The sequence below is a fragment of the Eumetopias jubatus genome, unplaced genomic scaffold (genome assembly GCF_037043125.1).
Source record: "Eumetopias jubatus isolate StellerSeaLion01/CBP00866 unplaced genomic scaffold, mEumJub1_p1.0 scaffold_10, whole genome shotgun sequence".
Classification (NCBI taxonomy): Eukaryota; Metazoa; Chordata; class Mammalia; order Carnivora; family Otariidae; genus Eumetopias; species Eumetopias jubatus.
The window spans coordinates 13,923,912-14,208,616 of record NW_028274816.1 but is presented as its reverse complement, the minus strand read 5'-3'; the positions used below and the strand labels follow the sequence as shown (position 1 = coordinate 14,208,616).

The 284,705-nt window shown below is 45.8% G+C and overlaps 5 protein-coding genes, 2 non-coding genes and 5 pseudogenes across 18 annotated transcripts; 9 read left to right on the top strand and 3 right to left on the bottom strand.

The window, feature by feature from the left end:
- Positions 1-13,008: 13,008 nt before the first annotated feature.
- GOT2 (glutamic-oxaloacetic transaminase 2) lies at positions 13,009-41,113 on the top strand. Its single transcript, XM_028095021.2, has 10 exons — positions 13,009-13,217; positions 26,410-26,566; positions 28,621-28,749; positions 31,264-31,323; positions 31,826-31,987; positions 32,222-32,326; positions 34,041-34,191; positions 34,874-35,039; positions 39,170-39,320; positions 39,881-41,113. Exons 1-10 carry the CDS (start codon positions 13,129-13,131, stop codon positions 40,001-40,003), a joined length of 1,293 nt encoding a protein of 430 aa, XP_027950822.1. The 5' UTR covers positions 13,009-13,128; the 3' UTR covers positions 40,004-41,113.
- Positions 24,141-24,570, top strand: LOC114201527 (ORM1-like protein 2 pseudogene; annotated as a pseudogene).
- A 4,328-nt stretch (positions 41,114-45,441) lies between the features above and the next one.
- On the top strand, positions 45,442-58,495 carry SLC38A7 (solute carrier family 38 member 7). 2 transcript variants are annotated; one of them, XM_028096629.2, is made up of 12 exons: positions 45,442-45,485; positions 46,069-46,209; positions 47,307-47,728; positions 48,599-48,797; positions 49,036-49,180; positions 50,160-50,258; positions 51,082-51,139; positions 51,351-51,465; positions 52,815-52,962; positions 53,380-53,579; positions 54,378-54,432; positions 56,662-58,495. In XM_028096629.2, the coding sequence occupies exons 3-12, from the start codon at positions 47,459-47,461 to the stop codon at positions 56,762-56,764; spliced, it is 1,392 nt and encodes a 463-aa protein (XP_027952430.1). In that variant the 5' UTR covers positions 45,442-45,485; positions 46,069-46,209; positions 47,307-47,458; the 3' UTR covers positions 56,765-58,495. The 2 variants fall into 2 exon arrangements, with proteins under 2 accessions (XP_027952430.1, XP_027952435.1); XM_028096634.2 differs by having other exon boundaries at positions 45,454-45,485; positions 46,072-46,209.
- Positions 54,442-56,313, top strand: LOC114203274 (small nuclear ribonucleoprotein G pseudogene; annotated as a pseudogene).
- Positions 58,496-81,420: 22,925 nt separating the features above from the next.
- On the top strand, positions 81,421-82,073 carry LOC114204037 (large ribosomal subunit protein uL1 pseudogene; annotated as a pseudogene).
- Positions 82,074-90,983: 8,910 nt separating this feature from the next.
- On the top strand, positions 90,984-204,984 carry CNOT1 (CCR4-NOT transcription complex subunit 1). Of its 6 annotated transcripts, none has more exons than XM_028095911.2 (49): positions 90,984-91,093; positions 121,798-122,073; positions 137,338-137,445; positions 138,006-138,104; positions 138,473-138,541; positions 138,625-138,679; positions 139,155-139,358; positions 140,885-141,053; positions 142,909-143,035; positions 143,190-143,300; positions 145,977-146,147; positions 146,549-146,676; positions 148,568-148,808; positions 151,575-151,694; positions 153,726-153,848; positions 154,022-154,173; positions 166,129-166,279; positions 167,476-167,677; positions 169,306-169,449; positions 170,578-170,702; positions 171,126-171,412; positions 172,733-172,811; positions 175,321-175,551; positions 175,856-175,996; positions 177,153-177,332; positions 178,839-178,955; positions 179,257-179,367; positions 179,902-179,979; positions 180,156-180,333; positions 181,145-181,275; positions 183,064-183,360; positions 184,006-184,146; positions 184,239-184,343; positions 185,131-185,250; positions 186,377-186,568; positions 187,352-187,494; positions 188,207-188,315; positions 188,420-188,589; positions 189,206-189,437; positions 191,616-191,864; positions 192,850-193,013; positions 193,205-193,322; positions 194,694-194,795; positions 197,606-197,779; positions 198,602-198,751; positions 200,364-200,544; positions 202,677-202,809; positions 203,636-203,770; positions 203,919-204,984. In XM_028095911.2, the coding sequence occupies exons 2-49, from the start codon at positions 121,972-121,974 to the stop codon at positions 203,995-203,997; spliced, it is 7,128 nt and encodes a 2,375-aa protein (XP_027951712.1). In that variant the 5' UTR covers positions 90,984-91,093; positions 121,798-121,971; the 3' UTR covers positions 203,998-204,984. The 6 variants fall into 6 exon arrangements, with proteins under 6 accessions (XP_027951712.1, XP_027951690.1, XP_027951718.1 ...); XM_028095889.2 differs by having other exon boundaries at positions 189,206-189,458; XM_028095917.2 differs by having other exon boundaries at positions 169,303-169,434.
- Positions 112,158-112,555, bottom strand: LOC114204135 (phosphatidylinositol N-acetylglucosaminyltransferase subunit P pseudogene; annotated as a pseudogene).
- LOC114202641 (large ribosomal subunit protein uL18-like) lies at positions 157,597-159,364 on the top strand (annotated as a pseudogene).
- LOC114204347 (small nucleolar RNA SNORA50) lies at positions 166,575-166,710 on the top strand. Its single transcript, XR_003608171.1, has one exon. It is a non-coding gene; the product is annotated as a small nucleolar RNA SNORA50 (small nucleolar RNA).
- Positions 177,964-178,101, top strand: LOC114204346 (small nucleolar RNA SNORA46). The gene has a single exon (XR_003608170.1). It is a non-coding gene; the product is annotated as a small nucleolar RNA SNORA46 (small nucleolar RNA).
- SETD6 (SET domain containing 6, protein lysine methyltransferase) lies at positions 201,757-209,276 on the bottom strand. Its single transcript, XM_028095925.2, has 9 exons — positions 209,235-209,276; positions 208,919-209,014; positions 208,698-208,842; positions 208,462-208,603; positions 208,134-208,328; positions 207,883-208,003; positions 206,580-206,760; positions 206,296-206,438; positions 201,757-206,117 (listed from the first exon to the last, which is right to left on the bottom strand). Exons 1-9 carry the CDS (start codon positions 209,259-209,261, stop codon positions 205,812-205,814), a joined length of 1,356 nt encoding a protein of 451 aa, XP_027951726.1. The 5' UTR covers positions 209,262-209,276; the 3' UTR covers positions 201,757-205,811.
- Positions 209,277-212,564: 3,288 nt separating this feature from the next.
- Positions 212,565-231,716, bottom strand: NDRG4 (NDRG family member 4). Of its 6 annotated transcripts, XM_088027122.1 has the most exons (17): positions 231,627-231,716; positions 227,437-227,481; positions 223,902-223,943; positions 219,999-220,128; positions 219,653-219,773; positions 219,504-219,566; positions 219,288-219,348; positions 218,093-218,179; positions 217,930-217,986; positions 217,429-217,532; positions 216,524-216,580; positions 216,369-216,420; positions 215,424-215,471; positions 215,216-215,251; positions 215,055-215,106; positions 213,587-213,625; positions 212,565-212,719 (listed from the first exon to the last, which is right to left on the bottom strand). In XM_088027122.1, the coding sequence occupies exons 1-17, from the start codon at positions 231,696-231,698 to the stop codon at positions 212,565-212,567; spliced, it is 1,221 nt and encodes a 406-aa protein (XP_087883248.1). In that variant the 5' UTR covers positions 231,699-231,716. The 6 variants fall into 6 exon arrangements, with proteins under 6 accessions (XP_087883248.1, XP_087883249.1, XP_027950745.1 ...); XM_088027123.1 differs by lacking the exon at positions 213,587-213,625; XM_028094944.2 differs by lacking the exon at positions 223,902-223,943 and having other exon boundaries at positions 219,999-220,104; positions 231,627-231,708.
- Positions 231,717-284,705: the final 52,989 nt, after the last annotated feature.

The following is a 284,705-nucleotide window of genomic DNA, read 5'->3' as shown; positions in this document are numbered from 1 at the left end:
AAAAAGACATGACAGGATCTTATACTTAAAAAACACCAAAGAATCCACTAAAACATTATAAGGGCTAATAAGCAAATTTAGCAAGTTGCAGGATACGAGATCAATACAAAAAAGTAGCTGTATTTCTATATGCCAGCAATGAACAACCTAAAGATGAAATTAAGAGAATAATTTCACCTATAATAGATCAAAAAGAATAAAATACTTAGGAATAAATCTAATCAAATAAAAGCAAGGCTTGTACACTGAAAACTACAAAACGTATTTGAAATTAAAGAATATCTAATAAATGGAGGGGCGCCTGGGTGGCTCAGTTGGTTAAGCGACTGCCTTCGGCTCAGGTCATGATCCCAGAGTCCCGGGATCGAGTCCCACATCAGGCTCCCTGCTCAGCAAGGAGCCTGCTTCTCCCTCTGACCCTCCCCCCTCTCATGTACTCTCTCTCTCTCATTCTCGCTCTCTCAAATAAATAAATAAATCTTTAAAAAAATATCTAATAAATGGGAAGAAATCCCATCTTTGTGGATCAGAAAACTTAATATTGTTCAGATGGCAATCCTCTCCAACATGATTTAACGGAACAGGTTCAATGCAATCCCTACCAAAATCTCAGCTGTCTTCTTTGCATCAATTAATAAGCTGGTCCTAAAATTCATAAGGAAATTCAAGGGACCTAAAATATCCAAAACATCATGAAAAGGAATGTTTGGAGGACTCACACTGCTTATTTTCAAAGCTTACTACAAAGCCACAGAAATAAAGACTGTGTGGTACTGGCATAAAAACAGAATAGATCAAAGAAAGAGCATTAAGAGGCCTGAGATAAGTCCATACATCTATGAACAACTGTTTTCCCACAACCATGCCAAGACCACTTAATGGGGAAAGAATAGTCTTTTCAAACAAATAATGCTGGGATATCTGGAGAGTCATATATAAAGGAATGCATTTGGACCTCTACTACACACCATACACAAAAATTAACTCAAAATGGATCAAAGGTGGGGCACCCGGGGGGCTCAGTCGGCTAAGCGTCAGACTCTTAATTTTGGCTTAGGTCATGATCTCAGAGTCGTGGGACTGAGCCCCAAGTCGGGCTCCGTGTTCAGTGTGGAGTGTGCTTGTCTCTATCCTTCTGCTCCTCCCCCTTCTCTCTGTCTCAAATAAATAAAATAAAATCTTTTTTAAAAAAAAAATGGCGCACCTAGGGGCGCCTGGGTGGCTCAATCGTTAAGCGTCTGCCTCCGGCTCAGGTCATGATCCCAGGGTCCTGGGATCGAGCCCCGCATCAGCAGGAAGCCTGCTTCTCCTTCTCCCACTCCCCCTGCTTGTGTTCCCTCTCTCGCTGTGTCTGTCAAATAAATAAAATCTTTAAAAAAAAAAAAGAAAAGAAAAGAAAAAAGAAATGAGACATGATCATACAAAAACTTGCACATGAATATTCATAACAGCATTTATTCATAATAGCCAAAAAGTGGAAACAACCCAACGTCCATCAACTGATAGATGGATAAACAAAATGTGGTATACATAATGGAATATTATTTGGCCCCAAAAAGAAATGAGGTGCAGATGTATGCAGCACCATGAATGAACTTCAGAAACATTAGTGAGAGAAGCCAGACACACAAGACATGCATTGTATGAGGGGATGGGGGAAGGGAATGGAGATGACTGCTGATGGTTGGGGGTTTCCATCTGGGGTTATGAAAATGTTCTGGAATTAGATGGTGGTGACAGTCATACAATCTTGTGAATATGCTGAAAACAACTGAATTGTATACTTTCAAATGGCTCATTTATGGTATGTGAATGGCATGTGAATTATGTCTCAATTTTAAAAAGAGAGACAATGGAAGGTAACATTAAGGTCAGTATGGGAGGCCTTCCTCATGGCTAGCATGGGAACTCTGAGGCTTTAACCACGTTTCCAGGGAAGCTATATTGCAAAGCCAGTGTGGTCTGTTTTGTGCAAAATAGTTGTGCAAAAACTGTGTTGGTTATGTGACTGAGTTACAGAGCTCTTGCAACCAGCTGTGAATGTCAGAGAGCATCCTGAACTCAGTTTGGATAGAAGGGTTTCTGCCATGATCACGAGGCACTCATACACCTTTACTCCTCCCTTGACCCCTAGCATTAGGTGGTCATTCACATCTCTAGTAGAAAGTGCTTTGTCTAGGTCATTCACTCATCAATTTATTTTCCCAGTACTTTCACTTGTACAAGGTTAAACAGTTTATATGTTAAGCTTCAATGTCCATATCATTGTTGGGAGACAAGTCTACCTGGAACTCTCACTTTCTGCACGATTTGGGCCTTTTGAGCCAAAGATGTGTTTGAATAGCAAACAGCCTTAGAAGCTAGAGATATGTTCCCTCCTGAGAGATTTGGATATTACCTCCCCAGAGACGTCCCAGAGTAGTAAAGATAAGCCTTCTCTCTCCTTGGGAGATTCACTTACATTCCAGGGTAATGAGTAATCTCTCTCCCCAGAGGGGAAGATGGACAGGTCATCAGTTTCCTAATTTTAGGGTTCTTCTTCGGTGAGGCACCCCACTCCATGTGCAAGTAACACCCAGCTCTCACCGCATTTCCCTGTGGAACTTGGAACATGAGTAAGTGTTGCCCTGGCTCCTGGTTTTGCTGTGAGTAATAAATCTGTGTCGCTGACCCAGGGGTCTCTTGTTTTCCGTCAGTATGTATATAAAATTGTGCCAGTCCAGAGCGCCTGGGTGGCTCAGTCGTTAAGCGTCTGCCTTCGGCTCAGGTCATGGTCCCAGGGTCCTGGGATCGAGCCCCACATCAGGCTCCCTGCTCGGCGGGAAGCCTGCTTCTCCCTCTGCCACTCCTTGTGTTCCTGCTCTCACTCTCTGTGTCAAATAAATAAATAAAATCTTAAAAAAAAAAATTGTGCCAGGGCGCCTGGGTGGCTCAGATGGTTAAGCATCTGCCTTCGGCTCAGGTGATGATCCCAGGGCCCTGGGATCGAGTCCCGCATCGGGCTCCCTGCTCCTTGGGAGCCTGCTTCTCCCTCTGCCTCTCTCTCTCTCTCTCTCTGTCTTTCATGAATGGATAAATAAAATCTTTAAAAAATAAATAAATAAATAAAAATAAATTGTGCCAGGCCAATTTGTAAGCTTGCCAGTAAGGTAAAATCTCAGACCTTTCACAATTTCTAACTTAATGTTTTGTAAAACGGGGAATAACAATGCTTATCCCTTAAGGGTTTGAATCAAACCATGGGAATAATGCACTTAGCTTATTATTTGTCAGTCACTGTGCCTTATTTTATTTATCAATTACTAAAGACACAAAGTTAGGGGCACAGCAGACAACAAGAAAGGGATTTGGTTCTTGGATTTCTGTCTGAAAACATGAGTTTGAGCTCTGGTTCCACCACTAACCAGATTTGTGATGAAGGACAGGTCATGTCTCTCTCTCAGACCTTTGTTTTCTCCTCTGCGCAAGTAGAATACTAGAAAAGGTTAACATTTCAAAGATGCTTTCCTAGAAGCATCAAACTCATGAGATTATTCTGGGCGGGGAAAGGGTTCTGGGGATACAGACATTGTCTGGGAGACTTTGCATCTGATAAGTCTTCCCTAAAAATCTATAAGGCATAGAGTAAAAAGTCAAAGAGACCTGAAGAAAAGAAACCTGTCTGATGTGAAGTAAGCCAAAGTTTCCAAAATGTCATTTACGCACAGAACCTTTCTTCCTCATGATAGGGAACTATCAGCCCATGGATTTTACTGTAGAAAATGCTGGACCAGGTGATCTAACAGTCTTTCAAAGGTCAACAACTTTTTTCCTCTCTATCATCATTTACCCTGATGTCTCTTTCTGTAGTTTCAAGCTCAGGTGTGAGTGGCAATGATCTTGTAGACAAGAAATCACACGGCATAGGCAACTAACAGGTCCATATTGACATAGAGCCGCACAAGTCAAACACACACCCATCAGCGAGCACACAAAAGAAGACAGTCATATTGGAAATTTACTTTTTTTAAAGATTTATTTATTTAGTTGAGAGAGAGAGACAGAGAGAGCACAAGCAGAGGAAAAGGCAGAGGGAGAGGGAGAAGCAGGCTCCCTGCTGAGCTGGGAGCCTGGCTGAAGGCAGATGCCCAACCATCTGAGCCACCCAAGTGCCCCCATATTGGACAGTTTATAAATAAACTGTCTAATATTCTTACTGCCACCAAACACCCTTTGGTTTTCCACCATTCTTGGGAATGCCATTTCTTTAGTAATCAGATTGGGGCGGGGGGGACATGTGATCATGAACCTTTGTCCTGCCTTCTAAACAGCGATGTCCAGTAAGAATAATGGTCTGGAATCTGGACGCTTTGGATTCTAATTCTGCCTACACCATGGACTCACTCCTGATTTGAAGCGAGTCATCTTCCTTATCAAATCATGCATTTTTTTCCATCTTGGAAGTAAGGGAGTTGAGCTAGGGGGTCTCTGTGTTCTCATGCAGTTTGAGATTATTGCTTTGTTCGAAAGAAATGGCATTTTGGGCACCTGGGTGGCTCAGTTGGTTAAGCGACTGCCTTCGGCTCAGGTCATGATCCTGGAGTCCCGGGATCGAGTCCCACATCGGGCTCCCTGCTCGGCAGGGAGTCTGCTTCTCCCTCTGACCCTCTTCCCTCTCGTGCTCTCTATCTCTCATTCTCTCTCTCTCAAATAAATAAATAAAATCTTAAAAAAACAAATAAGTAAATAAAAGTCAGCTAAACCTTAAACAAAAAAGAAATGGCATTTCTTCTTTTAAAGATTTTATTTATTTATTTGTCAGAGAGAGAGCACAAGTAGGCAGAGCGGCAGGCAGAGGGCGAAGGAGAGAAGCAGACTCCCCACGGAGCAGAGAGCCTGACGCGGGGCTCAATCCCAGGACCCTGGGATCACGACCTGAGCCAAAGGCTCAACCATCTGAGCCACCCAGGCGCCCCAAAATGGCATTTCTTTTGATCCAGCAGTTCCACGGTCAGTGCAGCCTTCTGCAGCAGCCTTCTGGTCCCGTGCATATGCATTACCTCATAGCCTCCAACATGCAAAGCTGGAGATGGGGAACAGCTCAAGCCCATCTGGGCCTTTTCAAAAAGGCTCCATCATACCTCTCAGGGTCAGTGCCCACACTGATGTCACTCTTACTCCTTGGGAAATGCTCTCTCCAGTTTGGGGGACAGCCGGTGTCCACTAAATCAATGGCCTGCATTGCTGTGATCCTGACATTTTCCTTTTTTTAATAACTTTTTAAATGACAAAAACACTCATTTAAGTTGTGTGAAGGAGTTGACTTCAACCTCCAAAAGCAATGAGAACTACACCTGGGCCTCGAAGTAGGGGGCCAGACACATGGCTTAGATTAAGGCAAAAGAACAGTTTCAAGTTTGAAGTTCAAGTTTGTTCTTTTGTGTATGTGTGGCTCTGTCAGGGCCTTAGCATGATTAAAGCACAGCTTACTTGGGGGGAACTAAATGCTATGAATGTATACATTGGCTTCTACTTCTCTGAACTGTGCTGAGGAGCTCAAATGCGCTTAATCACTGAGCACGGGAAATCTCTCCCCAGGGCAGATTCCAGACTCGGCTTTGAAGTCACTGACTGCACCCTCTCCCTGCCCTCCCTACTGTCAGCTGAGTGAGGCCTGGGGCTTGTCTGAATCCCCTAAGTCACCTTGTCAGGGCCACGACACTTGCAGAGAGAGGAACAAGGAAGACCTGGTTGGTTCTGACGTCCCTGATCTGTGACCTTGAGCCAGCCATGTGACCTCTCTGAGCCTCACACACTCTTTCCCTATAAAACGGGGCTGATAATCCTGCCATGAAAACCTCATCAGACTGCTGGTGGGACATCTCTTGCCCCTCTCCAGCTCATGTGATATCTGGGAGCATCTTGACTTTGTCCATCTACCTCATCCCTGGTATCTTCCAGGCTTGACAAGTGCTGTGCCATCATCCTGGTAATGCCCTTCCTTTTTTTTTTTTTTTTTCTTTCCTTAATAAACTTTCACTCATTCTTCTAGAATCGGGTCAAGTGTTTCCTCCTCCAAGTGATTTTTCTTGACATCCCAGGCTGATTGTCTCTGTTCTGCATTCCTCTGGCAGTGGCACCTGTGTTTACATTTGCTACTGCACTTAGAGAACCCGAGATCACAGTTTCCACCTTTAAGATGCTCTCAGACAGAGGCAACGTGTTCTTTTATAATTGGCCTTTTTTTGCAATGTCCCCTCAGGCGGCTAATACGAGTCTAGTGGGCGCCTGGGTGGCTCAGTTGGTTGAGCGACTGCCTTCGGCTCAGGTCATGATCGTGGAGTCCTGGGATCGAGTCCCGCATCGGGCTCCCTGCTGAGCAGGGAGCCTGCTTCTCCCTCTGACCTTCCTCCCTCTCATGCTCTCTCTCTACCATTCTCTCTCTCAATAAATAAATAAAAATCTTAATACGAGTCTAGGCACGTAATGGGGCCACCGAGACAGTACAAGGACCCAAGGGGTGTGGGGGCAGCACTGGCATTGTCCAAGACATGGGAGGAGGCCAGCCCCCTGCCTCTCTCCACCGTTGGCAGATCCCGCAAGGCCTCTCAAGGGTGATATGGAAGCGACTGGGTTTTATCTCGAGGAGCCTCTGAAGAGTTTTAAGCAAGTGAGAGATGGGATTGGCCATATGTTTTAGAAGGATCCCACTGGCTACTATATGGAGAATGTATAGAAGGAGCAAGACTAGAGTCAAACAGTCCAATCAGTGGCTTTTGGTGTGACTCAGCACAGGGCTGATGGTGCTGGTCATGTGGATGGCAAGAGGCAGGTGGCTTCCATTTCCTGTAATAATGAGAAAACTGGGGCTGAAACCAGCTCTGCCCCTCCTCGCCTATGGACTTCAGAGAGTGCCAACTTCATAGCATCACTGTGAAGAATATGTGAGGGAATAAATGTTTTCGTCGTAGTGGTATGCCAGGCATGTTCTGGAGGTCAGCTGGGGAATATGGGAGGTGAGGGAGAGCCGGATCAAGGATGACTCCTGGATTTCTGGCTTAAGGAAATTGGCAGATAAGTCAGAAATGACTCAACTATGAGCATGTCCGGTCTTGGGATAGTTAGGGAGCAGAACATACTTGGGATCTGTGGGTGGGACGTGTTTAGGCCCTCAGATCTCAGCCCTGGCTCTGATCCCTGGTCCTCATTCCCACGCACAGGGCAGGGCAGGGTGGATGCAGCAGAGGCAGCCAGGAGGGGTGGAACTGACTGGAAAGAACAATAGGTCAATTAACTGAAAGCCTAGGTCCTATCAAGAGGTGCTCTGGACGGCCCGGAGTAAGTCACTTCGCTGTCACATGTGTGAATGGGGTGGACATCTGTGTCCCACCTGGTTTCCCAGACACTGAAAGCTGGAAAGGACAGATGATGACATTGAAACATCTCTTCATTCAAGGTCCCACTCATGTGCCATCTCTTCCACATCACCTCTCCCGGTTCCCCAGCCAGCAGCAACCACTCTCAACTCTGGGCTCCTAAAACCTGCACCCCCCTGAGCACTTACAAGGCCCCTGCCCACAGAGATGCTCCTTGCCCCATGAGCTGCTCTGCCCCCTGTCGCTGCAAGCGGCCAGCACCAGCCCGGGGCAAGTCCAGAACCCGCAGCTCCTGCTGTCATGATCCTAGCCAACAGGGGAGCTGGCTGGTTCTCTTTTGAGTGAAAAGTCCAGTGTGAAGCAGAACCGAGAGAAATCAAGGCATTCCCGCACAACAGGGCTGTACAACAGGGGAGCCACAGATGGACACCATTAATAAAGTATTTTTAAATCATTTATTAAAATCCTTAGAGTTATCAGGTAGAGAAGGGTGGATGTACTTTTCCAGAGTAATTTCACATACGCAGAAAAGTGTCTGCAGCCACACTATGAGCCAGTGGGAGAGATTTCCAGAGGGTCCACGTGTCAGAGACCAGGATACTCTCGGGGGGAGGGGCCTCCGGAGATGCTCTCCCACCCCGAGGAGGGCCCCAGTCACCAGAAACTACCCGCTCTTGCCTCCTGCTAGGAGAAGGCTGACAGTGGCAGGGCGCTGCCCTCCCCCAGACATCCCCCAGCTGTTCTTCTGAGGCTTTGCACTTCTCCTGGGGCAGGCTGGGCAGAGAGGGCAAGGGTTGGGAGGATACAAAAGACTCCAGGCAGTCCAAAGAAAAGGCTACCTCTTCGGATGAGAGTGGCCCTCTTGACCAGCACTATCCCTTCTCCACCCAAGGCCGCCAAGGCAGCCCAACACCACCTACCCTGGCCCAGCTGGCCTCCTCTGTCCTCCTCAGGGACACGGCCACAGAGCTTCTTGCCTGATGGGTTCGAAAGCGGGCACACAACCAGTCCCCACCACTGCCACATACCGAATACCCGCATGCAAACGGGCACACACATAGGTACCCTCAGAGACACACACCACTCACTTCCACATATGCACACAAATGCCAAACACAGGGTCACACTCAAACACAATCACCCCAAGTGCACATGCATGCCCTCCATAAACACCAAAGACAGGCATGTGTATCTACAGCTACACACACACACACACACACACACACACACACACACACACACACACACACAGGCACTTTGAGGATTCTCTCCTTAGAGATTGTATATACAGTTATGTACCAGATGCTGTGAGGGGCTGCTCAGGTCCCCTGGCCCCTCTTTCCACTGTGGCATTCATTTGCCCAGGCAAGGTCACTCAGCGGGATGGGGTGAGAGGGAGTCTGGGAGGGGGAGTCGATGCAGAGGTATAAAAGCCAGGCCCCATTGCCCCAGTTCAGGACAACTCTTTGGGGCCATTACTTTCTCAGAACCTTGTTACTGCTGTTGGCACAGCTTCTCCTTCTACCCAATCCTGCCTCCATCAACCATCCAGGTGTTGATCATCAGAGGGCTCCCCAAAAGAGCCATGAGTCTGTGCAGAACTCTCCCTTTCTTTCGGGGTCTTCCGTCCTCTAGACTGGGGGAGACCAACTCTTTTCTGCCAGCAGCCTAACGGCTGACCCACAGCATCTATCCTCTAGCTTGAATTCCTGGGCAGGCGACCAGCGGGCTGATTCAGGGCTGGGAACAGATTGAGGATCCTCCCGAATATCTGTAATTGGTGCTGAAGTTGGTAAAAGGAATCTACCCTTCATCCGTGCTTTTGATTCTAGTCTTAATCCCCAGCTGGCTATGTGACCTGAAGCAATTCTTCCCTCTCTGGCCTCAGATTTTCCATGTATGTAGTGGGAAGCCTGGAGCTGGGGACACAGCTTCCTGGGACACCTATAAAGGGCTGGCAAGGTGTGGTTTAGATCTGTGCTACTCAAAATGTGGTCCACTGGCCAGCAGCATTGGCCTCACCTGGGAGCTTATTAGAAGAGCAGAACTGCAGGCCCCTCCCACAACCTGCTGAATCAGAATCTGCATTTTAACAAGACCCCTGGGTGGTGCTGATGCACACTACAGTGTGAGAAGCACTGTCCTAAATAAGCTCTGAAAACCTTTCAGTTTATAGAGTTCTAGAAGTTACGACTTTAACAGGATCGGAGTAGAGAACGTGGGGCTTTGGGTTGCGAGGAGTTACTGATTTGCCAGCGAAGCTTTTTCTTTGCCAATCCCTGTTGACACGAGATAGCTCCCTGCTAGAACTGAGTCCTCCCCCCTGGGCCCTCCTCGGGCTCCCTCTCCTCCATCTGATCTTTACCATGCTCTGTCTCCTCCTCTTAGCTCCTTTCAAAGATAGCTAGTGTGGGGCGCCTGGGTGGCTCAGTCGGTTAAGTTCTGCCTTCGGCTCAGGTCATGATCTCAGGGTCCTGGGATCAAGCCCCAGTTGGGGTTCCCCGCTCCTTGGGGAGCCTGCCTCTCCTTCTCCCCTTCCCCCTTCCCCCTTCCCCATGCTCCTGCACTCCCTCTCGCTCTCTCTCAAATGAATAAAATCTTTAAAAATAAAAAAATTAAGGGCGCCTGGGTGGCTCAGTTGGTTAAGCGACTGCCTTCGACTCAGGTCATGATCCTGGAGTCCAGGGATCGAGTCCCGGGATTGAGTCCCGGGATCGAGTCCCACATCGGGCTCCCTGCTCGGCAGGGAGTCTGCTTCTCCCTCTGACCCTCCCCCCATCTCATGTGCTTTCTCTCTCGCTCAAATAAAATAAATTAAAAAAATCTTTAAAAAATTTTTTTAAAAATTAAAATAAATATCTAGATAGATAGAGTGAACCCTTTGCACTGTTATCTTTTATCTTTGCCCCTTCCTTGAGACTCCTGCCTGGACTGGAGACATGTCGCTAAAGTTGTTGCTACCACGTCAGAATACTGGGCGACGGCCACACCCAGGGAGCTCCGAGTCACAAGCCGTAAGGACCTGGGCCCTTGAGGACTTTGTGGGCAGAAATGCCATGCCAGCCCTGGACTACCTATTTCTGGATTTTTATGTCAGAGAAGTAAATTTTATCTCCTTCAAGCCAATTATTTGGGGTCTCTATTACTTGTAGACAACCCCAATTTTAACTGATATATTGGCAATTATTTTGAACCCCTTTTCCACCTCTTCCTGCATCTACTCACCAAACCTTTTTTATCTACCTCGTCGATATATCCCAGATCTGTAATCTTTTTCCCGGAATTGCTACTTCCACCTGAACTCAGGCAATCAGAATTTCTTGCCTGAATTACTGTATCAGCCTTCTCTCTACTTCATAAGATTTGTCCCTCCCTATCTATCTTTCCTACCAGTAACTCAAATTAGCTGTCGTATGAGAAAGTTCGATATATATATTACAGAAACCAGTATAACAAATACACACACCCAAAATGATGACCATTGTTAATATCATCTGTAATTTTTTATGAAGCAAATATGATAAAGTTGTGCCATCCCCTTCACAAGGGCAAACACCCTATCATCCCCTCCTGATCCTGTATTTTTTTCAAACTTATACATACTTTAACAAATGAATATATGAAATGATTTTGCATATGTTAAAATTTTACGTAAATGGTTCTGCAGCTTGTTTTTTTTTTAAGATTTTATTTATTTCTTTGAGAGAAAGAGAGCACGAGAAGGAAGAGAGTCAGAGGGAGAAGCAGACTCCCTGCCGAGCAGGGAGCCCGATGTGGGACTTGATCCAGGGACTCCAGGATCATGACCTGAGCCGAAGGCAGTCGCTTAACCAACTGAGCCACCCAGGCGCCCTGCAGCTTGCTTTTTTAATGTTTTTGAGGTTTACCTATGTTGATGCCTATAAATTGAGCTCATTCAGGGGCTCCTGGGTCTTTCAGTTACTGGATATAAAAGTAAACTAGTGGGACACCTGGGTCAGTTGGTTAAGCGTCTGCCTTTGGCTCAGGTCATGATTGCAGAGTCCTGGGATCTAGTCCCGCATCGGGCTCCCTGCTCAGCCGGGAGCCTGTTTCTCCCTCTCCCTCTGCTCCTCCCCCTGCTTGTACTCTCTCTCTCTGTCAAATAAATAAAGTCTTTTTTTTTTAAATTGAGCTCATTCACATTAGTAGTTCTATACCGCTCCATTATGTGACTATAACAGCACATCTGTTTAACTATTGATGAGCCACTCGGTTGTATCCTGTGTCTTTCTTTTGTAAACAATGCTTCATTAACATCCTATACATGTGTGAGGTCTCCAAGATCTATACTTGGAAGTATAATTGCTGGGTCTTAAAGATAGTAATTGTTATGGGTTGAAATGCATCCCCCCAAAATATAGGTTTAAGTTCCAATCCCAGGTACCTGTGAATGTGACTAATTTGCAAGTTGCCAGCAACCTTGGTTACTGGCTGTAAGGCAGATGCAATCAACTTAAGATGAAACCATTAAGATGGGCCCTCATCCATATGAGTCATGTCCTACAAGAAGAGACCCAGCCATATACACAGGGAGAAAATACCATGTGAAGACAGAGGCAGAGATTGAATGATGTATCTACAAGCCAAGGAACTGCTTGCTGGCAAGGATTGCTGGCAACTGTCAGAAGCTGGAAGAGAGGCAGGGAACAGATTCCCGTCCCAGAGACTCCAGAAGGAATGAACCCTACTGACACCTCAATTTTGGGCTTCTAGCCTCCAGAACTGTAAAAGAATAAGTTTCTGTTGTTTTAAATCATCCAGTTTGTGGTACTTTGTTAGAGCAGCTAATCTAGTGGTGGAATCCAAAGTGGTGGAATCCAAAGTCATGGCCTGGGGGAGCATAGGTTGAGTTCAGGGAGAGAGCAGTTAGCTGGGGCTAGACTGGGAAGGGCCTACAATATGACGACCTTGGATAGGTGTTTGGATTTATTCATTCAGGCAATGAGATACCACAGGGAATAAATTAAATCGGCAAGGGACACAGTTCTACTTGGGATTTTTAGAAGTGTCAGAGAAACAGCCGTTCTTTAGAGCGGACTTGTTTGAATCATTCTTCAACTTCTGATATCTCAAATTTACTCACTTTTTCCTTTAAAAGTGATTAATCCCTTCCACACACAACTGCAAGGATTTGACAAACTCAAGTTTGTCATTAGTAACCACGGGTTATCTTGTACTACTAAACCAGGCCGTTTTTAGACATAATCGGCTAATCTCACTTAATCCTCACAAATACCCCCCACGAGACCCGCCCGTTATCCTCTACAAACAGGGATTAAAGAAACTCAGGAGGAAGGCCGAGGTGATTTGCCCTTAGGGAAATATCCAGCTAAAGATTGAAGACCCGCAACCTTGGTTACTGGCAGTAAAGCAGGAGGCAAATTACTTAGGCTACATCAGCCTACATTTTCCCAGCTTTCAAACTGGCACGATAGCAGCTCTACTGTCGGGTCCGTCGTGATTAAACGAAAGCTTTTCAGGCACTGCGAACCGCAGTAAACGGCGCGGTCACCATTCTCCGGGACCACGTGGTCCCGGGAGTGCCAACTCCGCGGCGAGCCCACACACACCGCTCGGTGCGGGAGGCCTCGCCAGGGTGCGCTGTGACGATGCTCGGGCCGGCGGGCGGCCGCTCTAGCCGCCCCGGAGAAGTTGCTGTCCTTACCTTCAGCCGGAGCCCGCACCTCTGTGTCTACGCCCGCTGGCCCTGCGCTCCGTCCTGTAGCGACCCACTGCCTTCTTGCCGCCCACCATGGCCCTGCTGCACTCCGGCCGCGTCCTGTCCGGGATCGCCGCCGCTTTCCACCCGGGCCTCGCTGCTGCGGCTTCTGCCAGAGCCAGGTAAGCAGGGGAGACCGAGACGGAACTGGGGACAACAGGCCTGCCCAGCCGGGCTGCGGACACCCCAGGACATCTCCCCGCCGCCCCTCAAGCACAAGCGCGAGCACCACACACACACTTTCTCTGACACCCCGTCGGCTTCACTGGGGGCTGATAATTGAGCGTCGGCGCCTCCAAGTGACCGTCGGGGTCCTACATCCCTCCCCTCCCTTGCCCCAGGACCGTAGGAGAGCGCGCCAACGCGTTCCCCCGGGGTTAGGAAGTGTGGCCCTCTACGGCACCCGGACTCCCATTCGGGGGGGGGGGTCACGCGACGCGGATTCGGCGCCGTGGGGGTGGGGGTGGGGTGGCGAGTGGAGAACACACGGAGCTGCGGTGCCGGCCGGCCTGGCGCCGATTGGCTGCGCCGCCGAAACTGCCTCGCGCCGATTGGCTGCGGTGCTGAGGGGCGCGGGTGCCCTTGATGGGCTACCCTGGGGCATGGCGGGGCTCACCTGTCCTGGCCTCCCTCCGCCCTGAGCAAGGTTGGCAAGGCCGCGGCGTGCTGCCGGTCGTGGGCGGGGGGGGGCGGGTAGGAAGTACACGGCGGAAGGCTCCTGGGGCTCTGGCTTTCAGGCCCACCTTTCGTTTCTGCATCCCCTGACCTTGGGGTGTGGCATTCTCCCTCCCTTCCCCCCCCACCCCCCCATGTTACCGCCTGAGTCGCCGGTGACCCCTGGGCCTCGTGGCCTTTGCATGGAGAAGGGTCAAGGTGTAGTTTACCTCCTTTTTGTTTGACTCTGGGGAAGTCGCCGTTCTTCCTCTCCCCCTCGCTCTGCACTCCTTTAGTGAATAGTTTGTCACCGCAGTTTCTCAGAGCCAGGTGCTAGACCAGATGCTAAATCTGAGGGAGAGACCGGTATCACTCAAAAAACTGACAAATATGGGGGACAAATACGGGGCGCCTGGGTGGCTCCGTCGTGAAGCGTCTGTCTTCGGCTCAGGTCATGGTCCCAGGGTCCTGGGATCGAGCCCCGCATCGGGCTCCCTGCTCCGCGGGAAGGCTGCTGCTTCTCCCTCTCCCACTCCCCCTGCTTGTGTTCCCTCTCTTGCTGTGTCTCTGTCAAATAAAATCTTTTTTAAAAAATGACAAATATGGGGGCGCCTGGGTGGCTCAGTTGGTTGGGCGACTGCCTTCGGCTCAGGTCATGATCCTGAAGTCCCGGGATCGAGTCCCGCATCGGGCTCCCTGCTCGGCGGGGAGTCGTCTTCTCCCTCTGACCCTCTTCTCTCTCGTGCTCTCTGTCTCTCATTCTCTCTCTCAAATAAATAAAAAATCTTTAAAAAGAAAAATGACAAATATGTAATTTCACACTGTGCTGAGTGTTGCAATAAAAAAGTACCGAGTTTAAAACGAATTAGAAATTCCTTCCTGAGGACCTGAGCCGGACGATTAATTCACTCAAGAAGGCGATTTGGGACTGTATCCTTAAGTACCACCTAATGAGGAACCTAGTCTCCAACCCACCTCCAGCCAGAGTTGACTAAAGGAGCAAAGCCTTGGCCTGTTACCCGTCCGTGCCTTGATTGTTTCCATGTCATCTTCAAAGCCCGCAGAACAGTTTGTCCCTTATGCAGCCTCACACTGTTGGCAGTACAGTTTTGCTTGGGCTTTCACACTTTATCTCTCCCTGATTTAGCTCCTCCTTGGCCCCCTGTCAAGGTGTGCTCTTTAAGCCAGCCTATCTAGTGGACCAGAATTAGAGAGGGGTTATCATTTACGCAGCACATTTGAAGAAGAGAAAGCGGTGTCTAAAATTATGGGCAAGAGAAAGTCTTTCAACATTGTAGTGGTCTTAAAGTAATTATTGTTTTATAGATTTGGCTGAGTAGCCTAAAGCTTTACTTAAAAGTGCTTGATGAAAATCCCAATGGGTGTGACCTTTTAGTCATTGAGTTTGAGTGGCTGACTCATTTTTCTTTTCTGTCTTTTCACAATGAGAATGTAAGTTCCATGACAGCAGAATCCTTACCGACTTTGTTCATTGATGTAAAGTCTTAAAATACTTGAGCATCTGCAGCTGAAAAGGTGTTGTTCAGGTTTAAACAATGATACATGATTGAGTGATAAAGCCAGATGCCTATCTAGCCTGGGCTGGTAACTGTTCAGGTAACAAGGAAGTGAGAACCTTCACTGCTGCCACTGTAGAAGTGATCAAAATCCAAAGGGAAAACATTTAAAATAAACTCAACTAATTGAAGTTTCTTTTTTTTTTTAAACATCTCATTTTAATACAATTCAACCTTGGCAGTCAGTATTCTGAAGAACTGAGGATTTATCCTATGAAATACTTAATTGGTTTTGGGTCATTTAAATGGAACTCTAAGTTCAAATGTTTCATTAAGCTGCATTTTTTAAACAGAAAGCACTCAACATTTAACCTTGTCTTGTTGACTGTGCTGTGAAAACATAGTGACATGAAATCAAGCTTAGTCCCAGGTCAATGAAGAAAGGAAAATATGCTAATGTATTTTGATTTATAATGATCTGTTCTTAATTATCCTGATTTAATTTTTAGTGAAATAACTGAAGGAGAACATGATACCCTTTAGTAAGTCAGCGTGCACTCTCTCTTTCTCTCAAATAAATAAAAATCTTAAAAAGGGGGTATACTCCTGGGTGCCTCGGTTGAGCATTTTACTTTTGTTTTCAAGTCAGGTCTTAATCTCAGGGTCATGGGATTGAACCCCGAGTCGGGCTCTGCGCTCAGTGGAGGGTCTGCTTAAAGATTCTCTCCCTCTGCCTCTCCACTCATACACATGTGCTCTTCTCTCTCTCAAATAAATAAATCTTAAAAATAAAAAAAAAAAGGCAGTGTGCATAGTGGCATAATAACCAGTATTGGAAGATCAAAATTGTAGTACCATCTTTGCCATTTTTAGTTCTGTGATCATGAGCAAATTCTCTTATTTTTAAAATAAGAATGTGAGGGAGGGGAGCCTGGGTGGCTCAGTCAGTTAAGCGTCTGCCTTCAGCTCAGGTTAGGATCCCAGGGTCCTGGGATTGAGCCCTGCATCGGGCTCCCCTCTCGGCAGGATGCCTGCTTCTCCCTCTGCCTCTCCCCCTGCTTGTGTTCCCTCTCTCGCTGTGTCTCTGTCAAATAAATAAATAAAATCTTTAAAAAAAATAAAAAAGGGAATGTGAGGGAAAGCATGTTTTTAAACTACAAAGCACCAGAGAGGTTCCCAAAAAAATTGCAAGGCATTTGAATTAGAAATGCTTATCTGGATAGTTTGTACCTAACATCTTTTGGTTTGCTAGTCAACATTGCTCAATGGCTGAGGCTTTGCACTCATGTCCAAAGTACATTGGTAGGAATCAATTTGGAGGCCACAGGTTATTAGCATCAGTTTTGTCCCTAGAGCACTCTTGTTTTCATCCATTACTATCCCTTGAAAATATCATGGTTCTTATATTGTGGGCATAAAGTCTTTACCCTTTTAAGGAATGGAGTGATGAAGGGCACAGAGGTTCCAAACATGATTACTAGTGTAGAACTAATTGAATTGAGTATCCCTGCTCCTATATTTAAAGATTCAATATTATGAAATTGCTTTTGGAATTCTTTTTTTTTTTTTTTAAGATTTTGTTTATTTGACAGAGAGAGACACAGCGAGAGAGGGAACACAAGTAAGGGGAGTGGGAGAAGGAGAGGGAGAAGCAGGCTTCCCGCCGAGCAGGGAGCCCGATGCAGGGCTCGATGCGGGGCTCGATGCGGGGCTCGATGCCAGGACCCTGGGATCATGACCTGAGCTGAAGGCAGACGCTTAACGACTGAGCCACCCAGGCGCCCCTGCTTTTAGAATTCTTAAAATATACCACTCTTGATCAGATCTCTGCCAAAAGACTCAAGACCATGGTTTCTGAGAAAATCTCTGTGCTCAATAAACTTTTGAAAGAACTGGATGAATAAGTGCTTTTCACACCGTTTAGTAAGAATGGTGCCTCCTGGGGCGCCTGAGTGGCTCAGTCGTTGAGCGGCTGCCTTCGGCTCAGGTCATGATCCCAGGGTCTTGGGATCGAGCCCCACATCGGGCTCCCTGCTCGGTGGGAAGCCTGCTTCTCCCTCTCCCACTCCCCCTGCTTGTGTTCCCACTCTCGCTGTGTCTCTCACTGTCAAATAAATAAATAAAAATCTTTAAAAAAAATAAAGATTCCTATTAAAAAAAAAAAAAAGAAAGAATGGTGCCTTCTGTCCCGTGGCTTGGGGCCACAGTCCTGTCGTTGTTGATTAAAGGCCTTAGAGACAGAGATATCTTTTTCAAAATGAAAATTGCTTACTGGAAGTTTTCTATAATATGTCATTGACATTCAAAGTATTCCTTTCACTCATCACTTAATGACAGTGATGTATAGAGGCAGGTGGCTACATGTCTTCAGGGTCTGAATTGTGGGTAGGAAATAAAGGAAGCTTTCTTTAGGCCCAAGTCAGAAGTTGCTTCAAGGTATCTGTTTCATACTGTTGCTTAGACACTGGAACAACTAAGCAGCCTACATCAATGAAAAAAAGGGGGATTTTGAGTCCTGGCAATAGAACTAGTGAGGGGAAAGGATGGTATACTGTCTCCCAAAGCTGTAGAAAAACTAAATAGAAATAACTGAAAAGCAAGAAAGACCTGTATTTGGTCATAAAGTTATGACCATATGCTAAATAAAAATATTTGAATTATCTACATACTTGCCTCACCAGACACCATGCTAGTGGCATGGTAGTTATAATTGAAAGCACAGAAGTAATATAGTAGCAATGATACCCGCTAACAGCAAGCACTCCCTCTGTTCCAGGCTCAGAGTTTTATATTTAATAACTCCTTTCATCCTTCTAACAACCCTGTACAATCGGGACTGTTATGCTCTCATCTTACAATAAGGAAAGTTGAGATTTAGAACTTAGTTGGCTTGCCTGTGCTCACCCAAGCTGGTAGGCAGCTGAGGTGTTATTTGAATCCATGCAGTTTGCCCAGTACTGACATTATCTAAGGCAAGTGAATAAAAGCCTAGGAAATCCAAAAATGGAATAATCTACCCTTCAATAACAGAATTAACTGTACATAACAATTATAGCAACTAATACTAAGGCAGTTTTCAGCATGTCAGAAGAGCATAAATTTAACTCTGTAATGCTGTGCTGAGCCATCCATTGTGCCTCATGGAGGAGTGAGGTGTACGAGTGCTGACTGGACACTGACAAGTTCAACAAGAGAACCATTTTCGAGAAGGAAATTCTCACTGAGCTTGTCAGCATGGTGAGCACAGAGAACTCTCACTGTGCTGTGCTAAAACGTTTGATTGGTTGAGATTGGATAAATGATTACTAAGAGAACGTGAGCTAGTTCCCTGGGTAATTTGGAACCTTGCTTCCCTAGCTTCCACCTGCCATTGCAACACCACCACTCCCCAAGCTCTTTTTCACCTTCAGCCTTTATTCTTATGCCTCTGCTAGGAATGCCTTTTTCCTCCTGTCATCCCTAGCACTCACCTCATATGTCACCTCCTCCCGGAAGCCTCCCTAATCCTATTCTTTCTCCCCCTTCCCCAGGTTATTAGGTCCTGTCCTCAAGGCTCTGAAAAATAATATTCTGTGCTCTGAGCCTGTCTTTTTCACTGTACATCATCCCCCCACCCCAGCCTGCATTGTTTAGAACTCCCTACGGGGTCACCCCCCCTGGGCTAATGTGGTAGTCAGGGGTTGTTTTACTCTTCTTTATATTCCCAGCTCTTAGCACAGAGCATTCTCAATGACTGATTTAGGAGATCATAAAGACTTTGTTTTCTGGGGCGCCTGGGTGGCTCAGATGGTTAAGCGTCTGCCTTCAGCTCAGGTCATGATCCCAGGGTCTTGGGATCGAGCCCCACATCGGGCTCCCTGCTCAGCGGGAAGCCTGCTTCTCCCTCTCCTGCTGCTGCTTCTTCCCCTGCTTGTACACACTCTCTCTCTGTCAAAAATAAATCTTGGGCGCCTGGGTGGCTCAGTCGTTAAGCGTCTGCCTTCGGCTCAGGTCATGATCCCAGGGTCCTGGGATTGAACTCCGCATGGGGCTCCTGCTCCGCGGGAAGCCTGCTTCTCCCTCTCCCACTCCCCCTGCTTGTGTTCCCTCTCTAGCTGTGTCTCTCTGTCAGATAAATAAAATCTTAAAAAAAAATTTTAATTAAATCTTTAAAAAAAGACTTTGTTTTTTACAATATGAAACTGTAAAAAGCTTTTTGCTTATTTGCCCTGAAGAAAAAGGGTAGAATAATCTTTTTCTCAGAACAGTAATTTACCATGAGGTAAAACCTCAGTTTTGATACATTAATGCATCCTGCTGCCAAGAGAGTGTTTATTGGAAACATGGATGGTGCTCCTTGGGTGCCCTCTTAGAAATCTCAAAGTAGTTTTAGGTGAAAGATTGCCTGAAAGTTTTATGTTTTCTATATTTAGGATTCAATTTGGGAAGCCTGAATCAAAAAAATTGTTAAATATTTGATCACTTGATTAAGATAAGATTGTGAGTGCCTGAGAATTAATCATTGTTTACCTATTTAATTAAAATGACAACATTAAAATTAAACATAACATGACTGTAAAGCCATTTCATATGTGAGGAACTATGTTTTGTGTTCTGTTTTTTAAGGAAAAAACAAGGTTTCAGACCCTTAACAAGTTTTAAGAATAAAAAGAATATTTTAAGAATAAAAAGGGATCCAGAGACCAAAATGTTTGAAGACCACTGCTTTAGGACAACACAACTTTTTTCCTTGAAAAACAAAAACATATACAAAGTTGCATTTCTCTGTCATAGTTGATCCTAGTATATTCTCAACCACTCATTAATAATAACTTTTAACCAAAGTAACTTCCATTTCACAGACAAAACCGAGGGGAGGGCACTGATGTCACTCCTACATAAGCATTTTAGCAGACTAGTGGATGCACGTGGTTCACCTTCTACAGCCACACATATATCCCTTTTATACTTTATTTATATATATGTACTTTCTTATTTCTTCCTTAAAATGACAACAAAGAACATGTTCACTAAAATGACCCAAAGCTCTGGACTTCTAGTTTCTAGAACTGTGAGAAAATAAATTTGTTGTTTACCCCCCCCAAAAAATTTTTAATTAATAAAATGATCCAAAGCTGTAACCTCTCTAGCACATATAAAAATAGGAAATAAAAGTATATAAAAATTATGCTTAGTAATCAGTGTGTCTGTATCCTGTCTTACTTAGAAATTATGTAGGTATCCAATAATTAAGTAACCCATTAACTCATAATTATATTAGTCCTAGATTTTAAGTTACTTAAAGACCTTAGAAATTATCTTTAAGTGGACATATTACAAAATAAAATTACTCTTCTCCTAACCACCCATAACTCCAGTCTAATGAGAAGAATATCAAAGTCCAGTAGAGGGATATCCTGCAGTATGCCTGACCAGTACTCCCCAGAACTGTCAAAGTGATCAAAAACAAGGAATATCTGAAACTGCCACCACCAAGAGCAGCCCAAGGAGACATGACAAGTAAATGCAATATGATATCTGGGTAGGCCTTTAGAACGGAAATAGGACATTGGGTGAAAACTAAAGAAATCTGAATAAATTGTGGATTTAATAATGTGTCAGTATTGGTTCATTAATTGTAACAAATGTACTCTACTAATATAAAGTGTTAATAATAAGAGGAAACTTCGGGGGCAGCTGTTGGGAACTCTGTACTAGCTGCTCAATTTTCTGTAAATCTAAAACTGTTCTATGGGATGCCTGGCTGGCTCAGTCGGTTAAGCATCTGACTTCAGCTTAGGTCATGATCATCCCAGGTTCTTGGGACTGAGCCCCACATCAGGCTCTCTGCTTAGCGGGGAATATGCTTCTCCCTCTCCCTCTCTCACTCTCACTGTCAAATAAATAAAATCTTTTTTAAAAACTAAAAAAAATAAAACTACTCTAAAAAATTTAACCTACTGGGGTGCCTGGGTGGCTCAATCTAAGGTTAAGCTTCCAACTCTTGGTTTCAGCTCAGGTGTTGATCTCAGGGTGGTGAGTTAAGGCCCAAGTGGGGTTCCATGCTGGAGGTGCAGTCCATGAATGAATGAATGAATCTAATAAAAGAGAAAAAATAGGGGCGCCTGGGTGGCTCAGTCGGTTAAGCATTTGCCTTTGGCTCAGGTCATGATCTCAGGGTCCTGAGATAAAGCCCCATGTCTGCCTCCCTGCTCAGCAGGAAGTCTGCTTCTCCCTCTGCCCCTACCCCCACTTGTGCTCTCTCTCTCCCTCTCTCTCCTCAAATAAATAAAATCTTTTTAAAAAAGGGGGGGCACCTGGGTGGCTCAGTTGGTTAAGTGTTTGCCTTCGGCTCGGGTCTTGATCTCAGAGTCCTGGGGTAGAGCCCCCACATCGGGTTCCCTGCTCAGCAGAGAGTCTGCTTCGCTCTCCCTCTGCTCTTCTCCCCACTCATGCACGCTCTCTCTCCCACTCTCTCCCTCTCTCTTTCTCTCTCAAATAAATAAATAAAATCTTAAAAATAAATACATCTTTAAAAAGAGAAAAAATATGATTTTTATTTTTTTAATTCAAGTATAATTAACATACAGTGTTATATTAGTTTCAGGTGTGCAGTATAAGGATTCAGCAATTCTGCACGTAACTCAGTGGTCATCAAGATGTGTGTGCTCTTATTCCCCTCCACCTATTTCACTCATCTCCTGCATCTGCCCACCCACCTCCCCTCTGGAAACCACCAGTTCTTTATATTTAAGAGTCTGGTTTTTTGTCTCTTTTCTTCTTTGCTTATTTGTTTTGTTCATAAATTCCGCATGTGAGTGAGATCATATGGTACTTGTCTTTCTGTGACTGACTTATTTCACTTAGTATTATACTGTCTGAATCCATCCATGTTGTTGCAGATGACAAGATTTCATTCTTTTTGTGGCTTAATAATATTCCATTCTACCACATCTTCTCTATCCATTCATCTATGGATGGACACTCGGGCTGCTTCCTTCCATATCTTAGTTATTATAAATAACGCTGCAGTTCACATATGGTGACATACATCTTTTCGAATTTTGTTATATTTGGAGTAGATAACCAGTAGTGGAGTTGCTGGATCATATGGTGATTCTATTTTTAATCTTTTTTTTAACTTTTTTCTTTTTCTTTTGTAAGTAATCTCGACACCCAGTGTAGGGCTCAGACTCACGACCCTGAGATCAAGAGGTGCACGCTCTGCTGACTGAGCCAGCCAGGCGCCCTCTATTTTTAATTTTTTTGAGGAACCACCATACTCTTTTCCACAGTGGCTGCTACACCTTGGATTCCCACCAGCGGTGCACGAGGGTTCCTTTTTCTCCACAAGCCAATGCTTGTTTCTTGTGTCTTTGATTTTAGCCATTCTGACAAGTGTGAGGTGAAAATATGCCACGGTAATGATTAGTTGAACACAAACTTACATTTTTCATAATTTTAAACATTATATAGGAATAATGTTAGCTTATAGTATCAGTAAACTAGTATAAGTTTAGGAAAAACAAAGCCACAGAATAAAATGTATACTTGTATCATACTTAATAGGAATAAATAAAAGACATAACTATTTTTATTAAATCAGTTCAACTGATCTCAAAGGTTTATATCACTGTGAACTTGAATTTTTTAAACATTTGAGTTAGTTTCTTTAAGAAAAAACTTTGTCTAGCACATTTAAAGTACTAGAAATTCAGTCTTTATAACACAATCAGAACAGAGCACCTTTGAGATTTTTTTTTTAAGTGGAGCCCAACACAGGGCTTGAACTCACAACGCTCAGATCAAGACCTGAGCTGAAATCAAAAGTCAGGCGCTTAATGAACTGAGCCACCCAGGAGCCCCAAAATTTTTATCAGTACCCTACAGAGCTGGAAAACATTTCACATTCAGACACTGAGAGGTAAAACAAAAAAAGCCTTTCTAAATTACTGACACATAGAGATCTTATAGCTCTTTTTTTTTTTTAAGATTTTATTTATTTATTTGGCAGAGAGAGGCAGCGAGAGAGGGAACACAAGCAGGGGGAGTGTGAGAGGGAGAAACAGGCTTCCCACTGAGCAGAGAGCCCAATGCGGGGCTCAATCCCAGGACCCTGGGGTCATGACCTGAGCCGAAGGCAGATGCTTAACTGACTGAGCCACACAGACGCCTCTTTTTTTTTTTTTTTAAGATTTTATTTATTTATTTGAAAGAGAGCATGAGAGGGAAGAGGGTCGGAGGGGGAAGCAGACTCCTGCCGAGCAGGAAGTCCGATGCGGGACTCCATCTCGGGACTCCAGGATCATGACCTGAGCCGAAGGCAGTCGCTTAACCAACTGAGCCACCCAGGCACCCATCAGGCGCCCCTCTTATAGCTCTTTAGATTTACAACTTCAGCCACGGGCCAAGAATAAATACAAAAACCTCACAGTTCTGATTTAAGAAAAAAAGAGCTGCAAGATTTTTTTTTTAAGATTTTATTAAGTAATCTCTGTACCCAACGTGAGGCTCAAACCCACAACCCCAAGATCAAGAGTTGCATGCTCCACCAGCTGAGCCAGCCGGGCACCCCAGAACTGCAAAATTCTTGATTTAAGCTTCAAATAAACAAAGTCAAACAAACAACAAACCAAATTATGTGTCATCACTCACCCAACAGAGAATAGATCTCTGCTACGCATTTTCAGAGATAACTGAATGGTCAGATCATAAAACCAGATTCACAATCATTGCTGCTGATGAGGACTAGCTTACTGGCCACAGGTAAACCAGAAACCAAACCCCAAATCAATAGCAGGTAGGGAACAAACCAGAGAAACAGTTTTTGCCTTGGGCTGCTTCCTGGAGACCACAGGTGTGGAAGGGAGTGCCCTGCCTCCAGCTGGAAGGGCTTCTGAAGCTAGCAGGATGAATATGGGGGTGGTACACAGCAAAGTAAACCCCAACATTCAAGTGATGTAATAGGGCATCTGGCTGGCCTACATTGTCTTGGTAGGACTGCCACATGTTCTACTCAGCATCCCCTTCAGCATTCCTGTTGTCTGGACCCTGACCAACGTCATCCATAACTTGGCTATGTATGTCTTCTATACAGCAAAAGGGACACCCTTTGAGACCCCTCACCAAGGAAAGCCTAGCTACTGACACACTGGGAACAGATGGTCTATAGGCTCCAATGTAAATTCCTCAGCATTTCTCCTATTGTCCTCTACCTCCTGGCCAACTTCTACACATCATCTACACAGCCTCATTGCTCAGTGTACTGCTGCCAAAGTTACCCCAATTTCTTGGGGTTCGTGTCTTTGGCATCAGCAAATCCTGAGGGATGGGCCTGGGGATGACACTGGACCGAAGGGCTGTGACATCCTTTCCATCTCCATATTGCCTTCTGTATCTTGAAAGCCTAAAAACTCTACAACTTTTCCCACCCTTTCTCTTCCCAAGGAAGAAAACAGATTGGAAAATGGGGCTCCCTGGGCCCAGCCCTGCTAAGAGCAGGTTTCTTTAAATCAGGAAAAGCAGGAAAGATAAGGGCCAAATCACTCTCCCCCCACAGTAAGAAGCCATATTTGGGCAGCTTGTTTGCTTATTAAGTTTTTCCAGATCTTCCACCCCCACCACCTTTCAGCTGTGTTTTGCTGTGTATTTTCCTTATAATAAAGGTAATTTGAGGGGGCGCCTGGGTGGCTCAGTTGGGTGAAGCATCCAAGTCTTGATTTCAGCTCAGGTCATGATCTTGGTCATGAGATGGAGCCTGACGTCAGGCTCGGTGCTGGACGTGAAGCTTAAGATTCTCTCCCTCTCCCTCTGCCCCTCCCCTACACCCCCCACACTGTCTCTCAAAAAAAATAATTTTTTTTCCAAAAAAAAAGTTTTTTTAAGATGTTTTTATTTATTTGTCAGCGAGAGAGAGAGAACACAAGCAGGGGGAGCTTGTAGGCAGAGGGAGAAGCAGGCTCCCCGCTGAGCAAGGAGCCCGGACTCAATCCCAGGACCCTGGGATCATGACCTGAGCTGAAGGCAGATGCTTAACCGACTGAGCCATCCAGGCGTCCCAAAAAAATAAAGTTCTGTTGCCTCTGGAGATTACCTCAGGACACCAAGGAAAGATGAGGTGTACTTCCCTAGCAACATAGTTCACCTGACCCAGGTGGATGACCCCCTTCCCGCAAGACTGTTAAGGGATAATTTTTTTAAAACATTTTTTATTTAAATTCAAATAATTAACATATAATGTATTATTAGTTTCAGAGATACAGGCCTATGATTCATCAGTCTTATATAACACCCAGTTTTCATCACATCATGTGCCCTCCTTAATGTCCATCACCCAGTTACCCCATCCCTCCACCCCCCTCCCCAAGGGATAATTTTTTAAGGCAAAATCATGACTCATATATATATAGAATAATGAACATTGTCCAGCATTTTAACTTGGTAAGTAGTGAGGAAATCAATAGGATGTTATAAGTAGTTCTTGTTGATTTTTAATTCCTAAATACCTCGAAATTCTGTCTTTCTCTCTACCCTTACTGCCTCATTCTGGTTTAGGCCCTGATCCCTTAATCTCTTTTGCTAATTAATGAACCAGTGATCCTTCTGCATCTACTCTTGGCACTCTGCATTCAGTACCCCACCTTGTGACCAGATGGGCTCCAAAAATCCAAGGCTATTCCTGTCACTCCCCTTACCTGATCAACCAGCCTCCCCCTGCCTCCCAAAAAACTTTAATGACTCTACATGTTCTCACTATCCAAGATGGGACACAGGAACCTGTGTTTTTAACAAGTTCTCCAAATGCTACCCTTTAACAAGTTTAAGAACAGGATAAAACCCAAGCGCCTTAGTGGGAGGGGGGTCACATAATACTCTTGCAGTGGTCCTTGCTTGCTTCTCTTGCGTCATCTTTTACCACTCTCAGTTTCTCACAGACAAATTACATGAAATAGTCTTCGCCTGGGAATTTAGATCAGGTTTGGACTGTGAAAGCCTACATATGCACCCTGTCCTCTCCGGATGATTGGGGTATCCCCCTTCTCCTCATTACATTTGCACTAAAACCTTTGGTCTTCTGCCCTCCTCTGTGAAGTGCTTTGGCAGATTTGAGATGTCTCTGGCCATGGAAATCCAGCTACTGTGACTGATTTATTTCTCATTCCAGCTCCTGGTGGACCCATGTGGAAATGGGGCCCCCAGATCCCATCCTGGGAGTCACAGAAGCCTTTAAGAGAGACACCAACAGCAAAAAGATGAATCTGGGAGTTGGTGCCTACCGGGATGATAATGGAAAGCCTTATGTGCTCCCTAGTGTCCGGAAGGTGAGTTTGCCATCTTTCTCCTGCCTTCTCGGGATAAATAAACTGAAGAGAGCTCCTGGAGAGTGGCAGAAAAAGTGCCAGGCTGGGAGTTAGGGGACCTAGCTTCTAGTTCTGGCACCAACTGCTTGAATCACTTGTAAAAGTGAACTATGTGGTCTTTTTCAAGTTTGAACTTCTGTGGGCGCCTGGGTGGCTCAGTCATTAAGCATCTGCTTTCAGCTCGGGTCATGATCCCAGGGTCCTGGGATCGAGTCCCGCATCTGGCTCCCTGCTCAGCGGGAAGCCTGCTTCTCCCTCTCCCATTCCCCCTGCTTGTGTTCCCTCTCTCGCTGTCTCTCTCTCTGTTGAAAAATAAATAAAATCTTTAAAAAAAAAAAAGATTGAACTTCTGTGATTATCTATAAAGCAGGCATAGTGTCATGTTTAATCCTGAGGGTGCACAAAAGGACCAAAAATTTAAACATTGCCTCTTGGTTATAAGAATAGCCCTTTGTGGATGAGGGTTACTGCCATTATTTTCCATTTCTCTCATGTTGATTGCCTTAATAAGCTCTCCTACACAGGCATGTTCTGTCCCTTCTTCGTACTGAACTATAGAATAATTCGCTTTTTTTTTGTTGTATTTTTATTACTAGTCTTTCTGTTGGTTATCACTATAACTTCAAATAGTTAATCCCCTTAGGACAGTTTTTTAAAAGAACGAATGTGTTTCCTTTCCATGTGCACCTCCTCTGTTGATATATGAATGCTTCTTTGTCACTTCCAAAAGTGGGGTGGTGATGCTTCATTCCTCCATAAAGCAGAACTGGGCACAGTGAGTGCAAGTTACAGAGGAGTACTTCCAGGTGAGGGTACGGCACTCTGGAATCATCTGAGCTGCATCACCCTGCAGCCCGCTGGCTCAGGCCTCATGAGCCACTGAAGTAAGAACATGGGCTGAATGAACCCCTGAAAGAAGTGGGAGTGTGGGTTAAGGGTCATCTCTAGAACTCTCTGAGTAGAAAAAAAGGGCTCGAGAAACCATTGTGATGAGAAGACTTATTGAAAACTGCTGGCTGCTGGGTCTCAGGTCATGCAGGGATTGCTTTGGTCTCAGTCAGTTTAAAGTATTCAGCAAGTATTAGCTATTTTGTAACCTGGAATACCACCACACGCTTCTGTACATTCCTCCTTCAGGTCTTCAGCTAGTCGTAAGAGTTCTAGCAACTGTTGTTCCCCATTCAGCAGTTGAAGAAACGGGGGCTCAGGAAGGTTACTAAGTTGCTCAGGGTCACACGGCTAGTAAGGGACAGTCTCACCTCTGTCTCCAAAGCACGAAGAGATGTGGCTGCTACTATGAACTCTTTGAAGTTCTTAGACTGGCATTATACCTTGAAATACTTTTTTATGGGGGCGCCTGGGTGGCTCAGTTGGTTAAGCGACTACCTTCGGCTCAGCTCATGATCCTGGAGTCCCGGGATCGAGTCCCACATTGGGCTCCCTGCTCAGCGGGGAGTCTGCTTCTCCCTCTGACCCTCTTCCCTCTCGTGCTCTCTGTCTCTCATTCTCTCTCTCTCAAATAAATAAACAAAATCTTAAAAAAAAAAAAATACTTTTTTATGTATTCAGTTTTATTTTATCATCTTATATCTCTTTTAAGTGTTGTTTGTAAACCTTGTTCCTGTGCATTCCAAGAATGCCGTATGTTAAATATTAACCAAGAAAACATTGTGTGCCCATCCATATAAAACCTAACTGTAAAAAAACAATAAAATAATTTTAAAAATTCAAATATTTCTGTTCTATGGTATAAAATACCAACTTTTTTACTGTAGGTTTCTTTTTTTTTTTTTTGGTATGTTCACGTTTTTATTTAAATTCCAGTTAACATACAGTGTCATATTAGTTTCAGGTGTAGCACTAACCCTTTTTCTTGGACAGTATTTCCAAATAAAAACGAGGCTTTACTTCCTTTGTGTTTAATATATAAACTGAATTTATAAAACATTAAATACTAATCATAGTAATTCCAGGTGAGGAAAAGAAACTAAACAGATACCTTTTCTCTTGTCTAGGCAGAGGCCCAGATTGCTGCAAAAAATTTGGACAAAGAGTACCTGCCCATCGCAGGACTTGCTGACTTTTGTAAGGCATCTGCAGAGCTAGCCCTGGGTGAGGACAACGAAGTGTTGAAAAGTAGCCGGGTAAGCAGAGCATGCTCCATACAGAGTCTGTTTTTAAAATTTAACAGTTTAGGGTGCCTGGGTGGCTCAGTTGGTTGAACGACTGCCTTCGGCTCGGGTCATGATCCCGGAGTCCTGGGATCGAGTCCCACATCGGGCTCCCTGTTCAGCGGGGAGTCTGCTTTTCCCTCTGACCCTCTTCCCTCTCGTGCTCTCTGTCTCTCATTTTCTTTCCCAAATAAATAAATAAATAAAATCTTTAATAAAATAAAATAAAATTTAGCAGTTTAAACAAATTTGAAATAATTTAAATAAATAAAGACACGTCACTTTGTGTGTGATGATTATTTTGAGGTGACTGCACTATTTCTAATATCTCTTCTTTAGAAAGTAAGCTGCACTTATTAAATAAAGGATTTCATGTAACACCCATTGCAAAAATGTAGCAGTAATCCTGAAAATGGAATAGTAATTTGACTGAAGAGTTGACACTGCCCTGTGTGCTTATGTTCATTTTATACTGAATATGCTTTAGAAATGCCAAACTAGGAGCGCCTGGGTGGCTCAGTCGGTTGGGTGTCTGCCTTCGGCTTGAGGCGTGGTCCTGGGGTCCTGGGATCGAGCCCCGCGTCGGGCTCCCTGCTCAGCGGGAAGCCTGCTTCTCCCTCCCCTCTGCCTCTTCCTCCTACTCGTGCTCTCCCTGTCTCTCTCAAATGAATAAATAGATCTTTAGAAAAAAGAAGAAGAAGAAATGCCAAACTATGCCCAGTTTTAGGCCTATAATTAGCGGCTACCCTCATGTTCTCGGCTTCCAGCTTAGATGGAGGAAGGACATAGGCAGGGCTCTTGGGGCCAGGACCAGTCTGGCACTCCTCTGCTGCCCCTTCACGGCCAGTTTGCACATTAAAAGAGAACAGACCGTGCTCCCTTCTTGCTGCCTCCCTCGTCTCTCAGGTCCAGAGAGCATCGTGCAGCCACGAGGGAGAAGCACCCCGTCTCCTAGTGTCTCCTCCTTCCATCTCCCTGGGGGCCCTCTTATTGTAGAAGAAAGATGGCACTGGACACAGACTTTGCACAAGTAGATGGTGTGTGCACTCACAGAGAATGCAGAGGCTCCACACTCAGAGTCGAAGAGGAGTAGCGCTGGGCGGGCAGGATGCTTCCAGGCCACGGAGCAGCCCGGTGACATGTGGCCTCGGGCACTATGGTTTACTGTCCTTTGAAACAAATATGTTTATTAATGGATACATTTGTATGTTTAAACATCTATTTTTCTGGGTAAGTCTGGAGAAAAACATACAAAGTAGCAGAACTAAGCCAACATTTCTCCCCTTCCTCCCCCAAGACCAGAATAAATACAGTTTATTGGTAAGGCTGGTCTAAGTCCACGTTAGTTCATTAACTCAAGAGAAGAGCATACAACCGCCACCGCAGGGTGAGACAGTAGTGATCCTGATCCATGGTATGATTGTTGTCCGAGCAATCAACCACCTGTTAACCCCTCATGGAAGCTTCCATATTTTTCTGTAATTTTTGCTTACCTCTGTCTAGCTAAAATAACATCAGCTTGTTCATAAATTGCTGTGCCTTTGTGAATTATTAGTATTATCAGATCCACAATTAGGTTTGTTTGGTTTTTGTTTTGTTTTTTTAAGTAATCTCTTCACCCAACGTGGGGCCCGAACTCACAACCTCAGATTAAGAGCCCCATGCTCTACCGAGCCAGCCTGGTGCCCCCACAGTTAGGTTTTTATTTCTGTCACAGCAAAGTTTGCAGGGACAAACTTTGGTAAAGAGTTCGTTAGGTTCTCCCCATTTCTTCTACTGCCCTTCAGGGCAAAAAATAGGTTTATGTTTCAGAGAACCTTAAATATCTATGGTGCCTTAAAAAAAATCTGTGGTTTCTTATTCCTTAAAGTTGACTGATTCGAAGAAACAGATTTACCTTAGGCACCTTCCTTTTACCCAAAAGATAATGTTTTCAGACTATGGAAACTCGCAGAATGGAACTTCTGAGCCTTTAAAATGTAGCGATCCTTATTATTCTAATAATAATAAGTTGACTTGCTTTTCAAGGAGCTTTGATGTTCAGAGACTCATTCAATTTTGTATAATTCTAGACTAATATTTTAATGTAGTGACTGTTCTTAGTGTCTTTTTTTCTCTGTATAAATCAGCTCTTTCTCATGTGGGGGAAGAGGTTGTGTCCTGAATGTTCCTCCTACAATATGGTATGATACTGATAACAAGCCATGAGGAGTTAGCTTCTCTGTCAGCAAAGGTGTGGGAAACTGAAGAGATGGCTCTTTTGAGAACTCACGAAGAGAGTCAGTCTGTCTCTTAGCAAATATGGAAATGAAACAATAGTGCTGTTCTCTCGTTTCCAAATACCATTTGGAAGGTTGTCTTCAGCTTCTGAAGAAGGAAGGGGTCTGACTGTACAGAGCAGTGCCTCTGTGGGCTTGGCCTCAGTTCTGTTCATCATGGGCCTGCAGAGAGTGTCCCACCTCACTGACCGTGCTGTCTCTCCTGCAGTATGTCACCGTGCAGACCATTTCTGGAACTGGGGCCTTGAGGATTGGAGCCAGTTTTCTGGTGAGTCTGGAAACTCCTTCAGGAAGAAGATGTAAGTCAGTCTGTAAGTTGAGGATGGTGGGGTTTCCTATTGCATGTGTGTTTGCTGACTTCTCTCCACAAAGTTGGAAGAGTTCCTGTTCTCTGATAAATGGAGTTGGGGGTAAGAAAAATGAAAATACTTAGAAGAAATTACAAGGAAGATAGAATGATAATAATAATAAATCTAATTTATTGAGCACCTGTTACTACCAGCTTTTGCTTTAACTCATTTAATTCTTTCACTTACCGCCATTTTACAAATGAAGAAAGTGAGGCCCAGACAGGTCCTTGGCTACGCAGCGAATTTACCTGTCAGAGCTTAGATTCCAACTCACGCAGCCTTGCTGCTGCGTCGTTACTATCTCTCATAAAGATAAGCTGAGTTTCAATAAAGGAAAATGTCTTCCTCAGTAAAATATATCAGCTCTTTCCCCCCCTCTTCCTTCTTCACTTTTCCATTCCCTTTCATCCCATTTTTTAGCAAAGATTCTTTAAGTTCAGCCGAGATGTCTTTCTGCCCAAACCGTCCTGGGGAAATCACACACCAATCTTCAGGGATGCCGGTATGCAGCTGCATGGTTATCGCTACTACGAGCCCAAGACGTGTGGCTTTGACTTCACAGGTGCTGTGGAGGACATTTCGGTGAGTGTGACCTTCAGGTTAAGGGGGCGAAGGAACAAGAAACAAACGTCTTTGTGGAGATGTGATACCTCCCAGCTGGGCCGCAATATCTGACTTAAAATACTGGGGATGAACTAATTCCCAGATCTCAGGTTATCTTTGTTACCGACCCAAAATAGTGAGGCTGTGGCATTTCAGGTAAGTTATCACCTTCAGAGCTGCAAAGTCATCTATCTTTTGGTTGTATCTTTTTAGAAAATGCCACAGCAAAGCGTTCTTCTCCTGCATGCCTGTGCCCACAATCCCACGGGAGTAGACCCCCGTCCTGAGCAGTGGAAGGAAATAGCAACAGTGGTGAAGGTAAGGAGAGTGAGCTGACTGGCGACAGTTTGTGTTCAGTAACTGGCCATAGATGCTTAAACTGGGCAAGGTCTTAACAATGAGAATTAATTACCCTTGAGCCCATATTGTTAAGTTGTCAGGAAAGAGCTGCTTATTTGCGTAATTAGCAGTTTGGGATTGTTTTGTTTTTTAAGATTTTTGTTTAGGGCGCCTGGGTGGCTTAGATGGTTGGGCGTCTGCCTTCGGCTCAGGTCATGATCCCAGAGTCCTGGGATCGAGTCCCACATCGGGCTCCCTGCTTCTTGGGAGCCTGGTTCTCCCTCTGCCTCTGTCTCTCTCTCTCTGTCTCTCATGAGTAAAAATATAAAATCTTAAAAAAAAAAAAAAGATTTTTGTTTGAGGGGGAAGCACACGCACATGCATACAAGTGAGGGGAGAGGCAGAGGAAGGGAAAGAGTCTCAAGCGGACTCTGCTGAGCGCAGAACCCAACACGGGGCTCAATCCCACAACCCCAACATCACAACTAGAGCCAAAATCAAGAGTCAGTCGCTTAACTGACTGAGCTGCCCAGGCGCCCTGCATAATTAGCAGTTCTTAAGTGATGGTACATGAGCAGCTTGAAAATAATTTCTGTTCTTCAGCCTGGATATAGGTCCTTGGTCCTTGGTCCAAGATTCTGAGGAATCTTGGCATTGGCTAGCCTGTACAGTGGGCATCCACTGGCCCCAGGATGTCTCTTATTGGCACCTGGCCAGGATTACTTTTTCGTCCTTTATACACTTTGTCATGTCTCCTGTCCTGGCCTATTTCCTTAGCATGGCCATTATCATTCACAGGGTCAGCTGTCAGAGAAGGCATTAGTCAAAATTTCAAGGGAGCAGGAGCACCTGTCTGACTCAGTAAAGCATGTGACTCATGATCTCAGGGTTAGGAGTTCAAGCCCCACGTTGGAGGTAGAGTTTACTTAAAAAAAAAAAAATTCCAACAGAGGAAAATATTCCTGTTGCCTTGTACCCCCATTTTCACTTCTTTTGATTTCCCTTTCTTTACATTCTATCAAACCTAAGGTGCAAACAATAAAACAGAGGGGAAAAAAAGAGAAAGAGCATTCAGAGAGCACTTTGAAGACAAGATCGTTCTCATGAGTCCTGGGTATGAGACTGCCAGAGTTACATTAGCCCCAGAAAAGACTGATGTTGGTCCTGTGTTGACTGGACCAGAGTAATTACCCAGACTCCTTTGGGCCTGAAAAGAGCTTCTTGTTTGATCAAGCAGCTTTCTGGGAAGATTGAAATTAAGAGTATCTTTTCGGGGCACCTGCGTGGCTCATTCGTTAAGCATCTGCCTTCGGCTCAGGTCATGATCCCAGGGTCCTGGGATCGAGCCCCACATCTGGCTCCCTGCTCCGTGGGAAGCCTGCTTCTCCCTCTCCCACTCCCCCTGCTTGTGTTCCCTCTCTCGTTGTGTCTGTCTCTGTCAAATAAATAAATAAAATCTTTAAAAAAAAAAAAAAGAGTATCTTTTCTTCTTGCGGGACCATATGCACCAAAGTAAAAAAATATATATGATGATGTCTTAACTCAAGGAAAATTAAACCTCTCCAAATTGCCACCAGGGGAGAAAACTGTTGACTCTATGTGAGGCAGACATGGTCCCAATAAGCACAGGCAAGCATGTAGGGCTTCTGGAGAGGGACTGCCTAAAGCTTTCCTCTTCTCTTTTCCTTCCCAGAAAAACAATCTCTTTGCATTCTTTGACATGGCCTACCAAGGCTTTGCCAGTGGTGATGGTAACAAGGATGCCTGGGCTGTACGCCACTTCATCGAACAGGGCATTAATGTTTGCCTCTGCCAATCCTATGCCAAGAACATGGGCTTATACGGTAAGCTAAAGGACCCAGTGCATGATGTGTGTGTGCTAATAAGATTGAAGAAGTTCTGGAAGAGGATGCCACAGAGATACCAATTGGGAGGGTGGGGTGTATGCTGTGTGTGTGTGTGTGTGTGTGTGTGTTACCCAGAGAAAAAAGACAGGTAACATGGATTTTACTGATCTCAGTCACATCTTTCATGTCTCTGAACTCCTCCAACAGGGAAAACTAATGACTGCTTCTCTAAACAAGAAGTGACTGCTCCACAATCCCAAGAAGATGGATATAATAAAAAAAAAAAGACCTTTGAGTCCTCGAACTTCCTGTTTCTAGATTAACCATACTGGTTGTTGAAAGCTTTTAATTTGTAACATATTTTTGTGGCACTTTTTTTTTTTTTAAGATTTTTAATTTATTTATTTGACAGAGACACAGCAAGAGAGGGAACACAAGCAGAGGGAGAGGGGGAGGGAGAAGCAGGCTTCCTGCCAAGCAGGGAGCCCGATGCAGGGCTCAATCCCAGGACCCTGGGATCATGACCTGAGCTGAAGACAGACGCTTAACGACAGCCACCCAGGCACCCCCTTTTGTGGCACTTCTGATGGGAACATAATATCTAGCAAATTGAATCATGATTTGCTTTAGCATGTTAGATTGGAAAACTGGAAGACGAGATCCGTGTGTGTCTTTCCAGGTGAGCGTGTGGGAGCCTTCACTGTGGTCTGCAAAGATGCTGATGAAGCCAAAAGGGTGGAGTCACAGTTGAAGATCTTGATCCGTCCCATGTATTCCAACCCTCCAGTCAATGGGGCCCGGATTGCCTCGACCATCCTAACCAGCCCTGACCTGCGAAAACAATGGTAAAAGCGCATTGCAGCTCCCCAGCCATCTGCCTTTCCCGCCACCGATCTTTCTGAGCTTGTTTATAATCGGCAAGTAGTGACATACAGTATCACCCAGCTTCCATATGTGGAAGGGGAGGAGGGGAGAGAGGAATGTGCATTTTGGTAGCCCTTTCAAATACTTGGAGACGAACATAATTCAGAAATGCAGGGGGTTTTGGGGCGCCTGGGTGGCTCAGTCGTTAAGCGTCTGCCTTCGGCTCAGGTCATGATCCCAGGGTCCTGGGATCGAGCCCCGCATCGGGCTCCCTGCTCAGCGGGAAGCCTGTTTCTCCCTCTCCCACTCCCCCTGCTTGTGTTCCCTTTCTCGCTGTCTCTCTATCTCTGTCAAATAAATAAAAATTTAAAAAAAAAAAAAGAAAAAAAAGAAATGCAGGGGGTTTTTATTCCATTATCTCCAGCTAAGTAAAACCTCCCCTCTCCTCAACTGAGGTTCAAATTGAAGTAACTTACATAGGAAAACTTTTTTAAGAACATCATATTTTTGGTACTTATCCCAATAATAGCTACCACTGAATCACTATTCCTGCTTATTTTTTATTTTTATTAGCCTTACCATCTGAATCTCTTGGCACCTGTGCTCTTAGTGTTACTCAGGCTCTTTGACCATAGTCCACAAAGACAGATATTTTGTATCATGACCCTGAACACACATTATCTATAAACATATATGCAACTGAAACTATTGTCAAAAACTCAATACTTAGGCTTCATGTATTCTCATATTTTCTAAATGTCAGTTGCATCCAACTACCTTGAGTATATGAGCTATTAACGGGTCATGCCGCACAATTTAGAAAACTTGCTCTAGATCAGAGATTGGCAAACTGTTCTATGGGTCAAACCTAGTCTGCCCCCTATTCTTATAAAGTTTTATTGGGACACAGCCACACCCATTTTTGATGAATTATGTTGTGGCTACTTTTGTGCCATACGGCAGATACTAGTAGTTGTGACAGAGAGCAAATGCCCTGCAAAACCTAACACATTTATAATTTAGCCCTTTATAAAAAGTTTGCCATGTTAACTGTACTGGAACTTAAAAAAAAGTTTTTAAATAAAAATTTAAAAATGAAAAGTTTGCCAACCCCTGCTCTATACAGTTCAGAGTTACTAAAAAGCCAAGATGCCCATGAACAATGTGATTTGTCAGACAAGAGTTTATCTTTGTAGCTGGTTAATTGAGAGGCTAGATCCCTGAGTAGCTTCTCAGGGAGAAAAGCTAAATCTGTTGTCTGTTGTTTGCAAGGAACTTTATCTACAGCACCCCCCCAACTTATCACACGACTGCTATTCTTTCTACCTTAAATTACTCCTGTGAAACATTGAAGTAAGTCTAGTTCATGGTAGTTCTTTTTAGTTAAATATATCCATGCAAGGCTTACCAAAAAACTGACTACTTTTTAATTTATAATTTTTCCCGTTATAAAATTAATGTGTAAGTACATTTCAGAAAGTTTGGGAGAGGGGAAAAAATTAACTGTAAATCCAGTCATTATAACCCACCTTTTGTCTTTGTTTACTATTTTCCATCATGGTAACATACTATATACTTTATTCCTATATATGTATGTTGTAGGTCTGGTTTTGTTTTTATCTCTTAGCATTATACTAAGCTTTTTATTTATTTATTTTACTTCCTATTTGTAAGTGGTTTTTTTATATTTCCCAATGGTTACCAAGATATTTTTTTAATGTGTGCACTTCAGTACACCTTTGAAGTCTGTCGTATACAAAGATAGCAGAGGTACTGTGCTAGATGAATGAGGCATTTCTACTGGTGGAGAGTTTATAATCCGGTGAGAAAGGTACCCGTATGACATTGACACAAGAGACAATAAAGGTGGACCAAAGGAAGGGCTGTTGATTCTAGTGGGAAATAAAGGACGGTATAATGAAGACAGCAGCCTGTGAGCTGTGCCTTGAAGAGAGAATGCCTTTCCCCCAAAGAGAATGAAGAGTAAAGGAGAACCGGACAGAGCTGTGCATGAGGACAGGCACAGGGACACGATGTGCCTTCTCTAGGACGTGCTTCGAAAGTCCCAGATAGTTCTTGTGGCCTCGACTCTGAGTGGGAGGAGGTTAGAGAAGGCAGCAAAGCTGGGAAGTTGGAGCAGATGATGAAGCACCTTCACCAATATCTTGAGAAGTCAGAATTTCATTCTATGGGCACCAAAGAGCGCAGAAGGGCTTTGCTGGAGTTGCCCTGGCAACTAGCTGTGGTCATAGCCTCCATGCTTTTAGGACCCCAGCTTGAAAGTAAATGGAGCTGAACAGATGGGACCATAGGAAATTTTTTTTTTTTAAGATTTTATTTATTTATTTGACAGACAGCGAGAGAGTGAACACAAGCAGAGGTGTGGCAAAGGGAGAAGCAGGCTTCCCGGTGAGGAGGGAGCCGATGACGGGGCTCAATCCTAGGACCCTGGGATCATGACCTGAGCCAAAGGCAGACGCTTAACGACTGAGCCACCCAGGTGCCCCGGGACCATAGGAAATTTAAAATCAAATGTCATCCCTAAAGGGGTCAGGAGCTCTAGCTCCAGCCAGGAATCACACTGCTAGTGAAGTGTTGCCAGTTTTTTCCAGAAAGGACAAATCCATGTTTTTATGTGCAAGTGCCCAATTTTAAATGTGTACTTGAGTCAAATAAAAATGACTAATTATGTTTGACTTCTAATTGCCAATTGTGACCCATTGTAACTGTGTATGACATCACAGATGGTTTAAGAACATGAACACATTAGAACAGGCAGGTAAACTATAAGTGTTTTTACATTCGTCTAGTTGGGCAAGAATTTTCCCTAGAGCCATAGGTACAGAATGGGAAGAGGAGAGTCTTTTTTTTTTTTTTTTAAGATTTTATTTATTTATCTGACAGCGAGAGAGGGAACACAAGCAGGGGGAGTGGGAGAGGGAGAAGCAGGCTTCCCGCTGAGCAGGGAGCCCAATGTGGGGCTCAATCCCAGGACTCTGGGATCGTGACCTGAGCCGAAGGCAGACACTTAACGACTGAGCCACCCAGGCGCCCCTGGGAAGAGGAGATTCTAAGGAAGACAATGATTATGTCCAGAATCGAGTGAGTCGTGTATCAGAGGACTGCCTTCAGCCACCAGATAGAACTGACCCTCTCTTCCTGGGGCTTTCAACACAGCACTGTTCTGTTGGTTCTTACATTGTCCTGCCTTATTCCATAGTTCGTGGTTCACAGGTTTGTTCCTAGTGTCAGTTGTAAGATTTAAAGGCAAGGACCATGTCTGAACCCTCCCTTCTCACCTCCTAGCACATGGCTTGGCACATCATAGGTTCCCAATGCACTGTCTTAACTGCAAAAGCAGGAATGTGTATTCCTTCCATGTTAAAAATAAGGTCATAGTTTACTATTTAAAACACAGCTTTTGGGGCGCTTGGGTGGCTCAGTTGGTTAAGTGTCTGCCTTCGGCTCAGGTCATGATCCTGGGCTCCCCGGATTGAGCCCCACTTCGGGGCTCCTTCCCCCACTCATGCTTGCTCTCTCTCCCCCTCTCTCAAATAAAATAAAATATTTTAAAAATAAAACACAACTTTTGCTCCCTGCATAAAGGATGGAGAGCCTTAGACTTCCTAGATTTGAATCATTCATCCATCTTTTTTTTTTAATTTATTCATTTATTTGAGAGAGGGAGAGCATGGGGTCGAGGTAGGGCAGAGGGAGAGGGAGAATCCCAAGTGGTCTCCATGCTGAGCACAGAGCCCGACACAGGGCTCGATCCCACAACCCCAAGATCATGACCTGAGCTGAAATGAAGAATCGGATGCTTAACCAACTGAGCCACCCAGGTGCCCCCTCATCTTTCTTAATAACTCCGTTACGTTAATCATTAGGTGCCTAATCAAAATAGCATTCTGATAGAAAACAATGCTGTAAAATAGCTTTTTACTTCCTGAACCAGTGACAGCATCTGACTTGGGCTAGGACAGAGAATTAAGGCACACTAAGGGAATACTCAAGGAAGGTAAAATTGCTGTGAGCTGCAGCTTATCTGTGGTGCTTGTCCAGAATTGAGCTGCATCCTGGGGGCTGTTTTTCACTGTTTTTTGTTTTACAGGTTGCAGGAAGTAAAAGGCATGGCCGACCGCATCATTAGCATGCGAACTCAGCTGGTCTCCAACCTCAAGAAGGAGGGCTCCTCCCACAACTGGCAGCACATCACTGACCAGATTGGCATGTTCTGTTTCACAGGACTGACACCTGAGCAGGTGAGTGGGCTCCGATTTCTCCTCAGCTGACCAAATGATCAGTCCTCGTAAACTAGAATTCCTCACAGATCCCCTACCTATTCAGACTACCCTTAAACAGTCATTTTGGAGCCCTGTTAGGGAAAGAAAGAGGGTAGCATTCATTTTGTTTTTGTTATTAGTTGTTTCCCTGTCTGTGTCCCCCATGAGGTTGCAAATCGCTGAAAAGCAGAGCGTGTTTTGGTCTTTCTTCAGACTCCTGCTGCTTCTCTGAAGAGATACCAGAACAAGCAGGAGCCTGAATACTGATAGGAGACATAAGCTGAGCTGTTCCACAGCTGGATTCTGGATCTGTTTTTTTCTACAAATGCTGGATCTAAGATTTGTTTTCACCTATTCACACCTCAGAATTCCTCATCCGACTTTAAGATGGTTTTTATCCTTCTCTCTATGCTAGCCCACCAAATTCTGGGAATAGAGTTTAAGCGAGAAAGTAGAGTTTCTGTTATTTTCCTGTTTTACCGCCTGGACTGGTCAAATCCCCCTGCCTAGAACACGTTCCTGTACTCCCCTCTCTGCAGGTTGAGAGGCTGACCAAGGAGTTCTCCATCTACATGACAAAGGATGGCCGCATCTCTGTGGCAGGGGTCACCTCTGGCAACGTGGGCTACCTTGCCCATGCCATTCACCAGGTCACCAAGTAATTTCCCTGGTGAGAGGAACCAGAGACAACCTTCCTGCCTATGGCCCCTGCTGTTGTGAGATTCACACGGAGAGAGAAGGAGGGTGGATGGTGGCAAGCAGGTCCTTTCTTTCAACCACAGTATGTAACACTCAACCACTGAATGTGTTTCATAGAAAAGAACATGTAGTGAAATAGGGCAGAGGCATCTGTGGCAGGTGTCTGAAACTGTGGCTCAAAACCAAACTCCTGCTCATCCTTTAACCTCAGCTATTCCAAAAGAGTTTACATGTACAAAAAAGACATAGCCCCAAAACCCTGTCGATCACGCCATTGCAATATTTCAGAAGCTTTAACTGCAGCACCTTATGGTGTTGGGGCATTTCTAGATCCAGCGTGAGAACAGCACCTGCAAGAGGTGTTGTGGGAAGAGCTCGTTGTAACATGCACAGGCAGCCTTGTGTTTTGTCCTCCCACGATCAAGCAAGCTTATCAACAGACCTCGTTACAGAAATCATGTTTCGTGAAAACCAGCAAGTCTGCTGCCACTGCAGTGAGGAAAATAAAAAGATGCTGTTTCTGTCTTAAGGAAAAAAAAAGGTTCTTCTTTTCAATACTTTCAGGCATTTTAATGTTCCTCTCTTTTCCCTTATCATTGCTGTTCTTTTCCTTAGGCACAGAGATCTATAACTAGCCTACATTTTCATCCTGTGCTACTGCTTGATTGACCACCTGCCCCATGCTCTAGGCTTTCCTTATTTAAAGAACCAAGAAGATAATTTCCTGCTCCTCCCGTACCCTCACCTTTCTCATCAGAGAATAGCAGAGAGTAGGTAACGGCACTTGAGTTCAGCATCGTCTTCAGTGATTGATTGTCTGCTGTCGGGATGTCGCCTCTGCCCGGTTGGACCCGTTCATTCAGTCCGGTTGTGCGGTCTCTCATCTCACACCATGAGCAGGCGATGCAGGGCAGAACCAGGCAAGCGGACCTCTGCGCTTCGGTTTTAACCTCTGTGTGCTGCCAGCTGGGCTCAGGCTTCACCCTTTGGAAAGATAGCCACCATCTGCTCCAATCATGTAGACTTCTTGGCTGCCTGGTTTCTCTGTTAAAATAAAGTTGCCGTAGACCCCACCACTGTCTACTATGTTATGTTCTTCTTTAATGGGAGGAAAGGGTAGGAGTGGCCGTATGTCCCAGAAGCCTGCAGGCCTGTTCAACTGCCCATAAGCCAGTAGGCGTGTGAGCTGTTCCGAATGTAAACAAAAGCCACGTCTTCGTCTTTGTCTTGCCATTCGGCTTGTCCAGTCCAGCAATGTTGAAAATGTGGGTATAATCCTTTGGACTCTGGTGGACAAGTGGAATACCTCTAAGGAAACTGTAGCTAAAGCAGGGATGAAGAAGCGGAGGGGCAGTTACGGCTTGAGGTGTCTACAGGAGCCAAGTAGGTAATAGAAGCAAACAGTGAATGTAAAGTAAAAAAGGGATTTGAAATAGATCATGACTGGTGAGCAGCCTTCATCCTCAGTGTTGAGTGGTAGGGAAGTGACAGCACCAAAAGAAAGTTTAGGGTTGCAAGTTCTTAAGTTGTGGTTTTTTTGGTTTTTATGATTTTATTTATTAGGGAGGAGTGGCAGACAGAGGGAGAAGCAGGCTCCCCACTGAGCAGGGAGCCCGATGCGGGGCTCAGTCCCAGGACCCAGAGATCATGACCTGAGCTGAAGGCAGACGCTTAACCAACTGAGCCATGCAGGTGCCCCAGGTCTTAAGTTTTTTTAAATAAAATGGAAATCCTGGTTTTTATGGGAGGTCTGTTGATGCTTAAAAGTTGGCAACTAATTCAGTTTTAAAATTATTTGCAAGCAAGATGCGAACAGTAGTTTGCCAGTGTGCAACATTTAACACGAAGTCATGTGCTGTCAGCAGACATCTAGCAGGGGCATCTGCTTAGCATCAGTGCTCCCAAGGTTATTCTGGCCCCTTGGGCTTAGTGCTAGGAACGATTCAAGATGGGCCGGCTTCTGACCAGACAGACAGTGGAACAGGACTCAGGCCCAGAGCCCATCCACAGTGTTTTAACACTTCGGGGGAAAGAAGAAACTGAGCTCTTGTTTCTCTTAGCTCCCTGAGGGACACGGTGCACAGGGTGGGGGGCGGGGGAGGTGGTCATTCCTGACCCTTGGTTCTTCTGTGTTCCTGTTGCCAATGGAAATACCAAGGTGGTAAAAGGAAGTGAATGGACCAGATCACTGGGTGTCTTTGGAAATATCTTAAAAGGAAAAGCAATAAATAATATCAACTGATCCATAAAGGGACTGACTGCTAAGTCTCCTTGTCTGGAGCCGAAAGGTTGAAAGTTGGCTGCCAAGAACTCAACCAAAAAAGGAACTTAACCATCCTGCTGACTTGTTATTTTTAAACACATGTATTACCAGCACACCCTGGACTAAGTCCCATTCCTCACTGAAAACAGAGCTGGTGGGTGTGAACCTGATGCTTCTCTCCACTGTTCAGACTGTTAGCTTCACCCTTTCCTAGTTTCTTAGTCAAGCTCTAACATGTTAACGTTCTTGCCCATGATGGAGGAAGTGGTTTGCCTACTCGGAAGAGTCACACCTTTGTTCTGTTATAATTTAAGGTATAATAGTTCCCAAATCTGGATTGATTTTTTTAAGATTTATTTATTTATTTGACAGAGTGAGAGAGAGTGCAGAAGCAGGCAAAGCGGCAGGCAGAGGGACAGGGAGAAGCAGACTTCCCACTGAGCAGGGAGTCTGACGTGGGACTCAATCCCAGGACCCTGGGATCATGACCCGAACCGAAGGCAGACACTTAAACCGACTGAGCCACCCAGGCATCCCTCCTTGAAAAAAAAAATTTTTTTTTTTAAGATTTTATTCACTTATTTATTTGAGAGAGCCAGCGCACATGAGAGGGGGGAGGGTCAGAGGGAGAAGCAGACTCCCTGCTGAGCAGGAAGCCCGATGCGGGACTTGATCCCGGGACTCCAGGATCATGACCTGAGCCCAAGGCAGTTGCTTAACCAACTGAGCCACCCAGGCGCCTGAAAAAAAATTTTTAAGCTCTTTCCTTCTAGGCTTGGGAATTTGGGGGAGTTTTTTGATTTTTGTTTTTCATTTTGGGGGCTTTCAGAAATTACTAGTTTACTTTTTTTAAAAAAGATTTTATTTATTTAGGGCGCCTGGGTGGCTCAGTTGGTTAAGCGACTGCCTTCGGCTCAGGTCATGATCCTGGAGTCCCGGGATCGAGTCCTGCATCGGGGTCCCTGCTCAGCAGGGAGTCTGCTTCTCCCTCTGACCCTCTTCCCTCTCGTGCTCTCTGTCTCTCATTCTCTCTCTCTCAAATAAATAAATAAAATCTTTAAAAAAAAAAGATTTTATTTATTTGTCAGAGAGAAAGCACAAGCAGGGGGAGTGGCAGGCAGAGTGAGAAGCAAGTTCCCCACTGAGCAGGGAGCCTGATGCCGGACTCAGATCCCAGGACCCTGAGATCATGACCTGAGCTGAAGGCGGAGGCTTAACCAACTGAGAGACCCAGGCGTCCCACTAGTTTACCTTTATATCCAGTAACTGAAAAACCAACTTTTTCTAAACAACAATCTTATTAAAAAATGTTGACATTAGTACTGCAAATCACATATCTGATAAGGGATTTGTATACAGAATATATAAAGAACCGGTACAAATCAGTAATAAAAAGACAACCCGCTTAATGCTTAATAACTGGAAAAGGGGTCTGAATAGACATTTCTCCAGAAAAGACATACTAATGGCCAATAAGCACATGAAAAGCTAACAGCAGGGAAATGCAAATCAAAACCACAATGAGAATCCTTTCATACCCACTAGAATGGGTATAAGGAAAAAGAAGATACTCAGGGTTATCAAGGATATGGAGAAATTGGGAACTCATACACTGCTCATAGGAATGTAAAATGGTGCAGCTGTTTTGGAAAGTAGTCTGGCAGTTCCTCAAAAGTTTAAACAGTTAGCGTCTGCCTTCAACTCAGGTCATGATCCCAGAGTCCTGGGATCAAGTCCCACATCAGGCTCCCTGCTCCGCGGGGAGACTGCTTCTCCCTCTGCCTCTCTCTCTCTCTCTTTCTCTCTCTCATGAATAAATAAATAAAATCTTAAAAAAAAAAGTTTAGGGTGCCTGGGTGGCTCAGTTGGTTAGGCGACTGCCTTTGGCTCAGGTCATGATCCTGGAGTCCCGGGATCGAGTCCCGGCATCAGGCTCCCTGCTCAGCGGGGAGTCAGCTTCTCCCTCTGACCCTCTTCCCTCTTGTGCTCTCTATCTCTCATTCTCTCTCTCTCAGAGAGAGAGAAATTTATTTATCTAATAAATATTTATTTATTTGATAAATAAATAAAATCTTTAAAAAAAAAGTTTAAACAGTTGCCATTTGACTCAGCAGTTCCACTATGTAAGTACTAAGGATAAATGAAAACATGCGTCCATACAAAGACGTATGTGAGTGTTTATAGCACTGTTATTCACAATAGCCAAAAACTGGAAACAACACAAATGTCCAGTCAACTGGTGAAATGAATAAACAAAATAGGGAATAGCCCAACAACGGCATATTAACCAGCAATAAATATGCTCCAACGTGGATGAACCTTGAAAAGAGTAGAAGGCAAAATATTATATGTGATGAGAAGGTCACATAATATCTGTCTGAGGTGGATGTTCTTGTGACACAAAATCATATATGATTCTATTTTTATGAAATGTCAAGAATGGGCAACTCCATAGAAACAGTAGATTAGTAGTTTCCAGGGGCTTAGAGAAAGGAGTGGAGACTCAAGGTTACGGAGTTTTAGGAAGAATGACAGCAGTGTTCTGAAATTAGGCAGGCTGCAAAACTCTGAATATACTAAAAACCACTATACTGGACACTTTAAAAGGGGGAATTTGGGGGCAAATTCCTGGGTGGCTGAGTCGGTTAAGTATACAACTCTTGATTTTGGCTCAGGTCATGATCTCAGGGTCTTAGGATCAAGCCCCATATGGGGCTCCCCCCACACTTCTCCCCTGGGGCTCACTTTCTGTCTCTCTGTCTCTCTCTCTGAAATAAATAAATAAATAAATATTTTTTTAATTTGTTAAAGATTTTATTTATTATTAGGGAGAGAACAAGTGGAAGGAGGGGCAGAGGGAGAAGGAGTCTCCTGGTAGCGCAGGGAGCCTGACGCAGGAATCGGTCACAGGACCCTAGGATCATGACCCCAGCCGAAGGCAGATGCTTAACCAACTGAGCCACCCAGGATTAAAACTAACAGGTTAAGCATGGTGAGCTGGCCCGGAGAGGGTCTCGGGTCAATGTTGTGGGGTTGAGGATTCAGGGAGCTGGTTCCTTCCAAGACCAAAGCCTGCGGAAAACTACAACTCCCAGCGCCGCCCGCGGCCCGCCGGAGCCCCGGCGGTCATGTGACCGCGGCTCACGTGTCCTTGCAGCCGGCTCGGGTGTGAAGCACTGTAGGTAGGTGGTGGGAGGTGGAGGCTGTGGAGGTTGGAAGCTTAAGTCCCGGGGCCCTGGGGCCCCCGCTGCGGCAGAGTCCTGCCCACTCCCTGCAGGGCTCGGAAGCCCGGCGTCCTCGGTCCCCCGCCCGCCCTCAGTTGGGCCGGCTTTGCCCCGCCTAGCCCCACTGTCTCCCCTTGGTGCTAGGCCCGGATCGAGTCCCGGAGCGTCTCCCTAGCTTACCTCACAGCAGCCCCTTCGCCTTGCTTCGGGCCTGGGATCCTCCCCTCCGCTCCGGGTGCGCCCTGGCCCACTTCCCAATGCAACCCACCCTGCGTATTTCTGGGATCCAGCCCCAGGCTGGACTGGGAACCCGCTCCGATTGGAATGTGAGGGGGCCCGCGGCAGTGGTTACAGCTCTGGCCTGAGCCTGTGGACGTCAGGCTTGTAGTTCTGATTTTGCCAACTACCTGCTGTGACATTACTCTAGCCTTTTCCCTTCCCTGGGCCTGTTCCCCAGGTTGATCTGGTGTCAGAGCTTCTCAGTTCCCTTCACTCTGCTGACCAATGCAGAAACAGCTCAAACTCTTCTCTCTGCTGACAGCAGATTTTAGGTGAAGTTTTGAGAAAGAAGAAATTGGGGCCAGCGAGGGAAGTGAGGAAAATCAGATCCCAGATCTTTGGGGGAGAAAGAGCTGAAGGAGCAGCATACCCTCCACCTTAGACCATCAGGTGGAAATAGCAGGTAAGCTGGGGGTTGTGGAGCTGAGGACTTTTCTGGGAAGGAGAGCTGAGAACTCTTGGACCAGCGCAGAGACCTTTGTGTCTGAGACGGAAGCAGGGTGGATGAGGAGGTCTCACAGCTCTGGGAGTGCTGACTTCACACAGCTCTCTCTGGAGCTATACTGGAAAGCTGGGAGCCCCAAACTCTACCTTCACTACTCACAGCTTTGATTTTTTGCTGAGTTACTGGTTGGGTAACAGGTTGCATAAGAGGAAGCCCTGTGGCATTTGACTGATCTTTCTGGACTTGGAGCCGGCAGAGAGAGATTTCCTCTGGAGCTGGGTTGTGTGCTTGGTGACAGTTGTCTGAGAGCATCCACATTCTTCCTTTAACCTCTAAGGAGTGTATGATTCCCACCTTTGTTCAGCCATCACCAGGAGGAGAAATGAGAAGCATCTGACTACCTAGGGGGTCTCATTAGCCATTCTAAACCCCCCAGTGTACTGAGGGCATCAGGGATGCCTCTCTGATGGGCGTGGTTAGGTCAGTTGCCCAGGAGAAGAGTGAGAATTAATTAGCCTTGAATTTTGAAAGGCTTTGAAAGCTACGCAGAATTTAGACCCTGGGCCAGAGGGAGATATGTGGGACTGTAATACATTGAAATACCCCCAGTTCTAGGTGAGGGCTGCTCTTGCAACTCTGGTACAGAAACAGGCTGGGAAGCCAGAGAGATTTAGATCCAAATCCTCTCTTGCTGATATGTGACCCTGGGTCAGTGATACGATCTTTCTGAACCTTATGACCACTGTGGTAAGGACTGAATGAGATATGTCCATGATATTCCTGCCCAACGTGGAGCCTCTCTGTAGTGCTGTTGTGTTAGTACTCCTCTGTTTTATATTTATGTCTTATTGACCCCGAGGGTCTGTAAGCCTGAAGCAAGCAGGATTTGCATCAGATATCTTTCTGTCTCTGCCACCCTGCACTGTGGCACCCATCGCCATGTTCTGCACAGAGGCACCCCTGGGTTTGAGTCTCTGCCATCTGACCTTCAGAATGTTGTTTCAGCTTTCTGTGCCCATCCCAGGGTAACAGTAGTACCTGTCTCTAACATCTAGGTTGAGAAGAGCTGGAGCCCACGGGCCTCCTGGGATCATAGTTCCAAACAGGCTGGCACCGCCCTCCAGCTGAAGGTGTTCCCTCATCTGCCCAGGGGATGTGATTGTGAGCCCGAATCTGCAGATCCCGCGGGAAGAGGGCTCCCGGGGCCATGGCCGAGGTCAGCATCAACAGTGACCTTGGCGAGTGGGGCTCGAGCTCAGACTCCGGGGAGCGGGCCCGTCTGCTGCAGAGTCCCTGTGTGGACACGGCCCCCAAGAGCGAAGGGGAGGCCTCTCCCGAGGGTCCAGGCAGAGGCACCACTTCCACCATTGGGGCCATCTTCATCGTTGTCAACGCCTGCCTAGGTGCAGGGCTGCTCAACTTCCCTGCAGCCTTCAGCACCGCAGGCGGGCTGGCGGCCGGCGTCACGCTGCAGATGGTGAGTGTGCTAGCCGCTAGGGCAAAAATGCACTTCGGGTGCTGGGTCTGGGCTCTTTCCTCCAGAAGAGCGATTTTGCATCTGGGATAGTCAGTGCGTGACACGTGCGGCCACTCTCCCCGTCCTCACACTTGGCAGACATTACTAATCTATTCCAGCATTCTCTCCTCTGAGCCCAGATGAGGCTTCAGAGTGCTTCCCAGCAATCAGGGAAGTTTGGACATCAGCTGCAAAATGAATAATTGTGTAGTGTATGTTTAAATAGTGGGCCCTTATCTTTTAGAACGACATGCTGAATTATTTACTGGTGAAATAATTTGGTAACCTCTATTTCCCTCCACATAATTCAGGGGCGGGGCGGGGGGGGCAGTAGCAGAAACAAGATGGGCCACGAATTGATTATTTTTGAAGCTGAGTGATGGGTGAATGGGGGTTCGTGATACCATCCGCTCCACTCTTGTGTATGTTTGAAATTCTCCACAAAACTTCTGTTTTGAGAGAAAACCTCAACTCGGCAGCCTCCAGCAATCTGGTAAAGTTGCCCACAAGATGAAACTCATTTAACAGGGCACCTGGGTGGCTCAGTCGGTTAAGCGACTGCCTTCGGCTCGGGTCATGATCCTGGAGTCCCGGGATCGAGTCCTGCATCGGGCTCCCCGCTCGGTGGGGAGTCTGCTTCTCCCTCGGACCCTCTTCCCTCTCGTGCTCTCTGTCTCTCATTCTCTCTCTCTCAAATAAAATAAAAATTAAAAAAAAAAAAACTCATTTAACAAACTGGCTTCGGGCATTGGCCTAGTAAATGCTGAGCAAGGCCAGGCTGTCCTTTGCTGCCAGGCCTTCCCCCACCCTTGGGCTCTGTCCTGCCTCCAGGGCATGCTGGTCTTCATCATCAGCGGCCTCGTCATCCTGGGCTACTGCTCCCAGGCCAGCAATGAGAGGACCTACCAGGAGGTGGTGTGGGCCGTCTGTGGCAAGCTGACAGGAGTGCTTTGTGAGGTGACCATTGCCATCTACACCTTCGGCACCTGCATCGCCTTCCTCATCATCATCGGCGACCAACAAGACAAGAGTGAGTCTCCCCCTCCAGACATCCTTCGTCCCTCCCGCTCGGCCCTGGGGGTCCCCGCGAGAGGGAACAGGCACAAACACCTGCCCCGGGGCCTAGCCTGGGTCCGGCATTCTTCTGCAAATCCTCCCTCCTGGCTGCTGAGCCCATTACACTGATGAAGGTCCTGAGGCTCACCGGAGCAGGAGGGCTGCAGTCTGCAGGGGCCTGGCGTGACGTTCCCTCCTTCCTTCCTGTGCAGTTATAGCTGTGATGGCGAAGGAGCCTGAGGGGGCCGGCGGCAGCCTCTGGTACACAGACCGAAAGTTCACCATCAGCCTCACGGCCTTCCTCTTCATCCTGCCCCTTTCCATCCCCAGAGAGATCGGCTTCCAGAAATATGCCAGGTTTGGAGGCCCCACCCCAGCCCAGGCCAGGCGGAAGCTCTAATCACAGGCAGCTAGAGACCCAGGCGCTGCTGGCGAAGCCCTCTCCTTCTGGGGCAGCAAGAGCAGGCAAGGCAGGGTGGGCCAGGGCTTGCAAGGCTTCCAGCCTAAGGTGTCCTTTTGTGTCAGCAACAAGGAAGACAGTGGCCTTTTGCATCAGTGAGAGACTGCATTCCAAATGTCCTTGTCGAAGAAGGGACAGGTGATAATGAGTGTGAAGGCAGCTTCCTGGCCAGGGCTATGGTTTTCCCAGGGAGAGTGGATTTTTGATCATTTGGAATTGTCAAGCCTGGCCCTGTGTTCCATGCAGCTTGGTATGAGGGGAGAGGACTGGCTTCCTGGCTCAGGGTCTGAAAAGCTGTGTGATTCTGAGCAGTTTCCTGCGATCCGTAATTGACAGGGTCGCACTCAGCTGTCTCCAAGTTCCCCTTTCATGTTGACATCCCAGCCCTTTACCCTCCAGCGTCTCCTAGTTCTCAAGGGCCCTATTCGCAGCTGTCACCAAGTAGGGGCTGCACTGATGGAAGTTAACAGATGTGCTTTCAAGCCCAGACCTCTGAGCCATGGAGCTGAACCAGTGCATTTCCTAATGGTCGGAAATGTCAGTCTTGCCCCCTCTTGGGTCCAGCTCCCTCCAGGCTGTGACCAGTTTCTCTAAAACTTACTTCTTTTTTTTTTTTAAGTTTATTTCTACACCCAACATGGAGCTCAAACTCATGACCCCAGGATCAAGAGCCGTATGCTCTTCTGACTGAGCCAGCCAGGCACTCCTCTAAAACTTATTTCTTGTGCATCGTTTTAATCTTTGTTTGGAATAGTCTCCCAATTCATTCAGTAGACACTGTGGTCACGAGAGCTGAGGATGGGTACTCCCTGGGGTGGAAGCAGAGAGGGCAGCTGGGGCTGGGGAAGAGGAAGCTCAGTCCATTCTTTCTGGCAGCTTCTTGAGCGTCGTGGGCACCTGGTACGTCACTGCCATCATTATCATCAAATATATCTGGCCAGATAAAGAGATGACCCCAGGGGACATCCTGACCAGGTGGGTAAGAACCCCCGGGGGAAGCCACCACTTGGGCCCCGGGAGGTGCTAGGTCAGACATCAAAAGGCCACACAGGTGCTCTTCTCAAGTCTCATTCGCTCACCAGAGCTTGACTCATCGGTCATTGTAGGAAGGAGGCAGGAATCTCTTTTTATTGGAGGGAAGAGTGAGAACCAGGGACGGGGAGACTTTGCCACCAGTATCTAACAAGATGAGCCATCATGAGACGAGGCCTTGGTTGGGCGCCTAGGTGACTTCAGTCGTTAAGCGTCTGCCTTCGGCTCGGGTCATGATCCCAGGGTCCTGGGATCGAGTCCCACATCAGGCTCCCTGCTCAGCGGGAAGCCTGCTTCTCCCTCTCCCACTCCCCCTGCTTGTGTTCCTGCTCTCACTGTCTCTCTCTGTCAAATAAATAAATAAAATCTTTAAAAAAAAAAAAAGAAGACGAGGCCTTGGTTATGGAGACTACCAGGGTAGACTTGTCCATTTTTACAACTTTCTGTAACTTCTGTATCTTCTGTTTGAAGATGAATCTGTTTTGTCATTAAAAAAAAAAAAAAAAGTTTCCTGTTTTTGAAAGAGAAAGAAAGGAAAGCAGAAACCCCAGTGCAGGAGCCAGAAATTCGGGATTTTGGTCCCTGGAGGGTCTTCCCGAGCCTCAGTTTACTGACCTGTGAAATGAGACGTGTTTCCAGACTTAGGTTGAATGTGTAGAATAGTGGTGGGGGAGGGTCATGGTGGGCTGAGTGAAGAGGAAGGGCATGGGGCGGTCGGTGGCTCTTGGGGGGTGCACAGGCAGCAGATTCGTGTGTTTGTTCACAGGCCAGCTTCCTGGGTGGCCGTGTTCAATGCCATGCCCACCATCTGCTTCGGATTTCAGGTGCCGGTTGCAAGGTTCCTGTCTCGGCCTTTCAGCTTGCTCCCCACCCCGGGCTGGAACCCACATTACAGGGAGGATGGGGACATCCTGGGAGGAAAGACAGAGTCGGGGCCCTGGGACTTGTCCCGTGGCTTTTGTCCCCAAAGTACCTCCTTCTGGAAACCGGGGAAGGGGTTACTTCCCCCCATAACTGTGATCTTCACCCTAACAGTGCCATGTGAGCAGCGTGCCCGTCTTCAACAGCATGCAGCGGCCCAAGGTGAAGACCTGGGGTGGGGTGGTGACAGCCGCCATGGTCATCGCCCTCGCTGTCTACATGGGCACAGGTGAGTGCTCCCCTCCGAGGGCTGGACTTGGGGTGCTCCCCGTCTCCCCCTTTGTCTCCGTGTCCTCTGGCCCAGCTCTCCTGGGGATAGCCCTGCACTCCCAGCATATCAAAACACTTCTGTAGGCATTGGCTTGAACCTGGGCTGCCTTGGGCCTCCTCCCACCCAAATGAGAGAGATGTATTCATTCATTCAGCAGCTCTCAATCAGTGCCTACTAAGTGCCAGGAACCGTTCCCAGCATGGAGGATGCTGTGAAGATTGACAGCCATGGTCCTGCTCTCGTTGAATTGACGGTCTAGGCAGAGGGAGTCTTACAGAGTAAAACAGGAATCAGTAAGGCATTCTAGACAGTGGCGAGTGCCCCCGTGACAGTCAAACAGGGAAGATGTGAGTGGGACTGGGAGAGGTGGGGACGGCCACCATGGATCACAGAAAGGGGGTGGTTCACAGAAGGCTCCTCTCTGAGGGGGTGACATCTGGGGGGGCCCCAGTGATGAGGAGCCAGAATCTGAAGGGCTGGGAGAAGAGCATTCCAGACAGAGGCAGAAAATGCCAAGCCCCTGCGGCAGGGACAGAAGGGTCTGGAATGGGCTGAGTTGGGGGCGGGTGGCAGGCAGTGAGGCCAGACAGGGAATGGATAGGTCCTATTGGGCCTGAGGACTGTTGGGAGCCAGAGAGGAAGCATTTCAAGCAGCGGCACGTCTCAGCAAAAAATGGCCCTGGGCGCCATGCTGGGAATGGTTTGGATGACAGAGCAGGACCAGAAGACCAGGAAGTCCAGGTCCTGTGATTCCTTCCGCAGGTGTTAGGGGGCCAGCACTGTTCTACCTCTGAAGACAAAGCCAGAAACAAGAGAGGCAAATGGGCAGAGTCCCTGTCCTCCTGGGGCTCGTGTTCTGGCTGGGGAGATACATGATGAACAAGTGTTTAAAAAAGAAAACGCAGAGAGAGTAGTGCTCTGAGGAAAATAGAGCAGGGTGGTGTGAGTGAGCACCCAGGGCCGGGGGTGATGGTGGATGGGCAGGGTGGACGCGTTCTCCGAGGAGCAGACATCTGAGCTGCGACCTGAATGGTGAGGGGATGGGGGTATGAAGGGCTGGGCAGACAGAATGTTCATGCTGATGCTCTGACACAGGAATGTGCTGGGCAAGCTCAAGATGACAAAGGTGGCAGTGGGGATGGAATGGGAGAAGTCAGGGAGAAGGCCTCGGGTCCCAGCCCGACACCCTCTTAGCCTCAGAGCTGCCCCAATGCCCTCGCCATCTGATGTTGCACCCAGGAGTCAACAGTCCATCCCCTTACCCTCCCGGGATCGCCCCTGCCCAGCCCTCTTGTCCCTGTCCTCAGGCATCTGTGGCTTCCTGACCTTCGGAGCTGCCGTGGACCCCGACGTGCTTCTGTCCTACCCTTCCGAGGACATGGCTGTGGCCGTTGCCCGTGCCTTCATCATCCTGAGTGTGCTCACCTCCTACCCCATCCTGCACTTCTGTGGGCGGTGAGCCCCCTCCCCATCCCATGGGGGTACTCCCTTCCCCCCCCCCAGGCTCCTCCCTTTTTGAAAGCCCTTTGAACATGGTCCTTTGACCTTCTGTGAGCGCTCTAAGAACCTGTAGTCCGGATCCTTTCCTGAACACCCAGCCTTGTAGGTACCCAAGGAGAATAATAGTATCAGTTCCCAGGGGCGGGGGCGGGGGGCGGAGAGGAATCCTGGGCCAGCCCAGGCACTAAGCGCATCGCATCCACCATCCCAGCCAGTCCCCATGGCAACCACAAGAGGAGTCCTGCTAGGCCCATTTCACACAACAGGGAACAGTCTCAGAGCTTAGGGCCATACCCCCAGTCTACCCGCTCAGAGGTCTGGCTCCAGGAACTGGAAGTGGGGGGGCCTCTGAGCCACTGTCTTCGTGGGCAGGGCGGTGGTCGAAGGCCTGTGGCTGCGCTACCAGGGGGTGCCGGTGGAGGAGGATGTGGGGCGGGAGCGGAGGCGGCGCGTGCTGCAGACCCTCGTCTGGTTCCTGCTCACCCTGCTGCTGGCGCTCTTCATCCCTGACATCGGCAAGGTCATCTCGGTCATTGGAGGCCTGGCCGCCTGCTTCATCTTTGTCTTCCCAGGTGGGGGCCCCCCGCTCCCCGCAGCACTGGCGCCCACAGCCTCCCGGCCTTGGCTCCTCCCCTGCTCTCCTGCTAGTGCTTATTAACCACCCACCTCGGGCTCTGTGCTAACCCCTGCCCCTCCTGAGAAGAAAGCACAGATGTGTTCTCCACTTTGCTGATGAGGAGATGGGAGGAAGTTGGGAGGAGATGGGAGGAACAGACTCAACTATTGAGTAGCAGCTTTTTTGATCCAGATCTGTCTGAGTGCACAGCCTGCACTCTGAACCTTTCATTCACGCATCTGTTGCTGCCTGCCGATGAGCAGTCGGGCTGGTTCAGCCCATGATGGCCCAGAGGGTGACGGGGTCTGGTGGCCGCACCCCAATGCAGAGGTCTGGAGACTTCAGACACGAGTCTGCCGCCAGATCCCTGGGAAATGGTCGCATGTGCCCAGCCACGAGTTCCGCCTGTACCCAGCTTATTCCTCCCCGGGAGACCAGCTGGCAAGCCCTCACCACATTGCTTGGAGCAGTGGCGGCCACAGCTGCTCTGAAGGACGCTGGGAAGGGCCCCGGGTGTGGTGGGCGCCGCTGCCGAATCACCTTCCGCTGCCGCCCGTGAGCTCTGAGGCCTGCGTGCGGCCCACAGGGTGCCTGTCGGGTGCTGACCTCCAGCTGTGCGCGGAGTGGGGGTGGGGTATCTGGAAGAGCACACACAGGCCTTTCTCCGCTCACCGCCACGGCCTCTTGGTCAAGGGCGAGGGTGGGCCCAAGGGAAGGAGCCCACCCGAGCCCTGGGGGGCCTCTTCTCTTCCAGGGCTGTGCCTCATTCAAGCCAAACTCTCTGAGATGGAAGAAGTCAAGCCGGCCAGGTAAAGCAGGGCACCTTCTGGTCCCGTCAGGGAAGTGCTGGATGAGGGATGGTCTGGCAGGGGCCCGGGGGGTGCCGAAAACAGGTAGGGGTTAAGAGACTTGTAAACTTGAAAAACATAAGAGTTTTCTAAATCCCTTCTTAAATGGGTGGCACATGCTGGTTGTTACAGTTCCAGTGCTACTGAAGGACTTCAGAGAAGAATGTGGAAGTTCCTCTTGCCCCTACAGCCCACTCCCCACCAATCCCTTGTCCTGAGAGAGCTCTCTGTGCATGAAGCATGCATGTGTATGCACAAGCACGTGAGGCTCTGTGTCTAGTTTGGGTTTTCCAAAAATGGCTTCATGCTAGACTTTTCTACTGTTTGCTTTCTTTCACTTAACCATTTGTCTTGGAGATCACTCTCTGTCAGCACAAGAAGATCCGTCCACTTCTCTTTTTTGAGGGCTGCAGAGTGTTCTGTTTTATGAATGCATGAATACTCTTATACACGGACACCTTGGCACACCTGTCTTGAGGATCTTGGCAGGATCAATTCTTAGAAGGAAATTGCTGGAGGGACATGCTCATTTTCACTTTTGCACGTGGGCTCAAATGTCCCTCTAGAAAGGCCGTACCAGTCAGAGTCCTAGCAGCAGAGAGTGAGAGTGCGCTCTTTTCCACAGCCCTGCCGGTATTGTATGGAACAGCCTTTCAAGTTTTTGTTAGTCTCATGAAAAACATGACAGTGTTTTAATATCCACATTTCTTTGAATAGTGCAGAGGTTGAAGACAGGTTGCAAGCTTTTTAAAAAACTGTGCAAGAAATATTCATGATAGGTGTGGGACGCCACAAATTCCGTTTGGAGGCATCTTTGAGCTCACGGAGTAGACACCGTGAGCAAAGCTCACCCTCCGGAGTTGAAAAAATTTATGGACAAGAAATTGTCATTGAAATTAAATGGTGGCAGACATGTCCAAGGAATATTGCGGGGGTTCGATCCGTTTATGAATCTTGTGATAGATGAGTGTGTGGAGATGGCAACTAGTGGGCAACAGAACAATACTGGAATGGTGGTAATATGAGGAAATAGTATCATCATGTTAGAAGCCTTGGAGCGAGTATAAACAATGGGTGTGTTCATCAGAAGAAATCAACTGCTTCCACATGTCCCCTCCATAGTACCTGTTTTACTACAATATAAAAATCAGGTCGTGTGCATTTTCATATTGAACTTTTTTGTTAAATAAACTTTTATAACAGTCAAAGAAAAAGAAATATTCATGATAGAAAACTTTTTTTTTTAAGATTTTATTTATTTATTTGACAGAGAGAGACAGCAAGAGAGGGAACACAAGCAGAGGGGGAGTGGGAGAGGGAGAAGCAGGCTTCCCTCCGAGCAGGGAGCCCGATGCGGGGCTCGATCCCAGGACCCTGGGATCATGACCTGAGCCGAAGGCAGACACTTAATGGACTGAGCCACCCAGGCGCCCCTCATTATAGAAAACTTTAAAAATACAAGTCTAAGGAAGAAAATTAAAATCACCCTTAATCTCAATACCCTGCTATACTCTCATAATGCCCTGTTGCTATCTTTGATACATGGATTTGCAGATGTCTGCTTTTTTTTGTAAATGGAGTGGATCACACTCCATGTGAACTGCTTTTTCTGAACATATTTCCATCAGGACACATGCGTTCTAATCCTGGTTCTGCCCTTGGCTTGCTGTGAGTAGTTAGTGAATCCCATTAGGTCTTGGTCTCCTGACCAAATTTAGGGATCTAGACTGGCCCCACATACCTTTGTATGAAAAGTCATTTAGAAGTAGGAAGTGCTCTACCCACGGGAGAAGTGGTATAAGTAATTACAATAATTAACTGATATGTGTATACTTATATAGATATGAAGTACATATATATATGTGTGTGTGTGTGTGTGTGTGTGTGTGTATATATATATAAAAAAGTCTACAGGGGCGCCTGGGTGGCTCAGATGGTTAAGTATCTGCCAGGTCATGATTCCAGGGTCCCGGGATTGAGCCCCACGTCGGGCTTCTTGCTCCGTGGAGAGCCTGCTTCTCCCTCTCCCTCTGCCTCTCTCCCTGCTCATGCTCTCTCTCTCTCTCTCTCTCTCTCTCTCTGTATGTGTCTCAAATGAATAAATAAAATCTTTAAAAATTTTTAAAAAAAAAGTCTGCAAAGTCAAGTGTGGGTTAACTGACTAGGCCCCTCTCTCCCTCTACCCTACAGCTGGTGGGCGCTGGTCAGTTATGGTGTCCTCTTAGTCACCCTGGGAGCCTTCATCTTTGGCCAGACCACAGCCAACGCCATCTTTATGGATCTCTTGGCATAACCAAGGCAACACATGGCCTTTGCCTCCCAGGCAACACATGGCCTTTGCCACTGGACCCAGGAACCCATCTCTTTGAGCTGTGGGGCCACCCTGAGTCCAACATCATTCGTCTTTCCTGCTGGGATGACATCTGGACATCCTTTTCCAGGGACAGTTCTGGAGTGAAAGCAGGCCTCACACCTCTGGACAGCTCAAACCCGGCAGTGCGAGGATTAGGGGAGGAGGTCTCGTGTCACAGAAGAACCTTCCCTGTCCTCCAACGCTCAACTTCTCCATGCCTGAAAAACATGGGGGAAGAGGGTCAGAACATCTCCGAAAAAAAGAACCCAGCCTGACTTTGGAGAAAGAGTGTGGGCAAAGGGCCACCACCATCCTCCACAGAGCAGCCCGTCCTGAGCAGGGGCTGCGCTTATTACCCCGGGACTCAGTGTCTGCTCCAATTTGTCAGCTACTTCGCCCGCAGTGGCTTCTCTGGGATCTGGCAACTTCCAAAGGTAGCACAGAGGTAAATCGAGTCAGGCCCTGTTCACCCCATCCTGGGGCCTCTTTCCCCAAACTTGAGGGTCCAGGCATCCCTGTCTTCCCCCATCCCCAGACATCATCAAGTCTAATGTTTACAAACGGTGCCAGCCCGGCTCCGAACCCAAGGCCGGGGGCCGTGCCGCCCCGCCGTGGTGCTGTGAGGACTCCTCAGTCGGCTTTTCCCTAGGCAGGACGGCTGCTTCTCTCTCTCCGATTCCAGGGGGGCCCCTCGCTTCAGAGGCGCAGGGTGGGTGATAGAGAAGGCTGGGAGCCTTCCACACCCATGCGGGCCAGGCGGGTCGGGCTCAGGGTGAGCCTCTGTGGTAGCTTCTCTTCTGCCTGCCCTCTGGTCACCTCTCCCCTGTCACCCTAGCAGGATAGCCCACGGAGAAGAGGAGCTGCTGAGTCGTCACTGACTAGGCAACACTTGAGCGTAGTCCCACCAGTCTGGAAGTTTGCCTTCCAGTCCAGATCTTGTCTGCTTCCTCCCCGTGTCATTTCTTCAGCCCCTACCCCATTTTCCTAGCTCAGTCTCTCTGGCTCACATAAGCCTGGGGGGTAGTAGGGGGTGTGCCCGACCTCCTCTTGTCAGCTCCAGGGGTCTGCCAGGCCTGGCCTGAGGTTACACTGGATTGTGCCCCAGGCGAGGTGAGGAGGACACTGTTCTCCTGGTCTGCATTTCCCTTTCTCTCTCTGGCTGTTCACTCTGACCAATCCCAGGCATTGACTCGGGCTTCCTCCACCTGGAACTCCCAGCATTTCCTTGGTCCCTCTGTAGCTGGGGTGAGTGGGACCCCCCACCCAGCAGCCCACCACTCAGGGAGCTGAGATCACAGAAGCAGAGGCTGGCTGGCAGTCAGCTGGGCTTCCGCTCAGTTTCCAGACTGGAGGACAGCCATCCCTCACATCCCGCGCCCCTGGGCCCTCGGGCCAGACCCTCGCTGCTGTTTTCCCTCAGCCCCAGCACGATTAGGACCCGGTCAGCAGGGCTGCACAGCCTCCTGGTGTTGGATTTCAGCCGAGGGGTGGGGGATGGGGAGGCACCGCCCAGAAAGAGACCGGTCCAGAGAAGGAGTTAGAATCTGGCCACTTGGCCTCACCTCAGGAGCCCCCTGCCCTGCCCTCCCCTCCAGTATTTTACTGTTTCTTTTCTACTTGTGCACATTCGTACCAGGGAGGATGGTTAATAAAAAGGGGCTGTGCTGCTGAGCTGTGTGGCCTCCGTCTGGTGCTGGGGACAGAGTCCAGGCCACTGATGGGAGGGAGGTAGTCTGGGTGGGGGAGGGGTTGGCGGAGGACTTTTGGCCTTACCGACTTTGACCCCTGTCTCAGGCATGAGTGCTGCCATGCCCCCTTCACCGAGATGGGAACACACAAGTGGCTCTTGATGCCTCCGCTCTCTTCGCCGTCCCTTCAGTGCCCCCACCACGACCACCAGCCTCCTGTCCCGCTGCCTCTGCCTTGGTTCCAGTCCTCCTCACGTCTTCCCCACACCGCACGGCTTCAGACCAGTCTCTGTGCTGTGTGTCTCACTGACCTCACATTCTGGGACGAGCTTCAAAGTCCTGAACAACCACCCTCATCTCTTCAGAGGCATGTGTTGAGCAGGCCCTGTTTATAGAGCCAGGCAGTGCTCAGGGCCGGCAAGAAAATACTCAGCAAAACAGCAGCTCCACTCTCAGACTCCTGGGTAAGACTGATGCCAAGCAAGTGGTCACACAAGTACATACTTGCAAGTTGTGATATATGCCAAGAAGAGAATATATAGAATGTTCTCTTTGGGGGCGTGAAGCTTGTCTGGGGAGTCAGGGAAGGCTTCCTGGAGGAAGCAGCATTTGACCTGGCCCCTGAATGATGAGTAGGAATAAACTAAGTGGGGAGAGGTGGGGGAATCTTTCCAGGCCATGGGAACTGCATGGGGAAAAATTTCATGTGGGGAAAAATTTCGTGTTTGGTATTTGGTATTTGAAGAACTGAAAAGTGGCCATTGTCTGTGGGGTATCACCTGGGTGTGGGAGAGCAGCCAGGATGAGACTTGCCGGTAGGGTAAAGTCTAATCAGCTCATCTTCCACCACATTCCCTTTCCTTCCTGGGAATGGGAGTGGGGGCTCTCCAGGGAGAAAATACTTCTGAAGTGGCCTAGTATTTTTGAAGGGCTGGAGGGGTGAGACAGCTTTGGGCCATGCTTCACACAGGACTATGGAGACCAGAGCTGGAGGTTTGGTTTCACTTTCTCTGGGTGAACAGAGAGAAGGAAGGGTTACACCTAAACTAAAGGCAAACAGCCGTATTCATCCATTCATTCATTATACTCAAGACATTCCCCATCTTGTTCACCATACTTATAAGCACTTGATCATAGATTCCCCGTCACACTGTAATCTCCATGGGAGCAAGGCCAAATCCCCTGTTCAAAAAACAAAATTCAGGGGCACCTAGGTGGCTCAGTCGATTAAATGTCCAACTCAATTTTGGCTCAGGTCTGGGCGCCTGGGTGGCTCAGTTGGTTAAGCGACTGCCTTCGGCTCAGGTCATGATCCTGGAGTCCCGGGATCGAGTCCCATATCGGGCTCCCTGCTTGGCGGGGAGTCTGCTTCTCCCTCTAACCCTCTTCCCTCTCGTGCTCTCTATCTCTCATTCTCTCTCTCTCAAATAAATAAATAAAAATCTTAAAAAAAAAAAATTTTTGGCTCATGTCATGATCTCAGGGCTGTGAGACGGAGCCCCACATCGGGCTCTGTGCTCAGCATGGAGCCTGCTTAAGATTCTCTCCCTCTCCATCTGCCCCTCCTCTCTCAAAAAAAAAAAGTTCAACTGGGTAAAATTGAAGATCAAATAGGCTTTATTACGCAATTCATGAATCAGGCAGTATCCTATCTAGCAAGTACAGAGATGCTCCAAGGAGTTGTGCAAAATGGAAGGTGTTTAAGGGACGGGGAGTGGGACAACGTGGTTATTAGCAAAAGAAAAGAAAGGATTGCTTCAGGCAAAGTCACCTTTCCTTAAAGGAAGGGGCAGGGGATCTTAGGTGGACTACTTCATCTTCCTTTGGGGGATGGAGAGGGCCCAGGTGACAGATTGCCTCCTTGGTGCTGACCAGAAATTCCTGGCTCATCAGTTAAGACATTTCTTGGGGAGGCTGAAACTGCACTGAAGTTTCAGGTTGCTACCCCGGGGGCACATAACTCTACCTTGGGCCTGTGGTTTTCTTTTTAACACTTTTGTCCATCTGGTATCTTGGCCCGGAGCCTGGCACGTAGTAAGTACGGAGCCTGGCATGTAGTAAGCACGGGTCCTATAGTTGTGGAGCAAATGAATGAATAGCAACGACCATTTGTTAGGGTTCTGACCTCGTGCCAGCACTTCACCTGCAACGTCCTTTTTTTTTTTTTAAAGATTATTTGAGAGAGAGAGAGTGACAGCACAAGTGGGGAGGGGAGGGAGAGGGAGAAACAGGCTTCCCGTGGAGCAGGGAGCCCTACACGGAGCAGGGAGCCCTATTCGGGGCTCAATCCCAGGACCCTCAGATCATGACCTGAGTGGAAGGCAGACGATTGACTGAGCCACCCAGGCGCCCCTGCATCATCCTCTTTTGATCTTTACAATAGCTCTGAAGAGAAGGCTAAGAGCGATTATCAGATAGTTTGCTCAGGGACACACAGGTAGTAAAACTGGAGTCAGACCGCACTCATCGTGCACGGATAAACAAGTGAGCAGAAGGCTCTCAGAGCCAGCCTTGTGCTTTCTGACCCCTGAAGGCAAGCTCAGGAACCTTCGATCCCTATGCTGGCGCCAATACCAGATTTTGGTACCCTTGGATCGTCCTCCCAGCCAATCCATGTCAAGTGCTGGGATGCCTGCCGGCTAGTAGCCCTGGGCAGAGTGCTTCACCCCTCTGGGCTTCTCCCAGCTCTAAAATCAGAATGATAATCACTGACCTTATTTACCTCCCAGGGGAAAAGGGAGCCTATGTAAAGACAGTGCATGAAAAATGACAGAGTGCTTTGTAGCCAGAAATCCACAGTCACAGAATAAATAAGACAACTCAGGGTCTCCTCAAGAAGACAAACTAGGATTCCCCTACCGCTTCCTGGGAGTCAGGGTGCTCCTCAAGCTTGAAGGTACAGACAAAATTTTCATCTCCTTAGGGTACAAATTCTGATTCAGTAGGTCTGGGGTGGGGCCTGAAGTCTGTATTAAGGTTTTGGGTTTTGGTTTTTTTTTTTAAGATTTATTTATTTGAGGGGGGAGGGGCAGAAGGAAAGGGGTAGAGAGACTTCCAAGCAGACTCCCCGCTGAGCACAGAGCCCTACGCGGGGCTCCAGTCTCAGGACCCCAAGATCATGACATAAGCCCATCATGACACAAGCCAATCGTGACGTGAGCCACAACGATGAGTCGGACGCCTACCCCACTGAGCCACCCAGGCACCCTGTGAAGTCTGTATTGTTAATAGTCCCCGTGTTCCCATGCTCTGGTCCTTGGACCACACTCAGTAGCAGGGGACTGGTGGACAGAGCAAGCCTTTGGCCTTGGACAGACCTGGGGTGGATTCTAGCAACGCTTCCTACGCTGCAGAAACTCAGGGAATCAATTCACGTCTCTCAACCCCGCTTTTCTCACCTCTAAAGTGGGAGCGATGGTGCCCACCTTGTAGGTGTCAATATTGTAAATCCAGGGACAAGCGGCGTAATAACATGCGTGAAGTGCCTGGAAGCTGGCAGGGATCATGTTGATCATGGAAGGAAGGAGAGTAACTGCAGTGTCTTCCTTTGGTCAATAGAGGTCATCTTTGTGTGTTTCTTATGAAAGCGGAGATGACTCTGAGGGCTCCTGGTGATTGGCGGCGGCCCAGTACTCCCGAGAGATGCCCCGATACTGGGGGCAGGACCACCTCCCTAGATGCCGCGCTCCAGTCTGGTGGGGGAATCAACCAACTGAATAATCACAGAAACCAGTTGTGCTAGATGTAGATAGGATATTCCAAATCCAGATTTGGTAATAATTCATTGCTGTGATACAATGAAACAAATTTCAGTAGGTGTGGAAGAAGGCCAGAGACATTATAGCCAGGAAGAAGGCAGACACACTGTCCCCTGCAGGAACACTCTGTTTCCTAGGCACAAGATTCTTTCAGTCATTCCTCCATTAAAAATGAAATTCACGTGTTTCCAGTCCAGCCTGTAAGACGTTTGGAAGGGGCCACTCCATCCTAACAAAAAAGCTGAACAAACTGCAGAGTCAACAACTCTTCTTAGACCGGTAAGATATCAGATTACAGGGCACACCCCTGCCCTCCACCCCCTCCCCGCCCCCACAACTGGAGAGAGTGACAGGCAAGAACGGGGCAGAAGCCCACAAGCAGAAAGCTCTGCAGGGACCCGTGTCAGGGTAGGGGCCCCAGAGCTGTAACTAATGAATTGCTGGAGGCTCAGTGTGCACAAATCTGACAGAGAAAAACACAAGGGGACCCAGTCATGGGAAGGGGGTCCACTTCGGTGCATTTTACCTCCTGGAGCTCTACAGGTTCTCATAGTAAACGGCAGAGAAAAATCCCCTCTAGTTTCCAGGAGGGGAGAGGAGAAGACACCATTTTGAAACGTGCCAGAGCATTCTGTTCTTTAACAAGATCTGCCCTCAAGGGAAACTTAAAATTTAACCAGAGCCTAACCTGCTGGGATTTTTATCAGAGCTAAACTGACCTAAGGGAAGGCAAATACCCAACTCCAGCCCCCTCTAGGCTTCCATGTGGAGGAGAGGAAATATTCGAGAGGTCCAGCCCACTCTACTGTCCCTGTGCCATCTAGAGAGGACAGGAGACAGGAATTAAATGATTTGAGAACAATCAACTGCATAAATATTAATACTTTAAAAAGAAAGTTAAGTTGTGTTTTGGTAATTCACAAACTATCATGCAAATAAAAACTCGGCAAGTAGAGAGGACAGGAGAGAATGAGAAGCATTTGCGGGGCACACAGAAACACTGAAGACTGCGGTTGAGTCATAGGACTACAGAATGCTTCCCTTCCTCCAGCACTTGGTCACTGTTTTATAAAAAGCCTATTCAGAGCAGTGCCTTTTACCTAGTCCATTATGTCCAGTTATCAAGAAAAAATTATGAGACCTATTAAAGGCCAAAAATATGGTGAGATATGGCAAGGATGATGGAATTAACAGACAGGAATTTTTTTTTTTTAAGATTTTATTTATTTGGGGCGCCTGGGTGGCTCAGTGGTTAAGCGTCTGCCTTTGGCTCAGGTCATAATCCCGGGGTCCTGGGATGGAGCCCCGCATCGGGCTCCCTGCTCTGTGGGAAACCTGCTTCTCCCTCTCCCTCTGCCCCTGCTTGTGTTCAAAAAAAAAAAAAGAATACATGGACAATGTACACAGAAAGATGGAAATTCTAAGAACCAATAATAAATGCAAGAGATCAAAAACGCTCAAAGAGAGATGAAGAATGCCTTTGATGGGCATATGAATAGATTGGATACAGCTGTGGAAAGACTCTGAGCTTCAGGATTTCTCAATGGAAACCTCCACAACTGAAGAGTAAATAGAAAAAAAGACTAAGAACAGGGGTGCCTTGATGGTTCAGTTGTTAAGTGTCTGCCTTCAGCTCAAGTCATGATCCCCCGGTCCTGGGATCGAGCCCCGCATTGGGCTCTCTGCTCCGCGGGAAACCTGTTTCTCTCTTTTCCTACTCCCCCTGCTTGTGTTCCCTCTCTCGCTGTGTCTCTCTCTGTCAAATAAATGAATAAAATCTTTAAAAGAAAAAAGATTAAAAACGAAACAAAAACAGAAAAGAAAATCTAAGAACTGTAAGGGAGTACCATATACATCATGGGAGTACCAGAAGAAGAGAGAAAGGAACAGAAAAAAATATATATTTGAAAAAATAATGACTGAGAATTCCCCCTAAATTAATGTCACACACCAAACCACAGATTCAGGAAGGTCAGAGAACACCAAGCAGCATAAATGCCAAAAAAATATGACACCTAGGGGCACCTGGCTGGCTCAGTTAGTAGAATATAGGATTTTTTTTTAAGATTTTATTTATTTGTTTATCAGAGGGAGAAAGCATAAGCAGGGGAAGCGGCAGGCAGAGGGAGAAGCAGGCTCCCTGCTGAGCAAGGAGCCTGATGCGGGACTTGATCCCAGGACCCTGGGATCATGATGTGAGCTGAAGGTAGACGCTTAACTGACTGAGCCACCTGGGTGTCGCGAGCATAGGGTTCTTGATGTCAGGGTTGTGAGTGTGAGCCCCACATTGGGTGTGAAGATTACTTTAAGAAAAAATGACACCTAGTCATATCATTTTCAAAATAAAAAGTCAAAGATAAATTTAAAAATCCTTAAGGAGCTAGGGCCAGGTGAGGGGGGAGGTAGGGAGAACACCTACAGAAAAGCAAAGCTAAGAACCACATCTGAGGGGCTCCTGGTGGCTCAGTCGGTTAGGCATCTGCCTTCAGCTCAGGTCATGATCCCAGGGTCCTGGGGTAGAGCCCTACACTGGGCTCCCCGCTCAGCAAGGAGTCTGCTTCTGCCTCTCCCCCTGGCTCATGCTCTCCCCCTCCCTCTCTCTCTCTCTCATTCTGTGTCAAATAAATAAATAAAATAGTTTTTGAAAGATTTCATTTATTTATTTGACAGAGACACAGCGAGAGAGGGAACACAAGCAGGGGGAGTGGGAGAGGGAGAAGCAGGCTTCCCGCCGAGCAGGGAGCCCGATGCGGGGCTCGATCCCAGGACCCTGGGATCATGACCTGAGCCGAAGGCAAATGCTTAACGACTGAGCCACCCAGGCGCCCCTTTATTATATTCTTTCTAATAAACTGGTAAGCATAAACAAGCGTTTCCCTTAGTTCTGTGAGGCATTCTAGCAAACTATCAACCCCTAAGGAGGGAGAGGTGGGAACGCTGATATATAGGTGGTCATCACATTCAAGTAGAGGGGATCTAGGTCCTATTTCTCCAAGAGAGTAGTGACAAAGAATTTGTGGCCATATTTATCTATCACATAATCTAGAAAATATACATAAATATTTAGCTCAAAGTGTTGCAAGAATTATGTCAGATTTGTTTAAAATGCCTTGCCTATATTAAGAGATAAATACATGTTTGATTGTTGTTATTCTTTCAGTTTGTTGTTTTTCTTTTTTCATTTTTAAGTAAGCTCTAGGCCCAACATGGTGCTTGAACTCACAATGACCCCAAGATCAAGAGTCGCATGCTCTAACAACTGAGCCAGCAAGATGCACCATTTGTTATTCTTTGAAAAGGTCACATTTGGCATCAGAGAGTACTTTAAATTAGAATTATTCACTTAAAAGGGTTTGCTTCAGGGTGCCTGGGTCGCAAAATTGGTGAAGCATCAGATTCTTGGTTTCAGCTCAGGTCAGGATCTCAGGGTCCTGGGATCGAGTCCCACATCCGGCTCCCTGCTCCTTGGGAGCCTGCTTCTCCCTCTGCCTCTCTCTCTCTCTGTCTCTCATGAATAAATAAATAAAATCTTTAAAAAATAAATAAAAAATTAAAAAAATTATTTGAAAGAGAGAGAGAGCACGAGCAGGAGGGAGAGGGAGAAGCAGGCTCCCTGCTGAGCTGGGAGCAAGAGGTGGGACTTAGGTCCCAGGAAACTGGGACCATAACCTGAGCCGTAGGAAGATGCTTAACTGACTGAGCCACCCAGGCACCCCTAAAAAAAAATTATTTATTTATTCTTTTAAACATTTTTTAATTTGTCAGAGAGAGAGCACAAGCAGTGGGAGCAGAGAAAGGAGCAGGCTCCCTGCTGAGCAAGGAGCCCGATACGGGACTCAATCCCAGGACCCTGGGATCATGACCTGGGCTGAAGGCAGATGCTTAACCAACTGAGCCACCCAGGCGTGCCCCGCCCCCCAATTTTTTTCAAATAAAAGGGTTTGCTTCAAGGGGCACTTGGCTGGCTCGGTCGATAGAGCATGTATGCTTGATCTCGGGGTCATGAGTTCAAGCCCCACACTGGGCATAGAGCTTACTTTAAACAAAAAAAGTGTTTGCCTCAAGGGTTGGCCTGTTGCCATGGTCCAGGCAGAGGTGACAGTGACATATGGACTAGAACCAGAGCATTGAGATGGAGATCAATGGAAAGATGGAAAGATTGGGATATATTCGGAGGATAAAGATTAATCTCTGACCTTGACTCTATCCCCCCCCACCCTGTGTTAACCTTAATGATAAAATTGTCAGTTATTTTGCCAGCAAGATGGGTTCATTCAGGACTAGCAGAGAATTGCAATTCAGAACAAGCAAGGTAATGGAAAACCAAAGGCAAGTGGGGAGAACAAGGCAGAGGAACAGCCTTTTCCAGAGAAAAGATGGAGAGCTGGGAGGGGCTGTTGTAAACTGAAACTGAAAATCCATTGGAGTCAGCTGGGAGTTATGAAGTGTTGTGGCTTCTCATTGGCTGCGTTGTGACAGTCTCTCATTGGCTGGGCTGTTGCTGGAGGAGAAAGCAATCTTTCTTCTTGCTGGGGTTGTTCGGTGTAGACTTCCTCCTGTTGAGAATGCCAGGTACTCGTTTTCCTGGGGTAGGGGGGCGGTCTACAATTGAGGAGGGTGTGACAGCTCCCCTTTCTGGCCTCCTGACTGCATTTTATTTGATTTTTTTTTTTAGGCTTTTGTTTTGTTTTTAGAGAGAGAAGTGGGGGAAGGGGCAGAGGGAGAGGGAGAGAGAGAGAGAGAGAGAGAGAGAGAATCTTAAGCAGGCTCCACGTCCAGCACATAAGCCCAACACAGGGCTTGAACTCATGACCCTGAGATCATGACCTAAGCTGAGATCAAGAGCCAGACGCTTTGCCAATTGAGCCACCCAGGTGCCCCCTCTTGACTCCATTTTAAATAAAGTTTCCTTCATTCAGTTTCACACAGGTTTCCCCATCCATAAATAAGGCTAATCTAACCTGAAAGATGTCAGCTGCTCTGAGATGCTGAAGATAGTTAAGTGTTAATCCTTCGGGAGGAAGTATAGCCAAGCGGCTAATCGTGTAGGCCTAGACGTAGCACCAACCTGTGTTTGAATCCTGGCTCTGCCACCAATTGGCTGTGTGGCCTTGAGCAAGCTCTTTAGTCTCTCTGTGCCTCGGTTTCCCCATCTGTAAAAGGGGAGTGCACACAGTAGTCCCTGCTTCCCAGGGTTATGGTGACTAAGGGAGACAATGAGAGTAAAGGGCTCAGAGCAGGCCCACACAGGGGGCACTCCACTGAGGCTAGCCATGACCACCGTTACTGTCAGGAATACGTTTCTCAGCATCTATTTGTTTCTTCTGCTTTCAGGGCTTTACAGTCGGAAACAGAATGAGCAACTACCAGCTGAACATGATACTCTGCTGGAGTTTGGTTACTACCACTACCTCACCGGCCACAGTCAGTCCTGTCCCCTCCAGGCCTTGGCCCGTGTACGTCTGAGGCAGGTGGCTCTCTGCCATCCTTAGGCCAGAGGTAAGCAATGCCACCAGGTAGGCTGGTTTAGACTGATCGGAGATAATTAATACAGCAGGGAATGGAGGTGAGCACTGGGGGCTCCTGTCCTCACAGCCGGACTCTCCAGCTCTCTGCCCACAGCCTCTGGAGTCCCTCCAACACCAAGTGCTGCTCGGAGGACACCGGTGAGGTCTCCTACAACACAGAGGACAAGTGCTTCAGTGAGGCGAGTCGCCCCTCTCCTCCTCAGCTGGCAGAGAACCAAGGAGAAAGAAGCGCTCAGAACCCCATTGCACAGTATTGTCCCTACACACATACACACGCACGCACGCACACATGCATGCACATGCTCCCAATTTATTTATAGCAAACCTGGTGAGGCCACATTGTTGTTCTAAAAAATCTTATTTTGGGGGGCGCCTGGGTGGTATAGTAGATTAAGCGTCTGCCTTTGGCTCAGGTCATGGTCCCAGGGTCCTGGGATCGAGCCCCGCATCGGGCTCCCTGCTCGGCGGGAAGCCTGCTTCTCCCTCTCCCTGTGCTGCTCCCCCTGCTTGTGTTCCTCTCTCACTGTTTCTCTCTGACAAAATAAATAAATAAAATCTTTAAAATAAACGAATAGGGGCGCCTGGGTGGCTTAGTCGTTAAGCGTCTGCCTTCGGCTCAAGTCATGATCCCAGGGTCCTGGGATCGAGCCCCGCATTGGGCTCCCTGCTCTGTGGGGAGCCTGCTTCTCCCTCTCCCTCTCCCCCTACTTGTGTTCCCTCTCTCACTGTGTCTCTCTCTGTCAAATAAATAAATAAAATATTAAAAATAAAATAAAATAAATGAATAAATAACACATTTTGGGAGAGTGGGGAAAACGGATGAAGGTGGTCAAAAGGTAACAACTTCCCATTATAAGATTAGATGTCGCTGTCATTACTGCCTGTATCATAAAGATCTTTCTGAGGATAACAGCACGGAGAATAATTATGATGTGGAGCCAATGTAAACGTAAGCTTTATTCTTTTACTGTTTCTTCTGGCTAGTGATTTTAGGATCATTTTGCAGCAGCTTGAGAAAGCTGCTCTATGCTAGGGCAAACTGTATTATATTTTGATAATCTATGATATAAGGTCTGTCTTTTTTGTATCTTTTCTACCTTGAAACCAGTAATTTGCAAGGAATCCTGTAGTCTGCATTTGAATGACTTCAGTATACTTCCACCTTTTGATTTGACCTAAGGAAGCACTAATAGGTTTTGAGTGTTGCCCGCGTGTTTGAGAGGACTGAAGTCATTAAGGTAAGACCTAGAGGCTGGACTAGAATTCAGTTTTTTGTGTCTAAGGGCAGGGTTGTGCCCCTGGCTGTACAGCATCCTGGCAGAAGGACCCTGCCCCTTACCCTGCCCTAATCAGGAAGAAACCTACAAAGGCCTTGGCAAAACTCTCAGTGGACAGGCCCTGATCCACAACAGAGGTAACATTCACTCTGCTGCAAGAGATAGGACCGTCCCCAATTTCACCTGCAGCATTTGCTGTCACACCGCACCTGTCTCTCCCACCCAAGAAGGTGTCCATATCTAAGTGCAAATAAGTAAGAGTTAGTCTAGGGGTAACTCTGAATCGACTCTGATTTTATTAAGTGATTCATGCAAACTATAGCACTCTATGATTTTTTTTTTTAAGTAGGCTGCACACCCAGTGTGGGGCTTGAACTCAGGACCCAGAGACCAAGAGTCACATGCTCTACCGACTGAGCCAGCCAGAGGCCCAGCAGCAGGCGGTCTCTCACCTGGAATGGTGACAACTCCACGGAGATGGGTGCCCTGAGCAGTGTTTCTGCCTCTGCTTCCCGATGCTGGGCCCTCAGGGTTCTGATGAGCCATTGCAGGAATCCCAAAATAGAGAGTGCCTCACCCTTTTATTTGTTTACTTATTTGTTTTGTATTTTTTCGCAATTTCATTTGACCTTTGATAAAGGATTACTGTATACAGGGAGCTATTACAGGTCACCAAACTTCAGTTTTCAAACAAGAATTAACACTTGAGGAGCATTTACTGGCACTTGAGCTCAGATTCTTCTGCCAAACTCAAGAAGTTTGGCAGCCACGCGGCCAGGCCCAGTTCCTGCTGCGCATGCACGAGTGGAGATAGCCGGAGAGCTACAAGAAGCGGGAACAGGTGGGGTGAGAGGGCCTGAAAGCTTTGCACCTGTCTCAAGTGAGCCAAATTGTCAAACATGATTTGTGAACTCCGGCCCCTAGATCAGAACAGAGCACACTGGCCGGTCAGGGCTGGGTGCTACTTGGTAACTCTCTTCCCCAGGGAGGGTTGTCGCAGCACCTTCAGCTCCCCATCCTATGGCATGGAGGTGTTCCTGGGGTCAGAGGCCAGAGGGCGCAAGCTCAGGTCTTGCGTGCTCTACTGTAAGTTTTCAGCATGTTGGGTGTCAAAGTAATTGGACCCTATGGCCAGAAGTGTAGCATATTGTGTTTTTACCCTTAACCCTGGAAGGACCTTGGAATGACTCCTCTCTGCAGGTCCTAGAGGCTTCCCACATGCTTCGGGGCATTGCCTCAACACCCTCCACCTCTACTCACCCTGCTGGGGGGCACATGGCTCCCAGGGGCATGGCGCTGCCGACATGAGCAACCTTGTCTGAAGATACCAGTGCCACATGGCCACCCAGGTAAGTGGTTGGTCAGGTGGGTGTAGACGGTGAGTACTGTTCCCTCTGGTCTGGAGATAATTATTATCCATATCGCTTCTCTCCACCTTCACAACTAGTCCAGCCCACCGTCATCTGTTGCCTGAACTATTGTAATATCCTTCTAATTTGGTGATTCTTTTTTTTTTAAGAATTTATTTATTTATTATTATTATTTTTTAAGATTTTATTTCTTTATTTGTCAGAGTGAGAAAGAGCACACACAAGCAGGGGGAGAAATAGGCAGAGGGAGAAGCAGGTTCCCAGCTGAGCCGGGAGCCCTGTAAGGGACTTGATCCCAGGACTCTGGGATCATGACCCCAGCCGAAGGCAGACGCTTAACTGACTGAGCCATCGAGGCACCCCTAATTTGGTGATTCTGAAGCCGCTGCCTTGGCCCCTCCCGCCAACTTAGTCGTCTTTTTTTTTTTTTTAAGATTTATTTGTTTATTTGAGAGGGGTGGGCTGCACGCAGGAGCCGGAAGGGCAGAGAGAGAGGAAAAGAGAATCTGAAGCTGACTCCACGCAGAGCATGTGCCAGACTCTGGGCTCAATCCTACGACCTTTGATGTCACCACCTGAGCCAAAACCAAGAGTTGGACACCCAACCGACCGTGTCACACAGGCGCTCCCTTCACAGTCGTTTTTAGCAAGCACCTTTAGCCCTTGTGATTGATTAACTAAACCTTTCTTTGTGTATCTATAGATCACGCATTGTTTCCTTGAAAGACTTAGAACTAAACCCTCTGACACAACCGTCCCCCTATCCCTGGGCACCAACGCACAACCTCTGAGAACCGAGACAACGCGTGTAGCTGGCACCATAGAGTGTGTGCGCAATCAAGAAGTCTTACAGACCACCGTGCTCCCCTTTCACTGCCCTAAACTTCCTTTACAAATCTCTGGGCCAGGCAGAAACCTCAGAGTTGGTTTTTGGAGAAAAGTGTCTTCTCCCCAGGTGGCCAGCCTCTAGACTAAAGCTCATATTCCTTTCCAATCAAAACTCATCTCTTAGGGGCACCTGGGTGGCTCAGTCGTTAAGCGGCTGCCTTCGGCTCAGGTCATGATCCCAGGGTCCCGGGATTGAGCCCCGCATTGGGCTCCCTGCTCCGTGGGAAGCCTGCTTCTCCTTCTCCCGCTTCCTCTGCTTGTGTTCCTCTCTCTCGCTATGTCTCTCTCTGTCAAATAAATAAATAAAATCTTTTAAAAAAATTATAAAAGGCAAACTTACCTCAAACAAAACAAAACAAAAAAACAAAATGAAAACCTTGTCTCTTGAGTATTGGCTTTTCTTTTTCTTTTTTTTTTTTAAAGATTTTATTTATTTGAGAGATAGAGAGCACGAGAGGGAAGAGGGTCAGAGGGAGAAGCAGACCCCTTGCCGAGCAGGGAGCCCAATGCGGGACTCGATCCCGGGACTCCAGGATCATGACCTGAGCCGAAGGCAGTCGCTTAACAAACTGAGCCACCCAGGTGCCCTTGAGTATTGGCTTTTCAAATGATGGGTAGCTGAACTTGGGTTTTCCATAACAAATTTCTGCTGCCACCCTTGCTTTCCTATTGTCTCCTGTCCTCGCAGTAGTCTTTTAAAATTCCTGTCATCCTCAGCTCAAGATCCTCTATGGCTTCTCTTCTTACTAGGAGGGAAGCCAGGTGAGAACCCTGGCTGACAGGACCCCACAGTTCTGGCTACTCTGTAACTTCCCACTCTACCCCTCTTCTCCTCCACCACCACCACCACCACCACTACCAGCACCACCACTACCAGCACCACCATCACCACAACCACCACCACTACCAGCACCACCATCACCACCACCACCACCACCACCACCACCACCACTACCACCATCGCCACAATCACCACCACCACTACCACCACCACCACAATCACCACCACCACTATAACCACCATTACAACTGCCACCACCACCACCACCACCACAACCACTACCACCATCGCCACAATCACCACCACCACTACAACCACCATTACAACCACCACCACCACCACCACCATGGCTCTACTTCAGCCTCACCTGCAGACTCACCAGATGTCAGTCTCGGGGTCTTTGCACTTTCTAGTCCCCTGCCTGGAACCCTGTGCCACTAGATGCCTGCCTGGCTTCCTCCCTCAGCTCATTCAGTTCTCTGCTCAGATCCTCCCCAGAGAGCTCTCCCCAAACAAAAATAGCTGCCTACCTCTTTGTCACTCCAGCAACTTATTCAGCTTCATTACTTTTCACAGCACCTCCATTGCCTAGCTTGCTTTGTTTATTTATTATTGTTTATCCCCTGCCCCTCCGTGTTTTAGTGCAAGATCAATGAATGCAGGAACTTGCATTTTTGCTGCTACCTTCCCACTACCTAGCACACAGGAGGCACCTAATGACTATTTGTTGAATAAATGAACTCCTCCTATGCCCGGCATTGAGTATTTTTCATACTTCATCTCATTTTACCCTCCAAAGAACCTCCACAGTAGGTACTATCGTTATCCTCATTTTGCAGTTAAAGGAACCGAAGCTTAGAGAGGTGTCATCCTAGTTACCAAGGGTATAGAGGCCAATTTTAGGCAACAGGTTTGAGCAGTGGAAAGCTGAGTGAGGCCAAGGGCCCACGGTGACGACGGAGCTGAATGCAAACAGGTTCATCAGGCAACCCACCTAAAAATATCCACAGGCCCAAGCTGACAAATGGGCTACTTACAACCGGACACAGGGACCAAAAAAGGGAATTCCATACATTCCCGTAACTCTAGCCCCGACCCCTGCCTCCCGGTAGAGAGTCTGTCCTTGGCTGTCCCATCCACTGCTCCCTTGCAGTGCACGCCTTTGTTCTGCTCGGCGGAATTCTCTCACCAGCCATGCCACCTGCCTCCACCCGACTGGGTCGCCCCACATTTGGTGGCCCTTACGGGGCCCCTCTGCCGACCCCGGGACTCTCCTCAGAATCTCCAGGAATTTCTGGGGACTTGCCCTCCGTGGGCTGACTCTAGTTAAATTCCTTGGGGAACTGACCATCTTTGGCTGAGACTACTGCTCGGTGAAGTCCAAAGAGGAACCTGCCAGACCACCCTTGCCCAAAAAGGTGAGGGATTTCCTGTCCTGCCCTTTGGAGGGATCCTTCCCTCCCTCTCCTTTCTCTTTTTGACCCTTGGCTGGTCTAACCCTAGTACTCCTCAGACAACTGAAGATCTCTGGCCAGGGTGACTCCCAAGTGTGTCTGAAGGTCTAACAGTAAACGGGTTGAACTGTCCCTGCCTATGAGACTGAAGGACCCCTTCCCCCCTCTCCACTCCATCCCTCCCAGGCCTCCGTTCCCAATGTGCGGCTCAACTGGCGGCAGCAGCTTGTCCAGGGTGAATCGGCACATGTTCTGGACTCGGTTGGAACCCGTTCCTGATGTTGGCTGCCTCTCAGCTGCTTTGCTTCATTAGAGCCCCACCTTTCTTCCTTTGTTCCCACAGGGCCAGCTGCCATCCTGGTCTGTGGGCTAAATAGGTTCCTAAGTGTGAGTGGCAAGTCCTCCTTTTTCCGACCCAGTTGCTCACCCGGTGTCCAGCTTTCCCTGTTGCAGGGGACACCCCAGCAGGGATTCCAATTACCATTTGCCACCACCTTCTCCTTGCTGCGTTGCCTCACTGGAGTCAATTGCCCCGCAAAAGGTCTTTTCTCAGGTCAATGGGCCCCCCCAACTGAAATTGTGACCGCTAGTTGGTGCCCCATTCCCTTTAGTGGGACACCCCTTTGAGAATCGGCAGCCGATCTTTCCCACGATGGGACAAATCCCCTCCATTCCTTTAGACTCGCCCTTAGGCTGTATTCTTAAAAACTGGAACAAATTTGATCCTCCCCCAAAGGCCTAAGGGAAAATGTCTCATCTTTTTATGTAATGTTTCCTGGCCCCAGTATAAACGCCCAGATCAAAACGTATGGCCCCTCCGTGGAACGCTTTTTTATAACACAAATACGAGAAAATGTCCATAATTTGATTTCAACAAGCTTCCTCCCTTTGGGACCTTGCAACACAAAAGATGGTTTTCCTGGAAAGAAACCTGGTCATGGCTATCCTGGCTTCTTCCCTTTGGCCCCTGGCCTCAAAACTTGTGCTCCTTGTTATTGGTCCCCCCTCTTTAATCTCTTTGTTAAATGTGTCTCTTCTAGAAGCCAACAATTCCACATACGAATGATGATGATTCAGCAAAGATTCCAGCCCAAACCATCGGAGGATCCCGTGGACCTGGGCACGGAGGAGTTTCACTCAGATCACCTATCAGCACGTTAATACAATACCACGTTCTGGTCTCTAACTGCACAGAACCCCTAATGGACCAACAGATTTAGGTAAGGACAGCATGCTCCCCTCTTTCCCCTGCCGCCCTATCCAGCATGAAGCAGCTACCGAAAATGAGACCTCTGCCCAAATGCCAAAGATCTGTCACTGTCAATCTGTCAGGGGGGAAATGGAGAGGCTGCTTTTAGGCAACCGGCTTGAGCAGTGGAAAGCTGAGTGAGGCCAAGGGCCCACGGTGATGATGGCTGAATGCAAACAGGTTCATCAGGCAACCCACCTCTAAATATCCACAGGCCCTAACTGATCAATAGACTACTTACAACCGGACAGAGGGACCAAAAAAGTAAAATTCTGTACATTCCTATACCTCCTGACTCGTCCCCTTGGCTATAGACCCCACCAGTCTCTCCCTTGCCTCCCAGCAGACAGTCTCTCCTTGGCTGTCTTGCCCAACTGCTCCCTCTCAATGTACTAGATAAACTTCTGTCTCCTTTGTTCTGCCTTCAGGGGTATAAAACATGGAAAGAGCTTGTGGGATTCCAAGAAGAACATCTCTGTAGGATTCACTAAGTTTAGGGGGGCCTGAGCGTGGGATAACGGGATGGAGGGAGGGAATATCTCAGGCTTTCCACCTTATAACCCCCTCCTCCACTCACTGCCTCCACCTCCTAATGGTTTCAGCCCTGGGGGGCCCCGAATGCATCAGTGCCCCACCCTTTAGTTGCAGCGGAACCCTAATTACCTGAGGCAGGGACGCTGTCCCTGCCTGGGGAACTGTGCCAGGGAACCTGAGATCTGGCAGCCACCGGTCAAGGCAGGACAACAAAGCTGGGACCTCACAGGACTGAGGGGTCTTCTTGGGGAGCGGCAGGGCAGAGATAGCAGGTATTAATTGTAGGGCAGGGGGCGCCTGGGTGGCTCAGTCAGTCAAGCGTCCGACTCTGGATTTGGACTCAGGTCGTGTTCTCAGGGTTGTGAGACTGAGCCCCACATAGGGATCCGTGCTGGGCGTGGAGCCAGCTTAAGATTCTCTCCCTCTCCCTCTCTAAAAATCATGGATGAATGAATAAATAAGTGGAGGGCAGGATGTTTGTTCATGGTTACAATCCCAGCACCTGTACAGTGTCTGGAACATAGTAAGTACTCAAATGTTGGAAGAAGAAATGGTTGAGGGAAGCCCCTGTTGCAAATGGAAGCAGAGGACATAGAGATGGGGGCCCTAGGGTCCAGGGAGAGGGTGTGGGAGACAGCTGTAATGCTGGGGGACTGGGGAGGCCCATATCTAGGAGCAACTTCTTGCCGATTGAAGAGGGACCCTGGGAATCCCAGTTCCCAGCTGCTTCTCTCTACAGCTCCCAGGTTAACTCTCAGGACCTAGGGCAGCATGTGACATGGCCCCTTTTTGGTGGGAGCTGGGGCAGCATGACCTTTGTGCCCTTTTGTCTATAAAGGGGACACTGACCTGGCTTGCAACTTCCAGGGTGGGGAGAGGTGTGGGGAGGCCTGGAAGTAGCAGGTGGGGGACATGGTGCCTGAAGCCGGGTGCGGGTGGAGCGCTGCTGCGCTTCACTCTTCCAGAAGTCAGCAACCTGGGGAAGAGTGGCTTCGGGGGCCCTTCCGAATGGGGGCTCTCCCTGCATACTTCTGCCTTAGAGAAGAACCTTCAGGAAGAGGAGGGCTGGAGAGATCAAGGGCCAAGTATTTCTTCCTTCCTTGCAGAAAACAAAGAAGGAGACCTTGTCCCTCCAGCTATCTAAAACCAAAGGAGAGGGGCGCCTGGGTGGCTCAGTTGGTTAAGCGACTGCCTTCGGCTCAGGTCATGATCCTGGAGTCCTGGGATCGAGTCCCGCGTCGGGCTCCCTGCTCAGCGGGGAGTCTGCTTCTCCCTCTGACCCTCTTCCCTCTCGTGCTCTCTCTCATTCTCTCTCTCTCAAATAAATAAATAAAATCTTTAAAAAAATAAAATAAAATAAAACCAAAGGAGAGATAACGTCTTTCCAAAACAAGTTCATTAGCATTTAAATGTGCACCAATCTCTCCTTAAAAAAAACCCGGCGCCTGGGTGGCTCAGTCATTAAGCATCTGCCATCACTCAGGTCTTGATCCCGGGGTCCTGGGTTCGAGCCCCGCATCGGGCTCCCTGCTCGGCGGGAAGCCTGCTTCTCCCTCTCCCGCTCCCCCTGCTTGTGTTCCCTCTCTCGCTGTGTCTCTCTCTGTCAAATAAATAAATAAATAAATTTTTTAAAAACAAAAACACCCCAAAATTTCCTTTCCCTTCCAGCTACAGCTCCCATTCCAATCTAGTTTCTGCCCCTTCATTCCACAGAAATGGCTCTTTCCAAGGTCACCACTGGCCCTGTCACACAGCCCAAGGCCTTGTCAGTCCCTTCCTTGCTGGACTGTAAATAAACACTTGAGTCCCTCAATGCTCTTGGCTTCTGTGACCTCTCTTAGCTTCTCTACTAGACCTCATCCTCCTGGGCCGGGCTGTTCCGAGGCTCTAACCGACTTTAAAAAAAAGGGGGGGGGGTCCTAGGTCTCCCACTCCTCCTGCTTGTGTTCCCTCTCTCGCTGTCTCTCTCTCTGTCAAATAAATAAATAAAACCTTTAAAAAAAAAGATTTTGGGGTGCCTGGGCAGTCAGTTAAACATCTGCCTTCGGCTTCGGTGGTGATCCTGAGATCCTGGGATTGAGCACTGTGTTGGGCTCCCTGCTTACCAGGGAATCTGCTTCTCCCTCTGCTGCTCCCCCCACCCCTCTCTCTCGCTCTCGCTCCCGCTCTCAATCTCCCTCAAATAAATAAATAAATAAATAATAAGCTTGAGATTCTCTTTCCCTCCCCCTCTGTCCCTCCCGCTCTTACTCTCTCTCTCTCTTTCTCTCAAATTTAGAGAGAGAAAGAGAGAGAGAGAGGGAGAAGCAGACTCCCCACTGAGCAGGGAGCCCGATGTGGGGCTCTATCCCAGGACCCTGAGATCATGACCTGAGCGAAAGGCAGACGCTTAACCAACTGAGCCACCCAGGTTCCCCTATTTTTTCTCTTTTATTACTAGGTTAAATCATTTATTTGTTTTGTAGTAGTAGACTCCATGCCCAGCATGGAGCCCAACATGCGCCTTAATGCGCCACCCCGAGATAAACACCTGAGCTGAAATCAAGAGATGAAGGCTTAACCGACTGAGCTACCCAGGCACCCCAAAGATTTTTTTTTTAAAGATTTTATTTATTTATTTATTTGAGAGAGAGAGAGAGCAGGAGAGGGGGAAGGGTCAGAGGGAGAAGCAGACGCCCTGCTGAGCAGGGAGCCCGATGTGGGACTCGATCCCAGGACTCCAGGATCATGACCTGAGCCGAAGGCAGTCGCTTAACGACTGAGCCACCCAGGCACCTCTGTGCCTCCCCATTTTTTATTTTTTTTTAAGATTTTATTTATTTATTTGACAGACAGAGACACAGCGAGAGAGGGAACACAAGCAGGGGGAGTGGGAGAGGGAGAAGCAGACTCCCTGCTGAGCAGGGAGCCCGATGCAGGGCTGGATCCAGGACCCTGGGATCATGACCTGAGCCGAAGGCAGACGCTTAATGACTGAGCCACCCAGGTGCCCCTGTGCCTCCCCATTTATTAACCTTTGTCACATTTGTTGTTTGACAGTTGGCTTCTCTGCTCATCTGTGAACAACAGTGAGCAGCTGCTGAAGGGCCTGCACTATTCCGAAGTATATTCTAGGACATAGTGGCTTTCTGATCAGTGATTATTTGTGGAAGAAATGAGAATTCTGCCCCGGTGGTGGAGGGGTGGTAACTCATAAGTACCCGATGCTCCAGCTCTAAATCCCCTCAGAGCCAGTAGCTGTGAGAGAAAACCCAAATAGGAGTCAGTTGGTCTGAGGGCAACTTTAAGGAGAAATCCCTTTGCAGAGGTTGTAGAGAACACAGTTGCTGAGTGACCCACTTCTCTGGTCTCCCAGGTGGTGAACCCCTACCATCCTTGGTTCTAGAACAAACAGGCTGCTGGCTTCTTTAAAGAATTGGGGAAGATCAGGGCACCTGGGTGGCTCAGTTGGTTGAGCGACTGCCTTCAGCTCGGGTCATGATCCTGGAGTCCCGGGATCGAGTCCCATGTCGGGCTCCCTGCTCGGCGGGGAGTCTGCTTCTCCCTCTGACCCTCCCCCCCTCATGCTCTCTCTCTCTATCTCATTCTCTCTTTCAAATAAATAAATACAATCTTTAAAAAAAAAAAAGAATTGGGGAAGATGTCATTCCTCATAACCAAGGTAGGGTCACCCAGCTCCTAACCATTGCTTCCACCAGAACCTGCTCAGGAGAGATGACTCAGGACTTAATCTGGGCTAGGTCTGGGCTAGGTCCTCCTGGGGGTAGGGAGGGAAGCTGTTCACCCTTCAGTGAGTGAAAGGTGCCAAATAGGACCCAGCCAGAAAGAAACAGTGTCCTGGCTTGAGAGCCCAGGACTGGTTCTGGACCTAAAGACAGTGGCGGTTTGGGGCACTGAGGAAAGTAGATGCGGTCAGAGGCCCCATCGCTTGGAGAATACAGTTGGGAAGACTGAGGTGAGGGTCATAAAGTCCCCATTCAAACACCACCTTCCCCAAGAAGCCCCAAACTTCTCCAGTATTCTCCCCTATCTCTCTCTCCAGGCCTCTGTAGAATAAGAAAAATAAATGTTACTACTTTTTCTGCTAAAAAAAAAGTTCCTGTAAAACGTTACCTCTAGAAGAGTGGTTTTCAAAGTTTAAAACATATCAGAATCACTAGGAGGGTGGTGGGCTATGGGCCCCACCTCTGTGGTTTTGGACGTCTGACCCGGAGCATAAAGGAATGTGCATTTCTAACAAATTCTCGGATGGTGCTGCTGGTACTGATTATGGAACTACACTTTGAGAAACACGGCTCGACAGAAACATACACTAGCCAAATAATTGGCCCCGCCTCTGCCTAGGGCTCAGCTGTCGTAGTGCCCCAATATCAACCTGTTCAGGCTCTGGAGACATTCAAGAGCTTCCTGAAGAACACCCCCTACTTGTGATCTTCCTCAGCTATGGGTAAGGTTCCCAGCGGCTGGAGTCTTCCTTTACATCCAATCTGCTTCTTTTGGGGTGCACCCCATTCCATGCACTCTCACTATCCTTCTCCGAAGCTCCACACTACTCTCGCCAATATGGTGAAATCTGGGAGGAGGGAAAGGGGAAAACAAAAAGGTCTGTGTGAGAAGGATAGACAGTAGCCTGCTCTGGACGTCTCCAGAAGCGCTGGGTTCCAGGGAAGGTCCTGCCCCTAATTTGCTATGTGACCTTAATAGAGTCACTAACCTCTTCTGAGTCTCTATTTTCCCATCTGCAGAGTGACAAGAAACCTTCTCTGGCTCATATCCGGGGTCCCAGAGCTGATGGGAGGGATCCAATTCATGACATCGCTTTGGAAAGAGTAAACCTTAACACAGGTTGCACTTTGAGAGGCTTTCTCACATAAAGGTAACTTTGAAAGCTACTTCCCCACACCTCTACCCATCCCCCCTTTTTTGAACAGATGTTTCTGTTTTTGTCTATTGTCTGCATCAAGAAGGCAGGACTAGATATTGTATATGATCAACAGCCTATTATTTTATTTATGTATGTATGTACGTATGCATGTATGTGTGTATTTATTTTTATCTATTTATTTGACAGAGAGAGACACAGCGAGAGAGGGAACACAAACAGGGGGAGTGGCAGAGGGAGAAGCAGGCCTCCCGTGGGGCAGAGAGCCCGATGTGGGGCTCGATCCCAGGACCCCGGGATCATGACCTGAGCGGAAGGCAGAAGCTTAACGACTGAGCCACCCAGGCGCCCCTATTTATTTATTTTTGATCAACAGCCTATTGAACAAGAAATGATTTGGTGCACCTGGGTGGCTCAGTTGGTTAAGTGTCTGACTTTGGCTCAGATAACGATCTCAAGGTCCTAGGATCAAACCCGTATCAAGCCAGCCCAGGTTGGGCTCCGTGCTCAGCAGGGAGTCTGCTTCCCCTCTCCCTCTGCCCCGCCCCTCCTGTGCACTCTCTCTGTCTCTCAAAAAAATAAATAAAATCTTTTTTTAAAAAAAGAAACTATTGGGGTGCCTGGGTGGCTCAGTTGGTTAAGCGACTGCCTTTGGCTCAGGTCATGATCTCAGGCTCCTGGGATCAAGCCCCACATCGGGCTCCCTGTTCGGCGGGAAGCCTGCTTCTCTCTTTCCCACTCCCCCTGCTTGTGTTCCCTCTCTCGCTGTCTCTCTCTGTCAAATAAATAGATAAAATCTTTAAAAAAAAATTATTCTCTGAAGAACCATGAGGTGAGTGGCGCTGGGGGAGCCATCCGCCCCCATCCGCGATTCCTGGCACCCTGCAGCAAAGTCTCCCGCGACACCCTGTACGAGGCGGTGCGGGAAGTCCTGCACGGGAACCAGCGCAAGCGCCGGAAGTTTTTGGAGACGGTGGAGCTGCAGATCAGTCTGAAGAACTATGACCCTCAGAAGTTCAAACGCTTCTAGGGCACCGTCAGGTTGGCACCGCTCTGACCCCACCCAGCCCTCCGTGCGCCCCCGTGCCCGTCGCTACCCTCCAGGCTCCTGTTGAGTTTGAGACGGGCGGGCGCGGGTGGCACGGATACGCCTGGGTAGTTCAGACCCCCTGCCCCGGGCAGGCGTGGCTGGACGGACCCCCACCCTGGGTCTTAAAATAAGAGGGGAGGCGTGGGGAGGCCTTGGCCGAGCCCGCCGGCTAGTTTGAGAAGCTACACTAGCTGTTGGTGAATGTGGACGTTCTGGGCTTAAGTCCACTCCCCGCCCCAAGTTCTCCGTATGTGTTTTGGGGGATCAGCAGCACTGTGATGAGGCCAAGGCAGTGGATATTCCCCACATGGATATTGAGGCGCTGAAGAAACTCAACAAGAATAAGAAATTAGTTAAGAAGTTGGCCAAGAAGTATGACGCCTTTTTGGCCTCAGAATCTCTGATCAAGCAGATTCCACGAATCCTGGGCCCAGGCCTGAATAAGGCTGGCAAGTTCCCTTCCTTGCTGACCCACAATGAAAACATGGTGGCCAAAGTGGATGAAGTGAAGTCCACCATCAAATTCCAGATGAAGAAGGTGCTGTGTCTGGCAGTGGCTGTTGGCCATGTGAAGATGACAGATGACGAGCTTGTGTACAACATCCACTTAGCAGTCAATTTCCTGGTGTCCTTGCTCAAGAAGAATTGGCAGAACGTCCGGGCTTTATACATCAAGAGCACCATGGGCAAGCCCCAGCGCCTGTACTAAGGCACAGTTCAATAAATCCTAGTGCTACCCTTAAAAAAAAAAAAAAAAAATTGGAGTTGATTCTCTTCAAGAGTAATTCATTCATTCATTTATTCCATATTTATAGAACACCTACTATGAGCCATCCTGAGGCCGATGGCTAAAAGTTAAACAGCCCGAAATACAAGTAAATTACTGCTATAGACTTGAATGTCTGTGTCTCTCCAAAATTTGTATGTTAATCCTAACCCCCAATGCAATGATATTAGGAGGTGGGGCCTCTGGGAAATGATTAGGTCATGAGGGTGGTGCGCTTTTGAATGAGAGTTGTGCCCTTATGAAGGAGATCCCAGAGAGCTCCCTTGCCCCTGCCACAAAGTAAGATTACATCAAGAAGTTGACCATCGAGGGGGGCCTGGCTGCCTCAGTGGGTGGAGCATGTGAGTCTTTTTTTTTTTAAGATTTTTTATTTATTTATTTCAGAGAGAGAGAATGAGAGGCAGAGAGCACGAGAGGGAAGAAGGTCAGAGGGAGAAGCAGACTCCCTGGGGGAGCCCAATGTGGGACTCGATCCCGGGACTCCAGGATCATGACCTGAGCCGAAGGCAGTTGCTTAACCAACTGAGCCACCCAGGTGCCTGGAGAATGTGAGTCTTGATCCCAGGGTTGTGAGTTTGAGGTCCATGGCGGGTGTAGAGATTACTTAAAAATAAAATTTTTTTTTTAAGATTTTATTTATTTATTTGACAGAGAGAAACACAGAGAGAGAGAGAACACAGCAGGGGGAGAGGGCGAGGGAGAAGCAGGCTCTCCGCGGAGCAGGGAGCCCGATGCAGGGCTCGATCCCAGGACCCTGGGATCATGACCTGAGCCGAAGGCAGACGCTTAATGATTGAGCCACCCAGGCGTCCCTAAAATATTTTTTTTTAAAGATTTTGTTTATTTGAGAGATAGAGCGGGGGGCGGGGGAGAGTACAAGCAGGGAAGCGGCAGAGGGAGAAGCAGGCTCCCCACCGAGCAGGGAGCCCCACGCAGGGTCCGATCCCAGGACCCCAAGATCATGACCTGAACTGAAGGCAGAAGCTCAACCGACTGAGCCACCCAGGCACCCCTAAAAATAAAATCTTAAAAGAAGAAGAAGAAGGCCATTTTCTACAACGAATCTGCTGGTACCTTGATCTTGGACTTCCCAGCCTTCACAATTGTGAAAAATACATTTCTGTTGTTCAGAAGCCACTTGGTTTTGGTATTTGCTTATAACAGCTTGGATGGACTAAGACCCTTCTCAAAATGTTTTCTTCGGGGCGCCTGGGTGACTCGTCGTTAAGCAGCTGCCTTCGGCTCAGGTCATGATCCCAGGGTCCTGGGATCGAGCCCAGCATCGGGCTCCCTGCTCAGCGGGAAACCTGCCTCTCCCTCTCCCACTCCCACTGCTGTGTTCCCTCTCTCACTGTGTGTGTGTGTGTCTCTCTCTCTGTCAAATAAATAAATAAATCTTTTTTAAAAAAATGCTTTCTTCTTTATTTGGACCTGGAGATTGTCATGCACATTTTTTTTTTTTAGATTTTATTTATTTATTTGACAGAGAGAGAGACAGCGAGAGAGGAGGGAACACAAGGCAGATGCTTAATGACTGAGCCACCCAGGCGCCCCTGTCATGTACATTTTTTCATCTTTCACTACTCTAAAACAAACCAAGCACCACAGGGTGACAAAGACAAATACAGGCATATCCCTATCTTCAGGTGAACGAATGAGGCTACCTAAGCTCAGATATTAGAGCTGGAATGGGTGTCAAAATAGAAAGATCCATGTTTTATTCTAAAGATCTTTGATTATTATTTTTCCCTGTGGGTTCTGAATTTGGGAATTTTTACCTACCAAAAATAATGAACTTAGTAAAAGAGTGGGGAAGGATAGGCATTTTGAAACACTGAAAGCTGTTCATAGGATCCCAGTAGTATATTTGAGTTCAAGGATTCCTGGTCATGAAAAGTCTTTTTGGGTCAGTGGGGTTGGCTGTTCAGCCCATCTTTTTGGGAAAGGGGACGGGTGATTAGCTTAATGTATGTATCCTGGAAGAGTTTTAGCAAAAGTATTTCTCCTGGACCATTTTCCAGGGTTGAGATTTGTTTTTTAACGATTTTATTTATTTATTTATTTGACAGAGAGAGCAAGAGAGCACAAACAGGGGGAGCAGCAGAGGGAGAGAGGGAGAAGCAGGCTCCCCACTGAGCAAGGAGCCTGATGCGGGGCTCGATCCCAGCACCCTGGGATCATGACGTGAGCCGAAGGCAGACACCTAACAGACCGAGCCACCCAGGTGCCCCCAGTGTTGAGATATTGGACCCATTCTTTCTGTAGGTAACATACAGGCTTCATTTGCTCACTACTTTTTACCTGGTTTGTCTTTTGCTCCTCCAGAGAGTGACTGTAAATGGTTATAAAAGGCAGGGGCCTTTTTTTCTCAGATTCCTAAGACTCTATGCTGTATTTGGAAGAGATTAAATGTTTGATGGACTTATACCTTAAAGAGGGAAATATGGAGTGCTGAAGAGGAGTTTGGAGGACAATCCTTGACTTATTGGTCCCCTCCCACCTGCAGTTCAGGATATGGTATAAGTTGAGGTCTCTAAGTTCCCTAAACTGATAGTAGAGATGAATGTTAGATTAAAAATGTTAAGTCTGGGGAAGGGAGAAAAAAAAGAAAAAAATGTTAAGTCTAAGTTGCGGCTGAGAGAGTTCCCTGAGAAATTTGTAATAATAAATGAACTATCTGCCAAGGCAGGGCCCCAGATGGGCGAAGGATGAAGAGTTTGGGGTCATGGTCCAGTTTCCAGGCAATTACTTCAAACAGCAGGTCTGTAATCAGGGACAACACAGAAAATTAGAGAAGAGTCATAGACTCTGACCAGCTCAGAATTCTGTCAGGTGTCCTAAGTTGCACTCATCTGCCTAGAGCCCAGGCAGGCTTCTTAGACTCGCCCCAGTTTGTTTGCAAACATCCATTTAGATAATTCTAAAGTATTTATGAACCAAAGGAGGTGACCTGTGGTCTTTCCTTCTACTTCCTAGCTTCTTCCTTGTTTTCTCATGAAAAGAGGCAGTGGGATAAGTAACCTTAAATTAAGTCAGAAGCTCCTATACAGTCGTAGGATAAATTTCCTGTTAAGGATAGGATCTAATAATTTAAATGTAAACTCAACTGGAAAACACCAAACACACAGCAGTATTTTCAGAACCTGTATCACTATTCATAACACCCTGTCAGATGACACTATTCATAACACCCTGTCAGATGACACATCACCATCCTGGGTGGCTCAGTTGGTTAAGCGACTGCCTTCGGCTCAGGTCATGATCCTCGATGCGTTTTTTGGTTTGGAAAATATCTGGCTGCTAATGGGCCATTGAATGTTACAGCTAGGAGGTTACCTGGGCAGGGGTTTTTCCAAACTACAGCTGAAAGTGTGGTGCCTGAGAATGTGAGCCCTGAAGTCTGACCGTTTGGGTTACAACATTTGTTCTGCCATTGACTAGGTATTTGACCTAGGGTGAGTGACTCAACCTCTCTGAGCCTCCATTTTATGATCTGTAAAGTGGGGTAAATAACTCAGTCCCTACCTCACAGGGTCCTGAAGTGTGGATGAGATAGTATAAAATCGTACTGTTAGAATACAGGTTGATTAAAGAAATCTATGCGCATGTAAGAATTCCAGCACCCCACAGCAAGTCCTTGGCTTCCTAGAAGTCAACAGCCCACAATTTGGGAGCCATGTAATGCTTGTCCAATATCCTCAGAGTAGAGAAGAAGGGGAAATAAAGGCCCAGGGAAGGGAAGTGACCTTCCCAAGGTTACACAGAAAGTTAGGGGTATGGCCTGGTTTAGGACTTCGGTTTCAGAATTTCTCCATGAGCTTTTTGCAGTGTGCCTCCCTGGACATCCTCCCCTCAGGACAGAGCCACCAAAGTAATACCGAAGCATGTGTGCCTGGGGAGTCGGGAGTTTTGTTGCTAGCCAGTTGTGATGGGCTGGAAGGAGATCAGGATTTAGGGTTAGGCTGTCAGTGTGTTGCTTTGGATAGGACAGAGAATCGTAAGGTAGTCAAAACTACTGTGAATCGAGGGGCGCCTGGGTGGCTCAGTCGTTAAGCGTCTGCCTTCAGCTCAGGTCATGATCCCAGGCTCCTGGGATCGAGCCCCGCATCGGGCTCCCTGCTCAGACGGAAGCCTGCTTCTTCCTCTCCCACTCCCCCTGCTTGCGTTCCTGCTCTCGCTCTCTCTCTGTCAAATAAATAAAATCTTAAAAAAAAAAACAAACCTATTGTGAGTTGAATTTACTGAATCACCTGATAAATGGGACTGAAAATTAGGAGCATGAAATAATAAGTCTTGCATGTCTCCTTACCCTTCTTCCAAGCACCTCAAAAATAATATAGTTCACATAGATCTTAAAGTCTCAGAGTCCTTTGTCTTCTGGGTAAATTTGCCTCCACCAACTGCAACCCAGTTCAATAGGGGTTTTGTTTCCTAACAGGTAGGTTTCCTCCTCCAGGCTATTTTGGGAAACAATTAAAACAGTTTGTGGGGGGCGCCTGGGTGGCTCAGTTGGTTAAGTGACTGCCTTCGGCTCAGGTCATGATCCTCCAGTCCCGCTTCTTCCTCTGACCCTTACCCCTCTTGTGCTCTCTCTCTCTCAAATAAATAAATAAAATCTTAAAAATAAAAAGAGTTTGTAAAGTTCTTCCAGAGCTAGGGATGCACAATTAATTGGAGGGTGAAGGACTGGAAGAAGGCTGAGGAAAGACGCCAGGTGAGTAATCAACAGGTGGCTGAAATATCCTCTTTGTAAATACGTTTGAACCCCAGGACACATATTTGCTGAGTTGTATAGGTGATTCAGTGAATCCTTTGTGAAGGTCTCCAGTAAAATAGTTTGTCTGTGCATGATTTCCTACTATGTCTTTCAGTAAAATGAAAAAGGTACACCAGATGATCTCCATTACCTCTTACAGTTTGTGAACATTCTGTAAGTCTCTTTGCTTTCTAGTAGGGACAGAAGCCACCCAGAATTCTTGACAACACACAGTTGAAGGACTTTGATCTCTAGCCTATTGTGTGAATCCTGCAGGTACCTGGCTAAGTCCCCAGGAGCGGTCAAATTCTAGGAGTGGTATTGATGTAGTTTCAAGGGAGGGACTGGCAGTGGGCTTAAGAATGTCCTGGAACAGCCTCAGTATAGAGTAGCAAACCATTTTTCTGGCAAAGACAGACTGAAGTGGGAAAAGGCAACTCAGTTTTATTTCAACTTATTTTAGGAGATCTATGTTTGAGGCCTGAAATAGTTGTAGAATTACCGAGTTGACCTTAGATAGTTGACCTTTATGGGTCTCACTTTGTCTTTTTTAAAAAAATTTTAAAAAAGAAAAATTTTGGGCGCCTGGGTGGCTCAGTTGGCTAAGCGACTGCCTTCGGCTCAGGTCATGATCCTGGAGTCCCGGGATCGAGTCCCGCATCGGGCTCCCTGCTCGGCAGGGAGTCTGCTTCTCCCTCTGACCCTCTTCCCTCTCGTGCTCTCTATCTCTCATTCTCTCTCTCTCAAATAAATAAATAAATAAAATCTTAAAAAAAATTTTTTTTTATTTTTTTTTTTTAAAGATTTTATTTATTTATTTGACAGAGAGATACACAGCGAGAGAGGGAACACAAGCAGGGGGAGCGGGAGAGAGAGAAGCAGGCTTCCCGCCAAGCAGGGAGCCCGATGCAGGGCTCGATCCCAGGACCCTGAGATCATGACTCAAGCTGAAGGCAGTCGCTTAACCAACTGAGCCACCCAGGAACCCCCCAAAAAGAAAAATTTTAAATTACACAAATAAAACATGAATACATCCTCTTTGTAAACAGTTCAAACAGCGTGGTAATATATAGAATAAAAAGCAAAAGTTCCCTTTGCCCTTCCCCATTCCACTTCCCTCCCCAGGGATAACCAGATAACCACTGGTGTCAGTTTGGTAGGGAGGTGTATCTTTCCAAGCCTTTTTTTTTTTTTAAGATTTTATTTTTAAGTAATCTCTACATCCAGTGTGGGGCTTGAACTCACAAGCCCAAGATCAACAGTCCCATGCTCTACTGACAGAGCCAGCCAGCTGCTCCTAAATTTTTTTATGCATTCAGTTATATGTAAATAGGGACAAAGGTTTTTTTTTAAGCTTTTTATTTATTTATTTATTTATTTTTAAAAGATTTTATTTATTTATTTAATTGACAGAGAGAGAGAGACAGCGTGAGAGGGAACACAAGCAGGGGGAGTGGGAGAGGGAGAAGCAGGCTTCTGGCCGAGCAGGGAGCCCGATGTGGGGCTCGATCCCAGGACCCTGAGATCATGACCTGAGCCGAAGGCAGTCACTTAACCAACTGAGGCACCCAGGTGCCCCTAAGCTTTTTATTTATTTTTTGACAGAGAGAGAGAGACAGCGAGAGAGGGAACACAAGCAAGGGGGAGTGGGAGAGGGAGAAGCAGGCCTCTCGCTGATGCGGGGGCTCAATCCCGGGACCCTGGGATCATGACCCGAGCCGGAGGCAGACGCTTAACGACTGAGCCACCCAGGCGCCCCAGGACAAAGTTATTTTTTCCTACGCTAATGGTAATGTACTGATTATGCTATTTTTTTGTCTATTCTACATCTTTTTTTCACTTAACAATAAACTTGGAATCATCCCATATCAGTACATATAGATTTGCCGCATTCTTTTTAAAAACTTCATAGTATTTCATTGTATGAATGTAGCAAAATTTATTTAACCTGTTCCCTATTGTTTCCAATTTTGGAAGGCCCCATAAACAATGTGTCAGTGAATTTTTATACATTCGTATCTGTAAAAATCTGCAATATTTACCTGTGAAATAAATCCTAGACTTGGAATTACTGGGTCGGTGGGTCTATGCACTTTTAGTTTTTTTTTTTTTAAAGATTTTATTTATTTATTCATGAAAGACAGAGAGAGAGAGAGAGGCAGAGGGAGAAGCAGGCTCCCAAGGAGCAGGGAGCCCGACGTGGGACTCGATCCCAGGACTCTGGGATCATGACCTGAGCCGAAGGCAGACGCTTAACCATCTGAGCCACCCAGGCGCCCTATGCACTTTTAGTTTTGATAAACTTGCCCAAATGGTGCTATCCACAGAGGTTTTAGCAATTTTATACAGCAACAAGGTATACAAAGGTGTATTCCTTATCCTTGGTCCGTTTAAGGGGCCTTTCGCCACTAACATTATAATGCAAGTCTATTTCTCTGTTTCCTGATTTTTCAACATTCGTTTGTGTGTCTACCACATGCCAGGCACTGTGTTAGCTGCTGAGAATACAGCTATAAACAAGACCAAAGCAATCCTTGCCCTTGCTGTATGTGGGGTCCCTGGGTTTCATACAGTTGCTTGAAAACAGAAGACACTGAGTAAATGTCTGCTGAAAGAGTTGGCCTCCAACCAGGAAAAGCAGATGTCAAAAAGTATTTTTAGGACATTATGCTAAGTGAAATAAGCCTGTTACAAAAAGACAAATACTGCATGAGTCCACCTATATAAGGTATCTAAAGTAGTCAAACTCTTAGAAAGTAGCATGTCAGTTGTCAGGGCCTGGAGGGAGAAAGCTGGGAGTTGTTCAATGCGTATAGAGTTTCTGTTTTACAAAATGAAAAAGTTCTAGAGATCAGTTGTACAATATGCATATAGTTAACCTTACTGTACAGTACATTTAAATATAGTTAGGATAAAAAAAAGAAAAAATATAGTTAGGATAAATTTTATGTTGTTTGATCACAATTTAAAAAAAAAGTATTTTTTAGGTAGCGAGACAGTTGGCTGGGAGACAAGCTACTGAGTCTAGCCTAGGATGGGGTGATGAAGAGAGTAGGTTTTTTTCAAAAGGTAGAAAAAAACCAAGCAGTCCACACTTCCTTCCCGGTCCTGCCACCTTTGTCTGGGAACAAGGTCACCATAAAATCTTACATTCTGCTATAGATAAATCGTAGCAAAGGTATGTTTCTATGTTTTTCTTCTGAGAGCCTTTCTGATACCTCTCTGATAGGTATCGGTTCTGATACCGCATACAGGGCGTAAGCCCAAAAAGAGAACCTTAGTTTCCTATCTTTCTGTAAGGGGTCCCTTCTTCTATAGGCAAAACTAGATAAGGAGAAAGTTCTGATAAAGCGAGGCAAACTAGGACCAAGTAGGAGACTACATTCCCCAGCATGCACTGCTCTCTCAGGACGTAGTCGATGACGGAAGAAGACGCGATACTTTAGCGCCAGGAATGGGGCGCGGGGATGAGGGAAGACTACACATCCCAGAACGCAAAGCGCTCCCACTCTAGTCACAGCCCGGATTGCTTTTTGGTAACTGGCGTTCTCAAAGGGGCGCGAGGGGAGGGGAATGCAGCCCCGCTGTGTACTAGACTTGACACTTCCAAAGAGGAAGAAGAGTCGGGGAAAGTACCCTACTCTCACCTAAAGTAGTTCCCGCGCAGGGTGGCGAGGGTTTATGGGCCCCCTCCCTTATTTATTGTTTCTCAGAGGCAATGCCAGGCCCCTATTGGTCGAAGACCTCGAGGGCAGGTGGGAAGTCTGTGAAGCCCCAAATTGAAGTTATCTGCGTCTCCCCATTGGTCTTCCTCTCGAGCGCAGGCGCGAGGGCTCCGACTCCAGTCCCCAGGGACGGGTGAGCGGCAATTGGCCAAAGCCCGCGAAGTAGGAGTCCGGATTGGTAGTTGCTAGCAGGAGCCTGGTTTCTTCCTTGACTTCTGCGAGTGGTAATGTGTGATTGGTTTAAATCCGCGGGCACCTGGCGGTGATTGGGCGGGAGCCACGGGCTGGGTACGATCATTGGCTGGTGCTGGGGCCATCCCTCCCCGGGCGGGCAGCGAATGATGAAATGGGAACGGGGAGGGGAAAGGCCGCGACGTGAGCGCGCGACCTCCGGCGCCATTTTGTAGAGAAACAAGCGGAGTTAACCGAAGAGGGGGTCGAGGGGAGCCGGAGTCGGGGACTCAGGAGTTTCCTGTGTCCAGCGCTGCCGGAACCGCCGGAGGTGAGGTGGGCCGGGGTCGGTGGCTGGGGCCGGCTGGAGGTGTCAGCTACGGAACGCGAGTGCCGGTGGGCGAAGGAACGGGGGTGGTCCAGGGGCCATTGGGAGCGTTTCTCGGAGCTCCGCGGAGTGAGGGGCAGTCGGGACAGGGAAGTGGCGAGGCGGGAGAGGGCGGACTGTTCCCACGGCTCGCGGAGTCCTTGGACTCTGAAGAGTAGGGGTCGGGGCGAAGGCTTCACGGAGCGGAGGGCAGAGCGCGGGGTGAGACCAGGGGTGGTCTCCGGCCCGGGCCTGGCGGCTCTGAGGGCGGCGGCGGCGGCAATTCGGGCGACTGGGCCTCGCTTCGCGCGGGCTGCACCCTCCGCAGACCCCAGGAGCTGCTCAACTGCCCCTTTCTCTCCGGGCTTCCGGATGGGTGCAGTGGGCTTCGGCCCCCCGAGGCCTAGTTGCAGAGGCGAGGGTCCGTGTTTGGAGTAGTTGCAGGCTCCTAGTTCTTTCTGGTCGACCTGGAGCTGGCAGTCCCCCTCCCTCTGCCCCCAGCACGTTGTCAAACCCCCGGTGTTTCGGGTGTCCGCCGGTGGGAGGGGCGAGCGGGAGCCAGCACTTCCTCATTACTTCTTGCCACAGGTTTTGTTCCACTCGCGCGCCGGGGCGCTCAGACTTTCTCCGAAGTCGGCCCTCACCCAGTTGTGCCGGTGTCTGAGCTGTAGTGGCGGTTCTGCCCTCCTACGGGAAGTGTCCCCCCTAGTGAGCCGAACGTTTGTAGGCCTCGATGTGGGGAGAGATTCCCTTCCTACAGGTCGGGTAGGGAGGTTGCTTAAGGCCAAATCAAATACTCTTACTCGATACCAGTTCCTTTGCAGAATTCACCCAACTAGCCTCACACAGATAATTACCCACGCTAGGAGTACGATTTGTAGTTTAAAAAAAGAAAGAAAGAAAATGCCTGATATCTGTGGGTTTGGAAATGCTGTGTTTAAAATAAACTTTGAGAAGTAAACTTTTCCCGATGCCACCCAATCAAATGTCACGTTTCTTAGGACTCTAATAAAAAGTTTGTTTTCTTCCTGTAAGCTGAGTAATGATACTTAATTTCCTTATTTTCTATAATTCTATTGCCCTGGGGGATTATTTTAACAGCCAATAATTTGAGGAAATATAATTGAGTATTTTGGGGGGAAATTCTGACCATTGCCCTCAAGAAAATCCGTTTGATAGGAATAGGGATACATAGACGAAAAAAGGGAGGACAAGTAAAAAATTAGAAAGCAGGTCAAACATTAAGAACAAACCTGTTTTTGTTGAGGTATTTGGGTATAATATGTTAGTAATCTGTGGCTCAGGTTGACATTCTTACCCTTCTAAAGCTGGGCAGCATAGTATTTTAACTATTAATAAGATATATGGTAGCAGTTTAAATAGTCTTGTTTTAGGGCACTGCAGATTGTTACCTTGTCTATGGAGAAAATGAGCTGATGATACATAAAGTTTTAGGCATCCAGTTGTACTTTGACTGAAATGGTAGCATGTTGATAAAACCTGTTGAGAGTTGAGAGGGTTGGTCCCTTTTCAACAAGTGTGGGTCCCAAGTCCTTCATTGGAAACTTAACTCTAAAATCAAGGCACAAAGACTTGACCATTAATAACTGAAAGCATTTCCCTTTCTTGCCTAAGATTGTATATAATCTTAGAAGTTTTAAGGCAGGGTTTTGTGGCATCCTGGTGGAACTGAACTGAAATGCACTTGGTTTCTAACTCAGATGGATTAGTTTCTGGCTAATTTTTTTTTTTTCCCTCTAGTCTCTAAATTTCTACTGGGCTTGTTTAAATCCCGGTTTCTTCAACATGGAATCTTGTCAGGTTAAGTACTGTGACATTCTTCTAATTTTGGGTAATGTCATTTAAAAACAAACTACTGTGTGAAGGCAGGAGAGGAAATGCTTGCTGTCTCTTCAAGACATTGCTTCAAGACTAAGCTCATTATTCGTGCATGTTGCTTTATTCTAAACATGTTTTGGTTAGATTCTGATATGTAGCTATGAAAAGCTTTTTAACCTGCCTAAGTTGATGAACTTGAATTTTTATTTCATTCTGGGAATTTGTCTATAATACTAATTGAATGCTCACATTCTTTAACACGCTAATTTTTGGTAAGATGTTTATGCTTCTGGAATGACCAAAAATAATAGCCTGCCATTTTGAAATGCTGTATTTTATGAACTGGATATCCTTTATTAAAGTACAAAACTAACTTTCAAGTCACTTAAAGATACTACCTGAAGCACTTTTTTTTTTAAATATATTTTATTTATTTATTTGACAAGAGACACAGCGAGAGAGAGGGAACACAACCAGGGGGAGTGGGGGAGGGAGAAATGGGCTTTCCCGCTGAACAGGGAGCCCGATATGGGGCTCGATCCCAGGACCCTGGGACCATGACCCGAGCTGAAGGCAGACGCTTAACGACTGAGCCGCCCCTACTGAGACACTTTTTAAATGGCTATCTGACCAAACTGAACTTCCTGCTGGGACGTTTCAAAATGGTATCCCACTGAGCCTTATTTTAAGACCTTATATATAGAAAAATCCTACATTTCTTTTCTGTTTGCTCACAATTTTTACGAAGTATGTTTCAAAGCTAAAATGGGCTCAAAACCTTTATGCGATAGATTATTTTAATGTAAGAATGTAGCAAAGCAAATAAAACAAATTGTTCATTGAAAAGCACCTTTAAGAGATGCCTGGGTGGCTCAGTTGGTTAAGTGTCTGCCTTCCGCTCAGGTCCTCGAGTCCCGCATGGGGCTGCTTGCTCAGCGAGGAGCCCTCTTCTCCCTCTGCCTGATGCTCTCCCTGCTTGTGCTCTCTCCCTCTCTCTGACAAATAAAATCTTAAAAAAAAAACAAAAAACCTTTAAGTCAGTAATTAGAGGTGTAGACTCAGTCTGAAACCCTGTGTTGAGATTTGAAGGAAATGCAGACTTTAGAAGTGTAGAGTGTAGGTTTAAGAAAGCATTTCTGTCTTTAATGTTGGAAAGCTCAGCATAAATTTCCAGTATAAAATGTTTTGGTTAATTTTGTTAACAGTTGTTAGGAGGAAATTCCTAAAATGTTGACTTGAGATGTGAAACTGTCTGCAGGAGAGGTGTGTGTGTGTGTGTGTGTGTGTCTAATTATATAAAATATAAAAGGGAATGAAGGCATATTTCCGAAAGACACCATCTCTTAATCCTCATTAACTGCTCAGCATTTTCCATTTCAGATAATTAGTTTGAAAGTTTGTCACCTTGGATTTATAACTCATAGTTTTGAAATGCAATGTTTTAAATTTTTATGTAGACTAATCATAAGTATAGATAACCCTTTGTTTCATAACCCTTTCTTTCTCCCCTTCTATTTCTCTTTCCCCCACTTGGGCTTGAACTCATGATGCCAAGATCAAGAGTCCCATGCTCTACTTACTGAGCCAACCAGGTGCCCCCACCCCCCCCGCCCCGCCTTTTTTGCATAGCTAGCTTTCTTTCCTTGCTTTCTTTTTAAAAAGTTTATTTATTTATTTTAGAGAGAGAGTGCATGAGTGAGCAAGGGGGCGGGCAGAGGGAGAGAGAGAATCCAAGACTTTCACGCTGAGCATGGAGCCCAATGCAGGGCTCGGTCCCGGACCCTTAGGTCATGACCTGAACTGAAATCAAGAGTTGGCACTCAACTGAACCACCCAGGCACCCCTTTGCAGTAGCTTTCTAACTAGTCTACATTCCGAATGTAATTCCAGGAGTATAGTTAATTCTCTACTGCCCAGTTACCTCCTAAATCACTGTTTTGAAAATAGCAATCCTCTGCTCAAAAGTCCTTTAAATCCCTAGCCTGGAGCTGTGTAAGTGTTGATCCCTCCCTACCTGTGGCTTCATATTACTATCTTACACTGTAGTCACAAGACTGTTACACAGTGGTTCCTGAATACATCTTTGCCCCTTTTATCTGGAATGTCATTGTTTGTGTCTACTAAAACATCTATCATTCAGACTCAAATGTGTCTATATAAATCTCTGCCCTGATTTTCCTAAGCAAAATTGATTTCTTAAATACCTCTTGGGCAGTTTCACTTACTTATAGCATATACTGTTTTGCCTTGTAAGTTTTCTGCCTCATTTTATAGTGGGTAATCTTCCCTCCCCCCCCCAATATGTTATTGCCCTGAATTGTAATTGAATAATGCTTCTTGTTACACTTGGGTAGATTTATAGTGTTCTTCTTGGAACTATATACTTCTAATTCTGTTGACATCTTTTAGATGGTTAAACTTTGAAAACTAGTCATACCGAATTACAGTATCATCCTTTAGGAAATTGAAGCCAAGGAAAGTAAGGTGAGTTTCTTAGTTTAAGGTCAAACAGACCAGGTTTTTCTACTATAGCCTAATGTTCATTCTGTCTCTCCACATTCTACTTGAGTTCAATACAAGGAAAAGAAAGATGTATGAATTTATCAAAAAGCATAGGGGTGTCTGGTGGCTAGGTCAGTTAAGTGTCCAATCCTTTTTTTTTTTCTTTTTAAAGATTTATTAGAACAGGTGCTAGCAAGGGAAGGAGAAGCAGACTCCTCGCTGAGTGCGGAGCTCAATGAAGGGTTTGATATCATGACTCTCAGATCATGACCTGAGCTGAAATCAAGAGTTGGATGTTCGGGCGCCTGCCTGGGTGGCTCTAGATGGTTAAGCGTCTGCCTTCGGCTCAGGTCGTGATCGCAGGGTCCTGGGATCGAGTCCCGCATCGGGCTCCCTGCTCCTTGGGAGGCTGCTTCTCCCTCTACCTCTCTCTCTCTCTCTCTCTCTCTCTCTCTCTCAGGAATAAATAAATAAAAAAAATCTTTAAAAAAAAGAGTTGGATGTTCAACTGAGCCACCCAGGTGCTACCAAGACTTTTGATCTCAGGGTCATGAATTCAAGCTCTGCTTTTAAAAAAAAAAAAAGGCATAATCTATGTGGTTAAACATTTGTTTTTTGAGAGTGTCATTGTATAATTAAAGTCTCTGGAGGCTGGTTTGGTAGTTCAGGATTTCACTTTTATTTGGTGGATTGGATTTTAGCACATCATGACTATATTAATAATAATTCTACAGAATTAAATTGTTTCTTAGGTAATTAATTGCCTAGGGAGATTTTTTCTTTACTCCTAATGTGTGTTTTCCCCCGTTTTATTTTTTTAAAGATTATTTATTTATTTGACAGAGAGAGAGCGAGAGAGGGAACACAAGCAGGGGGAGAGGGAGAAGCAGGCTTCCCGCTAAGCAGGGAGCCTGATGCAGGGCTCAATCCCAGGACCCTGGGATCATGACCTGAGTCAAAGACAGATGCCTAACAACTGAGCCACCCAGGCGCCCCTCCCCTGTTTTATTGACATAATTGATACACAGCCTGTATAAGTTTCATATGTATAATTTAAGGACTTGATCTGGATATATTGTGAGATACCACCAATGTTTATTTGGATAAGATTTTCTTAGTTGTGGCCAAATACAGATTTTTTTGTAGGATAAGACACAAGACTTGAATGTTTCTTCTCTTTACTGTGAAAATACAAAACTCTAAACTGACAAAAAGGTGGTCTTTCCTGTTATATATAGTTATTGTGAATGGTCATTATTTAACCTCAGTATAAATTAACTTGTACTTCTTTTAAGACCTCCAAAGGATGGGGGAGGGACTTAGGTTTTTGCTTTTTTAAGATTTTACTTACTTATTTGACAGAGACATAGCGAGAGAGGGAACACAAGCAGGGGGAGTGGGAGAGGGCCAAGCAGGCTTCCCGCGAGTAGGGAGCCTGATGCGGGACTCGATCCCAAGACCCTGGGATCATGACCTGAGCTGAAGGCAGACGCTTAACGACAGAGCCACCCAGGCGCCCCTGGGAGTTAGGTTTTAAAATGTTCTTGAGCACTGTAAATTGAATACTGACAGATACGAATAAGTTTTCTCTTGGTGTAGTTTTTTATATATATATATATATTTAATATGTATGTATTTTATACATATATATTTTAAAGATTTTATTTATTTATTTGACAGAGAAAGACACAGTGAGAGAGGGAACACAAGCAGGGTGGATGGGAGAGGGAGAAGCAGGCTTCCCTCCAAGCAGGGAGCTTGATACAGGGCTTGATCCCCAGGACCCTGAGATCATGACCTGAGCTGAAGGCAGACGCTTAACGACTGAGCCACCCAGGCGCCCCTAATACATATTTTTAAGATTTATTTGAGAGTGAGAGAAAGTGTGTGTAAGTGTGTAAAGGGGGGGGCAGATGGAGAGGGAGAGGGACAATCCCAAGTAGACTCCCCAAGCAGAGAGCCCAGCTCCAGCCCAATCTCACCACCCATGAGAGCACAACCTGAGCCAAAACCAGCATTGGGATGCGCAACCAATGAGCCACTCAGGCACCCCTGGTGTAGTTATATTTTTTAAAGTACCTTGAAGAAGGATACTCCATTATCTTTTAGTAGTCAAGCATATTTATACTATGTAGCTTTATAATTTTGTAATTACCACTGGGAAGATGCTTCTGAATATTCAGTTGATTCCAGATCAAGAACTTGATTCTTTTCTGATTTTGGAGTAGACTTACTTTTCTGGTTCACTTTCTTACTTTTTTTTTTTTTTTAAATAGGGGTTTATTGGGGTTCTTGGTAGGCTCAGTCTGTAGAGCATGGGTCTCTTGGGGTCATGAGTTCAAGCTCCAGGTTGGGCGTGGAGCTTAACTTAAAAAAATAAATTAAAAAAAATGGATTTATTTGCTAGCACTATGTCATACTGTGCTAATGTATGGGTTGGATTAAGTCTTGAAAATTCTGAAGTATCCACAAAAGGCTATTAAATGTTCTTTAACAGTTAGTATTAAGGATCTATTGAATCCAGTAAAATTGCTTTATTATTTTTTATATTTTTTAAAGATTTTATTTATTTAGGGGTGCCTGGGTGGCTCATTCGGTTAAGCGGCTGGCTTCGGCTCAGGTCATGATCCCTGGGTCCTGGGATCGAGCCCCATGTCCGGCTCCCTGATCAGGGGAGCCTGCTTCTCCCTCTCTGCCTGCCGCTCTGCCTACTTGTGCTTTCTCTGTGTCAAATAAATAAATAAAATCTTAAAAAAAAAGATTTTATTTATTTATTAGAGACAATGAGAGAGGGAACACAAGCAGGGGGAGTGGGAGAGGGAGAAGCAGGCCCCCTGCGGAGCAGGGAGTCCGATGCTGGACTCGAACCTGAGCCGAAGGCAGACGCTTAACAACTGAGACACCCAGGTGCCCTAAAATTGCTTATTTGAAGTGGCATGGTTAGGGGCGCCTGGGTGGCTCAGTCATTAAGCGTCTGCCTTCAGCTCAGGTCTTGATCCCAGGGTCCTGGGATCGAGTCCCCGCATCGGGCTCCCTGCTCCGCAGGGGGCCTGCTTCTCCCTCTCCCACTCCCCCTGCTTGTGTTCCTGCTCTCGCTATCTCTCTCTCTCTCTGTCAAATAAATAAAATCTTTAAAAAAAAAAAAATAGGGCACCTGGGTGGCTCAGTCATTAAGGGTCTGCATTCGGCTCAGGTCATGATCCCAGGGTCCTGGGATCGAGTCCCACATCGGGCTCCCTGCCCGGCAGGAAGCCTGTTTCTCCCTCTCCCACTCCCCCTGCTTGTGTTCCTGCTCTTGCTATATCTCTGTCTCTGTCAAATAAATAAATAAAATCTTAAAAAAAAAAAAAAAGTGGCATGGTTAGGAAGCAGTTCAGCTCTTGCTCCATTTATTATCTCATTTCAAACCTATTTACTACTTACTGACCAGTATGCCTTTGAATATTTCCTTAACCCTTGTCAGCAAGTTTTATACTAAGCTTTTCTAAGTTCAGAAATACATAATTTTGGGATGTTCATGATTGGATTATTCCCACTTGTTTGCACTCTTTAGTTTGGGTAATAGAGAGTTAAGTCTACCATGTATATATATACTCACTGTTATGGCATGAATATCTTAAGACTAATCCCTTTCCCTAGGGTGACTGGCTGGCTCAGTTGGTAGAGTGTGGCTCTTGATCTTGGGGTCATGAGTTTGAGCCCCACATTGGGTGTAGAGATTACTTAAAAAATGTATATATAATAGGGGTGCCTGGGTGGTTCAGTCGTTAAGTGTCTGCCTTGGGCTCAGGTCATGATCCCAGAGTCCTGGGATCGAGTTCCGCATTGGGCTCCCTGCTTGGCGGGAAGCCTGCTTCTCCCTCTCCCACTCCCCCTGCTTGTGTTCCCTCTCTCGCTCTGTCTTTGTCAAATACATAAAATCTTTAAATTTATATGTGTATATATTTAAAAAAGAATCAAATAGTGTTTTATTTATTTAATTCATTTGACAGAGAGAGACAGCAAAAGAGGGAACACAAGCAGGGGGCGTGGGAGAGGGAGAAGCAGGCTTCCTGCGGAGCAGGGAGCCCGATGCGGGGCCCGATCCCAGGATCCTGGGATCATGGGATCATGACCTGAGCCGAAGGCAGACACTTAACAACTGAGCCACCCAGGCGCCCCAAGAATCATAGTGTTAGAAAAGGGGAGGGCACCTGGCTGGCTCACTGGTTCAGTTGGTAGAGCTTTCAACTATTTTTTTTTTTAATTTTATTTATTTATTTGAGAGCGCGCGAGTGCCAAAGAGAGAGAGAGACAGACAGACAGTGAGAGAGAGCAGGAGCTGGGAGGAGAGGGAGAAGCTGACTCCCCGCTGAGCAGGGAGCCGACTCAGGGCTCTATCCTAGGACGCTGGGATCATGACCTGAGCTGAAGGCAGATGCTTAACTGACTGAGCCACCCAGGCGCCCCAAGCTTGCAACTCTTGATCTTGGGGTTGTAGGCTTGAGCCCCATGTTGGGTGTAGAGATTGCTTAAAAATAAAATGTCGGGAGCCTGGGTGGCTCAGTCAGTTAAGCTATCAACTCTTGATTTCAGCTCAGGTCATGATCTCAGGGTTGTGAGATCGAGCCCTGCATCCAGGCTCTGCACTGGATGGAGCCTGCTTAAGATTTTCTGTCTCCCTCTCCCCCACACTCTCTGCCTCTCTCTCTAAATAAATAATAATAAAAGTAAAATCTTAAAAAAAATTCCTCTTCCCTTTTCAAACCGATAAATATGCCACATATTGCAGATGTTGACATTGTCCAAATGTAAAATGTAGAAATTACATGAAAGTATTTGGTCATGCCCAGTCATTAAGCCCTTAAGTTTTCTGGCAACCACAAAACGTTAGTACGATACTTTAATATACTAAGTTCGTTTTGGAATATATATATGTGTATATATTTTAAGATTGTATTTATTTGACAGAGAGAGAGAGAGACAGTGACAGCAGGAACACAAGCAGGGCGAGTGGGAGAGGGAGAAGCAGGCTCCCTGCCAAGCAGGGAGCCCGATGTGGGACGCAACCCCAGGACCCTGGGATCGCGAGCCGAAGGCAGACGCTTAACAACTGAGCCACCCAGGTGCTCCAGTTTTGGAATATTTGTATAAAATTCTGTAGAGATCTTCTGTGTTTGGGTTTCAGTGACTAATTCACTCGTAATGTGCTATTATTATCTACCTTGCTTCTACCCTTGGTCCCCTATAGTTTGTTCTCAGTTCATCTGAAGTGATTCTTAGGTTTTGAAAGTCCTATCATGTCTTCCTGTTCAAAACCACCTGTTGGTTCTACATTTATCTTTAGTAAAAGCCAGAGTCCTTTCATTACCTACAGGATTTAACTCTGCCCAGTACCTCCTCACGTATTCCTCCTTCTCCCCAACTTACTCTCTTTACCCGCACTCCCCCCAATAGGCTTCCTTTAAGTACCTTTGGCCTCCTTGTTTTGCCTTACACATGCTGTGCGGTCTCTTAGGAAGCTTTTGCACCAATTGACCAATCCTTTTGCCTAGAACATTTTCTCTCAGATGTGTGCATGGCTAAACCCCTCACCTCCTTCAGGTCTCCTCAAGACTTCTTTCTCAGTGGGGCACCTGGGTGGCTCAGTTGGTTGAGCGGCTGCCTTCGGCTCAGGTCATGATCTTGGAGTCCCGGGATCGAGTCCCGCATCGGGCTCCCTGCTCAGCAGGGAGTCTGCTTCTCCCTCTGACCCTCATGATCTCTCTATCTCATTGTCTCTCTCAAATAAAAAAAAAAAAAAATACTTCCTTCTCAGGGTTCCTGGTTGGCTCATTTGGTTAAGCGACTGACTTTGGCTCAGGTCATGATCCCAGGGTCCTGGGATTGAGTCCCACGTTGGACTCCCTGCTCATCGGGGAGCCTGCTTCTTCCTCTCCCTCTGCCGCTCCCCCTGCTTGTGCTTTCTGGCTCTCTCTCTGTCAAATAAATAAAATCTTTTTTTTTTTTTAAAGATTTTTTATTTATTTATTTGAGAGAGAGAGAATGAGAGAGAGCACGAGAGGGAAGAGGGTCAGAGGGAGAAGCAGACTCCCCGCTGAGCAGGGAGCCCGATGTGGGACTCGATCCCGGGACTCCAGGATCATGACCTGAGCCGAAGGCAGTCGCTTAACCAACTGAGCCACCCAGGCGCCCCTCAAATAAATAAAATCTTAAAAAGAAAAAAAAAAAAGACTTCTTTGGGGGCGCCTGGGTGACTCAGTCATTAAGCGTCTGCCTTCGGCTCGGGTCATGATCTCAGGATCCTGGGGTCAAGTCCCGCATCGGGCTCCCTGCTCCACGGGAAGCCTGCTTCTCCCTCTCCCACTCCCCCTGCTTGTGTTCCCTCTCGCTGTGTCTCTCTCTATGAAATAAATAAAATCTTAAAAAAACAAAAAAGACTTCTTTCTCAATAAGGCTCACTCTGACCACCACACTGATTGCAACCCTTCAGTCTCCCTATTTTTTGGTTCACTTTATCTTGCTTTTTTTTTTTCTATAGTACTTAGCATTTCCTACATGTTTCATATATATATTTTTGTATTTCTCTTTTTAAAGTAATTTCTCTTCCCAATGTGGAGCTTGAACTCACAATCCTGAGATTAAGAGTCACATGCTCTACTGACTGAGCCAGCCAGGCACCCCATTTCATTATTTCTTACGATTATATTTCTCACTTCCAGTGGTAATGCAAGAATATATGTATGTCTGTTCACTGATGTATTTCAAATACCTGACACGTGGTAAGTACTCAGTAAATATTTGATTGGGTTAATATTATAATAAAAGTGCATAAACTGTTCCTATTAAAGTTGTGACAGCAGGAACACAAGCCACTTCACATAAGTCATATACTATTTCTTACTATCTGATGAATTTAAGTTTTGCTTGGGTTTGTGTTAACCTTGTGGAAAGCTAGACTTGAGGTGTTCACATCTAGGGCTCACCCTACAGAAAATAGATGCAAAAGCCATTTTCTCAGCAAGGGCACTATTGGTGTTTGGGCAGGATAGTTCTTTGTTGGTGGTGCTGTCCTTTGGTTATTTCATTTCTAATTTTCATTAAGTGCCAGTGGCTCTCCCAACTGGTACACATTTCAGAATGCTTTTGGAGGTTACATTGCCCTCCAGTTTATTCCAGTAAATAACCTCTTGAGGAAGATTTGTTTTCAGTTTATTTTATTTACTTTAGAGCCAATTACTACTATTGGTGTAAATCACAAATTACTTAAAATTTAATTTTACAGTGTCACAAGTGAGATGACTACATGAAGAGAAGATACATATTTCACTGATTATAAAACATTGTCAACATTTTAACATCTCTGAAATTGGATATATCATGTTCTAAGAAAAGTACTGTCCAGTAAACTTTTTTAGTGACACTAAGTAGAGATGCTTCTATACTTAAAGACTAACCAATCTGTGGGGCGCCTGGATGGCTCAGTCGGTTAAGCATCTGACTCGATCTCAGCTCAGATCTTGATCTCTCCAGGGCGTGAGTTCAAGCTCTGCATTTGGCTGTATGCTGGGCATGGGCATGGAGCCTACTTAAAAAAAAAAAAAAAAAAAAAAGACTAACTTGAAATGAGATTATGGAAAATTATCTCCATTTCATGGGTGATGAAGGTGGAAGAACTTTCCCAAACTTTGGCTACATTTTGTTTATGTCTAGTCAAATTGTATTTTAGGGAATTAGAAATTGATATGATAATGGATTTATCAGGGTTCTGGAATGTTTTCAGTGCCCTCAAAGCTGCTTGGCAGTGATGGTGAGGAAGAGCTATGGAATAAGCCCAAGGCATGTCTCTGGGAGCTGATGTAAAGGATAACACATGAAACAATAGTGAGCAGTGTGATTAAATTTTACAGTGCATCATACATACTAAAGGGGAAGAGAGGTAGATTGGTAGATTAGCCTGTAGACTATCTGAAGTGGTTTGGGAGATTTTGGAGGGGCTGGGGTTTGGGCTAGACCGTGGTCTTGTTACCTGATGCATTATCCACTTATGGAGGAGTCTTGGCCTGCCTCCTGGTAACCACCAACTTCCCTCTCTTGAAGGTTATCAGTGATCACTTAGTTGCTAATTCTGATAATTTATAATTCCTGTATACTTTTTGTACAATGCCGACTATACCTTTATTTTTAAAAATACTTATTTTTGAGAGAGAGCAAGCGGGGTGGGAGGGGAGGGACAGCAGGAGAAGGGGAGAGAGAATCTCAAAAAGAGTCCCTGCTCAGTGGGGAGCTCATCACAGGGCTTGATCCCACAAGCCCTGAGATCATGACCTGAGGCAAATCAAAAGTCAGATGCTTAACTGACTGAACCACCCAGGCGCCCCTGACAACCATACATTTTAAAATACCTCCACCATGGTTTTCATAGAGTATGGATGTATTAATTATTGGTTGTGGCATAGCAAAGTACCCCAAAATTCAGCCATTTTAAAACTTTCTTTTTTCAAGATTTTATTTATTTGACAGAGAGAGACACAGGAGAGAGGGAACACAAACAGGGAGAGTGGGAGAGGGAGAAGCAGGCCTCCCGCGGAGCAGAGAGCCCGATGCGGGGCTCGATCCCAGGACCCCGGGACCATGACCCGAGCTGAAGGCAGACGCCCAACGACTGAGCCACCATTTAAAACTTTCTTGTTCTTTGTTTCACAGACACAGCTTGGCTAATTGCTTTTGACTCAGTGTCTTTCACAAAGTTGCAATGCAGGTATCCACAGGCTGAAGTCATCTCGAGGCTGAAGGGTGGAGAGTTCTTATAAGCTCACTCACCTGGCAGTTGGCAGGCTTCAAATCCTTGCTGGCTGTTGGTTGGGAGACATCAGTTGCTTGCCACATGTGCCTTCTCCATAGGGCTACTCAGCATGGCAGCTTGCTTGTCTTGGAGCACATGCTCAGAAAGAGGTAAAGAAGGCAGAAGTCAGTCTTTTTGTAATTTAATCTTGGAAATGACTGTTTTTTCTTCTTTTGAAGCCACATTTACGGTCCATCCCACTCAAGGGGAGGGGATACATAAGGATAGACATATTAGGCAGGGATTGTTCGGTCATTTTAGAGGCTACCTGCCACAATGGACATTTGTCAAAGAATCGTCCTTGGAGCTCTCTTTGGGGATGCTATCTGTCTGTAGGTTTTACTTATTACCACTAAGTAGAGGACTCTGCTTGGCTTCTGATAATATGCATTCTAAGTTTCTTCTATCACTCTGGCTACTCTTCATTTCCCTTCTTGTGGGTTTCTCTCTCTTTTAAGATTTTTTAAAAATTTATTTTACTATTTTAAGATTTATTTATTTGACCGGGAGAGAGAAAGAGAGCACGTGTGCGTGCACGCACAAGCAGGGGGAGTGGGAGAGGGAGAAGCAGGCTTCCCACTGAGCAGGGAGCCCGATGTGGGACTCGATCCCAGGACCCTGGGATCATGACCTGAGCCGAAGGCGGACGCTTAACCACTGAGCCACTCGGTCACGCTGAGTTCCTCTTTTTCTATCCGCCTTTAAAATGCTAAGCTTCTTTAGGATTCTAAAACCCTTATTTTCATTCTATAGTTCTCCTTTGCTGTTTCTTTTAAATGTTGATGACTCCCAGATCTATTATTTGCAGCTCACCCTTGCTGTTCTGCAGGCTGTAATTCTCAACTGCCCAGTGGATTTCATCTGTGTCACTCCAGATATGTCCCAAATAGAACTCATTTTCTTTCTTGCCATGTAAACTTTTGTCTTCTCTGGTGTTTCATGTCAGAAGTAAGTGGAACCCAGGTGCTTAGTGGAAATGTATTTGACTCTTCTTTTGGTTCACTTCTCTTATTCGAATACACAGTTTCAGAGTCCTTGCATTTCCCTCCTTAATGCGTTCACTTCTCTTTCCCTCTAATATATATATTTTTAAAAACATTTTATTTATTTGAGAGAGAGCATGAGCAGGGGCAAAGGGAGTGAGAGAACCTTAAGCAGGTTCCCATGCTCAGTGGGGAAGCCCATTGTGGGGCTTGATCTCAGGGCTGTGAGATCAGGACCTGAGCTGAAATCAGGAGTCGGATGCTTAACTGACTGAGCCATCCAGGCATCCAGCTTCTAAAAATTTTTACCTGATCCTGTCCTTTGTTAGTAGGCAAAGCAGGTTAGTGTTTTAACAAACAACCCCAAGATATCAGTGGCTTAAGAGTAGACAACTTATATTCAGATAACTTTCACTGAGAGTGTTCATTAGGTTGCCTTATTCAGGAACCTAGGCTCCTTCCATCTTACGGCACTGGTTTTCTCTAGAGGGAGTCCTCTTCATTTAGCTGGCAGATGGTGAAAAAACCAGAGGGTCAAGAGTAGGAGGTTTTACGGACCAGGTCTGGAAGTGGCTGGTATCACTTTTGGCCTACATTTCATTGGCTAGAACTTAGTTTCTTGGCCACACCTATGCAAGAGAGGCTGAGAAATGTAATCTAGCTATTTAGCGAGGAAGAGGAAACAGATTAGGTGAGCCTGTAGCTAGTCCGTCCTGTTCCCTGATTCCCTAAAATATATTCACAAACAAATCTGTGTAGCTTCCAGGATTGTCTTTTTTTTTTTTTTAAAGATTTTTATTTGCTTATTTGAGAGAGATCACACGAGCAGGGGGGAGGGCTAGAGGGAGAAGTAGATTCCCTGCTGAGCAGGCAGCCGGATGTGGGACTCATCCCTGGACTCCGGGATCATGACCTGAGCCGAAGGCAGTCACTCAACTGACTGAGCCACCCAGGCGCCCCCAGGATCATCTTTATGATAGAATCCAGAAGTCTGAAATGGGTTCTATACGTATGAGAGAAGAAAGCCACAAATTGGGTCTCAGTTACCTCCAGAAGACATTTCATTTTGGCCACTGGCAGGGTTAGTGTGGGGGGGTTGTACTTGGGGCTGTGATTTATTACAGCAAAAGGATACAGAGCAAAATAAAAGGGAAAAGGCATATGAGGTGAAGTCTGAGGAAACTAGACTCATGCTGTCATGCTGACCCTCTCCCAGTGGAGTCATACTGGGCATACTTAATTCCTTCAGCAAGGAATAGTGACAACACGTGTGTGAAATGTTGCCCAGCAGGGAAGCTTGTTAGAGAATCAGTGCCTAGGATTGTTACTGGAGACTTGTCATGTGGGCACCTTCTGCCTACCAAATACTAAAATTCGAGGTTCCCGGAGGGAAGGCAGGTGTTCAGCATAAACCACACTTTTTGGGTACAGTTTAGGCATAGTGAGCCACTCTTAATTAGTTCTGGGAGTGGGGATTAGTTTTCCCTAAATCAGGTTCTGACACCAGCCAAAGGCTAACCCTGACATGTTTAAGGATAGCAGTCTCAGACCTTCTGTTAACTGTTTTCTGCTTAGTGAGTGAGGTGAATGGTCTCCATGGAAAAGGATTTTGTATAGAGAATTTTGGAATATGCAAAACTTTGTTGACCTGATATTTTACTTAAATTACTTTTCTTTTCTTTTTTTTTTTTTAAAGATTTTATTTATTTGACAGAGAGAGACACAGTGAGAGAGGGAACACAAGCAGGGGGAGTAGGAGAGGGAGAAGCAGGCCTCCCGCGGAGCAGGGAGCCCGATGCGGGGCTCGATCCCAGGACCCTGGGATCATGACCTGAGCTCAAGGCAGACGCTCAACGACTGAGCCACCCAGGCGCCCTGGGTTCTAAAACTCTTATTACTCATCCTTTATGTAAGGTTGGAGATATCAGGGTTGGTTTGTTTCTTTTAGGAATTGGTATTAAAACAGTTATTGAGACACTGATTTTGAAAGTGCAATACAAGGGTTTTTGTTCTTTTTCTTAATCGTCTTACATCTACTATCCAGTTTTTAATGTTCTCTTAAATATTGTCTTCAGGGGCGCCTGGGTGGCTCAGTCGTTTAGTGACTGACTCTTGATTTTAGCTCAGGTCATGATTTCAGGGTTTTGAGATTGAGTCTGGGCTCATGCTGGGTGTGGTGCCTGCTTAAGAGTCTGTCCCGCCCTCTGCCCCTCCCCCCTCTGTCTCCCCTCCCTAAAAAAAATTACTGTCTTTAAAATTCTATTAGTAATGACAAGTCAGACTGTTTTTCATATATATATGTGTGTGTGTGTGTATGTATGTATATGTATGTATGTATGTTTTTTAAGTAAGGGCTAGGCCCAAAGTGGGGCTTGAACTCAACCCTCAGAGAGCAAGAGTCACATGCTCCACCAACTGATCCTGCCAGGCAGCCCTCTTCATCTATAAAGTTGGGATAATACCTTTTTCGCAAAGAGTTGCCAGGTTTAAGTTAATATATGTAAAATGCTTAGAACATTTCTAAGTGTTTGTTGTGATTATACTTGAATAAATTCGTTATTCTATTTTGTACACAAGTATTATAATTAAGATTTTAATAAGTGAACCAACATTTTGGATGAATGAGTTGGAACTATACTGTAAATCTAGAATCTCTGTCTTGAAGAAATATTAAATATTGGGATGAGTGTTTTGAGTTGGTGATTAGTTGGTCATAAAGTTCCATAGGAAATAGCACGCTCTCTTTTTTTATTTATTTATTTGAGAGAGCAGGAGCAGGGGGAGGGGAGGTGGAGGGGAGAGGGAGAGGGAGAAGCAGGCTCCCCACTGAGCAGGGAGCCTGACGCGGGACTCCATCCCAGGACCCTGACGCGGGACTCCATCCCAGGACCCTGGGATCATGACCCAAGCCGAAGGCAGACGCTTAACCAACTGAGGCACCCACGCAGCCCATGAGCTCTCCCTTTTAAGGAATCCAAGGGGAAAAGTGGGGCATCTGAGAAAATTGGTATTGGTTGTTTGTGGATGATAGAATAAGTTACCTTTCTTGATTTATATGGGTCATTAGGAGTTTATACTTTGTCCAGTATAGCCACTACCCGCATGTGGCTGTTTAAATTTATACTAAGATTAATTAAAATTAGATAAAATTTTTATTTTATTTTTATTTATTTTTTAGATAAAAATTTTTAAAAAGCTGTGTTCTTTAGTCACTCTTACTACATTTTAAGTAGCCACATATAGTTAGTAGCTGCCACATTGGACAGTACAGATGTAGAGCATTTCCATAATTGGAGAAAATGAGAAAAGAGATTGCTCAGCTCTATTTCTTCTAAATTGGAATGCTACTTTTCAGAGTTGGGAAGAGAATTTTCAAGGTCAAATTGTAGGATTAGTAGACTTAAGTATTCACCAATTTTAAAAAAAATTATTTTTAAAGATTTTACTTATTTATTTGAGAGAGAGAGAATAAGAGATAGAGAGCACGAGAGGAAAGAGAGTCAGAGGGAGAAGCATACTCGCTGCCGAGCAGGGAGCCTGATGCGGGACTCGATCCCGGGACTCCAGGATCATGACCTGAGCCGAAGGCAGTCGCTTAACCAACTGAGCCACCCAGGCGCCCCCCAAAAATTTATTTTTAAGTGATCTCTACACCCACCATGGGGCTTGAACTTAGAACCCCAAGATCAGGAGTTGCATACTCCACCAACTGAGCCAGCCACGCGCCCCTCCATATCTGTATCTATATATATGTATATCTGTATGTTTGTTTATTTTTAGAGAGACAGCACGCAAGTAAGCAGGAGTGGTGGGGGGCAAAGGGAGAGGGAGAATCTTAAGCAGTCTCCTCACCCAGCACGAGCCGGATGATCTCACAACCCTGAGAACATGACCTGAGCTGAAATCAAGAGTCAAGACACGGGGAGCCTGGGTGGCTCAGTCATTAAAGCGTCCGCCTTCAGCTCAGGTCATGATCCCAGGGTCCTGGCTCGGGCCCCGCATCAGGCTCCCTGCTTAGCGGGAAGCCTGCTTCTCTCTCCCCCATTCCCCCTGCTTGTGTTCCCTCTCTTGCTGTGTTGCTCTCTGTCAAACAAATAAATAAAATCTTAAAAAAAAAAAAGTGCTTAATTAACTGAGCCACCCATGCATCCCCCATATATTTTTAATATTGGAAGCTGGAGTTTTAATAAACTGATAGCCTTGGGTCTGGCCTATTTGGCTTCTTAAAGTACCTGTTGATATTTAAATCTAGAGCAAGTTAGGTGATAATACAGAGATTGCTGGCTTCAGTGCAAAGGAAGACCAAATTGCCTTTAGAGAGCTATCTTTGGCCCAACTGGAAGTTAGGGGGAGAAAAAGGAACAGATGTGAAGGGCTTTCCTTGTCTTTTTAGTAGAGATTGCATTAAGGTTTGATACACTTTTTAAAAAAAATATATAAAAGAGAGCAGGAGTTTGGGGGAGGGGGGAAGGAGCAGAGGGAGAAGCAGACTCCCTCTCACAGAGCATGGAGCCTGATGTGGGGCTCAATCCCAAGACCCTGAGATCATGACCTGAGCCTAAGTCAGACACTCAACCGACTGAGCCACCTAGGTGTCCTGGTTTGGTAAACTTTTTAAAAAACATTTCCCAGAGCTATTAGTAAGTTTAGTGGTTATCAACCTTTAAAATGCATAAGAATAAGCATACTATTATAAGAATAGTCTGCAGAGTATGCTTAAAATACAGTGTCCTGTATTCTTCCCTCAAGGAGTTTGATTCTGTTGGTGTAGGGTGGTGCTTAGGAGTGAGCATTTTAAATAGGTCTCTCCCATCTCCCAGTTCTTTTTTTCTTTTAAATTTATTTAAGTAATCCCTACACCCAGCATGGGGCTCGAACTCAAAACCCTGAGATAAAAATCACATGCTCTTCTGACTGAGCCAGCCAGGCTCCCACCCATCCCCCAGTTCTTACACACAATTGCCTTATAGCACTACTGTAATATCTGTATTTAATCTATTAAGCCCCTTGAGATACAGTGTTTACTTTTTGTAGCACCTAAGGTATTCACATGGCATTGAGTTAGGCTCAAGTGTTTGAATTAATAGGAGTGTCATCTTTAGCGAATGAAGGTATTTATAAACCTTGAGTGAAATGGAAGGAGATCATTTGGGACATTTTATACAATCCTGATAAAATAAGGGAGTGTAATAGTAAATTTTATAATTAAAAATACTTTCATAGTTTAATGAATTTGAGCTTGTTTCTGCAATCAGGTTTATGTTGCTTTTCTGCTTTGAAAAGCCTACGTTTTAATGATCTCCAAATTATTGACAGTCATCATCAAAGAGATTTCATTTGCATAAATAAAGGTGATATATTTAAGACTTTTAGATCCATTCAAAGACTTAAAATTGAAATACTTAATACTTTAGATTTACTTATTTGAGAGAGAGCAAGAGCGTATACAAGCCTGGGAAGGAGCAGAGGGAGAGGTTTTTTTTTTGTTTCGTTTTTTGTTTGTTTGTTTTTGTTGTTTTAGGGTTTTATTTATTTGAGAGAGCTCCCACCTGCGCTAGCAGCGGGAGGGGTAGAGGGAGAAAATCTTCAAGTAGACTCCCCGCTGAGTGTGGAGACAACACAGGGCTCAAGCCCAGGACTCATGAGATCTGACCTGAGCCAAAACCAAGAGTCCGGACGCTCAACCGACTGTGCTGCCCAGGCGGCCCAAAATTGAAATATTTAAAGGTGATGGCCCCTTTTTTGGGGGGGACAAAATATGATGATCAACTTTTAAAAATTTGTGAATGTATTTGAGTCCAACAGTAAAAATAATTATGTAAAAGTAATGATAAATGTCTAATATAAGAATTTGTATACATTGCACATTGTAAGGCATTACAGCTATCTCACATGTCACCAAAACAGAAAACAAAGCGATTTAAGAGTTTTAGTTCTCTCAAGAACCTACCACTCAGCCCTTCCATATCATCACTCTGGACCAGAGTCATATCTTGGTCAGCCTGGCTGTACTCCTTGGCATGTGTAAACTTCTCCAACAATTCCATAGGAGATTGACAGCTGCTCACTTTTCAGCAAACTCTTAAAGCCGGTGTTCGATGACAGAGCATCTCATCCACTGATGCTTGTTCTGGATGCTTCCTGTTGTTCATCTGATGTTATCAGAGGGTAGACTGGTGTAAGCTGCTCTCGAGCAATCTAAGAGACTGTCTTGAGGGCTTAGAAGATTCTTATCTCTCTGCTCTACCCTCCTACCCGTTAAAGATCTACCCTTTTGGGAAAGCTCTGATTTAGATGAGGCCTAATTTTTACAAATCGGGGAAGGGGGGGGCATAGAGGTTCAGTCACTTGTTAACCTAGCCTTGTGTTATGTGGAGTTGCTGGTCCTATGGGTTTAAATTTTGGTTTTTTAAAAAAATTGCTACTAAAACTTTCATTTTGTAAAAACTATAGTCCTGAAAATTAAAATGCTATTGAGTATAAACTCAGCTTTTGGGAGGCATCTGAGTGGTTCAGTCGGTTGAGCGTCCCACATCTTGATTTCAGCTCAGGTCAAGATCTCATGGTTGTGGGATAAAGCCCTGAGTCTGGCGCAGGGAGTCTGCTTGAGATTCTTTCTCTCCCTCTTTCTCTGCCCGCCCCCCCAAGTCAGTTTTTTTTTTTTATGGTAATGCAGTGTTTTATTTATTCTGTTCATTAATAACTAATACTCAAGAACTTTTATAATATTAATAGAACTTAATCTAAAAGAATCAACTTACTTTGTTTACATTTCAATATTGGGTAGGAGAGAGCGTCTAAATATGGTCAAAATTATTACATAAAAAATTATAGTAAATGCTCGTGTTAGTCTACATACAATTTACTTTTTTGCATAAAGTTATTTAGTTGCCAGGAAGAACATTTGGTTTACTTCACTAATAGGAATATCTCTTAATGCTGGGATGGCCTCTTAATGGTATTTCTTCTGCTGTTGATTTTTAGCATAGTTATCTGTGATTGTATGAATGGAGTTGAGTGGAGAGATACTCATGTTTATTCCAAATAAGAGTACTTAACCAATTACTATAGTAATGAGGAAGTAGACAGGCAAAGCAACTGCCCAGTATTTTTGAGGCCAGTAGGTTAATCCTAAGGAGTTTAGCCAAGATTCAGGAATAAATGCCCACAGAAGATGAGGATGAAGTCAAATTGGGAGCTTAAGAAAAGAACAAAGCCATAAATCGCTGTTTCTGGCAACGGCGACGGTGAATTTTCCACCATTTTCCCTGTGGATTTAGGCAATCTTGGGTCCTCAAAGTGCCCACTCAGGCCCCTCCCGGCAGGTCGGCCACTTCATCGCCGAGTCCCCTGTACAAGCGACTTCCAGAAAGCCTCCGCGGGGGCGAGAGAGGGAAAGACTAAAGGAAAGGCGGGGTTGCTATGGCGCCCCCGTCCCGCCCAGGCGAAGGTGCACCGCGACCCTTGCTGGCCGGGAGCGCGCGAGCGCCGGGGACCACGGGATCGCTCTGCTCGCCGCCACGGAAGTCAAAGTCAGTTTTTTGGAAATCACATCACATGCTTGTAATCCCTGCTTTAAGTTATAAAAGTAATACATGTCCCCCATCCCCAGTTTTATTAAGAAAAATTTCACATGTATAGAAAAATGAAAATAGTACCAGTGAACAGCCACATAACTTTTTCCTAGATTCAACAATTAACATCTTACCATAATTATTTTTTCTATTATTCATATATTTGTATTGAAGTATAGTTGACAATGTTACATGAGTTTGAGGTGTACAACATAGTGATTTGACAATTCCATTTTATGCTCACCTAAGTGTTGCTACCATCTGTCACCATACATTATTACCATACTATTGACTGTATTCTTTATGCTGTACCTTTAATTAGTGACTTACCCATTCCATAACTGGAACTCTGTACCTCCTGCTTCCCTTCACCCATTTTCCCCATCCCATTCATATATTTTTACTGGTTTGATGCCAGACCCTTGCATCTATCTCCTGCAAATTAAGACATCCTTTTTTTTTTTTAAAGACATTCTTGCGTAGGCACACTACAGCTAAGAATATTAGTCTTATAAAAACTCCAGTTGCCTCAATAATATCTTTTATAACTTTTTTTTAAAGATTTATTTATTTGAGGGGGGGAGGGACAGAGGGAGAAAAAGTCCCAAAGAGACTGCACTGAGTGCAGAGATCACGACCTAAGCCAAAACCAAGAGGCTGACACTGAACTGACTGTGCCACCCTATTTTATAACTTTGAGTCAGGGTCTGATTAAGGTTCACATTATGTTTTTTTATTTTAGTTTCATAATCAGAACATACCCTATTTTTTCTCTCCCTGCTGACATTTTGACAAATGCAGGTCAGTGGCCTGGTAGAATGAATCAGTACTTGGATTTATCTGATAGGATCTCATGTGTTGTTTGTTTGTTTATTTATAAAGATCTTTATTTTTCAACAGAGAGAGACAGCGAGAGAGGGAACAAGCAGGGGGAGTGGGAAAGGGAGAAGCAGGCCTCCCGCGGAGCAGGGATCTCGATATGGGACTCAATCCCAGGACCCTGGGATTCATGTGTAGTTTAAACTTGTCCCTTTAATCTTTATTTCCTGGGAATTGATAGATACAGAGGTATGGTTAGGTTTATGTTAATCATTTTTGGCAAGAATACATCAAGGTGATAACTTCATATTGCAACACATTAGTAGGCAATTGTGTTGGGCAGTTTTACCATTAGTAATAAATTTGATTACTCATTTGGTTAAGGTAGTGCCTGCCATAGCTGTATTGTAAAGGGACATTTTTTCCTTTTGCAATTAGTAGGTAATTTGTTGGGTGGTAGTGTGCAACTGTGCCAGCAGCCTTTCACCTGAGGGTCTTTAGGTATTGGTGATTCTTGCCTGAGTCAACTTTTTTTCTGTTTTAAAGATTTATTTATTTGAGAGAGGGAGAGAGAGAGAGCATGTGGGTGCATGTCCGTGCACAGGTGTGTGCAAGCGAGTGGCTGGCAGGGCAGAGGGAGAGGAGAGAGAGAATCTCAAGTAGACTCCGCACTGAGCGCAGAGCCTGGCTTGGGGCTTGATCCCACACATGAGATTATGATCTGAGCCAAAATCAATAATCAGACTCTTTAACCAACTGAGCCACCCAGGTGCCCCCCAAAATATGTTTGTGATAAATTAAGAATTTAGAGTATATTGATTGACAGTAAGCACATAATTTGGCATTCCGCATTTTGCTCCCTCTTCGGGCATTTCTAAATGATGTTGCATTTGGGGTAAATTATACAATCAATCATTGCTTATGACAAAGTCTCTCTTTGATGCTCAGATTGACCCAGAATTTTTTTTTTTTTTTAAGTTTTTATTTATTTGACAGAGACACGGCGGGAGAGGGAACACAGCAGGGGGGGAGTGTGAGAGGGAGAAGCAGGCTTCCCGCGGAGCAGGGAGCCTGATGGGGGGCTCGATCCCCGGACCTGGGATCAGGACCTGAGCTGAAGGCAGATGCTTAACGACTGAGCTACCCAGGCGCCCCTAGATTGACCCAGAATTAAGTGAGACTGCCTTTGTTGGCTCTTGTGTCTGACATATCCCCCTCAGATTTTTGAGTGTTTCCTTTTGTCACAGGATGATACAAACTCACCTATTTTCCTTATCCACACTCTTGGAATTAGTCATTTCTCCAGGAAACTTTGTTCTTTTTAGTATTTTAGAAACCAAGATTCAGGAGTTAAATGGATATACTACTTTTGGGGTATGATTGTTTCTATCTAGGGCATTTTTTTTTTAATTGAGATACAAATGACATATGACATCGTAAGTTTAAGGTGTCCCACATTGATTTGTTACATTTATATTGCAATATGATTTGCCATTGTATCATTAGCTAACACCTCTGTCATTTCATGTGGTTATTCTAGTGGTGGGAACAATGAAGATCTAGTCTCTTAGCAAGTTTAATGTTTATAGTCCGGTTTTGTTGTGTATAATCACTGTATTGTGTATTAGATCTCCAGGACTTATTTATCTACAAGTTGCAAGTTTTTACCCTTACACACTCAGTTCTACACCCCCTGGTGACTACCATTTCACTCTGTTTGTTTTTTTTTTTTTTTAAAGATTTTATTTATTTATTTGACACAGAGAGAGAGCGCGAGAGCAGGAACACAAGCAGGAGGAGTGGGAGAGGGAGAAGCAGGCTTCTCGCCGAGCAGGGAGCCCGATGTGGGACTCGATCCCAGGACCCTGGGATCATGACCTGAGCCGAAGGCAGACGCTTAACGACTGAGCCACCCAGGCGCCCTCACTCTGTTTTTTTGAGTTTGGTTTTTAAATTATTTTGTTACTGAGCTACAGTTGACATAGAACATTATAATAGTTTCAGATGTACAACAAATAATTCAATATTTGTGTATATTGTGAAATGATCACTCTAATAAGTGTAGTTAACATCTACTACCGTCAAGGGGCACCTGGGTGGCACAGTCAGTTAAGTGTCCGGCTCTTGATCTCACCTCAGGTTTTGAATCTAAGGTTCTTGGGTTTAGGCCCTATGTTGGGTTCTACGCTGGGCTCCACCCTGGGCTTGGAACCTGCTTAAAAATAACAACAACAAATCTACCACCACCCGTAGTTACAGAAAAAAATTCTTTTTTCCTTGTGATGAGAACTTTTAAGATTTATCTATAATTGCTATGCCCTACATTACATCTTTTTTTTTTTTAAAGATTTTATTTATTTAACTGACAGAGACACAGCGAGAGAGGGAACACAAGCAGGGGGAGTGGGAGAGGAAGAAGCAGGCTTCCCACCGAGCGGGGAGCCCGATGTGGGGCTCGATCCCAGCACCCTGGGATCATGACCTGAGCCGAATGCAGTTGCTTAACCAGCTGAGCCACCCAGGCGCCCCCTACATTACGTCTTTAAGACTTAATGATTATAACTGGAAGTTTACCTATTGACCACCTTCATCATTTTACCACTACTACCATCACCCTCCTCCCCCCAACCACAATCTGTTCTCTGTTTCTGAATTGTTTTTTACAATCCCATGTATAATGGATATTAAATAGTAATTGTCTTACTCTGTCTGATTTATCTCAGCATAATGTTCTCAAGGCCATCCATGTTGTCACAAATGGCAGTATTTATTTTTTTCCCCTGATGGCTGAAAAGTATTCCAATGTGTATATGTATACACCACATCTTTTTCCATTCACCTATTTTTTTTTTTTAAGATTTATTTTTCAACAGAGAGACAGAGGGGGAACACAGCAGGGGGAGTGGGAGAGGGAGAAGCAGGCTTCCCGCGGAGCAGGGAGCCAGATGTGGGACTTGATCGCAAGACCCTGGCATCATGACCTGAGCTGAAGGCAGACGCTTAACGACTGAGCGACCCACGCGCCCTCCATTCGTCTATTGACAGACACTTAGGTTGTCTCCATTTTTTTTAGAGTTTATTTTTAAATTTTATTTAATTTTATTTCTTAAAAATTAATTTGAGAGAGAAGTGTGAGTGTGAGAGAGCACAGCAGGGGGAGAGGGAGAAGCAGGCTCCCCACTGAGCAGGGAACCCAATGCAGGGCTGGATCCTAGGACCCTGGAATCATGACCTCCCCAAAGGCAGCTTCTCAACCGACTGAACCACCCAGGGGCCCCTAAAAATTTTATTAAGTAATTTTTCTTTTCTTTTCTTTATTTTTTAAAGGTGTTATTTATTTGAGAGAGACAAATGAGAAACAGTATGAGAGGGGAGAGGGTCAGAGGGAGAAGCAGGCTCCCTGCTGAGCCGGGAGCCTGATGTGGGACTCAATCCCAGGACTCCAGGATCATGACCTGAGCCGAAGGCAGTTGTTTAACCAACTGAGCCACCCAGGCGCCTCTATTTTTAAGTAATTTCTATACTCAGTGTGGGGCTTGGACTCAAAACCCTGAGATCAAGAGTCACATGTTCCACCAACTGAGCCATCCAGGCATCCTGGTTGTTTTCATGTCTTGGTTATTGTGAATAATGCTGCATTAAACATGGGACTGCGTATATCTCTTCAGTAACCTGTTTTCATTACTTTTGGATATATACCCAGAAGTGGGATTGCTGGGTTGTATGGTAGTTTTATTTTCAATTAATTATGTTTTTTATGTAGGCTCCATGCCCAGGGTGGGGCTTGAACTCACAACCCTGAGATCAGAGTCACATGCTCTACCAATTGAGCCAGCCAGGCACCCTTATTTTTAATTTTTTGAGGATCTTTGGCACTGTTCTCCATAATGATAGAAAACCACTTTACAGTCCAACCAGCAATGCACAAGGGTTCCTTTTTCTCCATATCCTCTCCAACACTTAATGCTTGTCTTCCTGTTGCTAGCCCTTTTTACAGGTGATGATATTTTGTCAGAGGTTTTTATCAGAGATTTTATCAGATATTTTACAGATGATGATATTTTATCCTGGTTTTGGTATGCATTTCCCTGATTATTAGTGATGTTGAACACCTTTGCAGATAACTCTTTGCTACTCTGATGTTGTCTTTGGGAAAATGTCTATTTAGGTTCTCTGCCCATTTTTTAATTGGATTGTGATTTTTTTTTTAGTTACTGAGCTGTAGGAGTTTCTTACAAATTTAGTATAAGGGCGCCTAGGTGACTTAGATGGTTGGGCATCTGCCTTCGGCTCAGGTCATAATTTCCAGGTCCTGGGATCAAGCCCCATGTCGGGCTCCCAGCTCTGTGGGGAGTCTGCTTTCCCCCTCCCTCTGCCTCTCCCCTTGCTTGTGCTCTCTCTCTCTCTCTCAAATGAATAAATAAAATATTAAAATTAATAAAGTTAGGGGCGCCTGGGTGGCTCAGTCACTGACCGTCTGCCTTCGGCTTGGGTCATGATCCCAGGGTCATGGGATCGAGTCCTGTGTCGGGCTCCCTGCTCCGCGGGAAGCCTTCTTCTCCCTCTCCCACTCCCCCTGCCTTGTGTTCCCTCTCTCACTGTGTCTCTCTGTCAAATAAATTAATAAAGTCTTTAGAAAAAATAAAGTTAGTATATTAACCCCCTATCTGGTACATGTTTTGTGAATATTCTCTCATTCTGTAGGTTGCCTTTTTGTTGTGCAGAAACTTTTAATTTTGATGTAGTCGCATTTGTTGATTATTTTTTTCTTTTGTTGTTTGTGCTTTTGGTGTCATGTTCAAAAAAAATCATTGCCAAAACTGGCCCTGAAAAGTTTACTTTGTATGTTTTCTTTTAGGAATTTTTTTGGTATCACGTCTTCTCTTTAAGTCTTTGATCCATTTTGAGTTAATTTTTGTGAGTGGTGTAAGATAGAGGTCCACTTTCATTTTTCTACATGTAGTTACCCAGTTTTCCCAGCACCGTTTGAAGAGTCTATCCTTTATCCTATGGTTGTTCTTGTCTCTCTTACCAGGTATTAGTTGACTGTATATGCTATCTATTCTGTTCTTTTGGTCTGTGGGTCTACTTTTATGCCAGTACTGTACTGTTTTAATGATCATAGTTCTGTAGTACAGTTGGAAATCAAGAAGTGTGATGCCTTCAGTTTTTTTTTTTTTTAAGACGTCATTTATTTATTTGACAGAGTAAGTGAGAGCCAGAGAGCACAAGCAGAGGGGGAACAGCAGAGGGAGGAGAAGCAGGCTTTCCGCTGAGCAGGGAGCCTGATGGAGGGCTCCGTCACAGGACCCCGGCTGGGATCATGACCTGAGCGGAAGGCAGACTCTTAAACCGACTGAGCCACCCAGGCGCCCCTGGTTTTGTTCCTCTATCTCATGATTGCTTTGGGTCTTGAGGATCTTTTGTGGTTCCATACCAATTTAGGATTTTTTTTTCTACTTACGTGAAAAAATGCCATTGGAATTTTCATAGGGATTGTGTTGAATCTACATGGCTTTGGGTGGCATGGGCATTTTATTTATTTTTATTTTTTTAATTTTTTAAAAAGACTTTATTTCAGGGTGCCTGGGTGGCTCAGTTGGTTAGGCGACTGCCTTCGGCTCAGGTCGTGATCCTGGAGTCCCGGGATCGAGTCCCACATCGGACTTCCTGCTCAGCAGGGAATCTGCTTCTCCCTCTGACCCTCTTCCCTCTTGTGCTTTCTATCTCTCATTCTCTCTCTCTCTCTCAAATAAATAAATAAAATCTTTAAAAAAAAAAAAGACTTTATTTCACACAGAGAGCATGGGGGTGGCAGGGGGTGGGGAGGAGCAGAGGGCAGAGGGAGAGGGAGCCTGATGCATGGGTTGGCCCCAGGACCCAGGAACCATGACCTGAGCCCGAAGACAAAGGCATAACCGATTGAGCCACCCAGGCACCCCTGGCGTGGACATTTTAATTTTTTTTTTTAACTTTAAAAATTTTTTTAAAAAATTATTTTATTTTTTTAGAGTGGGAGGGAGGGAGAGAGAATCTTAAGCAGGCACCATGCTTAGCGCAGAGTCTGATGTGGTGCTGTATCTCACAACCCTGGGATGACCTGAGCTGAAATCGAGTCAGATGCTTAACCGACTGAGTGGATGGTGTGGACATTTTAAGAGTATTAACTCTTCTAATCCATTAACATAACTGTCCTTCCATTTGTTTGTGTCATCTTTGATTTCTTTGAACAAGTCTTGTAGTTTCATTGTATAGTATAGGGCTTTCTTTAGACTCATCTAAGAAATGATTTTTTTAAGATTTATTTATCTGAGAGAGCATGTGAGCCAGAGGAGGGGCAGAAGGAGAGAATCTCAAGCCGACTCTGCTGAGTGGGGGAGCTTGTCGCTGGCCAATCTCTCAACCTGGAGATCATGATGTGAGCCGAAATCAAGAGTGGGACACCTAACTGACTGAGCCACCTGGGTGCCCCTGAAGAGTTACTTTTTACTGTTTTACTTCACTTTTTCTCTTTGCTGAGGTAGACTTCCCTGAAAATCTGTGTCCTTTGAGTTCTTGAGGCAAAAAGAACTCATAGATACGGAGGGATACTTTTTTTGGGGGGGGGATACATTCTTAATCGTAGAATTAAAGGTTTAAGGGTAGTGTAGTAAACACTTTTTGTAGTAATGCCAATTTGAATTTCAGGAAAGGTCATACACCTAATACTGTTGTTAACAGTCTGGTGAGTCCTCTTTGCCTGTATTCTTATTATAGTATGTCCTCAAACTTGAATGTTTTACTAGTCTGATATAGAAAATATGCTATGACCAGAACATGAAGAAAACTTCTCTAAGATTTATAGCAGGCAAGTTTAGTTGCATGTAATGGATAGGTAGAAACACATTTTGTCTTTAACTTCTCAAATGTTATTACTTTAGAATGAACAAAAAATACCTTGGTACACTCCCCCTTCTTTTTTTTTAAGATTTTTTTTATTTATTTATTTATTTATTTATTTATTTATTTATTTATTTATTTATTTATATGACAGAGAGAGAGAGACACAGCAAGAGAAGGAACACAAGCAGGGGGAGTGAGAGAGGGAGAAGCAGGCTTCCCGCTGAGCAGGGAGCCCGATGCGGGGCTCAATCCCAGGACCCTAGGATCATGACCCAAGCCGAAGGCAGACGCCTAACGACTGAGCCGTCCAGGCGCCCTCCCACTCCCCCTTCTTGTGTTCCCTCTCTCTCTGTCAAATAAAAAAAATAAAATCTTAAAAGAAAAGAAACTGTTAAAGGTAATTTTTTTTAAATGCCCTTAAGAGGGTCTTTTGATCTTTGTGAATTTTCTGATTGTAATGAAATTATGAGCTGATTTCAGAGCATGAAGCTGTGCGTAAGTTCAGCTCTTTGTTTTCAAAGATTTTTGTTTCAGCAGCAGTACTTGGTGAATTGTAAGAAAAACTTGTAGGGTTCCCCCCCCCTTTTTTGTAATACAGAAGAGTTCCTCTGACTCAGCCCACAGTTGGAATTAAACTGGTAAGCATCCTGTCATTTTTCTGCTTTGGGCCTTCCTTTTCTAAATCTCCCTAGTAAAATTTTCAACAATGTGGGAAGGAATTTGGGTTTGAAGCCCTTACTTGCCTTTAAGACAGCAATTCAAATACCTAAAACATATACCCTAAGGTACAGCTGTAGGACCAAATTATCTGATTCTGAAGCAATACATAAGGAATAAAAGTTAATAAATGGGATCTTGTAAATAGGTTGTAGATACTGTGGGAAGAGGAACAGAAAATGTCAGAAGAGCGTTTCTTTCCACCAACCCTAATTTTAAGTCCTTTCCTGCTGTTTCTAAAGGGTATAGTATAAATAATCATTTCGAAGTAGATAAAAATAGACATCCAAATATTATAGGTTGTCTTGCTAAACTACTTTTTAAGGGGGGGTATTTTCTTTTTATACTGGCCCTACATAATTTTCAGACTTGGCATCCTCTGTAATTAGTGGTTGAGACATACTAATTTCTTTTTTTCCTAAGTCCTTAGTGGTATTTCAGGTACTAAGATGGAGAGATGATTAACTCTTTTTTCCCCTAATAAAAAACTAATTTAAAAGTCTGCTTTTTATCCTTTTTTTAAAACAGGTGCCATGTTTCAGAACAGAGTAATACCTCTGGTAAAGAAGAACTGAAGACACTGTACAGACATCAGATATAGGCTAATTACAAAGAAAGCATTAACCTGCCTCTGAGGTGACTAAAGGGGAATAATGGTGATTTTGCGCCGGGCTCGGCCGCCTGCTTCCGCCCCAACCAGCAATGAATCTTGACTCGCTCTCGCTGGCCTTGTCTCAAATCAGCTACCTGGTGGACAATTTAACCAAGAAAAACTACCGAGCCAGCCAGCAGGAAATACAGCATGTGAGTAAACTTAGAAAGCAAGTGCCATTAAAGGAATGAGCATGTGGTAGGAAGAATGTTCTCCTCAGCTTTAATATATAAAAAATTTTACCCTGTCTTTTTTTAAGGGGTCACAGATCTAAAATTTTTCTATAAAAGTTATGAAATACTTGATTTGGTTTAGTCTTATCTTTTTCTTATCTACATTTTAAAGTTGAGATATACCTCACAAACTGTAAAACTCACCCTTATAAAATGTGCAATTCAGTAGTTTCTAGTAGATTCACAGAGTTACTTAATCATCACAATCTAACTCCAGAGTGTTTTCATCACCTCAAAAAGAAATACTTGAATCCATTAGCAGTTGCTCTCCCATTTCCTCCTCCCTCCTGATCTTTCCACTTTTATGGATTTGCCTTTCTGGACATTTCATATAAATGCAATCATACCAGATGTGGCCTTTTGTGTCTGCCTTCTTTCACTTAGCACAGTGCTTTCAAGATTCATCTGTCCTTTTGGGGCACCTAGGTGGCTCAGTCAGTTAAGTGTCCGACTCTTGATTTTGGCTCAGGTCATGATCTGAGGGTCGTGAGATTGAGCCGCTCGTTGGGCTCTCTGCTGGGTATGGAGCCTGCTTAAGATTCTCTCCCTCACCCCCCCCCTTAAGAAAAAGATTCATCCATGTTGGAGTCTTTGTCAGTACTTCATTTCTTTTTATGAGTAATAATAATACTGTATGAATATTATTTATAATAATGAACAGTAGTTCTATGGATATTCTACAGTTTATCTGTCAATTGGATATTTAATTTATTTCCATTTTGTGGCTGTTGTGAGTAGTGTAGCTTTCAACATTTATAAGTTTTTGGATGGATATTTGTTTTCAGGTTTTGGGTATATACCAAAGAATGGAATTGCTAGGTTATATGGTAACTCTAACTTTCTGAAGAGCTGCCAGATGTTATCCAGAGCACCGGATCACTTTTCATTTCCACAAGTAGTCTATGAGGTTTCCGATTTTTCCTCAACCTCACTAACATTGGTTATTTTATGTCTTTTGTTTATACCCATTCTAGTGGGTGTGGGTATTGAAACATTGTTTCGATAATGTAGCTAAGGATGAACATCTTTTCATGTGCTTATTTGTGTATCTTTGGAGAAATGTCAGTTCAAATCCTTTGCCCCCCAATTTTTTGCCGATCCCTCCAATTTTTATTTATTTATTTTTTATTTATTTATTTATTTATTTTTAAAGATTTTATTTATTTATTTGAGAGAGAGAGAATGAGAGATAGAGAGCACGAGAGGGAAGAGGGTCAGAGGGAGAAGCAGACTCCCCGCCAAGCAGGGAGCCCGATATGGGACTCGATCCCGAGACTCCAGGATCATGACCCGAGCCGAAGGCAGTCGCTTAACCAACTGAGCCACCCAGGCGCACTATTTTTTAATTTTTTAAAAGATTTTATTTATTTATTTGACAGAGACACAGCGAGAGAGGGAACACAAGCAGGGGGAGTCGGAGAGGGAGAAGCAGGCCCCCTTGCTGAGCAGGGAGCCCGATGCGGGGCTCGATCCCAGGACTCTGGGATCATGACCTGAGTCGAAGGCAGACACTCAACGACTGAGCCAACGAGGCGCCCCCTATTTGTTTTTTTTGAAGATTTTATTTATTCATTTGAGAGAGAGCATGAGTGTGCTCATGAGCAGGAGGAGGGGCAGTGGGAGAGGGAGAAGCAGACTCCCTGCTGAGCAGGGAGCCCAATGAGGGACTCGATCCCAGGACCCTGAGATCATGATCTGAGCTGAAGACGGACGCTTAACTGACTGAACCACCCACATGTCCTGACCCCCCAATTCTTAAAAATTATTGTTCTCAAAAAAAAAATTATTCTCAAGTATAGGTTTGACTTGTAAAGCATTTCATTCAATCTTTATGAAAGTTAGATAGTATACCTTAGTTGTAGTGATGGTACCCTCTTCTCATTAATAAATGGAGTATCATATTAAAATTCTATATATTGTTAAATTAAATCTTAGTAGTTGTGTGACAGTAGGTAACTTCTCTGAACCTTATTTTCCTCATCTGCAGAATAAGGATAAATATAAAATTTGACATCCTTGTTAGGATTAAGTGAAGTTAAGAGTACCTAGTACAGTTCCTGTCATAATTTTTTTTAAAAATGCAAATTCTCCTTTCTACATTATAAATTACAGTTGTTATATAAGGTAGGTAGTACATAAGAACAAGCTTGTAAATGAAATAGGTGCCTAATTATTTGAGCTAAATCTAAGAATTGGGAGGTTTTTTTCTCTTTTCCTTGTTTTTGGGGTGTGTGTGTGTAGAGGTTGTAGTTTAATTTTTATTTTATTCATTTGAGATAGCGAGAGGTAGAGAGCACGAGTGGGGGCGCGGGGGGGTGAGAGGAAGGGGGAAGGAGAAGCAGACTCCCTTCTGAGCTGGAAGCCCGATGTGGGGGCTTGATCCCAGAACCCGGAGATCATGACTTGAGCTGAAGGTGGACACTTAACCATTTGAGCCACCTAGGCACCCTAATTTTTTTTTTTAAGATTTTATTTATTTGAGAGGGAGAAAGCACTAGCGGGGTGAGGGGCAGAGGGAGAAGGAGACTCCCTGCTGAGCAGGGAGCCCAATGCAGGGCTTCATCCCAGGATTCTGGGATCATGACTCAAGCCGAAGGCAGATGCTTAACTGACTGAGCCACCCAGGTGCCCCTGGGTGCCCTAATTTTATTTTATTTTTATTTAATTTTTTTAAAGATTTTATTTATTTATTTGAGAGAGAGAGAATGAGAGATAGAGAGCACGAGAGGGAAGAGGGTCAGAGGGAGAAGCAGACTCCCTGCCAAGCAGGGAGCCCAATGTGGGACTTGATCCCGGGACTCCAGGATCATGACCTGAGCTGAAGGTAGTCGCTTAACCAACTGAGCCATCCAGGCGCCCTGCCCTAATTTTATTTTTAAAGCATAATATATTGACCTGATTACCCCAGCTACCCAGTTTTTCTCTGCCCACAGGCAACTGGTGTTTGCTATTTCTTAACTGTTCTTCCAAAGATACTTGGACATAGAAAATATTAAAATATCTTTTTTTTTCCCAAAGATTTTATTTATTTGACAGTGACAGCAAGAGAGGGAATAAAAGCAGGGGGAGTGGGAGAGGGAGAAGCAGGCCTCCCGTGGAGCAGGGAGCCTGATGCGGGGCTCGATCCCAGGACCCTGAGATCATGACCTGAGCTGAAGGCAGACACTTAACGACTGAGTCACCCAGGCGCCCTTAAAATATTATTCTGACAAAGCTGAATCATGTTAAGTAAAACTTTTTTTTTTTTTAAGATTTTTATTTATTTATTGAGAGAGAGAATGGTAGAGAGAAAGCATGAGAGGGAGGAAGGTCAGAGGGAGGAGCAGACTCCCCGCCGAGCAGGGAGCCCGATGCAGGACTCAGTCCCGGGACTCCAGGATCACGACTTGAGCCGAAGGCAGTCGCTTAATCAACTGAGCCACGCAGGCACCCAAGTAAAACTATTTTTAAAAAGTTAAAAAGAAAACATAGTAAAATACTTTACATTCTTTTTTCATATGTTGGCATATGATCGTTTTCTGTATCTTGATTGTTTCTTTTTAATTTTATTTATTTATTTTTTAAAGATCTTATTTATTTGTTAGAGCACAAGCAGAGGGAGAAGCAGGTTTCCCACTGAGCTAGGAGCCTGATGCGGGACTTGATCCCAGGACCCTGGGATCATGACCTGAGCCAAAGGCAGACGCTTAACCGGCTGAGCCACCCAGGTGTTCCTGTTTCTTTTCTTTTCTTTTCTTTCTTTCTTTTTTTAAAAATTTTATTTATTTATTAGAGTGAGAGAATGAGCGAGAGAGCACAAGCAGGGGGAGTGGCAGAGGGAGACAGAGAAGGAGACTCCCAGCTGAGCAGAGAGCCTGATGCGGGGCTCCATCCCTGGACCCTGAGATCATGACCTGAGCCGAAGGCAGCCGCCTAACTGACTGAGCCACTCAGGTGCCCCCCCCCCCCGTTTCTTTTTTAACTTACCAGTCTATCTTAGAAATTATTCTTGGGGTGCCTGACTGGCTCAGTCAGTAGAGCATCCGATTCTTGATCTCAGGGTCGTGGGTTCGAGCCCAATTGGACATGGAGCCTAACTTAAAAAAAAAATTATTCCTTACTCTATACATAAAAAGTTTCTTTTAAGGCTATATAGGAAACCATTATATGGATGAATCATAATTTGTTTTACTATTGATGGACATTTAGGTTATATACTTTGTTTTTTGTTTTTGCTATTGACAGTGCTGTTATTTTTTTTTTATATGTATGTGTTAGCTTATTTGTAGGATAGATTCTTTGAAATTCAAGCTTGGGCCACTCTTCTTTCCTTGCTAATGGAAAAGCTCAATTCTTGGAATTACTCAGTTCCTATTCGATTTTTTTTCTTTTCATGTAGTATTTCATTGTATATGGTACATTGTAATACCAGCTTTGTATGCTTATAGGGTTTATTGCAGTTAATGCTGCTTTGATGAATTACAGTGCTTAAGTTCATTGTTCTAATACCTTCAGGGGTCCTTTTAGTAGGGAACAAAATCTAACCTCCTCAATCTGAATTTCAGGGTCCTTTAAGTCCTTCATTCTCTTTTTGAAGAAATAAATCCAGTAACACCTCATCAGTGAAGACTTACCCTTTTATCCTTTATTTGGTAAATTCTGAAAGTTGTGTTGGTCAGAGTGTGTCCTAACAATTTTATGCAGCTACTCTTTAAGTATCTGCTGTGTACCACACGTTTTTTTTTTTTTTAAGATTTTATTTATTTATTTGACAGCACAGGCAGGGGTAGCAGCAGGCAGAGAAATGGAGAAGCAGACTCCCCACTGAGCAAGGAACCCGATGTGGGGCTCAATCCCAGAACCCTGGGATCATGACCTGAGCTGAAGGCAGACGCATAACTGATTGAGCCACCCAGGTGTCCCACTGTTACACGTTGTTGACATAGTTCTGTAAAGGGAAACTTGCCCTTACCAACTATATGGTTACCTGAGGTACATTGTATATAGGAAGGGCAAGATCAGTGCTTGATTCTTTATTTACCAGTTTTCAAAGTGAGTTTTCCTAGCATCTTCCAAACATGACCAATATATGAGGCTTTTAGTATTCTTAGGAACTCATGTATTTTTTTTTTTAAAGATTTTATTTATTTATTTAACAGAGAGAGACAGAGTGAGAGAGGGAACACAAGCAGAGGGAGTGGGAGAGGGAGAAGCAGGCTTCCCGCAGAGCAGGGAGCCCGATGCGGGGCTCGATCCCAGGAACCTGAGATCATGACCTGAGCCGAAGGCAGACGCTTAACGACTGAGCCACCCAGGCGCCCCTCATGTATTTTTTTTTTTAAGGCTTATTTTTTTAGAGAGCGAGCATGTGTGTGTGTACACATGTGGATGGGAGGAGGAGCAGAGGGAGAGGAGAGAATCCCAAGCAGACTTCCCTCTGACTGCAGAGCTCCATGTGGGGCTCCATGCCACGACCCCGAGATGATGCCCTGAGCCAAAATCAAGAGTCAGTCACTCAACAGACTGAGCCACCCAGGTGCCCCAGGAACTCATGTATTTTTAACATATTTGATATATCTGAGTCAGTTGAAAAGTATTACTGATGAAATTCTTTGGCCAGTGAATGTTTATTCTTGTTGGCTTTGGAGTCCTTTGTCCCCCTATTTATTTATTTATTTATTTACTTACTTATTTTTAAAGATTTTATTTATTTATTTGAGAGAGAGAGAGAATGAGAGATAGAGAGCATGAGAGGCAAGAGGTTCAGAGGGAGAAGCAGACTCCCTGCTCAGCAGGGAGCCCGATGTGGGACTCGATCCCGGGACTCCAGGATCATGACCTGAGCCGAAGGCAGTCGATTAACCAACTGAGCCACCCAGGCGCCCCATCCCCCTATTTATTTTATGTTAAGTTCTTTTATGTTATTTTGTTAGTCATCATACAGTACATCATTAGTTTTTTTTAAGATTTTATGTATTTATTTGACAGACACAGCGAGAGAGGGAACACAAGCAGGGGGAGAGGGAGAGGGAGAAGCAGGCTCCCCACAGAGCAGGGAGCCCGATGTGGGGCTCAATCCCAGGACCTTGGGATCATGACCTGAGCTGAAGGCAGACGCTTAACGACTGAGATACCCAGGTGCCCCCAGTACATCATTAGTTTTTGATGTAGTGTTCCATGATTCATTGTTTGTGCATAACACTCAGTGCTCCATGCAATATGTGCCCTCCTATCATCGGGCTAACCCATCCTCCCACCCCCCTGCCCCTGTTTTTGTAGTATTTATAGTCCTTGATGTCATTTCAGAAACACTGGAAACTAAAATATTCTAGATTCATCTTGTGTATATTTTGCTTACAACCTGGTATTAGCTTGGTTTTATTTTAGTGGGAAATGGTATATGGAGATCATCCTCGAGTTAAAAAGTGATTCAAGAAAGAGTTTAGGTGATGTGAACAAATTTTATTTAGTACTTCATTAACTGAACATTCCCTTTAGGAGAACTGCAAAGTGGGGCAGAAGGCAAGAAGCTATTTTTATAGAATAACAAATAAAAAACAAGAGACAAATGTGAAACATCTGGTTGGCTGGGGTCACATAAGTCAACCTTGTTTAAGGTGAGAAGGCCCAGAGTTGGCTTGGCCTTTGGGTTCACCTGAATATGCTGCATTTCTGGTCAAGTGGAACATTTACAGGGACTCGAAAGTTATCTAAGTTTTGGTTTGCTGACATGGTATCCTGGGCAGGAATGGCACCATTTTGGGCCTAGAAAGTTATTTCAACACTTGTACTGCTTACTGATGATCAGTTGTTCATTATTAGGCCTTTTAGTGGACAGAGCTAAAGAGAAAATAGACCATGAATTCAAACTGATACTACTGATATTCCCACTTCATCTTCAGTTCATGATCTGAAATCTCTTCCCGTTTTTCCCCATGCACAAAATCCCAGTTTTCAGTGATTTAAAAAAATCATTTATTCTGTTCCACACTGCACAATCAAGAGTTTCAGACTAACAGTCGTGACACTGTTAACAGCACTATGATTATGGAAAATAGTTTACTTTTTTGGGAGGTAGGGGGGAAGGGGAAACCTTAGGGTATGCCAGAGGTATCCCTAGGCATATCACAGAGATAATGTGAGTTTGGTTCCAGACCATTGCAATAAAGTGAGTCAAGTGAAATTTAAAAGTCCCATTTATACTGTAGTATAGCCTATTAAGTATGTACTATCATTATGTCTAAAAAGTGTGCATACCTCCATTAAAAAATACTTTATTGCTAAAACATGTTAACCATCATATAAGCTTTCGGCAAAGTTAATCTTTTTGCCCGTGGGAGGTCTTGCCTTCTGTCGATGGCTGCTGACTAGCCAGGGTGGTGGTTGCTGAAGGTTGGAGTGGCTGTGGCAGTTTTTAACATAAGACAACAGTACGGTTTGCCACATTGATTGATTCTTCCTTTCATGAATGATTTCTCTGTAGCATGTGATGTTCTTTGATGGCATTTTACCGACAGTAGAACTTATTTCAAAATTGGAGTCAGTCCTAGGCCACCTGGATGGCTCAGTTGGTTGAGCATCCAACTCTTGATTTTGGCTCAGGTCCACTCAGCGTGGAGTCTGCTGTTCGTTTTCCTTTGCTTCTCCTCGGGCTTGTGCATGCTTTCTCTCTCAAATAAATACATAAATCTTAAAAATATATTTTAGCCCTCTCAAATCCTTCTGCTGCTTTATCAGCTAAGTTTATGTAATATTCTAAACTTTGTTGTCATTCAATATCTTCACCAGGAGTAAATTCCATCTCAAGAAAATTTCTTGCTCATTCAAAAGAATCAGCTCTTCATCTGTTAAAAGTTTTATCATGAGATTGCAGCAGTTAAGTTACATCATCAGGCCCCACTTCCAGTTCTGGTTCTCTTTTCTACCACATCTGCAGTTACTTTTTCCACTGAATTCTTCCAACAACCCTGAAGTAATCCTTGAGGGTTGGAATCATCATCTTCCATTAACTCCTGTTAATGTTGATATTTTGACCTCTTCCCATGAATTATGAATGTTCTTCTTGGATGGCATCTAGAATGGTAAATCCTTCCCAGAAGGTTTTCAGTTTACTTTGACCAGATCCATTAAAGATACTGCTACCTGTAGTGGCTCTAGCTTTAAGAAACATATTTCTTTCCTTTTTTTTTTTTTAAGATTTTTATTTATTTATTTGAACAGAGAGAGACACAGTGAGAGAGGGAACACAAGCAGGGGGAGTGGGAGGGGGAGAAGCAGGCTTCCCGCTGAGCAGGGAGCCCGATGCGGGGCTCGATCCCAGGAGCCTGGGATCATGGCCTGAGCGGATGGCAGACACCCAACGACTGAGCCACCCAGGCGCCCCAAGAATTGTACTTCTTAAATAGTAAGCCTGGAAAGTCGGAATGACTACTTGATCCATGGGCTGCAGAATTGATACTGTGTTAGCAGACATGAAAACAACATTAATCTTGTTACACATCTTCATCATAGCTCTTGGGTGACCGTGCATTGTCAAGGATCAGTAATATTTTGAAAGAAATCTCTTTCTGAATAGTATGTCTCAACAGTTAGCTTCAAATATTCAGTAAACCATGTTGTAAACAAATGTGCTGTCCTCCAGGGTTTTGTTCCATTCATAGTGCACAGGCAGAGTCAATTTAGCATAATTTGTAAGAGCCCTAGGATTTTCAGAATGGTAAGTGAACTTTGGCTTCAGCTTACAGTCACCTGCTGCATTAGTCCCTAACAAGAGTGTCAGCCTGTCCTCTGAAGCAGGCATTGACTTCTCTCTAGCTGTGGAAGTCCTAAATGGCATCTCTTCTAATAGAAGTCTTTTTCCATCTGCATTGAAAATCTGTTTACTGTAGCTGCCTTCATTATCAGGCCAGATCTTCTGAACAACTTGTAGCTTCTATATCAGCCTTTGCTTCACTTTGTATTTTTATGGAGACTGCTTCTTTCCTTAAACCCCATGAGCCAACCTCTGCTAGCTTCACATTTTTCTTCTGCAGCTTCCTCACCTATTTTAGGCTTTATACAATTGAAGAGAGGTTAAGGCCTTGCTCTGTATTAGGCTTTGGCTTAAGGGAATGGTGTGGCTGGTTTGATCTATGTAGACCACAAAAACTTTCTCCATACCAGCAATAAGACTCTTCTGCTATGTTATTATCATTGTGTGTTCACTGGAGTAACACTTTTAATTTACTTTGAAATTTTTTGTTTGCATTTATACCTTGGCTAACTTAGGCACAAGAGGATTAGTTTTGGCCTGTTTGACTTTCAACATGCCTTTCTCAACTAACCTTAATCATTTCTGTCTTTTTATTTCAAGTGAGATAAGTTTCACTCTTCAACACTTAGGAGGCCTGGTCTAATTTCAATATTGCTGTGTCTCAGGTAACAGAGGGAAAGTTTGGGGGAGCAGCCAGTTGGTGGAGTAATCACAACATATGACCTTTATTATGTTTGCTGTCTTATATGGACGTAGTTCATGGTGCCCCAAAACAAATACAGTAGTAACATAAAAGATCACTGATCACAGATCAGCATAAGAAATATAATGGGAAGGGGCACCTGGGTGTTAAGCATCTGCCTTCAGCTCAGGTTGTGATCTCAGGGTCCTGGGATCGAGCCACACGTTGGGCTCCCTCCTCAGCGGGAAGCCTGCTTTGCTTCTCCCTCTCCCTCTCTCCCACTCCCCCTGCTTGTGTTCCCTCTCATACTGTGTTTCTCTCTGTCAAATAAATGAAATCTTGGGGTACCTGGGTGGCTCAGTCGTTAAGCGTGTGCCTTCAGCTCAGGTCATGATCCCAGGGTTCTGGGATCGAGCTCCGCATAGGGCTCCCTGTTCAGTGGGAAGCCTGCTTTTCCCTTTCCCACTCCCCCCTGCTTGTGTTCCCTCTCTCGCTGTGTCTCTCTCTCTGTCAAATAAATAAAATCCTAAAAAAATAATAAATAAAATTTTAAAAAAATATATAATGGGAAAATTTGAAATAATTGTGAGAATTACCAAAATGTGACACAGAGACAAGCAATAAGCAAGTGCTTTTGCAGAAATGGCACTGATAGCAGTTGCCACAGACCTTTAATTTGAACAAAAAACATTACCTGCAAAGTGCAGTACAGTGAAGTGCAATAAAATGAGATATGGCTGTGTATCTCACTAGAGATGTACCATCAAATTAATAAAGTTATTTAGAGTAGTTCTTGGCGTAGTTGTACCACCAACTGGATATAGCTTTGGCTTCATTGTTTTCGTGTTACTTTCAGTATTTAGGGAATACTTTTTTAATAATTTAATTTTGTTTGGTAATTAGGTAAAACTTTTGTTCCCAAAGTTAAATCTGTAAAACAACTTTTACTCAAAAAGCAATTTAGTTTTTTTTTAATTATGTTAATCACCAAACGTTACATCAGTAGAAATGTGGTTTCTGGTTGTCGTTTTTTAAAGTAGTTGATCTAGGTTTCTAAATGGATAGTCTCTCTTAATGGCTCATCTTGCCCCAGTTTCATCACTTGAATAAAGGATAATGATACATGTTTTGGGACATTTATCAGTCCTAGACATTTTTATTTCTGGAATTACCAGTCTCAGAATTCTCATTTGGTCTGTCATCTGAAGTGGTAATAATGAGCTATCTTCCTTTTCTCTCTGGATGACTTTTTTCAAGAATATGTTTCAGAGAGAGAGAGAGGGAGAGCAGGAACACAAGCAGGGGAAGCGGGAGAGGGAGAAGCAGGCTTCCCGCTAAGCAAGGAGCCCGATGTGGGGCTCGATCCCAGGACCCTGGGATCATGACCCGAGCCGAAGGCAGACTATTAACAACGGAGCCACCCAGGTGCCCCTTTCAAGAGTGTTTTATTGGAAGTGGAAATTAAAAAGTTTTTTGTTATTCAAGAACAGAAAAAAGTACTAAAGTTCCACCATTTTTTACTTAGAAGTTTGAAAGTTTTGTCCTTCAAATTATTTTCATGTTAGAACTACCCTTTATATTTGCTGCACAATTTTTTCATGTTTTTTCAATATAGTAAACTTTTTAAAGATTTTATTTTTCATTTATTTGGGAGCGAGAGCACAAGAGGGAGAGGCAGACTCCCCGCTGAGGAGGGAGCCCAATGCTCAGTCTATGTCCAGTCGCTTAACCAACTGAGCCACCCAGGCGCCCCAGTAAACTGTTTCAAATAAATGCACTGTTTTTCATAAAGTAACCCAAAGTATTCATACAGATAATATAATAAAAATAGAATCAATATTTTTGAGTTAAAATTGTTTAACAAGTAAGAAAAATATGAAGATGCTTCATTAGTTCTATAGAATATATTAGAGTCTAAAACTGTGATCATTGTAATGTAGAGAGTTATTGCCTTCAATTTAAATTTTAAAAAATCTGGTACTTTTTTTGAAGTGCGGAAGGGGTAGAGGCAGAGGGAGAGGGAGAGAATCTTAAGCTTCATGCACAGTGCAGAGCCAACTCAGGGCTCAAGGCTCTATCTCATAACCTTGAGATCATGACTTCAGCTTAACCAACTGAGCCACCTAGGCGCCCCCAAACTTGGTACGTTATAATTGTGTAAAATCTTGGGCTTTTTTTTGTTGTTGTTGCAGGCACAAATCATCAGAAAACTGGTTTATCAATATTCCACCCAAAGAAAGATTTAACAAGGATTAATAGAAAGGAACTATGGAAGTTAGTTCACTACCTCATAAGATTAATCATTACCATTTGTGGACAACCTTACTAGGAATTTTCTTACAATGAGCTAAAATAAATGTTTGAGGCTCTTTTTCTGTATAAGATTTATTATTTCATGTAATTACCCTTCACACAATTAAGTCTTTAATTCTTTCTCATGTGTTCTCTAGGGCACATAGTGCCCCATTTTTCTAACCGTTTCACATGATTTTCTGAATCTCTACCATTGTAAATGCACTGTTTGTTAATGTCCCTCTTAATATGTGACTTCCAGATGAGAATTTGTTACTCTAGCCACAGATCACATCATTATAGAAGTATTGTAGATTGCATTTGATATAATTTATTTTTAATGTAGCCTAAAGATTTTATTATCAGATTGTAATGTACTTAACTAAAACTTTGAATTATTTTACTGGTCTCCCCTGTCCAGTGGGTGGAATGGTTGAAATTTTAAGTGAAAATGCATAGGGCTTGATCTTGTGGGATCAAGGTCTTATTTCAACATCTTTGCAATCCAAGATCATGCTTTTATTTTTTTAAAGATTTTATTTATTTATTTGACAGAGACACAGTGAGAGAGGGAACACAAGTAGGGGGAGTGGAGGAGGGAGAAGCAGGCCTCCCGCAGAGCAGGGAGCCCGATGGGGGGCTCTATCCCAGGACCCTGGGATCATGATCCACGCCAAAGGCAGATGCTCAACGACTGAGCCACCCAGGCGCCCCCAAGATCATGCTTTTAAAATAGCACTTTTGTTTTAGAAAACAAAACAAAACAGTTGCTTCTAGTGAAGGGCAGCATGGTATGTATCACTGAATGAATGTTCTGTTTACCTAACAGTTAAAAAAAAAACACAGCTTCTGATCCTACCACACCCTGTAAGTTATGCGTGACATTTTTTAGTCATTGCAACCTGGACTTTCTAAAAAAAAAAAATCTTTGTCTGTAATAATGTGGTATTGTTTGTACTTCTTAGGGTTCTTGGTTTTATTTATTTATTTGACAGAGACACAGTGAGAGAGGGAACACAAGTAGGGGGAGTGGAGGAGGGAGAAGCAGACCTCCTGCAGAGCAGGGAGCCCGATGGGGGGCTCTATCCCAGGACCCTGGGATCATGATCCAAGCCGAAGGCAGACGCTTAACGACTGAGCCACCCACGCGCCCCAACATTTTTTTGTTTTTTAAAGATTTTATTTGAGAGAGAGCATGCGCGAGCAGGGAGGGGCAGAGGAGGAGGGAGAAAGACTCTGAAGCAAACTCCATACTGAGTGCAGAGCCTGTTCTGGGGCTTGATCCCACAACCGTGAGATCATGACCCAAGCTGAAACCAGGAGTCTGACGCTTGACTGACTGAGCCACCCAGGTGCCTCTGTTTTGTTTGTTTGTTTGGTCATTGACAATGTAGTGGAATATCTCTTCCAGTTTTTAGTTTGGTGTAACAGCAACAGATAAGTCAGTACGTTCCTTAACCGTGATCTAGGCTCTTGATTCCCTGTGACCTTTTTTTTGGTTATTAAATGCATTTGGATACTACTTACTTTTTGCCTTAAATGGTCTTTCCTCAAGCTCTATCTGTGGTCGTTGTCACCTCAGTATTTTAAGTCTCAGCTTATATGTTACGTCATTAGGGAAGGCCTTTCTGATGCACCATTCTCCCCTCCTATCTTTATCACGTAACCTTGTTTTGTTTTTTTATATGACAGTTAATATTATCAGAAATTCTTCATACTTTTTCCCCCTGTGAGAACATACTTAATGAGAGCTACAGAGCCCATTGGTCTCTACTGCTGTATTGAATAATATCTAGTATGTACTCAAATATTTGTTAAGCCAGAAATTCTTTTTTTTCTTCCTAAAGATTTTATTTATTTATTCATTTGACAGAGAGAGTGCACGCGCAAACACACACGCACAAGTAGGCAGAGTGCCAGGGAGAGGGAGGAGGCTCCCTGCTGAACAGAGATTTCCAATGCAGGGCTCCATCCCAGGACTCTGGGATCATGATCTGAGCCAAAGGCAGACGCTTAACTGAGCCACCTAGGCACCCCAAAGCCAAATATTCTTGTTCATTTGAGGGAGAGGTCCATTTGGTTGGAACATAAGTAATTTTATTCCTAATTAATTGGAATTGCCTCTTTAAGATGTTTTTAGCATTCTGGGGGATAGGAAAAAATAATCTGTTTTTACAGGACCTTAAGGAACTGTAAGATGTCTGTGGGACAGTAAAAATTGGTCTTATTTAACTCCCTGCATTTTCTGGATGGGGAAAACTGAAACTGAAATAACTTAGCCAGGTACCACATAATCATGATTCAGTGGAAAGCGCATAGGCTTTGGAGTTGGGCTATAAATTGATTTCTCAGCTCATCCACTATGGGATTTAAGGCTCGTGTAGTCTGATAAAAGTGTTCATCTCTTCATCTATAAAATTGCAGTAAATTTTGGCAGAGTTGTTGAAGATTAAACCAAAGAATCTCAAGATCATACTTAGCCTAAAGTGTAAGAAAATATTATTTGTATTATTTTTAAAAAGCATTTAATAAACAAATGATTACTTACTGTGTGCTAAGCTCTTTTCTAGGTGTGAAGAGGTGAGCACAACTATTCAAATTCCCTCTCTTGTGCAACTTAAAGTCTAGTGAGGGACATAGAAAATAAACAGAAATTACCAGGTGGTCATAAGCTCTATGGGGAAAAGTAAAGCAGGGTGAGGGGTGGTGACGGGGCTGGTCATGTAGTTATGAAAGGAACTGAGAGAACAGCCCATGTGTAGATAACTGAAGCTTTCTAATTAGAATAAGTACAGACACTGGTAAATTTGAGAAACAGCAAGAAACTAATGGAGCTTGGAGGGCAACATCTAAAGTACCGAAATCAGACTTTTTATTTTTGTGTATTTATCTTTTTTTAAGTAAGCTCCACGCCCAGTGTGGAGCCAAATGCGAGGCTTGAACTCAAAACCCTGAGATCAAGACCTGAGCTGAGATCAAGAGCCAGATGCTTAACACACTGAGCCACCCCGTCTCCCCAGACTGTTTTTTTTAGGGAGTTGCCTTGTAGGCTATTGGAAAGAGTTTACAGTTGTATTAGAGAGATTTCAAGTTACATTTTTAGGGCATAAATAATGCATAGAAAAAGTGATATTTTCATAACTCCAGTTATAGAATTGTTGCATTATAACTTAAAAAAACAAAAACTCTGCATTGTTACTATATGTCATTTATGCTACTTGGTGTTTTGGTTTAGATATCGACCAAAGTACACACAGTTATTTATATGGAGTAATTAATTTCTTCTATTTTTTTTCTTGCCAGTGACTGTAGGAAACATTTAAAAAACATAATCATAAAATACTGGTCTCTCTGTTTCATTAATTCCTATAACTCTTATTCAGAATGAACAATTAATGTAATTTGGGATTTTGCCTGGAGATTTTTTTTTTAATCCTTCTTAATGGTGTCTACAAATTCATATTTTTGGTTTTTTTAGATTGTGAATCGGCACGGTCCTGAGGCAGACAGGCATTTATTACGCTGCCTATTTTCGCATGTGGATTTCAGTGGCGATGGTAAAAGCAGTGGCAAAGATTTTCATCAGGTATTGGGGCTTGCAGAGTTTATGTTTACTTGGATCTAGTTGTTTTAGTGAATTGCATTTTGGGCATTGTGTAGCAAAGGACACCTACAGAACATCCAGAGATAATTTTACCTGAATGGCTAAAAGGTGTTGGGACTTGTCCTTTTTTTTGCCCTTCCCTTCTCCTGCCTGGCTGCAGACCATTAATAGCTACCTAGGTCAGGCTTAGATTGCTGGGAATCAGACCTGCTTGCAGGAAGCAGGAATGTGGGGGAAGTCTTGCTTGACAAGGCAGAGAGGGGCTCTTTTTTCTAGAAAGAATTTCTTTGGCTTGATTTTCAGTCTGGTAATAGTTTGTTATTATATTGTTTCTTATAGTTATCTTGTCAAGGGAAACTATTCTGTAGAGGTGTAGGTGTTAACTTACTGCTAGTAGACTCTAAGTAGTTTAAATGGGATTTTTAAAGAGGTAATTTTGATAATGTATAGAAACAATATACAATTAGTGTTCTGAGCACCTCTACGTCTGTTTGTGAAGATGAATGTTAGTGCTAATGAAGATTCACTTTTTATTTTTAAAGACTCAGTTTCTGATTCAGGAGTGTGCGTCGCTGATCACAAAGCCAAATTTTATCTCGACGCTGTCCTATGCCATTGATAATCCATTGCACTATCAGAAGGTTGGTATTGCTTTTATCTTTAGTAGTCCTAAGAATGTGACTTCCTAAAAAGGCCTTAAACCTTGATCTCATAATGACAGGTCTTAATTTAAAAATTTTAGTAGTTACTTTGGGGTTTTTCAGTTTTCTACCAAAATCAAGACAGTTTGATAATAAGTAGAAACTTACTAAAACCAGATCATGTGAAGGCTTAAGATTGTCAGTTCACAGTTCTAGGACATGGGGTATTGTTTCTATCATGACTACAGAATTCTGTCACTTCTGTGTAGCACCATAATTGGGTGAATAGATATGTTTATAAAAATTCTTGAAAATTGTAATTTTTTTTTTTAAGTTCTTGTTTTAAAATAAAGTTTGGTTTGTTTCAGAGTTTAAAGCCTGCACCCCACTTATTTGCCCAACTGAGTAAAGTTCTCAAGTTAAGCAAAGTACAAGAGGTAAGTGATTTAATAAGAGAGATAGGCAAAATTGGAATTACAGTTACTTGACTCTTTCATCAATCTAACCCCTCTTGTTTCAGGTAATTTTTGGCCTTGCCCTCTTAAATTCTTCCAGCTCAGATCTCAGAGGTTTTGGTAAGTTCTTTTTTCTTAAAGATCCTGTAGTGAAGTTACTTCTTTAAAATCCACGAGTTTTTGAATCTTGAGGCTCCATAGATTAGATTTAGAGAGTAAGATAATCTAAGATTATTTTCTTTTGGCCTGTCTTATGAATGTATGTATGTATGGTAAAAACATTATAAAACTTACCTTCATAACCATATTTAAGTGTATAGTTTAGTAATGTTAACTGTATTCACATTGTGTAACAGATGTCTGAAACTTCTTCATTTTGCAAAACTGAAACACTATACCCACTGAACAACTCTCCATCCCCCCCGCCCCTGGCAATTGGCCTCTTATTTTATACCTGCCGACTACAGCTGTGAAAACGTTAGAGGGTGAGGGGTGAGTTGGTGATTGAGAATGATGGTCATCTGTGTTCTCATGGGACTTTTTACCTATTGTGGTGCAATAGTAACTTGTGGTTTTTGGTTTACCTGACTTCCAGCTGCCCAGTTTATCAAACAGAAGCTTCCTGATCTTCTGCGTTCTTACATTGACGCAGACGTCAGTGGAAATCAAGAAGGTGGCTTCCAAGATATAGCAATAGAGGTCCTACATCTCCTCCTCTCCCATCTCCTCTTTGGGCAGAAGGGAGCCTTTGGAGTTGGACAGGAACAAATAGACGCTTTTCTTAAGACGCTGCGCAGAGGTAAAGGAGTGTCTGTTGCCTACAAAAGATGATTTCTTTGGATGAACACAAACATAAGACAGAAGGATTTTAGAATACAAGTGAAGACCATGATTTACTTTTCTATACTTAAGTTGGTAATTTTTTAAGAGAGAGGGAATTTTGTGATAATCACTTTCACATAGGAAAGTGATTAAAGCCTCATGGGAAAGGAACATAACTTCAGTTATCTATAGATAACAATCTCAGTTAAGACTTGGTATGTTTTCATGTAGTCTTTTTTTCTCCTTTAGGGTGATGGAGACTACATTGTTGTGACATACCCTTTTTACTTTAAAAAAATTGGTCATTATTGATATGCCCACTCTACTTCTTGGGCTATTTGAATTGCTATGCTAAGATAACTCCTGGTGCTATTGTTGATATTCTTCTTTTCTCTGATCTTTGTTTTATAGAGAAGAGTAGTCTTTTTAAAACAAATCTTGGATTATACACTAACCACTATCCATTTTCACTGTTACTTTTTATAGTTGAATTAAAAAAATATTTTAAAAGATTTATTTATTTGAGAGAGAAAGAAAATGCACACCAGCTGGGGGGAAGGGCAGAGGGAGAGGGAGAGGAGTAGCAGACTCCCCACTGGGCTCAGGGGTCAGTTCCAGGACTCTGAGACCATGACTTGACATGAAAATAAGAGCTGTACACTTAACTGAGCGACCCAGATGCCCCTTAATTAATTAATTAATTTAATTAAAAAATTTTTATGTATTTAATTGACAGAGGGAGAGAGAGAGAGAGAGAGAACACAAGCAGGGGGAGTGGGAGAGGGAGAAGCAGGGTTCCCGCAGAGCAGGGAGCCCGATGCCAGTCTCGATCCCAGGACCCAGGGATCATGACCTGAGCCGAAGGCAGTTGCTTAACCAACTGAGGCACCCAGGCGCCCCAAGGTGCCCCTTAATTTAAAATTTTTTAAAGTTTATTTATTTAAGTAATCTCTACACCCAATGAGAGACTTGAACTCAAAATCCTAAGATCAAAAGTCCCATGCTGCGCCATTTGAGCCAGCCAGGTGCCCCTATATAGTTTAATTTTAAACTGCATTAACTTTCTCAGTGAAAATTTTTTTTCCTGTAATTGAAATAAATAGTGATATTCTAATTATCTCTGATGTCTTCTTTGTATGGGAACTGAGAGTCCTACTGTGAAAATTTGAGGTAACATATAGGATGTGAATTGGTCACTACGTATCAGTAAAAGATGGAAGATTTATACGATCTGAAGAGAAACCAGAGTATGGTCACTAGGTATTGGGATCCTAATACAAAAACTTACAAATATACCCAGGCAATTTTTGTGATGAGAAAACATTCGTATTTTGGAATTGGTGTTAAGGTCATAACTTGGGCTCGCTGGATTGGAAAAAACTGAAAAAAACTTTGAAAATGAACTTGTGGAAGATTCAGGTTTGGGGGGCTTTTAGAGAGAGTAAATGGGGATAGTTTGTTTTTAATCAGTATAGCAGTTGTAATCTTCTTTTTCTCCTTCAGATTTTCCCCAGGAACGCTGTCCCGTGGTGCTTGCACCACTTTTATACCCTGAAAAACGGGACATTCTAATGGACAGGATCCTGCCTGATTCCGGAGGGGTAGCTAAAACCATGATGGAGAGCTCCTTGGCTGATTTTATGCAGGAAGTTGGCTATGGCTTTTGTTCAAGGTTGGTAGTAAAACATATTAAAATTCTGATTACTCTTCGTGCCACATATGATGTAATTCTTTAAGGCCGGTTCCTAAGATTAGTTAATATGCCATCATCTTTGCCTCTGAGGAGTATTGCTTCTAAAGTTTTTGCTTCCAAATTTAATTTTCCACATACAGGCATGCCTCATTTTATATGCTTCATTTTATTGTGCTTTACAGATACTGCACTTTTTTCCCAAACTGAAGTTTGTGGCAACTCCATGTCAGGCAGGTCTGTTGGCACCATTTTTCCAACAGCATTTGCTTATTGCTTTGTGTCTTTGTGTCACATTTTGAAATTTCTCACAATATTTCAAACTTTTTCATTACTGTGTTTATTAATTAATGGTGATCTGTCATCAGTGATTACAACTCACTGAAAGTTCAGATGACGGCAGCAATTTTTAGTGAAAAAGTATTTTTAATTCAGGTATGTACATTTTGTTTAGACATAATGCTATTGCACATGCAGTAGACCTACAGTATAGTGTAAACATAACTTACAGCGGGAAATGAAAAAGTTCATTTGATTTGATTTATTGTGGTCGTCTGGAACTAACTAATCCCACAAAAATCTCCCAGGTATGCCTGTATTAGTTTTGGTTACAGGTATAAATATTCTGGTGGCTAAATTTTTATTTCCTTCTCCTCCCCTAGTTTCTTAAATTTAGAAATCAGAGGTTCCTAGTCCAGTTGCCAGGATAGACAGTTTTAGCTTTTGGGGGAGAGGGAGCATTGATGCAAGTGTTTATGGAAATTGTATCACTTCCTACCTGACGTGTTTAATTTTCTCTTCCCTCGCTGTACCCCACTGTGCCTTCATTTTCTACAACCTTCCTTTTCTCCTTAACATAGCTGCCTCTTGAATGTTTTTCTCTCTTGTTAGGGACACCAAAGGAAATACTTTCACCCTGTTAGTAGCACTTATGACTGTGATAAAGTGGATTATCAGTATTTTCTTGAGAGTTAAATAAGGGTATTAATGCGTTCTGCTTTGACTTTAAGTATAACTTTTAATGTTTTTCAAACTCTTCATAGAAACCCAGTTTCCAGTTATTTTTGAAAGTATATTTGTTGGGTGTGAATATGTGCCTGGCATAAAACTTTGTTTAGTTAAACTTTCACGGAGCAAAGTAGAAGAGTTAGGATACATTTCAAGGCTTTGTACATATCAGAATAATCAAACTCACCTTTAGTATCAGCATTTCATTTTATTTTAAAAAATATATATATATATATGTATAAGTGGGTGGAGGAGGGTCAGAGGGAGAGGGAGAGAGAGAATCTTAATTTCCACACTGGGCTCTGTGTCATGACCTTGAGATCATGTCGTGAGCCTAAATCAGGCGTCGATATTTAACCAACTCAGCCTCCTAGGTACCCTAAGTATCAGTATTTTAATTTTGATTCATATTGAGGATGGAGGAATTTAATTTTGTTTTTGTGAAAGATAATCATTACTCTTGGCCGAATTTTCTTCCATTGATCTTCTAAACTTTTTCCATTTTCTTTTTTTCCTCTAGTTTTATTGAGCAATAATTGATATGCATCACTGTACAAGTTCAAGCATATAGCATGATGGTTTGATTTATATATATGGTTTGATTTATATATATTATGAAGTGATTGCCATAAGTGATTAGGTTAATATCCATCTTGTATAGATACAGTGAAAAGGAAAAGTCTTCCCATATTCTTAGTTAAGTAGGTTCTTTTTATATTCCTAGCTATATAAAATAACATGGAATGAAGCTTATATTAGTAAAAATCGAAGGATTTAACCTTGGTATTGAAGGTGGTAGCGTTTTCCTGAGGTTTAATTTCTGTTTCAGTATTGAAGAATGTCGCAATATAATCATGCAGTTTGGTGTTCGGGAGGTCACAGCTGCCCAGGTTGCCAGGGTTTTGGGGATGATGGCTCGAACTCATTCAGGATTGACAGATGGAATTCCATTACAGGTAAATATAGAAATCAGCTATTTTACAATGTGAATTAATATCTTGGACCTCCTTTATTTTATTTATTAAATTACAGTATGATTGATTGATCTACCAACCATAGCTGAACACATTAAGTATTTGGGTTTGTTTAATTCAAATTTTCCTTGTACAGAGTATCTCTGCTCCTGGCAGTGGGATCTGGAGTGACGGAAAAGATAAAAGTGATGGAGCACAGGCACACACATGGAATGTAGAAGTCTTGATTGATGTTCTCAAGGAACTGGTGAGTACATGGAATCGTGATTTTATATTCATGATGTTAATACGATAGAGCCTGAAGAAAGCAAATTTTAATAAATAGAATGCTCAGCTGAATGAGAGCAGCAATGTTTTGGGGTTCCCGACTTCATTGGCTCTAAAATAATGAACTTTACAAGGTGATTATGTTCTGGAGACAGTTCATAATCAAATACCAGTTTTGTTCATTAGGAGTTGTTGCTGTACAATTCTGAGTGGCACTGCTGAGGTGATTTGGTGGAATCCTGGTGTGTCGTTATTTTGGAGGAACAAATTTAGTGCACAGTAATGATTTTTTAAAGAATTATTGAGAAAGGCCTTCTGAATATTTTATGGAAAGTGCAACAAAAATTCTGCTATCTTGTTTATGGTGGATAAGGATAATAAAATGCATACTTCTTACTACTTCCACTTCTGAAATATCCACAAACTAAATAATTTGCCCCCAGATAAACAAAGTACCTCTCCTAAAATGTTAAAATGCTTAAATAAAACATATAGGAATGAAACCTTGAGAATTTAAAAGGGAGTGATAAAGTGTAGTCAGTGGGAGAATAGTGGATTCAGGATATATGTAATATCTTCAGTCTCATCCATAAAATGGCAAGGAACAAAATGCAACTTTGAAGACTATGTATATATATGTATACAATAATACTCTTTGTAAGGTGTCAGGACATTTATCCTAATTCTCATTTTTAGTTTTCTGTGTTTGTAATTTATAGGTATAATTGGGTTACAGTTGTCTATATGACATTCTTATTAACTACATCACGGGTTTTTAAATTTTTCTTGATAGTGGATGGATTTATAGTAGTCAAAATTTATTCTCCTTTATTAATAGGCAAAAATAATACTTGATCTTGGCAGAAAATTTGGAAATGGGAAATAAAGTTTCATTACGTATGGATACCACTTAATGTTTTGATTTTATCTTGTGGTGGTCATGCAAAAGTAAAAATACGCCCTCTTCACTTAGTAGTTCCATCATTGTACTTTATTGCCTTACTGAAAATAATCTCTTTTTAAAAATTGCAGACAAGAACAGTATTTCATGTTACCTCAACCTATTTTCTGTTTTCAGAGAGTGCAAAAGGCTATAAAACTGAGAGCCTGCACTGTGAGTTTGAACAATTGAGTTAGTAACCTCTTTTCTTCCTTCCTTCATTTTCTTCTCATATATTAGAGTTTTCTGTACATTTTTTTGTAGGCAGGGAGCAGAAAACAGTTTGATTTTGGCTGAACAATTTGTTTCTCCATTGCCCACCAAAGATGAGAGGAAGAGACCACAGGGGATTCTTACAGTCTTAGCAAACTTACCTGTGGATTTACTAAATTCGTCTCTATGATAATGCTATTTAATAGTACGTTATTGGTTCTGTTCTGTTACAGTCAGTCCTTAAAACAAATTTTAGAAAGAAAAAGAAAACTTACTTTCTGAATGTTGTTACCTTAGAGTGAATACTTCTTTTGAAGTTTGTTCTTTGTACCCTTGCTTTGTGAAGCAAGCATTAATGTGTTCATGGCTTGCAAGGAGTCACCTTAGAGCAAAACTAAACTGTCCATGATGCTTTGAGGAATTTTAAGTACAGGGACGCCTGGGTGGCTCAGTCGTTAATCATCTGTCTTCGGCTTGGGTCATGATCCCGGGGTCGTGGGATCAAGCCCCGCGTCGGGCTCCCTGCTCAGCTGGAAGCCTGCTTCTCCCTCTCCCTCTGCCTGCTGTTCCCCTTGCTTATGCTCACTCTCTCTGTCCAATAAATAAGTAAAATCTTAAAAAAAAAAAGGGAGTTTTAAGTATATAGTGTGGAAAGCCTTTTTCTTTTCAAGCATAAAATAAACTTTAGTACTTTGTGCAGGGTTTGGTAAATTATATTCTATAAACTTGTTTCCTTTGCTTTATGTTTTCTTAAGGAATCTCATACTGCTTTTTTGAATACCTTTTCATAGAACATTTTTTTAATGGAATTTTCATTTTGACATGAAGAATTTAGACCACTTTTCCTGATGCATACAATTGGTATACTTTGTAGGGGAGATCTTTAGGTAATTAAGAATGGTATTTGGGGGTGCCTGGGTGGCTCAGCGTATTAAGTGTCTGACTTGATTTTGACTCCCATCGTGATCTCGGGTTTGTGAGATGGAGCTCTATGTCAGGCTCTGTGCTCAGCATGGAGTCTGCTTGAGATTCTCTCTCCCCCTCTCCCTGCCCTTCCCCCACACGCGAGTGCATGTGTTCTCTATCTCTCTCTCAATAAATCAGATCAGAAAGGTATTTGGAATAATTGATTTATCTTTGCAACTTTGTTCCAAGTTAGTAGAATATTGGTGTAAAAACAAAGAGGCACTAATTGAAAAGAGTTTTACCAAACTGGGATGGGATGGATTGTTGGACTAAGTATGGACGAGAGAGTTCCACATTATACACTCCCATGGCCAGAAGTATGTCATTAACTAAAAGGTTGGGGTGCCTTGCTAGTAGAACCAGTTTATTTTAAATATTAAGAATTACTTTTTTAGTCTCTAGAAATTCCAGACTATGATTATTTTGAGTTTATAATTAGAACATTTTAATTTAATTTCAGATTTAGTTTGGCTCTTTGGATAAAGCATAGAAATGTGTACAATTTTTATTAGATTTTGAAATGTTTTCCTGTTTCAGAACCCGAGTTTGAATTTCAAGGAAGTAACTTATGAACTGGACCATCCTGGATTTCAAATTCGTGATAGTAAAGGACTTCATAATGTGGTTTATGGCATTCAGAGGGGTCTAGGTATGGAAGTGTTCCCAGTAGACCTCATATATAGACCCTGGAAACATGCAGAAGGCCAGGTAAGTGAATGGTGTTTAACTGTAGAAGGGGAAGCAAATAATGACATTTCTTATATAGTGCCATCTATCCATTGATTAAAGTATTCTTTTAACATAGAATTTGTTTTGGACAGTGCAGAGTAGTACAGACCATCAGTATTTTGAAAAGAATATCATCATAGTTTAGTACAGTAAGAGTCAAAGTATAGCAAACCATTTTCCGAACTGTGTGTCTCCAAGACCATTTTATCTCATACCTTTCATGTGTTTGAATTGTCTGTGGTTTTGAAGAGCACATAATTAAGATTTAAAACAGAATTTGTCATTCTTACAAGATTGAGATTAGCCTAATGAAAATGTTTCAGATTTTTATAGCATTTGCAGTCATTTATGGTAGTAAGGACTTTTTTCTCTTGTCTCAGCTCTCCTTCATTCAGCATTCCCTTATAAATCCAGAGATCTTCTGTTTTGCTGACTATCCCTGTCATACGGTTGCCACTGATATTCTCAAAGCACCACCAGAGGATGACAATCGAGAAATTGCCACATGGTAAAGACTCTCCTGTAGCTTTTCTTGCAAGGGTTACTTTTGCTTTTTTTGCAATACAAAATTAATAGCGAGCAACTACATAGTTAAAAGATTTTACTGAAACGGTATTTTTAGTGAGCCTTCTTAAACTAAATTTTTATAGAAGGATGTTGCTGGATAAAAGTCTATTTTTAGTTTCCTTATCACTAGATAGTTAACGTTTTTCCTAAGGTCTGCCAGTGGGTATTCTCTGAACTGTCAAATGTTGGAAGGAGGTTTTTACTTCTCCCATAGTTTAGATCCTTTTCTTATGTCTACAGATACGCTTGCTCTCTTTTCTTTGTAAGTAGCTCAAGATGGCCAACCCATCAGTTCTAATCTGTTCAGCTAAATTACCTAGTTTATTTGAGTTCCAATTCCTAATTTCTGAGGGAGAATCTGACTCTGGCCCAGTACGTTTCTCCTGGAACTCAAGTCACTTCTCTATAGGAATGTGAGGTAAGGATGGTGAAAGTATTTCCATTACTGTTGACACACACAGACACACATAGCATGCGTGTGCACGCGCACGGGAGGGAGTAACATGGGCTGGATTGCTCCCCAAAGGTAACTACTTTTTTCTTTTTTTCTAACTGGTTTTCTGAGGCCCTTTTCCAACACGGAACAGATGATTGAATTTTGGGGGCTGTGGGTTGGATTTTTAGGGCAATTTAAAGCCCTTTAGATATTGCCAGATCTTCTAAAGCAAGAGATGGTAAATCTCCTGTAACGGGTTAGTTAATATCTGGCTTCTCTGGCCAGATGGTCTCTGTAGCAACTGCTTAACTGTTGTTGCACAATATAAATATGGGTATAGTTCTTTCAACAAAACATTTACTGAAACAGGCAGTAGGTAGGATTGGTCCTGTGGATGTAGTTTGCTGATCCCTGTTCTGAAAGTTTGACTCCCACGCAGTAGTTAGTTCTAAAGTTCGTCCTTTTTGCAGGTGCTAGCAACATTGGATATGCAAGTTGGTTGATATTTTTTCCCCTCCTGTCAAGTCTAATGTATATAGCAGTATTTTCTTTTATAAAATTGAAATGTCATAGCACATTTAACAATTCCTTAACATAGCTGTACATTCAAGTTTGTCTCAAAAATGTCTAACAGTTTGTATGATGAAGAGTCCAGACAGGGTTCACATAGTTTCTTTTATTCTGTAAATCTTCCTTTTCTCATTCTCTTTTTTGAAATACAATTTTTGCCATTGATTTGATAAAATAATAGGATCTTTTATCCTTTAAACTACCCCGTGGTATGGGGTATATGTTTCCTCATGGCATTTAATTTGATCTCTGTCCCCATAGTTTTCATGGACTAAGGGTAGAGTAAGTTCTTGAGATTTGATTAAAGTCAACCACATTCAGCTTATTGGGACAAGAATAATGCATAGGGGATGTTGTGGACTTCTGAACTTGCTTGAAATCAGGAAGCACTTAACGTAGACCTTGGCATTACCAAAGTAAGTGTTCAGGCTACATTTTTGTGTAGAATTTTTTTGTGTGTATAAATTAGGTCTATGTTTATATTTTGGATTTTTGACCATTCCTAAATAAAGTCTGTGATGGTGTTTCTATTTTTTATACCAGTCACAAAAATCTTTGATGATCTCTCCTTGGTAAGGAGGATCCATGATTATAAAAGTGGTCTGTGGTGTCCCCTCTTTCATCACTTACTGTCAACTTTGAACTGCCTTTGAAATTAGTCTGAAAGTATACCAGCATATAATTTTGATATGAACACCCCTAATTTAAACATTTTTCAAATTGACAACTCAGTTTTATTGTGATAGCTGGTATCACTTATTTGGAAAATAGATTTTTGTATATTTAGGTTTTCATTGACAGAGTATCTTATTTCCATTCTTGTTAGGAAGAGCTTGGATTTGATTGAATCTCTGCTGAGGCTTGCAGAGGTGGGGCAATATGAACAAGTCAAACAGCTCTTCAGCTTCCCTATTAAACACTGTCCAGACATGCTGGTATTGGCCTTACTACAAATCAACACCTCTTGGCACACCTTGCGCCATGAGCTCATCTCCACTCTGATGCCAATTTTCCTCGGAAACCATCCTAACTCTGCTATTATTTTGCACTATGCATGGCATGGGCAGGTAAGACATGAACATTTTTTTCTCTTAGTAACTGACATTCTTTGGAGGATGTTCAACTAAATTGTCAGTCTTCAATTATGACACTTGAGAAAAGTGGCACTTCCATAAAGCTTATTTTATCTTTTTAGTATCATGTGAATGTTAAAGTCTAAAACTTCAAAGAAAAAGAGGGAAGAGGCAAAAAAATAATAAATAATTCAGTATTATGAAAGCTCTGTACTACTAGGGCACCAGTAGTATGCTTTTGATAACAGTAAGGAACTTAATTATTTATCATGGAACCAAAAGGTACTCATGTCACTTTTTAACAGTAAATGGGGGAAGATTATAAATCAATTTAATTGACATTATTTTCTCTTTTATCCATACCCAGCATCTAAATTTTGTTTCTACTGAAATGCCTTTTAAGCCCTGTGCTTTCCCTCCCTAAGTTTGTAGAATTTATTTAACCTGTAAATATTTTTTTGTGGGGGCGCTTGGGTGGCTCAGTTGCTAAGTGTCTGTCTTCAGCTCAGGTCATGATCCCACCCTGCTCTGCGGGAAGCCTGCTTCTGCCACTCCCACTCCCTCTGCTTGTGTTCCCTCTCTCTCTGTGTGTCTCTATCAAATAAATAAAATCTTTAATGTATATATATATATGCACACACACATATACATATATATATATATATTTGTGCATTGAATTTTTTCCCCTAATGGCCTGTTGTAATTTTTTTTTTAAAGATTTTATTTATTTGAGAGAGAATGAGATAGCGTGAGGGGGGGAGGGTCAGAGGGAGAAGCAGACTCCCCGCACGGCAGGGAGCCAGATGCAGGACTCGATCCCCAGATTCTAGGATCATGACCTGAGCTGAAGGCAGTCGCTTAACCAACTGAGCCACCCAGGTGCCCCGGCCTATTGTATTTTTAATAATGACAAATGCAGAAGCTTTAGAAAAAGCAGTTATCAAGCACTACATCAGGTGCCCACGCTTTTTTAAAGATTTATTTGTTTAATTGGGAGAGAGTAGGGGAAGGAGCAGAGGGAGACAGTCTCCAAGCAGACTCCCCACTGAGCGTGGAGCCCGACACAGGGCTCAGTCTCACAGAGCTCAGTCTCATGACCGTGAGATTGTTTACCTGAGCTGAAACCAAGAGTCAGATGCTTAAACCAACTGAGCCACCCAGGCTCCCTTCAGGTACCTTTTTTGGCTATTTTTTTTCTTTAATCATTTTTATTTTCAGTAGTTTTATACAGGCACTTTAAAAGTTTTGTTAAGATTCTGATACATATATATATATATATTTTTTAAAGATTTTATTTATTTGACAGAGACACAGCGAGAGAGGGAACACAAGCAGGGGGAGTGGGAGAGGGAGAAGCAGGCTTCCCGCTGAGCAGGGAGCCTGACGCAGGGCTCGATCCCAGGACCCTGGGATCATGACCTGAGCTGAAGGCAGACGCTTAACGACTGAGCCACCCAGGTGCTCCTGGAAAGAGAGATTTAAAACTGTTTTGATTGACTGATGGCATGATTATCTACAAAGAAAATTCAGGGGAATGTAGCAAGATTTGCAGAATGCAAGATTACTATGTACGAATCAGTTGTATTTATGCACAACGTGAGATTGAAATTTTAAAAATATCATTTAAATTAGCATAAAGTCTCTCTTTGCTCAGATTGACCCAGAATTTTTACTTAAAAGTTTTTATTTATTTATTTGACAGAAACACGACGGGAGAGGGAACACAGCAGGGGGGGAGAGGGAGGAGCAGGGAGCCCGATGCGGGTCTCGATCCCAGGACTCTGGGATCATGACTTGAGCCAAAGGCAGGCGCTTAACGACTGAGCCACCCAGGCCCCCCATGACTCTGATTTATAAATGAAAAATGTTAGCTTCAGTTCTGTGCTATTTAGTCAGTCCTCCATTTCTAGAGACTCAAATTACGTGGTAAACTTAACAGAATGTTTAACAAGCATTTATCCAGAAGCTTTGTAGCCCGGATATTTTCAGGTCTTTATCACCACAGCTATGTGGTACAAAGGGCAGGCCAAAAGGAGCATCTCCGCACTCCTTGTTGAATACTTCTTTCATTTGGATCTTCTGTCACTCTAGGACAGTAACTGGAAAGTGATTTAGGTTCAGTGATAGCAGTTGCCTTGCCATTGCTTCTATGAGAACTATTCACTAAATTCCAACTGTTTATTTCTGTCATTCAGCTGCAAGCCTTTAGATCAGGCCTCAAAGCCAGGCTGTTTTCTGGAAATAAAGGAAATAGGATAATTACAGAAAAATGCACGTTTCACATTTGTGAAAAAGCTAAATGTAGAATGTACAAGTACCATTCTTAGAAATACTGATAGAATACTACACTGTGCAACATGAGAAATGATTACCTTAAACCAATTTTAAACATTTATAGACCAGTAATTTTATAGTTTAATAATAAGGAAATTATACAAATTTGATGTATCCTCATGTTCATATCGTATTCTGTTCTGTTTGAAAATATATTGGCAGATGTCTTATAGGACAAATACATACACTGAATGACTATATGACCCATGGTTTAGGGACAGGCTTTCATTTGGAAGATGTGGAAGTAACTTGACTTTCCTACAGAGAATGTCCCTGCAATCACTGCTTGAGGATTGAACTTAATGTCTGTATGGGTACACTTCAATTTTACATATATGTAACAGGTTAAATTAGCTGGGCATTTGCAGTAGTGCCTATGAAAATGTTTGCAGTATTGATATATAACCCCCGTTTTTCTTTTCTTAGGGACAGTCTCCCTCAATCCGCCAACTTATCATGCATGCAATGGCAGAATGGTACATGCGAGGGGAGCAGTATGACCAGGCCAAATTGTCGCGAATACTTGATGTGGCCCAGGACTTGAAGGTGAGCTTGGAGGGAAAAGCTAACACTTTTATTTATTCATGAGAAAGGAAAACTTTTTTTTCAAACGATTTGTTTTGGAGAGAGAGAGTGCGAGCAAGCGCAGGGCAGGGCAGGTGGGGTGTGGCAGAGGGAGAGAAAAACTCAGGCTGACTTCTCGCTGAGTGTGGAGCCTGACACGGGGCTTGATTTTGTGACCCTGAGATCATGACCTGAGCCAAAATCAAATTTGGTGCTTAACTGACTGCGCCACCCAGGTGCCCCAGAAAACATTTTTCATGTAATATAGATGCGGATAATTCAAATGTAACGAACTGTTCGCTAGATTATGTTGAGATTTACAATTTGCCTTGTAAGTACAAAGGGATTGGAAGGAGAGTGGTTTTAGAAAGGTAAGAAATGGGGGTGCCTTTGTGGCTCAGTTGGTTAAGCATCTGCCTTTGGCTCAGGTCATGGTCTTGGGGTCTTGGATCAGGCCCTGGGTTGGTCTCCCTGCTGAGCGGGTGTCTGCTTCTCCCTCTCTGTCTGCCCCCCCCACCCCCCCAGCTTGTGCACCTCTCTTGCTCTTTCTCAAATAAATAAAATCTTTTAAAAAAAGGTAAAAAATGTTTTCAATTCTCAGTACATTTGATTGAATTTTGTTTGGTCTTCTATGATAGTTGCAAGGATATTTTATTTATTTATTTATTTATTTATTTAATTTTATTTTTAAAATTATTATGTTAATCACCATACATTACATCATTAGTTTTTGATGTAGTGTTCCATGATTCATTGTTTGCGTATAGCACCCAGTGCTCCATGCACAATGTGCCCTCTTTAATACCCATCACCAGGCTAACCCATCCACCCTACCCCCCTATTTATTTATTTTTTAAAGATTTTATTTATTTGACACCCAGAGACAGAGAAAGCAAGCACAAGCAGGGAGAATGGCAGGCAGGGGAGAAGCAGGCTCCCCGCTGAGCAAGGAGCAGGATGCTGGGCTCAATCCCAGAACCCTGGGATCATGACCTGAGCTGAAGGCAACCGCTTAACCGACTGAGCCCACCCAGGCGCCCCCAACAAGGCTATTTTATTTATTTATTTTTTTAAAGATTTTATTTATTTATTTGAGAGAGAGAATGAGATAGAGCATGAGAGGGGGGAGGGTCAGAGGGAGAAGCAGACTCCCCACCGAGCAGGGAGCCTGATGGGGGACTCGATCCCCGGACTCCAGGATCATGACCCGAGCCGAAGGCAGTCGCTTAACCAACTGAGACACCCAGGCGCCCCACAAGGCTATTTTAAAGCAAGTGTGATAAGTGACTTCATGTAATATGTTAGATATAATTTGTGGAGAAACTGGTTGGGTTTCACCCCTTTTGCAGGTGTCATTAGCATTAACGGAATCTTTTGACAAATAGTCTGACTTGATGTCTTTGACCAGTAGGTGCATAGTACTGGTGTTGAAGTTGTGCTTAGGTTGGAGTAAGTCTGAGTTTAGGGTTTTTTTTTTTTTAATGGAGTATTGATCCTTATTTATGCATTGTGTCTTGCTCTGATTTTGTCTAATTATTTTAAGAAGCACAGGGTAAAAGTCATGTGTCCATCCATCTTTGAAATGTGATCTTGTTTTAAGTAAAAACTAATATCACCAATGAATTAAGCTAAGCTATTTAAAAAATTATGACCAAGAAAATATTAGCAATATGTTTTATTTAGACTTGATTGTGAAAATAAAATCAGGGAACAGAATAGAACAGAGTGTGAGAAAGATACTTAATTGCTTGACTTACAGGTTTGTTTTTTTAAGATTTATTAAAAAAAAAGATTAAGAGAGGGTGCATGCATGTTGCGGGGGCGGCAGGATGGGGTAGCAGGAGAGGGATAGACAGAATCTCAAGTAGACTGACTCCCTGCTGAATGGGGAGCATGCTGTGGGGCTTGATCTCACAGCCCTGAGATCATGACCTGAGCCAAAATCAAGAATCAGAAGGCTTAACCGGCTGAGCCACCCAGACACTCTGACTTTCTGATATTCTTTTGTTTTAGGCCTTGTCAATGCTGCTAAATGGTACTCCATTTGCCTTTGTTATTGACCTTGCTGCACTTGCTTCACGTCGTGAATACCTCAAACTTGACAAGTGGCTCACAGATAAAATTCGAGAGCATGGAGTAAGCAGGATTTGTCCATTTATTACTGCTTTAAAATTTTGATGGCTAAAATAGCCAAAGAAACAATGGCAATGAAGATATTTTATGGATTTTATATTGTCTTTAATAGTCTTTAAAGTCTGAAAGCAGTTAAGATCAATTTCAAATGAACCGAAAGATTTACTGTTTTCCAGGAGCCTTTTATCCAGGCATGTATGACTTTTTTAAAGAGACGGTGCCCTTCGATTTTGGGTGGACTTGCTCCAGAGAAAGATCAGCCCAAAAGTGCTCAACTTCCTCCAGAAACTCTGGCGACAATGTTGGCCTGTTTACAAGCTTGTGCAGGGTAAGAAGAGCATGCTTAAATAGGACTATTTAGTATTGGATTTGGATTATTTGAATAAATTGTTTGGGGAAAGAGGGGTTGAATGATTAAAAGTGACAGCAGCTTAGATAATCCAATGGTTTTTAAATCCAAAAATACTAAAAATACATATTAGATCCATTTAAGTTGATTTTTTTTTGTATATGATGTAAGGTGAGGTTCAGATTCATTGTTTTGCATATGGATGTTCAGTTGTCCCAACACCATTTGTTGAGAAGACCGGTCTCTCTCTTTTGAATTGTCTTCTGAAAAATGAGTTGCCCATAATGTGTGAGTTTTATTTCTGGATTCTTAGTTCTGTTGTGTTGATCTGTACATGTTGATCCTTGCCAGGACCACAGCGTCTTGATACTGTAGCTTCTCAGTGAGTTTTGAAATTAGGAAATATGAATCCTCCAGCTTCCTTCTTTTTCAAGATTGTTTTGGCGGTTCTGGGTCGGTTATATTCCCAGATGATTTCTTGCAAAGTTGTGAAGAAGCCTACTGGAATTACGTTAAATCTTTACATCATTGTGGGGAATATTGCCGTCTGAAAATATTAAGGTCTGTTTAGGTCTTTAATTTCTTTCAGTGATGTTTTGTCCTATTCAGTGTACAAGTCTTAAGCTTCTTTTGTTGCATTTATTGTTTTTTTGTACAAGTCAGGTCATGTGTGAATAGTTATATTTTTTCCTTCCCATCCTTTTTTGCTTATTTTCTCTAGTGTGAACCTGCAGTCTGATGTTGAATAGAAATGGCCAGAGCAGACGTTCTTGTTTTGTTCTTGAATTTAGAAGAAAGGTACCTAGTGTTTCACCAGTAAGTGTGGTGTTAGCTGTGGGTTTCCATAGATACCCTTCAGGTTGAGGTTTCCTTACCTTTCATCTAGTTAGTTGCCCATTTTATCATGAAAGTATTTTGTCAAATGTTTTGTGTGTATCACTTGAGGTGATCGTGTGGTTTTTGTTTATTTTGTTTATGTATATTAAGTCAAATTCGGATGTTAAATCTTGCATTCACTTGGTCTTTGTGTATACTACTTTTTATATGTTGCTGAATTCATTTTGCTAGTATTTATATTGTCTTTAATAGTCTGAAAGCAGTTACGTTATGCGGATTTTTGTGTCTGCATTCCTAAGGGATATTGTTCTTGTGTTCTTTTTGTCTGGTTTTGATTATCAGGGTAATAAGGGCTTCATACAGTGAATTGATAAGTGTTCTTTCCCTTTCCTCTTCTAATTTTCCTTAGAAAGATTGGTGTCAATTCTTAAAACGTTCCGTAGAGTTAATAAGCAGTGCCATCTGGTCCTGAGCTTTTTCTTGTGGGCAGGTTTTAATTACAGATTCAGTATCTTGTTACAGATCTAGGCAGATTTTCTTTTTTTAAGATTTTTTTTTTTTTAATTCATTTGCGACACAGCAGAGAGCATGAACAGGGGGAGAGGCGGGGAGAGGCAGGGGGAGAGGCAGAGGGAGAGGGAGAAGCAGGCTCCCCGCTGAGCCAGGAGCCCAACATGGGGCTCAATCCCAGGACCCTGGGATCATGACCTGAGCCGAAGGCAGACGCTCAACCAACTGAGCCACCCAGGCACCCCGAGATTTTTAATTTTAAGTGATCTGTACACCCAACATGGGACTCTAACTTTTAACCCTGAGATCAGGAGTCCTATGACTCCACCGACTGAGCCAGCCAGATATCCCTAGGCAGATTTTCTTTATTTTTCTTTTCAATCAAGTTTTGGTAGTTTGTGTTTTTTCTAGGAATTTGCCCATTTTGTTCCTTTATACTATATCCTTATTTTTCTCATTTCTCTAAGGTTGGTAGTAAAATCCTCTTTCAGTTCCTGATTTTAGTAATTTGAATCTCCCTTCCTCCCTCACCACCCCTTTCTTGTCATTGTGGCTAAATGTATGTTAATTTTGTTAACCTTTTTCAAAGAAGCAACTTTTGGTTTTGTTTTTCTTTATTGTTTTTCTATTTTCCATTTATTTCAGCTTATTTTGAGTTTAGTTTGAATTTTTTAAAACTTACTAAGATGGAAAGTTTGGTTTTCTATTTGAGATTGTTCTTGTTTAATTGGGATGTTTATGGCTTTGAATTTCCACACATGAAATGCTTTAAGTTTGGTATTACGTGTTTTTGTTTTCATCTGAAAGTATTTTGTAATTTCCTTTGACCCATAAGAGTATGTTTTATTTAATTTCTACATATTTGGGAATTATGTAGTTTTTCTTTTGTTAACTGCTTTTTATTCAGTTGTGAGTGGAGAACATGCTTTATATGATCTTATAATCTCTTGAAATTTATTGAGACTTATCATATGGCCTAATGTGATCTATCCTGGAGAATTTTCCATGTGCCCTTGAGAAGGATGTGTATAGTCTGCTGTTGGGTATAGTGTTCTGTATAGGTTTTTTAGGATTAGGTGGTTTTATAGTGTTGTTGAAGTCTTCTATTCCTTGTTTAACTGCTCTGTGGTTCTATCCGTTATTTTTTTAAAATTGAGGTATAATTGACGTGTCAGTTTGTGTATGTGTTGATTTGGTACATTTATATATTACAGTATACAGTTATTACAGTAGTGTCAGCTAACACCTCTGTCATATCACGTAACATTTCTTTTTTTCTGGTGGGTACAATTAAGATCTTGTCTCTTAGTGACTTTGAAGTGTATAATATAGTATTGCTGACTATCAGTTATGGAAAGTAGGGTATAGAAGCCTCCAACTATTTTTGAGTTGTCTATTTCTCCCTTCAGTTTTCCCTTCATGTGTTTGGGGGCTCTGTTTTTAAAGGTATGTATCCTTATGATTATTATATGTCTTCCTGTAAGAAGGATTGGCCTTTTTATTATAAAATGCTTTTCTTAGTTCCTGTTAATTTCTTAATGGCTACATTTTGTCTGATGTTAGTAGAGCCAATGTAGTTCTCTTTTTGTTACTGTTTGCATGGTATCTTTTTTCATCTTTAGATTAAGACACCTGTAACTTGAGTTATAGGTGTCTTAATCTAAAGTGTGAGTCACTTCTGGACAACATACAGTTGGATTATTTTTTTTAAATCCATTTGACCATCTCTTTTAATTGGAGTATTTAATGTATTTGTATTTAATGTGATTACTGATAAGGTAATTTATTCATGTCACCTCATATTTTTCTGAAATATTTTATGTCTGTTTTGTTCTTTCATTCCTCTGTTACTGCCTCCTTTACTGTTAAATAGATACCTTGTAGTATATCATCTTAATTCCCTTGTTACTTTGTATATATGCTTTTATTTTTTTCCCTTTGTAGTTAACCTTTAAAATTAACATTTATCTTAAAAAAACAATTCTGATTAATAACAACTGAATGTCAATAGAAAGCAAAAATTTACTCATATAGCTGAGTTCCCTTTCTCTTCATTGGGCTGCTATTGTTAGATTACACCTCTCTACATAGTGTTCCCATCAAAAAAGGTATAATTATTATCTTGTGTAGTAATTGTCCTTTAACTCAAGTAGGAGATAGGTCTCTGGCGAGTTGTGGACGCTGGTCTCTGTTCTGCAGGATGGAGTTTGTTAAAATTATCAAGAGTAAGGCTTGCTTCAAGAGATACCAAGTAAAAGTTGGAAGACGAGAGGGTAAAACTGATTACTATGCTCAGAAACGCTTGGTAATTTAGGATAAAAATAAGCAACACATCCAAATATAGAATGATAGTTTAAGTAACCAACAGAGATATCATTTGTCATATTGCTTATGCCGGCATAGAAGAAGATAACCATTTTTGCAGCTTATGCTCATGAACTCCGAAAGTATAGTGTGAAGGCGGACCTGACAAATTACGCTACAGCATATTGTACTGGCCTGCTGCTGGCCTGCAGACTTCAAGATCTGTGAAGGCCAGGTGGAGGTGACTGGAGATGAATACAATGTGGAAAGCATTTGATGGTTAACCTGGTGTCTTCACCTGCTATTTGGATGCAAAGCTGTCCAGAGCTGCTACTGGAAATAAAGTTTTTGTGGCCCTTAAGGGATCTGTGGATGGAAGCTTGTCTGTCCGTCATAGTACCAAACAATTCCCTGGTTATGATTTGGAAAGCAAGGGATTCAATGCAGAAGCACATCATGACGTTGCAGATTATATGCATTACCAAATGGAAGAAGATGAAGATAATTACATGAAACAATTCTCAGGTTGCCTGGCTGGCTCAGTCAGTGGAGCATGTGACTCTTGATCTCAGAGCTATAATTTCTTTCTTTCTTTTTTTAAGATTTTATTTATTCATGAGAGAGAGAGAGGCAGAGGGAGAAGCAGGCTCCCAAGGAGCAGGGAGCCTGATGTGGGACTTGATCCCAGGACTCTGGGATCATGACCTGAGCCGAAAGCAGATGCTTAACCATCTGAGCCACCTAGGCGCCCTCGGGGCTATAATTTCAAGCCCCACATTGGGTGTGGAGATTACTTAAAAAAGTAAAAGAAAATTCTCTCAATACATAAGGAACAAAGTAACTCTAAACATGGTAGAGAAGGTATGTAAGAACTCTCATGCTGCTGTACGAGAGAATCCAGTCTATGAGAAGAAACCTAAGAAAGAAGTTACAAAGAAAGGTGGAACTGTCCCAAAATGTCTCTTGCCCTGAAGAAAGATGAGGTAGCTCAAAAGAACACAAGCTTTTGTAGAGCTCAGGAGCGAGCCACTGAGAGTTAATAAACCAAACCATAATTTCTATGAAGATTTTTCGGCTAAAGACAATAATAAACTTATTCATCAAGCCAAAAGAGAGATCAAGGAGGAGATAAAAAGATAGAAATAACAAGAACAACAACAACAAAACATACCGTGTTTTATATTTATCTCTGTCACTTTTCTGGTGCTCTTGTTTCGTATGAACTCAGGGTATTATGCAGTGTCCTTTGTTTCAGCTTAAAGGATTCCCTTTATTTCTTGTTAGGGTGGGTCTTTTAAGAATGAATTCCCTTAGTTTTGGTTTAACTAGGACTGTCTTTCTCCTTTGTATTTGGAGGATAGTTTCTATAATATAGGATTCTTTAGAGTTCTTTGAATATGCCATTCCAGGGCCTTTTTTTTTTTGAGGCTCCCTTGTATGCATTAAGTTGCCTCCTTGCCATTAAGCTGCTCTCATTGTCTTTTTTTCTTTCAACAGTTTGATTATGTTGTTTCTAGGTTTGGACTTTTTTTGTGTTTATATTACTTGGAGTTTGTTCAGCTTCTTAGGAATGTAGATTAATGGTTTTCATCACATTCAGGAAGTTTTCAGCTGTTACTTCCACAAATACTCTTTTTGCCCCCTTTCCATCTCATCTCTCCCTCTGGGACTCCCATTATATATGTTGGTACATTTGCTAGTGTTCCACCTGTCTCTGAGTTTATTTTTTTCTTTCAATTTTATAGGCTGGATAATCGTAGCTATTTTCAAGTTCATGTGTTCTTTTTTACCTCCATGAATCTGTTCTTGGGAACCTGTAGTGAAATTGTCAGTTATTACATTTTTCCTTTCTTTTCCTTCCTTCCTTTCCTTTTCTCTTTTCTTTCTTTTTTATTAAAGATTTTATTTATTTGGGGGGGAAGAGAAGAGCAGAGGGAGAGGGGGACCCCGCTGCTGAGCAGGGAGCACGATTTGGGGCTCGGTCCCAGGACCCTGGGATCATGACCTGAGCCAAAGGCAGACGCTTAACTGGCTGAGTCACCTAGGCACCCCAGTTATTACATTTTTCAACTTTAAAAGAAATTCTTTTTTTAAAATTTTACTTACTTAAGCAATTTCTATACACATTGTAATGCTCAAACCCATGACCCTGAGATCAAGAGTTGCACACTCTTCCAACTGAGCCAGATGCCCCAAGAAATAATAATTTCTATTGACATGCTCTATCTTGAGGAACTTTTTTTTTTTTTAAGATTTATTTATTTCAGAGAGAGTGAGTGTGTGTGTTCAAGTTGGGGAAGGGGCAGAAGGATAGGGAGAGAGACTCCCGAGCAGATTCTGTGTCGAGCCCGATGTGTAGGGGTCAGTCCCACAACCCGAGATCATGACCTGAGCCGAAAGTAAGAGTTAGATGCCCATCTGACTGAGCCACCCAGGTCCCCGTCTCCCCATGTAGCATTTTAATTTTTAAGCAATGTCTACACCAATGGGGGGCTAAAACTCAAAACCCTGCGATCAGGTGTTGTATGATCCACCAACTGAGCCAACCAGCTGCCCCTTGAGGGGCATCTTTTTAAAGTTTTTCTTGTAGTTTTTTTTTTTTAACATGCTTTACTTCAGTTTTCGGAATGTAGCTGATATAGCTGATTTAAAGTCTTTGTCTACGAAGTCCAGCATCTCTTTTTCTCAGGACAGTTTTCTGTTGATACCATTTTATTGCTGTGCGCAGGCCATGCTTTATTGTGTTTTTTGTATGTCTTGTAATTTGTGGTTGAAAACTGGTAAGTTTAAATAATGCGGCAGTTCTTGAAATCAGGTTCTCCCCCCCATCACCTTGATTTTTTGTTTTGTTGCTTTTTTTCTTTTGTTTAGAGACTGTGCAGAACTATTTCTGTAGTGTCTGTATTCTTTTTTGTCCCGTTAGGCCACTGACATCTATGTTTGGGTAGCCTTGTGGTCAGCTAAGACTTGGGTGATTTTCTTAAATGCCAGGATCGGTTAAGTTAACTCTTAATCCTGTGGTTTTGTGTGCATACTGGGGCACATCTTAACACTAAGCCAATCACTTGACAACTCCTTGTTAGCCTTCACTTCCTTCACGTTAGCCTGAATGTCAGCTTGAGGTGAGAGCTTGGTTCTTTTCAAGTCTTTTTTTGGGAATACCGCAGATTCATGTATTGGCAGTGCTCTACACATGTCCGAGGACTGCTTGATTCCCTGGGAAAATGAGAGTTCTCAGTTTCACCCATGGGAATCTTATTCCCCAAATGTTCCTTTTAAGCTTTTTGGTTAACCTATTGTTTGCTCAAACTATTATCTTCACCTCAGGCAGCCAGAAAATTAAAACAATTACCTTTAAATGTATGTAACAAATACCTCATGAGGAAAAGGCTGTTTGTGCTTGGCCAGCTCTTAGGTCAGATAGAGATAATCTTGCTGTTGTGGTCTCACAGGGAACCTCTCTTGAAATAATGACAGCTCTCTAAGACTGAGGCTTTGAAGATGTTTCCAGCCAGTTCTGAGCCCTGTCCTGTGGCTGTCAGGCTGCTGGTTTTCTCTCTGTGGGCTATTAGTTGTCAAGGTTGCTGTCCAGCTGGAGAGGGTGCATGGGAGTAAAGCAAATTAAGATGCCAGAAAGCTTGCTTTTATTACCAAGATCCAGTCTTTCTGGAATAAAAACTCTGGATTGTTTAAAAAAAAAAAACCCTCTGGATTGTTATAAGCCTTTTTGTCTTCAGAGTTCTGATACAGTTGATTCTGATAATTTTTGTCACTTTGCTAGTTGCTTTTATGGAGGAGAGAATATTTGGAGGTCTTTTTACTCCACCATTTGCTTGTGTACTGTGTATTTTTTTTTTGTAAGTTCTGAAGCATAATAAACACCTGTGAGTCTGCTGTGTAGCTTAAACCATAACATTTTTGGAGCTAACTTTGTCTTCCTCTCCAATCCTGTTTCTTAACCTTTCCCATGTAGATCTTGAATTTTATTTGGCTTTTCTGTGCTTTTTAAAAAATGTACACACACATATCCCTGTAACTGGGTGTCTCAACCAGGGAATATTTTGCTCCCTCAGAGGCAGTTGATACTGTTATTGACTGTTACAAGTAGAGAGAAGTGTGCTATTGGCATCTAGCAGGTAAAGGCCAGGATTGCTGTTAAACATTTTACAGTCCACAGTAGAGCCTACCAGAACAAAGAATTATCCAGTCCCTAGTGCTGATAGTGCAACAGTTGAGAAATCCTGCTCTGTAAGTTCTTAATGTTCTAAAATTTAAAGTTTATGAGTGTTGCCTTTCACATTTGTATATTGTAATCCATCTGGAATTAAATAATCTGGAATTAAATACTGGAAATTTAAGGGCATATTGAAATTGGATAAAATGTTTTGTGTTTATGTGTAAGGAAGTAGTTTACCCAACTCTAGGTTCCAATTTCTTTTTCTTCCTTCCTTCCTTCCTTTCTTTCTTCTTTCTCTTCTCTTCTCTTTTTTCTTTTGATTTTATTTATTTGACGGAGAGCACAAGTGGTGGGAGTGGCAGAGGGAGAGGGAGAAGGAGAAGCAGACCCCCTGCCCAGCAGGGAGCCCGATGCGGTTCGATCCCAGGACACTGGGATCATGACCTAAGCCGAAGGCAGTCGCTTAACCAACTGAGCCACCCAGGCGCCCCTCGGTTCTAATTTCTTTTGTTGATGTATTAGAAGAACCTATCTTCTTGAAGAATTTAATGAAATAATGCATGTAAAATGCCAAAGAAGGAAAGTTCTTCCACTTAATTAATACAGAAATAATTATGATGGAGTTATAAACTTTAGTGGATGTTAAAAGTTGTGAGAGAATGTTTGAGGAGCAGGACAGTCACCTAATTTCAGACTGTCTCCCCACAAACTACTGTACAATAACAAAGGGGGAAAGTAGTAACATTTCAGTGGAGAAGCCTGGCATATGTCACATTAATTTATTGATCAAAAGTGATCACCAGCTATCTAAATCATATGCCTCCTAATAAAACACACTGAAGGGGCATCTAGCTGGCTCAGTCAGAAGAGCATGTGACTCTTGTTCTTGGGGTGTTGTGAGTTTAAGCCCCACATTGGGTGTAGAGATTACTTAAAACAGTAATAAAAATAAAAAATAAAATGCACTGAGAAGAATATAATGTAACTTACGTAGTAGTCCTGCAACAAATGTATCTAAAATCTAAGGTATCAGACAAACTCAGATCAAAGGAATACTGTATAAAATACCTATTTTAAAAAATCAAGTTCAAGAAAGACAAATAACAGCTGATGAATTTCTCCGGTTTAAAGAAGCTAAAGAGGGGCACCTGGGTGGCTCAGTTGGTTAAGCGACTGCCTTTGGCTCAGGTCATGATCCTGGAGTCCTGGGATCGAGTCCCACATCGGGCTCCCGGCTCAGCGGGGAGCCTGCTTCTCCCTCTGACACTCTCCCCTCTCATGCTGTTTCTCTCTCTCTCTCTCTCTCTCTCCCTCCCTCTCTCAAGTAAATAAATAAATAAAATCTTAAAAAATAAAGCTAAAGAGGTGACAACTCAATGCAGTGGATTGGATCATGACGCAGGGAAAAAATACCAGTGAGTACATTGTGGGAATAATTGATGTAATTTGAATATGGCCTATTTTATTTGTGTTAAACTTCCTGATATTTATTATTCTACATGGTAATATAAGAAAATGCCCTTGTTCTTAGGAGAAAGGTAGTGAAATATTTAGGGACAAAAGATAGCATCCTCATGGATACTTTTTGGAGGAGAGTACAGAAAGAATGGCTAAACAAATTGGGCAAAATGTAACTAATGGGAGTTCCTAATATTCTGGCCTCTAAGTTTGAAATTGTGTCAAACATAAGAAAGTTTTTTCAAATAGTAAGGACTGTTTTAATTAACCATAGTTTATCGATCTAAGATAGCCACCGTTTAATGTTTTAACATCTGAAAGGAGTCATATCGTTAGTGACATCTCAACGGTTATAATTAGCTGAGTTATTTCCTTTTTGTGTAATACATAAAATAATGTGTCTTAGAATTGAAGGCATTTTGTATTCAGTGCAACATAATGATGATTATTTACTAGTGGAAGCCATTAACCCAGGGCCTAGGTGTCTTTGGAATGATTTCTTTTTTAATTAAAAGGGTTTTTTGTGGCTCTTACCCCACCTTGTTCTTGTCTTCTATGGTAACCATTTTCTTTTATATTTTGGGGTTATCTTTGCATTTAAAAAAAGTATTTGTATTTTTCCTCTTTACTGTAGAAAAGGGAGTATATTATATACTCTATTGCAAAATGCTTTCATTTGATCATATATCCTAGAGTTCACTCCATAGAATCAAAGAGCTTCCTTATTTCTTGTAAATGCTGTGTAGTACTTCATTGAATAGATGCTTGTGCTTTAGTAAACCAGTTTCCTATTGGTGGACATTCTGATTATTTTTTCTATGTATCATAAATAGTGTTGCAGTAAATAAGTGTTTTGTATCCATCATCTTTGCCAGTATATATTTGGACCATTAGAAGTAGAAGTATTTGATTAAAGGGAAATGCATTTGTTCTTTTGTTAGGTACTGGAAAATTTCCCTCCATAGGAAGTTTTCCATTCTGTGTAACCACCAGCAGTGAAAATGTCTTCCCCATAGCCTTGCTAATGGAGTATTTGCTAATCTTAAAGATGAAAGTGGTATGTCCACTTTTTTAATTGCAGGGGAGTAGGTATGGTATTTTGAACCTACATACATAGAGGCTAGGGAGAGTTAGTCATGTCTTTTCTATTTGAAATGTCTTTGCAGCATCTTTCGGAAATTAAGTTTTGATTCTTATTACTAAGTAAATAAGTAGACTCACACTTTTAGTACTTGACATCTCCCTCTTCTTTTCCATGATCTGTTAATAATTTTTTTCTTCCTTGCTTTCTTTAATGGATGAAAAAAACAACTCATTGTTCATTTATTTGTTTATTTATTTTAAAAGATTTTATTTATTTGAGAGAGAGAGAATGAGAGACAGAGAGCACAAGAGGGAAGAGGGGAAGAGGGTCAGAGGGAGAAGCAGACTCCCCACTGAGCAGGGAGCCCGATGTGGGACTCGATCCCGGGACTCCAGTATCATGACCTGAGCCGAAGGCAGTCGCCTAACCAACTGAGCCACCCGGGCGCCCCCAACTCATTGTTCATTTAAAGTCGTAATCTGTATTGGAGCCACTGTGTCTTTTATATTGGCATAAGCAAGAATTTTGTAGATTGTCTGTAGTGATTTAATGTACAGTTTTATCTTTTTTTTCCACACGTGAAATAATCGTCTTCTCTGAGTGACTACTTTTACTTCTTGATGCCAGTAGTAAGATTTCTGAATTTAGGAGGAAAGATTTAAGATGGTATCAAGTTTGTGTAGAGTTCAGGAGTGCCGTTTCTACAGTTTTAGGAGGCAGTAACACCTTAAGATAGGAAGGTGGGTTTTTCATTAAATAAACATTTATCCTACTTGACATTGTAGAAGTCAGTTCTTCAAGTGCTTGTAAAGTGTAGTGACTACATGTGTATGGTATTTTTTACCTGTACTTAAATAAATGTTTTGTCTTTATGAGAAACTAGTATTAAGTTTTCTTATCTGTTTGCTTTGATATGTCTAGGTTTGGGCATAATTTTTGACAAAGTGGTTGAGGATATGTAATGTTTCTTGGAGTGTTGTAAAATATATTTGTTGTTCCATACACAAGGTTTAGTTTCAGGGGTATAGATTAGATATCTCCAAAAGAGAGCCAGTGTTCAGAAAATTCTCCTGTTTAGTGATGGATGCAAAGACATGGGGTATGCTGGAAATTTAGCCATATGTTCTAGCAGGTTTTCTTTTCTTTTTAATTTTTTTAAATTTATTTTTGACAGAGAGCGAGCACAAGCAGAAGGTAGAGGCAGAGGGAGAAGCAGGCTCCCCGCTGAGCAGGGAGCCCGATGCGGGGCTCGATCCCAGGACCATGAGATCATGACCTGAGCCGAAGGCAGATGCTTAACCAACTGAGCCACCCAGGTGCCCCTAGCAGGTTTTCTTTATTAGAAAATCAGGTTTGGGGGTACCTGGGTGGCTCAGTTGGTTAAGCATCTGACTCTTGATCTCAGTTCAGGTCTTGATCTCAGGGTCGTGAGTTCAAGCCCCACATTGGGCTCCATGTTGGTCATGGAGCCTACTTAAAAAACAAGAAAAAGAAAATCAGGTTTGTTTCTTTAGGTGTTCTGAGTAACAGTAAGTGATATTTTTCATTTTTCTTCTGTCTTTAGGAGTGTTTCTCAGGAGTTATCAGAAACCATCCTCACCATGGTAGCCAATTGCAGTAATGTTATGAACAAGGCCAGACAGCCACCACCTGGAGTTATGCCAAAAGGACGCCCTCCTAGTGCTAGCAGCTTAGATGCCATTTCTCCTGTTCAGGTAAATTAATACTACAACTGGTACATCTGTGTTTGTTCATAGACTTGGAATAGAATAAACTTCTACATCATTAGTAATCTCTCAAAGGAAAATTTGTCTAAATCTGTCACCTTATAGATAACCTGCATGTCTAGTATCCACTACTACATTTTAAAGGAGATCCATAAATAGGCATTATAGTTGAGGATAGACTTTAATCATTAAATAGAACGTGACTCTGAGAGGAAAGATACAAAACAACTTATTTAGGTAAATGATAAGGGCTTCTTTTTAAAATAAGAATAACTTGAGAAATAAGCACTGCCTTTGAACCTGATGTGTCTTGTTTGTAGCTTCACGGGCCAAGCAACAGTGCTAGAGCATAAGGACTTGTTATAACTGGGGCTCTTCAGCTCTCAACTGAACTGCTCTTTTAAAAACAAGGTACATTTAAGTTACTCCCTGACACCAACCACACCCCCCTTCTCTCTGGGAGCAACATATTCCGCTTCTGTTTTCATCTGCATTGATTGGCAGATTGGGGTTTAAGAAAAGAATGTTTAGTGATTCTTCGGGGGCCACTTTATAAAAGGCATTTTGTGTAGCATTTTCTGTGTCTTGAAGGTGTGAAATAATGCCACAAACTAAGAAGCTTGAAAGTGCAGTTATTAGATATTTTAAAAAAGATCTTTTGGTGAATAGCATACCTTGTTTTTTGTTTTAAATTAGAGCTGATCTCCTCCAACCCTCAAGATCTTCACATTTTAGGTAGATTTATTTGTTTTGACTGGAAGATTTATTTCTAATTCCTAAGCTTTTGTGTTGAAAGCTAAAGAACGTAGTTTGAGAGATTCCTTCTGTTGTAAAGGGGCTTATTGGAAATTTTGAAGACCTAATTTAACAACTGTCCTGTGTCACTACTAAGTGCTTAGTGCTGTGGTTGCAGGGCGATTCACCTTAAATGTTATTCTTGAAGTTTTGTATCCCTCATATTATGGCTCTGGTACTTTGGCAGAGGCTAACTCTTGAAACCTACTCCGAGAATAGTAAAAAAAAAATGAGTAGCACAGTTGATTTGAGGATTTAGGTATCATGATGATTGCTCGGGGTTTTGCAGTTTATTAAGCATATGAAGAGCTAAAGATTTCTTTACCTGTGTCATGTGTCTGTATGTTCTTGAAGTATGTTTAATACATCTTTATAATGTTTTTCTTTAGATTGACCCTCTTGCTGGAATGGCATCTCTTAGTATAGGTGGTTCAGCTGCCCCTCACACCCAGAGTATGCAGGGTTTTCCTCCAAATTTGGGTTCTGCATTCAGTACCCCTCAGTCACCAGCAAAAGCATTTCCACCCCTTTCAACCCCAAATCAGACAACTGCATTCAGTGGTATTGGAGGACTTTCATCACAGCTTCCAGGTAAGGGGGGGGGCAGTGGTGGATGAGAGTGCAGATTATTTGTAAATCTCATTGTGCTATAGTGTGGGGTAAGGTGTTTGGAGTCACTGTGATAATGAAAGCTGTTTAAATTGTAAAGTTGTTTCAATCTTCAAAGCTGGGAGGATAAAATATTAATTGATTCAGATTATAAAGATTCCGTATTACCAAATGCTAGTATAAACAGTAACAAGTGTGTTAATCACATTCTGAAAGATAGAGGTTTAGATAAAGAATTCACAGCTTTATGAATCATTCAGTAAATAATAAAGGTAGGAAATATTTCACATATCAGCTTTAGTATATGTCCTGCTTCATTGCACCTCACCTACCTTGAAAATGATAGTAAATCCCTAAAACTTTTTTAGTTATTTCAAATATTTTGGCTTTGAACTTCATATTGAAGTAAAGGTTACATTTTTTCCCCTCTCTTTTACCCATTTGTTTCTCCTAAGCTATCTGCATCTGTTATCTTCAGGGTATAAGTTTTAATGTACAAAAATTTAAGGACTGAAAGTGTAATGACTCTGTAACCTAATTAACAGTGCTGCTATATGGCTCTAGCCTTGCTTGATTTATTTAAGTCAAAATTAACTTCCTTCATAAGGCCTTGTCTATTATAAATTCCGTTTGCTAGAATTAAGAGGAATAAGCAAGTCCTGGCTCATTGCCAACTGATAGTATGAAATTCTTTAGTTTTTTTTTTTTTTTTTAAAGATTTTATTTATTTATTTGAGAGAGAGAGAATGAGAGCCAGAGAGCACGAGAGGGAAGAGGGTCAGAGGGAGAAGCAAACTCCCTGCTGAGCAGGGAGCCCGATGTGGGACTCGATCCCGGGACTCCAGGATCATGACCTGAGCTGAAGGCAGTTGCTTAACCAACTGAGCCACCCAGGCGCCCTGAAATTCTTTAGTTTTTAATCAGCGATAAAAGCAAACCAATTCTGGGACGCCTGGGTGGTTCAGTCGTTAAGCGAGTATTCCTCACCCCGCATTGGGCTTCCTCCTTAGCGGGAAGCATGCTTCTCCCTCTCCCACTCCCCCTGCTTGTGTTCCCTCTCACTGTGTCTATGTCAAATAAATAAAATCTTAAAAAAAAAACCCAGTTCCTCTTATTTTGAATACCTTACATATCATATCACCTATGAGAATGTAGAATGTTAAAGATTTGCATATTAGTGTTATTAAGAATATAAATACATGAATAATTCTAAATGCTGAAGACATTTTGGTGTTGTCCATTTTTTTTTAATAAGATTTTTCACTTATTTGAGAGAGTGAGCATGTGTGCACGCACAAGCAGTGGTGGGGGCAGTGGGAGAGGGAGAAGCAGACTCCCCGCTGAGCAGGGAGCCTGATACAGGGCTCAATCCCAGGACCCCGTGACCTGAGCAGAAGATAGGCATTTAACCAACTGAGCCACCCCGGCACCCCATGTTGTCCATTTTTATCTACTTCTATTAGTTTAGATTCTCTATAAAATTAAATAGATACTGTTGTAGGGAATTGACAAACACACTGTCTTTTTAAATAACCTATATCTTTGATGTAAGTAAAGTCAAGAATATGAGTAATGATAAGACTTCTGGCTGCCTGCCTTCTTTCTAGTAGGTGGTCTTGGCACAGGCAGCCTGACTGGTATAGGAACTGGGGCTCTTGGACTCCCTGCAGTGAATAACGATCCTTTTGTACAGAGGAAACTGGGCACCTCTGGACTGAACCAGCCTACATTCCAGCAGAGTAAGATGAAACCTTGTAAGTGGTAGTGTTGTCTGTGATTGTGAAGTGTGACTGATGCACATAAAGCTTTTTAGATTTCCAGTTTGTTGCCCTAGAGTTATGTGGACAAAAACATTGACTTACCTTAATATATTGTTAGGAGGGCCATATGTTGATGTACCTCCTAGGTCAGTGGGAATTTATTCACAAACTTAATTCCCGAAATAAAAAATTGAGTTATCACTCCACCATTGATCTGGATTGTTAGAACAGTATGATGGTTAATAAGAGGTAGCATCTTTTAGGGGCATTACTCTAAAAATAAATACAGTAAAAAGAGACTTTTAGCAGGTTAAATGTATGTATATAAATCTTAGAGTTATCCTAAAAATGTGTTGGTGGTGGTTTTTGTTTTTGTTTTTAAACAATTCAGGAGCGGCCATGAGAATTTCAAACTTCTGTTCAGCCTGACAGTTTATAATGCAATTTATTTTAAGGTTAAAGCTTTATGATATATATAGCTTTATATGTAATAAATATCACCATATAACATATCTGATGTAACTTGGACAACAGTTTTTAAAATTTCACCTCGTTAGTAAGTTAATTCTCAAAGTCAGAAGTCCTCTTTGTAAATACATTGGTATTGTTTACTTATAAATGCCCTTGTTGTTGAGACCAAATATTCATTATACAGGATTTGAAAGTATACCAGTTCACTTGAAAATGTTAGTGTGAAAGGCTTGTCTGAATGTTAACGTTTTGTAGCATGCTTTGTGTTTATATCAGTGTGTCATGCACATACATTGATAATTCTGATATGTTAGATGTCATTTTTATTATAACATGGTAAAGACTTGTTAACATCAAGGGAGGTCGTGTTAAGGATAAGTGCATTGTGAATTTGAATGTAGTGTACTTTGATGGTTTGATAAAGCCTGATGAAGAAAATACTAAGAACTATAGTTGTAAGGTAGTTTTGTTACAATCTTTTATATGTACCTAAAATACTTGAATATTGATCTTTGGCCACTTAAATCTTCATTTTCTTTATTTCTTCTGTTAAAATTAAAAGGGTATTTTTCTTTTTGGCTCTCTGTGTGTTTAATGGGCGATTGGGGAAAGAGCTTAAATGCCCACTGGTTGCCTTTCTGTTTCTAACAGCGGACTTGTCTCAGGTGTGGCCAGAGGCAAATCAGCACTTTAGTAAAGAAATAGATGATGAAGCAAACAGCTATTTTCAGAGAATATATAATCACCCACCACATCCAACTATGTCTGTTGATGAGGTAAGTGTCTAAGATGTTCTAATACTTTATGGTTTACGTAAATCTTAAATCTCCTTTCAAAGTTTTTGGAAATTCAGCTTAGAGTGTTCTGGTATGTGTATGTATACCCTTTGAAATCTTAACATTCGTTTCAGGCTCAGTGTATTGTTAAATATTTTGTTTAACAATTCTTTTTTTAAAGATTGTATTTTTTTAAAAGTGTATCTGTTCTTTTTAGTAATATCTGTACCCAATGTGGAGCTCAAATGCCCAACCCCAAGATTAAGGGATACGTGCTCTTCTAACTGAGCCAGCCAGCCTTCCCCCACCTTAAAGATTTTATTTTATTTTTTAAAGTATATTCTTTTTAACAATTCTTTGAAGAATATTTAAGGAATGCTTTTCATAATAGTTTCCTTTATGCGTGTTTTTTGTCTTTTTTAGGTATTAGAAATGTTACAGAGATTTAAAGATTCTACCATAAAGAGGGAACGAGAAGTCTTTAACTGTATGCTGAGGAACTTGTTTGAAGAATACCGGTTTTTCCCCCAGTACCCTGATAAAGAGTTACATATAACAGCCTGCCTGTTTGGTGGGATCATTGAAAAAGGACTGGTCACTTACATGGCCCTAGGTCTGGCCCTGCGATATGTTCTTGAAGCCTTACGCAAGCCTTTTGGTTCCAAAATGTATTATTTTGGGATTGCTGCACTAGATAGATTTAAAAATAGGTGAGTGAATAGGTTTCCTATGAAGCAGTTCTCTCTTTTTTAAAGATTTATTTATTTTAGAGAAAGAGTGGGCGTGCAAGAGCAGGAGGGGCAGAGGGAGAGGGAGAAAGAGAATCTCAGGCCGATTCCACACTAAGTGCAGAGCGTGATGCGGGGCTTGATCTCACCACCTCGAGATCATGACCTGAGCCAAAACCAAGAGTCAGATGCTTAACCAACTGTGCCACCCAGGTGCCCCTGAAGCATCTCTTTTTTAATATAAGAAGAAATAACCATCATTTATCAACTAGTTCTTGCCATGCCCCATCATTATATGTATCTTAACAACTGTGTGAAGTAGAAGTGGAGGAAGTGAAAGCATTTCATTACAATTATCAAATAAGTGGTAGGAAAAGTATAAACTGAAATACAGTGTTTTTGTTGTTTATTGAAGTATACTTTAGGTACAGTGAAAGGCATCATTTTAGATTATAGTTCTTTGAATTTTGGCAAAATTTGCACAGTTGTATAACCACCACTATCACAATCAAGATACTGAACATTTCTATTACTCCCAAGCAGTTCTCGTTTCCCCTCCCTTTGTAGTTCTTTGACCTTCTTCGACCCCTGGTAATCCTTGATCTGATTTCTCCCCATTTTTTCTACTGTTCTTTAGGCAGAACCATACACAGTATTTATGAGTCTGACTTTTTGCAGTTTAACCTGACTTTTTTTTTTTTTTTAAAGATTTCATTCATTTATTTGACAAGAGAGAGGCAGCGAGAGAGGGAGCACAAGCAGGGGGAGTGGGAGAGGGAGAAGCAGGCTTCCCACAGAACAGGGAGCCTGATGCAGGGCTGGATCCCAGGACCCTGGGATCGTGACCTGAGCTGAAGGCAGACACTTAATGACTGAGCCACCCAGGCGCCCCTAGCCTGATGCTTTTGAAATTAATCTGTATTACTGTATGTTTCAGTAGTTCTTTTTATTGCTGAGTAGTTTTCCATTGTATGGATTAACTATGAATTGTTTTTCCATTTACCTGTTAATGAACATTTGAAATTGTTTCCAGATAGCAATTTTAGTGGCTCATTGTAATCAGGTTTTAACTGAAATAGGACCTTTAAAAAACAGAAGATACTGTTTTCTGATGTAAAAAAGTTCATAGATATTTCTCTCCCCTACTTCTGTGCTCTTATCTTTGGCATTCTCTTCAAGTAAGGTGTTTCCTAGGTAGAATGGGGGAAATGGCTTAGACTAGTGTTTGGAAGAAAATTTGTTAATTGTGCTGCTTGTTCTTACATGAGTGATGTATGAATGAATGTGTGTTTCTGTTGGCAGATTGAAGGACTATCCCCAGTATTGTCAGCACTTGGCTTCTATCAGTCACTTTATGCAATTTCCACATCATTTACAGGAGGTAAGTGTCTTTAATACCTAAAATCTGTCTAGTAGTGGGAGAGCTTATTTTAATTTGATTTTGGATTTGCTGGGACTGGCATTAAGATTTCTTAATGATTGGCATTATATAGGCACACATACTATTTGTTGCTAATTTGCAGCTTAATAATAGGTCATGAAAAAATCGTTCTTGGATTATCTTTTCTAAGCAGTGCTTTTGCTTCATTTAATGAAAGGCTTTATTCAGTTATTTTAGCCTGATAACTGCTGTTGAAGTATAGACATTTTCTGCTATTACTAAGAATTCTTGCATGGGATTCCTGGGTGTCTCAGTCAGTTATGCGTTGGATTCTTGGTTTCAGCTCACATCATTATCTCAGGATTGAGCTCTGTGCTTATTGTGGAGTCTGCTTTGGATTCTTTTTCTCTCCCCCTCTGCCTCTCACCACTCATGCGTGCTCTCTCAAATAAGTAAAATCTTAATTAAAAAAAAGGGGGGGGTGCGCCTGGGTGGCTCAGTCATTAAGCGTCTGCCTTTGGCTCAGGTCATGATCCCAGGGTCCTGGGATTGAGCCCCACATCGGGCTCCCTGCTCGGCGGGAAGCCTGCTTCTCCCTCTCCCACTCCCCCTGCTTGTGTTCCCTCTCTTGCTGTGTCTCTGTCAAATAAGTAAAATCTTAAAAAAAAAAAAAACTGCCTAATTTGTGGGTTCAAGCTCCATGATGGGTGTAGATTACTTAAAAAAATATATATATAGGGCACCTGGGTGGCTCAGTTGGTTAAGCGACTGCCTTCAGCTCAGGTCATGATCCTGGAGTTCTGGGATCGAGTCCCTCATCGGGCTCCCTGCTCGGCAGGGAGTCTGCTTCTCCCTCTGACCCTCTTCCCTCTCGTGCTCTCTATCTCATTCTTTCTCTCTCAAATAAATAAATAAAATCTTAAATATATATATATATGTAGAGAGAGAGAGAGAGAGAGAGTCTTCTTACCACCTGCTTAGATTCCTTTGATGTACTTGTTAAAAAGGAGCCCAGTCCCTGAGGAAATGGACTTAGATATTGTACATTTTTTAAAGATTTTTTTTTTTTTATTTATGAGAGAGAGAGTGTGAGCTCACATGTGCGTATGGTCGGGTGAGAAGCAGAAGGAGAGGGACAAGCGGACTCTGCACTGAGCATGGAGCCTGATGTGAGGCACATCCCACGACCCTGAGATCATAATCTGAACTGAAATCAAGAGTCAGATGCTCAACCAACTGAGCCACCTAGGTGCCCCTAGATAATATGTTTTAAGCCATTTTACTTGAAATTTGTAAACTATTGTTTTCGTGATTGATTTTAGATTAATTGGTTAATATTCATACCTTTGTCTTGCCTTTGGTCAAAATCTGCTTATAGAGAAGAAAATTAATATTTATTTTTCTTTAAGATTTTATTTATTTGACAGACAGCGAGAGAGGGACCACAAGCAGGGGGAGTGGGAGCGGGAGAAGCAGGGAGCCCGATGCGGGGCTCGATCCCAGGACCCTGGGAACATGACCTGAGCTGAAGGCAGACGCTCAACTGACTGAGCCACCCAGGCGCCCCCAGAGGAGAGAGAGTCTTAAGCACTTTCCCTGCTGAAAGTGGAGCCCAACACCTGGCTTGATTTCACGACCCTGAGATCATGACCTGAGCCGAAACCAAAAGTTGGATGCTTAACTGTGCCATCCAGGAGCCTCGAGAATGTCCTTTTTTGAATAAAGTTGTATATCTAGATATTAGTTGTGTTGTTGTTTACAGTGGGGGGGGGCGGAGGGAGAGATCATCTTAAGTAGGCTCTTCTCCTAGTGCAGAGCCTGACTTGGGGCTCAATCTGACAACCCTGAGATCATACGTGAGCTGAAATCAAGAGTTGGATGCTTAACTGACTGAGCCACCTTGGTGCCACTAAGTGGTGGTTTTTGTTTTGTTCAGGCATGGGCTACTTGAAATAGGATCAGGAACCTTCTATCAGTTTCCTAATTTGTGTGTGGAAAGGAGGTAGAGTGGTCTGTGAAATGGAAACGAAGTCTCCCTTCCTGCTTATTCGCCTCTAGCTGCCTTGGCTTTCTATAGTTTTGTAGATAGTTTCTTTGTTTTGTAGTAATCGTTGTATTTTCTAGTCCTTAGGTTTCTCATCAGCATCCAGTAAAAGAGATCAATTTAGTATAGAAATTTAAAAATGTTAAAGTTTACATGTATGAAGGGATTTATGGAAGTATATATATGCAGGCATTGGTGGTGGCTGTTTTGAAAAGTCGTTTTGCTAGACTAGTTCCCTTGTAAATGTTTTAAGATCTACTGTTTTACCTTCTAAAGAGCTCATGGTATCTACTTAATGTATATTCATATATAGGAATACGGACCAGAATGGGGCAAGGAGTAAGGGATATAGATGAGCCAGAGGAGTGTTCTGTGAGGATTTCTCCCCTCTCAGAAGTGAAGTGTAATTCAGAATTTTCAGTTTTTGTTAAACCTTTTAATGTCTTTCCCTCTCCCTACCCCTAGTATATTGAATATGGACAACAATCTAGAGATCCTCCTGTGAAAATGCAGGGTTCTATCACAACCCCTGGAAGTATTGCACTGGCTCAGGCCCAGGCTCAGGCCCAGGTTCCAGCAAAAGCTCCCCTTGCTGGTCAGGTTAGCACGATGGTAACCACCTCAACAACCACCACTGTTGCTAAAACGGTTACAGTCACCAGGCCAACTGGAGTCAGCTTTAAGAAAGATGTGCCAGTAAGTAGATCTTTTTTTTTTCTCGGGTCTGTTATATTATAATGTCTCCAGTAGTGAGCATGTATTTTAATTTTATTATAAATAACACATGCCTACTGAAAGTATAAAGACCAGCATTTCTCCTTTTGTATCTCCCCTCCCCAGATTTCTCAGAGACAGGCACTATTAATACTTGAATACATACTCTTGCCACCACTTACATGCACAGCCGTATATACCATGTGTATGTTTTTTACTGAAGGAATCAGTATACATTTTTCCCTGGGGCATTTCAATTTATGGGTTTTTTGTTTTTCTTTTTAAGCCTTCTATTAATACTACAAATATAGACACGTTGCTTGTGGCCACAGATCAAACTGAGAGAATTGTAGAGCCCCCAGAAAATATCCAAGAGAAAATTGCTTTTATCTTCAACAATCTCTCACAGTCGAATATGACCCAAAAGGTAAGCATGATGTAATAGTTTATATACCATTATGAATGGTGTCTATTTTTATCCCTAATGGGCTGGGGGATTTATGTTTAATGTTCTGCACCCTCTGTAATAATTTTACAGAAAGGCTGAAGTAATAGAATCAAAACAAAGGGAATGAGAATATATAACTAGTGGCTGTGGTTTTTGTAGACATTAAGTAGCACTAGTTTTGCAGTGAGTTTTACAGGCTTTTGAAGTAAACTTCATGGTCTCATCATGGTGGAAGGTTTCCTTTGTACCTTGTCACAAGTCATCTCCTCCCAGAGACTATTCAGAGCTTTTATTAGGTGTCTAATAACTGAGGTAGACCTTGTGCAAAGCTTAAGAAATGACCATGCCTTTTTTTTTTTTAAAGATTTTTATTTATTTATTTATTTGACAGAGAGATACACAGTGAGAGATGGAACACAAGCAGGCGGAGTGGGAGAGGGAGAAGCAGGCCTCCGCAGAGCAGGGAGTCCGATGTGGGGCTCAATCCCAGAACCCTGGGACCATGACCTGAGCCGAAGGCAGATGCTTAACCATCTGAGCCACCCAGTTGCCCCGACCGTTGCTTTTTAAGATTATATGTAAGGCATTGGAAATGCCTATGTTAGCCAGTAAGATTAGCCTGAACAAATAATTTTTGAGAGATTAGGCATACACCATCTTTCAAAATCCCCCCAGAATTGATTGGGGCGGGGGAATAAGCCATTAGTGTCCTTTTGGAAGAGAAGTTTTCTGGAGTTGGAAATTTAGGAAAACATTGTTCTGGTGTTAGGTCTCTTAGTTGGCAGGCTGTACATTAATAATTTATACAATTTTGGTCAAATGGAGAGTTGGGGAAGATGAGGGTGTGGGGCTTCATGTTTTATAATTTTAAAGCTGAAAGCGACTCTAGATGTTTTAGTCCTAATCACCCACAGTTTTGAGAGATGACTGACTGTATACTAACGTGGGATTGAATATACTGTACTTCATAGCATGTGTCTGATGTTGGGGGAGATGAAGTATGGTCCTTTAGCAGCTAATTTTGCAAGGAGCCACATGCTACATACTGTAGTAGTATTCACGGAAAAAAAACCCCACAAAACTGTATTTTATTATCTTTTAATTGTGTACTTCCTATGTCGTATTTGTTGGCTAGGTTGAAGAACTAAAGGAAACTGTGAAGGAAGAATTTATGCCTTGGGTTTCACAATACCTGGTTATGAAGAGAGTCAGTATTGAGCCAAACTTTCACAGCCTCTATTCAAACTTCCTTGACACGCTGAAGAACCCTGAATTTAATAAGATGGTTCTGAATGAGACCTACAGAAACATCAAAGTAAAATTCAGTTTTGTATTTCTTTTCATTACTGTTTTGAATTTGGAAATACTTGATTGTACAAGCTGAATTTTTGGGGAGGTGTTGGCTGTTTTTTTCTGTATGTTTATATCAGGTTACCTGTGAAAGTTGCTCTAGTGTTTGTTTCAAATGTGGAGCTAAATTTCATGAGAATTTAATTATATGGACCGTTTACTTTGAAAGTGAATTTTTCATCATTCCATGCATGGTTTTAAACCTTCCTTTGTTCCTGTCTCCCCTTAATATTTGTAATATGTTCTCAGTTCTAGTCCCTCAGGTTCTTTTTAATAGTCTTATAGAAATCAGTTGTATGTATATTTATTGCTAACGGATATTTAGATTGTTAATAACTTTCGCTATTACAGAGACACTGCTGCAGTGAGTCTTTGATGTCTTCTTAAGTGCCACATATCTCTGTACTCTAGCCTTATTTGTGGAATAGCTATTGTGAAGGATTCTCAGAAGTTAGAGTCAGAGTTTTCCTAATGTGCTAACACTTGTTCCATAACACTAGGTATTTTATTTCTCAGGAAGAGTAACGTTTCAAGAAAACCAGTATACAGCTGTAATCATTCTTTGATGAATAACTTGGGGCATTGGTTTAGGAACCAGCACTATATTTAAACCTGTGGATGGGAATTTTCCCCATTCTTGGTTACGCTGTAGTGCAAAAGAATTCCTGGCTCTTTCTGTTGCACAGCTGACTTCGTGCCATTCTGCTGTTGCTGAATAGAGTTTAGGAACATATGCACACTTTTTTATCTGATTGCAGTGGTGTTTGGGCTATGAAACTATGCACATATATTCTAGAGCAAAATTTCAAGATTCTTTTAAACAAATTTAAATTGCAACTTCATAGTCATAGATTTTAAGTGGTAACATGTTGCAGATATGTGTATGTATGTGCCCCAAAACATACTCGGACAATGGTTATGTCCCCCTTAGGAAAGTAATAACTAGAGAATTTATGAAATAGGTATTCTAGAAATTTTAAAAGAAGTGTATTAATGAAATAGGTAGTCTAGAAAATTTAAAAGAAGCGTTTAAGCATTATTATTGTATCGTATTTCAGAAAGCTATTTTAGTCTTCTATAGAGATACATAGTGACCTGGATAATGCTAAAGACTGCAGTAGATATTGTGATATTGGTTACATTTCTCCATATGCTTATTGTCTTGAAGGACTCGGAAGCATAGCTTTAATCATCATTTGAATTGAATTTTGCCCTTCAAAACTAGATTTGCACTTGAGTGTCTGCTTCAAACGTCGCTAAAATTTTCTATTTTCAAATACTTCTGTAGGACTACACATGACTCCTCAACCTTGTGTAGTTACACTTTGATAATATGGAATAGTTCTACTTTGGGGGCATGTTCTCGGAATTGAGGGCTCATTTTTAACGTAGGATAAGGTGGAATTCTCAAACATTGAGAATTTTTTTCTTGAGCTCATTTTCTGTCTTTCTAAATCCTATACCATTTCAGGTGCTCCTGACCTCTGATAAAGCTGCAGCGAATTTTTCAGATCGTTCTTTGCTGAAGAATTTGGGACATTGGCTAGGAATGATCACACTAGCTAAAAATAAACCCATCTTACACACTGTGAGTTCCAGGGGTTCATGTAAAACTTAGAATGTTCATATGGCATATTATGTCTAAAAATCTTGACTTTATGTGGGGCTATTTTAATGACTATTGGGTGTTTGTAAGAGTTTGGCCCATGTTTGAATCTAATTGCATGCTCATGATTGTTTACCAGGATAAACAAAAGCCAGTAAGGTCTGACTGTCACACCTTTTTGTAAGCAAGGGTCATATTATATTGATTCCTAATTTGGGAATGAGTTTTGTGAGGGATTTGAAGTATATTCCCAGCTTTTTAAAAAATACTTTTCTTATTCTAGGACTTGGATGTAAAATCTTTGCTGCTGGAGGCTTATGTTAAAGGACAGCAAGAGTTGCTCTACGTAGTGCCCTTCGTTGCCAAAGTCTTAGAATCTAGCATTCGTAGTGTGGTGAGTAGATTATATTATTTTATCGATGGTTAATTTGTAAGAGTTAGTTTGTTTCAGCAAAAGGGCAAGAGATTATATCCTTAGTTCCTGTGAACATAGAGCTAGTTCAGTCTTCCTCAGAGACTCTCAGATTTCCAATGTGAGAGGCTAAGGTAGCATGATTTTAAAGGGTGGCTTTGGGTTTTGTTTTCCTAAAATATGATATAGATTGGAAACCCAAGGGTTTTGTTAACGGCCACATAGGTATAAGTGCTTAACTGTTTTATTTTTTTTTTTTGAAGATTTTATTCATTTATTTGAGAGAGAGAGAATGAGAGATAGAGAGCACGAGAGGGAAGAGGGTCAGAAGGAGAAGCAGGCTCCCTGCCAAGCAGGGAGCCCGATGTGGGACTCGATCCCGGGACTCCAGGATCATGACCTGAGCCGAAGGCAGTCGCTTAACCGACTGAGCCACCCAGGCACCCAGCTGTTTTAAATAATACAAATTAAAGGATGATTTCGGGCGGCCACCTTAACATAATACCTTTTCTTCAGGTTTTTAGGCCACCCAACCCGTGGACGATGGCAATTATGAATGTATTAGCAGAGCTACATCAGGAACATGACTTAAAGGTAAATTTGTTGCTTCTTTATCCTTTAGAACATTCTATGCCTTCACATTATTACAATTTACAGGAAAGGTAGAGTATATTTGGGGGAAGCACGGTAACATTTGGGTGAGAGTATATATTGTGACTAAAGCTACATTTTTATTTTTAAAATTCTATTCGAATATTTGAATTATACAGTTGAACTTGAAGTTTGAGATTGAGGTCCTCTGTAAGAACCTTGCATTAGACATCAATGAGCTAAAACCTGGAAACCTCCTAAAGGATAAAGATCGTCTAAAGAACTTAGATGAGCAACTCTCTGCTCCAAAGAAAGATGTCAAGCAGCCAGAAGAACTCCCTCCCATCACAACCACAAGTAAGTGTGATAATTAGCCCTCTGCTTACCAGAATGTTTTCTTGAATACATCTTCATGCATATAGCAAGTTGTAATTTTCCACATAATGTGCTGAAATTTTGTATACTTTTTGGTGAGCCACCTAAATTATTAAGGAAAAGTTAGTAATGTGTAGGCATCGTCTTAGGTATTAGAATTCATGTGGTATTCTTAATTAAGCATCATTAATCATATCCCAGCTAAGTCAGGTTATCTTTTACATTGAGGTCCCAGAAGGAACTGCATGGCATGATGATCTTTGTTATTTCTCAAATCTTGAGCTGGTCAGACTACCAGCTAGACCTCCCCAGGGAGTGAATTATTATACTTGCATTATGTAGATTGGAAGTGTGGGGACTATAGGTGTGTTGAAAAAAAGATTAGGGGCGTGTTAGAATAAACCAGCTTTTCATTCTCTCTCAGTCCTCAGGAGCTAAGAATCTCCAAGTGAAACCAGGGAACAGACTAGACTGGAAATAGATTACCTGTAATAAAGAGTAATCCAACAAGGCTTGGACTTAACTAATGTAGCATGTTCTTACAGTTGATTTATTTGCTCTAGGGCACTGGCACTGACATAGTTTTACATACTTTGTTCAAATCTCTCTTAAAACAATAGAAATTTTCTTGTTGTAATTTAGGGTGGAAAAAATGTGACCTGTGCCATTCTGAGTCTTCCAAGAGACTGATCTAGTTAATTTAATGAAAGACCACTTTGATACCCTGCTAATGTTACGGTAAAATCCGAAAGTGTGCTTTTTATTAGCTCTTATTTTATCTCTTAACATTTAGCAACTTCTACAACACCAGCTACCAGTACCACTTGTACAGCCACGGTCCCACCACAGCCACAGTATAGTTACCACGACATCAACGTCTATTCCCTTGCAGGCCTGGCACCACACATTACCCTAAATCCAACGGTAAGTACGTACGGCTTCATCCCCCAATTCCTGCTTTGTGACAGGATAAACTGGTCACCTTACGTTTCTTTTTCCCCTTTCTTCTGGATTCTTAGGTTGTAGGCTTTTGTGCAGAGAGCAGGAATTGGGAACTGCTGTGTAGTGTAGCTTAGATTTTTTTCTACTCTAAAAATAGTTATTGTGACTAGACATCATCTATATTTGTTCCTCATACCCAAACCCTCAGATATCAGTCAGCTGGCAATATAATCACAATCGCCAGGAATTCCTTCCACAGGTCAAAAGATCGTTGATGTGTTCATAGCTTTTTGCTCTTTATTTTCATTATCATGCCACTGTTAGCCTTGCATTATGCCCTTTGTTTTGGCAGATAATTTGAACTGAGCTGATTCCTCTGTGTGTATGTAAAATCTCCAGGCCAGGGTCTAGAAGTAGGTCTTAATACTTAAGGGCGCCTGGGTGGCTCAGTTGGTTAAGCGACTGCCTTCGGCTCAGGTCATGATCCTGGAGTCCCGGGATCGAGTCCCACATCGGGCTCCCTGCTCAGCAGGGAGTCTGCTTCTCTCTCTGACCCTCCCTCCTCTCATGCTCGCTCTCTCTCTCAAACAAATAAATAAGATCTTTAAAAAAAATACTTAAGTTATATTTCTGTAGCCTGGTTCTAGGAGGAAGTTTGGTTTGAAGTCATAAAATTCCTATACTTAAAAGGTAGTATTTTACTCTGTATGTTCAGAGTGACGATTATCTTCTTTGATTCTGCTTAACAGTTGTTCAGAATCAGATACTTGGAGTATTCATGGTCTTCGCTTTTTAGAAACTGAAAATGTTCACAAATACAGGAGTAACATTAGTACATTGAGCCTTTTTTTTATTTAAAGGGCATAAAAGGATTTTGAAAGAGATATTTTAACCTGCCTCCCGTCCTGTGTTTTTTGGTGGGGGTGGGGGCTAGATGTAGAAATTGTGGTTCCCCTGTCAATAATCTGAATACTTTTATGTATCCATCGTGAATATTGTAAAAATTTCTTACAAGGTCATTAAGTTAGAGAGACCAAGTGAGTATTAGGGCATAGTTGGTATTAGAGATAAAAGATTGGAAATAGTCTTTCAGGTGAACCAAAATGGCTTCAGTCTGTGGTAGTGTAAATGTTTGCTATTCTGAGGAATTACTTGTAGTAATGTTTTGTGTTTTTTTGGTTTTGTTTTTAAGAAATCCTTTTCTCTATAAACTTGATTTGCATTTCTCCAACTAAAGAAATCACTTTAAGAGTATTTCAGCCACATGGGGCGCGTGGGTGGTTCAGTTTGTTAAGCATCTGCTTTCAGCTCAGATCATGGTCCTGGGGTCCTGGGATTGAGCCTCTGCGTTGGGCTCCCTGCTCAGCGGGGAGTCTGCTTCTCGCTCTGCCTCTGCCCTGGCTCATGTGCTCGTGTGCTTTCTCTCTGTCTCTCTCAAATAAATAAAAATCTTAAAAAAAAAAAAAAGTATTTAAGCCACATTTTAATTTTAACTAAGCAAGCATGTAATGCATCTGGTAATAAAAAGTTTGCCCATCAGACTTTTAAAAAATTGAAGACCTATTATGTATCATAAGGAATACTGAATACTGCTTTCTTTGTAGCTTAGCTTCTATTTCCTGTGTTTTTCATTGGTTAACTTAAAGTAGAAATTGGTAGTTAATGGTTAATACTGAAGCAAGTTTCAAAATCTTGGGTGTGATTACTGATGGAAGTTGGGTTGTCTTACTTATAACAAGCTGTTGACTTAACTTGTTTTTTCGCACCTAGATTCCCTTGTTTCAGGCCCATCCACAGTTGAAGCAGTGTGTGCGCCAGGCAATTGAACGGGCTGTCCAGGAGCTGGTCCATCCTGTGGTGGATCGATCAATTAAGATTGCCATGACTACTTGTGAGCAAATAGTCAGGAAGGATTTTGCCCTGGATTCTGAGGAATCTCGAATGCGAATAGCGGCTCATCACATGATGCGTAACTTAACAGCTGGAATGGCTATGATTACCTGCAGGGAACCTTTGCTAATGAGCATATCTACCAACCTGAAAAACAGTTTTGCCTCAGCCCTTCGTGTACGTTGATTATGTTCTTGGTGTAGTACACAGTCCTTACTGCTTGTCTGAAAGAGGTTCTTTTTCTTTGCACATCACCAAATTGGTTTGATATCTTCCTTTCTCTTAGATTGTAAATTCTGTGAGGTGAAGCATCGTGTTCGCTTTTGTTCACTATTATGTCCTCAACACGGTGTTCGGCAGACAATAGATACCCAAATATTTATTGGTTTAAAAAAAGGAAGGATTTTAAAAAATGCCCCAGTTAACAATCTTGAAGGATGTTGATTAAAGCACTTGGAATAAGACAGTACAAAACAATGGAAAGTGACTATGTACACACATACACAAGCACACACTCTTCAACTCAGTTATTAATTTTGGGTCTTAATATGTCATGGTTAATAATGACTTTTACTGTTCCCATATTGTTCACCATTTTCACAATAGCCTGATAAGTAAAATGTTTTGGGTGAGTAGTATTTTCATCTTGTATACAGATGAAGATGATTATTAGGCTATTTCATGGTCACAGCTAATGAGTCATAAGTCGAGTCAAAACTTCTAAAATTTTTATAGGCACTGTATTTCCTGTTTTCTTATCTGTCTTGTCCATCCACAGAAAACTTTAAATTGTTTTCTTTTTGTCTGTTCCCCTTCCAATAGACTGCATCCCCACAACAAAGGGAAATGATGGATCAGGCAGCTGCTCAGTTAGCTCAGGACAATTGTGAATTAGCTTGCTGTTTCATTCAGAAGACTGCAGTAGAAAAAGCAGGCCCTGAGATGGACAAGAGATTAGCAACTGTAAGTGTTTAGCGTTTGCCATTTAAGTATTTCTTTTTCTATTTAAGAAAATGCCTCATAACAAGAACCTCAGTGACTTTTTTTATTTGCAGGAATTTGAGCTGAGAAAACATGCTAGGCAAGAAGGGCGCAGGTACTGTGATCCTGTTGTGTTAACATACCAAGCTGAGCGGATGCCAGAGCAAATCAGGCTGAAAGTGAGAATTGGGGGCTTTGTTTCTCTCTGCCCATCTTTTTCTTTCTGTTCTTGTTGCTTAAACTTCACCAAGACTAAGACAGTGAGGTTAAATGTTAAATGTTTCTGAAACAGATCCCACCTCAGCAGCATATCATTTGAAGGCTACCCGTGGAGAAGGCATAAAGATAACTTTAGATAGGGGTGCCTGGCTGGCTCAGTTGGTAGAGCATGCGACTCTTGATCTCAGGGATGGAGTTCAAGCTCCGCATGAGGGATTACTTAAAGATAAAATTACTTTAAGAGATTACTTAAAGATACAGTCTTATATATTGTATATTTATATATTTTAAAGATAACCTTAGATGTATGCACCTCCCAGTTGTTGAAGTGCTACCGTAGTTCATGTCCCTGATTTTGTTTTTACAACTTGGTCTTCCCTTCTGGTACTTAAGTTTTTATTACTATTTACTTGTTGGTGAGAAGATGATACGAGAAATCTGATCATTTTTACCAGTTCCATCGGAGAATGGCACTTGGTATGGTCCTATTTGAGGCATTTTCCAGTGGAAAAACTCAAATGAATTTATAAATGAAGGGGACTCTTGACAGGATTCAGGGAAAGGGGAAACACTGGGAATTGGGTCAAATGCACGCGTACTTAATCACGCATGCAGCATCAGTATGTTGTGACTCCTGTGTCCCTTCTCAGAACCCCTGTGCTTACCCATGCAAACTTTCCAGTTTGAAAAAACTTGTCTTCAGTTTTGTAAAGAGGATCCTGTCAAAATAGGTTTTCTTCTTTCCAGGTTGGTGGTGTAGACCCAAAGCAGCTGGCTGTTTACGAAGAGTTTGCACGCAATGTGCCTGGCTTCTTGCCCACAAATGATTTAAGTCAGCCCACAGGATTTTTAGCTCAGCCCATGAAGGTAAATGGTTGGGTTGGATTAAATTGAATATTTTACATTGTAATTTGAATGTTTTTATCTGTTAATCTGTCACTTGCTTCCTCTGAGCTTAAGTTATAGGGGGAAAACTTAACTACAGTTGTTGATTATAGGTATTCTTTGTATCAGATGAACATGGCATATGAGGGACTTTTTTTTTAAACCCATGAGGTTGATTTTCATGTTTTGACTGACTAGAGGAATTTACATGATGATCCCCATGGTTTCACCTGTTTTTTGTAAAAACATTTTCTAAGAATTTGAAATAATTATCTATAGAAAAGTTGAAGTCGTAGGAATGGGGAATCATTTTCTGCCTGAACTGTTTGAATATAAGATACTGACCCTCATGACCCAATCACTCTTGAAGACTTTGGTGTGTGTTATCTAAAAAGGCATTCTGTAGTACAGCTATTGAAATCAGGAAGTTAACACTGATACATTAATAGCTAATCCTTAGACCTCTTTCAGGTTTTATGAAGTATCCCAATATCACCTTTTTATAGTAAAAGGACCTATTTCAGAATCATACATTTTAATTAGTTATATTTTTAAAATTTAACTGAGGTTAATCTGGGACAGCATATCACTTTTTCCTCATCTTTCATGACCTCGACACTTCTGCAGATAATAGGCCAGTTATTTTCTAGAATGGCCTGATTTGGGTTTGTCCAGTTATGTTCTTAGGAATAGATTCAGATCTGCATCTTTGACAGGTTTAACACAGAAATGATGCTGTGTTGTTGTTATTCTATCAGGCTTTGACACTTGAACTCAGCACTCTATTTTTCCATGGTTTGTATTACCTAATTTCCTCGGCTGTATCCTATCCCATTATTTATCTTGCTTGCTTTGATTACTTGATTGTGTTGATGTCTGATGGGTTTTCCTCAGTCAAGTGGAATACCCCTCCCCTCATCCCTGCTTTGCATTGCTCCACCTAATGTTATTAAGATTGGATAGTTCAGGAAGGCTACGTTTTGATGGGAAAAAAAAAAATTCAGGGGAGTAAACATACTAAAAGTCTTTTTAATTGCTGTACAAGCCAATGAAAAATCTTAAAAATTTTTGCTTATCGCTTTCTTGGTTGTTTCCTTCTCTAAAACAGCAAGCTTGGGCAACAGATGATGTAGCTCAGATTTATGATAAGTGCATTACAGAATTGGAGCAGCACCTACATGCCATCCCACCAACGTTGGCCATGAATCCTCAAGCTCAGGCTCTTAGAAGTCTTTTGGAGGTTGTAGTATTATCTCGAAACTCTCGGGATGCCATAGCTGCTCTTGGATTGCTCCAGAAGGTTAGTTCTTAAATGTTACCTTTTTTTTTTTTAAAAAAAAGATTTTATTTATTTATTTGACAGAGCGAGAGCAGGAACACAAGCAGGGGGAGTGGGAGAGGGAGAAGCAGGCCTCCCGCAGAGCAGGGAGCCCGATGGAGGGCTCGATCCAGGACCCTGGTATCATGACCTTAGCTGAAGGCAGATGCTTAATGACTGAGCCACCCAGGTGCCCCTTAAATGTTACTTTTAAGAATAGACTACTAGGTAAATGTAGTGATCTGCACAATCATCTCCTTAGGTTATCTTAAGATTTTAAAATTAGATAAAACAAGTTCTTTTTGGTAATAAGCAGGTAGTTTTCTCTAGAGTAGAACGTAGTTGTGACAGTTACTGATGGTGAAGTGGGAAAAATTTTTTTCATTAAAATCTTTTGAAAATAATAAGTTAAGAAACTTTAATAGATAGCACTTCAGATTTGGAGGAATAGGTTGATCCCAAGTACTTGGGTGATGTGGGAGGGTTGGCGGGGAGCATTGGATTTTGACTGTGTAGGACAATGGGGCCTTTCATGTGAAGAACACAATATAAACTAGGTAGAACTTTGTGTTAGGGTAAGTGAAAAGCGTTTTGATGAGTGCAGACATTGTTAACTGGAGGCTTCAGAAGCTATGTTGTAGTTTTTTTGGTTTTTGTTTTTGTTTTTTATATGTTGTAGTTTTTGTTAAGGTTTGGTTTTTCTCTTTCATAGTTGGGTCATATACTATATTTTCCATGTTTGTGAATGCTGTTTTTCTTCCATAGGCTGTAGAGGGTTTACTAGATGCCACAAGTGGTGCTGATGCTGACCTATTGCTACGCTACAGGGAGTGCCACCTTTTGGTCTTAAAAGCTCTTCAAGATGGCCGGGCATATGGGTCTCCATGGTGTAACAAACAGATCACGAGGTCAGTAGCCATCTTAGAAGAGTACTATTTATTGGGCTGTTTTCTAACATACGTGCCCTGTTTATGTCCCGAGATTCCCCTTTTCTGGAAGGTAAGTGGGGCATTTGTCCCAATTCTGAATAGTGAGAATAGGTGATTGCTTGGCCCTTTCCCATTTGGTGCCCATGATAAATACGGAAAACCAGTACCTTGCTTTGGGGGATAAATTGGTTTTTAAAGGTTTCAATGATTTCATAGCAATGGTGTTTGTATATAAATATTTCAATGTCTTAGACGGAATGCTTTGTTTTCTAGGCTTTGAGAGCAAAGTTTGAGGTTTTTTGTTTTTTTTTTGGTGTGAGTGTGTGGTGTTTTTTTGGGGGGGGGGTGAAGATTATTTATTTGTCAGAGACAGACAGCGAGAGAGGGAACACAAGCAGGGGGAGTGGGAGAGGGAGAAGCAGGCTTCCCGCTGAGCAGGGAGCCCAATGCAGGGCTCGATCCCTGAGCCGAAGGCAGACGCTTAACAACTGAGCCACCCAGGTGCCCCGAAAGCTTGAGTTTTAACACTGGGCTGTCCTACTTTATTATTGGCTGTATTGAATCTTAGATACTAATTTGCATTTGGTTCTCAAAGCATCCTTAATTTGGAACAAATTACCATTGAATAAAATGGGTTCTTTATTTTACTTGATACAGCATGGTTAGGCCTTTAAAGAAATACTTTTTCTAGGTGCCTAATTGAATGTCGGGATGAATATAAATACAACGTGGAAGCAGTGGAGTTGCTCATTCGCAATCATTTGGTTAATATGCAGCAGTATGATCTTCACCTAGCTCAGGTATGGAAGGAATTTTCTTAAACAGGAAAAGGTACTCTGGTTAGTTGGGAAGTGTGTTTGCTATTAGGGTTGTCTATCTTACATTGTGCTTTCTGTGTTGCCAGTCAATGGAGAATGGTTTAAACTACATGGCCGTGGCATTTGCTATGCAATTGGTAAAAATCCTGTTGGTGGATGAAAGGAGTGTTGCTCATGTTACTGAGGCAGATCTATTCCACACCATTGAAACTCTCATGAGGATTAATGCTCACTCCAGAGGCAATGCTCCAGAAGGGTGAGGATGAAGCGTTTTGGGATCTTTGTATATTCAGACTGTGAAGGAGCTTTAGCAATGAGTGCAGATTTACTAATATTACTTGTTAAAACTACTGTACCTACAATATGTGGGAAGCTTTAGTGAGGGCTAATGTCCCTTGAAGTATGAAAGCTTAACTAACTGCCAAGCCTTCTTGCTGTAGGGCAAGCAGTATGTACAGTGCTGGACTTGGTGTCAAGAGCCCTAGTTTAAGCCCTGGCTCTGCTGCTTTAAAATTTGATTTTAGGGGTAAGTTGACTTACCTGTTCTTGAATAAAATAGAAATAATATTTCAAAGAATTGTTGAGATTAAGATAAATAACAAACCATGGCACATGGTAGGCACACAGTGAATATTTGTTGACTATGAACATCAGCTCCATTTCAACGGGCACAATTTTTGGGGGTCAAGAAGTGGCTTAACCAAGGTCAGTCATTTGTGTATTATGTGCTTTTGAGTAAACAGAGACCAAGGGTAGTTTTGTTTAAATATGGAAACCACTGTTGTGGTTTCTCTTTACAAATTGTCCAGATGTATGTGTGTGAAATCATAACCACGAGTAGACTGATTTTCACTCTGGATTTATTGTACTAGATTGCCCCAGCTGATGGAAGTAGTGCGATCCAACTATGAAGCAATGATTGATCGTGCTCATGGAGGCCCTAACTTTATGATGCATTCTGGAATCTCTCAAGCCTCAGAGTACGATGATCCTCCAGGTCTGAGGGAGAAGGCAGAATATCTTCTGAGGGAATGGGTGAATCTCTACCATTCAGCAGCAGCTGGCCGTGACAGTACCAAAGCTTTCTCTGCGTTTGTTGGACAGGTAGAGCTTTTGGAAAGAAAGGTGCTTTTTATTCAACATAAGTAGGGTGTGATGCCTCCGATATTTAAGCTCAGTATTATGTACCTGTGGTGACAGTTACCTCCATACTCATGTTAACCAAAAATTGTCATCATTACTCTGTTAAATTGAAAAAGCCTATTTCTTTCCTCATTTTTGGACCCTAACCAGTAAATTCAACATTTCATGTCCCCTTTAGTTCTACTTACTCCATTTCAGTTGTCATAGTTATAAAGTCCAGGGGATCAGATAATGAATAATGAAATTGCCAGATGTATGTCGTAATTTTACTAGCTTGATAATCAATAATTGCGGGGATTATGGGCTAATAAATAAAATTTTCATAATAGCTCATGTTTTAAAAAAATAAGAAAACAAAAAACTTAAATATTTAAATGGTGGAGCCTTGTATTATATTTTCTAAATTAAGTAGTTTATTTACCTAAAACTGATTGACATATTATTTTGGAAAATAGTTACCAGTATTTATTTTCATTCGATTTGATCTAAATTGTACCTCAAGTTAAAGTGTTAGGAAAGAAGTTCTTAGAATAATTAGGTTTGGAAAGATGAACAGACGAAAATGTAGGAAGAGAGCTGTAGTACCATTTAGCATTCTGTTGTTGATCATTACTGTCTGTTTTCAGCCACTGGGAGGGATTCATACCCAGTAGTCACTGTGTCCTAATCATATTACTTAATGGCAAAAGTGGTACTTGCGCTGATCTGGCCTTAGAATTCCTTTAGTGGAACTCTTGTAATGTTTATTCAGGGAGAGATACTTGTTTATCTGCTTATTTCTGCAGATTGACTGTTACATTTCTTTAAATTGAGATGAAAGTTTAGGAGTGCTACCAAAGAAAGATTGCAAATTAGATCTATTATCAAATAAATGACTGTGGAAGAGCTGATTTGAATTTTAGAAGTTAGAAATTGGGTTTACTTTTTAAGATGAATGTTACCTTAGTTAAATAAATCATACAAAGTAGGTCTGTACCCTAAAAAATTCTAAAATATACCTCATTGCTAAGGCGTTATTGAATATTTATAGTTTGATTTCTGATTTGGATAGAAGAACTTTGAATCAGTTGGTTTTTGTGATCATCAGTATTTCATGGGTATGGATGTGGCACCTGTCTCAGCTCTTCTGTTGGCTTAATTACTCTTGTTTCTTCTCTCTGTTTAAACAAGGATAATTTATATTTTTCTGTTCTCTTTTGCATCCTTTTGAGAATTCTTTCCTCCTTGCGCTCCCTCTTGATCACAGCAGTTTGCCTTCGTTACCTTCCCCTATTAGTTTTTCAGATTTCAATGTACAAAATCTCTCTGCTGACCTTGCCTAGGGTACATTAATGTCATTTCATTTATTTTATTGCTTATCACGGGACAGTGAAATTGTTTTAAAGTTTCCAAGATAATGCTTAAGTTTTCATTCTGGGCTTGATTTCTTTAAGCACTGCCCTCCCTCTCCCTCTGCAGCCTTAACCCTTACTAAACGGTCTCCTCCTCTTGTACTAGCCAAATAACTTCTCTGTTCTGCTTCACTTCCAAATATATGTCATAAAATTTGTACTTTTATCCTTTAAAACAACATTTTATTTTAAACTGAATATACTTTAAAATGAATTTTCTTTGATACACACTTATACAAATTACTACTTGATTTTCCTGTTGCAGCTAGTTGGAGTTTAAAAAATTTTGTTATTGGTTGAGTCAGTTGCAAGAAATTATCTTAAATTCTGTGGGAAAGTAAAATAGAAATATATGTCATTTAATTTCCTACTTGGGAGAAATATGAATTGGCTAGAATGTCTTTATATGATTTTAGTGGGTTCCTGAAAGTTAGTTTATTTGCCTAGTTAAATTTCCACATTATTTGGCTGTGGACTCTTGTTCAAAATCATCATGTTATTATCTCTTTCTCAACTTCCCTCTTTTCTATTCTCCATTAAAATTAAAACTGAAGAATTCTGTCATGGGTCCTTAATGGAGAAGTCATTTTCATGACACCTTTTTAAAAGTAGGAATTAGAAATGTGACAAGGAATAAATGAGAGAATACCTCTTAAGCATGAAAATTTAAAATTTATGTGTATTGTCTCACTGTGTTTTTTGTATCTATCTATATATATTTTTGTTGTTGTTGTTGTTCCCTTGGTAGATGCACCAGCAAGGAATCTTGAAGACTGATGACCTCATAACGAGGTTCTTTCGTCTGTGTACTGAAATGTGTGTTGAAATCAGTTACCGTGCTCAGGCAGAGCAGCAGCACAATCCTGCTGCTAATCCCACCATGATCCGAGCCAAGTGCTATCACAACCTGGATGCCTTTGTCCGACTCATTGCACTGCTAGTAAAGCACTCAGGGGAGGCCACCAACACTGTCACAAAGATTAATCTGCTAAACAAGGTCTGAACTTCTTTTTTGCCTTAGTCTTGGTACACTTGAAATCTGTGTCAGTGGTTCTCAGGGCCCAGCCTGTTCCCCAAAACATTTTGTAAACATCCCCTTTTCTGTCCTGAAGTTAAATTCGTAGGTAGTATTATAAACATAATCACTAAATTTTAGAAGAGTGTGTTACTTTTAACTAAAAGAACCAAGGTGGTGGGGGAGAAGAGCATATTTCAGTATGTTAATGTTTGGTAATGACTACATTGGAAGATATTTAGATAAAATAAAATTTTCGCCTATATACAGAATCACTGTGAATGGGATGGCTAGACGTGTCCACTGATAATAAATAGATTCGCAACTCAGACACCAGGGGTAACATTGCAGTTGTCTTGATTTTCTGAAAAGGAACAAAATACAGTTTTGTTTTGACATACAGAGTGGAGTTCTGGGAGTTTGACTATTAAAACTGCAAAAACAAACTTAGGAGTCTGGTCTTGGGTAATTACACACAGGTTACCCTGTCCCTCACTCTTCAGTGGGAAAATCAAGTGGAATGCAGGATGGTTCTTTGTATGAAACACTTCTGCAGCCTAAGATCGTCCCTGGCCCCTCCATCTACTAAATGTCAAGAGAAGTATAAACCATGTTGCCTCTTGTCAGCTGCACATCAGACCGGAAGAATTAGGTTTTTTAGATCGTATTAACATAATAGAATATAATGTACCATGCTCATTTTTAGAGCTTTAGGAAAACCAGTGGGTTTGTGGAGAGTATACAGTTCTGGCCGAAGATGATTGAAATTCAGAGAAAATACAAAATTCTGCAGGCCACATCAAACCAGTGTAGGGCCCCTTTAGCTGCCAGCATATAATTGTGTATTCATGTGGCATATATCTTTTTCTTTAATGTGGGGCATAAGAGTACAATAAGAAAGCATGTCTAGTGAGTGGTAAGTGAATTATCTTTATGATTTACAGGCTCTAATCTGTGTACTCTGTAGGTCCTTGGTATAGTAGTGGGAGTTCTCCTGCAAGATCATGATGTTCGGCAAAGTGAATTTCAGCAGCTTCCCTACCATCGGATTTTTATCATGCTGCTCTTGGAACTCAATGCACCTGAGCATGTATTGGAAACCATTAATTTCCAGACACTTACAGCTTTCTGGTGAGTATTAGTGAATTTAATAGAGATTTCTCGTTAAGGTTTGCTATTTTAGTGGTAAAATTTGAGAAATAGTACTCTTGTGGATTTGAGGCATGTTGATTTGAAAAATAGCTACATGTTTTCTACTTACATTGCTGTGTTTACTGTATTTAAGTTGGACCTTGCTTCTGACGAAGGTCTTTTTCTTTCAGCAATACATTCCACATCTTGAGGCCTACCAAAGCTCCTGGCTTTGTGTATGCCTGGCTTGAACTGATCTCTCATCGGATATTTATTGCAAGAATGCTGGCACATACGCCACAGCAGAAGGTGTGGCTGCAGTTTATCTCCTACAGATGAAGACTGTAACTACTTGGAGCTTATTATTAGCACTCTTAGTCATTTAGTAATAATCATACTTCTTCCAGGCTTAGCCAAGAATTATTTAATGTATAGGAAAGTTACAGAGAAGATTTAACCAGTACTTGACTGCCTCTGCCTAGAAGCCATTCTTCAGTGATTAGGGTATTGCTCCTCCAAGTCTGTTGTGAGCGCCATGTGTTAATCTCACTTAAGAACTTTTTTTTAAAAAAGTCAAAACCCTGGAGAACCTTTATATAAAACCAAATGGAGCTCTAGAACCTGCCAGTTTTACAAGTTCTCACTCTAAATGCTAAAGCTCTCACTCTCAAGGGTGATGAAGACCACTGGTCTATATTTGAAGAAACTAGGGTCAAGTCCTAGTAAAGAGTTTTTAAAGTGTAATTGCAAATAAACACAGTTAACATGAGAGGTTTCTCTCCCATCTTGTAATTAAATGGCAAATGAATACTGTAGAAAGCATCCTTGATTAGCCCTTAAGAAGAAAATGTGACTACTTATGTGGTTGGCAAAAAAAGAAAGTGAGATAATCCTTAAATGGAGTGGGTTTTATTTGGTATTCCAGGAGAAGGAACACAGTAACATAATAAAATTGTCCAAAAACGAACATAATTTGTATAATTGGGAGATGATGACAGGCCACGTTTGGTTGAAAATAAGAGGATTTGTGTTGTGAACTTTTTGCAAACTGGATCAGGTTATTGGACAGGAGTTGGAAGTGGGAAAAGAAATGGTTGAGACCTAGGACTTAGTTAAAAGAAGGAATTAAAACAGACCTCTGTCAGTTTCTTAGTTGACGGTTTTGTGTTGTGTCTGAAATTTTCTCAAAGTTTCCTTGTCTTCTTTAAATTTTGCTTATAGGAACAAGGACCTCTCTATGAAATTTCTGGAGGCCCAGACTACCCCCCCACCCCCCTTGAAGATTTTATTAATCTTTAGAAAGCGAGTGCATACAAGCATGGTGGGGGGAGGGGCAGAGGGAGAGAAACTCAAGCAGACTCCCCACTGAGTGGGGAGCTGGACAGGGAGTTAGGTCTCCTGACCCTGAAATCACAACCTAAGCCGAAATCGAGAGTTAGTTGCTCAGCCGAGCCACCCAGGCACCCCTGGAGCCATTTTGTTTTAAATATATTTCTCACTATTGGCATAATTATTCTTACTCCTTTTTCATGCCAGTCTTTAACTGAGGTACTTATGTCCGCATTATCTAGTTATATTAGTATGAAGAAGATAAGTCACAGTGTAGCTGCTTGGGCAGCTTTTTGGTGGTAGAACAACAGCTGAGTGTAATTATGGCTCATGTATATTTCTTTCTTTCAGGGATGGCCTATGTATGCACAGCTACTGATTGATTTATTCAAATATTTAGCGCCTTTCCTTAGAAATGTGGAACTCACCAAACCTATGCAAATCCTCTATAAGGTAATTAATTTGCAGTTGTAAATTGAAAATAATTTGAACTTAAAATTATTTAAACGCTGTCAACTGGGAATATGAGGCCTAATTTTTTTTATTAAGCTTTTTTAAAAAATTATTTGAGAGACAACGTGGAGGGGAAGGGCAGAGGGAAAGGGAGAGAGGGAGCCCGATGTAGGGCTAGATCCCAGGGCCCTGAAATCATGACCTGAGCTGAAGTCAGACGCTTAACAAACTGATCCACCCAGGTACCCCAATTTTTCTATTAAGTTTTTAAAGGATAACAGATATTCAGAAAAGTACAAAAATCAGATGTACTTCATAACCAGTCCCCAAACAGGGTATGGGTAATCATAGGTTCAACTTTAGTAGATACTGCTAGTTTTACAAAATTATGTGTGTCCATTAACTCTTACACCAATGTATACCTGGTATTGTCTGCTTTTTGTTTTAGCCATTTAGGCAGTTGTGCAGTAGGATCTTACTGTGGATTTATTTTGCATAGCCTTGATTTTTTTTTTTTAATGAGTACATTGGCCATTTGGGTATACTTTTGTGATGTTCCTTTTACAGTTTTTTGCTGATCTTTCCACTAGATTATCTGTTTTTCTTATTTTTTTGATAGGAATTCTTCATATATTCTGGATATAAGCCTTTTGTTTTATACAATATCAGACATTTCCCACTCTTGTGGCTTACCTTTTCATTCCCTTAAAAGTAAGGTGTCTTTTGAGGATTGGAAACTTTTATTTTAATGTGTAAAAATGATCAAGTTTTTGATTTCATTAAAAGTTGGCTTTTGTATCTCATGTAAGAAATCTTTGCCAATCCCAAATTGCAATCTCTTCTGCATGCAGTCTGTTTACCATCCAATAACCCATGTTATTCTGGCTTTTATGTTTAGGTGATAAGATCTGTCTCAGATTTATTTTTGTGTATGGTGAGGTTTATTTCCTCCTCCTTCCTTATACTCCCACCCCAGTAAGTAATACACGGCTTTTCAGTAACATTCTTCATTCCCTATTGAATTTATTGGGCACCTTTGTCAAAATAATTGACTGTTTGTGTATGGGTGTCTCTTTAGTTGATCTGTTTATTCCTAGGCCAGTACCACACTATCTTGATTTGTAAGACTATAAAGGCAGAGTAATCAGCAGAGTAAATCCTCTTCAACTTTGCTGTCTTCTAAAGATTATTTTGGCTATTTTGTGTCATTTGCCATTGCATAAAGAACTGCACAGTCAGCTTGACTTCTGGAACCTGGCTGGGATTTAGCTTGAGATTGCAGTGGATCTGTAGATCACTTTGGAGAGAATAGATCTCTATTGAGCCTTTTAATCCTGAACATGTATATTTCTATTTAGTCAGGTCTTTATTTTTACTCTGCAATGCTTTGTAGTTTTCCAGCGTAGAGGTTTTCAGCGAATTATCCTTAGATATTTGATGTTTTTTGTGAAATTGTAAAATATCTTTTAAATTTTTTCCTATTTGTTAGCATATAGAAACAATTATTTTTGTATATTGGCCAGCTACCTTGTAGCTGTATACCTTGCTAAATTTACTTTTTCTGAGAGTTTATTTATGTCTTTTGTGGGGAGAAGTGTATTCTTTTTTTTTTTTTTTTTTTTTTTTAAAGATTATTTGCTAGCTCACTCGCGTGCACAAGCACGGGGAACAGCAAGTAAAGGGAGAAGCAGCTCCCCACTGAGTCAGGAGCCCAGTGTGGGACTCGATCCCAGGACTCTGGGATCATGACCTGAGCTGAAGGCAGAGGCTTAACTGACTGAGCTGCCCAGGCATCCTGAGAAGTATTTCATGGTATTTACGTATAACAGTGGGTTTTTGTTTTACTTTAATTGCCTTATTGCAGTGGCCAGTAACTCCAGTGCAGTGTTGAGTAGAAGATAGTGATAATGGCATGCTTGTCTCCTTAATGATTTTTAGTAATTCACCATTAAGTGTTAATATTTTTATAAATCTGAATACCATTATCTGAATAAGGAAATGCCCTTCTATTCATAATTTGTTGAGTTTTAAAAATCATTAAATGGGATCACTGTGATTTCTATTTCTAATATTTAGGATTTTTGTGTGATTTTTCACATCAAGTTTTGGTATCAAGAGTATGCAAATCTCATTAAAAGAGTTGGAAAAATTTCTTTTTATATTTATTTTTGAGATCGTGAAAATTGTGTTCATTTTTCCTTAAATATTTATAATGAAGATTTTGCCAGTAAAGCCATCTAGGCCTGGATTTTAATCTTTTCAAAGAATCGGCTTTGATTCGCCCTCCTTCAGTACTTTTTAAAACATGTAATTGATTTTGGCTCTTTTCTTGGTTTTCATAAGCTGTTTTTTCCAGCTTCTGAAGTCAGAACCCTTTATGTCTTTTTTTTTTTTTAAGATTTTATTTATTCATTTGAGACAGAGAGCATGAGCAGGGGGAGAGACGGAGAGGGAGAAGCAGGCTCCCCGCTGAGCCAGGAACCCAATGTGGGGTTTGATCCCAGGACCCTGGGATCATGACCTGAGCCGAAGGCAGACGCTTAACCATCTGAGCCACCCAGGTGCCCCAGAACCTTATGTCTTTTAATTAATTAGTTAATATTTGCTGGCCTCTTACAGCATACACATTTAAAGTATAAACTCCCCAAAGCTAGTTTTTGGTGATTTCCAAATGTAAATATTTTGGTAAAAAACCTGTAATTTGTAACTTAAGTTTTACTTAAGTTACATTCATAATAGCATAAATGTTACTCTCATTTCCTAACTTCGTGTGGAAAACAGCCAATGTTTTTCTCGTTTTTTAAAAATAGGGCACTTTGAGAGTGCTGCTTGTTCTTTTGCATGATTTCCCTGAGTTCCTTTGTGATTACCATTATGGATTCTGTGATGTGATCCCACCTAATTGTATTCAGCTAAGAAATCTCATCCTGAGTGCCTTCCCAAGAAATATGAGGCTCCCAGACCCGTTCACTCCTAATCTGAAGGTAAAGTTCCAAACAGTTCAAGGAAAAGAAAGTTATGTCTTAGTATTTGAGTCCTTTCTCTAGTGGTAGACTTATTTAACCCCTCTCTACCTGGCGCGCACGCATGCGCGCACACACGCACACACAAGTTTTGTTAGGTGAGGATGCTCTTTTGCGGGGAGAAATCATGTTATTAAGCCTGCTGAATATTAGTTCACAGTATTTGCCTAGCTCCTATTTTCAGTTAATCTTGATAGTAAATTTATTTTTACAAAACCTCTACTGAGGTGTTGAACCAGTTATTTGCAGGATGGTCCTGATGGCGCAGAATTGCAGAACAGATCGTTTTAATGCTCATATTTCAGAGGTGTTTTTTATGTGCATAGCCCTGATGTGGGCTGATATAGCCCTGATAATTTACGTATTTTGTACTCTTTATTTCACATCCCTTCCCCCCACTCTCCCCCCCCTTTTTAAAGTAGCAGCTATGATGTTCTGTTCTGCTGGGGCATCTTTTCAAAGACTAGGGCTCTTGGTGTGCAGAATCTCCTCTATACTCCTTTTTTGAAATACAGTGGTATACATTAGACCACTTCACAAAAGGTACCTGTCCTGCCTTAATTTAGAAAGATAATTTTTCTTAGATGATTTACTACAGAATGAGAGATTCCTATCATTTTGGAGATAGATTCTTTAAAGATTAATAAAAAGTGGCAGCTCTCATCAAGACATTTACAGTGTGCAGTTTTTGGAAAAGAATCTACCACTTTTTAAGGTAGAGAGAATTTGCTGTTAACTTCTACATATACTTCTGGTTTTGACTATTGTATCTGTCTGTGGCAGGTGGATATGTTGAGTGAAATTAACATTGCACCCCGGATTCTTACCAATTTCACTGGAGTGATGCCACCTCAGTTCAAAAAGGATTTGGATTCCTATCTTAAAACTCGATCACCGGTTACTTTTCTGTCTGATTTGCGGAGCAACCTACAGGTTAACTGGTTTGACTTAAACTTTTAGCTGTGTCTTTCATAGAAAGCATTTTGTATGCATAGTCCTGTGAGTGGCCTATTTGGGAATTAGTGTTTTCTTTTTTATTTTTTTTTAAAGATTTTATTTATTTGAGAATGAGAGAGCACATGAGAGGGGGGAGGGTCAGAGGGAGAAGCAGACTCCCTGTTGAGCAGGGAGCCCGATGCGGGACTCTATCCTGGGACTCCAGGATCATGACCTGAGCCGAAGGCAGTCGCTTAACCAACTGAGCCACCCAGGCGCCCTTCTTTTTTCTTCTTAAAGATTTTATTTATCTGTTTGAGAGAGAGAGAGAGAAAGAGCATGAGCAGGGGGAGGGGCAAAGGGAGAGGGAGAAGCAGATTCCCAGCTACGTAGGGATCCCGATGGGGAACTCGATCCCAGGATCCTGGGATCATGACCCGAGCTGAAGGTAGACACTTAACTGACTAAGCCAACCAGGCGCCCCTGAGAGTTAGTGTTTTCAACTGGATTTAAAAATTTTAAAACATGGGCGCCTGGGTGGCTCAGTTGGTTAAGCGACTGCCTTCGGCTTAGGTCATGATCCTGGAGTCCTGGGATCCGAGTCCCGCATCGGGCTTCCTGCTCGGCAGGGGGTCTGCTTCTCCCTCTGACCCTCTTCCCTCTCGTGCTCTCTGGCTCTCATTCTCTCTCTCTCTCAAATAAATAAATAAGTAAAATCTAAAAAAATAAAAAATTTTTTTAAAACATAGTGTTATTTCTAATGGATGAAATTAACTGGGTTATGCATTTTTCTAGTTCATCTTATCACTGACACAACGCTGTTGCCTTGAAAGAGGTAACCAGGGAATAGGCTCATTTTCTGTAAGAATAATACTGATAATCGGTCCGTCAGTCCTCCCAAGATTGTTCTTAAATGGATTCTGGTTTAGTTTGCTGTACAGAAGAGGACTTGAAATTGTGTTATCTTTCCAGTCTTTCCACACCAGAGAACTACTTTTCCCCTCTCCAAATATTTTTTTTTTTCTTTTTTAATGTTTTAATTTATTTGACAGAGAGGGAACACAAGCAGGGGGAGTGGAGAGGGAGACGCACGCTTCCCGCGAAGCGGGGAGCCCGATGCGGGGCTCCATCCCAGGACCCCGGGACCACGACCTGAGCCGAAGGCAGATGCTTAACGACTGAGCCACCCAGGCGCCCCAAATATTTTTCTTTTTTCTAAGATTCGTTCATCTCCATACCCAGTGTGGGGCTCAAACTCACAACCCCATTATCAAGAGTCCCACACTGCACCGACTGAGCCAGCGAGGCGCCCCTCCAAATATTTTTTTATAGTTGAGATAATGCATAGTCTGATTTCACAAACTTTACTTTTTTCCTGATACCTGTTAAAGCTTTGGCTTCCAAAGGGAAATCATGTTTCTGTTAATTGACCCAACTACCCTTAGGCTGCTGTGTAATTTGTTCAGCAACCTCACAAAGTCAAGCAGATTTCTAAAATTTAAATCACAGGTGTTGAGAGCAGCAGTTCAGCTTTTCTGTGAACGCATAAAATGGGTTTAGAAATACTGAATGCTCTGTGAAAATAAGCAGCTTTGTTTTGTTCATTTAGGTATCCAATGAGCCTGGCAATCGTTACAACCTCCAGCTCATCAATGCACTGGTGCTCTACGTAGGGACTCAGGCCATTGCACACATCCACAACAAAGGCAGCACGCCATCAATGAGCACGATCACCCACTCGGCTCACATGGACATCTTCCAGAACCTGGCTGTGGACTTGGACACTGAAGGTGAGTAAAGCCAGCCCATTCTGAGTAAGTTTTCTGCATCACAGTTTGATCATAAAAATATTTTAAGCCACAATAGACAATTGCTTTATCAGTGTTTATGGCTCTTTAAAAATTTTTATTTTAATCCCAGTTACCACAGTGTTAACATTTTTCAAGTGTACAATACAGTGATTCAGCAGTTCCATACATCACCCGGTGGTCACGCTCCTTAATATCCATCACCTGTTTAATCCACCCCCACCCCTGGTAACCGTCAGACTGTTCCCTATAATTAAAAGTCTGTTTCTTGCTTTGACTCTCATTTTTTTCCTTTGCTTGTTTTGTGTCTTAAATTTCATGTATGAGTGAAATCCTGTGCTATTTGTCTTTCTCTGCTGGCTATTTTATCTTTAATTGTATAGTATCTGCTTAATGCAAAACTTTTGGAAAAATGGAAAGAAATACCCAGAATCCTACCACATTACTAATATTTCAGTGTATATGATTATAGTATTTTTTTTTTGAAGATTTTATTTATTTGACAGAGATAGAGCTAGAGAGCACAAGCAGAGGAAATGGCAGAGGGAGAGGGAGAAGCAGGCTGTGCACTGAGCAGGGAGCCCGATGCGGGACTTGATCCCAGGACCCTGGGATCATGACCTGAGCTGAAGGCAGACGCTTAACCATCTGAGCCACCCAGGCACCCAGTATTTTTTTTTTTTTTTAAGATTTTATTTATTTGACAACAGTGAGAGAGGGAACACAAGCAGAGGGGGAGTGGGAGAGGGAGAAGCAGGCTTCCCGCAGAGCAGGGAGCCTGATGTGGGACTCGATCCCAGGACCCTGAGATCATGACCTGAGCCGAAGGCAGATGCTTAACGACTGAGCCACCCAGGCGCCCCTACAGTATTTTTTTTTAGTGTGAAAATAAACATGTTCCTTTTGCTAGCCGCTCTTTAAAAATAAGCTTATCTTACATTGTTTTGTTAGCCTGCCTTTCCCCCAGCATTTATGTCTGTCAGGCAACTTGTTAAATATTAGGTATATAAAAATTAATGGATAGGACTTTACTTAATCTGCTTTGCAGAAAGTGACAGTACAATTCTTCCCGTAGGTTGCATCTTGCCTGGTTGAATCACATTTCTTTTGGTCTTCTATATTCATTCTTAGACCCCAGTAGGTACTAACCAACTACATAGTCTTGCTTATTTTAACACACAAGTACTTTATTAAAAAAAAAAAAAAAAAAATCTTTTTAAAAAGTAGGCTTGAGCCCAACAGGGGGCCTGAACTCATGACCCTGAGATTAAGAGTTGGACTATGCCTAACCATCTGAGCCACCCAGGTGCCCTTTTAACACACATAAACTTTAAAAAGGATACCTTTTAACTTTGCTGACAATTCTTGAGAGGATAGTTAATCTTGATATACATACACTTGTCTATTTGTAGAAGGGATTTGAGACAGTGTAAAGTCAAGATTTAACAAGACTGAATACCATTACGTCCAGAGCCCAGCAAAAAAAAAAGGGGGAGGGAGTAGCGTTACAAATATGAGTAATATCAAGCAGAGGCAGACAACCAGATCCAGTTACTGTAGGTATTTTATTCCAGTGTAGTCTCAACTAGCAGTTCTCAGAATGTGGACTGGAAGCCCAGGGGATGTCTCCAAGACCTTTTTAGAAGAGCTGTGGGTCAAAACTCCTTTCACAGTAATGACAGTGTGTGTGTGTGTGTGTGTGTGTGTGTGTGTTTGCACTCATGTTGTCAGGAGTGTACAGTGGAGTTTTCCAGGGGCTACATGAAACCTAATAGTGGAACACATTGAACACAGGGCAGAAGAATCCAGCTCCCTCCTATTAAGTGACATTAAAGAAATCCGTGAAATTAAGAGTGATACTTTGTTTTCCTGAAAAATGCTTATATGCATTGGGTGTGTTTTTAAATATTTAAAAAAAAATTAATGTGGAAAATACAGACCTCCCCCCTCCCCGAAATGGAAACACTGGAGACCTAAGAACCACTGGTTGAAACTAAAGGATACTGAGTCTCTATCAGAAATCCATACCCTAGCCTCTCAGAATGATTTGTCTTTTTACATTGGCCTTTCACATGAAGCATGTCTGCAATAAACTGAGCTTTCTCAATTTCTAGGTCGGTATCTCTTCCTGAACGCCATTGCAAATCAGCTGCGGTACCCAAATAGCCACACTCACTACTTCAGCTGTACCATGCTGTACCTTTTTGCAGAAGCCAACACTGAAGCTATCCAAGAACAGATTACAAGGTAAGGGAGAAGTTTTTTAGATAATTCTAAGTGGTGCCTCTTCCCCTTTATTATGATTTTTTTTTTCAGTGTTCATTGAGTATCTTCTACAGGTCCATTTAAGACATCTTTTACAATGTGTTAAATAGGATGTAGTTGTGAGCAAAATGGACATTGTTCCTGCCCTAGCAATTAATTAGTCTGATGGACACAAAATGACAAGTAGAGAATTACAACTTGTTTTTAATGAAAGGTACCAGCATTTTGATTGAAAGTCAACAGTTTCTCTCAGGTGGTGGTGGTGATGACATTTTTTATTCAGATTCCTGAATCCACACAGGCCTATTAAAAGCCATGTTAAAGAGCTTGGGCTTTTCTTTATCCTCTAGGTTGAGAAGTTTGAAGGAGAAATAAGATGATACTTGTGGGTTTTTTTTTCCTTTTTCTTTTTTGATATAATGATGTGTTGCAGATTGCTTAGACTGTGTATATAGTTTGGAGATTGGGCAATGGGTAGATTCTGGTGAGAGAGAGATACACGCATTTTAAAAATGCGTGGCCAGACTTTAAATCTGATACTGTCATCCTTACTTTTTACCTTAGCTCAGTCTTCTAGGCTAACGGGAAGAGGCAGGATTCAAACCCAGGTTTTCTAATTCCAGAAACCACCTGCATTAACTATGGTGGGGGGTGGGTGTGTGGGTGTGGGTGTGTGTACACGTACGTACCCACCTGTCCTTAGTAAAGCTAGTAACTTTTGCCTGTAGTTTAGTAATCAAGGAAAAAAGGTAAAGGAGATAAATTTTTAGGTTTCTGTATGCATTACCTAATCTTTTTTTCCCTTCAGGGTTCTCTTGGAACGGTTGATTGTAAATAGGCCACATCCTTGGGGTCTTCTTATTACCTTCATTGAACTGATTAAAAATCCAGCGTTTAAGTTCTGGAACCATGAATTTGTACACTGTGCCCCCGAAATTGAAAAGTGAGTTTAAAGTAATTTTTTAATTGTCTAAGAATGAGAAACATATAATAGGTGATTAAGAAGGTAACGATAGCCAAAGCTAATGTGACCCAAGGTGCTGCCAGGTCTGAAATTTTTCTCACAAACTTGTAATTGTCTCTGTTCTTAGGTTATTCCAGTCGGTTGCACAGTGCTGCATGGGACAGAAGCAGGCTCAGCAAGTAATGGAAGGGACAGGTGCCAGTTAGATGGAACTGCATCTCTGCTGTAAATGTGTCAGCCTGGAGGTCCCACTGCACCAGGTTTATAAACTGGCTGAAGAATCCTTTCAGCTCCTCCTGACTTTCCCAGCCCTTTGGTTCTCGGGTACCTGCCCCAATTACTGTTTGGGTCAGCTTCCTGTGTATGTGGGCACGTTCCAAAGTTTAAATGCATTTTTTTGACTTGGCCAAAATTTAGAAGATGCTGTGAATATCATTTTGAACTTGTGTAAATATATGAAAGATAAAACCTTTGTCTGGAACTTCTTGGGTTTGTGCAAAATGTGTCCAAGGCAAGTAGATAAACTTGGTACCTGCCCAGCTTGTAACTGAAAGGCTGTTGACGCCATGCACTTGTCTGGGGATATAACATAGCTCCATGTCTTCTGACATTCCTGGTGTCCCAAAGAATAGCAAAAAAGCCAGTTTAAATAATGTGTAACTTATTTTTTTAATGTGGACAGGGGACCCTGAAAATCATAAAGTTGTTAAATACGTGTATGTGCTACTATTTGGTATGCTTAGGGAACATGGGAAGAGCTCACAATTGAGATCCCATGGATTTTTGTTCTGCCTCTTCCCCAGATCTAAAGCTGACTGCTGGGAGAGCATCATTTTCTCATTTCTACTGGAGAACTACCCCCTTAGGCCCCGAGATGCAGTCAGCTCTTTTTATAAAGGGAAACCAGACCACACCTAAAAGTGTCCCTGGCTCTCTCCTCATACTTGTAAATTGTGGGAAAGGGGACTAATAGTGTATGAACTGCCCTTCCCCATCATCCCAGTGCATAGCCGTATAGGCTATGTTGAACAACAAAGTCAAAAGGACCAATACAGCCCCTTTTTTAAGGATTTTGAATGTTTTGTAAATGTATTGGTCCACGTGTTGTATTTTGTAGCCTTTCTAGTTCCTGGGCTCTAGCGCCCTTGTATGTGTATGCATACTGTAGTCAAACATTAAAGTCATGACACACACGTGAGTCCACTGTGCCTTTCTCAGTAGCAGCAGCCAGTGCTGGTGGTGAGGAGGAAAGTGGACCACTCAGGCTCACAGAGCCTGGGGCCATTGGGAAACATCACTTCTTGCTGAATGATAGATCTTTCCCGCTAATCTGGCATGTTTCAACAGAAAATCACTGGAGCAGGTTTCTTTGGTTAAAGAATTACATTTTCCTTACCCTTTCTCATGGTATTTTGATATATTTAAAATTTATGCCACTTAAAATACACCTTTTAATGATTGTCAAGTTTTATGGCCACAGAGGACAAAAAGGTTCAAGATTAAATAGAAATTTTAACAAGTAAGGTTTGAATGTCATTGGTGTCTTAGGGTTTCTTCCCTTAAGGGTGAGTTGTCCTTAAGGGTGAGTTGTGCCATCTAGAGCAAACCTCAGACTGCTGAGTGCCAGGGCCATAGCTCGTCAAACCCTCGAACAGGAAACTAAGTCTTGGAAAAAAGCTTGCTCAAAATTGAGACCCAGGTCTCCTTTTTACTAAATGCTAGACTACAATGAAGACCTTAATACTGTCACATTTCTGCTAACTCTGGTTCAAACTGAGAATAAAGCAGTTAAAAGATTTATTGGTCTTAGTAAACCATCAGCAATTCCCAAGTCTGCTGTGCCCAGTCACAGTTCACCCTTACCTCAGAGTTAACCCTAGCACACCACCTCTGCTCCTTTTCCTTTTGGTGTTTAATAAAAGGAAAAGCAAAAGATCCACATTTTCCTTTTTTTCAACCATCAGTGAACATTTGAATAAAGTTCTTCTCATCGATGTTCCTTCAGGCAACACGGAACCTGTTAAGTTGTCAGTTCCAACAACTGATGTAAGATCATCTTCTGACCATAGCGAACCTGCAGGGCCTGCTGTTCCCTCCAGCTGAGTTTGGTGTAGACCTCCTTGTTACTGAGTAAATCTTGTTCAGATTTTAAGTCTGTGGCATAGGTTTGCAGGGTCAACAAAACACTGTTCCGAAGAAGCTGTTTCCATGATTCTTTGAGATTGGGGATATTTGTGATTGTCAAGCTGTCGTCTTCCCTTTTATTATCTCCCCATCCATCCTTCGCTTTAAACTCTCTGAACTCCTCAGCAGGCATGCATAGGACCTAGAAGCAATCATTGGGCCTTTCAATTAGGCATTTAATTGCCCTGTAACTGTGAATTTCTGAATTTAGAGAAGCTGATCTTGGCAGCATTTAAGTGTGCTCTCCCTCCATCCCATGTTTCCTTTCTCATTTGGCTTTATCTAGTTCTAAATACATTGGCCATTGCTCAGCCCTTTACCTTGAGTGTGGTGGTTAGTTCCTCTTCAGTCAGTACCTCCTCACGCCCAATCACAAAGGCTCCCTCTTCCCCAACCATCTCCAGTTTGCATAAGAAATCCCAGCGTTCATGCAGTAGGAGCCTTTCAGCTTCAGCTTTTGTTCCTGTAGATAGTAATAGTGTCAAAGTCTGCATATACCCAGCAGTTCCTTTCTTCTAAGTCTACTACCCGGTCTCCAAAAAACGGGCAACTGCTCTCTTAGAGACATGTCCACTGGTGTCCCAAGATTGGATCAGACACTCACCCTGTAATGCTGCTTCACGAACTGTCACCATCTGAATGTCAGCTGTGTCATCCGTGTTGTCAGGATATGGTTCAACAAAACCATACATATGAATCAGTTGCCAGTTAGCCATTTGCCCATAAGTGTTGAAAATTTCATGGCCTTTAGGAATGGGCTGAGTGGCCACCATCCGAAGACAATTCTGGGGTGGAAGGGAGAAGCTTGGACCAGGCCCAACACATGCCTGGCCAGCCCCATGAAGATTAAGTCCCTCTTAGGAAGAGCTTTCCAGTGGGTACAGTTCAGCAATGGGACTGATGATATATACCTACCAACATTTTACTTTTAGTTCCTATTAAGATCCTATATAGGCATACCTCAGAGATTGTATGTAGGTTCAGTTCCACACCACCACAAAAAAAAGCAAATACTGTTTTAAAAAAAAGTCCCAGTGCCTATAAAAATGTACCTGTCTTAGAAAACAGCTTTTTTTGCTAAACAGTGCTAACCACCATCTGAGCTTTCTGTGAGTTGTAATTACTGATCAGATCACCAAAACAAATACAGTAGTAATGGAAACGTTTGAAATATTGCAATTCTTGCAATTTTAATTCTTCCCAAAATGGGACACACAGACATAAAAGTGGTGTTGGAAAAATGGCACTGATAGACTTGCTCAACACAGGGTTGCCACAAACCTATTTGTAAAAAGTACAATATCTGAAGTGTAATATGCCTACACAGTAGGATGAAAGAGGTGAGACAAAGGTCAAGTTCAGCCTCATTGATTTATTAGGTGAACCTCTGCTCAGTCATCCTCAGTACTTAAAAAGCTGCTAGCTTTTAGAAATGAACAATTAAACCCAAAGTAGGAATGGCAGATGGAGGCCAGGATTAAAAAACAGCCATTCCCTAATTCCATGAACTTGGATCTTTTCTTGTAACTTTCCACCTAGCAAATGGAATTGATAGAACCCTGGTATCATCTTAAACCTGACCTATGACCATCCCCTTTCCTTCCCCTTCTTCCCAAAAAGTACTGACAGTACAGCCAACCTCTAGCACCAAATAAATGATGGCAGTAGCTTAGCAGAGAAATAACCACAACTTACTTGGTGGGTATTGAGGTTCTGTGTTCAAACTATTTGAGTGGAATACGCAAACTAAACAAGAAAAGCTAACTTCACCTATGCCTTTTTATCATGAGGAGAATGGACCCCACTTAGCCCAACTACCAGGCCAGCATAAATGACAGGCACTGGTTTGAATCAAATGCCTGATTGTCAGTGCACATAAGAACGAGAACTGAGAGGGATCCACTCACTGGAGAGTATTCTAGATTGGCATTATGATTGGCTAAATGGTTTAGTATGTCTGCAGCAGGCACCATCAAAGGGGAGTTTGGCTCCTTTTCATCATCCTCTTCCTCCAGTGGTTCCTGAAAGCTGCCACAGAGAGAACTTTGCTAAAGCCCAGTGTAGGGTGAGAGACTGGGGTGTGGTTCATTGTTCTTTCCCCTCTCATCCCTCAAAAGAGTTCTAAAGAAAAAAGTCCTGCAAGGTTCCTCTCACTGACCTGTAGGCCATCACAAGAGCCACGAGCTGGCGGTAGAGTTCCAGGGAGCGGACCCTGGGGCTGAAAAGATCAGGGTGGGCTTCCATGAAGGGCAACACGATGGAATAGTATTCGCTGCGGATGTTGGCCAAGTCCTTCTCCACGGCCTCCGGTACACCTGTGCCCTGCAGCAGTCGCCGGCGCTCCTCCTCGGGCCTGCAGTGACACCCCACCCGGGTTCCCTTCACACACCCCACCGGGACTAGTGCCTGGGAACCCGGTCGCCGGGCCAGGACGCTTCGAGCCAGGCTCCGGTGCTGGCGCTCCCCACCCCTACTAAGGCTCTCACCAGAACATGGGGTGCTCCAAGCGGCCCAGCTCCGGCCAGAGCGCAAAGTAGGGGCTCCAGGGCGAGGCCGGGGCCTGCAGCTCGTGCAGCAGCGCCAGCAGCAGCGGCACCCAGCCCGACTGGCTCTGCAGCGCGCCTCGCTCTGAGGGAGACACGGAAGTGAGAGACGCGGCGGTGAGAACCCCGGCGCCGCTGCGCGGCCCGCCTCCCGGTCCCATCCCCGCCGGCGCACCCACCTCGCTCCAGCAGGCCGCCGATGGAGCAGGTGTGCTGCGACAGGAGCGCGGCCCGCGGCACGGCGAACAGCAGCTCCCCGGGCTGCACGCTCTCCCGGGCCACCATGCCGTAGCCGGCCACCGTGCCCTGCCGGCTCACCGCCACCTGGACGGGGGAGCGGCCGGTCCGAGCGAGCCTGCGTCCCCGCCGCGCCCGCCCGCCCGCACCCCCGCCTCCTCACCTTGGGACTCAGCTCCAGCCCCACCTGCCGGCACCAGCTCAGGAAACCGGCCACCGGGTCCGGGTCCGCGTCGCCGCCGCCCACAGGCCCCGCCACCTGGAACGAGCGAGCGCCGTGGAGAGGACCCGCCCCGGAGAACGCGCGGGACGCGGGAGGAGACGGAGGCGCGCGCGGAGAATGGGCTCTGGGTGGGGGAGGGGACGCGGAGGGCGGCCAGGGACCCGCGCGAGCGAGGGAGAAGAGGCGCGGGACCGCACTGCGGGCGCGGTAGGGAGGAGGAAACGGGCGGACCCCGCTCCCGTCCCCCGCGACTTACCCGCCCGCGCTTCGCCTGCGTCGCCATTGTCGAGGCCGCTCGGCCCCGCGGGTCAGGAGCTCCGCGCTGGTGCTTCCGGCGTCCCGGGAAAGGCCTGTGGGGGGCGGGGTTTATAGCCCCGCCCCGCGCCACGTGACGTTCGTCCCGGAGTCCACGCGGAGAGCGATGGGGGTTTGCACCTGGTCAAGTCATTCCTCCTGAGAACGTCCTTCTGGAGCCCGGGTGTCTCCAGCTGGGTGTAGAACACGGGCGGTCCAGTCCGGGAAGACGTATCTCTGTACCGCCTCGAGCCTGGTTCTGAGCAAGGCTCAACTCTCTCCCCTTTGGTCCCCAGGAGCTGAGATATTTCGGAGAAGTCCAGGTGAAGAACAAAATTCAGTTTCTGGATACCAACGCGAGGGCCTCCCGGCTGACCTGCTGTGAGCGCACTCAGGTGGGCGGGCAGCCTGCCTCCCTGATCGGGACTCCTCGTTAGCCAGGGTAATCGAACCATTTTATTTGCTCAGAGCAGGTGTGTGCGCGCGTGCGTTTCGGAGTGCCGTGGGGCAGGTTGTATTTCCGAGGGGCATGGGAAGGGTTCCCAGAACTGGAATAACCCCCCTGTGCCCGCACTCGCTAGTATATCCCTGTTTTTCATCATACGCATAGCACATGGTGGGTTTTTTTAATTTACGTGCTTTATTAGTTGACATATAGCAGGTACTCTGTGTCTGTTGAGTGAATGAGTCAGAAATGATGGCTAAACATAACAAAGTAGCATGCTGTTAAGAAAATGAAGCAGGGTTTTGAAGTCCTGCCAATGCCAAAGCCAGCTCCTAGCTTGGCTTCTTAGGGCAAATCCCTTATCCTGAAGCTCCGTTTCCTCAGCTGTTAAACTAAGATAATATATATCTTGTGGAATTAATGTAAGGATTGGTGGGGCACCTGGGTGGCTGTTAAGCATCTGCCTTTAGCTGGGTTCGTGATCTTAGGGTCCTGGGATCGCCCAGCTGAGCTCCTGCTTCTCCCTCTGCCTCCCCCCTCCCCCACCCATGTTCTCTCTCAAATAATTCTTTTTAAAAAATGTAAGGATTGTTAAGATAATGTGTTAAGAAATGGAAATAAGTGGGGCACCCAGCTGGTTCAGTTGTTAGAGCATGTGACTCTTGATCAACCAACGGGTGGTCCTGAGTTCAAGCCCCAAGGCTGGGGGTAGAGTTAAAAAAAAAAAACCCAAAAACAGAAATAGAAACATGGAATGGGAACTCCTGCACACTCAGTCCCACGTAAACCCAGGAAGCACCAACCTCAACGTGGCCTCAAAAAGCTTCCCGTGATGGGCCTGGCGTCACCATACTCAAATTCTTCATTTCCTTATTAGTTTGCCAACACAGTTAGCTCTTTCTACTTTGACAAGGGTTTTTATTTGTTTTACATTTTGTCATCTCAAAGTTTCATGACATCAGCCACCAGAATACACAAAATTAGGTTCTTCACTTTATACAGAGAGGAAAATAATAAACTCCATTAAAAGTTCACTTTGACCAGAGACAACCTCCTATGGAAAACCACACGCAGGAAGACCCAATATACATATATATATATAATGTATAGATATTTATAGATATCTCATCTGAAAGAACACAGAAAAAAAAAATCCAAGGTCTGCAGCGCTATCTACAGTAAGAGGGATTAATTCTACCAGCTTTTCAAACAGTCACATTTGATATTCAAAGGAAGCACATGAGTGAATAGAACTGGGGACAGACTAACACTCCACCAGGCTCTAGAGCAGTCTAGTAATGGCTTAAGATTCTAGAAGGGGGTGATATGTGCCAAGGAAAGATGGATGCAGGTGTCCGCGCAGCCTCAGAGCACCTCACAACAACTGTCCCCTCCGCAGCCCTGCAGTTTTCATTGCTCTCTCCCCTCATTTCAAAATGGGGTTTGGCAATTGATTTAGGCTCCAAGACCAGTGGCTCTGGTTTTTGGGCCAGGAGATTCTCCCTGATAGTGTGGGTGGGTGGGATGTGTATGGCACAGTCCTGGGCTTCAGGTGAAAGGAGGGGACCGGGGTGTATGAAGAGCCTTTCTCCTCTGCCTGGCCCTTGTTCACTTCAGAAACCTGGGAGGTGACTCCCACCCCAGGACCCAGCAAGCCCCAGCCCAAACCACTCCAGTGGTCCTGAGATGGCAGTGGGGGCCTGCAGAAGTCTCACTACCTTATTCCATTTCTCTCCAAATAAACTGTCTTCTTAGTGATGCCCACAGAAAATATTGGCATAGCTTGACCACGACCAGAAACAACACCATGTTTCTGGTGGCCTTGGACACACAGCTGCTGATTGGGTTGTCCTCCATGGAACTGGGAATCTCAGCCACCACTGCCTCCAGCCACATCCTGGCTCCTGAAGGCAGACACCAGGAGGTTCTTGGGTGTGCCCAACCCTCATGGGCTATTCCAGCATTTAAGCTCAGCCCCCAAATCAGGTCCCAATGGAGATAGAGAATCAGGCAACTTTCTACCACAGGGCCTTGGCTCAGACATGGGACAAGGCCAGGAGGTGGTGGAGTGTGTGGGCTGAGACAGTCTGTGGGGTTCCTGCCTCTTAGGTCCTCTGTGTTCTGTCTTCTTTGGGCAGAGAAACCCTGTTCGGTCCCTGCCTGCCTGGCCCTATATCACCAGGCCAGCCCAGAGAGCACCAGGAATACAGCTGCCTGGTAGGAGCGCCCCCTTGTGGCTATGGTTCTGATGATTGTCACATGTGCAAAAAGAAACAGATGTGCTTGGTGGAGGAGATGGGGAGAAAAAGGGCCTGCAGAGCTCCAGGGCTCCTGCCTCCTAGTGCTCCCCAATGCTGCCTCCTGGTTTGTCACCTCCGTACCTGAGCTGGACCTTGTGACCTGCTGTCCCAACACACCACCTCAAAACCCCATCCCATCCTCAAATCTGCCTGCCCAAGGGGGTCATCCCATGCTTGCTTCAGTCTAGGAAATTATCCTGGATCTTGCCCAGAGGAGGACTCGAACTCTCTCCTTAGCAAATCCCCTTCCTCCCTGTACCCCGCCCTGACTGTGGGGAGTTGGAAGAGGGGGGTCTAAGTCAGCCAAGTTAACAAGGTGAGTGAGGTGGGGGTGGGGAGGAGTGAGCCTCTCAAAACCATCTGGAGACTGTTCCGCAGCATCTAGGATGAACTCCCTCATCTTTTTAACAAAAGAGAAGTAAAACCATTTCCTCCCCTTGGCCTTCACAAAAATAAACTAAAAGGAAAATGAGCCGGCGGCGTGAGAACGGCAGTGGGACGTCGATGCGGGCGGGGGCAGGTGGGCGTCTCTGCCGGGCCACAGGCTTCAACAGGACACCTCCATGGTGTGGTTGACCTGGCCCAGCCCCTCACTGCTCTCCGAGTGGGTGCAGGCCGGCGGGCGGCTGCCATCCCCCGAGCTGGCACTGGTGAGCGACGCGGTACGAGAGCGGGCGAGGCGGGTCATGCTGGCCGAGGGCACTGTGGACAGAGGTGGGAGCGGGCGTGAGGGCGGGCGGGCAGGGCTAGGGGCCGGCAGGCAGGACAGGGACTGACGCAAGCGAAGCGGCCAGCAAGACCCGCTCTTCCAACGGCACAGGGGCCCACCTCAAGCCGCGGCGCTGGTATCTACTCTGTCAAGCCGGGGGCATGCAGCACCAGCACCAGTGACTGAGCCCGAGAGGCGGGGGGCCGGGGGGCCCCGCAGAGGCCAGCAGGACCCATCTCACGACAGCTGGCCAGAGCCACGGCCGGAGCAGGGCGGTCTGACTGCGGACCCCTGAGCTGATGTGGGGATGGGACGTATTTCCAACGGTGCCTCCCTCAAGAGGTTGATGGGACAGGGGAGCAGAACTACTTCTGTCGAGGAGGACGAGGTGTGGAGGCCACAGACTGCCTTAAATCCAGTTTCTGTCCGTATTCAGACTTTCACAAGCAAGACTCTCAGAGGGCGAACTCCACCTTCCTGAACACAAGTGGCCACCCATCCAGCTCGGGCATGGCCGGACACCCTCGCTCCCAGGGCCAGGCCTGGGCTTTCCCTCTGTGAGGCTCTGGTGCCAGCTGCCTGAGCTCGGAAAGCCACATGGCCCATGGTACCCCAGAAGCCAGACTGCTCTCAACCCCGGCCACAACAGAGCCCGAACGTGGGGTGCCAGCCCACTAGGGCCCAGGATCTGTGGAAAAGCAGGAGGACTCTTTTGGGTTTTGGAGGCGAGCAGGACACAAGAAAGTTCCAAACCACAGCAAGATGAGGCCCAGCTGCAGCACTGCACAGAGGAAGGAGCGGGGGGGGGGGGGTGTACTGGGGCAGGGGTCCATGCATCAGGGGAGGGGCCGCGGGGCTACCTGCTCCTCCACTCAGCCTTCGGTCCTTCAAGTATGCAACTAAGAGAGAAGACAGAGCCAGAGGGGCGGGGTGGGGTGGGGGAGACAGAACACGGGTGAAGAGCATGATCCGGCGGGGCCAGGGTGTTGCGATGGGTCAGGGAGAAGAGACAACAGGACAGGCACAGAGCGGGCTGGGGCCAGGCCAGAACCTCAGGAAGCCCACTCCTGCCCACCCCCCAAAGTAGCAGCCCTGACACCACTCTGGGAACACTCCTGTTGCCCCTGCTTCTCCAGCCTGGGCTCTGGCACCCAGGGCCTCATGGGGAGAGGGGCTGTGGGGCCTGTGTCCTAGCAGCAGCACCCTCCCCCTTCTGGGCCTCAGTCTCCCCAGGTACAGACTGGGGGAGGCCTGCACAACCTCCTAAATCCTGCCCAGCTCTTGGGCTGCCTGGTGGTGGTTCTCCCAGGGCCCTGAGAACATGCCCCAGCCTAACAAGCATTGCTCGTCTACCCATGTAACAAATACTCAGTGGGCACCCCTGGGGCTCAGGCCCAGCCGCAGAGCTCCTGCTGTGTCCCACTGCTGGCTTGGGCCTCTCTCTGCCCTACTTCTCCACAGAGAGGCCGGCAGGCCCCTGCGGGCCAGAGGCAGTTCCACTCCCGGCTGGGCCCCAGCCTTCCCCCACAGGCCTGTGCTACCCCGGGGGCACAAGCTCCAGAGGCTTAAGTCTGGGGGGAGAGACAAATTCAGGGAAAGGAGTTCTGCTTCCAGCAGGAGAGCCGGGTAGATGGGGGAAAGGGGGGGCATCGAGGCGATACGGTGTGCGCGTGCGCTTGCGTGCGGGCGCGTGTGTGTTTCGGAGGTGCTCATGAGCAGTCTGGGCATCTCATCCCTGCACAAGGCGGAGTCTGGAGACGGGAGGAGGGTGGCCGCTGCCGCCCCCACAGCCCCTATCACCTTGGGGTCTTCACCTATGCCGCCCCCAGGTTCAGCCGCCTTTAGCTCTCCCACGTTCCTTCCTCAGGCCCCAGCCTCCAAGGCCCCCCTAATGCCCCTGATACCGCCCAGCACCTGTGACAAAAGCCCTTCTCAGGTGCTGTATGTCTGGCAGGGGAGTGGGCGGTGTGTAGGACTCACCTTTAGGTAGGCTTTCTGGGCGGGAGCCAGCCCCGGGCTCTGGTACCCCAGGCCCGAAGAAGAGCCTACCACCCTCACGTCGCCATGAGAACAGCATCCCAAAGCCTCCCCGAGGGCACAGGAGAGCCCGACACAGTCTGGGCTCATCTACTCACAACTCAGGTGGGGATGTCCTAGAGAGTGCCCAGTCACAGCGGGGAGCAAGTGGTGGGTGGCACAGCATCTGGGCCCCACTAACGCAGACCTCATATGCCCGCAGGCTGCTCAGTGCCACCTGACACCGCACGCCAGCCCCACTGCAGCCTGCCCACCAGCCTCTGGGGCGGGGATGGGGGGAGGTTTACTTACTATAGCCCATGCCTTGCAGGAAGTATTTGAAGGCCTCAGTCAGCTTCCCTGGCTGCAGGACAGAGGAACAATCACATGCTTTGACTGGCTGCCTGGGATTGGGGGGAAGGGAGGCGTCCCCCACCTGGGCTAGATAAGGGAGGGAGGGCCAGGAGTCTCACCTGTGTGACCTGGGGGAGCCCCCCGGAATCTGCCATCTGCAGGGGAGAGAGGGAGGTGAGCTGAGCAGGGGCCACCCCACACCTTGTCCAGGCCTCCTATACCTAAACAGGCTGCCCTGAGCAGACACACTGTCTTGCTCCCACCCCAGGGGACCCCAGGCACGCCCCTCCCTGAGGCTGGGCCCTTGGCTGGGGAGGAAGGCCTCACCTTCAGGAAGGTCGTGGTGGTGGGATCCAGTTTGGAGTTGCACTCCACCTAGGGACAAGGTCAGCAGAGTCAGGCAGCCCCAGCCCCTCGGGGATCAGGGGAGTCCCCTACCCTAGTTGCTAAGGCAGGTTCGAGTCCCAGAGCCGAGGGAGGGCATGCAGGCTGCCTTCTGAAAGTGCAAGCCCCTGCAGATCAGGAAGCAGCCGCCCCCCCCCGCCACCCCGAGGGACCCAAGACGCTGGGACTCCCCTCACAAGTGCTGGCAGGGCGGGAGTGGGACAGGGGCTGGGCCATGTCCTTACAGGGAGCCAGGGCCACCTCGATGGCAGTGGCTGGGAAAGTGCCAGGGCCTGCGGGGGTCAGGCGGCGAGGTGAGGGAGGGTCAAGGACCAGGAGACAGAGGCCTGCCAGGGTTCAGATGGTCCGTTCCTCCGAGCCCTCCTCCTCAGGCGCAGGGAAAGTGTCCTGGGCACACTGCGGGGTGGCCCCGGCTACTCCTGGACCCTAGGCCTCTGTGCTAACAGGGACATGAAGCCTCGGGCTGCCTGCTTCCAGAGCTCCAGTGGGAAAGGTGACAATCCCCAAAGGTAACGGGTGCAAGGGCTAGTCCGAGGATGCACTGCCTAGGGATTACTTCACAGTGAATGAAGCAAACTGTAGAGAAGAGAGCTCCGGCTCTGGGCCCGAAGCGGGCAGAGACTGAGGTGGGGCTGCACTGCTGGGAGGGAGGGAGCGGGTGACGGCAGGCGGTCTGGCCCCAAATCCCTCCAGTCTCCACGCCTCCCTCACTTGAAGGCTGGGGCTGTGCCTGATGGCGATGCATGGCAAGATGGTGGGGAGGTGGGCTGAGAAGTCCAACATCCCAGGTCCTGGCCCTGCTGGCCAGAGGCCAATGATGCCCTTACTCCCTCCCCCCCGCCAGTCAGGGCAGAGTCCCTCACTCACCACCCCATCCTCGGCGGGCGCGTTGTCCCCAACCACCAGCATCACTGGGCAGCTGTAGACACAGAGGAAAAGGGCTGTCTGTCTGGCCCGGGGGGGGGGGGGGGTGGGGGGTGGGGGTGGGCAGGGGCAGGCTGGGGGCGGGGCGGCACACTCACCGGAGCGTCTTTGCATTGGGCACTGTTCCGGGCCGGTTAATGTCCAGGTCTCTGCGGCTGCAGGGAGAGGCAGAGGTGGAGGTGGGCATCTCACTGGATGGGACTGGATCCCGGGGGTCATGTGCCTCAGGGCCCCACCCCGGCCTCCCACAATGGCAATTATGGCCCCATGTCCCAGTCTGGGCCCAGAGTTGGGGCTTATGGTTATTGAGTTGTCTCAGCTCTGGAAAAGGCCTCCCAGATCCCAGCCGGTAAACAGAGAGACAGGGATATGCCCTGCACACATAGGGGGTCTTCAGGTCTCCCCTCATGTGGAACCTCTCAGACCCCACAATTCATGTCAGGTGGGCCCTCAGTTTAGCTCTCGCTCCCCCTCGGAGCACTGCTCCGACATGCACCACCACCTGTGCGTGGGGTTCCAGGGTCGGAGAGGGAGGCAGGCCCTGGTCCTCTCATCCTCCATTGTATCCCCAGCACCATGCACACAGCAGGTGCTTAATATTTGTAGGAGAAAGGAAGGAGGGCAGGCCAGTGGGCTCCAAGGAGCACAGCTTGAAAACCAAGGGCTTCATCCAGCCTCTTCTCCATCTACAGATGTCAGCCCTGAGGTGCAGGCTGTGGCGGTCAGGGATGTTGCCCACATCCCACACTGCTCCTGGCTGGACCGCAATGCCCCAGGGGAAAAGGCGTGGAAGAGCCCAAGAACCAGAGTCCGCAGCCCTGCTCCCCCTCTGCCCTTCAACGGGAGTGACCCTGAGCAAGCAGTGACTCTTCTCAGAGATGCACCAAGCTGCCCATCTGCAAACTGGGGAGCGCATGTGTCCGGCCTGCCTCCTTCTATGAACCCCGACGGAGTGAGCGCTCTGTGCCTGGTGCTGCAGAGGTGAGCCCCACGCTGCACGCACCTGTTGTACATGTTCCAGAAGAGCTGCAGGTTGGCCTGGTTCACCACGTTCCCGATCTGCTGCCGGTAGCTCTGCACCAACTCTGTGTTGCTCACTAGCTCCTCCTGGGCCCGGGGGACAGACGGGGGAGGTGCACGGAGGGGAGTGGACAGACAGACGGGGATGGGGTCTCCGAGGGGGCATGCAGGTAGCACAGCCCAGCAGCCCTTGTCCCATTCCCAGCCTGGGTGGGGGGGCGTGGCAGCGGGGCCTCATGAAGTGAGGGGAGGGCTCCACCCAGCTGTGGGGAGGAGGCCCCCCACATCTGTGTCAGCCGAACAGAGTGAGACAGGTCAGACGCCACATAACGCCAACCCAGACCTCCTCCTCCTGCCTGGCTGCGAGGGGGGGTACAAGTCCTGGGCACCCCCCGGAGAGTGGGTGGAACCAGGCCCTCTAGAGGCTCCCAACACCCCCAGGTCAGCCACCACCGCTGCTCCCACGTGGGCCCCGCCCCCTTACCTGGCTGAAGAGGTGGGATAGCACCGTGTCAGGTAAAGTGCTGGTGAGGCCGGAGAGCTGTGGGCAGGGCCAGGGGCCAGCGTGAGTGCCACCCCTCACCCTCACCCCCCCCCCCCCGGAACCAGCACCACCAGCACCCCCTTCTAAGCGGACCCACGTTCACCTTGGTGGCCGCCCAGTCGATCCAGCCTTTGCCATTGGGGTCAATGTTCATCAGCACCAGCCCCTCCACCAGGTCGGGGAAGATGAGCTGCAGGGCGAGGGAGACAGGGCTTGGGAGGCGGGAGGGTGTACAGGGAGCCCCCCATCTTCCCGCCAAGAACACGGGCTGTCAGGCCGGCCCTGCCTATCTCACAGGTGGCTGGGAGGGTCCGAGGAGGACACGCTCTGCAAGGGCTTCAAGGAGCCGCGGATGACTCCACCGGCCACAGCGGGACACCTGCCTGGGCTCCCCTTCCAGCAGCCCCTGCTCGCCCTCCTCCCCGCCTGGAACCTCGAGCAGTTCTTTGACTGATTTCGAATCTATGCCTCTAGTACTGTTTTCCTCGCCTTTTAGGTCTTTGGAGATGCTGTTCTAAAACTGAGTAAACATCTTCAGTGAAACATTTCGCTTCTTTGTTTCCAGAGAGAAAGCAGCCCTAGTGGAGGACACCAACCTTTCCAAAGCCTGTGTTGTATTCGACCGTAGAAGAGATTCAAATGATTGCTTCGGGTGAAAACGGGGGGGAAACGGTAAAATCTACATACGACACTGCTATCCTGTCAAGTTTTTCTGGGGGGACGGGATGATTGGCAGCTAACGAGTGGTTAAGTGCTGAAATCCACACTGGAGTTCAGAACGCTTGGCCTTCTCTTTTGGAAAAAGAAATATTTTAAAAGAAAAAAAAAGGAAATATTTTGAATCCTGAAAATTAAGTTTTTGTCTTCAGAGATGGAAAGCTTGTGAGCTCGTACCCAACGTGAGGATTCTGAAATGCAACTTTTTTTAAACCTTCCAAACATAAGTGTAACTTTTGGTTAAGAAACGACTCACGTTTAAATGTGACCCTGATCAGTGTATAAGTGACTAGGAGGATCCTTACTTAGTGGCTAGAGCAATTCGTTGGAGAGTCTGTTGCTCACAGAAATTTGGGCTTTGGCTAATGGCTAAGCAAGTTACCGTTTATAGTCTTTTTTGAGGAAATGTATGGAAAAAGTAATTTTTTTTAAATTTCTTTGGGTGAAAGAAAGAAAAAAAAGGGATTTTCTAAGTGAAGAGCAAGTTGGGAAGAGGGGAAGGAGCAGGAAGAAAGAGCGCATGTTCCTGGGGTTGAAGGGCGTCGTGGCCCCAGGACGGGGGTGGGAGGAGGGAGACTCACTGCAAACTTGGCCAGCACATAAGCTCCAGCTCCCACTCCGATGCCAATCACGTACTTGAACCTGGTGGAAAGCATGGCCGGTCACTCCAGGGGCTGGGGGGCAGGCACTTCCCACAACTGCCCTCAGCTGGTGCCCACTGGCTCTGCAGTGGCGGGGGGTGGGGGGAGGACTCCTCCGGCCCCCAGCCCAGGGACAGGGTCTGGGTGGGGACTCACCCGAAGTGCTGCACCACACTGGGGAGCATGGCGGCTAGCTGCTCCATGGAGGGGAACTGGTACCTGCAGGCAGAGGGGGAGGTCAGGGCCGGGTGCAGCCTGGGCCACAGAGCTGGGGAAATCCGGACGGGGGGCTCGCCGGTACCTACCCCTGGGGAAACTGTGACGCCCCCACCTGCTGACCAGGGGCGTCCACGTGGCACACCACGAAGTGCTTGGTGATCTCCTGCATGTCCTCGAAGTTGAAGAAGGTGTTGAAGCACAACTTGTCTGCAAAGACACACCTGTCAGCTATGGCTCAGCAAAGGGGTCGGGGGGGGGGCCTGTGGGCCTGAGAGGGAGGGCAAGGTGGACGTGCCCAGCCTCACGGGCCAGCAGGAACACCGAGCCCCAAACGGCTAAGGTCACAGACCTGAGCTTGAGTGGGGACCTAGGGGGTCCTGTGGGGAAGGAGGGGAGGCTGAAGCAGGCAGGATGGGGCCAGGGTGCACTTACGATTGAGGCCCACGTCATGGTAGGTGAGGATGGCAGGGCGGTTCCCTTTGGGGGAGCCCCGGATCACGACGTGCAGCAGGCCGTAAGGTGTCTCAATGTCATGTTCCTGGAGGGGAAATAGCACGGGACGCTGTGGGCAGCCCTCGCTCCTGGCTGTGGGGCAGCCTGAGGGCTGCTGGGCCTGTGTTGGGGCCCCTACCTCCCAGCAGGGGGGCATCTTATTCTCATCCCCGCCCCCAGCAGCACCCCCTGGGAGAGCAGACCAGATGGAGCACCCCTTTCCAGAGGTGTCTGGCGCCGGGCACCGGGCGCTGGCGTGCACAGGGAAGTCCGCTAACTGCCCAGGCCCTGCCGCTCTCAGCCCTGCAGGGTCCAGTGAACCCCATTCTCTCCGAGTCCCTGCAGGCCCTCCAGGACAGTGAGGCCACCCCAGCCTGAGTCCTGCCCTCGCCCTCTTCCTCCACTCAGAGTCCTTCAGGGCTGCTCCACAGCGGGGCCTGGAACCTGCAGTCCCCACCCGCATGTCAGCCAAGCCCAGCCTCCAGCCTCCAGCCCCTCGCCCGCCCCTGCTTCCAGCCTCCACACTCTTGCCACTGTTGTTCCTTCTGCCTTGAATGCCCCTCCCCATGACCCCAAGGCCTCACTTCAGGCAGGGCACAGTTAGACACCCACCCCCACCCAAAGACCTTCTGCAGTGACCACTCTGGAATCCTCCTGAGTTCACGCCCCCGGTTTGGTGGCCTGGGATTGCTAGTCCTTCGAGAACAGGCGCTAGATGCTCTAGGAGGAGGCCAATGTGCTCAGGCATCCCTGAGCCTTGGGAAGGTGCCCTGGGGGCTGGTCCCTCTGCAAACTAGTCACTTTTGGCCACTTGACGGACAGACTCCAAGAGGGTCAGTCAGAGCTGAACTGACAGTCTTGCCCTGCACCACAGAGAACGTTGTGAGTTGACCCTGTGAATGGGAGATGGCACTAAGGTCAAGGGCAGGATGTGACTGACCCCCCCCTCCCGCCCAAATGTGTGCCAAGTGCCAAGCATGTTATGCATGCATTTTCCCCTTTTGCTCATGGAGGACACTTAGGTTCTGACAGAACCCAAGTTCCTGCTCCTGACGGAAGAGGGGGGACTCTGGAGGCAGGAGACAGCTTCCTGGGGTCTGGTCTTCTTGGGTGAGGGCTCAGAGGAACACTGTTCAGGCCTGTGTCTCCAGCAGGGAATGACAAGGTGGCGTCAACCCCACAGCCAAAGGCCACACCCTGGGAGCCACAATTCTGCTGTGAGGCCCTGTTAAATAAACCCGATGTCCTCTAAGTGGGCCCAAGGCCACCACAGCCTCCCCACATCCCAGGCCTGTCCTCCCTTGGGGCCATCAAAACAAGGAACACTTCCTCCTCACTGACGGCTGACCAGCCACTTTCCACCTGTCTCATTTTCTCCTCACAGGAACCCAAACTCCGAAGGAACAAACTGAGGTTGGAAAAGGAGAAATGACTTGCCCAAGGTCAAATCCAGAGAGGGCTAAACAGGCCTTGACAGGTGCCAGCCTCAGAGGCCAGGGATATGCCCTGAAGGCTCCACCCCACAGATTTCCAAGCAGGCAGCTCTCCACAGCTAGGGGGGCCATGCGGCATCCTCCACCAGCCCCCACACCACTCTCAGCTCTGGAGGACAGGGGTTGGGGGGCAACAGGGGCACCCACTGCACAAGAGCTGCAATGCGCTTCCTGCGGCATGAAGGGTGGTTCTCCACGGGCGTCAGCGCTAGGCCCGTGGGGTGCGAGTCAGGGCCCAGGGCGGCAGTCTTCCACCCGCACACTTCCACCACCCATGGCTGTGCATGAGGGGTGTCTACCCCCTCCTAGCCCTGCTGTGACCGCAGTGTCACCATCGGCAGCCCCTGGGCCGGGGGACTCAGGCACAGTGCTCTCCGTCCTCCAGCTCCCCCAAAGGCTCAGCTGCCCGCAGCGGGATGGGCTTTTGAGGGCAATGACCCAGTTGTTGGTCCCACTCGGCCCAATGACTTGGCTGAACCACCTCCCCCACCCACCCAGGAGCTCTGACCCAGCTCAGCCAGATAGGAGCCGAGTGTCCCCGGCCCTCAGGGTGCAGCACAAGAGGGGCAACCCGAAGGCGGCAGGCCGAAGCGCTCTGAGCCCCGAGCCCCCAGGACCGAGCGCTCCCATTGGCTCCCGGTGACGTCAGACACCCCCCCCCACCTCCAGGTGGGCGCCAGCACTGCCGCAGCGAGTGGGGGGGGCTCTGACGTCCTCTCTCGGCTGGTCGGTCTTCCCTCACCCATGACCTTGAGAGTTGGGGCGGGGGGAGGGCTCCCAGCTGGGCTTCACCGCGCGGGAGGGGGTAAGGGGCTGGAGGGGGCCGGCTAGTACCATTCATTCCATCAACCACAACCAATTCGGCCGACCCAGACTGCACCCGGAGTAGGCCCTGACGTCGCTGCCGGGATACGGGGTGGTCCGGGGGGTCTGTGCCCCAGTAGGGCGGGCCGGGCGTGGGGCTGGAGGAGTGCCCCTGCTGCTCCCTCTTTGAGGAAGAACAGCACCCCTGGGCACTGCTGCCCAGGCCCGACCCCCCGCAGGGTCATGGATACAGCGTTGCCTTTCCCCACCCACTAAATAAGGCGCTGAGACGCCCTCCTCATCCCCTCCCCTGCAGGGACCTCGGCCTGAAGGCCGGGTTAGCACCGCGCCCAGACCTCCCCGCCTCAGCCGGACTGGCACTGCAGTTCCCTGGGGACCGCGGCGGGGCTGCAAGCATCTCCTAAGGAAGGAAGAGGCTGTCCTTCCGTTCTCACTCTGGTGCAGCCACCCAAACGACCAGGACAACCCTCGCGGGGTCAGGAAGGTAGACAGCCCGACACGTGCAGGGAACAGAGCCTCCCCCAGGGCTGAGATGGTCACAGGCACGCAGCCAACGCCAGCTGGGCACCTGCCAGGCCAAGGGCACACTGTCAGTGGGAGGTGCGCACGCTGGTGCGCGGGGCCACCCAGGCTTGCAGACAGGTCACACAGCGCATTCCACTTTCTGCAGATTTCAGCCCTTCCCCGCAGGCCCTGACTAGCGGCTAAGCCCTAGCCACTGCTGCAGGCCAGGGGCACCAGGGACACTAGAACCTGCTGGCCTTGCCTCCGCGGTGTGCAAGGTGAGGCGACCGAAAGCAGCTCCGCCACCAGACAGAGGCAGAGGGCTGTCCCTTCCTCCCTGCCCACCTGGCCGCCCCCCAGAGCCCTCACTCACCCCATCCCAGCACTCCGGCATCTTGCCGAGCGAGAAGGCGATCCGCCTCTACCAGGCAGGGCAAACAAAGGCCTGAGTCACCAGGGTTCAGAGGGAGGGGGCAGCGCGAGGGGGAGACGGCAGCGCTGTGATGGGGCGCCGCTCCCGGGCCGCTTATATGCGGAGTCGGGTGGCCTAGGCCGGCCCCGCCTCCCTGCGGGGTTTCTGCGCAGCCACTCGCTCTCCCCGAGCCTCCGCTTCCAGATTGGCGGGCGGGAGAGGAACCTGGCTCTCATTGGCTTCTAAAGTCCTCGCTCACCCCAGCTCCTGCTCCCCCCGCCCCCCACTCCCCACCCCCAGCAACACAGCATCCTTGCTTGTCCCCAGGCCCTGCATCCCGTCCGCCCCCAGCACACAGGCACACCCCGCAGCTGCACGCAGGGCCTGGGAAGACGAGACAAGAAGCTCCCCATACAGGTGTGTCCTGTGTCAGGTACACAGGAGCCGCACACCGACACAGGGCAGGGCAGGCCACACCGGCATGTGCCAGATGGGCTCAGCCCTTGACCCTGTTCCCTGGGAAGCAGGGAGGGCCTAAGAGGGCCCGAAGCCCAGCCTCCACCTCAGGAAGGTCTGGATCACTTAACCTTGAAGGGATGGGGGAGTGACTGTCTGGGGCAACCTTCTGTCCTGACCCTGTTCCAAGGACTGCTCCTTCTCCACTCTCCAGGGCCTCCCCTAGGGCAGCCCCCACTCCACCCACAGGCATGCCCGGAGCCTGCCCACGGCGCTAAAATGGGGGCTCTGCTGGCAGGGGGCCTGGGCTGAAGGCAGGGCCAGCGGTACCGTCTGGCACACACGCCAGCTGTGCCCTCCCCACCCCCATCCTACAGCAAGTGCCGGAGGCCACCAAGGCAGAGGAGGAATGGGAGTCAGCCTGCCAGGGCGGACGTGCCCACCTCCTGCAGAACCACCGCCCCCCCCCACCCCACCAGCTCTCTGTCCTGGGGCCAGCCAGTGTGGGGGGCAGGATGCACGGGCCACCGCAGGCCCCATGCCCTGTCCTCCTGAACAGCAAGGACTTGTATGGGGAGACGGCTAGAGACCCGCAGGCAGAGTAAACTGGGAAGGAGGGGGCAGAGGAGAGGAGGGGAGAGGAAACAGGTCAGGGAGGGGAGCCCAGGAGGGAGTCCAAGGTCTGAGAGAAGTAGGAGCAGCTGAGAGGAGGGTGCTGGGCACCCGTGTCCCCATCTGTCTCTCCCAGGAAGGAACACGCCCCCCTGCATGCTGGCTGGCAGCCCTGGGGGGAGGGGGTCACCGCCCCATCTCCGGGTGCCCGGGGACCTGGTCAACACCTGCCGTGTGTGCTATGCCCAGCCACGTCCTCCACCTGGGGCGCACCGACAACTTGCCCTGCCCCATCTGTGACCTCTGGCTCTAGGGGCCCAGCACTCTGTGCTCCCCCGGGGCAGCCAGGGTGCGGAACGGGGTGTCACCCTGCCCCTCACGGACTGGCCATGCTCCCTGTTGCCCACAGCCACTCTGGCACAGCTCGGCTCCTGCCCTCTAGGCACTTACTCCTCCTACCTGCTCCCCAAAGGGGGCGAGGGCTGTCCGCCCACTCTTCCGCCGCAAACCCCCTGCTCTTCCATGGCCACCATCAAACTTATGCCCAGTCCAACCTCTGACCTCTGAGGGGCTCTGCCACCCTTGGACCCCAGGGAGAAGCTAACCCTGGATACTGCCCACTCCCAGCCATGGCCCCCATTTCTGCTCAGCTCACTGGCTTCAAATCCGCAGAGCTGAGTTCAAGTCCCTGCTCCCCCACCCGCTAGCCGGGTAACCCCGGGTAAGGCTTTGTAATTTCTCTGTGCCTCAGCCTCCTCAACCGTAACACAGGAATCGTAACTCAGGAACTTCCTGGGAGTTGCTATGAAAACAAGAAAGAGCTCCGTGACGGAGCTCCAGACCTGACCTCATGCCTGCCCAGGCCCTGACAGAGGAGAAATGGGGCAACCCGTGCATCTCTCCACACTGTTGGTCCCTTCCCTGGATTGTGGCCAGACGAGGCAGGCTCAGGTCCTGCCGGCCAAACAGTGGGCCTAGTCCCATCTCCGTCACTTCGCTGCTGTGTGACCCTGGGCAAGTCAGTCAACCTCTCTGGGCCTCCACATCTGTAAATGGGAGAACAGCTGTGCTGTCATCACAGGCAGCTGCAAGGGTAACACACACAGTCCTCACACACCTATGGAAAAGGATGAGAAAACTAAAACACAGAGAAGTATCTGTCCCTCTCGGCTAGTAAACACGGAGCTTACCCGCACCTTAGCACTCTGGGCCTGAGGGCACATTATTAAGAGAAACAAATACTTATTAGCCTATCTGCAGCTTGCCAGCCTCTTTCAAATGCCTTCCACGCATTACCTTATTTTATCCTAACGTCGACTTTACAGACGAGGAAAATGAAGCACAGAGAGGTTCTGTCACCTGCCCAACATCACACAGGACCAGGAACCGCACGCAGGCCACCTGCTCGGGTGCCCACAGTCACAGGGAGCTCAGGATCTGAGGGCTGGGCCTCGGGCATCGCTCCCCAACCCTACAAACACCCGGGGAGGTGCGAGCTCTCTGTCCCAAATAAGGTAGTGACATGTGCTGGGGGTCACGTGGCCCACAAGTGGCAGGGACGGGCCCCGGACCCAGGTCTGTCAGGCTCTTGTTTGTCTTGCCTCCCTGACTGGCTGGGTCCACTGAGGCAAGGAATGAAAGGGGAGAAAATCCCTGCCAGGCCTTGGCCCAGATGAGGGTCATGCATCCTCTCAGCTGCTTTTCTAGGGAAAAAAAAGAAAAGAAAAGAAAAGAAAAAAGGGCAGCAGCCTCTGTGCGGCGTACGTGGAGGAGAGGGGCAGGTGCCTTTTAACACCTGCTGCCCTTCACCAAGCAAAGGGCCCCGCCCCAGCCCTGGGCTAGGCCCAGCCCGCCGGCACAGGTGCAAAGGACCCAAGGACCCCCCTCGCCCCTTTCATGCCCCCCAGGGTGTGTTCTGGGGGCCTGGCACCGTTGGTCTGGCGGGTCCCAACTGGTGTCAGGCAGGGGCTGGCTGTTCTGGGATTTCACTTCTCTAGTGCCCTCCTGGGGCAAAGGGGCCGTTTGTCCATATGTTCCTGTCCTCCTCTGAGCTGTGAGGACAAGAAGGCCCCCGTGAAGGGCGCACGCTGACCCCTAGCTGGGCCTGGGCCATCTCCCGAGCACGAACCTCCTCTCCCTCCTCCTGGGCTCCCATTGGTTCCCCAGACCCCAACGTGTCCTCAGCTCCAGAGCCCTCTGTGTTCAGAACCGGTGCTCCCAGGGGGCGAGGATACATGCACACGAGCCGCTCCGAAGCCGCCTCTGGTCGCCTTGAAGGGACACACGACCCAGGGCCTGATGCACAGGCCTGGGCTCCGGGTCCCTGCTGCAGCCTGCAGGCCACCCCACCTCTCACATCACCCTGGCATCCAGACCAGGAGGCCGGGGCGGTCATGGGGCTCCGGGACGGAACCAAATCCAATGGAAGGCAGGCCCAGGCGGGGGCCATTCCAGCTAGCCAGGGGGAAGGCCCTAGAAGGGTCTGCTTTTGTTCAGCAGCTTCTGAGGGCCAGCAAGGCTCTGGGACCCCGTGGAGGTCCCCCACTGTGTCTGCCCTCAGATGTTTTCTGAGGCCCGGATGTAAAGGACCACGATGGGGCTCAGGGGGAAGAAATGGCTGGTCAAGTGAGCGAACTCACCAGCGCAGAGGAATAAACACAAAGAACAAGTCCGATTTTCACAGGGAACCTGGCATCAAACTAAAGAGGACACGGTTGTCCCGGCGACAGTTTCCATGGAAATGGGAGCTATTTCAGAGCGCCAACCTCACTGGAGCTTTTCCTCATTGGAGGAAAGTGCTGATTCAGATGACAGCATCCCGGCTCCATCTTCACTTCCCTCAGGCCTCACCCCTGCTTCAGTCCCATTCAGGGAAGCAGTCTCCACTGAGCAGGGGGCAGGGAAAGCTGCGCTGAATGGGGCGGGCGTGGGGGGGCTCCTGGAGGCTGCGAGGTGCCTGCACAGAAGGGTCGTGACCCTCCTCTGGGGCCAGGCTGGGCAAGGTCAGGGGCCGGGACAAGGTCGGGGGCAGGGGGCTGGCAGTCCCCCACCTTGGGGGGGCTGAGCTGAGACCTACCTTCCAGTCTGTGTCCATGGCCAAGAGGAAGGTGTCAGAGTTCTCCTGCGGGAAGGCAAACAGAGGGGCAGCATGTTAGGCCCTGGCTGGCCCAGGGGGCTCCGGGGGGCTCAGCCTGGAGCAGACTCACTTACTGTGCTCCCCGATCCATCTTAATATTAACAAAGGCGACCCAGGGCTTCCCAGGCAGCAGGTTAATTAGGTGCCTGATGGATAAGCCTACAAGTAGTTACTCATATCAATCTTACCTATTAATTTAAAATGGGAAGATGTCCATCTTACAGGTGGGAAGGGTGAGGTTTAGAGAGGCCAGGTCCCATGGCTAGAAAGTGGTGGGATCTCTGAAGCCAAATCCTTGCCGTGGGTCACTTTGCCCTGCCGCCGCCACACGCGCGCGCACACACACACACACACACACACACACACACACACACACACGTGGTATTCAAGGTCAGGCTGCTGGGGCACCCCTGCGGTGGAGGCCGGGGAAGGAGGGCAGAGGTAGGCAGGACAGCCACACTCACATTAGGAATGGGGAAGCAGAGACCCATCGCTGGAGGAACTGGGGGCTTTTCCAAGCTGCACAAAGGCTTTGTCTGGATCTGTTGCTGCTCCTGCCTTTCCAGACCTGCCGGCTTTGTGCTCTCCAAGCACAGAGGTCCCCTGCTTTCAGGCTCACTGACACCGAACCATGGGAGTCGCTGGTGCCCATCCTTCCCCGCTGGGCTGCAAGTGCCAAGGAGGGCGGGACCATGGCTGGCTCTGCTCTCACCATAAAGCCTGGGCTGGAATGGGCTCCCCAAACCCGGACAGATCGGGATGAATGAGTCTGACTTTGCAAATGAGGGGAACTCAGCTCAGAAGCACCCACTGTTGGCAAGGCAGCAGTGACGCGGAGTGGAAGAGGGGAAGACACACACCCCGTATGTGTGTCCTCTGCGGGTCTGGTCTAGGGAAGGAAACCTCATGGGGGCAAGAGGGGAGCAGAGATCCTGGGCCTCTGCCTTGCTTTCTAGTGTGTCTGTCTAGAAACCTTTCCTCCCCTCCGCTCGGCTGTGATAAACCGGGCAGGCCATCTAGCTTCGGAGCCTCGATGTCCTCGAGGATTAAAAAGAAGCGCGGTGTTAGCTGTCGCTCTGTCCTTTATCCTCCTGCACTTGACTTTGAACGCTGCACAAGCTCCCTAAGGCTCTACGGAATAAATACACGGATAAATGAGACAGTCAGATTAGCACCAGAGTGTCATCAGAGGACAGCCAAACAAGGGGGTGCTGCTAATGTACAAGACGGAAGAAGACCCCATGGGAGTTGAGAGAAAAAGAGTGAAAACCAGCAATTCGGATGTTTTACTCTCAAAATAAGGAAAAGTTCAACCGCCTGCTTTCTGGCAGTTAGGGCGGTGGGGGCGGTGGAGAGAATGAGACAGCTCTAGAGGGTCTCCCACCCGAAGAGGAAAGCCAGGTTTCCTGCGGCTGGGGCTCTCTCAGACACAATGGCTGTCCTCCGGCCTCCCCTTCTGGCTCCTCCCGGGCCTGGGGGGTTCTCCTTGGCCGGGGGGGGGGGGTAGAGTGTGGAGGCTGCTAGGTCGCTCCTGAACCTCTCAGGGAGTGGATGGGGGTCTCCGGGAAGGGGACGAGGCTGGTTCCTGTTGAATCCTCTTACAGAAAGATCATGCCCGAGCGAGAGGGCAAAGAGATAGAAGAGATTTTTATACTCGAGATGCTAAGGGTGCAGATGAGGAAGCCGTTTTGTGAAAAACAACACAAAGGATGAGGCAGATAATGGTGGGGTGTGCTGTGCGCTCTCCACAGGCCAGGGGTCCCCGGGAGATGGGAAAGCCTTAGAGGGGGCAGGATCCCAAACCAAGAAACAGCAGGAATGATACAAGCCAATCCAGAGCTCTGGGAGGCCCTGGAAGAAGGGCAGGAACGGTCGGACGCAGAGGCAGATGGGTGGGAGAGAGGGCCCCGCTGGGGGGAGGCCCAGGAGCAGCCTGTGGGACATGGAGGATGGGGGTGTAGGCACGGGCAGAAGGAGCAACAACCCCCATGGAACCCTGGACACGCCTGGTGTCCGAGTCTTCACAGGCAAGCAAGCCCCAAACGGCTAGAGCGATGGTAGGTAAGCACGTGGGACGAGGCACTCCTCACCGGACTCAAAGAACTTGCACCCAGCAGACTGCAGAAGCTTTAAGAAGTGAGGGGCCAGACACCTTCCTGCGCTGCAGCTAGAAAAGAGAACCCGGGGAACCGCCGGGGGAGAGAGGGAGGGAGAGAGGGGGAGAGAGAGAGAGAGAGAGAGAGAGAGAGAGAGAGAGAGAGAGAGAGAGAGAGAAAGAGAGCGAGCGAGCTCGAGAATGGCTCTGGAAGGCGAAGAGAGAGGTCACAAGAATCTGCAGCAGCGACGCTGGGAGCGCACAGGTTTTTGGGTGGCTGGGGGCGGGGCTGTTAAGGCAGATGTGACCAGGTCTCGGGCGTGGGGTGTGCTGAGCTGAGAGAGGAGGGAAACAGCGGGGGGGCGGGCCTCAGGGCTGAACTGCAGACCCCTGGCAGGGCGGGCACATCACGGTGGCAAACCCCCGCCCGGGGCCAGGTGGGATGAAGTGGGCACGCCGAATGCCGCAGACAGAAGGCAGAGCCAGGCTGCTGGCCAGAGGAGCCACGCTCACCAAGTCAGGTTGGGGGGGGGCAGTAAGGACTAAGCCAGGCTGGCAGGGACTGCAGGGGTCCCCAAGGGCACTGTCTACCCCCTACCAAGACTCGCAAGGAGGCCAGTCTCTGCTTGCCTCGAAATGGGGGGTGGTTGTGGGGAGGAGGGACTTTTTCAGAAAGTTCTGGGAAACTTCCTTCTTCCGAGACACATCACAATCTGGGATGACCCAAGCCAACCCGCTCTCTTCACTGAGAGCGTTCGGGGTGCAAGGCTCGGCTAGGCCCCGGGGAGACCAGGAATGAAACGGACAGCGTCTCTATTAGGGTGTCAGTATCTGACTTGGTGTCGGAGTAGGCCTCTCTGAGGAGGGGGCACAGGCTCAGAGCCCAGATAAAGTGAGGAAAAGTTTGGAGCTAGGCATCCCCGGGGGAAGCAGAACGTGATTGGCTGGTTCAAGGAAGAGCAGCAGGCCCCTGGGCAGGAGAGGAGGCTGGGGGTGGGGTGCGGCCCTCCTCCTGGGCCTCAGAAGGACTGTGGTTGTAGCTCGACCCAGGTGGCAGCCATGGACCAGCTTTAAACAGAAAGGGACATGATGTATTTTAAAAGGCTGTGGAGTAAGGAGGGCACTGGGGAGGCTCCATTACAGGAGACGGGGGGCCTTGGAACAGTTTTCACCAGCTACCCCCTGACCATTCCTGGGGGCCTCCCCCCACATGCTCAGGTCTTGTCTGTTAACCCAAGGTTCTGTCTTGAAGATAAGGGGCAGGACCGCCAGCCCGATGTGGCTGGGCCCCTGGAGCCCCAGTCAGCCACTCTGTCCCAACACAAGGCACTCAGCTCCCGGCCGGAGGCTGTGAGAGGGCAGGGCAGACATCAGTGTGCCGAAGTTTTGGGGACTGGGCTCCTGGCTTCCCCACCTGTAAAATGAGGGGTGGGCGGCACAACCAGCAGAGACCCGGGGTCCCCACACTCAAGGATTCGCCGAGCAGCGGACCCACCGCTTTTCCTTGCAAGGGAGGGAAAGGGAGGCTGCGCCAGGCATCACCACCACAAGAAAATGTGGGGTAGAAACAACTCTGGAATCTAGCACTTGGTGCCCGGGAGGGAACCCTCCAGGACAAAACAGTCCCATTGCTCCTGATGGCACTGTGGGTCATACCTGCCCTCGGCCCTCAGAGGCTTGTGAGGAAAGACAGAGAAGGCGGGGATGAGGAACGGCCCTGCCACTGCCCAGTGGGTGCCGTCTTGGGGCTCCAGGGCCTCCCAGAACCATGAGTAGCTCTGCGACCTTGGCCAAGCTAGTTAACTTTCTGTGCCTCAGTTTTCTCCTCACTGAAATGGGAATAATTCTCCTAAAGAGCCTCCCAGCCTCGAAGACAGCCAAAGCCACAGCGCGGTGGGCTGGGTCTCAGGGTGGTGGGAGGCCTCCGGGCGCTGCTCCCCACGGAGGGTCGGCGAGGCTGGAAGGAAGGCACGCGGTTTCCTTCTTGGCCACGAGGTGGCGCCCTCCGCCCCGGGATCGCGAAGGGGCGACTCACCAGCTCGGCGGCCTCCTGGCCCCGGAGAAGGGGCTTCTCCTCCGGGAATCGCAGCTCCTGGAGCCCGGCCATGGTCACGTCGTGGAGCAGGAGGCCTAGGGAGGGAAGGAGGACGAGAGTTGGGCCCTGCTGCTGAATCTCCCCGGGGGAGGACGACAGCACAAGCCCAGGCCGGGCAGGGGCACACGGGACCACTCCCACCACTCCATCCCCACAACCGCGTCCCTAAGTGCAGCCCCAGAGCCAGGCTTCGCAGGGGCAGCGAGGCTTCATCTGCAAGATTCACCTGTTTAGCTCAGAGGCGGTCATTGTATTATTTGCTCTCAAAAGTTAAAACATGTTTAGAAAGAAAGAAAAAAAGAGAAAAAGCACCACAGGATGATTCTTAAAACAATTTCAAGGAAATCTCTGCATTCATTGAGATGCAAAAGGATGAGTGTGGGGAAGCCAAATGCAGGTGCAGAAGTAGACAGAAGCCCCCGGTGGTTGGAAGTGGACAGTGGGGTCCTGGAGGGCACAGGGAGGAACAGAACCAAGGGCTGTCCTGGGGCCTGGGAGGAAAAGCCTGGCTGGGGATGGCCCTGGGAGCGAGGCAAGCAGAGCGTGCAGTGATGTTGAAAGAGGGGGTGCTGGTCTAAACCAGCCAACAGCAGGGACGGATGACCGCTCAACCCACAGCCACCAGATGCCAAGGCCCAGGCCCTAACGGCTGGGGGTCCCTGGGAGACTCTGAGCCTTCGGTCTGAACCTCAGGAAGGGCTTATATGTGCACATGTGTGTATGCACGCACACCTGGGTGTGCCTACTTGGAGGAGCCCGTGGTGGGGGCGGGGAGGCAGAGACGATCTGTGGAGCCCGGCGCTGCCATCCTCGCTTGGACTTTATGACGGCATAGATTAGAAGGCACCAAGAGAAAAACCAGCCAAGGAGGTGAACTGGAAATCCACAAAAGGATTAAAATTGACCAATAAATACACGAGAAAATATTAAAGCTCACAAGAAGTAAAAAAATTTTAAATTAAAACAAGATATATATACATATTTTTTGCCCATGGACTTGCGGAGTTGGTAGTGCTGGTAATGATGCACGGAAGGCCGCACTTTTCTCGTCCTGCTTGTGGGTGTATAAACTGCTACATCAGAGGGCAGTTTTGCAGAATGAATTAAAGTGATTTAAAAGGTTCATCGTCTTGGACTCAGCAATCCTCTCTCTGGAAGAGGATTTCTTCCTCTTGAAGAGGAAACCAGAGAGGGCACCTCATGATTTATCTGTAAGAATACTCACCACAGTGCCTTCTCTAATAATAATAATAAACTAGAAAAAGCTAAATGTCCATGAAGAAGGCACCAGACAAACTGTGGGTCAATCACTTGTGAATGATTATGTAATAACATGGGGGAAATGCCTGTGTCCTAACACATGGAAGAAGAAGTTATAAAACATACAGGATCATTGAGATTACAAAATAGGAATAGTCCCCACAGAGAAGCCTGGAAGGATGAACATCATAAAGTTTACAGGCATCCTTCCTGGGCGGAGGACTGAAAACAAGGGTCCACAATCTGAAATCTAGAAAAACCAGCATTTTTTAGAGATGCTGTGAAGATCACGATTGGTTCCTTTTTGCAAGCATTTCACGGATCATGAAGCACTTCCTTGCGCTACTTAACTTCACCCTCGAGGGAAGCGAGATGAGGAAACCAAGAGGTTCTGGGGCATGCCCAGATGGGGCCAGGCCTGGAAACGGGGTCTTTCGATTCCTACTCTGGTCCAGGGCTCATTCCTTAGCACCAAAGCCGCCTGCCCTGGAAGGCTGGACTCCTAACCCTCCTCCCATCTGCTCATCCTCCCTCAATTCTACTTTCGTCTTCTCAAGGCGGAAGCCCTCGGACTTTCCCTTCTGCCCGAAAGGCTGACAATCCCACCAGCTGGTTGGGGAGAAGGTGCACCCCAGCCCATCCAGCCCCTGCCCGTCCCTTCTCCCTGTGGAAGGCCCAGTGACAGCAGAGTTGGTGCAGTGAGCGCCTGGGACCCAAGAGCACAGGGTCTCAGATGGAGCCTATTTCTGTGGCCGACTGTCAGGACACCAGGGTGCAGCTCCAGACGTTCCCTGGGCTTCCTTCCCTCCTGTTAGAAGCAGGAAGCATCAGTCCTCCAGAATATTAGGAAGATGGTGCCTCCAGATTACATGGGGGTCCCCACCTGAGTCTAGTTTGGGGTTTAGACGGGCTGAGGTTGGGCTGGGAGCTGCCGGTCACCCAGGCCTCGTGGACGGCTAACGGCGAGCTGCAGAGCCCCCTTGGGAGAGCCTCATCTCCGGCCCGAGGCGGCCAGGCAGGGAGGTCCCTGCACCCCCACCCGCTGCTGGAGCGCGCTCTTCCCAGTGGTTTCCGGGGAAACCAGCTAACTGCAGATGGGCTGTATTTTTAGAAAGGCATCCTCTCCCCTCCCCCCTTTCTCTTCCATCCTTTCTGATGTGTGCACACTCATCCATCCCCCCGCGTGGGGAGCTGAACGAAGGGCCCCCACCTTGGAAAACTCTTCCCCGTTAGGACTTTTTTTAGCTGCCAGTTTCCCTGAATAACCAACTCGATTAAACACCCTGGCAGCACTGGGGTGTCCCTCCCCTCACCCAGGCCTGTTATGAAACCATCCTCCCCAAGGATGGTGCTATTGAAAGGGCTGAGAGTGGGCAGTGCAGGGACAGATGGCCCGTGATGGAGGGGGCGGTGAGGAAGGGGGGCTGGAGAGATACCTTGTAATCCCAGGAGCTGGGAATGTCGCAACCCAAGGGAAACACAAGGCCGCCCAGGGCCCACCAGGTGGTGATGTGGGGCTGCAGAACCAGAGACATTCCCACAGGGCGCCGGCATAGAAGGTTCTTCCGAAGAAAGTTATGGTTTAAAAAAAAAAAAAAGGCAGCTAGATGCTAAGTTAAAGGAAAATGAGATTTCTTATGAAATCAACACATCGTACACCTTAAATGTACATAATGTTAAATAACAATTCTATCTCAGTAAAGCTTGGGGCCGGGGGAGAGATTCCTATCAACCTCCTGCAAGGAAGCCAGGGCTCAGGTGGCGGGAGGGGAGGACATGACCCCAGGGGTCTGGGAAGCAACAGTGATGGCTCTTCTCACCCCACCCTTTTTTCTCCCCTCTGATCCCTGCTTCCCTAAAGGCAACCTAGTGAGTTAGATCCAAACAAGCCTGGCATTATTCCAGCCCTCCGCTTTCTTGCTTTCTCCGTACTTAGGCCTGGAGTCCTTGGAACCCTGGCCAGGATTTCTTCTGTGTCATTCACTGCCTAGCCTTATTTTGGGCAAATCACTGAAAGGATGCTTATCTGCAAAATGGGAACGTGAGCATTCCTCTGCCCGCCTCAGAAGTGCATCAGAGACAATGGATGGAAAAATGCTTTTTCAATGGAAGATTTTGGTACCCATTTGGGTGAGACAAAAAGAATTTAACATAGGTGATTAGGGGCTTCCTTTACCTCCTCTGCAGACTTCAGGCAACTCTGGAGCTCTTTTCCTGCTGTCTTTTGCTCGAGGAGGGATCCCTACCTATTGGCAGGGAGACTACACTGATGTTTGCAATAGAAGGAAACACGGCCTCTTTGTGTGACAGAGACCTGTCACAGCACAGAGGAGATCTGGGCACAGGGGCTCCTGAGCAGCGTGAATATGGGTAATTCTTTAAGAGGAGTTGCGTTTCTTTTAAATTATTTTTGGTTCCTGGTTTGTGCTTCTTCAAATAGGATTCTATGCTGAGGCCTGGGCCCTGTAAACCCTCAGATGAGTTAGGGCTAAAAATATAAGTGATTGGGGCGCCTGGGTGGCTCGGTCAGTTAAGCGTCTGATTCTTGATCTTGGCTCAGGTCATGATCTCAGGGTTGTGAGATCGAGCCCCACCTCGGGCGTGGAGCCTGCTTAAGATTCTCTCTCTCGGGCGCCTGGGTGGCTCAGATGGTTAAGCGTCTGCCTTCGGCTCAGGTCATGATCCCAGGGTCCTGGGATCGAGTCCTGCATCGGGCTCCCTGCTCCTTGGGAGCCTGCTTCTCCCTCTCTCTCTCTCCCTCTGTCTCTCATGAATAAATAAAATCTTAAAAAAAAAAAAGATTCTCTCTCTCCCTCTGTCCCTCCCGATATATATATACATACATATAATATATATACATATATTATATATATATATGAAGCAATTGCTGAGTGGAAACACTGCTCAGACAGTGGAAGACGATGTTTGGAAATACACTGTGGGGAGCTTTGTTGTCTCAGCAACTGGGGACCCCAACCAGTGGTTAGTGCCCAGGAGCCCGTGTGGGGACAGGGCTGCATGATGAAGAATAGCTCTCCAGCCCAGAACACCCATCACTGTCCCTCCGAGCCACACAGGAACCGAAGCCGAAGAAAGGCAAGACAGAAAGACAGTGAGTTGAGCATACATGGGGGGAGAGAGCATACAGGTGAACCAGACCTTATGGGGCAGGAAGAAACTGGACTGTAAGAGAAGAGGCAGGACTGTGGAATGGTTTGTATTCTTTCAACTCTACGAGTGCAGGGACCTCTGGCAGGTCATGGTGAAGGTCATGTTCCAAGGTGCCCTGTGGATGCTGCACTCCTGAAAGTCCTGGTTATAAGGTTCCATTATTAGGAGAAAAGCCACAAGTGAAGGAAATAAGCTGCAACCAGGAGCAGAGTCCAACGGGGCCTGGCCAGCTCCACCCTGGGGGAGGGATCTGTGCCACAGACAAAGACAGACATTGCAGAGGGAGAGCACGTGACTCTCGTCCAAGCCTGTGCGCCCAAACGCCTTGCCACCCTCACCGCGCCAGCACCACGGTTTGAAAAGAATCCCCAGAAACTCGGGACCCCAGAAATGAGGAATTCCACTTCCAAATGCACTGTCTAGGGAATCTGGAACTATCTGGGTAGCTGGCCCCTTCCATCCCACTGCACCATCCTGACCTCAAAAGGCTGGGACAGCACCTTCCTGCAGCATCCCCGTTTGACGGATGAGGAAAAAAGGAAGGCGCAAGGGGGGGGTGACTGGTGCAGGTCCCCCTGTGGTTGACCCAGGAAGGGAACCCACAGCCCATGCTCTTAAACCCACACTCTGGGTATATTCCACCTCCCCTGGTAGATGCCCAACAGGAGGGTACAGGGGATAGACAGCACTTTTTGCTGGCCTAGGCTTCTAGGTCTTCTCTCGAGTTATGGCCCCTTGATTTATGCCCAGCCTGAACTAGACCAGTTCTCCTGTTTTATCCTGGATTTGGGCTTATGAATTTCCATTGCCCCCCATTCACTGCCTCCCTGACAACACACACACTCATCCTTCCAGCACATTCCGCTGGGCTTAAGGCAGCCATATGTGGACGCTGACACTCATAGCTGAGGATCCCAGCTGAGCCAGGGGGCACATTCTACCCACAGGAAGCAGGTGCCTTCACTCCTACCGCTCCCTCCAACCAGTATGCCTTTCCCCATCATATTCCCTACATGACACCAAAACCAATCATTAATCTTTTCTGCTGGTACTTGATACGTTTTTGTTGAATGAGATGAATGACTGATTCTTCACTTTAGACTCAAAAGTATTGAAAGACTGATAGCATTCAGTGTTGGGGAGGTCATGGGGAAACAGCACAGTTTTATATACCCTGCGGTTGGATTTATATACTCTTGGTTGGACTGCAGAGGGCTCAATTTTATTGGGAGTGGAACTCGGTAGTTTATAAAAATGCAATTATCTGTCAACTCTGCAAGTCTGTCTTTAGATATTTATCCCAATCACAGGATACACTATGAGGCAGTGTGTGGAAGGATGCACTGTTTGGAATAGTAAAAAAAAGTGGAAACGACCAAATGAATGTCAGGAGAATGGGACATCTACACCCAGAGCACCATAAGCTATTTAAAATACGAGGTATTTCTGTATTTCCACTGAAATAGGGAAAGCATTCTAAAATATGCAGTTAAGGGGGCGCCTGGGTGGCTCAGTCAGTTGAGCGACTGCCTTAGGCTTGGGTCATGTGGGATCGAGCCCCGCATCGGGCTCCCTGCTCGGCGGGAAGCCTGCTTCTCCCTCTCCCACTCCCCCTGCTCGTGTTCCCTCTCTCGCTGTCTCTCTCTGTCAAATAAATAAATAAAATCTTTTAAAAAATATGCAGTTAAAAGGGATGTCACAGAATATTAAGTATAAACAAACCCATTTAAGCAAAACACATGTGCACCACAGGTACATATATTTGCAAATTAAAAAAAAAGTTAGGGGCGCCTGGGTGGCTCAGTCAGTTAAGCCCCAAGGGGGCTCCCTGCTCAGTGGGGAGCCTGTTTCTTCCTCCCCCTCTGCCCTTCCTCCCCACTTGTGCTCTCTCATTCTCTTTACCTCAAATAAATAAATAAATAAGATCTAAAAAAAAAAACCAGTCCTCATACAATTCAGGGGAGCTGTAACAGTGCTTGTCTCTAGGGAAGGATATGGTTTGGAAGGGTAGAGCAGGAGATTTTTATTCTACATGGCAGATTTTACCATATCTAAGATACCACTGAATGTAACTCACACTAACATTTTACGTACAGACAGAAGAGAAAAAAAGCACTGTCAATTAAGACATAACCCATCCCCCCTTTTAACTTTTTATCTTGAAAGAATTTCAACTTTCTAGAGAAACAAGAAAAAACAAAGCACAGAAATTTCCCACACACCCTTCACCCAGCTTCCCCTAATGTTACCATGCTACAAGACCGTAACACAACTAGAAGAAACAATAAAACACTGATACGAGGTTGTGAAGTCGTCTACAGACCTTATATGAATTTCACCAGTTTTCCCAATTATGTCCCAATCCAGGATCCATGTTGCATATAGTTGTCATGGAGTTGGGGACAGTTCTTCAGTCTGTCTTTCATGATGTTGACACTTTTGAGAACTACTGATCGGTTACATCTGCAGAACGTCCCTCAGTTTGGGTCTGTCTGTTACAGTTTCCCTAGGCTCAGACCGAGGTTATGCACTTTTGGCAAGAACAGAACAGACACCATGTGACCTTTTCCCTGCATTCCATTAGTAAGTAGGTGATGTCAGTCTGTTTTACGGCTGGGGATGCTGACCGTGATCGCCTGATTCAGGTAGTGTCTGCAGGTTTCTCTAGTGTAAAGTCAGTATTTTCTCTTTGTACTTAATCAGTATCTTGTGGGAAGATACTTTGAGACTACGCAGCCTCCTGTTTCTCATCATACTTTCCCCCATTAATTGTAGCAACCATGGGTGATTTCTGCCGACAGTTATTACTGTCGTGTTTTCTTAACGACACTTTTCTATTTCTATCATTCCTTCTACACTTATCAATTGGAGTTCTGTTAGAAAGAGCTGTCCTTTCTCCTACATTTACTTATTTATTCCATTACTTGTTTACATCAGCAGTTATTCTATTCCATGGGTTATAATACATTGCCATCATTTCATTGTTTAAACCGTGTCAGGTTGGGCCATGGGGGGGTTCCTCCGAGTTGGGTTCTTTTACTACACACCCATTACTTTTTGAGTAGTTCGAAACTCGTTTCATAATTTCTCTGCCTGAATCCTGGAATCAACCGCTTCTCCAGAGAGCCCAGTCTCCTTGTATTGCAGAATGCTGTTTGGAAACCAAGATTTGGGCACTAGGGATGCTCATTGCGGCTGGGGTGCCATTGTTCTAGGCGGTCTCAACGGGCAGAGTTAGGATATGTAAGTATACTAACACACACTTCTATATCCATCTGAGTGTGTGTGCATAAATCTGAAATTTATACTGATACCTTTAATTCCAATTCAACATCAGTTTTTTCTTTTTCTTTTTAAAGAAATTTTTAATTTTGGGGGCGCCTAGGTGGCTCAGTCATTGGGCGTCTGCCTTTGGCTCAGGTCATGATCTCAGGGTCCTGGTATCGAGCCCCACATCGGGTTCCCTGCTCGGTGGGAAGCCTGCTTCTCCCTCTGCCACTACCCCCTGTTTGTGTTCTCTCTCTCACTGTGTCCTCTCTCTGTCAAATAAATAAATAAAATCTTAAAAATTTTTTTTATTTTAATTTTTTTTAAAGTAGGCTCCACACCCAACATGGGGTTTGAACTCATGACCCTGAGACTTTTTTTTTTTTTTAAGAGACAGGAAGAGAGGTGGGGAAGGGGAGAGGGAGAGAGGGAATCTTAAGCAGACTCCATGGCCGGCGTGGAGCCTGACGCAGGGCTTGATCTCAGGAACCTGAGTCGAAATCAAGTCGGAGGCTTAACAGAGTCACCCAGGTGCCCCAGACCCAGATTTTTATTTTTTTATTTTTTATTTTTTTAAGATTTATTTATTTATTTATTTGACAGAGAGAGAGAGAGAGAGAGCACAAGTAGGCAGGCAGGCAGGCAGAGGCAGAGGGAGAAGCAGGCTCCCCGCTGAGCAGGGAGCCCGATGCGGGGCTCGATCCCAGGACCCTGGGATCATGACCTGAGCCGAAGGCAGACGCTTAACCGACTGAGCCACCCAGGCGCCCCCAGACCCAGATTTTTAAAAGCATCTATCACTCTTGTAAATTAAAAAGGAACATACACATGAAACAAATTCTTTAGGGTCTTAAAACTTCTCTACATTCAGGGTCCGATACCCCTGAATCGCTCTGTCTCCAAGTTGTCGCTTTTCCCTGCAGTCCCCACTCCTCTGCCGTCAGCATCCGACATCTGGGCTCCGCTATCATCTCCAGGATCTCCCTCCCCTCTGAGAACCCCGAGGTGCGCGAGGCAGCAATGACCACCGCTAAGCACAGACCACCTCACCAGCACAGACTGCATTTTAGATGTTCAAGTACGAAAAAGGCATGCATCTCAGAGGTGACATACAGAGCTCTTTCTTTCCACTGAGGCTCAGCACCAGTATGGAAGCTCTGCTTTTGTCCACAACATGGCTCCAGGGATTAAACGCAGACATGATAAACCTCCAACCCCAGACCAGGACCAAGGAGAGATGGAACTAGAATCCCACTAACACCGTCCGTGTGGGCAGCTGCTGGAGGAAACCAGTAAGAGTCCCACTGTGGCAGAGACTAACTGTCCACCAATATCTGTTCTCCCCTTCTTCCTTAAGAAGAGATCCCTACACTTTCTTTTTTTTTTTTTTTTTAAACTTGGTATTCATTCATTCATCTGAAGTATGCTCTACACCCATCCTGGGGCTTGAACTCACGACCCTAACATCAAGAGCTGCAGGCTCTACTGACTGAGCCAGGAGCCCCTACATCCCTACATTTTAGATGGGCAGGTGGATCATGGGAATAAAACTTATTTATGACCACGTGACAACATTCTGCCAATAAGATGTAAATGGAAGCATGTGATTTAAAGGGAGGAGACATGCCATTCTTCAGTCCATCTTTCTTCCTGCTGGCTGGAATATAGATGTGATGGTGGGAGCTTCAACAGCCATTTTGGACCCTGGGGAAGGATACTAAGGAGTCTGGGTACCTGAGAATCATGAAGCCATGATTCCGGATGGCCTATCTTCAGATGCTACTTACAAAAGAGGGAAATACACTTTTATCTTGTTTAATTTATTGTTATCTTGGGTTTTCTGTCCCATTCTGTTGAAACTATTTAATGTGGGGCATTTTTCTTGGAGGCCCACCCTAACACGCTGAAGGAGCGGAAAGCAAAGGGAAAGGAAAGGGTTTGCCCAAGGGAAACCAGGGGAATGCTAGGGCTCAACCAGAACTTGCGGTTTCCTCTCTCCTGTGGGCAGCATAATCCGTGAAGCAGTCCTCCCCGTTTGCTCTTCAGCAAGTGAGCCAGCCCCTTCTCCCCCACCCCTCACAGGCTCACAATAACTGTGCTGATATGGGTAAACATGACCTACCTTAATTAGCTAAAAAGCCCGGTTTGGCTTTTTTTTTTTTTTGGCCAGATTCTCAAGCTTCTTTAACACCGGTGCTTGAATTCAGCTGTGTATCTGCCTCATTTGGCAAGTTTCCCAGAAACAAAGATATACTTGTCCTGGATCTTTGTGCAAGATTTAAAGAGGTAAGCTAAGGCAACAAGCCTCATCCAGCTCAGGGGTCTGCAATACGGTCTGAATTAAAGACAGAGTAAGCAGCTTTCTTACTGGGCATTTCTCCACCGGAAGCCCCGATCCCTCTGCATTACCGTCATGCATTAGTGTTTTCAGGAACAGCATTCACCTAGCAGAGGACTCACTCCACGCGACTCCCAGAGTCTTCCTGCCTCAAACGCAGTGTCTCCAGAAGGGGCCGTGTGGGGACCCAGCACCCAGGTCCCTCGTATTCATTAAAGCACCTGGTTTCTGTCTGGGAGCCATCCCCCCCTGCTTTATTCCTGATTCATATGCTCCGGGCGGGGAGAACCACAGCTGCAGGCATGGTCATGTGGCTCAGACCTGAGTCCTTCAGGCATTCATCGACTCACCAGATATTACTCAGCACCTACTATGTGCCAGGCACTGTTCCAGGCACCAGAGATGAACTACTGACCATTATAGACAAGACGTCCTACCTTTGTGGAACTTTCTAGTGGAGGCTGCAATCAACACGTCTGAGTAAATACATGGTGCGTCAGATGTGCCAAGTTCACCGAGGGAGCGGTGTCAGAGATGGGCTAGATGGCGGGGCTGGGGGGCTGCGGTCTGAACTGGTGCATGGAGGTGAGCGAGAGGGCCCTGCGGATGTGGGGGAGCACCCAGGGCAGAGAGAGGGGCGGGGGCTGTGAGGCGAGCATTTGCCTGACACGTGCAGGTGTGCGTGAGGAAGCCAGCGTGGCTGGAAGGACAGGTGGCGGGGAAGGACCTGGGGACAAAGCGGTAAGGGCAGGAGCATCAGATCACATTTTGTCCTGAATGTTGTTAGAACTCTGGTTTTTCTCTGAGTGAGGGGCCCTGGAAGGTTCTGGCACTTAAAAGACCCCTTCCACCTGCTCTGTGTGGAGCAGACATGGGGGCGGAAACGGGGAGACCAGTTGCAAAGATCCAGAAGAGACTCGACAGCTCCGGTGGAGGTGGAGAAGTCTTCAGAGTCGGGGTGCGTCCTGAAGGCGGAGCTGGTGGGAGCCGTGGGCCGTCAGCCGCGGGGTGTGAGGGAGTGACAAGAGTCCAGAATGACTTGGGTTTTGCTCTAAGCTATTGGGAAGAGGCCGGGGGACAGCTCGGGGACAGGTTTAGCCTTGAGTGGGTAGAGGTGTACATGTCTAGGCTGCCGACGTCACCACAGAGATGGTGCCCAAACTCATGAGACCGGGTGGGGCCAGCTAGGGGGTGAGGGGGCCCAGAGAAAGGAGAGGAGGGGAAAGCAGGCATGAGGAGGAGAGCAGGCGTGGGAACCGTGGGCATGCAACAGAGGGCCTGGCCTCCGAGCCAGACAGGGAGGCCTGCGAGCTCCAGTCAGGACCAGGCCTTTGCTGGCCTCCTCGGGGCAAGAGATGCTCTTCGCTGAGGTGATGAGGAGGGTGGGCAGGGAGCCTGCAGCCACCTCGCCATCTTGAGGCAGAGCCTGACTTAGAACCAAAGCAACCCAAAGAACTGAACAGGTAGGAGTTGGGGGGAGGGGAGAGAGTCTGGTGGCCCCGTGTGCCCTGGGTCCACTGTGCTGCACAGACAGCCCCCAGTCCCCTCTGTGTCACTCTACGTTCAGTTTCTGCAAACGAGAGTCCTAACACAACGTCTAGGGTCTTCTCTCCCACGTGGCCCGGCACCCACCCCTCCGATCCCACCGCTCACACGGGGCAGCCTGGCCCGGGTGTGGGATCGGAGGGCTCACGGGCTTGGAGGAAGGACTTCCCCTCCACACTCCAATGGCAACATCACGGTCCACTCTAGCCGCTCAGGGCTTTTCCAGCCCAGCACATCTTGGGGCCTACAGTCCTCCTGGATGACCACTTCGGATCGCAAGGGACCTCCGGGCCACCCTGACCACTCTACCTTGTCCCAGGATGCCGGCAAATACTCTGGAGCCGGCCAGGGCTGAGAGCTCTCACCGTCGGCATGAGGGGAAGCACCTGCAAGGGCTCCGGGTAGGACAGACGGGATTCTCCAGGCAACCCAGTGGACGACCAGCCAGCCTCCCTCTTCCACTCCCAGGCCCCGGGCCCCAGCAGTCCATCTCTGCTCCTGCACAACCAACATGGGAAAGGCTCTCTGGCACTCACACGCCCGGCCCCTGGAGCAGGCTGTCAGGAAAGGGTCTCGGGTGCACAGAATAAGATCCTGGCTACAAACCTCGGACTTGGCTATGGGGCGCCCCCAGTCTAGGGAGACGACAGGCCAGAAATAGTCCCCCTGGGAGGCTGGGGTCCCCCCATCACATCTGCTGAAGACAGGGTGCATCGCTAGGCCCGCAGCACCTACCCTGCCACATCTCTCCCAAAAGGAACTGAAAAAGCACTTGGGTCCTCAAAGGTATTTGTTCTGGGGCTTCAGATGTACGATCACTCTGGCTAGAGTGTGCATTTCATCTGTGGTCTGGAGTTTCGAGCACTCGAGGATGATTGCAACGAGAGTTCTCTGTCACCACGCAGGGACCAGGTTCATGTCAAGGCTCACGGGATGCTCTTCTGCTTACAGAACAGCACTGTGCTGTTCTCTCAGCTCACGCTGCCGGCTCGGCCCGGCTCGGCCCGAGCCCATATGGCCAGGGCTGATCAGGACCAGCCTTCCCAACCCCAGCTCCACAGTCTGTCTACCACCCTGTGCTGTCAGAGCCTCCAGAGGCCCTGAGTCGGCTCTGCACACACCCCTGGACCTGGGTTGCCCGGGCTGCTCTAGCCAGTCACCACCAGCTCGGTGGCTTCAAACAACACCTATTTATTGTCTTATCGTTCCAGAGGTCAGAAATCCGAACTCCGCGGAAATCAAGGTTGTTGGCAGGACCATTCTTCCCCTGGAGGTTCTAGGGGAGAATCTATGTTCCTGCCTTTTCCAGCTTCTAGAACCCTGTTCCTTGCGTTGCTTGACTGATGGCCCATCCTCCACCTTCAAGGCCAGCAGCGTGCAAGGGAAGAATCTTGCTGCAGGCAACCCGTCACCTTCTTCCGTGCTCTGTGGTCGATTCTCCCTCTGCCTCGCCCTCGTCAGGCTACCTGTGATTGCATTTAGGGTCCACCTGGCTAATCCAGGAGAATGACCCCATCTCAGGTGCCTTAACTTAATCACACCTGCAAAGTCTCTTGTCCCATAAGGTAACATTCATAGGATCTAGGGGTTAGGACCTGAGTATCTTCAGGGGCTGTTACTCAGCCTAGCACCGCCCCCCAGCCCCGACGTGGTCTTGCAGTCCTTACACGTTCCCTGTGCCCTGGTAACTTCCTCCTCCCTACACTTATGGAAAACCCACTTCAATATCCACCTTGAAGGACTGCTCCGCCCTCCAGTTTTCCAAGAACACACCCCCTCCGCAGCACTGGGCTTTAGCGCTTCCTCAGAGTTCCCATGGGGTTGATTTCATCAGAATCCCAGCGCTTAGCACTTTCCCCTCTGGGTTTGTTCATTTTTAGTTTTTAAAAATAGAACTTGAGTTTCATGTAACACACAGTTCACTGAGGAGAGTCAGACACAGAAGAGCGAAAAGAAGTAAAAAGCGCATATAATCCCTACTCGCCAGAGGAAACCACCATTAACATTTTTACTTCCACTCTTTCATCATTTTTCACTGTTGATCAACATGCTGAAAAAGGATTTTTCTAAAAACAAAAAAACCACACTGTTTTGAAACGTATTTTTGGACTGCGGGGCCAGATATCCTGGTTCAAATTCCAGCTAACCACTTTCCATCTGTGTGACCTTCAGAAAGTTACCTAACCTCTCTGTGCCTCAGTGGCCTTATCTATAAAAAGAACAAAATAATAGCGTATCCCTCATAGAGTTGTTAGGATGATGAGTTAATATATTAGAAAGCGCTCTGGGCTAAGCCTGGCACATGGCAAATGCCATACAAGTTGTTGTTGTTGTTAGATATGTAAGGGAAGGTCTGAAGTTCAGGCGGCCAAATCACCTTTGGTAGCATAATTTGCAGCTGCTGGGGTTCCCTGGTATGATAGGGCTTGCATTCATTTAACTTCCTCTGCTGCTGGGCATTTACACTGTTGCAGTTTTTTTTCTTCTTCTTCTATAAACAACAACGGGATAAACATCCTTGAACAAACACCTCTGCACACATCTTTATTTGTTCCTAAAAATTCAACTGCTGAGTCACAGATCACACATATTTTTAAACTTCTGATCCATCATTGCCAACGTGCCCTTCACAAAAGTTGCACCGGTTTACCCTCCGCTCACATCCGCACACCGCCCCCCCCTCACCTGGGGCCCTGGGCCGACTCTAAAGTCTCTCCCTCCTGCAGACTAGCCTCCTTACCCGTCTGCCTGTCTCCCACACCCATGCTGCAATGCCCCCCAGCGAAGCAGTGAAGTTTGCTGAAATGGATGAGCTGGAGATGAGGTTTGGGGATCCTATTTTCAGCCTCCTGGGATAAATCTATGCTTCTCATTTTCCCCCACATGTAAAATGTGGGTCAACACACCTGCCAAGAATCAAACACTATTTAAAGGTAGTCTATGAAATTGTGTGGGACTACATATTCCATGCATCCAAATGACACCAAAATTCCAGACAGAACAGGCAAAAGTTTAGCTTGTTAATCGCACATCGAGTGATTAAATTTTGGGTATTTTTAAACCATTTCCAGCATCCAATATCAAGACTCCCAAGGGACCATACCAGAGCCCCAAAACTGCCACGTTAGAGCTCTCTCTGGACCACCTTGGAGACATATCGTTTGAGTACAAATGCACACAAGCCATCACGTTCCTATGTGCAAGCAGACTGATGTCCCACTTGCCCATACCACACTAAGAAATAAAAAAGGGCCCAGCTACAAAAGGCATCAAGTGTCTGCCCTCTGAGGACCGTAGCAAGCTTGTGTGTGGGCATGGCAGCGTACCGGGCTCCTTCTCACAGTGCTCAGTGAGGGAGGGCCCTTACACCCATTTTGCTGATCAGGAGAATGAGGCTCAGAGAAATTAAGAATTTTCTGAGCAGCTGAGAAAAAGAGAGGCGACCCTGACATTACATCCTCTGGTCACCAAATCCTTGCCCTCCCTACACTTCAAGACACTGAGGGCGTCTGGAGAATGCTGGCCACCATGTGCCTCAGTCACCCGTGAGACTTCCTAGAACGGCCCCTACCACCCACCACTTCTCTCTGCAACAAAAAGACCTGCTCAGACTGGGCACGACAACTTACAGACATCCTCCCAGTGCCACAGGTGAGGGGCACCTGGCTTTCCGCACCTGATGTCAGAGCTGTGATGTCACTCCAGATGCTGTGCCCCAGTTTGTCCCACGTGGCAGGAACCTGAGGTCTCAGCAGAGTCCCCCAAGGGCACATCTCAGAGAGATCTGGGTTGTGTGGAGAAGCCAGAGAAGGAACTGGAACCTTCCAGAAGAAGAGACCCCAGGACACTGAGGAGAAGCTCGGGGACATCAGCCCTCCAACTGCCATTTGCTGACCGCCTGCCGGACACTGCACTCAACATTCACGCATGCTCTCACAGCTCGCTGAAGAATACAACCAGCTAGGCACCATGATGGTCCCACTTTACAGATGGGAAAAGTGTAGAGCAGCTCAAAGACTGGCCCGAAGCCAGGCGGTCTGAACATACAGGGATGACTCAGGGCTCAGGACTCAGGTCTGAAGCTGAGCACCACCTCTTCCCAGCTGTATGGAGAAGGGACTGACCTCACCAGGAAAATGGGCATAATAACAAACAGGGAGAATGTGAAAACGATCAACAGAGAAATAGGAATTCAGCAAACAGGTTTAATGAAACAATTCCCTAATGCTGACATGGGGGGCAGGGAGTTAAGGTCTCTAAGAAATTATCCTGGAGATGCATGGGATGGGTGGGCTATGTGCGCCTGCACCTGGTCTCAGTCGACAATTATGGAGCACTTGCTGTATGCCACCACAGTAAACGGGGCACCATGCTGGCCTTGACCTGCTCATCATCCAACGGGAGAGATGGGTCAAAATCTCACAGGTGCCTGTGAGCAGGGATAAGGTAGGGTAGGGACAGATCCAAACTTCCTAGCGGCCAACCAGCCAGGGGAGGCGGGAGGTTCTCCATTACAGGAACAGCCAGGATCAAGGAACCAAAAGGAAGATGAAGCCCAAGAGGTGCCCACCAGGGCCAGGCCCCTCACCTGTGCTACCTCAGCGAGCCTCAGGCCGACTCTCAGAGGGAGGGGTCAACAGTTCCATCTCTAAGATGAGAAAACTGAAGTCAGAGAGGTTAAGCAAGCTGTCTGAAATCACACAGCTGGCCAGCAATGGGGTTGGGATTTGAACCCTCGTCTGTGGGACAAAGAAGAGGACGGGAAAGAGCTGGCGGGGGGTATGGCCGCAAAGACCACAAGACAGAGACTGAAGGGATGCACTGGCTCCCAAGGCCTGATGAGAGGTGCAAGGGGGGGCCTGTGAGCCACGACAGTGTCCGAGGGGATCCTGTTCCAGCTGGCTGGCCAGGGTGGGGTGGGGGTGGGGCTTAAAGAGTCTGCCAGAATGGGGCAAGCCTGGCTGATGAGGGAGGAGGGGCCCTAACCCCAGTACTCAGGAGATAACCGCAACATTGTGCTGGGGACCCCAAAGCTGGACGCCCACGGCAGCCCCCACACATGCCTCTTGAGAGCATTCTTCCTCCAAGCCCGTTCCGGGACCAAAGAGGAGAAGGGGAGGATCCAGAAGTTCTGCCTCCCATGTAGGGCTCTAAACACCCATGGGCTTGTAAAAACTTCCCTCAAGGGCATAAATGAGCGCAGTGGCCTGTGTTGTGCCCTCTGAAGTCCTGTGGGCGGGCCTGCCTCAAGTGAGCTCTACAAGGAAAAGCTGGCCAGGGAGGGGAGGGTGGGCCAGCCCCCCTCCCCGCCCCCGTTCCGGCTAGGGGGACTCAGATGTGGCCCCGCTGACTACCTGGGCAGATTTTCCTTGTTTGTGAGCCTGTCACAAGCCCCAGGTGAGTTAGCTCTCACTCACAGCCTGAAACCTCAGCAGACCTCGTTCCTCCCAGCTCAGGGCCCTCCGGCCCCCGCATCACTCCCAGGGCCTGTGTATCAGCAGGTCCCTCCCTCCGCAGCCTGGAATGCCACCTCTCTCTCCAGTAATAGAAATTCTTTTAGGGTCCAGTTCAAACACAGCCATGCGCTCAAATCTCTCTGCTCCCCTCCAGCGCCCTGACTCTGACTTCAACCTGTTTCCTGAGTGCACCCCACACCGCTGCCCCCTTCCCTGTAACAGGGTTCCCGTGCTCCGTTCTCTGGCACCAGACAGTTTCGGTCCTGGAGGTTAAGAACCAAAGACTTCCAGGTGCCAGAGGACAGGTACAGGACTCCGCGTTTCCACCCAGTACACACTGATTGAGCACCTCCCACGTCCAGGCCCTGGGACTGGGGGCCCGCGGTGCAGGATGTTTCCCTTTCTAGCCACCTTCCTCCTGCCTGAGTCTCTCCACGACCTCACGCCTGAGAGAGCTCTCCCACCTTCCAGATGCCAGCTCCCCTGTCCCTGCTCTCTTTCCTGCCTCCACTTCTGGGCATACCCAATGTCCTCTGTTGATCTCCAGCCACAGCAACCCGGAGGTGGTTTCCAGCGGGGCCCCAAGGCTGAGGGTCCCCCGTCAGCTTGGTCCCATCTGGTTTCCCACTTCCCAGACCACTTGGCCTCTACTCCCAGAAAGAAACTTCTCTTGCCAGGGAGAGGCGCTCAGATTGTCGCGGGGAGCAGGAAGAGGCCTTTGGCAGGGGTCCTGGTGGGAGCCCAGAAAGCTCCTCTACAGGGGACACTGACTAGAGGGCAGAGGCTCTGAGCTCCCTTTCGGTGACCTGACCAGAGCCCGGCTAATCGGAGACCCCAAGGGGGCCGCTCCCCTGACCCGCGGAGCACAGCCCCACGTCCTCTCCCGCGGCCGGACTCCGCACCGGAACCGACAACGCACAAGCTCGGAATCAGCCGGCATCCGCACCGCGTCCTCCGGCTCGAACCCGAGCCGCCCCAAACACAGGCTGGCGCGCGGGGCTCCCGCTCCAACTCGGAAAGTAGCGGGCGGCGGGGGCCGCGCCCCGGGGCGGCCGCGGGGCAGGGCCCGCGGTACCTGTCAGCAGTTCGATCTTGTGTCCCAGCACCTTCATTTCCGCGCTGCGGCGTCGGGGAGCGCGCTCGGCCCGGCCGGGAGAGGAGCGCGGGAGGCGAGGAGCGAAGCGGCAGGAGAGCCAGGAGCCAGGCAGGCGGAGCTGCCGGGAGCCAGGAATGCTCCCCCCCGCTTCCAAAACGGGTTAAAAAAATCCACCAATTGCACGACCGCGCACCCCTAAAAGGCGCGCGCCGCCACCTGGTCGGGGTGAGAGCTCCGGGAGGCGGAGGGAGCGCGCGGGGTGGGTGAGGGTGACACTCCCGGCGGCGCCGGGCGGGTAGCCCCCCCGGCGCCTGTCGCCCTAACAAAGAAGCCGTGCCGCCCGCGCTTCCCCCCACCGCGACACCCGGGGGTCCCCGAGTCTGGCTGGGAAGGAGGGAGGGGGCGCCGCCCTCGTAAGCAAAACGTGGCCCGAGCGAGGGGGCGCGCGGCAAGCGAGCGTCGGGGCCCGCGGGGAGGCGGCGCCGGGTGGGGGGCTGGCCGCAGCCGCCGCGGCAGGGAGAGAGGGAGACAGGGGAAGGGCCGAGGGCGCCGCCGACTCACCGAGGGTGATGTGAGCGAGACAGACGCGCAGGCGGGGAGCCGGGTCTCGGCGTCCCGGCCGCCAACGCGCGGGTGCAGGTGCGCGCAGCTGGGAGCCCCTCGCCGCGCCGCCGCGGCCGGGGGCGGGGGCCGGGCTGGGGGCGGTGCGCCGCGCGGGGCGTGCCCACGTGGGTGTGGCGGGCGTGGGCGCGCGGCTGGCCGCCTGGGCCTCGCGGGGTGGCGGCGCCCCAGGCCGTCCCGGGCGCTCGGCTTCCGCCTCCTGCCGCGGCGGGAGCGCCCGGCGGGCGAGCCGAGCGGAGACCCCGGGCGGAGCCGTACGCTTCTCTCCTTCCGCGGGCGTCCGGGGGAAGGGGCCCCGCCGCTTGGTCTCGGCGGGGTGCGGTCGAAGGCTCCCAGCCCGCCCCTCCTGTCCCCCTGCGGTCGCGCGGCGTCGGGCTCCCGGGGTGGGGGAGACCTCTGCGTCCGTCTTTGTTTAGGTTCCCAAGGGGAACCCCGGCCAGCGGGTGGGGACAGCAGCCTCCTCCGTCGGCCCCACCCGCCGCCGCCTGGGAGTCGAGCGGGGAAAAGGCCCGGGGGCTCGGAAAGAACCTGGTGCTCAGGGGCCCTGGAGCCTTGTCCAGTATTCAGAACCCCAGGGGTTCCTTGGAGGAACTCGTGGGGAGTGGTGGTCTCCAGGTAAAGGTGTTCAGGGCCCCCAAGTGTCCCGCTCAGAGTGTCAGGGTCCCTGCTCTCAAGGAGGGGAACTGGCCCAGCCTTGTCTCCCTCAGGCTCACTCTGGTCTGGCCCAGTGACGTTGCTCTCATCTGTCACCCCAAATGAGGCAGCGCTAAAGTCCCTAGATGGAGTCCAACTGTAGGGAGAATGGAAATCTGATGACCTGAAAGAATTTTCTTGGGCAAAGACAGCTCAGAACAGTGCTTGTGGAGACCGCGGTTCTGCTGAGGCCCTGCCAGTGACCTTGGTCAGGGATCTGCCTCTCCCGGAATTCAGCCTATTCTGTGCAGAGCGGAGGAGTTGGACCAGTCACCCTGGAGGTCCAGGATGACATTGGGTGGGAGGTCAAGAAGATCCTGCAGCATCTCCTCCCCTTTGTCTGGGCTGGCTTGTGGTTAGGTCCTGGCTTTCCCTCAGCTCCAGGCTGTGTTGGGATCTGCCATGGCATTGAATTAACTGACTCACCCGTCTTGAAGAGGCTGGTAAGATTTAGCTGCCTGCGATGGGGTGCATGCTCCTGCTTGGGATACAGTATATAAACCACATAGAAGGCAACAAGCTTGGGTTCTTACAGCCCTGGGGCTCACCTTGGGGGAAATCCCTGCCTCTCACTTTCCACTTTTGTAAAGGGGATAGGGGAGGTCGGTGGTGACAGAGTGAACCTGTGTGTCCAAAACATCCAGGAGACTGTAGTTCTATATAAGTCTGGAGCCAGTCCTTGAAAGCACAGGCTGGGTCTTTAATTTCCTGGCTGTGTAATGTCCAGCAAGTTACTCATCCTCTCTGAGCCTTCATGCCATATTCTGAAATTGGGGTGATGAATCCTCAGAGGGTTCTTGTAAGAATTAAATGATGGATCGTAAAGAAAATGCTTAGTGTGGGGTCTGACACGTGGTTTAATTGTTCACTGAATAGTTGCTATTATTGATGATTAAATTGTTATGATTGTCTTAGAGATTCAGGCTTCCCTGAGTTCTGCCCTTTTCAATAAATTCAGACCTAGTCATGAAACAAAACTAATTGTGGATATTCTATTAACATAACTCATGCAACAGCCTGTTCTGAATTCCTTGGGGGGAACACAGGCCCCAGGAGGGTCTTAAGGCTGCCTAACGAAAGCTTTGGCACTATGACATGTCTGTCTGTGTGCAGAATGGCATCTACCGTGGCCTTGAACTGATACACACAATCCACGAGGCTCAGGTAATTCACAACCCCAAATGAGCATTCAGGTGGGTCAGGTTGCAGGTCTGAACCCTTAAAAGTGGACACTTAATAGATGGTGAAGAAATGTAATTGTAAGAACCCTCACTCCCCACCCCCGGGGAGGGGTGCTGTTACACCAAGCACAGGTGCTTAGCTTGGGGAACCAGCAGGTGGAGGGGGCCCTGGCCCCTTCTGGAGGAGATGGTGCTCAGTCATGCCAGGAAAGGAGGAGTCCCTACTGAGTCAGCAGAAGGGCCAGCTCTCAGTCCCTTCTGCTCTCGGGCTCTCTCCATCTTTAACACCCCACGCAGGGGGCAATGTTGTTTGAGGACGGGCCGGATGGCAGGGCTTTGAACAGAGGATAGCAGAGCCTGGCAGAGGGCCAAGCTGGTGGCTGGGACCGGGGGGCCTTTTAAGACGCATCCCCCAGCCTTGCTCCTAATTACCTGAAAGGTGCTGCCTAAGTCACTGCCTTTGCTGGACTTGCCCTTTGCCATCTGTAAAAAAGGCAGGAGACTGGTCTGCACCTCCGCTGGAGGCGAGACACAGCCTTTCTGAAGATCCCTCCGAGCCTTCGAAACCCCATCTAGAAATTCCAGCAAATGCAGCAGTCTGGGCAGTTGCAGCAAATAGAGCCTGACGCTGGCTAGCTGAAGCAGAAAAACGCTTTGTTAAAAGGGGGACAGGCAGCTCTGGCCATCTCAGGAGTCAGGCCCAACACCGCAGCATTGGTCTGGTGTCAGAGCACCACTGCCATCTGCAGCCACAGCCGCTGCAGCCGGGGCAGCCCGTGGGCAAGGACACTGGGTGCTCCGTCCAGCGGGACCATGGCTGCCTCTGAAGCCTCAGGTTGTGCTGCTGCTGCTGCTGTGTCCTCACCAGAATGGGTTCCGCGTGGCCTTGGCTTCCTCGTGCCACTCGTTTCTAAATCATGGTCAAGCATGGGCATGTCTGACCAGAGGTGCCCAGAGCAGGTCATCTGCCAAAGCTGCAAGGGAGGCTGGGAAAAGACGCTCTCCGATCCTCTAGGAGGGGGTGGGCTCTGCCTTGTAGGAAGGACAACTCCGATGCTGGTGGCCGAAAGCGTGACAGTGCCCACTTCCGACCACAGTGGACTTGTGAGGCCACCGTGAGGCTGGCGTGCAGGGAACACACCAGGCCCAGTCGCCGAGATTCATAGCGCGCTGCAAATCTACAGTGTCCACTGGTGGTGCTCCTCCATACTTCAAGTCTTTGATTTTTCAGCAGGTGAAAGACAAAAGGACCTTGAAAGCGGTATGGCTTGCTGCCCTTCCAGATGCAGAGGCAGCTCCAGTCCTGTTGCCAGGAGGACAGGTGACTGGGTTTTTCCATTGTGGTGATGAATTGGGCTGAGTCACCATTCCTCTCCAGTCCCCTCGTGACCATGACTGGAGCAAGTAAAAAGTAAAAACTAGCAACTGGGGTCGGAGGTGCAGATGAGACTGGGGCAATGGAAGCTCGCTCTCTTAGTGGGGAGGGGAAGGCAGGAACCGCCCCCACTCCCCACTACTGACTGTGAGTCAAAGGCCCTCAGGGGGAGAAAAGTGGATCTTTTCTCTTCTTTTATAGGACTGGTTGAGTGCCAAGCTCTGTGCTATGGAGTGCATTGGAGAACCTGAGCTGACCAGGGCATTGACCTTGCTAAGGTTTATGCACTGACGGAGGAAACCGGCTTCAAGTCCCATAATCTAGGTGCTAGGCCGACTCTGCTGAAATTTGTGATTGAGGTTAGCATGCAGTACAGTGGGGGCCTGCAGGGGTCAGCAAGGGCTTCCGGGAGGAAGAGGCATCTGAGACTGCAGAGAGGTGGAAAGTCAGCAGATGGAGATGGGCAAAGGATGATGGGGGAGGTACCATCCATCCATCATCCATTGGGTCAGCCAGGTCTCTGCAAAGCTCAGGGAGGCTCAGAGCTAAACCCAAGGCAGCCCTGCCCCTGCCAGGAGCTCCTGAATGGAGGTGGAGAACGCGGGGTGTGTGTGAGCAGAAGGTAAAGAAGCTGGAACAAGGAAGTGGGCAAGAGTAAGTGTCTGGCCTCAACCTGGCTCTGGAATTTCACCAGGCACCAGATTACCTGCTCCCTGCTCCTGGGCCACCCTGGAACGCTCACTGGTGGTGTTGCCGCCCGCTTTCTCCCATGCATGCAAAGACTCTCCTGCAGGGCTAGCCCTTGCTCTCTGGGTAACTCCAGACACCCTGTCACCTCCTCCCCTGCCCCAGAGGGCAGCAGAACCCCTTCCTGCCAGAAGTTTTACCAGACACACGGAGCCAGAGTTTGTGCGGAGTCAAGACAAGGGGTGGATCTGGCAATATTTTTTAAAACTTCTAATAGTCATATATATTTGATACAGAAAACTTGTAAGATGCAGAGGGAAAAATAAAAATCTCTCATAATTCCATTGTCTAAAGATAGTGTTAACATGTTAACACCTTGGGGGTTATATCCTTGAGCAGTTTGTGTGTGTGTGTGTGTGTGTTTTCCCCCATAGAATCATACTGCATATTATTTTTGCTGCTCTTTTTTTTCCTTGCCAGTATATCATGAACATTTACCCTGATAAAAGTTATTCTTCTACAATGTAATCACAATAGCTGCACTGTGTTTTACCGGGGGAGGGGGTGCTTCATTATCTTCTTGGCCAATCTCAATAGCTGGGCATTCAGGATGTTTCCAAGTTTTCATTATTGGAAACAATGTTGCAAGCAGTCCTCCCAAAGACAGCTTTGCCCACATCTTTTGGATGACCTCCTAAGGCCACTATGCCCCCTCGTTTTGCCTGGCTACTTGGTCTCTGACTTCTGCCAATGCCAGCCCATCTACCCTCAGAAGGGGGCCAATGCATGCTTAAAAGCCTTGATTGTCTTCACAGCTATGCAGGTTCTTGGGGGAATTCAGGGGAAGGAGTGAACTGGTTACCAGCCCCCTCACCTTCCTGATTGTGTCTGTATCATTTTAAAGCCTGAGGTTTTGATCTTATACTTGTAAGATGTTCCCATTGGGGAACGCTGAGTGAAGAGTACACAGGACCTTTTCTTTTGCAACTTCCTGTACTTTTTTGCAACTTCCTATAAATCTATAATCATTTCAAATAGCAAGTTAAAAAAAAAAAAACTGAGGGGCGCCTGGGTGGCTCAGTTGGTTAAGCAACTGCCTTCGGCTCAGGTCATGATCCCGGGGTCCTGGGATCGAGCCCCGCATCGGGCTCCCCACTCAGCTGGAAGCCTGCTTCTCCCTCTCCCACTCCCCCTGCTTGTGTTCCCTCTCATGCTCTCTCTCTCTGTCAATTAAATAAATAAAATCTTAAAAAAAAAAAAAAACTGCGGCAGGCCTGGGGGTAAACTATTTGGCCCCAATCTCAGGAACCCTTGGGCTCAGTGATTTGCAAGGAGAACTCACAGAATTCAGAAAAACCATCACCCCTCTCAGTTACCACTTATTTTAATGAAAGGATATGGAGCCACATGAGTGGAGAGAAAAGCGTCCAAGAGCCCCCAGGAGCCCCCAGGCGCTAGCTGCCGGGTGCACCTCCCACCCCCGGCCAGTAGGGTCACATGAGACAGGATTACTTCCGGTGCCAAGTGCAAGAACGCATGCAGAGTACCAGCCAGGCAGGCTCACCCGAGCCTTCGTGTCCAGAGTTTTTATCGGACGTTGGTCACATAAGAACGCAGCACCAGTGTGCCTGACCTTAGCCGCTCAGTCTCCAGGTCCCAAGAGGGCCACTGATACAGCATGGCCTGGGGCCTTCAGCATTCCCAAACAAGACTTCTCCGTAAGTCATACTGTTAATGTCACCCAGCTGGGCAAATCAATACAGTGTGGCCCAGGGCCCCAGACACACAGAAGCTGCTATTAGGCGGGATTTTCCGGAGGCTCAGAGGTTATCTGTCTCCCAGGAAGCGGTCAAGGGCCAGCCAGTCCTTTCTTTGGAACGTGCAGCATCCGAGCAACCCAGGCCTGCTGAGTTAAACCCTTACTGCGCAGATGCCGATCATTTATTCTGCCGTAGGTATACACGAACTGCCCTCTAGTAGCAACATGATTTCATAAAAGAAAGGAAGTTTAACCCCAAGAAGGTAGGCTGGATATCATGATGTGTTACGGGTCAGTGGTCCCCAAGAGAAAACAGTTGGCCCAATTTTGCTAGCTTTGAGGATGAGTAATGGGCCAGGAGCCATTGCCATGTAGCAGGAACCCACCACGTGCGTTTTTTCCTTTCGGTCCATCCAGCTTTGTCCCCAGGTAAGGAACAGATGAGCTGAGAGGCTCCCTCTGTCTCCCGCACTAGCTCGAAATCAGATGTCCCTGCTCTTGGGAAAGGCCAGGCTCTGCTAAGGGTGGGAGGGCAAGGTCTGGCACTCTCCCTTACGTGTCCAAGCCAGTGCAACCTTTTTGCTCTTGGGGCTTGCTGCTCTTGCAACTTCTTCTGGGAAAGAGAGGAGTGTGTTCTTTTTAACAAATGCCCCAGCCCCTGCCCTGGCCTTCACCTCAGGCTCTGGCCGCCCTTAGTCAAATCTAGGGTAGGCTAGCTATTCTTCGAAGGCTCCGCCTCATCCCGTCTTCCTCTGTCCCGCTTCCGTGCCTGGGGCTGAGCCATCAAAGCCTAGGCTGCTGGCCTGTGCGGCCCTCCTGACAGGGAGTCAGACAGCCCTGGGTTCCCCCATCTACTACCTGCATGACCGTAGGCAAGTTTCCTCCTCTCTCACATGGGTCTACTGATAAAGCTGTGAGGAGTGAAGTTGATCACTGAAGGGGCCCCAGCCCAGGGCCTGGCATCTTGTCGGGCCCACTGGTTAGTGGCTCTTAGAATGATGGATTTTGTGGCTCCAGGCCACAAAGTATGGGGCCAGTGAGGATCCTTGTGATGAGTAAAGTAGGTACAGTGACATATCCAGCCACCTTGGAGCTGGATGCTAAGAATCCAGGGGATCTCTGTGGCTTCTGGACCTCTGGGGAGGGAGCCCAACTCCTATACCTACATAGCAGGAAGGGACCTGGTGTGGTATCAGTGTCTCATGAGGACTGAGGGTCCTGTTCACCACAGGGCCTTTGCACATGCATTCTCTCTGCCTGGGGACCCTTCCTTTCACTTCCTACACTTCCCCTGGCAAATCTTGCTTATTCCTGGGGTGTCAATTTGAGTCTCACCTGACTCCCTGATTCCCTGACTCCCCTCCTCTGTGTGCCCATCATACCGTGCTTAATAATAATATACCAGTATTAATGGTCTACCATGCATATGCTATCTCATTTCATTCTCCTAACATTTGAAGAGACAGTTGCCACTTTATTTTTCTGAGATCAGACAACACCCAGCGTGTTCAGGGTGGTACGGCCATTGACTATTTTTCTGATTTTACAGAGGAAGAAACAGGTATAGAGACGTGAAGTAAAGGGCTTGACCACCCTCCCTTAACCCCGGACTGCAGTGTCTGCGTGCAGGTCCCTCTTTGCCCTGCACTATGAACTTCCTGAAGGCAGGGACTGTCTCATTGGCTGTTCAGCTTTAGCATCCAGAGCTGGGTCTCTTACTCGGATGGAAGTCCTCCGCCAATATTGGTTGAAGAAATAAGTGAGTGAGTGAATGTTTGTAAAGCACCCACCCGGTGCTGGGCTCACCGTAGAGACAACCCACAAATGGTGGTATCTGTGGTAGGTAGAATGATGCCTCCCCCTGGATGTGTTCACGCCGTAATCCCTGGAGCCTGGGAATAGGTCACATTACTTGGCAGAGGGGAACGAAGGTAGCAGATGCGATGAAGGCGGCTAATCAGCAGATTTTAACATAGAAAGCTCATCCTGCATTTTCTGAGGGGTCCCAATGTAATAGCCAGTGTCCTTCAACATGGAGGAGAGGCAGGAGAGGGTGGAGATGGCAGTCAGAGAAGGACGTGGCTTGCTGGCACTGCTGTCTCCAAAGATGAAGGAAGGCCACGAGCCAAGGGAAGCAGATAGTTTCTAGAAGCTGGAGACAGCAAGGAAGTGGATTCTCCCCTAGAGCCTCCAAAAAGAATGCAGCCCTGCGGACACCTTGAATTTGGCGCAGTGAGACCCATTTCAGACTTGGGACCTGTAAGAAAATACATCCGTGTGGCTCTAAGCCACGAATGTGCTCATTGTTGACAGCAACAATCAAAACCCAGTCTAGTCCCTCCTGATGCCGAGGATCACACCTGGTGGTCGCTTACTCCCTGACCATCGAATTGAATTGGATTATGACTGTAAGCAACCCACTTCCTATCAGAAAAGACACATAAAGTGCTGCTTTTTTTTTAATATTTTGGGTTTATTACATCAGAAGCCTGATTGGGAGGTCTCAAGTCTCAAGATGGGTTAGAGTTCAATCCTGAGACAAAGCCATTGGCTCAGGCGGCTGGGTTGGGAAGGGCCACAGAGAAGACATGAGTGGCCTTCTAGAGGAACAGAGCCCCTGGCTGGCAAGTGAGCGCCGATGCCGGACGGGGAGAATCAGCATCCTGGACCACCCATAGCCTCAGGCCTAAGGATCTCTGGGCACTGCACCTGCTGCCTCCATAATCTTTAGGGCCAACACGCACTGCAGGGCAGGATCCTGAGTGTGCCCCACCACCGGCCCCACACTTACATCGCTCAACAGCCCTGTCTTAGGCATCTCTGGTCACTCCAACAAAATACCTCAAACTGGGTGGCTAACCTACAGTTCTGGAGGCTGGAGGTCTGAGACCAGGGTGCCAGCGTGGTCAGGCTGTGGGGAGGGTCCCTCAGATTGCAGACAGCTGTTTCCTCCCATGGTGGAGAGCAGAGAGAGCTCTCTGGGGTCGCTTTTATAAGGGCACTAACCCCACTTAGGAGGATTCCACTCTCATGACCTCATCGCCTCCCAAAGGCCCCACCTCCTACGACCTTCGCCTTAGGGGTTGGGATTTCAATATATGAGTGTGGGGGTGGGTGGGCACACAATCAGTCCATAACAAGCCCCGGCGTGTCAGTACCATCGTAGTGCCAATCCGCCAGAGGAGGGAATAGGCGGGTCTTGTATACCTCACTGCGCTGGGCACTGTTCCGAGTGCTAAGCATACTTAACACTGTCAGTTGTCTTCATAGTTCCGTGTGGTGGGTATTATCATTATGTCCATTTTACAGATTAGGAAACTGAGGCCTAGAAAGGTAAAGTCACCTGCCTGCTCACACAGCCAATGACTGGGACTGAACAAAGGCAGTGGGGCTTCAGAGTCTCTGTTCTCGCCCGCTGCGATCTTCCGCCTCCCTAGACGCTGTAATGACTGTAACAGCAGGAACACCACCTCACATTTGGATCAGATCTTTCCGTTCGCACACCTTCTGCCTCGCCATCCTTCCAGTGGCTGGTCATTAGGATTAGTGCCCCAGGCTTACACTGTGGGAAACAGAGCTCAGGAGAGGGGGGCACCCTGTCATTCGAGGCAAGCGTGGGCTTCCTGCCCCTGGCTCCTGGCTCCAAATCTGGAGTCTCTCTCCTCCATCAGCTGCCCCCCTGCCTTACCCTGATGCATTATTTATGACCCATTACTCACCTCCTGCAGGGGCCCAGATGCTGCCTGCCAGAGCTGTGACCTCACTGTGTCCCCTGGAGGGGACCAAGGGCAGCTCGCGCGCTCTTCTCTCCCTTCCCCCCATGCAGTTTCTTTGGGTCTCAGCAGGATCCTGGCGTCTGGCACAGCCTGTCCCCTCTTCCCACCCACGAGAACCACCTTGTGAGCAGTTTCCTCTTTGCCAAGCCAGCCGACACTGTGCGCAAGCTCGCAGCTTTCCGAGCAGAGCAGCGGCTGTGGCAAAACCCAGACCCTCCGGCCCCCACCCGATGTGGCCGGAGCATGCGCACGGGTGGCCGGTGTGTGTGCGCGTGTCGTGAGACGAGAGGGTGTGTGTGTGTGTGTGTGTGTGTGATGTCTGGTGGGGAAAGAGATAAAGCTCTAACAGACACGTCTGACTTGCCTCTTCTGGGTCTTGTCGCAGAAAGCCACATGAGAAAGGATCATTTTCCGCTCCCTTCTCACTGTGGGGACCCGGAGAGGTGCTCAGGTGTAGGGTTAAGGTTGGGGACAAAACGCTCCAAGGCTGCCGGAGCCCACTGTTGGGAGCTGTGTGGCGTTGAGCAAGTTGCTTCATCTCTCTGCACGTTATTTTCCTCCTCATTAACTACCTCACTGGATGCTTATAGGACTAGAAGAGACAATGTGTAAAGCAATCAGCAAAGAGCCTAAGGGACAGTAAACGCTGATAAATGTCTCTTGACAATGCACCACATCGTGCCGCCTGTGGGCAAGGAAGGAAGGGTTTGGATCCCAAGCGCTTGGGAGGAAGGGCCCCCAGAAGAAAGGAGAAGCCAAAGGTTCTACAGGCCAAACTGGTTGGCATCTGGGTAGCAGCAGGGTCACCTTCTTCTCGGTTTCCATGTCTGTAAAATGGGCAGTAGCTCAATTTAGCAGTGGCTTGACATCATGGCTAACACCATGAAATTCTGGAAAAGGAATTAGCACACAAAACCAGAGAGCAGGCATCTCTGTTTCTCCTCTCCACTTTTTTTCTTTTATAAAGATTTTGGTGGGTTTTTTAAAAAAGTAATCTCTTTGCCCAATGTGGGGCTCAAACTCACAACCCCGAGATCAAGAGTCATAGGCTCCACGGACTGAGCCAGCCACACACCCCTCTCCTCCCCACTTTTAAGCTCAAAAGTCCCAGGTCCTGAGAGACTGGCTGAAGTTTCTCAGAATCATCTGGAGATGCTGTGACCCACGCAGCCCCAGCTCTGACCCTGGGGTCCCAGTTAGGACGGGCTAGCGCCACCAAAGAACCCGTGTCTTTAATCAGCTTCCGCAGTGATTCCAAAGCAGGTGGCCCACGGAGAGAAATGAGAGACCAAGCACTCTGCTGGAGATTGTGCCAGATGGCTCCGGAGTGAGCCCTAGACTTCCAGAGTCCTGTCTTCCAGGCTCCTTTTCCTCTATCCTAAGACCTTAAACATGGAAGGGATGGGCTTCCTCAAACCTCCCCACGTCCCACCTCCTCTGACTTACCATCACTGGATTCTGTATCTTGATCAATTGTCCCCAGGACAATTGACATTTGCTTTGCAGAGGCCCCTCCTGGGAGGCACAGGAGAGCGAGTGAGCGGAGCTAGATCTACAGCAAGGTGTTCCTCAGCAGGAAGGCAGCATGAACTGAAGAGCCTGCCTGCCGGCAAGGAGACAGCTGAGGCGTCTGTGTGGTCAGGACCCAGTGAGCCCCACGTGCCAGCATCATCCTTGTGTTGACACTTGGTACAGCCCACTTCAGGGACCCAGACCCTTAGCCACCTCCTGGTCCGCAGGGCTGCTTCTTCCAGATGGGAGAGACTGACTGCAGTGTTGTTTGCTCAGTATTCCTTCCCCTCTCCTGTCCCAGCTGACCTCAGGCTTGGCTGCGTGATCTGCTTTGGCCAACGCAATGTCAGCAGAGGCCACCCGTGCGCTTTTGAGGTTGGGGTGGCTCTTGCTCTCCTGCCTGTTGACTTGAAAAGGACGCACACTGGGTAGCCTCTGCCTATAGGGCCAGGGCCAACAGAATAAGATGCAAGGAACAGGCCTTGCAAGGCCCTGGGGACCGGAGCAGGGCTGTACCAGCCCGTCTGCAGATCCCTAAGCAAAGCAAAGCAAAGCAAAGCAAAGCAAAGCAAAGCAAACCAAAACACAAACCCTCGCAGTTGTAAGCCCCTGAATTTGGGGGATGGTTGTTATCCAGCAATCCTGCAGCAATAGCTGACCAGTTCACCAGGACCAGTCTATTTTCCCAGAAGCTCTTCAGGCCAGTTTTGTGGCTTTAAACCTCAGGGCATGATTTCTTGCCTACGGTGAATCAGCAAGAGTCTAGTTCTAAGGTTTCAAGTCATTTCGGTGCGCTTCGCGGTGCTCAGTCTTTTCCTTCTCCAGCATCGGCTGCGAACCTCCCGGATGCATGCCTGCCCTTCTTCCATCTCATTAATGACGGGATCAACCACAGTCCTCACCTGCAAGCCTTGAGTGTTGACAACAGACTGCTAATTCATCTGAAACCATCTATATATTTGTCACCACTATCCTATGAAGTAGGAATCTAGATCATCCCTGTTTTCTAGATGGGGGAAACCAAGGCCTGGGCAAGTTAAGAAATTTGCTGGCAATCTTACCGCTGGTAAGTGGGAGAACAGAGACTGGCCCAGATCTCCCAGCCCGCGCTCTACACACTCTTCCGAAGCACCTCCTGGTGCTCTCCTGGGCCCGCCCCACCCCCTCGGCCTCTGCTGCACAGCCCTCTGCCAGGGCCACCTTCCAGGTTCTAGCCCCTGGGCCACCTCCCACTTGCAGTGAATGTACTCAGTGCGTGCCGCCAGGAGTTAATTATTTCCAGAAAGACATTTGGAAACTCAGCTCTGCCATGTCTAATGTGTTCCCTTTTGCTAATTTAATAACTCTGTTTTTCAAATGTGAGTGTGCTTTTAAAATGTGTTCATTGGGCTGTTTGTCATTTTATTACCCTCCAGTTATTTTCCCACTGTTGCTGTTTTTCCTTTGAACTCACGTTCACAGAAGCCCTGCGGATTTCAGAGCTGGGACTTGCGTCTTGTGATTGGAGGGTCCGTTCACCAAGGGCTCGGCTGTCTGTGTGCCCAGGCTCAGCAACCAGGCAGGACAGTCTGAAATCATAAAAAATAAAAAGTACCGGGTCATTTTTAAAAGAGGCACCAGCCTGGGTTCTTACTGGTGCATTTGGTTCACCAAATGCTAACAGTGGTTATTTTGGGGTGGTGGATTTTTTTTTAAAGATTTTATTTATTTTAGAGAGAACGTGTGAGCAGGGGGAGCTGGAGAGGGGGATGGAAAGGGAGGGAATCTCCAGCAGACTCTGTGCTGAGCACAGAGCCCTATGCGGGGCTCGATCTCACAACCCTGAGATCACGACCTGAACTGAATCCAAGAGTTGGATGCTCAACGACTGAGCCACCCAGGTGCCCCTGGGTGGTGGGTTTTAAAGGAGTTTTTGGTTTCTTCTTTATGTGTCTCTGATTTTCTTCTTTATGTGTCTCTTGTCTGTTGTACTTCTCATGGTTTTTATATAAAAGGATGTATGATTTCAATAATAAAACAAGAATAAAGTTACTATCATTAAAAATAATGTGCATCAGACCCTGAAGGAATCTGATCCTTCAGGCAGACCATCAAGGCAAGTCTGGCTTTATGAATTTGTGAAATGAACTTTTATAAACTTGTCAAATGAACTTTTATGAACTTGTTAAAGCCAGTCAGAGAAGCAGAAAGTGAGCAGAACTCTGCTTAAAAAGAGAAAAACAAGATCCAGGCTATTATGTTCACTAAATCATTTTTATATTTTTCAAAAAATGGAATGGAACTTGAGTTTTTATTTTTTTTAAAGATTTTTATTTATTCATTTGACAGAGAGAGAGAGAGCACAAGCAGGGGGAGTGGGCAGAGGGAGAAGCAGGCTCTCTGCTGAGCAAGGAACCCGATGCAGGACTCGATCCCAGGACCCTGGGATCATGACCTGAGCCGAAGGCAGACGCTTAACTGACTGAACCACCCAGGTGCCCTGGAACTTGAGTTTTTAAAATGTGAACTCTGTTTGTTAAACCTCAGATATGACTTTTCTTTTCCACTGTAGAGTGCATCTGTTCCTATATGTTTTTCATGCAACAAATATGGATTGAGTTTTGCCCAGTGCCAGGCAATGTTCTAGGCTCATAGGATTCAGGAATGAAGGGGGATGGATCCCTAGCCTTGAGCAGGTCCTAGTCTCAGAAGGAGACAGTTGTGCCAACAGCGGCTGGTAGGATAAGTGTTCTGGGAAGGCATCAGGAAGGCTCAAACGAGGTAGTCCTTTTCTCTGCCTGAGAAAATCAAGGAAGGTTTCAAAGAGGAGGTGACTGACGCTTAGAATAGTTTAGCAGGAGGAGAAGGTGGGAAGGTAATCTAGGCAAAGGGAAGAGGCTGTGCAGGGTCACCCGGGTATACGAGGGGATGGTGGGAAATCTAGAACTGTGTTCACAAAACAGCCAGTTGCTGACTGTGATCACAATGTAGGGTAGTAGTATGGGTTTGGATGCACTGGTTGGATGGCAAAGAGCCTTGGGTGACAGGCTAAGAAGTTTATCTGGTTGGAGATGGGGAGCTGTTAAAAAGTTTTAAGCAGCAAAGTGGCTTAAATATTTGCTTTTTAGAATGGCCGCTCAGTGGATGTGAAGGTCCACATGGGAGACAGAAACCACATCAATTATTTGAATAGAAAGAATTTAAGAAAAGAATTAACTAGGTGTATCTAGCTACCCATCCATCCATCTAGCTTTCCTTCCTTCCTTCCTTCCTTCCTTCCTTCCTTCCTTCCTTCCTTCCTCCCTCCCTCCCTCCCTCCCTCCCTCCCTTCCATCCATCCATATATCCATCCATCTAGCTATCCATCCATCCATCCATCCATCTTCTTTCTTTACTGTCCTTCAAGGGAAACTGTGGGCATCAGTGCAATCCCCTTCACACTGCCGCATGCATGCCATTAATTACACTTCGATTTTTTTTCCTGGTTTTTTAATGTAAACTTTACAATGAAATGCAAAAATGTTCAGCATGTTTGATGAATTTTGACAGATGATACACTTGTGTAACCCAAATTGCTGTCAAAATACGAGACATTATCATCAGCCTAGAAAATTCCTTCATGCCCAGCCTCAGGCAATCCCCGTCTCCATCTCCCAGAGACAACCACTGTTCTGATTTTGAATTCACTTGAGGCTTCTCAACCTCAGGGCCATTGAGATTTTGGTCCAAGTAACGCTGTTATTGGAGGTTGTCCTGTGCATTATCTAGCCTCTCCAAGACCTTCATGTCATTGGAATATATTCTTTTCCATTTGGCTTCTTCCATTTAACATGTTTATGAGATTCATCCACGTTGTTTTGTGCATCACTGTTTGTGCCTCTTTTATTGCCGAGCAGTATCCCATTGTCTGGCTACTCCACACTCAATCCACTCTCCCGTTGATGGATACTTGGGCCATTTCCAGTTTTTTTTTTAATTTTTATTGTTATGTTAATCACCATATATTACATCATTAGTTTTTGATGTAGTGTTCCATGATTCATTGTTTGTGCATAACACCCAGTGCTCCACGCAGAATGTGCCCTCTTTAGTACCCATCACCAGGCTAACCCATCCCCCCACCCCCTCCCCTCTAGAACCCTCAGTTTGTTTTTCAGAGTCCATCGTCTCTCATGGTTTGTCTGCCCCTCCGACTTCCCTTCATTCTTCCCCTCCTGCTATCTTTTTTTTTTCTTAACATAGATTGCATTATTTGTTTCAGAAGTACAGATCTGTGATTCAACAGTCTTGCACAATTCACAGCGCTCACCATAGCACATACCCTCCCCAATGTCTATCACCCAGCCACCCCATCCCTCCCACCCCCCACCACTCCAGCAACCCTCAGTTTGTTTTCTGAGATTAAGAATTCCTCATATCAGTGAGGTCATATGATACATGTCTTTCTCTGATTGACTTATTTCACTCAGCATAACACCCTCCAGTTCCAACCACATCGTTGCAAATGGCAAGATCTCATTCCTTTTGATGGCTGCATAATATTCCATTGTGTATATATACCACCTCTTCTTTATCCATTCATCTGTCGATGGACATCTTGGCTCTTTCCACAGTTTGGCTATTGTGGACGTTACTGCTATAAACATTGGGGTGCAGTACCCCTTCAGATCCCTACATTTGTATCTTTGGGGTAAATACCCAGTAGTGCAATTGCTGGGTCTTAGGGTAGCTCTATTTTCAACTGTTTGAGGAACCTCCATACTGTTTTCCAGAGTGGTTGCACCAGCTTGCATTCCCACCAACAGTGTAGGAGGGTTCCCCTTTCTCCGCATCCCCGCCAACATCTGTCGTTTCCTGACTTGTTAATTGTAGCCATTCTGACTAGTGTGAGGTGGTATCTCATTGAGGTTTTGATTTGGATTTCCCTGATTGGGCCATTTCCAGTTTTGAGGTTATTATGAAGAAAGCTACTTCATAATAACAACTGTACAATTTTGTGAGCATGTCTTCATTTCTCTTGGCTAAGTAGCTAAGAGGAATTGCTGAATCATAGAGTAGGTACATAATTAGGTTTTTAAGACACCATCATTCTGTTTTCCTAAGTGGTTGAACCACTTTACATTCCTGCAAACTAGTTATCAGAGTCACGCCAGCTCCACATCCTTGCCAACATTTGGTCTTGTCAGTCTTTTGGAATTTTAGCCTTTTTGGCAAGGATTAGCTTTTCACTGTGGTTTGAATGTGCATGACCCTGATGAATGATGATGCTGAGCACTTGTACTGTTGCCCATTTGTGCATCTTCTTTTGCAAAGGCTCTGTTCAAGTCTTTTGCTTATTTCACATGGGACCATCTGTCTATGACTTCCTGCCTGCCTGAAGAAAGGAGCCACCGTGGGCTGGCCTGGGATTGAGCTGAGGTGGTGAGAGTTTCCTGAGGGCTTCGCAGCATCCCGTTGAAGCCCCAGGCACCCTGGGCCAGGGGAGGCTTTGCTCTGCCTCACCTCTGACCCCTTCCCCCTTCCCATAGTGCCTGCCCCTCCCCAACCCCCCAATACCGTGTGCCTCCCTGGAAAGCAGTGATCTGTTCCCTGGGCCACCTTTGTGTCATTTGTTATGGGCTGGATTGTGTCCTCCCCAAAATTCATATGTTAAAGTCCTAACCTCCAGGACCTCAGAATGTGAGTGTCTTTAAAGAAGTGATTAAGGGGCACCTGGGTGGCTCAGTTGGTTAAGTATTTGCCTTCAGCTCAGGTCATGATCATTGGGTCCTGGGATCGAATCCCAGTTTGGGCTCCTTGCTTGGCAGGGAGTCTGCTTCTCCCTCTGCCTTCTGTTCCCCCTGGTTGTGCTCACTCTCTCTCTGTCAAATAAATGAATAAAATCTAAAAAAAAAATAAAGAAGTGATTAAGTCAAAATGAGGTCATTAGAGTGGGCTATAATCCAATAAGGGTGGGGTCCTTATAAGAGGACATGTGGACAAAGACAGAAGGAAGATGGTGTGAGGACACAAGCGAGGAGACGGCCGTTTACAAGCCAAGGAGAGAGGCCTCAGGAGGAACCAAACTTGCAGATGCCTTGATTTTGGACTTCCAGGCTCCAGCACTGTAAGAAGTAAATCTCTGTTGTTTAAGCCCTTGGGTCTGTGGTACTGGCTCCAGCAGCTCTGACACACGGATACAATCTCACCGGAGAGAGGCGAGCCTCTGACGCTGCCATCGTCCACCTTGGCGGGTGCTGTTCTCGGGGCACTTGCCTCAGCGACAGAATCAGGATGCCCCCCCTCGAACGAGTGTAGGGCTGAATGATGATCCTTCTTATTTTATGATTAAGCCTCAGTTCCATCTGTTCCACTTTCTGCATCCGTCTTGGTGTGAGCCAGATCCAGGGGCAGAGGGGCCTCCTAGGTGGGGCATGTAGATGCCTTCCAGCCCCCATTGCCCATCCCGTCTCCAGAGCTGTACAGGAGGCTTTGCCTCAGGATGCTCTCAGGCAGGCCCATGGTCCTCCTGCTTCTGCTTCTGCTTCCGCTTCCCCATCAGTGAAGTAGGATTGACCATAGAGCCAACCTGGAAGGTGGTGGGGAGGCCTCATTAGGTAAGGCTGTGAGGCTCTGGGCTTTGGCTCACAGCACTCCACAGTGTGTGGCCCGTTTACTGCCTCCTTGAGGAGGTCCTGCATCCTGGACGGTGTTACCATCGTCAGCTCCTCATACAAGTGAGGAAACCCACACCCAGAGACGTGGGGCTGAACTTCAAAGTGTAGAGGGGAAAAAATCTTTGTAAAACGCTGTGTTGTATCATCCCACAGGCCTCCTTGCTCCCCAGAATGCCATGGACAAATTAAGCCTGGAAGAATATTTGAGGTTTGACTCCATAGGCAAAAGAAACCAAGCCAGAATCAGAGACATGGTTTCCTGCAGCAAGAGGAAAGATTCCCCAGGAATGAGAAAGGCCCTGGGGGAACGGACAGACTGGGTGAGGGGCCAACCAGAGTTGGTGGTCCCAGGCCTCTTGCAACTCAGAGATGTGCTTATTTATTTCTGCAGTGTTTACTTTAAAAAAAAATTGCAAACATTTAAAAATCATAGATTCTCTCTCCTTCTCTCTCTTACATACATACACACACCCACACACACACCCACACACCCACAGGGTCTAAGTGTCTACCGGTCTTCTCCTGAAGGCTCAGAAGATCAGGCAATACTGGGTAGCCACTGGCTGGGGCTGAAAGCAACTGGCCTTTGTGGGGCATGAGTCTCACAGCCCCACCCTTGCTGTCCTTCCCACTTGGCTCATTTGACTCACTGACGTCGCCTGCTTGCCCCTCAAAGGCACTGGGTTTGGGATCTCTGACTCTCAGGTATTAATGCTGCCTTTTACATTTGAGGGGGGCGGGTCTCAGATAGGATTCTCAATCTGGCAGCCCTGGGTCAAATGCATGGGGCCTGTGAATTTGGATGGGTGTATTAGTGAGGTATTCCTGATGTTTTAACATCTGGAGACTTGCTGAGCCTCTAGAGAGACTGCCCCTCCCAGGGCTAGCTAATTCCTAGAGATGGTAAATGTGTGTGGCCTGTGAGTCCATCTCTCAATCGGAAACCGCCTAAATCTAAAACTATACCCAACCACCTCTTTCTTGGGTTCTTACCCTCTGGGTCACTATTCCCATGCCTTCATTTCCCCGGGCCAGGCAGAGAGATGGCTCCTACAGCTCAGAGCCACTGCAATGATTCAATGATTCAAACCAGCCAATCGTAAGCCTGTCTACCCTGCCTCACTGCTTCCTTCCACCGAAACCACAACACGGGCTCTTGACTACAGTTTCGTCCTGCTCCCTCTGCCTTCCGACTGACCCCAGTGCCTCTCCGTGTGACCCCTCCTGTTGAAATCTGGAACGAACTACCCCTCCAGGGGCCATCATCTCATAATCTTTTGGCTTTATTATACCTGAATAATAAGGTCTACATTTTAAGCCAATGAGCAAAAAAGATTACGCCTTTCTTTTCACGAACCTCTAAGTGCAACCGATTGTAGGCACGCACCCTGTGTCAAGAGCACCAGCAGCTCTGTTCCAGGGACACCAGACATTTTCATACCACATTACGGTTGTTAAAGACGATTTGAAATATTGTTTTTGTTCATCGCTACTTTGAAATAACGGTAGCTAATAAGCCTGTAGCAAGATGGGGAGCTGGACAGAAGGGCTCTGAGCGACCCAGCCTGGACTCCAAGCCCCGGCCAGCCGCCTGTGAATCAAGCAGAGAAATCCAGGGCCAGGACCTCAACCTAAAGAGGGAGGTGACAGTCCCGAAGGGCAGCCCACAGGGGCAGTAGGATGGGTCGCTAGAGCAGCAGGGAGGTCCCAGCCTGGAGACCGCAGGCCACGGATTTGCCGTGTCCTCCATTCCCGTGCTTCTGTGTCCCCACAGCACACACCTCTGAGGGCGCACAAGATGTACAAGATGGTTTCAAGCGGTGCTAAGTCTCATGGGAAGTTACTCGTTTCAGTGCTGATCGTACAGAGAGAAAGTCTCTGTTTGGTGCTTGTGGTCCTTAAAACCTCTCTAGCTCATCAATCGTTCTTAGTAAAGAGACCGGCCCTCGGCTTAGAATTATTGCCTCCGTGTTGTATAGGCACTTTCCATAGCACATTTAAGTTTTTAAAAAAGTGGGTTACTTGAAACAAAACTGGTGGCATGCAAATGTGGCAAAAAACCTGAATGACAAATTTGAGACACACTAGGCCAAATGATGTCCCAAGGTCTTTTGAGGTCTTGGGAAATTCCCTGTATAATAACCACTTCCACACTCTGCTCTACTGGGAGGTCTGCTCATTCATTCATTCATTTCTTTGGAAATAGTTTATGGAGCACTTATGGGTTCCAGGTCCTGTGAGTTGACAGAGATCGAGCAGCTTCCTGCCACTCCCCATCTGGACACAGAATCCCTTTTGCTGCTTCGCCAGCTTCCCTCTAAAAATGTATCTTTCCTGGCCCCTCCCTTGATCTGAGAATCCCATTCCCGGACAAGTAGAATATGTTAATCCTGGGGTCAGTGAGCCTGCCTGGAGCTGGGACCATCCCAGGCTATTGGGGTGGGGGTTGCAGGTAGCCATGGAGGAACCAGTCCGCCTGGGAGGGCCCCTCACCAGGAAAGGTCAGGCTTTCGCTGGTATCCACAGACCACTTAAGTGAGCAGTTTTTCTGCCGATCTCAGATATTCTCCGAGCTGATCCCAAACCAATAGTCCCTGCCAACCCCGAGTCGTCAGGCACAACCTGGAAATACTGTGGTCTTGTCTGTACTCCAAATTTAGAAATCTGCGATTGGTTTGGGTACCTTTATGTGTTACAACAGTTCTATGTGACAGAAACCTAACAAATGGGCTTCTAAAAAATAATTTAAGAGGGCGCCTGGGCAGCTCAGCTGGTTAAGTGTCTGGCTCTGGATTTTGGCTCAGGTCATGATCTTGGGGCCGTGAGATCGAGCCCTGCGTTGGGCTCTGCGCTCAGCGGGGTGTCTGCTAGAGATTCTCGCTCTCTAAATAAATCTTAAATAACTTAAAGAAGCCATTACTCTGCTCATTGAGCTGGGAGGTGGGGGTGCTGCTAGCCCAGGCCCGGCTAACCTGGGGCCATCAGGCCTTGGTTTCTCCTCCTCTCTAGCTCTCACGTCTCCTGTGTTCACTTTCCTTCTGGGTTTTGTTTAGTGGCCAGATGGACACAGGAGCTCTGGCCCCTACCTCCTCTCTGGTCTCAGGTCCGACAGGAACTTGGCACACCCAGGGCTGCGTCCAGGGCTCAGACTCGGCTGTGTACCCGCTCCTGTCATGGTCAGGGGACTGGGAGGCATGAACTGATTTGGGCCAAGGAGGATCCTGTGCTCTTCCCTGGAACTGGGCTCAAAATAGGCTTCTCTGGGACCATGGGAGTCAAAGGGGTGGTTTCCCGGAGGGCAATAGAGGTAGAGAATGGTGACAGAAAAGAACGGATGTTCTTGGCTTCTCGTGGATGCTAAGTCAGGGAGTGAGGCTTGGGTGTGACCCGTCTGCATCCCAGAGCCCCTCTGTTCCCCCACCGCCCCCCGCCTGGCAAAGAGCAACCACTTAACCCCTGCACAGTGAGTACCTTCCCTGTGGCCATACTCTGTTCCCCTGCCTGGTGGGAGACCCTCTTTCTGTGGACAGTCACCCAGTGCCTGGCTTCTCACCTTCTAGAAATGGGTCCTGTCCTAAAGGTGAGTCCCTCTCAACTTCCCTGCTGCTTTTGCAGCAAAGCTTGGTCTGGAGTCAAATGTCAGGAAAAGAACTCAGCCTCTTGTGTTATGGGGACGGCCGGACGGCCGGGGACACACACACACACACCGGGGACACACACACACACACACACACACACACACACACACACACACACACACAGCCTGCAGGTTCTAAACCTCCTTTAGACTTGTGGGGGGAGCAGTGGGAAGGGGCTGGGGCGGTGCCAGATCCCTGGGAGCCCTGCAGCAGGCTTCCCCTGGAGCCGGGCTTGTAGGAACAGTAACCTGGCACCAACCCCACCCACTCAGGGTCATGCGCAGGGAATCTGATGCCAAGTGGCAGGTGAGCTGGGTGCTCAAGTTGGAGTGCAGAGGGGCCCCACGGTGCCAGTCACTGGCCCCGGGGAAACACGGACAGCGGTTGCAGCTCCCTGGCTGACTGGTACCCAGTCCTGAACCTACTGGAAGAAATGAGCCAGAGGCTGTGGAAGTGCATGCTGTCCCCATGCCTGGAGCGGGGCCAGCGTAGCGCAGGCTGCCCTAGCAAAATACCAGAGACTGGGCGGCTTCAGCAGAAATGTACATTCTGCCACGTCTGGAGACCAGAAGTCCAAGATCAAGGTCCTGGCCGGGTAGGTTTCATTCTAAGACCTCTCCTCTGGGTTTGTAGGTGGCCACTGTTTTGCTGTGGGCTCACAGATCCTCTTCTTTGAGTGCGCGTGAAGAGGGAGGGAGAGGGCAGAGAAGAGAGACACAAGCTCTATCTTCCGTTAGGGCACAAATCTCATCATGAGGACCGCCCTCATGACCTCCTCAAAACATAACCACCTCCCATGGACCCCACCTCCAAATGCCATCGCACTGGGGGGCAGCCCTTTGACATATGAACTTAGGGGACACTTTCAGTCCGTGTGCATTTAGAGTTCCTCCTGTCTCTCATCCAGCCTCGCCTGCACGGCCCCCTGCACTATTTTGCAGACGGGGGTGCTAAAACCCAGAGGGCATGGGATAGGCCTGGAGCTCAGAGCCTGTGCTGACAGAGCCAGGATTTGAACCTGGGCTCACCTGGCTGCAAGCCCACACATTGAGTTCTTGGGCTCTGCAGTCCTTCCTCTGAGGGCCAGAAATCCGCACAGACGGTGACTTGTGGAAGCCAGACCTGCTGCATGGAAGCAGGACTGGGGCCAAGGGCCACCATTACCTTACTGTCTGTCTGAGACGGGAAAACACACGGCAGGGACTCCAAACTTAAAGAAAAAAAAGAGAGAGAGAAATGCTTTGATCTCCTTTGTTGGTGACAGGCCCAGGGGTTCCTGCCCTGGGTCATTGCATTTCTAGTGACTCTCAGCAAGAGGCACAGGCTCGGAGCTTGGTGGATGTGGGGGAGGAGAAGGGAAGGGCGGGGAGCACTTCTGATCTGGACAAACCCTTTAATGTTCCCTGGCCCCAGCCGAGAGCCCTTTAACTCATGCTTAAGGTCCAGAGAGTTGTTTTTCTTTCTTTTTCTTTTTTTTTTTTCTTTTAACCTTTTCTTCCCACACTCAATTCAAACACTTGCGGACGATGGCTGTTAGCCTTTGTGGTTGTTTTTCCTCCCAGTCTTGCTTTTTTAATGCTTACCTGCTTTTATAATCTTAACATAGGTATTCTATATATGCTCCATGTTCGAAGATAAGTTGTCATTTGCAGCGATGGTCTTTTAATTCGGTCCATCTAGTCCATGGTCAAGCGCAGGACTTTGTCCTCACATCCTGAGTCTGCTTCTCTGCGACATGCAGCGGGGCAGAGAGAGTAGAAGCCCGGGTCCTGGGAACAGCAGGGGTCCTGGGAGTAAACACAAGGGGGCAACTCATGCTCTTCAGGTTCCGATCCTCATTCTACAGATTAGGAAAGTGAGGCTCAGACGAGTGAAGGGCTGTGTTCCAGGCGCTCCATCTGGTTTTACACTGCAATGCTATGTGCCCGATGCTGGCCCGGGACTTGGCAGTTCTTCATTTGCTTCTCCAGATCTGCTGTCCTCCACTCCCCAGCTTGCACTGCGCCCTGGCCGGCAGACCCCTGCGTCCTCCACCACCCAGCTTCCCTTGCTCTGTGGTTACAGCCAACAGGAAGGCTGGCAGGAGAGTGGAGGGAGGACGCAGAGGGAGGTGGGACTCTCCTTCTGATGCCCTGCCTTCCAAGTCTTGGTTTGGCAGGGCCGAGTCCTCTCCTGCAGGGCTTCCTGGTTCCAGGTCTGGGGTCCTCTCCTTGACCTTTCAGCCAGGAGAGGTACTGGCGTCCTGGCGGGGCTAGTCCTGGCTGCATCACTGTGCCCACACCTCTGTATAGCCCCTCACCAATTCCCTTCCCGCGCCCCTCTGAGAGGGCCAGGTCTGGGTGCAGCCGACTGAGGTACCAGGCTAAATACGACCCCTCTTGCTCATTGCCTGGGCTGCCATTGTATATTCTCTTCCCTCCCTGGTCACTCTCTGAAATTAACTTAGGTGCTTACTCTTTGAGTTCTTGCTCCTCCCCATGGACCGTGAGCTCCATGAGGCCAGGGACCTTGTCTGTTGTGTTCACCATTGTAGCTCCTGCAGAGTGGGAACCCAATCCAGAGTCATTGGATGATTACGTAATATAATGGCGAAGTCATTGAACTTGAGTCTTGCCACTACTAATTCAGCATTCTTCCACCTCCTTATGTTCTAGAAGGGAAAAGAACCGAAGAGTCTGATATCAGACCTGTCCTGAGGAGGTTTATTATTCTAGTAGAATATAATGATTATACAATAATAATGTCAAGATACTTACCATTTACTAGATGCTGGTCTAGTTCCAGCTACTAACCCCCCTTTTCCATCTCCTGTGGACCTTCATGACCACACTAGGAGATGGGGACTGTTGTGACCCTTATTGACAGAGGAGGAACTGAGCCTGAGGATCAGAGACTTGCTTGCTCTTCCTGGCCAGGTCGGCTGCAGGCTCAAGGGCCTCAACAGCAGTGAGAGGAAAAGCTCTAGGAAGGAGGAGCTCTCCCGTCCACCACTGTGGCCCACAGCAGAGCCCAGTGCATGCCTGGCTGGCTCCCCCTTAGCATGGGATAGATGACTGAATGTTCAATGGATGGAGAAACCACGAAATTACTATACTGGCAGGTTGGGGGAAGCCCTACGAATTGGTATAGGTCCTTCTACAGCCATTTTGGTAAGGCAGCAGAGGATTTCTCCTTCTCTGTAGGCTGCTTGAGCCCCCAAACTCTGGGCATGTCTTGGCACATGTGTGTGCTGGTTGGGGGTATGGGTGCTGAAAACAGTGGCGAGGGTGAGCTGCATCCAAGGTCAGTCCGGCCAGCCTGGCTCACTTGTCTGAGGTCACAAGACCAATATCGTAGAAGAACCAGGACTCAAACCTAGGGTGGATTGTAGAGCCCTGATCCTTATCTACCCTTGCTTCAGAATAGATACAACCAGGGGCCTCTGGGTAGCACAGTATTTATGAAAACTGTCACTTATTTGTAATCTCATACTTATGGCCGCTGAGAAGGACCCACTCAGACTTACTTCCTCATGGACCACAAGGGCCACAATGGCCATGGAGTGTTGGGGGGTGGGGGTGTCTGCCATTCTGAGGTCCAATGGAGAAAGGTACAAGGCTAGGAGCATGTTAGGCTGGCTTTCCTGTGAAGCTTTGCCATAAAAATCACATCTTAGGCCCTGGAGTTTTTTTTTTTTTTATATATATAGAGAGAGGCTTTTACCCACTCTATTATTTATGATGTTGCCTCTATTAGCTTCCTTTCTCTGAGATTTAAGGGGCCAAATCTACCTGTTCTTTCCTTTCCCCAAAAGCACACGGAATTGAAATGGCAACAAAGAACTCGTCAGTTGCATGATGCGGGAGATTCTAATATTTCACTGTATATTTAGACAACACGGAGTTTAGGAGGAATCAAAGTCGAGTCCTGCCCCAAAGTCAAAAAACAGACCAAGGACTCAAGAACGGGACAGAAGAAGTTTTACGTGTTCAGTCCATTTCCAGGTTGATGAGCATAATTTAATGTGAGATTTCCAGATGTGCCAATCAAATCTAGCAAAATGCTTACTTTGCTCCAGTCAGCAGGGTCTGGAGTGATGGGTCATTCTGGGATCGATTTTTTTTTTTTTTTTTGGATTGACATTTTGAGAAGGACACAGATACCTTAGGAATTATCTGGAAGGCAGGGCCTGGGATGGAAACCATGAGTACACGAAGGACGATAAATGAATGGAAAAATGACCTTATCTTTTGAACGAGCAAGGTCGTTTCAGGTCTCCTGTTGAATTATTTTCTCATTGCTGCTATAACAAATTACTACAGGGCGCCTGGGTGGCTCAGGTGGTTAAGCAACTGCCTTCGGCTCAGGTCATGATCCTGGAGTCCCGGGATTGAGTCCCGCATCGGGCTCCCTGCTCAGCGGAGAGTCTGCTTCTCCCTCTGACCCTCCCCCCTCTCATGTGCTCTCTCTCTCTCTCAAATAAATAAAATCTTTAAAAAACAAACAAACAAACAAAAAAATTACTACAAACTAGGTCGATTAAGACAATACCTATTAAGAGGACTCTGAAAAGATGGTGGAGAAGGAAGCACCCGAAGTAGGTCTTCCCACCTAGACAACAGTGGCCGTGGCAGAATCTGTCTGATGTGTTTTGGAACTCTGGAGTCTATTGAAGGCTTGTAACTTCCAGGGGACAGGTTTGGACAGGTAAATTGCAGTTAATTTGGTCAGTTTCAGCTCTGAGCTCAGAAGCACCCATCCCCCATCCACACAGTAGACCATTGTGCCCATATGGCGGGAATAGTTTATATAAGCTTTTGGGGGCTGGAGTGGGTGAAAAAGGACCTTGTCCTCCAAATATCAGAGACCCGTGCTCTGATTGCTGATTACTGCTTTTGATCATAGAGGTGTAGACAAAGGGGCAGAGAGCCATGGTTGTGGCAACCCCCCTGTTGTTGCAACTCCTCCCCCTCCAGCTGAAGTGACGTCTAAGGGATTTAAAGGCCCAGCACCCTTCCTTCCACCCCCCTTCATTTTTACCTTGTTCTACTCTTGGGAGCCAGATATTAAGACTGGGACATTGTATTAGTCAGTGTTCTCCAAAGAAAAAGAACCAGTATGTTACATGTAGCTATAATAAATCTCCTATATATGTATATCTAAGAATCACCTCATGCTATGGAGGTTTAGAAGTCCAACGATCTCTGTCTATAAACTGGAGAATCTGGAAAGCCACTGGTCTAATTCAGTCTGAGGCTGAAGGCCTAAGAACCAGGGAGGTGGGGGGCTGCTGGTGTGAGTCCTTGAATCTGAAGGCCCAAGAACCAGAAGGGCTAATATCTGAGGGCAGGAGAGGGCAGGCATCCCAGCTCAAGAAAAGAGAGAATTTGCTTTCTGCTACCTATTTGTTCTATTTGGATCCCCAATGGATGGGATGATGCCTGCTCACATTGGTGAGGCCGGATCTTCTTTACTCAGTCTACTGATCCTCTTCTAATCTCTTTTGAAAACACCCTCACAAACACACCCAGAAATAATGTATACCATTACTATTTGGGCATCCCTTATTACAGTCAAGTTGACACATAGAATTAACCAATCACAGACATTGAAAAGCAACTGCATATTTGGGGAAAAATGGAAAATGACCAGGCATACCCAAGGAAAGGCTAAAAAAGACCCAAGACCTTAAATTTACACTTTAGGCTGATCCTTAACACAGAGACAGTCTATAATGATTAAAGAGAAAAGAGTTATAAACAAAAGTTAACAAAACACCAGCAAACCCTGGGGAAGGGGGAGCATCTGATCTCCATAGTTACATTATTAAATTCAAATGTCCAGATTTTTTCCAAAAAATTACAAAGCCTACAAAGAAACAGAAAAGTACAGTCCATCTAAAGGAAAAAAGTATATCAACACAATCTCTGACAAAGACCTGGTGGCAGATATACTAGATAAAACAACAGTCTTAACACTTTAAAAAGAACTTTCTTAAAGATGCTCAAAGAACTAAAAGGAAGATGTGGAGAAATTTAAGAAAACGATGTGTGAACAAAACCCAAACATCAATAAGATAGAAAGCCCAAGAAGAAAAAAAAAATTGAGCTGGAAAGTACAATAATTGAAGTGAAAAATTCACTAGAGGGATTCAAAGGCAGATTTGATCAGGCAGAATAACCTTTTTTTTAAAAGATTTTATTTATTTATTTGACAGAGAGAGATACAACGAGAGAGGGAACACAAGCAGGGGGAGTGGGAGAGGGAGAAGCAGGGAGCTGAGCAGGGAGCCCGATGTAGGGCTTGATCCCAGGACCCTGGGATCATGACCTGAGCTGAAGGCAGATGCTTAACGACTGAGCCACCCAGACGCCCCCAGGCAGAAGAATCTTGGATGGTCTTGAAGATAGGACAAAGGAAATGATCAAGTCTGAGGAACAGAAAGAGACTGAAGAAAAGTGAATGGAGGCTGAGGAATCTGTGGGATACCACCAAGTGGACAAGATACACATTGTGGGAGTCCCAGAAGGAAGAGCCAGCATGAGAAGAAGAAAAAGAATTGGGGGGGGGGGGTGGTACGGGGAGGGCAGAGAGAATATTCAAAGAAATAATGGATGGAAACTTCCCAAATTTTATGAAAGGCATGAATATAAACATCCAAGAAGCTGAACAAACTAGGTAAAATGAATTCAAAGAGACCCACACAAAGACACATCAACTATCAAAAGACAAAGACGATCTCAAAAACAGCAGGGGAGAAAAGCTACTTGTCATGTACAAGGGACCCTCGATAAGAATGTCAGCAGATTTCTCACCAGAAACTTTTGGAGGCCAGACAGCAGTGAGCATATATATTCAAAGTGTTAAAAGAAAAAACTGTCAACAAAGACTCCTAGCAAAACTGTCCTTCAAAAGTGAAAGAGAAATGAAGACTTTCCCAGATAAACACAAGTGGAAGGAGTCTGTGACCTGTCCTGTCAGAAATGCTGAAGGAAGTCCTACCCGGTGACGTGAAGGGATGCTAAACTGTAACTTGAAGCCATATGAAGAAACAAAGATCTCAAAGATAAATACCTTGCCAATTATAAAAGCTAATATTATTGTAACAATGGCTTGTAACTCCACGGTTTTCTGTGTGATTTAAGATACCAATACATTAAAAATAATTATTAGTTTACGTTTTGGGGTATATAATGTATAAAGGTATTTTGTGATAACATCAAGGGTGGAGTTGTAAAGGAGCAGAGTTTTTGTATATTATAGAAGCTGGTATAAATTCCAAGTAGGGTGTTATAATTTTAGGATGTCAAGTGTAATCTTCACTGTAACCACAAAGAAAATAGTTGTACACAAAAGGGATGCCTGGTGGCCCAGATGGATAAGCCTCTGACTCTTGATTTCTGTTCAGGTCATAATCTCAGGGTCCTGAGATTGAGCCCCGTGTCAGGCTCCGCACTCAGCACAGAGTCTGCTTGGGACTCTCTCTCTCCCTCCCTCTCCCTCTGCCTCTCTCCCTGCCTGTGCTCTCTCTCTCTCTCTAAAGTAAATAAAATCTTTAAAAAAATGGTTGTAGGGGTGCCTGGGTGGCTCAGATGGTTAAGCGTCTGCCTTCGGCTCAGGTCATGATCCCGGAATCCTGGGATTGAGTCCCACATCGGGCTCCCTGCTCCTTGGGAGCCTGCTTCTCCATCTGCCTCTCTCTTTCTCTCTCTCTCACGAATAAATAAATAAAATCTTTAAAAAAAATGGTTGTAAGAAACAAAGAAGGACAATAGAAAATAGAAAGAGGCAGACTGGCTGGCTCAGTCAGTAGAGCATGAGGCTCTTGATCTCAGGGTTGTGAGTTCGAGCCCCACACTGGCTGTAGAGATTACCAAATAATAATAATAATAATAAAATATTAAAAAAGGAAATAGAAAAATAGTGGGGAGGAGGGGAAAAAAAATCAACAAAACCAAATTGGTTCTTTGAGCAACAAAACTGACAAACCTTTAGCTAGATGGACTAAGAGAAAAGACAAATGACTAAAATCAGAACTGAAAGAAGGGGGACATTACTACTGATTTTACAGAAATAAGGAGGACTCAGGGAGTACTATGAACAATCGCAGGCCAACAAATTGGAAAACCTAGATGAAATGGATAAATTTCTAGAAACACAAAACCTACCAAGACTCAATCAGGAAGAAATAGAAAATCTGACCAAACTTGTAACTAGTAAGGAGACTAAATCAGTAATCAAAAATCTCCCCAAAGAAAAGCCTGGACCTGATGGTTTCACTTGTGAGTTCTACCAAACATTTAAAGAACTATCAGTCTTCCTCAAGCTTCTCCAAAAAAATTGAAGAGAAGGGAGTATTTCCTAAGCCATTCTAGGAGGTTGGCATTGTCCTGATACTGAAGACAGAGACACTACAAGCAAAAAAATAAAAATAAAAAAACCAAAACCAAAACTATAGAATAATTGCCCTTATGAACATTGGTGGAAAAATCTTCAACAAAATACTAGCAAGCTGAATTCAGCAACACAGTAAAAGGATTATACACCATGACCAAGCAGGATTTATTCTTCCAATGCAAGAATGGTTCAACATACAAAAATTGATCAATGTAATACACCACATTAACAGAATGGAGGTGGGGGGAACCACATGATCATTTCAATCATTGCTAAAGAAGCATTTGACAAAATCCAACACCCTTTCATGATAAAAACACTTAAATAGAAGGAAACTACCTCAACATAGTAAAAGCCATGTATGCAAAACCCACAGCCAAGCATCATACTCAGTGGTGGAAGATTGAAAGCTTTTCTTCTAAAAGCAGGAACAAGACAGAGATGTCCGTCCTCACTACTTCTATTCATTGTGGTACTGAGAATTCCAGCCAGAGGTATTAGGCAAGAAAAAGAAATAAAGGGCATCCAAATTGGAAAGGAAGCAAAACAATCTGTTCACAAATAATGGGACCTTATATGTGAGAAACACTAAAGACGGCACAAGGGGGAAAAAAACTATTAGAATAAGTGAACTCAGCAAAGTAGCAGGATATAAAGTCAACACATAAATGTACAGTTGCATTTCTGTACGTTAACAATGAACAATCTGAAATTATAAAAATTCCATTTATGATAGCATCTGAAGGAATACCATACTTGGGAACTAAACGAGGAGGTGAAAGATTTGTACAATGAAAATTACAAAACACTGCTGAAAGTAATTTAAAGGAGACATGACTGTAAACACATCCTATGTTCATGGATTAAAATACTTAATACTGCTAAGAGGTCATTACCACTCAGTGTGATCTGCAGATTCGTTGCAATCCTTTGACATCCCAGTGATGTTTCTGCAGAGATAGAAAACCCTATTCTAAGATTCATATGGAATCTCAAGGGACCTGGAATACCTAACACATTATTGAAAAAAGAAGATCAAACCTGGAGGACTCACACTTTGTGATTTCAAAACTTACTACAAAGCTATAGTAATCAAAACAGTGTGGCATTGGCATAAAGACAGACATATAGAACAATAGACTAGTACAGAAAGCCCAGAAATAAACCCTCAAAAGTCAAAAGAATTTTGACAAGGGTGACAAGACTATTCAATAGGAAAAGGACAATTTTTTCTAATAGTGTTGGGAAAACATGCAAAAGGATGAAGTTAGGCCCTTACCCAACATCACATACAAAAATTAACTCAAAATGGATCAAAGACCTAAATGTAAGATCTAAAACTGTTAGACTCTTAGAAGACAAATACGACAAAAGCTTCATGACATTGGATTTGGCAATGATTTCCTGGATAAGACGCCAAAAGTATAGTCAGCAAAAGGAAAAATAGATCAACTGAACTTCATGAAAGTTAAATTTTGTGCATCAAAAGACACCATCAACAGAGTAGAAAGCTGACCCACAAGAATGGGAGAAACTATTTGCAAGTTGTATGTAGGATTAAGGTTGAATATTCAGAATATATAGAGAAAACAACAAGAACAACAAAACCTGATTTAAACATGGAGAAAGGACTTGAATAGACATTTCTCCAAAGATGATACAGGTCCCCCCCCCGCCCCCACCTGGAAGTACAGCCTTCCTATGAAAACTTTCAGAAGCCAATGTGGTGTAAAGCAAAGAAGCACTTACCATTAATTTATATGGAAAAATTTTTGAGCATTCCCAAACTCAAAATATAATGCCTCTTAGGCTTTTAGGATACCTCTTGCCAATGGATGAACAGAATAAATGGAGGTAAAGCGCAGATGCTCAGAGACCAGTTCAAAGCTATGGCAACTTGATGGTGAGCATGGTTCCTCTCGAAGGAGTTTGGCGGGGCCGCTCCGAGCTGTCCAGCCTGCATGGCGCCTTTATAAAGGCTCACCACAAAACAAATACTGAACGCTATTTCCACTTTTTGCCTTTTTTCTTAAAAAAAGAAAAAAGGATTTTTCTTAAAATCCTCTTCACATTTCTTTCGGTTAGTAAGAACAGGCACTAATGTAGCTCTTTTATAAAAGAAAAGTGGCCTAACACGAACTTTTGAAAAGCAGGGGATACTTGTAAACACATGACCAAAAAGCACATGAAAAGATGCTCAACATTACTAATCGTCAGGGAGGTGCAAATCAAAACTACGATGAGACCTCACTGCACACTCATTAAGATGGCTACTACCAAAAAACAGGAAACAACAAGTGTTAGTAAAGATGTAGAGAAATTGGAGTCCTTGTGCATTTGCCGGTGGGAACGTAAAATAGCATAGCCGTTTCCTCAACACATTTCCTCAGGTTCCTCAACACATTTAAACTAAAATTACCGCATGACCCAGCAATTCCACTTCTGGATATATACCCCCAAAGAATCGAAAGCAGGGTCTCAAAGAGATATTTGTAGACCCATGTTCATAGCAGCATTATTTACAATCACTAAAGAAACCCAAATGTCCATTGACAGATGAGTGGATAATTTTAAAACTGAAAAAAAATTTTTTTTTTAAAGCACAGCAATGAAAAGAATCCACAACTACCAAATCTGTAGAACATCTGTGGAAAGGGGCTACTTTTTCTGAACTGTTTAAAGCTTCTCTAGGATTTTACACACTAGTTTTTGACCCACCAAGAGCACAGAATTTCTCATGTATGTTTGTGTCTCCAGTGGCTGGTAGAACCTGTAGTAGTTACCCACCTGTTTTTTTTAGAATTCTACATCAAGTCAGCTTTGATCTAGCCCACTTATAAAAAAACAGAACTAAAAACAGACTTGATTCCCTTCTGAAATCTGTTATAAACCTTTCTGTTAAATTTAAATATCACAAGTTAGATAAAATTGTCACTGAGGGGTGCCTGGGTGGCTCAGTTGGTTAAGCAACTGCCTTCGGCTCAGGTCATGATCCTGGAGTCCCGGGATCGAGTCCCACATCGGGCTCCCTGCTTGGCGAGGGGCCTGCTTCTCCCTCTAACCCTCCCCGCTCTCATGTACTTTCTCTCTCTCTCTCTCATTCTCACTCTCTCAAAATAAATAAATAAATCTTTAAAAAAAATTGTCACTGATTTTTTTTTTTCATGGATATCCTTTACATTGTTAGCTGATTCAAATTTGTTGATACATTGTCAGCTGGTTTTTCTGCTTGGAATCAGCTGCCACCTCTTGGTGTCTCAGCTAAGAACAGCTGACTCAGTTCCCCTTGGAAATCCACCACCACACCATGGAATATCATTCAGCCTTAAAAAGGAAGGAAACTCTGACCCCTGCTACAACATGCATGAAGCTTGAGGACTTATATTAAGTGAACTAAGTGAGCCCCCAAAGACAAATACTGTAGGATTCCACTATGTGAGAATCTTAGAGTAGTAAAATCAGAGAGATGGGAAAATGTTGGTTGGCAGTGGGCAAGGGGGAAGAGGGAGGGAAGAAGTGGGGAGAAGGAAGGTATAGTTTCTGTTTTACAAGCCAAAGAGTTCTGGTGATGGATGGTGTTGATGGTTGCACAACATTATGAAAGTATTTAATGCCACTGAACGGTACCCCTAAAACACGGTTAAGATAGTAAATTTTATGTTACACATATTTTACTGTGGGAAAAAAATCTGAAAAAAAAAAAAATCCACAAACCGATTATCTTACAGTTCTGGAGGTCAGAAGTCCAAACTAGGCTTGCAAGGCTGCATTCTTTCTGGAAGCTCTAGAGGAGAAGCTATTTCCCCACCTTTCCCAGCTTCTAGAGGCTGTCCGTGTTCTCCGGCTTGTGGCCTCCTTCCGGCAAGGCCAATCCTCCAACCCCTGCTTCCTCTCCTCTCACCTGCCATAACTCTTCTTCTAAGGAGCCCTGTGATTATATGGGGCCCACCTGCTAGTCCAGGGACACGCCCCATTTTAGGAGCCTTAACTCCTCACACCTGCAAGTCCTTCGCCGGGTAAGGGAACAGATCCCCAGGTGCTGAGGATTTGAATATTGAAAACACACAGCCTGATGTCTGGTTCAGCAACAGTGCACACGTTCTGTAGGACATGATGCAGCCATAAAAAGAATGAGCTAGGGGCGCCTGGGTGGCTCAGTCATTAAGTGTCTGCCTTCGGCTCAGGTCATGGTCCCAGGGTCCTGGGATCGAGACCAGCATTGGACTCCCTGCTTGGCAGGAAGCCTGCTTTTCCCTCTCCCATACCCCCTGTTTGTGTTCCCTCTCTCGCTGTGTCTCTCTCTCTCTGGCAAATATAATCTTAAAAAAAAAAAAAAGCTAGATGACATGGACAGATGTCCATGGTGCACATTTGAGTGAGAGAGACAAATTTCAGAAATTGAAAATTCATTTGTTCCACAAATATTTTCAGTGTCCGCCATGTGCCAGGAGCTGGGAACACAGCAGTAAATTAAATAGAACTTCATATCCCTTTCTGTATGAAAACAATGTACCGAAACAGGTGTATGCATGGAGGAAAAAAAATGTCTGAAAAGTAAACACTAAGTTGTTAACAGTAACTTGGGAGGGGAAAAGTAGGGAGTGAATGCAATGAAGATTTGCTCTTTTTATTT

What these genes read in the sequence shown, in the direction of transcription:
- GOT2 (XM_028095021.2), top strand. Translation starts at nt 13,129, where the DNA reads ATGGCCCTGCTGCACTCCGGCCGCGTCCTGTCCGGGATCGCCGCCGCT. An exon ending in TGCTCCCTAGTGTCCGGAAG is followed by an intron (nt 26,567 to 28,620) that starts GTGAGTTTGCCA and finishes TCTCTTGTCTAG; the next exon opens with GCAGAGGCCCAGATTGCTGC. An exon ending in CAAGAACATGGGCTTATACG is followed by an intron (nt 34,192 to 34,873) that starts GTAAGCTAAAGG and finishes GTGTCTTTCCAG; the next exon opens with GTGAGCGTGTGGGAGCCTTC.
- SLC38A7 (XM_028096629.2), top strand. Translation starts at nt 47,459, where the DNA reads ATGGCCGAGGTCAGCATCAACAGTGACCTTGGCGAGTGGGGCTCGAGC. An exon ending in CCGGCGTCACGCTGCAGATG is followed by an intron (nt 47,729 to 48,598) that starts GTGAGTGTGCTA and finishes TCCTGCCTCCAG; the next exon opens with GGCATGCTGGTCTTCATCAT. An exon ending in CCAGGGGACATCCTGACCAG is followed by an intron (nt 50,259 to 51,081) that starts GTGGGTAAGAAC and finishes GTTTGTTCACAG; the next exon opens with GCCAGCTTCCTGGGTGGCCG.
- CNOT1 (XM_028095882.2), top strand. Translation starts at nt 121,972, where the DNA reads ATGAATCTTGACTCGCTCTCGCTGGCCTTGTCTCAAATCAGCTACCTG. An exon ending in TAGAGCTTTTGGAAAGAAAG is followed by an intron (nt 189,459 to 191,615) that starts GTGCTTTTTATT and finishes TTCCCTTGGTAG; the next exon opens with ATGCACCAGCAAGGAATCTT. An exon ending in ATTTGCGGAGCAACCTACAG is followed by an intron (nt 198,752 to 200,363) that starts GTTAACTGGTTT and finishes TTGTTCATTTAG; the next exon opens with GTATCCAATGAGCCTGGCAA.
- SETD6 (XM_028095925.2), bottom strand. Translation starts at nt 209,261, where the DNA reads ATGGCGACGCAGGCGAAGCGCGGGCGG. An exon ending in TTGGAGCACCCCATGTTCTG is followed by an intron (nt 208,329 to 208,461) that starts GTGAGAGCCTTA and finishes GTGTCACTGCAG; the next exon opens with GCCCGAGGAGGAGCGCCGGC. An exon ending in GCTCTTGTGATGGCCTACAG is followed by an intron (nt 208,004 to 208,133) that starts GTCAGTGAGAGG and finishes TCTCTGTGGCAG; the next exon opens with CTTTCAGGAACCACTGGAGG.
- NDRG4 (XM_088027122.1), bottom strand. Translation starts at nt 231,698, where the DNA reads ATGGCCGGGCTCCAGGAGCTGCGATTCCCGGAGGAGAAGCCCCTTCTC. An exon ending in TCGACTGGGCGGCCACCAAG is followed by an intron (nt 217,987 to 218,092) that starts GTGAACGTGGGT and finishes CCCTGCCCACAG; the next exon opens with CTCTCCGGCCTCACCAGCAC. An exon ending in AAGGCTGAGTGGAGGAGCAG is followed by an intron (nt 212,720 to 213,586) that starts GTAGCCCCGCGG and finishes CTCTGTCCACAG; the next exon opens with TGCCCTCGGCCAGCATGACC.